This window comes from Poecile atricapillus, chromosome 1 (genome assembly GCF_030490865.1).
Source record: "Poecile atricapillus isolate bPoeAtr1 chromosome 1, bPoeAtr1.hap1, whole genome shotgun sequence".
Taxonomy (NCBI): Eukaryota; Metazoa; Chordata; class Aves; order Passeriformes; family Paridae; genus Poecile; species Poecile atricapillus.
Genome location: NC_081249.1, coordinates 61,793,556 through 62,081,913, shown reverse-complemented (window position 1 = coordinate 62,081,913; position 288,358 = coordinate 61,793,556). Strand labels below are relative to the sequence as shown.

Here is a 288,358-nt window from a genome sequence, read left to right as displayed (position 1 = left end):
TTGTGTCATAAAAAGAACCAACAGTGCAAAACCCATAAGTCCCAAACTCCCTTGCAGCTTAAAACTGAGTCCATGTCTTATGGGGAATATTTCCGTGCTAGTAAACCATGACATCAGCCTCAGAGAGCTGCAAATCAGGAAAATTCTCCCAAATGTTTCCTCCACAGAAGCTAGAACAGCAACCCAACCAGTTATGCTGCAGCTGGGATCATTAGCAATAGCTAAGCCAGTACCATTGGGCACAGTTTTACACCAAACTTTCCATTTTGATCCTGGAGGGTGCCAGCTTAATTTGCAATGAGGTGTATTTCCCAGCAATAATCAAGTGCTGCTTAAACACTGGCATCACTGATAACGAGTTTAAAGGAGCTGGTCTTGCTCTGTTGGTCCGTTTACCTGTCCTTGTGCTCTGAAGGGTATTCCTGTTACTGTCAAGGGAATTCTTGTTGTGCAGTGCAGAATGTTGACTCCAAGGCAACAGCACAGATTTTTTTCAGCATTTTCTACAATGTTTTACTTCTACCATTTTCCAAGAAAATTCACTGGGTAGCTTTTCATATTAGGTATAATTCTCCTTCCAGAATTTCATTATACAGTCCTACATGGTCTTGTGTGCAGCTAGAAAATGGGGTTTGATATCTGAACTCAAATCAAAAAGCTGACTGGTTCTGACAAGGACTTTTACAGAATCCACTGCCAGATGCTTCAGAAGAACAGAGAAAAAATTCTGAGAAATATGTTCATAAGAAAACTGTACTCTTCAAGTCTGTGTATGTCATACTTATGCACAATCTATATAATAGGCCGCTGTTATTTGGTCACATAAATACTAGTTATACATAAAACCTCATCTATGTAATTGCAGTCATTGTTATCTCATAAACTGATAGCTCTGTTTTCAATTTCATGCAAGGCTTGGCCTTTGGAATAATTTGTGGGAATGTGTTCCTCTTTTTAATGATACTTTGCATCTGAAAGCATTTAATCTAACTGATTAAAAAATATGTCACCTTCTAACTCCAAAACACAGTGACATGGATGTGCAATTTATGCCGTATTTTTGATGAGGCAGCATAGAGTTATGATGCCTTTGAGGTACAACCTAAGGGCCACTGCAATCCAGGCTGGATTTTTCAATGGTACGTCTTCAAAACAATCTTCTAAACAAAATTAGGACAGTTGTGAACCCTTCTCAGAAATAACCCTGTATTCATGAGGAAATTGGAGAAAGACAGACTTCGATAACATAAATTACTCTAGTTCATATATTTGTAGAAATACATTTCTGTCTGTAGGTTAATGAGTTTTAGAGAATGAAGTTTCCCTCTGGTCAGCTATCTTCCAGGATCCAGGGAGCTGTATTTTCTCTGGGTGTTTTATTAAATGATTTGTGTGTACACAGAGAAGGTTCTTTTAAGTGCTGCAGATGTTTTGAAAGATAATCCTGCTGGAAACTCCATCTGTACTGAATGTAAAACCTTACCAAGACTGAAAAAGCTTCAACAAAATCCGCAACCCAATTTCAGCTGTATCTGTGCTACCCTACTAATTGCTACTACTTTTTAGTTTATAAGATTTTAAATATACCTTCCAACTATTTGTTTCCAGAAACAAAAATGTATTGTGATGCTTTGCCCCAATTTTATGAAAATGTCTTTTCAAATTTTTCTTTGAAGCTGTCCTTATCTGTAGAAGTGACCAAAATCCAAAATGTTTTTGTTCAGATCACTGAAAAAGTAATGAGGATTAAACTGATAATGGGTTTATTGTATCGCTCTCAGAAATTATAGAGATATTGCACAGCACTTTTCAACCCTTTTCCTAGCAAGTGCAAGTGCTCATGATTCTTAAATTTGATTTAGCACTAATCAGTCCTTTGAGACTATAAAAAAAAGAAAGCTCTTCATGCCCTACACTTTTATATTTTAAAAGACCTATTCTCTATTTCTATCTCTTTTCAACCAACCCCTTAATTTCTGCTACTTGCATGAAAGAAAGCAATGGTCCTTCCCTTTCCCACCCATACATAGAGTCTGAGATTAATTTAGTGTAAAGAACCAAAATACCAAAGTATGATTAATTCTATTATAGAAATAAACAAGGTCAGGTGCTAATCTGCTGAACTCTGGTTGCTTTTGCCTTCTCCCTGTGTGCTTTTTCTGCTAGAACATCTTGGAAAACAGAGCAATGTCTTCCAGGGTGCACTTTCAGCAGGTAGTACAATGAGGTACTGACCATTGGGAATAGTTCTGGACACCAGCATAGCCTCAGGCAGCTGTTCAGGAATTTTTTCCCTAAGCACTTTTATCCCTAAAGGTCTGAGGATCTGATCAGGATTTCTAATCTCCCAGTGCCCACAAAAACATCTTGAGTTGCACTAGAAGTCCTTCATGCTGGGATAATCCTGCTTGTTTCTTTTCCATAACCTTTTTCCCTAATTCATTTTGCAAAATCTTTTAGTAAGTTGTTTTTGACCTGTTGACCCAGTTATTTATCGACAGTTACTAACAATTCCAGATTGTATAAGTGTCCCAGAATAATCAAATTACATGGCTTCACAGTTCATGACTATTTCATGATATTGGACAAAACCTAGCAACAAATTTATGTTCTTCATTCAGGGCCTTTCCCATGATTACAGGAACTTCTTGTTTTTTAAGAAATTTTATCTGCTGCAGCCAAATCAGCAAACAACAAAAAACCCCAAACAAAACAAAGCAGGATTTTTTTCCTATTATACTGGGGCAAGTGCAGTGGCAGAAATGCACTGCTTTGTGTTTGATGAATCAGTGAGACCTAATGCTAATGTAATGAAGTTAAAAGAAAAATTCATCAGTTTTTCATGTTTATGTGGGGACAGGTGACACTGACAGCTATTGCACTTTCAAAACATCTGTAATTGACATTACAGCAGTAAAAGTGGGTGACATAAAATTCTATGCAGTTAAGACTTGGTTTACCTTCTGCTATGGTGTAATAAAGTGAGAAAAATTTCTGTGAATCTTAGCTCTGAATGACAGTGAAGAGCACTTACTGACCCCTAACAGTTCCTTTGTTATGAGAGTGTGCCCAGGACATGGAGTTGGTGGGTGAGACTCATTCCCAGATCATCTGATGTTCATAGAGGCCTTCACAGGGACAGGCATGCAGAACTGGAACTAAAGCTATAAAGAAATTTAAAGAAGCTGACTTGCACCATCCTTGTGCCATGATTTAACAGAGAAAAGGAAATTATCTGAGTTCCCATAGCAAACAACTGTGTGAAGGAATATGTCACAGCTCCAGCTCAGACCCAGGTATACCTTCTGACATGCCACAGATTCCAGAGGAATGAGCCTCAACACATCAGAAAGACATTTCTGAATAATATGGACTGAATAAGAGCCTATATCTTAAATCTGGAAAAATCCCTTCTAAAGACAAGGTGTTTAGAGAGCTTGTTCAAGGGTAAAAACCAATAAAGATCATTAGCTAAAGGTCTTGAAAACAGCAGATTACAGGCATCAGGCTTAAAAGGATATGAGCAAGAGAAAGTGCTTGAATTCCTTATAAATGCAATAAATGTATTTGCATGTAGTATTTGGGGTGATTAAAAAGAGGGACAATTAAAGAGAGAGATGGGTTTTATGGAAAGGCAAAACTGTGACATATTAAAAAAACCCCAAAATATAAAAAGTGAGGAAATGGAAGGAAAAGCAATTATTTCTGAAGTAGGGATGGGTCAGATAATCTCATGCTAAGACTAAGCTACTAAAACTCAGTATTCTCTTCAGTTTCTTTCATTTTTGTCAAGGCTGTGACAGAGCAATGGTGTAGCTCTGAGGGGCTACACTGATACTGCCTTTCTCCTCTCATGTGAGAAACCTCCAAACTGCATTTAGAAACAATGTTTTTGCTCAGACCCTCCTTCTTGCACCCCTGCAAATAAAGGGCAGTGTCACTGTCAGACACGATTCACACACGCAGCTCGAAGTGTGATGAAAGAAGAATGAAATTTATTTTCTTCTTTCCATATTTATAGGTTTCTGACCACGACCTTGGGGTTGGATAGTCAGGTTACCACCTTCCCAACCACACTGGCTGTGTGAGATGTCTCACATAGGCATATCTTTAATGGAATGTATAAACATCCATGTTTATAGTTACTTTCCTGGGAAAGTGGCTAGAAATTATGAAAACAATATCAAAAGGCCTGATTCTCAGGGTGACAGGGCAAGGCCAATATTTGCTCCTAACCTAATTATCTGCCTTGGTAAGACTAACTCATGCTGACAAGTATTTATTTGTTCATGAATGTAACCTTGAAGATCTTGAAACTAAACTTCTACTGAACGAGGCTCACATTGCATAATTGGACTCATCCTTAAGGACCTATTTTTGTTTAGGACATCAGAAAAACAGTAATTTCTTCCTGTCCTAAAGATCTGAGAACTCCCAATCTGTTTTTTTATCGACACAAGTACGAATCAACTCCTCCAACAATGCAGCCATGTCATTCTGCTGCTTTCAAACTCTGAATCTGAAATTTAACTAGAGATGGAGTGATGTCATCATGGTCCTGAGGACTTGTGTAATTCTGTCATTGCAGAATTACTGAGACTTCCTGATATTTCATATATTTATTAGGGTTCCAAATTATTTCTAGACATATTTTTCCTTAATGTTAGCCCTGCAATTTTTTTGATGTGGTTTATGGCTTTCAGATAACCAATGTCATGATCACCATGTTGATTAAAAAACTTTCAGAAGGCATAAATTAGAAGCAAAATGGGATTTTGACAGTGGTACGGAGGTCATGTTAATCCTCACGAGAGAGTTAATGCCTTGTTGTCTTGCACATTTACCCAAGGCAAAGGCTGTATCTTCTAGATTGAACTGTGGGCACAGTGCGCTGTGAAATCATTACAAACCCACACACTTCAGCTGATGCAGATGATGATTCTGTGATTCTATGTGGGTTCACTTCTCCAGACACGATCTTTCCATAATGCAAAAAGCCAAGAAAACTTCTAAGCAGATTTCTCTCCTTCAGCACAGTCTGAAATTATTGTAGGAAGAAAAAGACTATAAAGCTGGAATAGGACTTTCATTCTCTAGTGCTATACTTGAAACACTGAAAATGTTGTCTGATGAAAAGAGGTTCTGAAAAGTAGAGGTGACAGAGGGCCTCATTGTCTATTGAATACATACTATGCAACCCCCCCAAAAAGTCCTTGCATCCTTCTCCCTGCTTTGTTCCAAAAACCAGAATGAACACCTTTAATATTTTGGTGGTAATTTCACAAGATGTCATATTAATTTTGTCTGTTTTGAAGAGTGGCTATCCAGGATTTTGCTGGATAAAAAATTGCTGTGGCTGTCATTAAAACTGGCTGTCATTTAGCAGGCCAATGTCCCAAGAAGTTGGTGGTGTAATTAAAATGCTGTGGGCTGTTACAACCCACTCCAGAGGGTGAAGGTAACTCAGGTTCATGTTAATAGATCCCTTGGGGCAGATTAGAATGGAAGGAGACTGGATGATCGGTGTTTGTACATATACACATGAAAGGCTTATTTTAGAACAATTTGGTTGCAATGGAAAGCAAGCATGTAGCTATTTTGCTTACTGTTGTTATCTACAGTAATATGGCAATATGAAAGCATAAAAATATTACTTAAGAAGTGCATAAGGAAAAGAAAGAGAAAGAAAGGATAAGAGTAGAAAGATACATAATCACCATCCCTAGATCTTGCGATGAGACTTGATTGTTGCATCTTAGATATCCTTTGGTCAAAGCGATCATTCTTTAGGGGTCATTGGGAGAAGAAACCCATAAAACACAGAGTCTGATGTGTTCAAATAGACTCAGGCCTGGTGGGAATGCCCAGGTAGCTCCCCTCATGGAGAGCTTTCAGTCCTCTGGTGGAAAGCCTCAGAAATGAGTCTGGGGGCACTTTGGGGGTCTTTGATGGTTTGTGACACCTTCTAAGATGTGACAGCTGCCTCTCGCATCAGCACAGTTGAGCCAGGAATGCCCCATCAGGAGGGATGAAAACCCTCAGGACCTTTCCCAGGAGGAGCTGTGGGGGGAGTTTTGCAACTGTGTGAGTTGTGTAAGGGAGGGCCGTTGGCATGATGAAAAGCACCATCCCACCTCACAGGATCTGCCTCTTATTGGCCTCAAAGCATGGGCTGTAGCCTCTGGTGGTGATTGTTCACCCACTCTGGCTTATACAGACAGAGGTTTGACATTACACACCCAAAAACTCACCTCTTTCCCTGCAGGGGTGCAACCATGGCTTCAACAAAGCCCCCTTCCCCTTCCACAAATGGGCAAATGTTCTGAGTCCTTAATAATTTATAGACCAGTGTCTCACATGGGTAAATGCTGATGTTCTGGTGTTAGGCATTGGCTCTGCTCTCAAATAAGGGAACAGAAAGTAGTGACTTTCTAGAATTCACAAGAAAAGAACAGAGGAATTCAGCTCCTTGGCAAAGCATATTTTTTTAATTATAAAATTCATATGAATTAGAATTTCCAGGAGAATAAAGACAAAAATAAAAAGCCCCAATCCAAAAAAACCCAAAAAACAAAACAAACAAACAAAAAACCTCAAGCCCAGAATGCTGGTAATGTGATTGACAGAAAAACTTCAGCAAAATACCTTCTGAACCCTCTTGTCCTAACAATCACCACATTTCTGTGAGGGCTGCTATGGGAAAAATTCACTGCATCTCAGACAGTGACAAATGATGAATATCAGTTGCAAATAGCACGGCATTGGAGGTCTACATGAGGTCACAAAAAGAATACTGGGAGTACATATTATGGCAGGGTGGCTCCCTTTGAGAGGCTTTAAAGGGGATGAAGATGAGAATCAATAATGCATTTGTTTGAGTGAAGCAGTGTGGACAGAAGGGCTGAGACAATGGAGCCCTAGCACACAGCACAGACAGGAACATTTCCACTGCTGCCTTTTAGTGGTGGTGGTGGGACCCACAGACAGAAGCATGCTGATTTATCCAACAGTGAAAGGAGGCTTACAGAGTAATTAACCATTGTTTTCTGTAGTATGGCATGTTTAACTTCCCTGTTGTGATTATTCAAACATGAGGCTTGGGAAAGCAAATGTGGGGAAGTGCTCTTGGAACAGATCATGCACAATGCTCCCACTGCTGAGTGTTTTCTTCTGCAAATGGTCTTTGTCAGAAGCTCATGTGGATCTACAGAATCCACTTGTGGTCCCTACACTCATACTCTTTGCCAGAGAGGTCTCCTAGGCTGTTTCCTCAGTACAGACAGCTTTTTCTTTCAGACTATGCTGGATGCCACATAATGGTGTGACTAATTGAAGTAGTTTCTTTCTCTTCTCCTCCCCCAGATCTCTTGATTAATATTTTGTTGTATACCGTAATTAGCACTTTTCTGGCTTCTGGCTGCTTGTAACTCAGAGCTTTCTGAATAGACACTACTCAAACTTTACACATTGCATTATGATAAATATTGCAAATACAAACTCCTTACTAGATTTGCAATTATATCATGCCCACAGAATTCTATTAAAAACCCAGCATGACACTGCAGATGGTGAAATGGGGAATGGGCTGCTTCCTGTATGCATGGAAGTAATTCTGGTAAATCCCATCATAATCATGTTACAACATTAGACCATTAAAAGGAAAATAGCAATTGTTAGGCTTTCTAATAAAGTTTGTATTTTCAGGGTTTTTTATTTTAGTGGCTCAGTTTCCTGCCCACTGAATCATGCTCTCAAATGTGGTTTGTATACAAAGACACAGAGGAAACCAGCTCTGCCATAGTTTTCTTGTGTAAAACACTTGTATTCGCTGTAAGAAACAGCCTTTGTAATTTCACTTAAAGAAGTTTAAAATGTCTTAAACTTCTGCTTTTGGCCTCACACACATGTAAATTTATCCTGAATGAAGCCCAAGATATATTCACAATGGGTGTCAAATTGTACACAGTTTTAAAGAGGGTCAGAAGGAAGACAGCATCCCAAACGTGGCAATATGGTCTCCTCTTCAGAAGCAATGAAGCCACCTGCAATTTTGTGCCTACTGATAGGAATCCATTGAAAAGGAGCTACTTTGACAGTCTGTGAACATGGCTTAACAAAAGAAAGTGCCTACTTTAAGCTCTTTGCATACATATTACTTGTTCCTGGAAGGGGACAGAACATCACTAGTGTGAATTTATTTCATATAACCACTTGACCTTAAAACTATTGCTTTCACATTATAGATTGCTAGTGAAAATTCATGTTTTCTGGGAAAGGGTACATTTCCTGTGGTTTTTAGTTTCTGGTTTTTTTGGTTTGGTTTTATTTTATTTTTTTGGGGAGGTAAGGATCTGGCTATAGAATTTCTCTTAACATTGGGATGAACCCCTATGGTTAAAACCCTGTGAGGAAATATATCTCCGTCATATGTCAAGACTTAGAAAATCAATTACATTTCCAGAAAATGGAGAAGGCAATGGTACAGAAAAACAATAAATTAAGTCCACTTCTCTGGAACATGTGATCCTTGATGGAATACTTTTTTATTTTATTTATATATGTTTTTAATAGACATTTTTGCTTTAGGAGTTGCGTCACTTGCTTGGACTGAAGATTATGGGAACTGAGACTTTACTGACATCAACTACAATAATACAAACCATTTACAGTTATTAAAGAGGAAAGACATCAGTAAGTGAAACAAGGAATACATATGTTCTTCCTGCAGAATAAAGCCCAGTTTTGAGGACAGATGCTTGGATGTTGTGCAATAATAATCTGTCTATCTATAAAAACTGTCACTCTGTGTCTTATAAAAATTTAATAAAGCAGGCATGTAGAGCCAGATGGTAATTTCCTGTTATTAAAGCTTTAAGGGAAAAATTAATCTCTGTTGTACCCTCCATTGACTTCAACACTGTCTCTATTGACTTGAATGAAATTATGTTGCAGATAATTTGGATGTGGGCTCTGGAGGATGGGAACCATTTAGGTACCTTTTAGGGAGTCATCTGTGTAGAACTTCTACATTTCATGTAACTGCCATGAATTGTCTATCTTTGGACACAATGTCACCATACAGTTCCTTGCACTACTAAGACACCAGCTTTGCCCCGTACCATGGAGCATGGTGCTAAGGTTTTGGAAATAGCATGGTAGCCACAACTGGGATAAAGATTTATAGCGCTGAAACAGTGTTAAAATGTTGCTGGGTTTGGAGCAAGTTCAAATGTTTCTGTGGAACTGTGCAGTGCAGATGTACCCCAAGACTCATATGGGTTAATTTGTGTTCAGGTTGGGAACACACAGCTGCCTCCCCTGGAGGAGGGAATTTTGCACTGTCTGATGCAACACCATGGATCACATACAGTCCTCTGGTGGAAGACCCCAGAAATGAGTCTGAGGGTGTTTTGGGGATCTTTGATGGTTTATGGTCCCTTCTAATGACATGACCACTGTTTGACCCATGCCTAGCACTTCTTCTGAACATGTACAATCTTCTGTTTAAATATTAAAAGAACAAATAGTATGAATTTTATTTTCCTGTGATCTGGAGAACAGATGCAAAGATTTAACTAGTTTTACATATGCCAGCTGTCCAGAATTTAAACTGCTTGAGCACTGGTAGCTGCTGAGCTGGAGTTTTCAGGAACCAGAGGGTTTGAGGAGGCATGAGCACCCCAGGGGGCAGACAGGGGGGCTGGACAGGGTCTGACCAGACCCCACACCTGCTTCTCAGAATAAGCATCTCAATCAACAGAACAAACCCCAAACCAACCGGGGATGCCTTTAACTTCTACAGTCTCTAATGCTGTAGCCCAGTAGAGGAAATGAATCTCAATTTAATGTGGGAATAGAACTATAGCAGTTGAAGATTTCTGTAGATATGAGACAAAAAAAAATCTCACAATGTTTTTTGTTTGCATAAGACAACACTGTGGTGCCTTTCACCAATGACAGAGACTATCTGATATTATACAGGAATGCCAGTGTCAGGGTATGCATGACAATCTGATTGTAAATAAAAAAAAAACATAGTTTTAATCTGCTTTCCCTTCTCTACGAACAGAGGATGTTTTCCTGGTTATAATGAGGATGAACAAATTAATTTCTGTGCTTTGCTCTGCTCTGGAGATACTGAGAAGTGGGGAACATTGTGATTCCTCTTTCATTTCAAAAGTTGTTTGCAATGTACTTCATTTGTCCTGGTAGAAACAGAAGTGAGAGCAACATAAACTGCAAAAAGAGTTCAATATATCTTGCTTGGCTTGGAAACTGTGGCCAAATACAGTCATTTGCAAGCAAAAACCTCCTTACATTCCTTAGTTTTCCTGAACAAGTTATTTGAATGGGGAAAAAGGTAAGAAACTTTCCCTTTACCACTTGAAAACAGAACTTTGAATCAGAATAGGTTTTGTTTATCCATCTACTAACAGCAGCTTAGGGCTCTGATGAAGCCCTTTTTACCGTTGAACAGAAATGTTGGAGGCAAAGACATTAGCCACTGCCTGAATGTGCTGTATGTAATGTACACTGGTTACAAATAGCTTGGAGAAAGCCGAGAACTCATTAAGTACTTGGCACTGAGAACAAAACCAAACAAACTACAAAAGTTCTTTATTGAGCCCAAACAGCTGCAGTTGTGTACATATTTCCAAAATTGTAAGATAATGAATTTTGGTGGTTTGTTTTTTTGTTTTGTTTTGTGTTTTTGGCTAGATGTTTTTTATTTCATTCTAAGATATGAACTGAATGTACTGTACTTTGCCAGGGTGATTAGGCTGCCAACAATCACAGTGAATGCAAACAACAAAAATGAAAGATGTGGGAATCTGACGCTTACTTGGACCAAGATTTTCAACTCAAGAGGTCTGGGTTTGGATAAAAACTGATCTTGAGGCAAAATTCAGGACTGTAGGTGTATACAATATACCTACAAAGGAACCTATCTGGTTCAAATATGAAGATGAAAAACTGAGGAATTGAAATTATGTTGTCTATCTAACTCAGCAAGGGCTTCAGTGTGGTTCAGTGTGGCAAAAGGAGGACATTGAGAAGTAGGTCTTTGCCATGCAGAGCCACATGGAGAAGAAGGAGGGGACATTGGAGCAGGTGGAAAACAAGTTGTTCTTGGATTGCTTAGGCCATTAATGTGACTAATGCCATGAAGAGACAGATCTCGGGCTCCTTAAGAGATGCTTGTTTTCAAAGATGTTGGAGCGTGCACATGGGGAAACTCAGGCCATTAGAGATGTATTTCTGTTTCTGGTGAAGCACAGGTTGAACTTAACTACAGACTCTCAGGATCATACCTAAGTCACCTAAGCCTGACTTCTAGTGTGGAACAGCCCAGACTTTTATCCTTGCTGCTTGGATGCCATGTGAGGAGCCAGAGTTCAGGCCACAACGTGTGAGTAAGCACAAAGTGGTTGTCCAAGGCTTTGTTACAAGGGGAAAATGGATCAGGAGGATTGCCACACTGAAAAACAGCCTTTGCCCCTTGCTCTTCCCGGCCTGATGTTACCACAAAATACACTGAATATCACTGGCTCTTTTGGGACAGTGGGACTTGATTCACATTTTCCCAAAAACACATGAAGAATTGCAGTTGACTGAGGAGATTGAAATTAACGTCATCCTTCTGTGTGATTTCTACTCTCCCAGAGGACAGTTTTGCTACTGCAAGTGATGGGATATGACAAATATACTGAACTTCATCATTTGCCTTTCTGAGCTGTAGGGATTAATGTAAATCATGATGGATCTTGTATGGTCCAGCAAAGTCAAGCCTTGGCATCATAATCCATCAACTGCATGGCAAAGGTTTTCCCTCTGAGTCTTCTACAATGCACCGCCATAACACTCCAATGAAGGAAATACAGATTGATTGCAGGGGTGTTTCCTAATGGCTCCCACGTGTACAGTTCATTGAAGTAATGAACTAATGATTCCATCTGAATTCCTCATTTCCAAGAACTGCTCAGGATTCAAGAAATGGAAGTTAAGACAGCTTTATTATAAAATATAAATTCTTGCCTTTGGTCTTTGTTGATGCTGTGATCTGACAGACCAAAATGTCTTTTGTGAAAAATAACTATTTCCAGAAAGCTATGTGACAACTTTACTCACCTCTTCTTTATCACCTTGATATTCTTCACAAAGAATTTTCCAATTAGCTCTATCTAGTGATTGTTAAAATCACCCAGAACCTCTTTTTTTTATCATAAATGCTTTAGTCTAGATTTAGCCTTTCATAGGATGTGCCCTGAAACAATGTTTGAAGTTATGAAATGTGAATTTCCCTTCAAATTAACATTGCCTTACTTTGGTGCTGTTCAGAGTTAGTAAACTGAGGGTAACTTAACAGTTCTGTGGTAAGACCTATGCTGTTTTCTTTTCTGTGAAATGTCCATTCCAGCTGGGCACAGAACAAAATCCCCCACACTGTGAATGATGAAGAACTAGAGCAGAGACCCAAGGAGGCTGTGGAAATCTGCAGCCTTGGTAGTTTTCAAAACTTTATTAGACAAGATCCTGAGCAACCTGATTAAACTTTGTGATTTTCCCTGCTTTGAGCCAGAGAGCAGGGTAGATGATTTTAAAGGCTCTTTCCAAAATAGGTTATTCTATGAGTCTGTACTACCTGCACAAGTTTTTCTGTGGCCTTTCCCTGACTCCTGGGGGGAAAAAAAGGGAAATGCCTTATGCATAAAAGATGGCGAGTTAACATATTTATTCTCAGTAAAAATCATTACCTAAATGTACACATTCCTGGAGGGCATTATGAGATGTAGTTTAAAATGCACCTTGGACTTCCAACCCAAACACATGAACCTTCTGTCTACCCTCTAGGGTTTGCAGAAATGAAGTAGCTGCCTGTTCAGTGTGGCATGTCATAAAAAGTTTTCTTTGAGATTCTATAATGACCTTTAGGTAAAATACAATTTGAAGTGTATATTGTAATGAGCTTTTCAGGTATACACAAAGTGAAAATTTGTGACTTGAAAGTCAACTAAAATTCTTACACATATTCTCAGAATTGCATAAATACTGTTGGAATATCATTGGAGATTCCAGAATATCTTCAAGAACCTAATAACCTCTGCAGTTATCTTTGACTTGCTCTTTGCAGATGTCATGACAGGTCTGTGCAAAGGAACTGAGTCCAATTTTTCCCTTAACAGGATAAAGTCTTTCTAAAACCGAGGAATATATCCCTTTTGCCACTGGGGCAACTTTATGCAGAGCCAAGACTCACCTACCAAGGGAGCAGGCTCCATTTTGATTCTGCTTTCTCTCTGGCAGCGTGCAGGAAGGAAGAGTTGGAGAGCAGCTGGGGGTGGAGATGAGGCTCTCTCTGGTCATCCTGTGCTGGGTTCACAGTGGCACTGGTCAGCACTACATAGGAACATCCTGGACTCTGATGGATTTTACATTTTTTGTCTTATAGGACACTAAGCCAAAATCTTTCAAAACAAAAGTGCCCAATGATGTTTGGGATGAACGAGCAACCCTGCCCTGTGGCATGGGTGCGCTTTCCAGGATGACTGAGGCATTACTGCAGGTAACAATCACTTGGCTTGTGCTCTGTGACAGACAGTGGTTTTCAACAACTGTCAGAGTAAAGTTGAAAACAATCTTGAACTGAAAAAAATTGATTTGGTTGCCAGGCTTAGAAGTAGGGTTTTCAGGCTGTCAGGTCACAAAAAGAGATGTTTTCAAGAAATCTCCTGGCAGAACTGTAAATAGTGACACACCAGGTTGTCAGGGGTTAGGACATTCTTTGTGTGTGTGTAAATAACAAGAACATCATCCCTGGTACTAATATACTGAGCACCTAAACAGAGATTAGAAGTCACAGGGATATCGAACAGTACCTACTGTGCTGCTTTCTGTGTGCCTGTACCTAATGGCTTATCTGGATGCTGTCCTCAGGAATTCTCACACTTCAGGAGATAAAATGATTTATTTTGCTTTCAGCAAAGCCTTAAATTGCTTTTCCTTCAAGTCTTTAATATGCAGAGAAAGGTTTGAAAACATCAATTTTCTTTAAGTTGAGGAACAGCCTCTCAACGGTGAAGGAAAATGTGTATTTTGGCTAAAGTAGCATAATATCATTCACCTGCAATCCTTCAGTGCAGGGACAGTAGGAGAGGTGCAGCACCAGAGAAACTATAATTCTCTTCCTACTCAATGTTTTGAGCCCAAACTGTACCTTCTGCTGTAAATGTAACAATTACCATATAAAATATTCTATGACACCAAAATCTACATTTGTTCATTACAGCAAATAAAATTGCAGAAATGTTATTTTCTTTATTTTCTTTTAGCACTGTATTTCACCATTTCAATATCCCAGAAATCCACTGACAATTCACTGAGAGGATCCACCCAGAAAGACTTTGATCTCTAAACATGATGGGAAAAATCATGGTTACTTCAATCTTCCCAGTGTCTCACCCTGTACATGTCCATTACTGTAGACTTTTTTTGTAAGAAATTATTTTACAAGCTTGAATAAGGAAAGGCTAGTTGTGTCCCAGTTCCACAATGTACTTAATTTCATCTATGACTATGGGCCTGCTGACTGAGATGGGATCAAAGTCATCAGCTTAAATCAAGCCTGTGCTTTGGAGCAAGACTCTCTGAGATCATCTCCTACCCATCACATGCATCCAAGGCTTTAAGATTTAAACACATGGCTTTATGAAATGGCTGCAACATAATTTTCCAAGGTGAATGTTAAGTAGAATGAGTTGGTAATGTACCAAATTAATTTAGAAGACTACATGTCTGTAGTCTAGACTGAGATGCAGATTTTTTTCCTCCTGCTACATTCATACATCTAGTGTTCTCCGTAGGAACTTTTTATCTCTCCTACTCAATCTATTTCATGAAAAATGTACTTGAAATAACATTAAGGCTTGCATTTCCCAATGCTTCCTACTCCTCTTCACAGCCTAGTGATAATGAAGAGGAAGTTTTGTTCTGGGCTGTTTCTCAGCTTCTAGAGCACCCACATAACAGACACATGAGAAAATGAGTCAAAATGATGAACAAATTCTCACTACATCTGCATCTTGCTCCTAATGGCACACTTTTATTCATTTTTCAAGCTGCACCAACCATCTCAGTCCCAAGATTGTTACAGCCCTTTAAATATTCTAAACAAGGGCAGGTTGTGCAGTATGAATGTTGCTCATTTAGCCACAAGTAGTTTTAACATGTTTTTGACTTATGACAAGATGCTGGCTGAGAAAGAACTATCGAACCAAAGCATTGTAAGAAAAAAAGATTTAACAAGCATCAACCACAGGCCAAATCAGCAAGAAAAGTGAAACAGCCCAGTTTTCCCACTAAAGCAAAGAAGTGTTAACATTTTGGAGGATGAACTGATGTGTGCACAGCTGTGCAGCATTGGTGTGGGAGAGGTCACTACTCATCTCCAAGGCTTCATTGCAAAGTATATGTAAGAATCAAGTCTGGCTTCTGTTGTAAATCTCTCTTGATGATTTGGACATCTTTAAGTCTTCTGGAATGCAAAGTCCTTTGTGTTTTGCTGATCAGCTGCTCACTTTGTCTGCAAGGACAAGTACAATAACTAGCGTCTTTTGACGGCAGCACTTCTGTTTGCTCAGCCCAAAATAATGGATTTTGTTCATGTTCTGCCCTTTCAGGAGTTACTTGGACCTTGCAGGAGGGAAATGCCCATCCAGGTACAGTCTCCATGTTCTCCCATTTTTCTAGCCTCTATAGTCTCTTATCATTTTTTTGCCTCTGAATTTTTCACAGCTCAGTTTTATGAAATGTCTTACTGCTTCCCACATGTCTGATTCCTGTATTTGCTTTGCCTCTATCTATCCTTCTTCTTAGTGTCTCCATGTTGCTCTTTTGCCCTTTGCTTCTCACTTACCCATCTGGCACAGCACTTGGACCAGTGGCTTCCCACAGCTTGGCGAAACAAGTAAGGCAGAATTTTTCCCAGTGTTTTCTCTGTGTCAGTAGACTAGGAAGTAAAAGTGCCTTTTTTTAACTGGTAGTGAGTGCTGAACCAGATCTGATCCTGACCCATACATCACTAATATAATACATTTTACCCAGAACTGATTGAAGATTCATATCTTCCTTCCTTCCTTGATGTGAATAACACTAAGACCATTAAAATTTTTTGGTTTGCGACCTGGAAATTCAGATAAGCCACCAACTCACAGGGATTTCTGAAGGGAAAATGCCTTCCTGACCATGAGATTGCTGAGAATTCTTGATAAAAATGCAATGTCATGCTGAACATATTGAAGTTGTGAGGGTGGTGGTGGTTGAGGTAGTTGGAAAGGAGAGCTTGGAAAGATTGCTGTCTTCAATAACAGGCAGCTTGAAAGTTCCTGGATACCTGTGTGGTGTAGAATAACAGATGCCAGAATTTTACATCTCTCTTCTAAAGTACATCCATCCTGACATGTTTTAAATAAATTTTAGGCTCTACCAAATGGTATTCTTTGATAAAAACCTGGGACGGTATTTTCATGCAAGTTAAGTAACTCAGGAGACATCAATAAAGTCCTTGAAAGGTAATGCAAAGTTTCTGGCACTTCTAGAGAGTGTTCCAGAGCAAAACTAACAAGCAGACTCTTGTGTTGTCTTCCTCAGATTTCCATACCTCTCCAAAGACCCTGAAGGGAAACCAGGAAGGCTGAATTCCAAAGCCAGGTGCCTGAACATGGTGGCCCACTGCCAGGGACAGCTTTTCCCTTATTTTCTCTGAGAAGTCAACAACTTGGGAGCAGTGCATGAGGAAGAAAACTAAAGAGCAAGAGGGCAGCATATGGATGTATTTAAACAGCAAAGAGAAGAGGCATGGATGCTTTCTGTAGCTGAAATGCTGGAGAAATCTCAGGCAATGAAGAGGAAACGCTAGATGAGATTTTCAGCTTTCTAGTAGTTTCAGGGTAAAATGACGGCTGCTAAGACGTTGTGTTCTAATATCTAGGTTCATTAAACAGATTAGTTCAGATTCTGGATGTGAACATAACCTGAGGGTGATGCTGTGAATATGCAAATAGTTGCTGGCTGCCAACAAGGCACTGGGTTTAGGGTCTGTGGAAAGCTGAACTTCAAACAAAGAGCTCAGTTTAAGGGTCTGGGACTATGTGTGACTATTTATTGGCATGGAAACATATATAGATTATAGTCAGATTTATGTGCAAAACCATGCAAAACTCAGTGTAGGGGTCACCTTATACCCACAAAGTTATCAGCTAAAATATTAGATGATCTGAAAGAATAAGGTCATACAGAGCTCCTGGGAGCTGACTAACCTTTAACTTGTCATGAAGGATAACTCTTCTTTATTTAGTTGTTCTTTCTTAGATTATCCTACCTTTGAAATCCTCTGCCTTCTCAGTTTTGTTCTACCAGTGCAAAAATAGCAGTGGTTATTGATTTGCAGTCAATGTGATTTTTTTGTTTGGATTTTTTTGTGCATTTCATAATACTTTTTGCGAAGAGATTTCTGTTCCAGAATTAGGAGTCGAAAAAGGAAGAGGAAATTTCACCCTGACAGCAGCATCAGAAAACACATCCAAAAAATAAAGGGAAAAAAATGTTGTACTAACAATTGGAATAGAACAAATTTGTAACTTATCTACATGAGTCTGAGGTTACTGGAGTACTGGAGATAACAGAGTTGAATGTTTCCACTAGAGGAGGATCTATTAGGGTTTGAATAAACAGCTATTTAACTTTGGTAACACTAGAGACTGTGTAGTCTCTACTCCTGCGAAACTGAAACCTCTCGGCAGGATCCTTTTGCTGACTTGTCAAAAATCCCCTTATTAAAAAAAAATAAATTGAGAGTTATTCCTTGATTTTAGAAGCAAGTCTATGTTAAACAGTAAGTACTGCCAAAAATGCAGATTGGTTTTCACAACTGAAGACATCAAAAGCACAGAAGAAATAAGAATGGATGCATGGAGGCCATCCTTGCCAGAATGAAAGGTAGATGTGGACCATGGATTCTTCCAAGGACAGAGCAAATACTGCATGCAGTGTTCTGCTGGATTCTTCTAAGTGAGATTGAAAACAGCACACTGTTTGACAAAATGTCAGAGAAATACAGAACTAGAATACATGGCATTGGATATTTCTTGTAGAAGTGCAATTTCTAGCTTAATTTCTTACAGAGTTCATTGCAAATATAGGACAGAATAACAACTTTCATCACACAAGCTAGAACTTTAAAGTCTAAGAGACTGTTTGAACCTGCAGACACTGAAGATGTTTAAATTTTTTGCTGAATATAGTGGCTTCAATAATAGCCAAGAACAACATGACTTTCCTTGTAAAGAGGTAGATGAAAATAAAAATGTGGATCTCTGCTTTGAAAACAGAATTCAACAGAATTCAACAGAATTCAACAGAATTCAAACTTTAAAACAATTAAAACTGGCTTCAATATTGGTATGCATCTTAATTTGTCAAATATCTTCAAAACCAAAACAAATATTTTCTTGAAAAACAGAAAAAGAAGGTTAAAATCAACAACATATAATATCCTTGATAAGGTATATTGTACAGCTAAACGTAATGCAAAAATGGTAATAGAGCAGATTAAAAAAAAATCATTTACAAAACCAAGAAAAAGTTTTTTTGAGGTTCTTCTAAAGTGTTCTGCTCTTCTTTACACTTTCCTCTATTATTTTCAACAGGGTAGAACATAGCTGTCATGCAACACAAAGGAAGTGGGTTAATAACAGCAATTATACAGAATGCTAGAAATAGCAGCATAAGGAATGCTCATCTCATTATTTCCAAAGTGTACTGTACGTGCCTTACTCGTGGTAGAGATCAGATTTATCTCTCTGAAATCAGCGGAAAGTAGGACAAAGCTTTCTGAGGAACCAGCCAAAGTAGGAAGGAGGAAGGAAGTAGGATTTACAACTTTCTTCAGAACAATACATTCCTATGAGTGTTTTTTGTTTGCTTACACAGCAAAGATGCTGAAAAGACAGGATCTTATTAATCCAGTTCCTGGAAATACAGAGCAGTGGGACGTATTACTGTATGTTCTTAGAAGTGTTGCTGAAATCTTTGAGTACAGCCTGGTTCAGAGCTGATATTTCCTGTTATTTGTTAACTGGACAAACTTCCTCTACAAGCTCTTCTCATTAGATGTTCCTTTGCTGGCATGCAGAAAAGTAGTTTCTGCATTTTTTGTCTTTTCTCTTTCCTTCTGATTTTTAGTTTTACTTTTTTTAAAAAAATATTATTTATTTAGTTTATTGTCCAACACAGACACTCTTAATGTCTTTGCTCTGACATGTAGAGCAACAAAATCACTTGATGCCCTGTATATTCTGATACCATTATGGATCTGCTGTGTCCAGTAGCAGTAACATATTTCCTCAGAGTTCAAGATGTATTCCAACTGGTTGGCAAACTGTGTTCAAAATTATTTAAAATTATATATATAAAATAATTATATTAATATTACTGTACTGTGGATATAATTCTTGAGTGTTGTAGATCAGCAAAGCTCTAGTGATGACGAATCAGGGAAATTATGCTGATTTATTCTCAACATCAGGCTGTATTTAAAATGATGACAAACTCTGACACACATTAGCCATTCCCCTGTGGTATATACCAGAGTACTATCTTGATGCAATGATGATTTCTGAGCTGTATCATTGCTCATCCTTCAGTGGATTTTCCCCATAACATGAGAGAATTCATTTTATTCAGAATATTCTCTACATTAGCAGTCCTACTGTGTTCATAACAGAATAATGCCCATACAGGAACAATACAGGAAAATGGCATTATCATTGATACTTTTGCCAAGCCTACATCAATGTTTGAGAAACTGGCACAGGCTAATGAAATCTATTTGGCCAAAACACAAGAAATGAGCCAACACTTGTTCTTAAAGAATTCCACAGGGAAACCATTATGGATTAGTCTGTCTCCATATGTCACTGCGTTGCCTGTGTATATAATACAGTTTCATTTATTTAGGAAGATTATTTTATTAGACAACTGACTTTTACATGCAAGTTACAAGTATTGGAGCCTTTTATCTGTCCTCTTTGGTAAAGAAACAAATGTTTCTTACATTTAGGCATGATCAAACATTCCCTCTGAAAAGAGGGACATGAAAGTGGAGCTGGATCACTTCAGTCTGTATGTTTGAGTGTCCCTTGTCCCTCGTCTTGCACTGCCATTCGCCAACATGAGCTACCCTTGAGAATGGGTTTCCCAGCACCTGGCATGCAGATCTGGAAATACCGTCCAAGGGCCACTTGGGAGTGGCATCCAGAGATGGGACCTGGAGGATTGCAGGGACAGTTGCACCACGCTGCAACTTCTGCCTAAGGTGTGTATCCGAGTTCCTTTTCCAGGGAAACGAGGGTGCAGGAAGGTAGGGCTGGCTGTCACTCGGATCTCCACCATTCAGCTGGGACATGGATGACATTTGCACTGATGAAGCTGCACTAATGGCAGCACAGTCCCTGAGACTGGAGGGACCAGCTTTAGAGGGTTAATTTGCAGACAGGGATGTGAAATCCTTGCCTTTGACAGAATAGCCTGCCCTTACACTCTGTGAAAGAGAAGGCATCTCCAGAGAGTGAGACATCTGACCTATTTCTTATGCACCCTCTTGGCACCCAGTTAGAGGATAGTTTTGTCACTCAGTGACCAAAAAAAGGCTGAACCTTTGAGGCACATGAAGATTTGTCTTGTGACTTGTCTTACTTAGAAGCTGACAAGGAGGTTTTTGTCTGAAACACCCGCTTTGGCTTCAGCCTAAGCAGAGTTACTGTGGGTGGCCAGACATTTTTGGGTGCAAACAACAATGTGGAGTCCTTGCTCCTCTGTTGCTGAGGACAAGTTTCTTTTCTTTACTTCCAGCCTGCTTCCTCCAAACCAAGATCAATACATAAAAGGGAAAAACTGGGGCAGAGCAACATCTTCAATCCAACCTACTGTGTTTTTTAAAGAATTCAGGTGATAACAAAAGGTACTCTTGGCAGATTATATTTTTGTACTAGACTGGTTCATGGTTTGATTTTTTTGCAGGGCTGTTTGGTTGATTTTTTTAATAAAGTACAATTTTATTAGCATTGAGTACCTTAAATGTAATCTACAAGGCACAAACTAAATAGTAAAACTGACTGGTTGTAAAATTAAGTAAGTTTGAATGTTCTTCGGCAGTACATAAAATTTTTGCTCCTAGAGCACTCAACATCAATACAGAGGCAAATAATCATTTAATAGTCATTTAAGCATTTAAGAATCCATGGGCTTGCTCCATCTTTGGGAGGAGCAGTAAAATCACTTGTACTGCATACAGCTTCCTCCATGCAGCAATCCACATGAAGTACTCAGTGATGGGTCTTAAAAACGAGATTCACTTAATAAATTATAAAAAGAATTTAATATAAATAAAAAGACAATTAGGAGACAAAAGAAATAAAGCAAAGGGTTAAAACGGCCGGGTGCCCTGGTGAGTTGCCAGGAACACACCTGGTATCTCAGGAACACTCTTTTTATCCCCCCATGCTGTGAGGGGTTAATGCATATTCAAAGCGTGTCCCCTCCCTGGTTCTGCCTTCTTAGATCATGCTTTATGCACAATTTGTTTTTCTGCTGGTCAGCACTATTTTTGCTGGTCATCATTTTTCTTGCTGATGAGCATTATTTTGGAGTTTGGTTTCCTTTTTCTTGCAAATGGTCATTGTTGATAACAGTCCGACCCCCTTCATCCTTCCTCTGAGGGTATCTGGGCTTCATATCTTTCGCTGATAACAGTTTGGGCTCTATTGTTCTCCTGATAACAGCTTGGGCCCCACTGTCCTTGCCCTCTGGGGTTTCCTTGCCTTGTACCTAGGAAATTCTTTTAAGCTTAAGACTTGTTAGTAAGAAAAAAGTACATACATAGCTAAAAGTATTTAACATATAAGATTCATCTGCGAAAGCCAATATCACAATACAAATTTATAACATGGGGAAGTTCTCCAGTGCGTCTGGTTTTAAATGTTCCTATACCTCCTGCCTGCCCAGGCAAAAGAAGTAGGAAAATAGAGGAAGGGAACTGAACAGTAAGAGCAATGACACTGTAATGTAGAATACTTAAAAGATAGTGGAAAGAATGGCAATAAAAACAAATATTGAATGCATACACAACTATAAAGTAAAAAAGGAAAAACAGTGCTGTGGTAGGATGTGCAATGACGCTGCTGTTGTCCTGGGCTCTCCAGTGAAGCATGGGATGAAATCCTACCTGGAGCTGGGTGCGGCTCCTCTGCCTTAATTAGTATTCTTCTTTGGTACAGCAAAGCATTATGCAAAGAAAATATATTATCCTATGGTCTTCCCCTGATGTCTCTAAACCTCACTCTATCTTATGCTATTTTCATTATCAGCTATCTAATAACTGGTAGGGAAGTGTAAGTCTATCCCTTTCAATAAAAGGGAAGTAAAAGCTTGTTACCAGTAAAAGCTATCTCTTTAAAAGACATTGAACATTACATCTCTGAGATTTCCCTTGGCAACTGTTGAGGCAGGCTGCCTAGTGGTATCTACACATCCTGGATGAGGGTTATGGGATGCCTGTGTGGTGCACTGGAGCCATGCAGAGAGGACATCTAAGCTGCTAAGAGGTGCTATGGCAGTAATTTCACTGTTGCCTCTCAGTATCAAATGTGCTAATGTTCCTGCTGGAAAGAGGAGCGTGTCTCTTTCGTTGGTTTTTTGGTTTTTTTTTTAAAGTTGAATTCACAGCTTCAGAAAGCACAAGAATGAGTTTCAAAATACCATTATTTAAAGTGCTGAAGTTCCCAGCTGAACCCCTACCAAACCAGCAGTCTTGTATGATGGCCCTAAAGGACTTTTTTTCCTTTTCTCCTCCTGCTCAGCCCAGAAACGAGGGATAATCATCATGAGCAAATATGGGAAAGCCAAGCAGCACTCACCAAATATACCCTCGTATTTGGGGCAGGTTCAGATGACGTCAGGTGGAAAGAAAGGAAATTATCCCAAGACCAGCACAGCCTCAGAAGGTGTATTGACCAAGAGATGATCAGATACATTAGCAGGAAGTGACAAAGAGAAGTCTGGCTTCTTCTAGAGCAAAATAACAGCTGTCTTTCCATCCCTATGTGCACATCAAAGAAGCTGCTGCTCTCTTCATAGCTGCACTCTGAAGACACCACCTGATTTAAGTCCAGGTGGAAGGTGGAATATGGGTAGGAGTGTGTATGTGTCCTTATCAGAGACACAACTGTAGCTTCTTAGCATTATCTTGAGGAGTACGTATTCTGCTCATGCCCAAAAAGAGATGTCTAAATGTCATACGACCTTTAAAAATTAGAAAGTCTGGGCAATAACTAAGAAAACTAGAGTTTAATTAGCGCCCAGATTAGACATATACCATTTTCCTATGTTCTTTTGTGCCTCTGGTGTACTAAATTTAACGACGCTTGGCATTTCTCCATTTCAGAGTTGTTTTCTAAAATATGTATATATATATATATACACACACACACACAAAATTCTTGGCACACTGAAACTTTCATCCTCCCATTTCAAATTTTCCCTCAAGTCTCCCTGCTTCTGGGTAGCCAAAATCTAGCAACAGTGACCCATGAAATCTTCTCCCTTTCTCTACATCTTCAGTTGCTGTGTTTAAGATGTGCACATGGAGATGCAAAGACAGCTGTTATTTTGTTCCCAAAACATTGGAGACTATTGTGGAAAAATACTGCACAGATTTCTCTCACTGCTACTTTCATGCTGTTCTTTCTGCTTGATTTTTTTTGTGCCTTAATCTTTCATGTTCAACAGTTTAAAATTAGAAGCACCGTTTTTTTCTTGTATATGAGAAAACTTAAAAATTCCACTACTTCTTAAAGAGATCCATTTTTATGGACTACATACATTTTTAGCACAGTGTAACATACTGATGCCACAAGTTATTTAGTTAAAACATTGAAAGTAGGGAAAACAATGTAGTCTCAGCTCTATTGCATCAAACTCTAGGATCTGAAGCAGATTTCTCCTAATCTCCCTGTAGACAGAGAATATGGAAGATATGTTCCCAGCGTGATTGATTTCCTCCTAAAGCCCAAAATATTCTTGGAGATGCCTGCAATTCATCGCTGACAGCATCAAAGTGTGGGATATAGTACCCTCAGGTAGGTGTTTTGCACTAGAGGAAGGAATCTGGATTTCAGGTACCCCTGCTGCCAGCTGCTCCTGACAGCATCCCACATGACTGGGGTATCTCACAAAAACTGATGATCAGTGGTTTGCGTGCAGACCTAGAGCCTTTGCCCATTTTTCTGGTAGTTATGGTACTGTAAATATAACAATAAATGGAAATAAACAAATAACTACAGGAACACAGCAGACTTTCTCCCTGTTGGATAGCTAGCCAAATTTTGTTCTAACTGGTGTTAATACAAATAATTCATTTCTATTGCCAGAAATTGCCCTTGATCCAGCTTGATATAATTATAAAAGGACCTGTACTGTTCTCCAGGGTCTCTTCAGATTCAGAGATTTCTAAGAAATCAAGAGTTGCCATTATCATTTTTATATAATTTTCAACATGATATGCTATGTCAATCTAATGAAATGCTGCACCAGTGTAGTAGTGGGTAACAACATGACAACATTATTTCTTACATGGCACTACATCACAAATGACTGATTACTGTTATTTTTGGGATTAAAAATTATAAAAAAGACAAGTGTCTAAAATTTTGCAAAGAAATCAAATAGAAACAGACAAGTTTAATTATTTTATATTTTCAAAAGGAATACAAAATCTCCCAGGTGAAGAGCTCAATATGCAGAAGAGAGGACTTGAAAATAATGAAGAAATCTGCTTTTTAACCTAGTATCAGCTGATGGCCTGCAATTATCCTCTACTCACTGGAATTAAAAGGTTGCAGCCTGCTTATAGATAGTTCTGTTGTTGTAGAATTTGATTCATATTTTAGCATACTATTTTTTATATAGCAGAAGCAAGGTATGAGCTCAGACTCCAAAGCCAGGTGTTGATGCTGGTGTGTGCAGGAACATGAGCATCACAAAAAATCACTGCTGTTTTTTCTAACAGACATTCAGACTGTTTGAAGATATAGGTCTCAGATTCAGAAAAACTGCATACAATCCTTCAGACTCCTGCATATTGCTGGGAAACTTCACCCAAAACAGAGGTAGGGCAGTTTAAGGGCATAATTTTAAGGATCACTGGAAAATTTAGGCACTTAAACTGTCACTAAAAGTCATCTGTGCAGTGGAGTACATTTACAGCAAAACCCAGTGTTGTTTGCGTAGAGAAAAGTCAGGCACAATGTTTTGGTGACCCTCCAAATGTATGTCTAAAATGGATACATAAACCCTCCCTCCTGAGGCCTTCTGCCTCTCCTGCTATGAAGGAAATTTATAATGGAGGTATTTACTCAAAAAATTTTACTTAAAAACTCCTGGTGTTTCGGGTACACACCAAAGTCCTAAGCTAGGAGCAGATGGCAACCCCTAACACAGGTGTGCTCGGTGCCTGGGGTAGCAGTCATAGGGAGCTTGAGCCAGAATCTCTTCTTAGAGATGGCTGCCTCCATTCAGTTTTTGATGTTAAATTCAGCAGAGGTCTGTGATTTGAGCCCCCCTGAAGTTTGGGCTTCCTGATGTACAGCAATGCCAACACAAAATAGTTGTTCATTTCAGTATGAAATGATCTTTTCAGTAGGAAAAGTTAAAAACGAGCAGAGGAAGGCTTTTGATAACCTTAAAGTAATAATTTTATTCATAGGAACACAGAGGCCAATGAAGAGTGCAGTGACAGCCTGGAACACCATGTGGTGCTCCTTGTTTTTCTTGCTGGAATAGGTAGAAGACAAAGGTTAGGCCAGGCTGTGACACGCTCTTGTGAGTGCTGCAGTGGTAGTTCCTGTGCTCCATCACTATTTGTTTATTTTAGCACCTGAAAGAAGACCAGAACAGACTTTAAGACTATTTCTTCAACAACAAGAAAGGGACGAGGTAGCAAAACTGCAACCTTCTGCTAATTTATATTTATATAGTCATGTACTGTATTTCATGTACAAGAAAGAGGAAAAAGACCTCTTTGAAGGTAAACTTCTGTTTAGTAATTTCAACACGAAAGAAGAGATACCTCAGGATGTCCAGGACACTCATAGGGATCTGGAACACATTATAAGTGCCACTGGACAGCTGTGCCACTCTTCAGGAACAGCTGTAGAGTATACAAAGGAATGTACCAAAAACCACCAGAAACCTGTCCTTTCCTGGTCACCATCATCCAACAATTTCTTCCTCTCGAAAATCAATACCAGACTGCTCTGGCTGAGTTCTGTGATCTGCAAGAGGGCTTTCAGGGGAAAGTGTCCAAAATGTGGCAGTACTGAGGGCTGGGGAGCAGCCATTCAAGATTTGCTGCAATTCTCCTCTTCAGAAATAGTATAAATGCTATGCCAATGACACTTGGTGTCATTCAGACCTTTTTGTACCTTGCTTAGTGTGTTCCAGGGCTGGAGGATGGTTTGGTGTAGTAACGTTGAATTCATATTGGGCTCTTGAAGTCTTTGCATTTCCCACTGTGTTTACACTACTCACCCATCAAGAGCTCTAACTAGAGGGAAAATATAGCTTATACCAGTCATTTATTTTTCTATAGCACCCCTAGGCACAAACCTCCTAATGCCCTTTTCTCTCATTAAAATCCAATCAACTAAAAGTATTTTTTATCAAGTGGCCCATGAAATAACTTTTTAAATTTTAAAACAAAAGGATTTGAAGGTTATGGTCTGTTTGAAATATTTGCCAGCAGTGCACCTGAAGTAAGAAGAGGTATGTATATCTTCAGCTCACAGGAGAGATATTGGGAAAATAGCCTCCAGAAAGGATGGCTGGTGTTTCAGAGCCCCGGTACCTGCTGTTCAGTCCCACCTTGCATCCTTCACATTGATGTTTGCTGCTTTGGAAGAAGAAAGTGAAAACAAAAGACCAAAGCAATGACAAGGAGGAGAAGCATATTAATAAAGTGAGAACAAGAAAACAAGATAAATGAGTTTTTGCTGATACCTTTTGCAGGGGCAAAGAAATTGTTTCAGAAAATGCTCTTGTCAGAAAAACTGTTTGCCACAAAGGAAAGGAGAGTGGGAAGGTAACTCCAGTACTGGCTGGAATATTTCCATTCTTACTTGTGAAATAGTCTCATATTCACCTAAGTAATGCATTTATTTAAATCAAAATCCTGCTGTGGAAATGTACAACACATCATCAGCTGGAAGTTGTTGTAGGACTTGGCTTGCCACTGCTGACACATCATCTCAGTGCTTCAAAGGGGTTTACTGTCACTTGTGTGGTCACAGGGTAAAGAGAACAGACACGCTGAGACACATTTCCTATGCCTCCCCCAAACCTACCCCCATAAATGCCAGTCTGTTTCCTTAAATCCCATTTGAAACACTAAATGGAATCTTATCAAAAAATAATTAAAATATATCTAAATAATTTTTCTGTAAAAATGAGGACTTTCATGTATCTGCTTGTGGGATCAAAGCCACCCTTGTTCTGGACTGGGTGAGTTTGCTTTTCCTTCATTCAGGTTACTATTTAGAACATTATGGGCTGCTGACTGGCTTAGCTATCATGTGGTGGTGTTGATGGAACAGAGATGTCACTTGGAACTGCAGTTTTTGTGTTGCCTTTCAATAAACAGCACATAGGCTGGTGCTGGCTCACTCAGGAAGGAGAATACAGCTGGACCAAAATGCCTGTCTGTGAAGCCACATGTGCCAGGCAGCCTGAAAAACAAGGTCCATTATTAAAACCAGAAAAATACATGGAGACAAGTCCTGATGTCTTGCTCACAGGTCATCATGTCTAACGAGCTGTCCTCCAGAGAAACCCCCCTAAGGAGGAACAGCTTCCCAGAGATGGGCACCCTTTTCTCAGGTGGGTTGCTGGGCATCTGGCACTTCAGTAGGAGCATTGACATTCAGAACCTGCTCTCACTCCAGATCATAAGCATGGAGAAAAAGAAAGGAAGAGTTCAATTTTGCTTTTATTAGATCCTTTTTTTTTATTTTTTTTTTGTCAGGTTTTTAAAGGCAAGAGCCTTAGAGCAAAAGAGCGAATGAGTCACAGCAATAGCGTCTCATTAAACTAATGACAAGACATATAAACAGAGGGAGCTCATTTGGCCAGTGTTCCTGCCATCCACAACACGAAGCCATAAGAAATTAAACCAGAAAAAAGTTGTGTAATGTGCCTTGGACTGGATGTCAATTAACTTTGAACTGGAAATGCTAACATTTGATTTAAAAACAAGTCATGCACTTGCACCAGATGCCCTGTAGGTGGATAGGGTAAAAAAGAAGTCAAATCAAGTTTCAGTCTCTGCAGTTTGCACCTTTGTGCATATATGCACTGAGTAGTGGCACCTGTTGAACTACATTTCCAAAGGCAAGGAGCTTGTCACTGTTTTCATTCTTCTCTTTCTAATATCAAATCAATTACACAGGCACCTCCCTGGGTAATGGTAGGTGCTGAACACTTCTGAAAAATACCCTCTCACTAAAAACCATTATTTGCCAGCCTGACTCCATAAAAATCAACCTGCCTGAAAAAAATGAATTCTGAAGGGCCCCGTGCTAAATCCTGTCTCCTGAGAATACTCCTTGTTCGGTATAAAAGTATATATGAATGAATTATCCTCATCCAAAGAGATTAAAAAGGAAATAAGATGTTAATCTGCAGAAAACATCTTATTGCAAAACTGTTCTAGGTCTACAGTGTCAGCCACAGATTGCAAGGAGAATAACATCTTTGGAACTGAGAAAATAATACTGAAATTGTTTTTAGAACTGCAAACACTCAGCAGTGTTCAAACACGACTCATTTTCAACAGTGTTTCCTAGCTAATATTTACAAGCTTTTCAAACTGAAATTTTAAATTGAAAGGAATTAATGCTGCAAGCATTACTTTGAAACATTTTGATAAGACTTTATTTTAAATGTGGACTTGGAGTTCCTGGTATGCTTAACAAAAACTGTGGACATAGCAGTATTAATGGCAACTAGTTTTAAAGCAAAGATTTGAAGGACAAGTTTGTCGAGCAACAACTGTATGTAATTGAGTACAGATCTTTATCCTCTCAGCCTGATAATTTTAAGTGTTGGAGCAATTCATGTTGAAGCCATCTTTGGCAAAAGCAACTAGCTACAACAAATCTTTTTGTCTCATAAATGCTTTAAAAACAGCTGAAGCTCCTTTGGCTCCATGGTTAATGTAAAGGAAATGAGGAAAAATGTTACATTCATTTCCTCTCCTTTGTGTAAAGGCCAAGGTTTAACAGATGAAGAAGAATAATTTAGAATTTTACCTGTTTTTATAACAGGCAATCAGGAGAGCTCATCTATGCAAAGAGTCCTACAGAAAACAAAAAGAGCAGAATGTTAAAAGCACTAAAATCAGTAAAGAAATGTAAGGCTGACATAAAAACATCCCAGCAGATTAAATCACCCAAATATGTTGTCTGTCCATTAAATTTATCCAGTACAAAATGGACAGCATTTCTATATGATAAATCATGTCAGTTGAGCATTTATTCCTGGCGTTGCTCAGTATGCAGTAGAAGTACAAGTAGAAAAATTATTTTTTCACTGAGTAGCTTTTTCTAATAAACAAGGCATTATCCTGGCAATGAAAAAATTAATTGCAAATAGTTGAAGTTGGGTGGGGGGCTGGGTAAGGGGCTTCCAACAGACTGTAATGAAGATATTTTTGAGCCTGCAGGTATAAGTAATTTTCTCTACTGTTTTTTTGAGAGAGATGTTTCAAAAGTAGCAGCTAAAAATAAAAGGACATCATTATTATCAAACACCATCAAGCTGACAGACACTTCTGTATTAAGATGCAAATAAAGTCTTCATGTCACAGATGATAACTCCTGTTATTTTCAGTTCTTTGCCAAACTTGAATGTTTTAGGCCAACAGTTCTCACAAGAAGAAAGTGCCTTAGTTTGAACACATTTGTTTAAACTCTCTGTAATGCCATTTGGCTTTTTCAAAGGGAGCAGTTAAGGAAAAGTAATCTCTTGTATTGCTCATCTCAAGTTTTACAACGTTTTTTAACTAAGAAGTCTTGGCACTGCCACACGACATGTCCAAGATGACATTCATCTCTACTGCCTTGGTACCAAAGCTATTCTTTGTGCAATCCCTGTGCAAGTTCATTGCCATCTCGGCTTCAGTTCCAGCCAAGGCTGATGTGTTCAACACTTTCTTTGCCTCTCTCTTCACAATATCTATCTCCCAGACCTCTGTGCTTATTGGAAGGCTTAAAGTGGCAGAGGGAACAGCAATGCAGATGAGTTGGAGGCTATTTGAGAGAACATAAGCAATAAAAGGCTTTGCTCTATTGTATTTGAAAACTGGAGGAAGTCTTTGACACGTGAAAACTGCATCTTCTCACCAGAGAGTGCAAGTCTGCATCAAAATACTGACATGCAACGCTGCACAAACTGTCAAAAGTCTGGTATCTTCTAAGTGTGTTTGCCATTATACTCATCACCATTTTATGATATTGTTTTTGTAGTTTGGATTGGTGAAATCTTGCAGCAAGCATTGTGCCTTACCTAACTCTCAGAAAGGCATCCAGGTGAATAGGGAATCTGCATGGAAAACAGTTTGATATGCTCATCAGCTGAAACTGAAACAGCAGTAAAGTTCAAATAGCAGTTAAAAAGGTAAACACCTTCTAAAGGAAATTTAGTTCCACGTGGTTTAATATGAAAGAAATTATGCTATTATTGCTAAAAGCCCACAACTTTGCTCTCTAAAATACTAGGAGAAAAAGAAATGTTCACCTCTTTTCCCCAGGCTCAAATTCTTCACCGTAGTACGGACCCTCTTCCCCAAAGGAAAGGAGGAGTTGATCATATGGTATCATTCGAGAGGATATGAGACAGGCCAATGCTGAAGGCTAAAAAACCACCACAGCCCATTATGTGAGTTTATTTTGGATCTGTAGAAAATAAATGTGGAAAACTGACCAGAAGGCCTACATGTGATTAATCCAAATTTCACAACCTTCTGAACTGTATGTCCAAGACCACTTTTGAACACTTTCTAAATCTGGACTTTGTCAACCAAAAGATCTGATTTATGCAAGTAGTTTATTCACAAGAGACAAAAGGAATTGATGTTATGTGATGAGTAACGCAGTTACTCACAGTTCTTATTATCCAGTGTCCCAAGCAGAAGAAAGTATGAAAGCAATTGATGAAATATCAAGACAATTGTTGAAAAAAAAATTATGATCAACAACTGGAAATACAGCAGGTAGCTCAAGAAGAATCACTTCTTATAATTCTGAATTTTAGTAACAGTGAAAATGTCAAAGAGACTGAGAAAACCTTTCTTGTACCAGTAAACTGGCAGAAAAATAAATGACTGATGAGGTTGAACTGAATAATAATTGCAGTTAAGTAGAATAATATGGCTAAAGACAATATGCTCTTCAACAGAAGAATTACCTACTTACACAGTATTGTGAAAAGACAAATTAGATATAAAAGCTGTTTCTCAACATCAGTAATACTTATCTAAATAAAAAAAGTCCCTAAGCTCAAAATGGCACTAATAATTATATGCTTCTGTGAAGGAATTCCACACAGATTAACATTTAAAATACATCAAGCTTTTAAATTCTAGACATGCTACTTAGTGTGAATTTGTAGATGAACTGAAAAATCCACCCCCCTCCCATGTTAAACACAGTCTTGATTATTCATTATACTTCCTTAGTGCTCTTAGTAAATGTGGTGGCCTAGTTTGAGACAATTTGTTCACAGGCCTTGTATCTAATCTCCATTAATTTATGAACAGTTTTTCCCTTGAAGATTGTCAGGAAATGAAATGCTGGGATTGGAAATCTCCAGAAGTGGCTTGACAAAACAAAGCCAACTGTTTACAGAACATACCGGTTCTGTGCATCTCTGTACTGAATCCTTACATTGGCTCCTCAGTCAAAATATAACTAATGGACCTGTAAGCCTGAGATGGCACTTTGTTGAAACTTAATTCCACATCCCATGTGGGTTTTAAGAAGAAAAAAGTATAATCAAGGTAATTATTCAAACCTCTGTGATGCATAAGGAAAATAGGCCAGTACCATAACTGGGTTTCACATGGAACTGGCCTGGTGTAAACCCCACCAGCATAATAACAGAGAGGCCAGGAGATCACCAAGTGAGGCAGTTCATCACTCAACACTCACTTGTCACCATGTTTGAATTCTGCAAGAAGCTATTTTCTTTGTTATATAGGACAAGAAGCTATTTTCTCATTTCCTTGGCTTTAGAATATTTCAGATTCCTCTACCAAACTGGGACAAAGCCCAAGAACTTCAAAGACAACAAAATTAAACAAACAACCTCCATCCCCTTCAAAAATAGCTTTAGAGTAGTTTAAATGCTCACTTTCAAATGCTGATCTTTTTAATTTAAAAAATCTTACTTTTCACTGTAATTACATCTCAGAAGGACAATATATTTTAAATGAAAAAGCAGAGCACTTCTTTTTGAAGATAGTGGAACAAGATATTAAACAAATGTCAAATTTTTTTGACTTGGAATAAAATACTGAAAGCAATCCTTTGTCATTAAAAAAAAGTATGGTTTTGACAAACTGCCATTTTCAAACTAAAAAAAAAAAAAAAAAAATCTCTCTTACAAATCACTTTCAGCACTACACACCTCCAGGATGCATTGCAGTGAGATGATTCTTATGTGATTGTACACATGCACTAGGAACAAAATCAGCCATGGGCTGACAAACAGATGGCCTCCTATGATTTTGGAATTCTAAACATAAAAAATAAACAAAATGAAGATCATCTGAAGGATATCTCATACTGTAATATCCCTTTCAGGGAGCTTTGAAAATGTTTTTCTTCTTAATTCTGTCTGGAATACTACAAGATGACTACCAGAATATGTTTCTTGTTAAACAGATTAATTTCCTGTGCTATCCCCACTACTTTTTTGATATAGATTCAATTACACGTCTATTACTAAGTGTATTTCAGTTACGGAGGATGATACCACAGCTTGAAGAATTTATGAACTAAGAGCTTAATCATCCAACTAAGTACCTGTGAATATAATTTGTAAGTATAATGAGTTATTTCTTTCTCCATACTTACAGCTTCATGCCCCCAATAACTGTGGCGTTCAAGTGGAAATGGGAGCCGCATGTGGCCCTGTGTCCCAACAGCAGCAGATTGCACGAGTGCCTGGGTAGGTTATCTCAGAGTGAGCTGGCCTCTTCTTCTCTGTGCTCTTTGGTAAAACATCTGAGCCAAACAGCAGCTGGATTTTTCTTGAACAGGAAACCTGGGGCAAAAAAAATCTGCCAATTTTCTACCCTTCTGACTTTGGAATTCCAGGGAAGAGGTCAAAATATCCCAAACAAACTTTTAAGGCGCTCCAAATGTAACATTGATGAGGTGGTTTCATAGTGACTACTGAACTCCGGTGCATCCCAGGGCAGACCTGCGATCTTGGCAGGGATGGGAAGGAGCTGGAATAAGGCAAGCTGTGCCCAGGACACCCTGTCCTCTCTTGAGACATGGAGTACTTGGCTATTTGCCATTGTTTTTCTATACATGCAGTTTACACAATTCGACTGCACAGGAAAATTATATGTCAGTGGACATTGCACTCCTTATTTTCCTCTTTCTGCTGATGGAAATTTCTTATCAGTCAGATGCAGAAAAAGGCAGGCAGGGCAGCATGCTATCAGAGCTGGCAGGCTGGAAGAGCTGAGAATGTCTTGTCATATGTCATTTTGGACAAGGGAGAAATGGCACAAAGCGGCACAGTTAAAAGGCAATTTTCACATAAAGAACTCAGGGAAGGAAACCTGGCTGACAACAAATGGATTGAAGGTCAGAGGGAACACCAGTCAGTCACCACAGACACATATTATTTTCCATGGAAATACAGCAGAAGAGGATGAGGGGATGGAGGACCAGAGTTTGCTGAAAGCAGAGCAGATGGCTCAGGCAGTGAGAGGCCAGTGTCACCCAGTCAGCAAAAGGACAATTTACAAGGTAATTTTAGAGTATGCCTTCACATTTACTTGTCCTAGTCACGTGGCAAAATAAGAATAAACTCTCTTTTTAAGTGATGCTTTGTTGTCATTTATCTATTTGCTTATACAAATATGTTTATAGCTCCATAAACATTGTGCTGTGGCTAGTGATAAAGCTGTAAGATGCATGCCGAAGCAAGAGGTGAATGATATTTTTAAAGCCACTAAAACTTTTACTGTTGAGTTTTAATTTGAAATAGATTTCTTGTCATTATCATTGTTATGATTACTTTGTTGTACATTGTTATTGTATCTTTATGACTGTGATATATGAGCTTGTCACAGAATAAAAAGGCTTCCCTTACCCCAGAGAAGTCCACTATTTAAATTTAAGACAAAGATTATCAACAACATCAGAGAGATTAAGAGACTTCTTCAAGGAAACACATTCTAATTGGCAAGATGGGAAGGAATTTCATATTGCCAAAAAAGATAAGCTTTTCTACAGCTTTTTATAGATATTAGGTAAAGGAAAATTAGAAGTATTCTGAATGACAGCAAGATAAAGCAGATGTCTATGGCATAATGTCCACAGCATGGAAGAGAATGGAAGAAAGTTATCCCAAAAGTGTTCAGAATTTAGCAAGCAGGATATTAGAAACAGTAGAGCAATCAAAGAAAAGAGTGGTCTTTGAAGAACTGAATGACAGGTGACAAGCAGAGTGGGCCTGACCATGACAGGCTTTGAAGATAGACACATATCTTAAACTAAGTGAGATAAGAGAAACAAGATGCAAAGGTATGGTATATAATAGGGAAGCAGGAACACCCTGAACAGGTAAGGGGAAAAATGTGTTTATCCATGCTGGAGAAAAAATGTGTTGCAATAAGTAAGACAAGCTGATAATGAGAGCTGTAAAAGAGATTTAGGCTTATGGATGGAGATTGCAACCATTAAATTGATGCAATTGCTGCTCAGGGTAAAGCTCAGAATCTCAGGAGATGCAGAGAAGCTACAGATGAAGCTGATGATCAGGCTTCTGGGTAGTACCCCAGAAATGGGTACTACCTGAAAGAATTAATAATAAAAGAAGGGAGGGTTAAACCACTCTGGTAAAGTGAAAGTTGCATGCCTGTGAGGAGGTGTCAGGGAAACAGGCTGAGATCTTAATGTGTGTCAATAGAAGAAGGCTGTTTATAGACATGGGCTGTGTTGCTGGAGACTGAAGGAAGACCCAAGTGAAGACAGCCAGAGAAACCAGAAAACAATGTTTTTGGAGGAATAAGTCATGTAAAAGATGACAATAAGTCAGGAAAGATACTCCTGTAGCAAAAATGCCAAGCTTCTCTGTGAGGAGTCACTGAGTAAGACCTCAAGGAAATTATGTAAGTGATGGAAGCCACCTACACAAGAAAATACAATCAAAATTTAGGAGTAAGGCTCTTTCCAAGGGGTAGGGAAAGAGATAATAGTTGGTTGAGGCAAGTAAATTTGAAAGAAAAGTTTTGAGGTGGATGAGGTGGGAAGTTTCCTGTATGTTGAGAAAAGATGTCCAGGGAAGTGTGAGAAGAAAGGGTAAGTGTAAGTGAAGGGATATGAAAAGTTCTGGGGTCATCAGTAAGGACTTGACAGAAGAAGTGAATTTAAGCACTGTTTTAGGTACTCTATTCTGCCTTAGTGACTTATTACTCATGGGTTTGTGAGCTGCTTAACTTGACTGCAGAGTGGAAAGAATCATAAAAGTTTTTTAAAGTGAATTGGGAGTTTTGCTAACTCTCATTCTGATTCAAAGTCAAAGGACAGTCAAAGGAAGATTGTATAGGATAATAGAATTAATATATTTGATTGCTTGTTACAGTTTAAAGGTCAGTCATGACACAGGACCGTCTGAAGATTAGATCCTATACAGGACAAACTGAAATGATAAAATTGCTTTTTTAACTCCACACAATGGAAATGACAGTGTCTTCCACAAGCCAAGTGCCATCATTTTGCTGTTGGATTAATAAAAATTTCTTTTTTGGAGAAGGAAATTAGGAGGGCTTGGATCAATGACTGTGGCTCCAAAATCATATAAAGGCATAGGTGTTTTGCTCTTGAAGACTGAGTGATGCAATGATAAAATCAGTGAGTGGTATACTACCAGTTTCCAAAAAAAAATTATCCTCTGTGATTTAAGGCAATGTCTGTATTTCACCAGGTGATCTGATAGATAGAGAGATCCAAACAATACTGATTAATCTGTTTCAAGCTGGGGTGAGTTTTCACTCCATGCTGACCTCTATATCACCATCTCTTGGGCCTTGGCCATATGGAAGGCTGATGAAGTACCTCACATTTTTTTAACTGCTTTGAAGTCAGGACAGAAACAGGAAGATTCAAAGGGTAATTGGAAGAGGAAATACTAGATAAGGTCAAACTTTTAGTTGTCTGAATAAAAACGGTTATGTCATACATTTTTGGGTGTGAATCCCTTACCTAACATGAATATGTTTTGCTTTTTGAAATGCCTTAAGCACAAGTCTGTCACTTTGCTATTGGTAATGAGGGCATGGGCTTCCCTTAGGTATGGTGCTGCATTTGCCAGTCCTGATGGAGATCTCTGATGCTCAGTGAAGCCTCAAAAGTCTCCAGGGCATGTGGGTGAACAACTGAGCAGAGCCCCTTCTGTCTGCAAAAGGAAGGGAATGTGGATCTTTCATTCTGGGACAAAAAACCTCAAACCCAAAACACATTTGAAACCAGAATTTTTCTTTCTCTATACATATTCTCTGTCCTTTTCCAGAAAAAAAATTGGAGACTTCTTGGTTTTTTTGGGGTACTGTGCTGGTTTGCCCTGAAATAAAATGGTCATCAGGATTCAGAGTTAAACTAGAACATATTGTTTGTCATTTCAATGCAGTTTTAGTGTCACATTTTTGACACCTAATTGGCACTTCTGAAAAGTGAGTAATCCTCAGACTGGCCCATTCACTAGGTACTTCTCTAATAGTGCCTTTTCTTGTTTGATTGTAAGGGGAGCCTACATAGACACCCATCTTACAGATGATTATTTTGGAGCAGAAGAATTAAATCAATGGCTTGGATTCCTTTTTTCTCCAACCACAAATATCTATAGCAGAGATATTTATTTCTGAATTACTTACATTAGGCTCCATTTGTGCTCGCTGGGAAGAAATAAGGACACAATTAATTTGACCTATTTTGCTCTAATCTCATTTGAGTAAGATAAATTTTGTCCTAGAGGTGCCTGTAAGGGGACCTTATGGTGACAAGGGAAGATGTAAATTCCCCTGCTCTGGATATCTTAAAGTGTCACACTTTTAATGTGTAAACAGACCTGACCTTAGCCAGATTTCAGAGATTCATTAGGTCATTGGCAAGATCTGATTAACTCCGATAGTCTGGATGGCCTAAAGGGCATGGTGATCACACATCAGCACTGACCATGGGCTGGCATTGGACACAGATAACTTCTGCCTTCCCTTTCTGCCTCCCTATGGCACGTCTGGCTTGGCAGAGGAGACATAGGTGGTCAGAGGGCACAGTGTCCACAGCCAGGGACAGCTGCAGAAGGAAGGTAAACCTATGGGTGACCCTGATCACAAAGGGTTTGGTTAACATGGGAAGGATTCTCATTGTTCATGCCCACAGTTCCTACAAAGCAAATGGGGAGTGCTGTCCCCTCATGAGTGGCAATGAATGTGCCTGGGACATTCATTGAAGGCCTCTGGCTTGTGAGAGAGGAGAAAGGAAGCAGGCATTCCTACTGAGGATCTGATGACTGTGAGAAACCCACTCCAGAATGGGTTAGTCTCCTTAGCTTGTCCCCAGATCCTTCCCCTACCAGTGGCTGTGCTTTTTCAGCTCTCCTGGCTCTCTTGTTTGTGTAACTGCCAAAGACCAGAAACCTCCAACAGGGCAGCAGAAGTAATCACCCTTTGCTGTTTTTTTCTTTAATCAATTACCATTTGTGCCTACAAGACAAAATAAACAACTCCAGCTGCCAGTGGATGAAAGCTGGAGAAAGTGATGAGCACATTAAACCTTTTAGACCTAAGCTGGAAACAGAGAATTTAGGCAGACCTAGGTGATCTCTGCTTCACATGGAATACAGATATCAGTGATCTGGGTCTCCTTTCTGTGTCTTTGCTCCTTTTGAATTTGTGGGCCTTCTCACTAACAGAACACAAGAGAAAACTTGTATGGAAGTACTTGTCTGGAGCATAAGGAAACACTTTGGGAATAAATTGGGTTTTAGAGATGTAAATGGTAGCATTAGTCATGGAATTGCCCAGGGAACAGCTCATTAATTGAAGTAAATTGAAGTAAAGTGTACACTCTCAGTGGTATGCCTGTATAGATACAGAAGTGACTGGTACTTAATTAGTTGTGTGTTTAAAAGGGAGTTGCTAACAAAGAGAAAATGCCCCCATGATAAAGTTCTTTCCACTTTAAGATAAGCCAAGCCATAGGGAAAAGCTTTTGGTATTTATCAGCATTCCTATATAATATTTTGAACTTCATTACCTATATCTATCAATCAGAGATTTCAGATTAATTTCCCCAAATTCACACTTGGCAGAGAGCCTGCTTTGTTTCCAGCTGGATCAGTCCCCTGCACCAGGTCACTGTTGATGCTCAGGAGCAGGGCAAGAACAAGAGCTGTGTTTCAGCTGAGAAGGGAAGACATTTTTATTTTGGCAACTGCTAATTGGTAGGGTTAATTAAACTGTTAATTAAAGGTGAGCTGCCCTCTGCAGCCAACTCACAAAACCTAGGGGTTGACCCCTTCCTTAACACCCAGAGTACCCCCGATTGGGAAGATGACTAGGGGTAAAAATAGAGAAAAAATAGGAAGCAATATTCTTATTCTAACAGAAGTTTGGAAAGAACAGAAATTATAGGATGAAATGCAGCTCCTGCACCGTGGCTGGAATGCAGCTGGCATGCTCAAAACCTCTTTCACAATGGCTCCCCACACTCAGTGTGGAACCTTAAGTACTTGTTAAGGGAGATGAAATGGGCATGGAGTGGAGACACAGCTTCCAGGCTCTGTTGAAATCCTTGCAGGAATGGGAACTTGATGGTACCAAGTGGCTGATAAACCACATAGTAGCTGTCTAGCCAAGGGAGATGGGAGAAGATGCCTTGCTGCTGACCCAGAAGCTGTGGTGAAATCACCCTTCTTGGATGAACTTGGCTTGTTATGATCTGATTGAAACCATCCCAAAGTTACCCTCCTCAAGGCACAGCCATCCCTCTCTGAGCAGGCACTCCATATTTTATTGACTATGTCTTTAAGAGCAAAGTGAGAGAATTTTACACCAAGTAGCAACAAAGGTATGTGTGACTAGTCACCCAAGCTCTACCTAAAAGTTAAGAATAGGGAGAAGTTAGGGAAGACTTCATTGTAACTTCTGGGATCAGTCAAATAGGCTGAACCTATCTTTTCCCCCATAGGGATGACTCTCAGGTAACAACCTTATTCTGTGTGTGCTGAATGGTTATCTTGAGTTATTTTTGTTGGTTATTAGAGCTTGTCTGTGTATTGCTTTCAATGTGTTTTGCAGTCAGTTACTATCAATGGCAATCTTCCACCCTTAACCCGTCACAATTTCAGTGTATGCCTTAATTAACAGTGTTACCCTGTAAACTGTCAGGATGAGCCCTTCAAGGGTGCTGCCAGCAGCTGGCAGTGGATAAGGTACTTAGTTAAAAGTGTGGAGACACAGGAGGGGGTTTCTCTTATGCTGCTGGCGTGTGTCCCAGCCCTCCTCGCATGTGACACCTGGCTGGCCTGGGTTAGTTAGCTCAGGTCCCCTGGATGGTGTAACTGCACTGCAGAGGACAAGCTGCTCTCACTGGTCACACACCCACATTGTTGCAGTCAGCTGCTAAAAGTTGTAATTAATGGTACTAGCTTTTATGTATCCTTCTGAGAGTTTCGGGAGTGAGGGAGAGGAAGATTGTTGGAAGGGTCTGTAGGTGCAGCTAGAAAAACTTCTGGAGACTGCCTCAGAGGAAAGGCTTGGTGGATTTTGTAGCTGGCTCCCCTGAGCTCTTGGTTCATTGCCTTAGAAGTAAACACAAATAGAAAAAGGCTTTTCCAGTTCAGCAGCTGCTTTGGAGAAGGTGAACATGACTTTCGGCTCTCATTTTAGTTCCCAAAGAACATAGAAGAGAGAAAGAAGAGCCTAAGGATTACTGTGGGAAGAGATGACAAATGACTCCCTTGTAACCAGGGCAAGTACAAGGCTGAAGGAAAGAAAACTCAAAACAACTCACATAAATTATCCCGATACATTTGTCTCTCAGCAACATCTTACCATTTTAGCAGATTTTTTTTTTTATCTTCCCATACCATGAAGCTTAGGATCCAAGTAGGTATTTTTCAAATAAGCTTATCTGAAAGTGGATTTGGTGCACAAGCACTTGGTAGGGGTTCTGGGAGCATGTAAGAAACCTAACAGGAAAGCTCTGTGCTAGAGCTTTGCTAAGAGTACTGCCCAGGCAGGTATACAAGCCTTCTTGCTTTCCTTTATTCATAAGGAGCGTTTCCTCTCTCCCTGCTGGAAAGATAGCTGCAGACATTTAAATGAAAAGTTCTTGTAGGCTGCTTTCATTAGTGAAGCTGTAAGCAAACAGTGCAGTAGGCACTTTTAGCACACTGCTGGAGCATTTCTTTGAGGCACGGGGTGCTTGGCTAATGTAGTCCAAGACATCCCAACATACCCCTCTCTTTGAAATGACTGCGTCCCAGTGTGCATTCACTGCAAATCTTACCACTCCTACATTGATACTGACTCGCTGCACTTTTTGCAAGCCAAAAAGTTTCTTAGTCTCTATACCTGAATGAAAAAAGGGTTAGATTACTTAGGTTATCTTTGCTATGTGTGATCCTGAAGGAAAATTTCCAGGAAAACCTGTGCTCATCACAGTTTTTTTAAGGGTTTACAATATCTGTTTCACTTATTTGGGATTTAGTAAAGTGAAGTAAGCTAGAGACTCCACTCTGTAGCACTGCACCAGAAGTCACAGGGTATATGTAAGTGGCACCACAAGAATGATGTATTATTAAGCTCAACCCATATTTGGGGGGGGGGGGGGGGGGAGGCGGGGCTCTTCAAGAAAGACAAAACCTCATTAATTCAGATTGCCATTGCTTTCCAGGTTATTTATGTCCACTTACATTTTAAAAATACAGAGATTGCAACAGGATAGCCATACAGTTTCCATATTCAAGTTGGAAAAATTTTATGGAGAGGCAATGTCATGTATTGCACCAGCTTAACAGGCTGGAAATAACAGGCTCTCAGGCTTTTATTCAAGCAAACTGCAAAACTCATACCCAAAAGCCTTTCTGGGTTTCACAACTGGTATTGATGTGTCTGAGAGAGTATCACTTACAAACCAGGAAACAAAAGAACAGGCAGCTTTTCTGGAAGGCATGAAGGTGTATAAGTACTTATGGTCTTTTCTTTCAGGAGAAAATCTGATATTTTGGCCAGGGAACCAGTAAAACATAATCTTCAAATGGTCCCATTAAAAAACTTTCTTATCAAGGTAGAAAGATTAATATAAGTGCCAGAGAGAGGTCTTGAGAGTACCAGAAATACTCTTGGGGAGATAATGCTCATCTTTGTTTCCACCATGCCCTTAAAAGCTTTCAGCTTTGATGGATAATCAACATCCCACAAGACTCAAAGACACACGGTGCTTTGTGGCAGCTGCAGGACAAACCAAGTTCATTTTTTCTCATTCAGACTGGAAGAGTATGACTTCCTCTTGTAAGAACAAAAATCCCACAGAGGGTATGGCAGCAGAAGTTAATAGGAAATGGGGAAGTTAAGGAAAGGCTGAAATTCAGGAGAGTCACAGGAGGTTCAGTGTAGAGCTCTTATGAAAAGAATAGTAAAAACAACTGGATGCTTGGAAGGTTGCAGACAAAACAAAATTGTTTTTCAACTAGACAATTTTTATGAGCAGGTAGTTGGGAGTGCTCAAAGCAATGAGGACCTGTGGCCAGGTGTTGTTATCTCCCTTTGAAACTCAGCAGGCAGAACTCTCAGACAATAAATTCAGTACAACTCTGTTATATATCATATCCCTAATCACCCACAAATCTCAGGAAATATTGTTAAAATGGGCTGCCAAAGACTACATTGAAAGTATTTTGTAATGAGCCATGGAAGCATTGAGACACAAATTTAGCAAGCCCAAGGCTGGCTAACACTAGAGGATCAGCTAACAGGCCTGGTCCTGTGCAAACAAAACCCTTACATTTTGTGGGGGTGATAAGGTCACTGTACTACACATAGGGAAGTGGATGGGGAAATTGATGTGGATTTCTCCTCACATGGGAAAAGGCAAACCCATTTGTGAGATTGTGTTTGCCCAAGCAAAGGTGTGTGTCTCCTTGATGGGTTAGGTGGAAGGTTGGGGAGACCCACTGTATGCCTCTAGGAGATTTAACCTTGAGGGGAAAAATAATTTGTGGTGTTAAGTTGCAGGAGGTTGTGACAGTGACTTGGGCTGGGCTGGGGTTGGTGCCCAACGAGCAAGTGTGCTGCCTCTCCTGTCCTGAGCACCCATCCTGATGGAATGGGGCCCAAGTCATGCATGGCCTGTTTTTGAACATTTGGAGGAAGCTTGTGAAGTGGGAAAATAGCATCTATCTGTAGAAGGATGTGGGATAGTAGTTAATGAATATGTATTAATATGTATGTTTGGTATAAAGATGGTTTAAGAATGTAGTTTTAATTATATGTGTGGGTAAGAAGGGATTTCAGTAATGAGAAAATAAATGCAATGGAATGGTTAGAAAAGACATAAAAATATGGGGGCTCTGACACAAATGATAAAAAGTGATGTGTGTACTTGGTTTGGCTGAGATGGAATTCATTTTCCCCTAGCAGCCCTCACAGTGCTGTGTTTTGTTTTGGTAGCTGGAAAGGTGTTGATAACACACCAGTGCTTTGGCTGCTGCTGAGCAGGGCTGGCACAGCATCACTGTTGTGTCCCTAGCATTCCCTCAGCATTAGGGTGCGGATTGGCAAGATCCTGGGAGGGGACACATCTAGGCCAACTGACCCAAATTGACCAAGAGATTATTCCACACCATATGACGTCAGTTTAGATAGAAAAACTAAGAAAAGGAGGAGGAAGTGGGCAGCAACATTAGTCATTTACGATGTTTGTATTCCAGAACAACCATCACACATGCTGTGGCCCTACTTCATGGGAAGTGGCCTGATCTTGCTCGCTGATGGGAAGCTGAGAATAAAATTATTAGTTTTTCTTTGCTGGTGCATGCGCAAACTTTCACTTTTGTTTAATAAACTGCCTTAATTCAACCTATGAGTTGTTTTCCATCCTATTTTCCCTCCCATGTCCAGCTGGGAAGGGGGAGTGATAGAAAGGTTTTGTGGGCACCTGTGTCCAGCCAAGGTCAACCCACCAAGCTGGCTGATAAACATGTAAACAAAATTATAAAAAAGAAAAAAATGAAAAAAAAGGAGCACAAATTTTGAAATTGTTCCTTTGAAATTTTCTTGTCTTTGGAGAAAGCAGCAACTTTTAAAGAATATTGGAAGAAAAAGACATGGATAATGAACTCCTAGGTATGTTAACCTCTCCAGTAGGCACAGTGATTTAAATACAGATCTAGTCATTGTGGTCACTGAAACTGGATGGGAAAAGGGACAGCTATGAAGTGACGGAGATCTTCTTATCCTTGAAGTCATGTCTTCGGTAGCTTTCTTGGACCAGGAAGCCATTGCACACTGGTCTTTTGCAGAGGTGGTGTTTATCCCAAGCTGCACAGGTACTGCTGCAGCTGCAGAGCACCAGCCTCCCGGCCTCTCAGGGTTGCTTTCCTAATGCTTCCACCTCTGCTCCCTGGGCTTATACATGCCCTGCTCATTTCTGCTAACACTGCTGAAGCATGGTTTGCTTCATGCCACACCCAGACCGCTTTTCTGCTTCTGGATTGCCTGCAAGCACACAGCATGGCACCCTAATAGCACCTGGCTTCACTCCCTGCTGCTGCTTGTCCATGTCTGGAGACACCGGACCTCATCCCCCTGAGGCCTGTCACTATGAAGTTCCAAAAGTTAAAGCTTTCTAGCAGCTCCCAATGCTCACCCTCCTCACTGTCACTGCCAGCACTGGCTGTGTGTGGCTCCTATTCAAGTGATGTATTTCCGATCTGGATACTGGGCAAAATAAAGAGCAGGGCCCCACTCCCTTGCAGAGGAAGGGCAGATAGGTAAAGAGAGGAAAAGCTGAGGGAAGTGAGATAAGGCCTGTGCTGCTAGAGCAAAACACAGTCCTGTGAGCAGTGGAACAAACTAAAACTGAGCTCTTTGAGGATTCACATTTTGAGGAAAGTATTCCTATGTGGATGCTCTGTTATCTAATCAGAGCTGAACTAACCCACCAGTCCGTCTCTTTCTGAAATATCTAAAAGTACTTCTTCACTTAGCTCCCTATTTTCATGAGATAAGGGAAGAATTAATATTCTAAGGAACTTCACTCCTCTTTCCTATGTGGCTGAAGTTAGCCAATTCCTTCAAAATGTTACCAGGAAAAGGCAGAAATGTATTTACAACACCATTATGTACACCCTGTTTTCCATGGAAATTGGGGGAAAAATAAGTGGATCTTTGTTGCATTTGGATATTTTTCTGTAAGAAATCATGCCTATGATATTTCAGACTTCTCTTGCACAAAGTTGTGCAAAGGAACATGTAGGTTTTTCAAAGGATTAATGCAACAGCTTTGAAGGGTGTGGTGTGGGGGGTGTCCTACGGAGTCAGTGCTCATGGAGGGACCTCACCACCTATCCAAGCTCCTTTTCCACCTCACTGACTCTCTTTGTATTGCCCATGGAGAATACATTCTTATCCTGCAGTTATGAAACCTGGACACTGACTCCACATGCCTGTGGTTAATAAAACTCATCTGGTATTTACCTGTGTATTTATGCTCCCATGTAACTTACAAATGGCCCATCTCACTGGGATCGTGATGCAGAAATGGAAGAACTGTCCTGTGCTTACTTCACAGAAACACAGAATTGGTTAGATTGAAAAAGACCTCTGAGATCATCGAATTCAACCTGTGACCAAACATTACCATGTCAGCTAGACCGTGGCACTGAATGTGGGAGTCCAGCCTTTCCTTAAACACCTCCAGGGATGTTGTCTCTACAACCTCCCTGGGCAGCCCATTACAATGTTTAATCACTCTTTCTGAGAAGAAAATCCTCCTAATGTCCAACCTAAACCTCCCCTGGCACAGATTGAGGCTTTTCCCCCTTGTTCTGCCACTAGTTGCCTAGAGAAGTAGAGACCAATCCTGACCTAGCTACACCCTCCCTTCAGGGAGTTGCAGAGTGCTATAAGATCCCCCCAGAGTCTTCTCTTTGCCAGGTTAAACACTCCCAGCTCCCTCAGCTGCTCCCCATAGGACTTGTGCTCCAGGTCCTTCCCAGCTCTATTGCCCTTCTCTGGACGCATTCCAGCCCCTCAGTGTCCCTAAAGCGAGGGGCCCAGAACTGAACACAGCACTCAAGGTGTGGCCTCACCAATGCCAAGTACAGAGGACAATCCCTGCCCTGGTCCTGCTGGCCACAATTTTTCTGATACTTTTGAGCTTTGGTAGCAGAGCACTGGTAGTGATTCTTTCTGCATGGAATACTTCTCATAGTCAAAAGCCCCACAGCATGATGGAGCATACTTAGTTTCATGAATCTTGGGGACCCCAACTATAATTGGGGTATTTTGAGAAATTCCTTCTTTTGAAAACTGGCTGAAAACTTATTAGTCCAGGAATCAAGACTCCCAAGATTTTATTCCAGGAATAAAGTTCTCAGTCATATCCAGTAACAGGAAGCTGACTCCTCCTAGAAACTATCATTACACTATTGGTCAGAGAAAGCTGGTAAGGCTCTTGTGTCCACCCTAAAGTGCTCTCCGGGGTTAAACAACAGTATTTTGGTCTGAGAAGATGCATCATTTGGGGACTTCTCCTTTGTCTTTGAACTCACAATTTAGAGTTTTCAAAAAACTACAAGGAATATTTGGAGCAGAGTGGAGATCTGCTTTATTATGCTTGAGTGAGGATGCCATTCCCTACTAGTAATGTGGATCATACTGTGTGTGCAGTAGAATGCATAGTCTGGGCTGTGATCTTGCTGATACGTACCAACCTCTGAGAGTTATTGGCAAGAGACAAAATTATTGGGAGAGGGGGAAAATGTAGGAAGCAAGTAATGGCAAAAGGGAGTGAGAAATCTTTGAAAGTGTTTTCCTTCATTCTTCACGTGGGAAATATGCCATTTCCACATCCCATCTGCTTTGCCAGGAATACATAAACTGTATTTGATAGCAACAAGTACCTAGTAGCTGTGTTCTCGTTTCAGCACATCAATAATAGGCATTTTTAAACATTTCACTGTACAGAGTTGGCATTGCAGAAAATGGTTGCTAACATCAGTCAAGCATGTTTACATTCCTTCTCAAGTCACAGAAAATCACAGGTGATAAGTCTGCACTTGCAGGCAACTGCTCTGGAGCATGGAGGTACTTCAGCTCAAGTCAAGTCTGGTTGAGACAGCAGTCCAGCACTACTGAAAAGAGCTCAGTGAAAACAAGGAGTCATTAATAACACAGCTTCTCACTCTGAAGGGTGAATTTGGCTCAAAGTGGTGGAATAAAACCACTGTGGTCTCTCCACAAGGCATTGCAGTGGAATCAATATGGGTTCTTGGCAGATAGAAACCACAGGGCTTGAAACATTGGCCACTCCCAGTGGTGGAGTCAGGGGAATTTTAGGGTTGGCTTTGCCTCATTTAACCTTAAATCATTAACAGTGCAGTGTTTAGACTCAGGTAATCGTCTGTGGTGTGATTCACCTGCCTACATGTAATCATAAATGCTATGTTAAAATCCTAAGGTATCCTCCTGCAGCCACTTTTAGAGAGTGTGAATCATCTGTGCAGATGCAGTGCATCCCTCCAGTCAGTGAAGGCAGAAAGTCATGTCTGATGTGGGAGTAATCCCTTGGTCTGGGTGTCTGAGGCACGAGTCAGAGATGGAACACAGACATCCAGAGTTACCTGAGATACCCCAGAGTAAACCTGCATTCTCATGTACTCAGGTGCTCCAGGAAATCTCCAGTTTCCTAGAGAATCGAATTGTGTCCAGAGAGGAACGGGATGAGTTTCTGCCCTATTCTCTCTTTAGGCAGGTGCCTATTCTCTCACCAGTTGGAAAGGGAGACTAAACAAATGGTTGGGTGAGATGAACCCCCCATGCACCAGGTAATGTGGAACTCAAGGGCAGAGTAGCGTCAGTGCCAGAAACTGCACACATCGTGTGTGCTACCATGGCAAACCACATCCTCAGATCCACAGCTGCCTTTAGCCTCTAAATGAAGGATTTAGCCTTTGAATCCTTCATTTAGAGCAAGATACTGGCCAAAGAAGGCTCCTCACCCAGTGAGTTCAATATAAGGGACAGCACTCTCTTGTCTTTAGTTACACACGCAAACATGGGACAGCTCATAAAGATCAAAGTGTAAAGAAAGGGAGAACTGGGTTGGAAAAGATCCAGACATTTCACTAATGAGGCTATTCCTCCATTAATTGCATTAAGTGCTGTCAGTATTCAGTTGTCAGGAGCAGAATTGGAGCTGAGAGACTGTGTGGGACACAGAAGCTGCCAGCAAATGAAATTTCAGTTGGACCCATGTGGGCTCTGAAACTCTTCCCCATCAAACCATGTCACCAGCTGACCTATAGGGGACAAATTCACACCCAAATAGGAAATATTGAGTCCTAGAGTTCCTCTGCTACAGTTCTTAGGAGCATATGCATGATAATTATTCATTTTTTATAATCATTATTTTATTGCTACCATAATAACACCTACCAGTTTGCTTGATATCTACAATATGCTCTTTACTCCTGAAATACGGTTATTAGTGCAGACCTGAGTGAAGTTTAAGGGTGAGATCCCAGCATTGTGCAACACAAAACTGCTTTTTTGTTGCACTGTCCATGAATTTTGGAGAGATTTGATGCTGGAGGGACCGGTATCTGGCCTGATGGAAGAAAATGCCAATGACTCATATTTCCTATGTTACCAGCAGAGTCAAGAGAAAAGGAAATAAAAGAGAGGCAAGGAAGCTTGGCAATAACAACATGTATATTTCTCTATGAACCCAGATTGGACTGTCTGGAATGCTGGACATCAGGAAAACACTGATGGTAGAGTCAAAATGTAGTGCTAATGGTAGTTTTGTTGAAGTGAATCAGGAAGCTCCCATCCTGGGTGTTTCGTGTCATCTCCACTCTGGAGGCTGTCTGCCAATAGAGCACTCCAGTGCTCTAAGGCAAATTTTTATTGCAGCAAATACATTTTTACCAGTGTCAAGTAGATGCAGTAGTTGCATTAATTCCTAGTCTAAGCATCTGTTTTGTATTTCAGTGTGCTGCTCACCACCATAGCATTCATCATTCAGAAATAGGGAAGACTCCTGCCTTTGTCTCTCCATGTGAAGAGCACACTAAAGTTCCTTTGGGATAAAAATCCTGCTGAAAGTCACTATGTTTTTGTTATTTCATTAGATATTCATCATGCCTAGTTATCCACAGTGCTCTGATGTATGTCAGGAGGCTGCATGGTATGTCCCTGCAATGGTACCTGTCAGAAACATCCAGTTCACAGCTGTCATCTGGAGTATGCCATCTGCTTAGACAGCTGGGCACTGAGCTGAACAAGAGCAAAGAAACAGACAAGAAGAAGTCAGCAAGATTTGGAGGAGAAACTGAGCTTAAAATAATTTTCCCTTCTATACATATGCATAATACAGGAATACAAAAATATAACTTTAGTCTCTCCACCAAAACTACAGGTTATTCTTTCCTGCCTTAAAGTATTTCATGTGTGCTTGTATCCACATCTCTTCAGAACCCTGAAGTTTACTGCAAGCAGTTCATTTACTCTTTATAAGTAGATCCAATCAAAGGACTACTTCAATTTGCCTTTCAATGATAGAACTAAAGCAGTGGCACAAAAAAACACTTTAGAGAAAAGGTATTGCTTGAAAGTAAGTAAATTCTGGGAACAGTTAAGCATAAAATGCAGATTTTTTATGGCTTGGGTTACAATATGGCTCTTGAAAGGGACTCAGCACGTGTCAGGTGTATACAGAAAAGAAAGGTCAGAGCACTCAGGCTGCTTTCCATGGCAGCCAGCAATGGCAGATCCATTGGGATCAGCAGCTAGGCAGCAAGAGGCAGTGCAGGATCCACACAACTTTGCATGTTGCTCATCCAAAGTGCTTCTCACACACTGTACAAACTTAAGCAGGAGGGAGGAACTTGAGGAGGCTTTAATTTTTTTATTTTTTATTTTTTTTAGAAACAGGATTGGGTTGGAAATGTTTTTTCTCTTCTTTGTAGAAATTGTAGAAATTGTAGAAATTGTAGAAATCAATTAAAATGATGTCAACATAAAGAAAAAGTGCCCTGACAAAAATTTGAGAATTCATGACATTTATTTTCATTTTAAAATTGACTTGTATGTTATTACTAATACCATTAGTGCAATTTGTTGAACTTCTAACAAAAATAAGACTTTGTGATTTTTTAATACCAGAAATCTATGACACTGGAACTACAAAAAATCTTCCTGGAAAACAAAGAGATCATTTTTTAACTAGCTTTATAAGGAATTTCTAAAAAATAGCAACTCTGTATAGAAAAGAGGCCTCCAGTTTAAGCAGATCATAAACAACATCTGGTACAGAGAACTGTCAAAACGTAGTTCACCTTAGGGGAAAACTGTCCAGATGCAGAGATATATGTTTGACTGTACAATGACATCTGTTGTGCAAACCAGGATTACAAACTTATATCTGTATCTGGTAATGGGTAAGACAAAAAATAAGCAGAACTGAATGATAAGGAACGATTTAAGATTACAGGTTTAATTAAAGAGGAGATAAATGGTTTTCCTCCTGAAAAGCTGATTGAAAAATAGTATCTGATCAGAACAAAAAAGAATTGTAAGGACATCAACATGAAGGATTTAGGAAAAATGTACACTTGCAGCCAAAAGCCGTCTGTGTCCCGAGCTGCATTAAATGCAGTGTGGCCAGCAGGATGAGGGAGGGGATTCTGCCCTGCTGCTCTGCTCTGCTCTGTGAGACCCCACCTGCAGTGCTGCATCCAACTCTGGGGGCCTCAGCACAGGAAGGACACAGGATGGTCACAAATATGGTCAGGGAGCTGGAGCACCTCACCAACAAAGACAGGCTGAGACAGCTGCTGGTGTTCAGCCTAGAGAAGAGAAGGCTCCAGGGAGACCTTAGAGCACCTTCATGTACCTAAAGGGGAATGCAGGAGAGCCTTGAATTGAAAGAGGCTGGATTTACGTCAGATATTAATAAGAAAATCTTCACTGTGAGAGTGGTGAGGCACTGGAACAAGTCGTCCAGAGAAGTTGTGTGTGCCCCATTCCTGGAAGCATTCAAGGCCAGATCAGATGAGGCTTTGAACAACCTGGCCTAGTAGAGTGGGGGGTTGGAACTAGATGATTAAGGTCCTTTCCAGCCAAAACCATTTTGTATTCCTATGATCCTATGGTTCTATGAAACATTAAATGGCTGAAGTGAAAGCCATTACTGGTGCATTTTAGGTGGATCAGTATGGATGTACCCTGACAAAGCTCAATGGCACTGTGATATTTGCCTAAAGCTTTGTGAACTAGCTCTTAAAAATGGAAGCCATGAGTGCTACATGAAATTTTTGCTAGTGGCTAAGATAAATAACGACATTTTTTTATGGCTATAATTTAAAAATCATAGCAATAAAAATCTTCTGCTGGATCAGTCTATGGAAAAAAGGAAAACACTAAACCTGGGAGAATCTATGCAGAGAGTGTAAACTTGACATAGAAGATAACTAGGTTTATTTACCCTTATCTTAAATAATGGAGCAGATGAGAGGATGCTTAATAGGAAAGAATATTCAAAAAGGAAAATTCCAACAGACAAGGGTGAAAAAAAAATTGAAGTTTTGTGTGCTGAAACTTGTGGAGCAGTTAAACTTAAGCCGTGAATAGTAGATCATGAAACTGCAAGTCTTGCAGCAAAGCTTTTCTAAATTATCCTGTTCATCTCTGGCTAGTGCATTAGCATTAGAAATTGGCAGACATGGCACTTGTATCTTGAAAAAGAGAAGGACCCATGGAATTACAGGACTATTAGCCACGTTTCCAGTGTATGCAAGGTATTGGAACAAATTTCAAAGGAAAGACCACTCAACAACTTATAGACAAGCAGAAAATGTGATACAATACAACCTGAATTGACAGCAATAGATTTTGGCAGATGAACTTGGTCTCTTTCTGTGATATATTGGACTATGTTCAAATGAAGGAATGGGATAAATACGACCCAATCGACCTTCTTCTAAGGCTCACATACATTCCAAGGCAAAATTATTAGTGCTTAAGGCAAAGACATTGGAAATGACTACATTTAGTTTTAGAAAATCATCTGGCTTCAGAGCTGGTAACAACAAGTAACTCTGAAGGAAGATGAAGCCAGAAAAATGCTGGTTCTGAGTTCAATGTGATCACGATCAGCCATTATGTCAATTGTTCACAATAACAGAGCACCAAAATAAATAATAATAATAATTAACAGCACAGATCTGGGAGATGATGTTAGAGAGGAAGGTTAGAATGCCATATAGGAGACAGCTGATAATCTTGAGCAATGAAGCAATAAAAATCAGATTAAATTTAACATCCCGAGGTGCTAGGTCAGGCACATAGACACTAATAAAAGGATTTGCTGTAAGCTGGAGGCTGAACTGTGCTAATGTGAGGAAAGGAGAAAGCCCAGACTGGAAATAATCATTCACAGTATGGCCATGAGTCATCAACATGATTCAGCCACACAAAGGTTGATGCAATTGTGTGACATATCAGGAATGATGTTTCCAGTACAGAGACAGATGAGAACAGTAAATCAATAAGGATTATACCTGGAGCATGACACAAAGCTAGCCACTTACCCTCTATATGGTCAGCCACCATAAATATCGATGGGTAAGAGCAGCTAAACAGACCTTGCTAGCCAAAGAAGAAAGCGGCAAAATGGGGACCTGGAAATTCAGGCTGGAAATGAGAAATGCTCAAAGATAGTAAGATACTGAAGAGACTTGCAAAAATCTGTCTGCTGCTCTGGCAAAAAAAAGCTGTAAGGCACTTCCTGCAAGGGAAACTCCTAGAGGCAGAGTGCCAGGTAATCAGGAGAGGCAGAGTAAGATGCACTGATTTTTGCTTAAAAGTGGATAGGATCTAGAGTTTGAAGCTCTAATTCTCATCTCAGACACTTTCTTGTGAGCTTCCTCATGGAGGGAGTACTAGCCAGTCATTTTTAACTCCACTAGAAGTGAGTGATTGAAGAATCATAGCTCAAAGTGGCTTTATGACATATGAGGGTGTGTTAAAGTTTTTAACTCTTACTCCAGGAAGGCCAAGTATCTACCTTTTTTCTTATGTTTTGAGGATTAAACCCTTCTCTTCTATGGCCTGGCTCAATCTAACGAAATGCTCTTGCATCAGCCAGAGGCAGAGACAAACTGGGCCTTGGAGCTAACAGAGCAGTTTTATCTGATTTGAGAAAGGCTTTTGCTCACAAATTTTCCCATAGATGCCATGCCCCTCCTCCCAGCTTCTCAGCAGAAAGTTTGACACGAAGCTGCCATTAAATTGCCAATAATTTATTTTATGTTGTGTTCCTTGGACTCAATTTCTACAGATTTTGCTTTGCAAGGAATTCATTTTGAGGCTCATGAGTGACAATTCTTGTCACAAGGAGCAGATTTCTGATTAATTCTTTCTGCTCTAGATTAATTTGCGTGACAATCATTTGTGACAAAGATTAATCTTTCAGACGATTACTGTGACAATTTTCTCCACAGAGACAAGCCATCACACTGGTGCTGCTTTACTCTGACCTTGTTTTGTGACTTTGGGAAAGTTACTGTTCTCTTAAGGTTCATTATACCTACCTAGGAATTTGTATAAGTCATCTGCAGGACATGGGAACTTAATAAACTGTGGAATGATCAAAGGGAAAAAGAAGATTGGAAAGAAATCTGGAATCTTCAGTAAAAAAAGGTAATAGCTATAACTTCACAAATATTATTATGAAAAGCAAAACAAAACATAAAAGAAAATTAAATTGCCTGTATTTTTTCTGGAAGATTTTTATTGGTGTGCTTCTAAGAACTTCACTAGCAATTTTACAAATTTTTGTGAAGTCCACATTTAAAATTTCATTAAAAGAGTTAGTGATAAAAGCTCTGCTCTAGCAAATAAACAATATTAATTACACTGAGCAAAGTTAATCTGCTTTTTTTGGGCAAAACTGCAATGCTGACTATTCAAATTGTATTTTGAAAAAATATTAAGTTTAAAAAAAATTTTAATTCAATTTTTAACATCTCATAAATGTTGGTCCACATAGTCACTTTTGAAGCCTGCAGAATCTCTTGTTTATATAAAAAATCCCCCACTATGTAGAGAGGCAGGTTATTCTTAGAAAAACACAGAAAGGGTGTGAGCAACAAGATGGAGAAGGCAATGTTTTCTGATAACAGGCTCTTCTTCTCTCCTGTGTTGTTCATATTTGAATAAAGACTTGCTGTGCAGTTACCTTTCCTGTTCAAATGTTAGTGTCTAGAGGGGTATCCAATTGCCTGAAACAGGTGTTGGCTCCAGAATACACTTTACAGAACAGCAAAGTGTGTGGGATTCTTCTCTAAAAATTACATCCACAGTGTTAAAGGCTCTCCGGTGATAACTGTCTCTTGCAGGTGAGGAACTTCCCACAGATTTTCTACATCTGAGTTTCCAAAGTATTTTCTGTTTTATAAGAGGCAGATTTCGTTGCTGGAGGCAGCAAGACCTAAGCTCAGATCAAGACAAACTGAGAAGAAGCTGAAGGAATCTTGCCTAACCCCAAACTCATGATCTTTGCCTCTCCCACTGAAAAGTCGTGTCCAAGGTGAGGGCTGGAGGGGGAGATGCCCTGCCCTGGCTTTCCAGAGGCCCCTGCTGGTGTTTTGCATCCCAAGGGATAAGCCACATTTCCTTTGGGGAATAAACTCCCATGCAAGAGCCTCATGGTCAAGGCTATCTTTAACTCTAGGGAGGACCTAGATCCAGAATTCCTGCATGACACACCCTCCAGGTAGGGGTGATGACATCTCCACTGCAGAACACTGCTGGATGGCTTGAACTGCAGTTGACTGCAGGTCCAGTCCCAAGTAGCTCAGAGCTCCTAGTCCTGGATAGGGAGAAAAGGATCCTAAATCAAAGCATCCCACTGTATCCATCCCCTGGCAGAGAGGCACCTGAATGCAGATGTTGCATATGCCTCTCTGTGAGTGTCAGTAACTTCAGAGTTTACCTGAAACCTTTAATGGAGATGAGCCTTCCCTGGGAACCTTGAGCTAGGGATAAATGTTCCATCCCTACTGATACCTATTAGCACTGCTTTCCTGCAGTTTTTTACTGGAATAAGGTACTCCCCACAGTACAGTGTCACAAAGTTGGACAGGTACAGCAGTAGACCACACTCTGACCAGCTCCGAAATGTGTGGTCATTTTTTTGTAAGCTGCTTGCACAATCTCTTCCTGGGTTAAATATGCTCCTGCAGCTAATGGAATTGTGATGAAGACAGAAAAATCATGCCCAGTTACAAACCATGCAAACGGTATAATAATAACAGAAAATACTGTGATTTGTATGATAGATCCAACACAAAAAAAAAAAATAAATTAACAAATCAGAGGCTACAATCTGAAGGAAGCTATTTCTGTATCTTGGCTGCAAGTTAATGAGCTCGATGCAAAGTGTCAGCAAAGAAACATGGTGGGAAATTAAAATCTTTCAAGAATCATTAAGGGAGCAGACATCTGGGTTTTCCAAAGTTCATTTACACTAAAACTAATTTTCCAATGTCAAAAGCCTTGTCAACCACTTTAAGCAGTAAAACATTTGATGCTGCTAGCATCAAATCACTCTAAAGGCAGTCTAGATGAAAACTTTTCCTGTGAAATATTGTTTTAGCCCTTAATCCAGTTAAAAAAACTAAGCAATATATCTCACACATTTGAAATTCTGTAAAACATTGTAAACTGCAGTTAAATGGAAGATTGCAGATTAAATCATGGTTTGACAGGAAGCAGCTATGTAGGACATGATGGGAAGGAAGGAGGAATTTCCTTCAAGAGAAAATTTTGATGTTATGGGGTTACTAATGGAGTTCAAGAACCAGACAGAAATAGCAGTGATCAGATCTCTGTGTCCAGGTCCAGGGTGACTTTCAGGCTTTTTGTGGGGCAGTCAGTGAAACACAGTTTCAAAGCTAAACTTGAAGCGAGATGATTCCAGAATAGGTTAGAGGATTATCATTTCCACAGTTATAGGTAAGAGTGACACGCCTCTTAATCAGAACTTCCATGCTTAAGACAACCAAAGTAGAACAGATGCTGGACATTCTCCACTTAAAAGCTTTTCAGGAAAGGTGTTAAGGTACAATTAAAACAGATGTATGATCATGTTCTCACACAGACAGTATTTATATGAGCTGTAGTTCATGTAGGATGAGTGCTGAATTAAGACTTTGGTTGCACTGCACTGCTTAATATAGACTCTGTGCGCTCACCCACAGGAGAGGCTGGCCAGTCCCAGTGCTTAGGTCCATGGGCTCCTTCCCAGAAGGTGCTGATCCCAAATGCCAAGGAGTGTTAGAGTTTCTATCCGAAGCTGAAGTGTTAGAGTTTCTGTCATACACCCTTGTGTTGTCACAGTGAGTGTGCAAAGCCTGGGGCAAGGAGCACACTTTGCCTTAGCTGTACTTCAAGCGGTGTTTCTAAATCTGGCATGTTTAGTTTTCCACAACAAAAGCTATTTGCCTCTATAAAGGAGAATACTTAAAAATTAAAGAAAAAGCTGAGACTGGCTGGACCTTTTAGCCTACTAATAAATCCTAGAGATCTTCAGTGACCAGAAAAGAGAAATTTGACTTAACTGTCATCTAGAAGATAGGCAGAGCAAAAGTCAAGCCTTTGTCATGCCGTGCAGTCTTTCTTGCAGTCTGTCTACTTTCACTTTGCAGCAGTTAAAATCTCCTTGTGTAGCTGTCAGTGATTGTACAGAGAAATAATTCCAGTCCCCCCCTCAACACCAGACTATCGCTTAGAAAATCAATTACTTCAAGGAAAAAAGCTGTGGCTGTCATAAGAGACACAAAACAAAGACCATGCTATGTCAGCCAGGCAGAATTTGCAGAGCCCTGGTTTGCCTTGCTCAGCTGCTGGGTGTGCAGCTTCTTAGGCTGCCTTTGGATTCCTTGACATTCTGAGGCTTTGCAAAATATATGCCAAGTTCAGAAGGAATATAATATTTTCTACCTTTTCATCAGAGTCCATGAGAATAAGTCAAGACCCCTGATTATTAGGACGGGTAACATTCCTATGAAGAAGGACCAGGGCAGGAAACAATACCTTGAGTGGATTTGTCCAATGGCAAATGCAGTTCTATTATTTCAGGACTTAGGACATGTTTAAGGTTTACCCTAAGGCAGTATCTAACCATTTGTTCTCCAAATCAGCTCAGCTTTGCTTGATTTCTGCCTGCAGTGCTTGGAGCTTACCTGTGCCTGGTAGACCCTGGGCAGGAAATCCACCAGCACTGGTCCCTGTATTGGCTGTTCCTAGCACTCTGACCTTTCTTTTCTGTAGCATCCCTAAATAAATAAAGACAAACCCAAGGGGAAAGAGACGCTTGGCAGAGACTGCTGAGCAAGATAACTACTTCAAAGGTAGTCAGGGAAAGAAGAATAGCCCTTTGTGACCTTAAAGGACACCATTGTTCCTCTTCACACTTCTCTTTCCTGCCTCCTCTGAGGCAGGATTCTCTGAGGGCCTGAGTGCTCTGAATGAAACCAAGGCAATATTCTGGCAAATAGAAAGATTAAAATAGAAGAAGACTGGTGGTTTTATTGTTAGTAGTGTTCTTTTGGCTATTTGCTATTTGGCTCATTTTGCCAATCCTGTCTACAGCACAGCCCTCATGAAATGCTGCTATGATGTTGGGACTGACCTACGTTAAATACATTTGCCAGCAGGCAAATATTCATGCAACTGTACCTTGAAGTTGTCTAAACGATTAACATAATTAAGATAAATTCAGAGCAGTAGGTCCTTACCTGCAAAAAGTTAAACTTCTTTTTTCCTTTTCAAATCCTAGAAAGAAAGCATGCTGAAGAAAAGCTTCTAGGGTTTTTTTTCAGCTACATTATCAAGTCTAATAAAAATAAATATATATAAAGGATGAAATAACTACAAAGCCATTTCAGGAATCCTAATATTCAGAAATCTTAAAGTTCATTTCAGTCATTTGTACTCATATTACTCTGCGGGCTTTGTAAGAAACTACTGTAACTGAATTCTGCAAGAGATCTTATGAAAAGAAATATGATTTTGCAATACAAAAATCCCTAAGCAAGTAACTTTTACCCGTTCCTTCTCAATCTCCCATAGGTTTCATTCACACAATTTCCTCTGCACTTGTGAGTACCAAGACACCTGTGTCCAAGCAGTTTTGGACCATTTCTGTGCAACAGGGAGGACAAAGGACATCAGCATCTGTCGCCTCAACATGGATCTTGGGTTTTTGAAATGTCTTTCGTATCTTCTAGGAGTGGATGCTGTGTTGGATCGCTTGCCTTGTGGTTTTGACTCACCTTTTGTAAATGTTTGGCAAAATCCCTGAATTTCACAATTTTATTTTCCTTGCTTGATAAGCTGTAGTCCTGTTCTTTATCCACTTGTCAGTTTTAAATTTAGTTCAGTTTGTTCACATGAAACAACAGATAATGAGTTCCATGGTGATTAACATATTCCTGTCCTTTTAAACTTTGCTCTGGTGCTTTTGCACACACATTTCCATTCTTACTCCATTCATACCACTCTTCTTATGTTATTACAAATTTCTACAGTGCTAATGGAGTCACTCCTAATTTGGGACATTAGAATGGGCAATAAATTACAGGCCCCCAGGATGACCAAATTAATGTGGTGAGAACTGGGCAGAAGCCCACACCTTTTTTTGTTCAAGAACTACTAAAAAATGTATTGGATACAATGAAATAAAAAGAGGAATCTCATGCCTCACATAGCAAAATTTATTTTTATTTTTTTTAATGTTCATACAACTATTCAGATAATTTGGCCTTGGTTAATGCTGTGAGTGCTGTTGTAGACTCTTGAAAATGCATCTACACCTTCTGTATGAGATTTTCTAGTTCAAGCAGACAGAAGCCCTCCTCAGTGGAGGCAGATCACTGCTGAAGCACTTCTGCGCTCTGTGATTCAGCCCTTTTCTCTATGATGTACGAGCAGGAGTCTCAAACAGCTCTTCTTAACCTCTGGCAAAAATGCTTTCTCCTAACAGCAGGCTCATAAAAAAACTACAAAATGTCATTCTCAAAATGATTATAGTGGGATGACAGAATGCACCTCCATAGTAACAACTGGGGCTAATGCCACCCCTTGCAGCATCACAGGCAGACACACAAAAGTTTCTTTTCCTTCCTGAAAGAAAAATCCATGGAGGATCTCAGTGGCTGTTCAGCTCTGGGAGGTGGAGAGCCATTAAATGCCTCTTATGGCTCCTTAATGCCTGCCTGGAGGGTAGTCAGACATCGTCACAGCTATGAGCTGCACCTGATGCTCCTTAAAATTGCTTTAAAGGAAGTAGCAGCATATAACAGCTCCCTCCATGAGCCCTCTTCTGTTCATCCTCAGCACAGTAAACACAGTCACATCTCCTGCAAAGTACACTTTGTATCTGCAGTCAGTTAGTTTTAAATAATTATTTGTTTCATTTTGGAAGTGAAAAGTATTGAGTGGGCAGGTGAGGATGTGGACAAGGAGCTTTTCATATCTCCCCAACTACATGCTTTATAACTATCAACATTTTGACAATTGCAGATGTACTATGGTTCAGTAGTAGTTCAGATAACTATTAGTTCCTTGAAATTCGTGCAATGGGAGGAGGCTAAAGTTTCAGTCCTTTGTTTAGCTGAGGTTAGAATTTTGCTCTTTAGGTGCTGTTTAAATCTGCTGCTCATCTCCGAGTTAGACTTACAGCTAGTATAAGCCAGAGTAGCTGTAATGATTTCAGTACATCTGTGCCATTTTCTCCCCTCAGTACCTTGTCCTACTGCCTGTCTGGTTAGCTTTGTCTCAAGGCTCCTACACCTACAAATGCTCCTTGCAGTTCCCATAACAAAGCAGAGAAATACATGCAGGCATTTAGGAGGAAACATATCCCCAGCATGCACAATTCTCCACTCTGAACAGCTCTACCAGCCTCCGGGTGGATATTCTGATCCTAACACATACAAACAATTTCCATAAATGTCACTGCTAGGTACCTGACTCATTCCCCCCAGGAACAAAGACTTTCCAAAGTAAAGCCAGAGTGATGCTGAAGACTGGCACAAATTTTCTGCTAAGTAGTTTTCTTTGTGCTTTTCTGTCATTTTACATGAAAGAAAGTTGCTGCCTTGAGACTTGATTCTCCCTCACTTTGGTAGATACCTGCTGGGGCTAATTCATGTGAAGCCATGGCATTATGTACCTTGAAAAGATTGTATGCTCAGGTCTCCTTAGGCTCCCAGCTTTTCTGGAGACTGTGTGAGGTAAAATGATTAATGGTAGTCTGTGTGAGCCCTTAATATAACTCACATCCACAGTTTATGGCTTCTCCCCTGTAATACATTACTTCCTCCGTTTCCATGCAGTTTTTCAGGCAGAGAAGGCATGTGAAGAAGATTTACTTTTCTTTTGACGTGAACTTTGCAGAAGTAAAAGCCAATTGTCTGCTCTGCATTTGCAGAAATGTTTTCTGATGCACATCAGACATAGCTATAAAAATAATAGAAGCTATCTGAAAAATAAAATGTACAAGCAGCGCCATGTAGACATGGAATTTGGTGACTAGACTACTAACAAATAGCTATTCCTAATCTGTATTTTAAACAATGATGTTATAAGGAAATAGTAAAATATCTATACAGAGATTTTTTTTTAATGTAGTCTAACTTGATAACAGGCAGGTTTATTTGCTAGGCAGTGATTTTCACCTTAATAATTGTCTGATTTTATGACTGATAGTTTTGTGACTGCTATTATGGCACTACTTCTGGAAGCTAAACTATCTGATGTTCATTCCTTCACACCACTGAGTGCAGCTCATCATTTTCACTAGGAAAGCAGTGATCTTAAAGAGGGACCTGTTTGCTCTTCTACCCCAGTTTCCTGACAGTAAAATTATATATGCTTATCTTGATTCTCTGCTTCTGTTCCTGCCATTTCACAGTTATTGAATCCACTGTTCAACTTCTACCTAACTTGACAGCAAGTTTGACGTGTACAAGTATAAAGCTTTTCAGATCTTCATGGACGTTGATTTATGGATATGTGAGAGTTACCTAGTGATGTCTCAGGGTACAAGATTAAGAATTCACATATGACCCCTTCTGCCTGGAGCCAACCCACCCACCAGTGCATGGTACCTCCAGCAGCATCACTGTAGTCACTGACTTTATACTCACCTCTCCATAAATCCAGGAACAGGCAAACTTGAAGAAGTGTATGGGGTAAATGAAGTGGGGACTGGAGGAAATACAGGTGGCTCTGGAAGGGTTGAAACACAGAGACAAAGGAAAAACAGAAAGGATGTGAAAGTGAAGGGAGGAGAAAGAATACAGAAGCATTGTAGGGGCTGCTGCCTGGAAGTTGGAAAGGTGAGAATGAGATCTATTGTTCTGGGTTTGATTAAGGATTTGGGGGAGACAGGCTATTCTTGGGAAAGGCGCTTATGAAACAAAGGCTGAAAACTATTGCATCCTTATTCTTGTTGCTAATCTGATCTTCCCTTAGGTCTGCCTTGCCAGGAGGTAAAGTTTGAGAATATGTGGAACAGATCCTGAAATCTTCCTTTCACAAAAAAAAACCCCCACATTCTATCTGAAGCATTGTATTTCCTTTTTAAGGAATGTGATTCAACTCAGGCTAGCCCCCATGGCTGATCCAAGAATTCTGGCTTTCACATAATCTTGGAATTGTAGTGCTTTGTTGGATTTTGTGCTTGTGAGTCAATTAACCGGTAATTTATCATCTGTTTTTATTAACACATATTAGTATACAAAGAAGAAAGAATGGAAACATTTTTGAGAAAAGAGAGAGAGCATATTGTAAAAATAAATTAGAAAATTGCAGCCAGGCTAACCCTTGTTTGCGAGATTCTCCAAGGAAGCCTTTTATGTAAGCATGAAGTGTTCCCAGAGTAACACATCAGAAGCTTTTTAGGTGTTCTGAGTGATGGAGTTACAGTGACATTTAAAAAGCAGATGCATGACAATCTTCTTTATACTGTTGACTTAGGAGCTAAAAAGCTTCCCAGAAAAGATCCTGAACCAGAAAGGCTCAGAAAATTACTGGGAAAAAATAGTAGAAATAGATAGGGTCTGAAAAAACATAATGAGTAAACGTAGAAGACAGAAACAATAATTTAGATTAACTATAATCTGTCACACCAATTAGTCCATATACTCCCATTTTAGTAATATAACTACAATTCCTGAATAAATTTGTTTCTCCTAAACAAACACTTCTTGTGGATCCACATAATTCTGTCATCTAATTATAACTTTAGCTTCTCCAGGATCTCTTCTTTGGGAATCTGTTCATTGCTAGTAATGGGAACCAAGATACAGCCTATAGAAACATACTGAAAGAGCAGAAGTAAAGGAAAGGCACAGAAAGATTTCTTACCTCAGTGATATTAAAAGAATGAAGTGGTGGAATCTGCTAGTAGGCAACAACCTAGGCCTGGCTTCTCATACCTAGACCTTTAAATTATTCTCATCCAAAGTTGCTTCAAATAAATAAAATTTGATGGATGTGCTCTCGAGAAATATACCCTGTACTTCTCAGCAATCTCTGTGCAGTGTTTATTGGCCAGTGCCCTTGGGGAGTTTTGGAGCAAGGCTGGAATGATACCAGCTCATTCTCACCAGCCTGGGAAAAAAACTGCTTGAGAGCTGCCTTCCTAGAACTGTCTCCCCCAATTCTGAAAGAAGGATTTCAATATCTGTGAGCTTAACCCAATTTTCCTGACAGGCTGACAAAACAGAGGGCTTTGAACCCTATGTTGCTGCACTTGGGACCAGTCTAAATTCAGTCCCACTTCTGGGTTTAGTTCAGGCTTTGGTTATTTTTGGTGTGTTTTTCCACTCTCTCTTGATATCCCATCTTCATTCCTAGGAGTTTTCTGTATGTCAGAGGCCCCAGATCTGGCCCTGTCTGACTGTAGGGGGCCTATGAGCCTAATATCAGCTAGAATTTTGATTTTATGTACTTCACTGAGACTGACAGTTCTTGCTGCTTTTGTTTTTGTTTTTGTTTGTGGTTTTTTTTGTTTGTGAGTATGGGATTCTTTTCTGTTGCTTTGTTTTTGTTTGTTTGTTTGGTTGGTTTTTTTTGGTTTTTGTTTGGTTTGAGGGCTTTTTCTTTTGTTCTGTTTTGGGGTTTTAGTTTGAGTTTTTTGTTGAAACTATTCTCAGTTAAAAAGAGCTGGATACAAAAGTAGGTACTGATCACAGAAGAGTGAGGAAAAAACATTAATTGCAGATTGCTCTTGAGCACTCTCTAAATCCTATTTTGCATGTTAATGTGGGACTGGTGAAATAAAAGCTTTGTGCTGCTCCTCAGCACCAGGAAAGTTCACCCATTTCTCTGTCATCTGCACAAACATCTCCAGCTGTCTTGCAAGTGGTCAGAAACATCTTCTGGATGAAAGGAAAAATAGTTGTTTCCTGGCATTAGGAAAATAATCTCTCCATTTGTACAGTATTTGTTTTGTACATAAGTCAAAATGACCCTGTGCTGTGACAAACCTGAAACAGAAAGTTAAAGATCTCTGATGGTACTGCTGGACCTAACTCTCCTCCAGATTTTGCAAATGCGCAAAGCTGGCCCCTCCTCTGTTCAGCTTGAGGAACATGGACTGCTGAGCTACCTCTCCCACTTCTTTCTCACCTTGTCTGACTTTCCATCAAGAAAAAAATTTTCCTTATTACACCAGGGATATTCTGTGTAACAACCTCCAAATAATAACCTTTTACATGTCCTGCAGTAAAGCTTAGTAAGCTGTACTTAAACCCCTTCAATTGTATGTAATATTAAGCCTCTGTTCTTTCAGAATTTCAGTATGCAGATTTTCCCTCTTTACTTCTTCCTAATTTAGCTCTGAGCATGATACAAAAAGGCTCAGAAAGACCTGAGCCACTTGGCTTCAGATTTTACTGTTTATCATGGGACCCTTTAGACCAAGCAAAGAGATGATTTATCATCAATCTACCTTACAAGTTTTTCAGTGCTCTGAAAATCATTTTTCGAGGCATGGCTTCCTCACTTAGGCAGAAAGAAGAAAATGTGGATGTTCTTCTAAACTAGAGTTCACATTCAATGTGATAGATACACTTTGTGCTGGCATTATGCCATTTTAACATGTGGGATGTAAGTACTTTGCTGCTTAGGCAGACCACTGTGAAGGGGCTGATTCCCAGCCAGGGACGCAGGAAAGCTGGTCTCAAAGGCTGTGTGCCTATACTTAGTGATGAATAGGAAATGAGATTTTCTAATCCATCCATCTCTGATTTGGGTTACTTTCCATATTTCCAGTCACCTCGGGCATGTTTGAAGAGTGTTCATTACAATGAAATGTCCCAATTGCACTGACAAGTATTATTTTGCAACAGAATTACAAGAGCTAAGGCTCTCTGGGTATGCTCCTGAACAAGTCTTCTCAGCCTATCTGAATTTCTGTAAGCTGATCAACTGGTCTGGAGGTCATGTACATCAGTTTGTGGCACAGCTTGTAGAGGGACAGCAGCAGTAACTGTCAAATATTGAGATTATAGAAGTTTGTGGAGCATTAGGAGATTTTTTGCTTCCCAAAGCGAGAAGGAAAAAAACACTTAATCTCCTGTTTCTAAAGCAGGCTGGTGCTGGTACTCACTATTGAAATGAGTTAGAGACCTTCAGCAAATGCATCACATGAGTAAGTGAAATAAAGCTTCCTCCTGGCCCCATAGCCTGCCCAAAAACAGGCTTGCAAAAAGTGGCCTACAGAGCTGCTGGAAGAGAGGGACCAGACACCTCTAACAGGAGAGTCTGTTGAGTTAGTAAACACCACTGGTTAGGATAAAACTGTGAGCCCTGTGTTATTTTTCTCTTGAAGATTCATGAGGAGACCTTCCATATAAAATAAATGTGATTCTTTTTACTAAAAGATATGGTAAATCTTAAATATATTTGCACAGTAAAAGAAATAATGGCAAGCCACCAATACACATCATCTATCAATCTTGATTGCTCACATATCTGAAGTGCTTCCTTTTCTTCTCCAGCCTTTGGTGCTAACATGTCTTTGTGCACTATTTCAGGTGACAGAGAATTGCTATAATTTCAAAAATAATTTATTATCTCCCAAGAGCAAAGGTCATTTTAATTTGGAACAAATAAATGTCAAATAGTAGAAGATGTACAGGATAATAATTCATGGGCAGCCAGCCAGAGGAGATAGCTGTAATTACATTCAAGTTCAGGATGACACAGAGAGCCAAAAGATGAAAATCTGAATGTTCTTAGGCAAGTTATCAGAGTTCATTTTGCTGCAGGATGTGCTGTTATCTGATCCCCTAATCCTGCCTGTGCACTGAGCTGATTTCATAAAAGAAGAAAACCTACAGGAAGAGGGGGTCCTATAGAAGTCCCTCTTATCTGAGAGCCCAGCAGCCACCAGGCTAGCTGTGTGGAAGGCACATGCTGGTACTGGTGATTCATGCTCAGTGGAGCTGAGGCAGGTTCCAGCAGAAGTGAAGCTTCTTTCTGTGGAAGCAAAATCATTAAGGAGAGAAGCATGAAGTGCTCAAGAGGACTAGAGCTCTTCCCAGGACAAAACTTGTTGGATAGTGTGGGACACATAAACACATCCTTTACTTCCACTGCTCTGCTTGTTTTTTAGTTTTCAGCTTTAATCAGTTCACTCAGTTCATTAAGACACCCAACTGTAGTTTTGATAGACAGGTATTCAAGAGTCAGTGGAGAGCAAGCCTTCCATGCAGCTGACACTCTTTGATTAAGCCAAATAATTATCTTGGATTCACTGACTGTGTGCTCAGTGCATGAGTCAAAAGCCAGACATTTTCAGTGCCACTTGGGATAGCCCCAGGTATCTGAGACACCTTGCTGGACCTGCCTCCCTGTGACAGATACAGAAGAAAACCTTCATACCTTTGAATTTACTTTTGTAAAGCATGACTAATGTCAGGAAATAAGCTCTCAGCACCCAGGGCATAAAAAGCATTTAAAAAAATTAATTTTCTCTGATGTACCATTCTGCACAAGTATCTAATATTTGTCAGTGCCACAGTCAATCTCCACAATGAGACAGCTCATTTGCCTAATTCAAAAAGGCAAATGCTGTGTCATATAGTCCTGTTACTACAGCCCTCTTTCTACAGCTGTAATAATGTGTACATGCTATTATTAGAGCTATAGAAGGTGATGAACTGGAAAATGCAGGCTAAGATAGGGCTTGCTCAGACATTTGGAGGCTTTTTGGTCTGGGAAAAAATGAGCAGCTGTTTACTACATTACCTCCCTATACAGAGAAATGCTGTTTGTGAGGCTTATTGGAACATCCAAGATTTCTCACTATTTAAGGGTGCTCTAAACTAGATTTTCATTCAGCCCCATTTATAGCCACAACTTGAGTAACCTATTAATTTTAAGGAGTAATTAACAAAAAATGATAGAATTATAAATAACAGTGAAAAAATAATCATCTGTACACATGTAATAACAAGAGAATTATTTAGGCACACAGAAGCTTTTCAGTAAACCTGATGACAAATTCACTTCCAAGTTGTGGATGAAAATTAAGAATTTATGACTTAAGTGAAGCAAAATCCAACTTTCTGAGAACTTGGTAAACACAGATTTTCCCCTTTTATTAGAATTCTGTATATTATAAGTTTGAACTATTCCCAGGCAGCAGAACTCTGCACATGAGTAAGTAGAAAACTACAAATTGCAAAGCAGATGTTCTGCTGACCTCCTCCCACTGAAGTCTGCTAGCTGAGCTGCTTGGCTTATTCTCTCTTTCAGCCATCAATAAATCAGCAAATCAAGTAGGTGGAAAGAGAGGAAACTTTTAACTAAGCAGGCAGAAATTTAATTGCAGAATTCCCAACAAAGTTGGGATAGTTAAGTGGAATCATACGTATTGCAGAAGGATTGCCACTTAATCTCTAGCAAGTTTTTATAATATTCATCATTATTTCCTTGACATTCAGCACTTGATAATATGACACTAGAAAAAAAACATTTGGGATAAACGGTGAAGTTTGTTTGACTGAGGAATGATATTCTAGAGAAACAGTAAAAGTTTTATTATTTAGTGATATAGAAATTGCCTAGACAGAGCACTGGAAAAATGCAGACAATAATTGTGAGTTCCTTACCCTGGCACACTGAAAAAAAAGCTTTTCACATGTTTGAATACGATGAACTAGTAAATGGTTTTAATCCCTGTATCCTATGATACTCTTGTCAAATAAAATAGTTGTCAACTAACCATGTGACTAAAAGTTGTGTTGCAGATGTGCCTAACTGATGCCATGAATATTCACTGTGTAGTCCTAGAAAGTATCACAATCTATCCTGCTTCTCTTCACTAATACTAAATAAACTTTGTAGTATTGTAAATGTGAGGGGTTTTTACTGCTTTGAGGTTCGTGCTAATTTGTGTCACACGATTGATTCAGACCAAATTAGTAAGAAATCTTTTAAATGCAAGTAACTAATTTGCTTTTGTATTGTGTGTTAGGTTGCATGGCCCCTAAAGTGTTAAAACCACAGCACCACCACAATGAGATTCAGTGTTGCATATGAAAGAGATTTTGTAGTCAGAAGCAAAGCTGGCCAAGGCTTCTAATCTGAAGGCAGTGCTGAGGATCTATCACCTTGCACACAAGCAGTCCTAAGGGAGTATATTTAACAGGTATCATATTTGCATACTCATCAGATGTTGCCCTTCTGCTTTGCTCATTGAGCTTCATCTGACTCGGCACATCTCCTTTTCCTCTCACTGAGCATTTTATCCAACAGGGTGTCAAAGCTTGTGTTGCTGAGGAAGACCCAGAGGGAATATTTTCAAGGTGCTGAGACTTACTAAAAGGTTTTTGAGAGTACCATCAGCTGGTTGTTAATTTAGGAAGTTTTTTGTTATGAGTAAACGGATTACAAATTGAAGTTTGCTCTTTCAGTGTTAGACATTCCAGATTGAGACTATGTGCTGGAGGACTTTAAAGGCTATCAGACCACCATATTCAAAAGGCTTTTCTTTGTCATAGAAAGGATATCTTTATTTGCTTCAAGGGGGCAAACCGTGCCTATGACTCATCTGTGTCTCCTCCTTCTATCCGAGGAATTCAGGCACCTCATTAAATGGAGAGGAAGAATTCTCATGCTGAGCAGAAAGGGATTTCAGGACTAGGAAATCTACTCTAGAAGTTGTTTTCTTGTCAATCTTTTATCTTCTTTAACAATTACAGGGTATGGAAATAACTCAGGACAGCACAAGCAATGGGTTTTAAAGCCTGATGTTGCTGCAGCTGCACAGAAGCCATCACTTTATCCAAACATTCCCTTTCAGTTGATTGAATTGTGCAGAGAGACAAATACATGGAATGCTGGTAAAAATGTCAGAACTTGACCTAGAATTAATTCCTGTATTATTGGCTTTGAGATAATATAAAGAGCTCTGGAATTCTCTTGCAATGAATTGTTAGATAACTGTCATGACACAATTAACATCTTTCTTTTATTCATGCCAATTTTTAAAATCTGAAAGTTTATATTACTGACTTCAGGCTTGCAAAGCTGAAATGCTGTCCTGAGGCATAGGGAAATGACCAAATCATTAATAAAAAGGCAATAAATCCTCTTTGCTGGATGAACACTATCTTTCTGTGCATCCCTGAGATGCAACAGCAAGTATCTATGTCCCTTTTGTACTGAGCTCAGTATTTAACTAGCAGCCTCCTACAGACCTCTCTGTGGTATGACATGAGTTGGGGGGCACAGAGAAGTGGTCAAACTTCTGTCATGTCCTGTATGCTTGTGTTCTCTTTCCCCAGGAGGAGCACCCAGGTGAATTGTTCCACCATCCTTCTTTCCTCTGTATCACCTCTCAGTGTTTTGCGAAGGGGATGTGTTAACACCACCGCTAACAGCACTGGAATCAACCTCATCAAATCATGCAAGGATTAAGCATAGGGTTGGACTTAGTTCAAGAAGATGTACTCCTGAGATTTACAGTGATGAAGGTTGGAAGAGATGTCCTGATCCAGTGTGATCTGTGTCCTGAGCCAGGAGCTTTGGTACTGTTAGTGTTACTTGTAAGCTGGATCCCTTGGGCCTGACTAAACAGTCTTTGAGAAGGTCACCTATCCTTGGCTGCAAAAAGTGGAGTGACAGAGAATTTATCATTTCCATCATACCCAGTGGCTTATCACCTTCCCTGTTAGAAGTTTGTGTCTAATTTCTGCTTTGAATTTGGCTTCACTTCCAGCCACTAGCTCTTGATGTGCCTTTCTCTGCTACATTAAAGAGCCATTCAGTAACTGCTATTTACTCCCCATGAAGGTTCTTACATGCTATAATCAAGCTGTCTTCTGAGCTGTCTGATAAGATAAACAGATTGAGCTCTCTCTGTTCTCTCTTTTATTTCCCCTTCCAGACATCAAAACATATCAGTGGCTTATTTCTATATCCTTTGTAGTATTTCAACATTTCTTCTTAAATGTTGACATCAGGACTGTATACATTATTCTATATCAGTCCCAATAATGTCACACAGAAAGAAAAGTCAATTTCCTCCTCCTACTCACTATTCTGTTGTTTATACTGACAAGAATTGAATTAGCACTTTTTGCCTCTGTATCACACAGGAGCTCCTGCTACTCCATTTCCTCTTAGAAGCCAGTGCTATTTTCAGTCAGGGCTTTCCAGGCTACGAAACACCTTTCTGCAAGAAGGGTTTGTGTTGCCTGCTTTGAAATGAATGATGTGGTTTGTCTAGGGTTTACCCAGCCATACCAGTAGATGAACCTCCTTCTGGTTCCAGCAGTCCTGTTACTCTTGCCAGCATTTAGTACTGCATGACAAGGGATTTTTTATTAGATTCCTGAAAGGTGAGACAATTAAACACCAAGAAATTTCTCACCAAGCTCTACAGAAATTCCTAGAAGCAACCCTGTCTGATAAAGACCCCCAATGACAATTTTTTTGAGATCTTTGAGACAGACACGCATTAAGCTACTCATTATTCATTTTGTTGACACCCTAGAGAGCTCCTTTGTTCTTCACCATATTGTGTGATACTAAACTGAACAATTTGTGGAAGTCTGAATAATACCACACCTGTTCAACTGCCATTGTCAGCAGAACTTGAAATCTCATAAAAAAATGAGAACAGAGTTGTCTAAACACTGCTAGGTCCTTAAGGTATATTTACCTTAATTGCTTATTGTCATTAATTGGTTACATTCACTGTGTACTTATTCTTAGGTCAGCTGGCATGCTACTTTGACTGTAGCAGATGTACTTAAATGTCTGTGCAACTTTAAGGTCATCCCACTGCACATTTAAATACTGGCACAGGAGAAGCACTTTCAGGGTCTTGCACCCTTCAACTGATATTCCAAGACTTAGTAGGAAATTACTGTGCTTAGAAATGTAAAACATGTTTATTATCTCTTGATTACAAGTGATGCAGGACTGACAGTTACAGTACATGTAATCTACATCCAACAGTGTCCTGATTTCAGATGGGATAGGAGCCAATTTTCGTGTACCTGTGTTTTGGATTTAGCACAAGAACAATGTTGATAACACACTGATGTTTTAGTTGCCACTGAGTATTGCTTACACTAAGCCAAGGGCTTTTTCTGTGTCTTGTGCCCTGCCAGTCAGCAGGAGCTGTGAAGAAACATGGCTAGGACAGCTGACCTGAACTGGCCAAAGGGATATTCCGTCCCACAGAGCATCATTCCTGGTATACAAACTGGGGGCAGGTGGTCCACAGGGGCTGATCACTGCTGCGGGATGGGCTTGGCATTGGTCAGTAGGTGGTGAGAAATGGTATTGTGCATCGCTTGTTTCTCTTGGGTTATTCTTTCTCTTTTTCCTTTCCATTAGTGGTGCTGGTGTTATAATTAATAATATTAATATATTCCAGCTTATTTCAATGAATAAACTGTTCTTATCTCAATACACAGGTTTTACCTTTTTCTGATTCTCCTCCCCATCCCATTGGGCAGGGAGGGAGAGTGAGTGAGCAGCTGTGTGAATTAATTGCTGGCTAGGGTTAAATCACAACAATTAAACAAGTCAATATGACATCCTGCAGCAACACACTCATAAGTTAAGACCTCACTCTGGGCTTCCTGAACAGAGTCTGTAAAACCTCTTTTAGTATCTTCGCATTTTTAGCACCATTATAAAAATTCCCACCTAGTACATAATCTATACCAGTGCCAGGGCTTCTTTTGTTCCAAAAATTTCTGTTCCTTGATACTATCCTCCAACTCAGAGAGATACAGACTTTCCCCAGTGCCTACCACTTTCTATTGGTTGCATATTTTTGTGAGGTAGTTCCTGGTTTAGCAGTGACACGCATTAAGCATGAGTGAGGAGGGATAAAGTACTGGAATGGTCTGCCCACGGAGGTGGTGGAGTCACCATCCCTGGATGTGTTTAAAAAGAGACTGGATGTCTCCTAGTTGTGGTGCTAGGGCATGGGTTGGACTCAGTGATCCTGAAGGTCTCTTCCAATCTAGTCATTCTGTGATTCTGTGATTCTGTGAAGCAAATTTCAGGACCCCACAGAACCTCGCAACCTTGGACCTGTTCTTTGAAGAAGGTGACGAATGACTTCAACTTCAAATACATACTAAAATTATCAGACAAGCACAAAAATCTAATACCTCTGTGTTTTGTGCAAGGAACCACAGCAAGTTCTGGGTATTTAACTTAGTTTGTCATCTTGTGACAGAGACTTTAGCTAACCTGCAACATGTTGCCACACAGAGTTTTTAGGATACAGCAGGAGCTTAGACAACTGATGTAGGGGTAGACATCTGCATTAAGGAGTTTTAGACATGCACAGCTAAGTTAATGTGTTTTGATTTCGAGCAAAATCCCACCCTTCTGGTTCCTTCATGACAACCTGGAACTGAGCCTTTTTATTTTCTTCTTTATTTCATTTTATTTATTTTAGTATGTTGCCATCTCATTCTGAGTTAATTGCCTAGATGGGCTAATCCTCTGAGGCAAAAATGATCTCTGTAGTCCCTTAAAACTTTTCAGTCTCATAGTGATGGTGTGGTTTTTTTGATTTTAGTTAAATTGCTCATTCTCAATATGTTTGGAAGCATTTTAGTTCCTTACCTTTACCCTCAAGAGTGTTAATTTTACCCTTTTTCATATCTACTCAGCCATGCGGTAGCACTGCAGATATCTGCAAAGTCCTGCTCTTTAAAAATTCAGTTCTGCCTTTGTACCACAGCATCAAGATGTAGCTCAGAAAAAAATATTTGTCATTTAAAAGAGAGGTTTAGGCTTCAGTCCATAAGGACACAGATTTAGTGAAGTTTTCTTCAACACAGTCTGAAAAGTTTGCAATTGTCAAACCATAATTTTCAAATTTTCTCGTATAACAACATGACTGAAGAAGGGTTAAATATATGTCCATTTGATCTTCTTGATGCTGAAAATGTTTTTCAGTTTCTCATACCAAGCCTCAATTTTACGTGTGAGAATTTACTAATAACCCATTAGACAGTGCACTTTTTCACTCATTAGACCTCCTCTTTTTTGTGCTCTTTGTTCCCATTAGCAAGACAAGAACAGAGAGTTGAGCTTTGTACTTGAAATGGCATGAAGTCACTTGTATTTCCTGCAGATTTTGATCCCTGTGCCTTGAGACTGCCTTTATCCTCTTAACTCCTAAACAGGTTATGTCTTCTGTATGATGGGATACCTTGACCTAGACACCTCTGCTGAGCTACAAGAGTGGAGATACCCATTTGAACTTTTTGTGTTTGGGTCTCCTCAGCTCACAGGACTGAGCTCTTGGAAGGTTGGGATGTGAGGCTGAAAAGAAAGTGGAACAAAGAATAAAAAAATAAAAATAAGAATGAGAATGAGAATGAGAATAAGAGTAAGAATAAGAATAAGAAAGAATAAGAATAAGATGGGAATATGATAACATGGGTTGTGAGCAAGACCAGGTTTTGCAATTAGTGTCACTGTTGAGGGTTGAATGTTTCGTGATCAACCAGAATGTGTTGCAATACTGGGGTCCCATGCAATACAGCTAAGTGTAAAAGGCAGCCTGTCACCACCCAGACGAAAAGTAGTCGCTGTTGTCTTACTGCATTTTCATAAAACAAGGTGTAGCACTAACTTTTCATGTAGGAGCAGATTTATTGGTCCTATACATTGAATATGCCATGTGCACAGGGCCCTGTAAGATGTCACTTGTTCTGAGCTCTTATACCTAAACTCTCTGCTTCTGGAAAATATACTCTAGCAATACAACTTCTGTTTTGATCTTGAGCAAAAACCAGGTTTATCTATTATTCCCTAATCCTGCATTCCTCAGAATCAATGGGACTAGTGATCTACAGAGTTCAATCCATAATTTTGTATTTATATTTCAGTTGTGCAGTTCTTAAATTATATTTTAATTCTATGCCATACCTATCAAGTAATTCTGTAGTAAACTGCAGGTAAATATCTACTGAAGGCTATTTCCAATGAATCTCACTAACCCAAATATTTATTCAGCAAGTTCCTCTTGACTCTAATGTAGAAAAGTCTCTGTTTCTTTGTCCGTAGGAGACAAACTACAAGTCAGAAAATGCATATAAGGCAAACAAAATTATTTGACCATGATCATTAAATGATTGGTTAAATAGACATATTTAACCATTTCTTCTTCATTTCTGATTTACTATCTCCATAATAATAAAAGTTGACAATGTTATCTAAATTTCCTTGTTACGTTGACAAAAATGGTGATTCTGAGGCTTCAGTTTGGTCTATGCTTGAATTTTGCCAAAATGGCAAATTTACTTCATAATTAGAAGTGCTTTAAAATCCCCTTACCTTTATGATTGCAAAATAGGTTCTACATTCCCTATAGAAGTGGATGTTAATTAGGAGAACTTTTAACCTCCAATTACACAGAATCAAAGTTTATAGGCTTGCTGGAGGAAACATGCCCATGTGAGAAGACACTGATTAACATAAACTCTCTGTCAAGCATTTTTAATCTTTTATTCATGATTTACAGGACTCTGCTAAATCAGAACGTAGAATTTTCACTGCTTTTTCCAGGGGAAAAAGCAGACTTACTCTCTGCATTTGTCACTGAGATTGAGTATAGTACTGATCTTTTCTCACTTGAGTCATAATATTCTTTGAGGGTTAAAAAATTAATGAAATTCTGGTTGCTAGTGTTTATACATCCCTACAAGTAAGCCTCATGTGTTTTTCAGATTTAAAGTTAATAATGAATGATTCAAAGGTAACAATCATGACTTCTTACACCCCAGCCATGGTTCCTGTGAGAAGGAAGGGACTCATCCTTGTGTTCTGCCCACTCTTCATCTTTCCTTCTTTTCTTCTGTGCTGGAAAACTGTTTGCTGTTGTTTCTCTTTAAGTCACCCCCTGCTCATTTTTTGTTATTTGCACTTACTTGTCTCTTTCTACCCTTCATGCAGACCTGCTGCTGTAACGCTTCTCAGGCAACATGAAATTGTGAAAGATGGATTCATGCTGTTTCACACCTTTCAGCACAGTTTTTAAACAAGAGAAAGTAAAAACAAAAGCTCTTTTTCAAGTGAAAAAAAAGTTGAGTAAACTAACTACATTTCTTTCTTATCTTTTTATTGTTCATGCAGGTTCTTTCTCCTTTCTTAACTCCCTCTCTTGAATTTCTTCTTTCTATCTATAATAACTTATATTTAAAACTTAGGAAGACAAATTGCCCAAACTGTTGGGTATGTTCGTGGGAATGACTTTGCCAAAATAAACTATTTTTCTGCCTTTTCAGAATATAAATTATTCAAGCCACATTTCAAGGCCTGGACAAAATCCAGCAGGATGTTTATGAGAAAGTAGTCAGACAGCTCCTCTCCTCTAAGTAAACTCCAGTAAAAAAGAGAAGTAAAAGAAATATTTGTAACAAAGGTAGCTCCAGCAGCACCTCTATCACCCTGCCTAAGATGATTCTCTTATGCCATCCACTTCCCAGACACTTATGGACAGAAGACCTTCCCTTTCCAGAACCTTGAAGGTGGAAATACTGAAAAATCCACTCCTACTCCTTGATGATGTATTGTGTTAATCATGGTACAGTGATAAACTGTGGCAGACACAAGCTCTTTGTCATAGTCCATTGCTATGTTGCAATATTTTCAATCTATTCTTAGGCTACTGATGAATTTTATTATAAACTCTTCCTTTTTAAGATTTATACTGCAGTTCTGGCCTGTATCATGGCAAGTGACACATGGTTCCAGGCTCTAACCTAAGAGAGTTCATGTTCTATGAAAGAATTTATACTCCCAGTCAAATGTTTCAATTGTAAATTCTGCCTCAGCATCCTTCAGGCACCACATTGACACACAACTGTGTTCTCACCACCACTGTCCTCTGATTCCTTTGTACTATAACCTTTTGAACAGAGTAGAGAGATGTGACAAGACAGAGCTTCTTATAAGCAAATAGCTGATCCTGCTGGATGGAACAAAACCTGCTGTCCTTTTTTGGGTTTTCTCCTACAAAATTAAAACCTCTTATAAATTGCACAAGTTTGGCATCAAGAAAAAGAAAATCTAGAAATTTGGCTTTCCTGCTGCTTCCCTGAGGTGCTGAATTATTAGCTTTTCCTGTGGTGGTGAAAATAATGTCTGGAAACTGGCTAAGCTTTCTCAGGGAAATCCCTGAGCTGTTGAAAGAATCAAAGGAACCCTCTGCAGTCAAGAAAGAAAACCATGAGCTCTGCAAGTTTTTTCCAAAGGTAAAAGGAAAGCACCCCAGTGCCCAACAGAGAAAAGATATTGCTGTGAGGATGCTCACAGTAGCTTTGACCAACCTCACTGCAGTCAGTGAACAAACCACACTGAAACCTTTTGTGGTGGCTGACAAAGACAGAAAGGGCTGAGGGATGAGTAACCAGGATCTGCCCTAGGAAAGAGCACAGACATCAGACAGGGTCCCTGTCCCATCTCCCAGCATCTGAGAAGATGAAACACATTGTCCCTGAGCACCCTTAGAGGGAGAGTCCCTCCACTCACAAGCATTTGAAGCTTTCTGCGAACGTGTGGAAGCTGGCACAGACAAAACCAAGTTAAGTACAAAAGAATGTGCTGTGTAAACAGCAATTGTGTCCTGATCCATTGAGAAGGCTTAGCAAAAGTCCATCTCATGCCTTTCACCTCTGTCTTACTGATGTCTGGGAGGCAATGGTCCATGGGTTGTGTTTCCCCTTCACTCATAGTTTTGATCAGTTGTAGCAAATACCCACATCTCTCTAAAGAGCTGACTGGGACTCTAAGAATCCTTTTCCCTGCTCCAGCATGAAAACACCATCTTTAAAACTTCTGTGATTTAAAGGTTTTAATTTAAAGTTTATCTTGTCCAGTGATCTGCATCCTCCTCAATACCTCTCAGATCACAGAGAAGGTCTGAAACCATGAATATTTGCCACAGAATAAAAAAGGTTTTCTCAGTTCTTCTGGGCATCTGTCATGTGTCTGAAAATATAACAGTGACTAGAGAGATTCTGAGTACAGAGCCTAAGTTGAAAAACATCTTTACAGGAGTTCTCTTCCCTTTCAATCATGTGGGGAAGTGCCACAGTGCTTGTAAAGCAAATACTCAATTTGCATTGCCATCCACAATGCCAGTAATTAACTCACTGGCTAATTTGTTGTTAGCTGCAACTAATGGATTCAAGATGAAACATGTTCTTGTTTGATAATGAGCTGGTTTTTGGTATACTTCCTTCTTGCACAGAATCTGAATAATTTTACACCAGTGCCCAAGTTTCTAAATTCCTTAAAGGACAAAAATGAAATGTTGCATGCAGAGATATTCCCACCTCTCATAAGATCTGACATATTTCTACTGCAGCTCAGTTTTCAAGTTATACCTATTATTGAACGCTATGGATCCTCTTTTCCTATTCCAGTAGAAAATTCTGAATGGCTTTGAGAAACAGAAAGCGATGAAAGGCACTTCAGTTGCCATGAACAACCCAGAATTCATCTCCTCTTATTAAACAGCAAAAGTGGGTAACAATATGAATTTTAGAGGTCAGTAATACCCACAGTCAGGAAGGGGAAAGGCCTTCTGAACTTACAGGAGGAGGCTCTTGATCCTCACAGTATGGCATTTACTGGAGCGTATATTTCCTCCTCCTTCCTATACACCCCTAAGATAATTTTACGAATAGCCACAAAATTTGAGGTGTATCAGCAACCCCCCTTCTCCCCAAGGTCAGAAGGAATCCAAGGGAGGGCTGAGTGGGTTCAACTAGAATTATTCCCAGCAGTGCATGGATCCAGTAGTTCGGATGTGCTGAGACAACACAAAGAACAATTACATTTGTGCCAGAGTCTCGCGTCCCATTGCAAGAGCCGGCCATGAGACGTTTTCTCTTTAAATGCCACTTGTGCCTTACAAATTAATTAACAGAGGAATTTGCTTGCACTTCAGTTGTTCTCTTCTTTACGTAAGTGACCTTAGAGGGTTGCATAACCCAGAACAACACTGTGATTCACTGCAATGCTCTACCATATTTAGTCTTATTAGCAGCTATTTGAGAAACGCTGCTGCTCACTCTGGAGAGACATCATTTATAGTGCTATATAAAGGTCTCTATATTTTTTCCCCATGAAAAGGATTACTGCAGCATTCTTATCTGTAATGCAATCCAGAATAGGAAAGACTCATTGATTTTTGAGGAGGCGTTTTCAATATGGTGACCTGTTCCATACTTTCATTTGAAGTGTAATTATAGAACAAAAGACTAGGATGGGAAGTGCATGTTGTAGAAGAAAAAATCAAATGCACATTTTTTCTTGACATTTACTGAGAAAGAAACCTTGCCTGTTTTCTAAATGTTAATGAACAGTGAATACTAGAAGAACCAGGGCATTTCTTCACAGAGTTAAATACCTCAAATACCTACCATGCTTACACCAATTGCAGTGACAGTGTTCTGAAAAATAGGATGAGGACTGAATTTTTGCTCCTAATGTTAGCTCTTTTGCTGGAGAGGAACAGTCAGAAGATAGATCTGCACTGCATGAGCATTTTAACATCAAAGTCAAGGAACAAGACCCTTGTCACTTTGTCCTCCTGCACTATGACTGTCATTTTCTGGATTTTGACAGAGATAGTCCTAGTCTTGTTGGTGCAAGTGGAAGAGGAAAAGAAAGCTTGGTGCTAGTGTTAGTCTATTTGCCAGAAAATCCATATTTTTTGCAGCTTTAATGTATGCATTTTATAATTAATTCTGTCTCCCAAAACTTGAGACGATTCATCAGATTTGACACTGCCAATTTTAACAAGAAATTATTTTTCTTGGAAAAAAATAAACCTTTGATTCTGGTTAATCTTCATTTTTTATTTATGGGGAATGTCCATTTCCTGCCCCATCAGAGCAAGCCTCAACCAGGCCCTACAGACTTCATCAGAAACAATATAATTTTCAAGAGGCGAGACATTAGGAAAATCCTAAGAAGTGAAGAGCTAATTTCATATGAGGCACCTTCTACCAAAAGTAATATTCAAGGGCATTTCCAGGAAGAAACCAGCATCTTTGGATATTTGGTCTTTATAACATTTTCCTTTTTCCGTGGAGAAAATGAAAAAAAGAGGTGCCTATATTGCATATATATCTATATTGGATTCTTTTCAAAATAAGTATTTTTATTCTGTATGATCAAGTTATGCCTTCTCTTCTGCTATACATGATGTATATAAAACCTAAAAAGCCACCAGAATTGCTTGGTAGTTTTATGAAACTTTTAAAATGCAATATTTATGCTTCACAATTTTTTTTTTTTTTTATTTTATTTTTTTTTTTTTTTGGTATTGTTTCCAGTGTCACTGCAGCTTTTCTGAGACTTGTGGAAGAAAGAAAGAAATTAAAAGAAAAGTTATTTTTTTCACAGAGGGTAGGGGATAAAAGAGGTGCATCAATTCCTAACCATTTAAACTTTGGATTCATGTGCAGTAAAGACTTCAACAATGCTGTCAATACCTTGAAGATCAGTGATGCCACTGTGTGATATGGTAGAGAGATGTCAAATACTGCTGGAGGACACACATACATATATATCTTGCCTTTTTTAGCCCCTCCATCTTCAAGGGGAATATTCTTAAATCAGCAGGGCAGCAGGATTGTCACTGTCCTGATCACAGTTTTGCAGCCACCTCCACTCCAGCTATCACTCAGGAGATGTTGCCACGTGTTTCCACCCATCAGACAACTACCAGATCTCATCTTTGGAGTGTCAGGAGCTTCCTGCAGTCAGAAGATTACAGTGTGATAGCAGGTCTAGATGAGTCAGCCCGGGGGCTATAGAGATGACAGATAGGATGGAACAGTGCTCAATCACGACCTTTCAGATCAGAGTCCTGTGAAGCAACTTGCATTTGTTGTAACAGCTGCCATCTGTGAACAAGTTTCTGTTCTGTTCGGGGTCCAACAGCCCCCTCCATCACAGCTTCCTTGTGCTGTCTCTCTGAAGGGGAGATAGGAACACCAGGGAATCAAGCAAACAGAACTGGACATAAGGAAGTGTTTCATTACTAGGAAGGTATCACAGAGCTGGAACAGATCCCTGAAGCAGTTGTACAAACTCCACCCTTGAAGGTTTTTGGGATTTGTCTGAATGAAGCCAGAAGTGTTAATTCTGAATTGGTGTCCATCCTTATTTTGAGTGGAAGGCAGGGCTATATGACTCCTGAGGTCATTTCCATTTTCAAGCTTTTGTGAAATGCACCTTAAGTGTCCTGTAGGTAGCCAGCACCCTTTTTCACACTAATTTATAATGGAATTGAAGCTGCTCCAAGCACTGATTGCATGTTGCCCATCCAAACCTCACACTGGGCTAATGCTTTCAGGTAAAGAACAGGGATCAGAGTTCTGATGACTGCTGTGATTTCAGTGATGAACTTTTTTTTACCCAGTGCTGTGACTACTTTACTACACCAGGATTTACAACTGCTTTCTTCTTGCTGCAGGTCTGCTGGTTTAGCAAAATCTTCTGTTGAATTTCACTGTTTAATTCAGTCCCTCACCCTACTGTCCCTTAGACCTGCAAATCAGACAGAGCATTCTATAAGGACAATGGAAAAGAAAATGACTGTGGGGTAGTAAGAAAAGGTAGCTACAACAGCAAGTTGTGAACATACACATTTAAGCAGAGCTGAAAGAGTAGTTAGTGTCTTTTTGTCACACTGAAAAAGAGGGAGCCTGGAAGAAGCCTGCTGTGACCCCACTGATTATGTGGACTGTTAATGAACTGAAAGTACATATAAATTTGCAGATAACATGAAGGAGAAAAGTGTGTAAGCACTCTGGAGGACAGGTTCAAAACTAAAATTAATCTGGATAAAGTGAAAAAAACCCAAAACCAACAAACAACCCCAAAGCATGAAATCTGAAGGGAAGAATTCTGAATAGAGAAGAAGTAGTCCTCTAAGGAGACACTGAATGAATGAGTCTAAAATGGGGAATGATGTAGCAGGGAGAAGTACTGCAGAGCATAATGGATAAGTAAGAAAATAAGAGTTAACTGTGAACCTGCAGGGTAGAAAGGATAACTCTGTATCTCTGTTAACAGGGGAGTTACACGTAAGACACAGGAAGTAATTATTCTGCTCTATTTGTAACAGAGTAAGCCACAGCTGGAATAGTGGGTCCAGTTGTGATCCTTGTACACTGAAAAAATGTATAATTATTGGAGCCTATGAGAGGGATTAGAAACTTAGAAAATATGATTTAGGAGGAAAGAACAGGGTTTGTTGTAGGAAGCATAGGATTGCTATAGGGATGGTGATGATTCACTTTACTTTTTGCAATGTCTCCAGCAAACAGCTACTGAAAAAAATTCAGATCTGATTCCTCCCCAAAACAGATGGATGGGCTGCATGATAACTTTGATATCCTCCTCTACTCTTCCAGGACACGATGATTCGGACACAACTGTATTGTGCTCTAAGGAGTTATCTTGCTAATCCTCTTGGAAATCCTTTAGCCAGTTTTGTGGATAATTGTGTGAGAGCAGCGTGAATGAAGGAATGAAAACTGAGGACTAGAGGGCAAAGAAATACTGCCAGAAACTCCTGCTCAGACCAATTTTGCTGACTATATTTAAATCCTACTTCATCTGACACTTTGCACCAATATCGTGCATCATCCCCAGGACTCATATGTATTGCTGAGAATTTCTTAACTCAGGCTCTCCAACTTCCTTCTCCTCATGCAAGCAGCACATCCTGCCATGCACACTCCGATATGCCCCCTTACAGAATTCTTTTGCAGAACCTAAAGTGGCCTCAGAAAAGTGGCATGTTGTAGGCAAAAGGTTTTAATCTTTTTGAATAAGGCTTTATTGCTGAGTAGCCATGGGAACGTGTCTTCCTTCAACTCCAAGTCTGTATAAATGTACATCTCATTGTTCTAGTTCATGAGCAATGAGTTATGATTTGAGAGGTAGCACAGAGAGTGAGAAACCTCAGGAAAAAGATCTTTATAGAAAAGATGTAATCTTAATACTTGCACAAACCTCATTGCTGTATTTTTAAAGCAACACAGGGATTTTATTATATTTGATATTTTCAGTACTTGTCTTAAAATTTCCCCACCCCATAAGGAAGAAAAGCATTATATCTTTCTGTAGATTGAGCAGTGTCCATAACTGAGATAGTGATAGCAAGTCTCTCCACCTGCAGTGCTCTGCCAGCATGTCCTACCCTTCCAGGGCCTACTGGTGATGTACATCACTTCCACTGCACTGTGTAATTCTGATCCCATGTTAAATTTATTTCATTACATGTTCTGTACAGTCTGTACAGCAAAACCAAAAAACTGGTCTGTAAGAATGCATCATTGTCTAATGGCTGTCCCAGAGAAAAATAGAAAATAGCCACACCAGTTGGCTGCTCCAGGTGTTGCAATCCTACTCCCCTTTATATCCATCCCTGTGATATAATTCTGACTTGCTGTTACCCAAAATGGAGCCCTTTTTCTCTAATTATTCCCCCTGCATGAACTATTCAATGAGATTTCCTGAGTAAGTTGGACCTTTACTGGGGAAACCAGACTGACTCCAAACACTGTGATGCGGATAATTTTTGAAATGTGACTTCGTCTGTTGTTGATTTTGAGGTTCTTCTCCTGGGAACAGTTTGGCGCGTGTTGTACTGCTAATAGGTATGCATATAATTACAATAAATTATAATAAATAATGACTGTAGTTGCTGCTTGCAAGCTACAGTTTCATAGTACCCTTTAATATTTAAATATAAACTAGCTGTTACTATTGATTACTGTTACTATTGGTAGATATATACATATACACATACTTTTCTGGCACAACCTTTGAACGCATATATACATTTGCCTTATTTGAAGTAAGTACACTTAAAATAATAATAATGATTATAATAATTATAATAATAATTTAAAGCATTCTGTGATAAAGGTATTTAGAAAATGAATCTTATATTTCCTTTTATGTTAAGAAATCATAACTGTCACAAAGTCAAACCCAGTGTCACAGTAATGCTTTAAGTCACCACTGTTGCCAAAAAGTCTAGAGAAATTACTATCAATACCAACTTATTTTTGTTGGCTTATAATTTTGACCTTTCTTACTTTATTTTCTAACATGCATGAGAAAACTGCAAATGACCACACTGGAAAAAGTAAAGCATCATAAGAATATGCATTATTATAACAGCCTGGTTACTGTCCCTATCAGTGACTGTAACTCCCCTGATGAGTGTGACCATTAGAGGCAGTGTAGACATTACAGAACTGGCTCCCAAGGTGGGATTTGAGGGAAAAATAGTAGAAGAAATGTAAGTTGAGGAGTGGGGAGGATTCTTCTGAAAGGTCTAGCAGTTCTGGTAAAAAGCAGCTAAATATTGTAGTTTCAAAACAGGCAGCAGCAGAGGAGAGGAAACTGAGGCAAACATGAGAGACAGGAGAAAGCAGAAGTTCAATAGCAGCCATTCAAAGGCACATGAGTAGGGAGAAAAAGGACCTTCAGACTAAAGTGCCAAAAAGTAGGGTGGGCTGTTGTGATCATAGGCAGGAGGATCATTGCTGGTAGGGGGACTGGGAAAATGCTGTCCTTCAGCCGTCCTCTTGCTCCCATCCTCCTCCTAGCCTGGACACACCAAAAAAATCTGAACTCTAGGCCAGTGACTCATTTCATTGCACACAGAAATGCTGGTCATTTACTGGAAAGACCTGTCCTCCCGGATCTCCACATCTATCTGGAGTAGAGATTTGCATCACTATCACAGAACATGACACACAAAAAACTTGTTACATCTCTAAAGCTGATGTCAAATAGCTGATTTTATCAGATGGACACAGAAATTAGCTGTTCCATCAGTAGGGAGCCTCTTTTCTTCCTGGACACTTTGGCTTCTTTCCCTGTCTATAGTGACATATTAGCACACACTGGGGCTTATTATACTGCTTGTGGGTTTTGATGTTGTTTGGCAAATAGATAATTGCAATTCAGCATTTGTGCCCATTTGTTCAGAATAACTGTCTCACCAACAATGCAGAGTGAGGGCTTGCAAAAATTAAGGAAGTTGGTAAAACAGGCTTTCACTTCCAAGTTCTTCTGTCTGGATGAGAGGAGTCGAAGTGCACCCAGCTCCACTCATTCACGTATTCTGGTTCCAAAGGCACTACAGCCCTGTCTGTCCCAGGCTTTCCTCTTTTCCAGTGTACCACCAAGGTGAACCAGAGATTTCACAACCCATGACATGCAGAAGCCTACTCCTCTTGCCATCAGAAAGGTAATGATAGACTTTTCAGTCACACAAATCATCTTTCATTGATAAGAGCTCATTTTAATTCCCACTGATGCATAACCTAAGCACTTCCTGCAGCCCATGATATTTCCCCATTCTTTAAATAAGTTCACCTGGAAGAGCTCATAATAAGGAAAAATACTCTGAGTTGCATTCACTGAGAACCTTCAGCTGCTCTTTCAAATTATTTCATCAAAACTAATGAAAAGTTGATCCAATTTCCCTTAGCTTCACTTCACTTCACTTCATCCCTGAACAGTACTAAATCATCACCAGAAATTGGTTTAAGTATTAATGTTTCTGGAGGGGAAAACTGTTTTGCAGTGTTGTCACGTTGTATTTGTGGCGATAGGCATGAATGATGTGTGCATGCCTGTCACAGGACCACATTCTTGGCTCCTCCTCCAGGTCTGTGAGGCCCCATCCTCTCATCCTCACTCACCCTCTACAGGACTCCATAATCACCACATACTCTGGAACGTTAATCCAAGAAAAAAAGCTTCAGAGCTCTTTCTGTCCACAATCATGTCTCTCTATACCCTCAGTGAGGGATGGTTGTTGGGGCCCAAAGCAAGGCACAAAACCACAAAGATTTGAGCATAACAACATAACACCATCAATTTCTTTCCAGTCTTGCACTGCTAAAGTTTCCAGCTCTGCAGCCCTGGGGAAAAAAATGGCTTAATAGGTCTCTTGGGCTTAGATCTGGGACTTGGCAGCTATGTTGGTATTGTCATCACAGCTGTGGTTGTCATAGCAGTCACAAAATGGTTGTTTCTAAAAGGCAAGAACCAATGTTGCGAGATAAGACTTATGATATGAGATTGTCTGGTTAAATTTTTCTCTATGCTCAGGGGAAACTGATGGTGGGCACTAGCAGAAAATTGTTTTAAGGATGCCATATCAAAACGCTAGCAGCACATGTATTTGCAAAAACCACGAGTGCATAACTTGATTTTGTGGACAAATTATGTAACTGTCCGCATTTTTACTCAAACAGAGATTTCAGTCATGTACCTAAGCCCTGCTTTAAATTATTTGCATATGTATTTGTCTTTAGGGGCAGCCATACCACTGTGATAGGGAATATAAATGATGTTTTTAATTTTTATGGATTCCAGTTTCATTCAAATTTGACTTAGCTGCCTGCTCACATCTCAACAGATATAAATTTTGCTGGCAGGAATAAACGCTGCTTCAAATTGTGTGCTGTGAATTTGGCTCCTGCTTCTTTTTGCTCCTTGATTTTTAAAAAACAACAACAACTCACGGGGTGATCATTAGACATATATCTACATTAGTTATTAGCTTCAGCTTTGAAGCTATCTACAAGGACTCTCAGGTACATAACAAACCTTTTACTCACATTACAGCTATCTACACAATATTCCTCATCAAAGTGGAGCTGTAACACAGCTTTATCAAGGATGCCTTTTCCCTCTTTCTCGACAGGAGAGGAACTGGGAGAGGTGTAGAAAGGTGGATGATTGATGCTGGTAGTCTCCTTGTGCTAAATCTACCACTGAGGTAAGTTCAGCAGACCTGCCAGAGACAAGGATGGCCCACGCTCTGTGCCTCAGTGCATGGACTATGCGAGACTGGTCTGGATGGGTGAACCATGAGCCCACCTGCAGATCTCTCCTATTCTAACCCTAGGAAGGAAGAGGGGGTCTCCTTCCTGAGACAGAATAGGATTGCTGGTCAGGGGACGACATCCTATCTGACTTTGAGAGCTCGAAAGAGACAGAAGCTTTTGTCCATGTAAGGACTTTTCCTTTCAGCCCTTGCAAAGGGTGAATGCCCAATGATAGGAGCAAATAAATGGTGGCAGAAGAGTAGGGGGAGGATCCAATCCTTAACGTGATTCTTGTTTTTCCTTCCGTGGTGCGCTCAGGCAGCCCCTACAGCTGGGACATGAGTCATATGCTGCACTTACATTTACACTGTCATGTCTTTTCTAAAGATGCTTTGTACTACCACTGTTCAGTAGTGGAGCCTTAATCTCTCTGTTAAACACAAGCCCATGTGTTTCTGGTTCATAAGCAAGATTTCTAAAAGCTGAAGAACTGACACTCAAGACAGCTAGTCCCTAAAATAAGGTTGTGAAAACAGGTTTACCACCCAGGTCTGGGTGTATTAGCCCAAGGAACTATTAACATTCATTTACTATTGTTGAATCCCTCTGAGAAAATGAGGTTATCACTTCATACAGATTAATCAATTACTTTGCTTCAACCTGCATACATCAGATTTCATTACCTTCTCATATACTTTACCTCAGTGATTATTTGAAGGAGGAAAGTACCAAAGACAACAGAGGAAGAAGCATATGTTGCTGTGTGCAATGAAATTTTATATCAAATAGTATGGTATTTTTATCATGAAATAGAAAGATCAGTATTACATGGCCTTCCTTTTTTTATACAAACAGAAACTTAAATATAAATCCACTTAAAAATTAGTCCAAAGGGTGACCACTGGAAAAAGAAAAAAGAAATCAAAATGTCTACACGATTTTCTAAATGTTGCTAAATCTCTAAATGATATTTGTCTGAATCGTGGTCAGTCAATATCACAGCAGATGGTGCCTGACAATTTCAATCCTGTTATGAACAGTATCACCAAAACCATTCAGTCTTCTGTATTGTACAAAATCTAGCACACAGGGATAGTTGTTCCCAAATCCTTAGTTATCATCTCACTTTTGTCACATACATTCTTTTTGAGACCTCAGGGCATAAATTAACAACAGAAGTTCATGGTTTTTCTGCACTATGAGACAAAGTAATTTTATTGAGTGTTTGCCCAGGGTAAAGGACCGTAATGATTCTGAAAGCAACGCATAAATAAAAGAGAGGTGGTAAAATAGTGTCAAGAGGCTTTCATTTTAGCCAAAAGTAGATCAATGTACTTAGAGCTTTAATACTGATCAAAAGACAAGATGAGACATCAGATTTCACTGTTTTTTAGCAGATCAGAAGAGTAGAGAGTTCAAATTATCAGCTAGATAAAAGAGGTACACTTTATAACACTACAAACCACAGGAAAATAGATACTGATCTTCACATTAGTGCTGAATGCAGTTTTCCTGAGCCACTATGGGAGCAAGCAGCTCACATCTCCAAGGAATGCAATCTGCTCACATAGCTGAGGAAGACTCGGGCATATTCCCAGTTAGGTTATTGCTAACAAGAGGTTAAAGAGATCCTACTGGCACTGTACATCATTAAAACTGGTAGTTGTAGGAAGTAGATAATTAGCAGCTGATAATTTAATAGAGATTCTGGAGCAGTGCCTGGAAGTTCTCTAGGAGGGAGGCTCAGCTTACAGGTCCTCCTGTAACATTTACCCCAAAATAAAGGACCAACCAGACTAAATAACCATGTGGAATGGGCATAATGGCGCTGATTTCATAAACTGCAGTATCCCAGAAAGAAGCTACTAAATATATCTATGGAATTCTATGAGATGGGAGATATTATATCATGCTCTTAATACCGAAAACCCTTCATACACACTTGTTCAGAAAAGGACATTCAAAGGTAAGTGAAGGCCCCCTAAGAGAAGCCTCTTCATTGTTGGAAATCTAGTGTCATTAATATATTCTAAGCAAACAAAAGTGAGAAATTATTAAACCTTCAATTAAGCACTGTCAGATATACTATAATTATGTGAAAGCAATACCATGCAAGATGAATTGTTAAACAGCTGAGAGAAACAGTGGATAAAGGAAAATTATTTAATATAGGTTATTATTAAATTACAGATGTTTCAGTCAAAGGTAATATGCCATGTATGAGATGGTAAGATGTTTTTACTTTCATATTGCATACCTGAAGTTGCAAAGCAATGCCCAAGACAACAGAGAGCCTCTAAAATGACTACAGACCTCTTTGCAAGAGGGTTGGTAGCCCCCACAAGACAGAATGACACATCCCATTCTAGCTAGACTCTTTTTGCTTTTTAAAACTGCCCTAATTCATCTCTGCAGTTTGCAGGAAACCATCAAAATTCAGCAGACAGAAAGCCCTCAGGCTAAAGAAATACTTTCTCCCACCAAATTCCATTTAACTTTGTTTGAGTTATAAACTGTTAAAAACCACAAGATCCCCATTAAAGCTTGACAACCTCAAGAAAAACTATTTCTGGCAAAGTGACAAAACAAGTTTAAAAATTAGGGAGGGAAGAGGATTTATTGGTTTATTGCACTGCCAAGGAGCACTGGTGGGATGTGGGAGACACCAGACCACCTGGGCCAGGTCTGGTTGCTCTGGTCACACCTCTCCTTACCATCTCCTCTGGCCAACAGCTGGCACAGCAGCTGGAGCACTGCACCACCGTGCCAGCAAGGCTGAGTCCCACGTGACAACCTGCTCCTGACGAGGTTAAGATTGCAAAGATTTATTTCAAGTTTTTTCTTTAAAAAAAAAAAAGTTAAATTTATAACCACCTGAATAATCTTGGTTCTCTAATTAATTCTCTACATCCATCATGATATAGTCTACTTTTATTCCTCTGTGCTATTTTTTCCCTTGTTGTGATCCGATTCATCCCACGTAGTGTAATGATATTCCTTGCAGAGGGGAAAGAATAGTGATAGCACATACAGCCATGATATGATTTTTCCTTCACTTATTGTGCCCTGGTAATGCAATGCAGAGCAGGTCCTTTTCCCCCCACTACAACATACAAGAAATATTGGTGAATCATTAGGCATTTGATGAATTTTCTTTTCTAATTTCTGACCATTTTTCCCTAACTTCCTGGTTTTGATGTGTCATAGACTTGTTTTGTTTAATTAAGTTTTGTCTATAAACTTCCTTTCAGTCAGAAAAAACTATTGTGTCATTCAATCAATGCCCCTAGCACCATAAAAATTTTATTATTATTATGTTTTTCTCACTATTAACATATTCTAAAATATTGCAGCTATCTTAAGTCATGAGCTAACAGAATTTTTATTGAAAGATTACTTTGTCTTTGAGATTTTACTGATGGAAATTTTTGCCTGACAAAAATAGTTTCTTTAAAAAAATTTTTTTTAAATTCACATTTCTGTCTTGTAATTCCATGTCTTTGTTTCTATGTCTTTTTTAAGCACCTTCACTGCTTTTAATACTCAAAACTTGGCAGGCAGTAAAGTTTTCAGTTAATCAGCATATACACAAGTTAAAGCTTTAATTTAAGTTTAAAGCTTTTAATTTAGCTCCTCAAATATTTTCTCCCAAGTACCAGGCATTTTGTCAGTGATGTTGCAGGGGCTCAGACACTGCTAAATTCTACGGAGCAGTTAATCTCAGCTGCATAATTTAGCTTCAGAGCATACAAAAATCAGAATTCAACTACAACTGAGTATGACTGCAACCTGCTACAACTGTTAAAAAAGTAAAGGCAGATAGAATATTATGACAGGCAATTTTAAGATAGCTAGTGAGCCCTTATTTTATGATATTTTTTTAGCCTTTTCCTTTCTATTTATGTATGTATTTTATGTATGACAATGTGTACGTATTTATATGCAAAGCATCCCTTTGCTCACAGCTCAGGCAGATTGCACACATTAGTCTTTTTAGTGAGAACCTCCTAAAAAAACTAATGAAGAGCAGCAGCTGCCCTGCATGGATTTCAGGTATTTTACTGCAAAGGTTTAGTACACTGTGTGTGCACAGCAGAGCTTTGAAACTGGGAATAAGCCCTTTTAAGATTCTATTAGAAGTAAGAAAAAGTGAAAGGTCTTTGGCAGATGTCTTACCAGAAACTGGGTATTTCTACCCAATTTCTTCAGCTTATGAGGACAGAAAGGCTCCGGCCCCATCGAGCTCGGGACACTGAGTGTCAGCCTGTCCTTGGCTGATGAGAAAGCCGGAGACAGGAGAAGTGATGGGCTCCTTCACATTCAACCTCCCGGCAAAGCATTTTAGAGACTACTGGGGTGGAAGATGACATGAAGAAGAAAAATTTGAAAATTGCCTCACAATTTTGTTGTCAAATCAAGAAACCTATCAAAAAGTTAGGAAGAGCTGAGGGAATTATTATTCCACAGGGACTTTGTACAGCTGGCGTGGAACTGTCTGTTCCTGAGGATGGCTCTCATTCCTCCAAATCAATCAGGTGTCTGAGGGGAGGGCCTGTGGGCAGGATCTCAAACATCAGTTTAAATCTACAGAGGACACTTAAAACCAAAGGATGTAGCACTTCCTTATAAATTGTTTACAAAAATTATTCCACCTGCCATAGCAATGGAAAAAGCAAAGAACTGCAGCTGAATTTGTATCACACATGGAACTTTTCAACTGAAGAAGTCCTTATGCACAATGTTCACCAAAAGCAGAGTTACCCACTGTTTGCATCACAAAAGGTGTTTATTGTGCCAACATACTGTGGACTGGAGTGACTGATTATATCAAAGCAGGAATCTGCACATTGATTGCACATTGATCTAGAAGTAGTTGATGACTCTGCTTTGTCATGCCGCTGATGACACAGTAGAGATCGTGATAACAATATTTTATCAATTAATCAAGATATAGTACTTACGGTGAATCAGAGGAATGAGCTTTCCTGGAATTACTATAGAAGTGACTTTGCATGGTTCAGTAGAGAGAGCAATAGCTCCCATAAGACTTAATGTACTTTACAGAGACACATTTTCTTAATTACTTGTAGGCATGTAAATGATCACAGTAAGTTCCTAACATGAGACAAAAGAAAACTTTTGAAACATTTAGCCAAAGAAAAGAAAACAGCCACCACAGATCTCTACCATATATTGAAAACATTTTTTTTTAAGCAGATCCCTCTAATTGGACAACAAAATTAATAATATTGTTCCAAGATTTCCATAAAATGTTTTATCTTCATAAGACAACAGCTTCAGGCATCCTTCACAGAATACTAACTTGCTGTTCAATTGAAAAAGATTTTAAAGCCAATGTAGAAAACAGCAAACTTTTTCTATGGCCACTGATGATGCAAACCAAGTATCTACAAAAATGTTTATGATAAAATGTTTGTTACTGCATGATCAACATGGGAATATTCCATGATGTTCAAGACACCAATAGAACCTGTGTAATGCTTGTAAATGTGAGGAGTGTGCTGCAGTCAACTAGCTTCAATTTGGTCATACATCATCTGTGACAACATTATGACTTTACTGCTAATGAGGACTTTGGGATACACCTTTCTGCCCACAGATATATGGAGAAGGATAGCAAATGGCTTCTTGCCAATTGCCTTCATCTATACAAACAGCAAAGCATTTAAAGATAAATCAAGAGATAAAACTGTGGACTGTATAACAATGAGTTTGCCTTATTTTACTGGAATTCCAAGTTTCAAAACTACTGAAGATCCTAAATTTGCTGAGTTTGAAGCAGTGAGGTAAGGTAGCCTGCACCATGGATCTTTCCATGTCTTGTGATTGACAAAATATTAAAATGGTTTTCTGTTAAGAGGAGTTCCTACAGAATGGTGGGGATTTCCACCTTGAAACTTCTAAGTTGTTAAAAACAACACATTTTGGGAAGAAGCAGACATATTTTTGGTGGCTTTTCTTTTGCTCAAAAAATGAATACTTACAACCCTTCCAAAATCAGAATACTCCCTATGTGATGAAGTTTATGAACTCATAGAAAAGTAAAACATAATAGAAAAAACATCAAGTTTGTTGGTCAAGGATGTCATTCATATTTAAAACCATGACATGACAAAGCAGGTAAAAGTAGAAGTGAAACATTATTTAGAGGCATAAAATCCATATAAATTTCTCAGTATATCATCCTAATCTACTCACTTTTTTAAAAAAATACAATTACTTTTTACAGAAGACATAAAGATTCCTGGAAGGTTGAAGCTTGATAAAAAAGCTAGATCATAAAAATATATATGTATTTTTAAAAAATTGTGTACTGAAAAATTCGGTAAGAGATTTATACATATTTCAGGAATTTTACTTTAGAAAATAGGTAATATTCAACCTTAAAATCTTGTTGTTTCAGTTTATTAAACCGTATGGGTTAAGAACCACTCTATTATGTCCAGCTTAAGCTGGTTCTTCCAATTTTGAGGGGATTGTTTCAGTGAGCTAGTTTCTTTCTAGTTCTTCTTCCATTCCATAAAGCTGTCTGCTGTAGTCTGTTCTTCATTTTTACTGGCAGTAAATGTTTCACTAAGATATTTTCTCAATCAGAAACACTGTCTGGAGAGTCAACAACTTTTTTATTTACTTCTCTCTGTAATGTATTCATGTTAGCTTTTCATTGCATATGGGGAAAAAGAGGAAGTGGTTTTTTTGAGTTGACAAATTCCATGCAATGTACTGACAGTTAATGGAATGTGAAACATGTGGGCATAACAGCAAACTAAATGAAAATGACTCTTAATATGTGTGTTTATTTTGCTACCACATAGTTTGAGAAAATGCATATTCATTTCAAATAGCTGTGCAAAAAATCATCTGGTTTTGTGCAACAAGTTTTAATCCTTTTTTACAGGTATTGAGCTTTACATTTGCCAGTAACATTACAGTATAGTTACTGTTGACACTGTAATGGACACACAGCTGCAGCAAGGAGAGGATAAAGGAGTGGCATTTGTTGTAGAAAATAGGATAAAAACACCAAATAGGACAATTTTCATTTTCTTCTCTCCCTCTTGCTTATTTTTTCCTTTCATACATGTTAGCACACCTCTTGTATATAAAGACAAATGTATATGTTTCTTTGAAATAAAAATAAATTAAATAAATTAACGAAAGAACCTGAACTTGGAGTTCCAATTTTAGTTCCTCCAAAGGGGTTTGCAAACTCCACTCACGTAAAAGCAGAGCCCAGTGCTATGTGTCAGGTGGAGGGAGCACGGTCAGGTTGTGGGGAGGCTTTTCTGCCTACCTCTCTGCAGATGCCACAGGACTCTGGCAAAATTGGCTAGAGCAGGTACTCCCTGTATTCATCCTTTATGAGAGTCTTACCATGATGGCAGACCCATGGCAACAGGTTTTCCATCATACCTTTCATGCAGGAAAACAGCTCTGGTACTAAACCTCTACTTAGAGCTGGGCTTAACTTTCTGGGAACTCTGACAGGGAGCAAAATTATCCTCCTTGACAGAGCAAGATCCCCATGGAGAACTTGAGTACCTGCATGGAGGGAAAGTGATCAGAACTCCTATTTCAAAGCTCTCTACATAAGAAGTGAGGGATTCTCTATTTGTAGTTGTATGCTATTTTTTTCCCCCCCTGCAAAATAGAAAATGTGAAATACATTCCTAAAGCCTGACAGTAACTGCATTTTGAACTTACTCAGGTTTACAGAGAGGTAGGTAGCAGATCTGTGACTTCACTTCAAGCTAAGGCCAGGTTCTGTCCAGTGTTTTCCTGGGTAGCTGTGATTTGGAAAAACAATACTTCCCAGAACTTGCAATGCAGGTTGTTGTTCTCCATGCATATTCACTGAGATTAATTTGAACAGAATGAGTTGTTTCATCTAAAGGTTTCTATTTAGTTGTATGCCAAACTTATCCCATTATAACTTAGGAAGTGCTGCTCAGCTGAAGAACAATTAACAGGCAGGATGAAGGACGACAGTCAGGGGAGTGATGGTGTAGGTTAAGAGCTTGTAGCAAGTGTAAGAAGTCCAGGTAGCATTCAACAACAGGAAAAAACTATTCTTATCCTCACACACAAAAGAAAAATGAAAAGTACTTGCAACAGTGTGATTTACCATTCTCTATCCAACACAAAAGATGATAAAAAAAGGAATATAAAAGTTGGCAGAGGAAAAGCAGCTGCTGAGGTAAGCTCTTCCAGCCTCAAAAGGAAAATTGGAAAAATTATAAAAGTGGTCAGAACAAAGAACCTGTGACCCCTGGACCAGAAAGCTGAATGCACATACAGCTTGTGTCTTGGTATTCATGTACCCTTTGGCACTCCACAGTACCCACTGCTCCCTGGACAACAGAGAAATCAGGTAAATTTAGAAAGGAGTACTTATTGCTGCTTAGTTTTGTGCAATTTATTTTTGTTCCCAGTAAGTTTCTCCATTAGGTTTGTACTATCTCTGCCTTCACTACCAGCTGTTTGATTACTTGCTGCCTGGGTTTATCCCTGCAACCACAGCCATGGCAGTGAAGCAGAAAAAAAAGGGTGAGGGACCAGAGGAAGAACAGCTTAGGTGATGGCAGAGTTTCTTTCTAAGAGGAAAAGTTGTAGGTGAGAAAATAGTAATGGTAGGTCAGTGTTCAGTCAGTGGAGTGTAGTTTTAAGTGCAAATTAAAGCTCAGAGGAAAGTGAAACTCTGAAAGTGGGGTTGAAGCCAATTAAATAGAAATGCAGCCTGAAACTCTCTACACCACAGCTCTGTCACTAAAGCCTGTTTCCTTCACTAGGAGATGCCTTTCCCATTAAAAAAAAACCACACTGCCTTGTTCTTATCTCAAAATAACTCAAAGTTTTCTTCCTTTGGTTATAACTGTTCAGTTCCTTGTCATGGCAGGAAACTGAGTTAAACTGAGTTGCTGTTGTAATTTTCTGGAGTCAATTTGAGGTTCATGCAAGCACATTAGGGAGAAATATACTGAGCTCCATGGGGTCTTAGTATGGACTCTGTGTGTAATATCCCCTCTTCTCCACACCTACCCCAAAACAGTGGGGTAGACAAAAACACTCCCAGTACTTACAACTATTGAACTTATAATTTCAGTTTTTCAAGTAATTTACAGATGATTGAAATGCTGATAACAGCTCCAAAATCCAGCCTCCAAAATTATTGCTGCCACTTTTGACCATATGTGTCCTAAATATAACTTGGTTTCTTCTATGAAAACTATGATTAGGAGACTCACTCTGCTCTATATTTTTTAAATTACTCCACAATTATTTCCCTCTGTTTGCTACTTTGCAGCTCTTAATGCTTCCTGTGGCACGAATCTCCATTGACTTTCAAAGGACTTTGTTACAGCTTTGCTTTTTAAGACCCTGACTGGAGATTGCACCAGAATATACAGCCAGGTAGAACCAGGGAGGAGCTTGTAAACAGAGCACTTGTTCGTCTGTTTACCACTCTGAAACTGTTAACAAAGGAAGGACATTACTGAAAAAAAAAATAACATTGGGTTATAGTAGGTTAGAAACTGAGTCAAGAACATGCTGGTGCAAGTAACTTCAATCCAGTTGTGTGGTCTTCAAACAGAGGCTTCAAATGTAGCAAAGGTATGAAATTTTTCTATCCCACACAGCACTGTTGAGAACCTGTCTGGAGCACAAATTTGTAAAAATATCATGAAGATCACAGAAAAAAGTAACATTGTTTCTGAGAGCTTTAGAAAACATACTGATGAGAAATGATTTTCAAGAATTTTCTTGCTTCTATCTAGAAGAGAGAGACCTAAAGAAAAGAGAAACAGAGGTCAAATGTCTTCCACACCTTCCAAAAAAACCACAGTTTTCATAATGGACTGCAATCAATGGTTTCATTTTGCACTGGGCATGGAATGGAAGGTTCTCTGCCACAGAAGATAAATAATCAAATATCAGAGAAAAACACCTTCCAGAGGTAGTGATATGGTAAAACATGGATACTAGGAATATGTGTCATTTTCAAAGCAGTGCCAAGAACATGTAAGAATCTGCCCCAGAGAAGGGAGGTGGCTAAAAGGATTTCTTCAAGACTCTTACAGGATTAATATTTTCTGTAGTTTGTGCACAAGTTCTACACATCCAGCTTTCAGAGTATCCCACCAAACTTCCCTCACAGCCAATTGAAAAATGCTGCTGTCATCACCAGAAACTCCTAGAGAGATTTCATTCATCAAATATCTGTTGGCATTAGCTGCCAAGTAGACAGCTGTCCTAGTAGTGAAGTCTTCTCTTTTATGGTTCCTCTTCTTTTGCTGGCAATGTTTCATGCTAGTCTAGTACATATTGTATATAATAATTTTTTTCTCCTCATTTCTGCTTATAGAAATTTTCTGCCTTCATAGATCTCAAGCATCTTTTGTTTTATTTTGTGCTGTATGTAATAGAAATATATTATCTCTATAAACCATATGTTAAGCTGACTTTTACAATGGAACAGCTGCCTTGGATTTGGTGGGATGGTTCAAAAAGCTCTCAAGAGCACTTACTCTAAAATCACTGGAGCAGGTTTGTATTCCTCTGACAGAGCCCCCGGTGAATGTTCAGCAAGCACATACCTACTCGTGATGTGATATGAACCAGGTGTTAAGAGGAAAACAGGATGGACATTTGAATGGGGAGGTGTCATTTCAGTGACTGATACTGAAAAGAAATTATTTTTAGGCAGGAGGTGTTGATTGCTGCTTCAGTCCCAGCCTAGATTTTAACAAAATTGTGTCACATGCACAGGATCTTCCTGCCTTAGCCTTCTAACTGAAAAGAAGATTAAATAAAAAAAACCAAACAAACAAAAACCTGTAATGTACTCTGAATGGTTTATCCTGTAAAACTGTGATACCCAAGCTCAGCTGAGGTCTGTAGTCATCATCTTAAACCCCTTATCACCTACAGTGTTCACACATAAATTATATTCCCTCCAATCTCATAAATTCTAATTAGCTTTAACTCTGATGCCTTACAGTTTCTGATTAAGGAGATCATAGTATCTCACTTTGCTGCAGGATCCCTCAAGAAGGAAAGTAGAGCATTTCAATGATAGTCTGATATGATGTTAATAACCTACAAGCATTATATTCAGACCTGATATCCTTAATTAAGAAAATTACAGTTGTCCCATTTGGAAGCTCCTAAGAAATAATAGGACAGATAAAAGTAAAACATTTACAAAATGAAAGCAGACCTTTAGCAATGTAGTTTTGATGACTAGCCTTAAGGAAAACTCATATCACAAATGTATTTTGTACTAGTGTAGTTCACCATGGAGAAATTCAGGAGCTGGCATCTGAATTATATACTTGCTGGTTTTAGCTGGAAAAGTGCTGAAGGGTTTACCTCATTGCTGGTATGACATGTTGCCTGCAACCTGGGGACCCCAATTTTCCTTGAATTATTGTTTGGTCTTCCTTTAGCTAATGCTGCCTTTAAAGATAGAAAAGCCAGTTGCTTCTCAGATTTTACAGTTTGTGCCACTAAAGACAATGATCTGCCATACTCTGTGCTTTCTTCACTTTTGTTCTAGGCTTGTCCTTTTTATCCTCAGCCTTTATGGCATGGTTACCAATTTGCTTTGTATTTCCTGCTGGCAAACTCTTGTGCTATTTTTTGTCTATGCAGACTTACTCTGTTCCTCAGACATGCTTTTTGAGTGCTACTTTGAAAATTCAATTTCCCTGGGCTAAACTCAGTTTCACTTTCATTGTCTATTCCCAAATATTTTTTGGCAGCATTATAGCACTCTGACTATCTTCTTAACTCAAAGAGAGACCTATCCTGTGTCAACAACAGTAACATCCATTTCCACTACTGTAACTTAAAGCTAGACTGCTTGCCATGTCTGTCTGCACTGAGGCAAGCCTTCCAGAATGATTTAGTGTTCTTGCAGACATGAAGGGTGCTGTATACACAAATAATGATGTGCAACATGTTGAGCTGGTTTTAAAAATATCCTTTACAAAGGAAGTGTTGACCAAAAATTTAGGAACCAATATATTTTGCCTCATATAAAGCAAAAACAATAATGCATGGATTTTTTTGCCATTACCTTCCTCACTTACTTGTTTTTCTTCACTTCTTCTGCTGGAAAAGAGTAGGAAAAGAGTGAATAAGAAGCAGTGGAGTGAATGGGGCAATTTCTCAAATTTTCCTTCTTCTAAAGAGTTTCGTTCTCTCTTTTCTTGTTCTCCCTTTCTCTGTCTATCATCAGCGCAGTTTTAAAATAGAAAGGAAGAAAGTAAAAGAAGTCCTGAATCTTTTTTTTAAAAATCTTCCCTCTCCCTTACCATTAAGAAGGGGAATAAACCAATGAGATGCACATAAGAATGAAGGGATCTTTCATATTTTCAATCTACTCCAAAATCTTCCCAAATTAAATCAGCTTATTCAATTCTGATCATGGATATCTGTAAGGTGAAAAGATACGGTGGTTTTCTTTTAAGTAAAGTGAGCAACTTGAGCTGTTACTTTATGCCTGAAGTTTGACTTTGATATTCATTAAATATCTTTCCCTTCCAAAGGTGACAGAGAAGCAGCAGCTGTGGACAGCTTAGTTACAGCTGAATCTGCAGTAATTCCTTCTGCAGGAATCCCCCTGTTTTAAATATTCATGGAGTTTTTACCCTCTGCCTGTCTCTCCTCTCAAATTTAATTTGCCCTCAGCCCTTTGCAGTATGACACATCTTCCCAAGGAATTTGCCTTTGTGTTTCACAGGGATGTTTGGCTTCCCTACATGCACAGAAATTGCATCTCCTCTGCTGAATCAGAAGATGCCCAGATCTGTGTGTGAACTGGATTTGCTGTGCACTCAGTGGTTGCTCTGTGAAAGCATCCTAAACTATGGAAGAGCAAGGATCAACAAAGAGTCCATCTTCAGGAGAGCAGGGCAGAAATTCAACCCCATTGCTCTCGGGATGGGTGGCTAGCACAGCCACCTGCTTGTGGCCGCATCACAAAGCAGGGAATATTCTGGCAATGGGGCCCCCCACAGCTCCTGCCATCCTTTTCCCTATGAAATCTGCATCTATGCCAGACCCTCACACCACCAGACAAGCACACGATGGAGACCTGCAGCTCAAAACCACTGAGCAATGAGCTCTGGATATTTACGGTCCGCACTGACGCAGCATCTCCAGTGTTGGGCAGTGCAGGTATCAGGCACAGCACACAGCTGGGTGGGTGATAGAGGGAGGTTTGTGCTGCCAGGCTAAAGGCAAAAGTACAGTTTTGGGTCACATCTGTACATTTCCCCAGGACTTCCAACGGGATGGCATCTGCTATCTCCCTGCCAAAACACAGGCATATGTTCTGTTAGCCAGCGTCAGCAAACTGTGTGCTGATGGCCACATTTCTCCTTACACAAGCAGAGGACTTTATCACAGTAAATGACTACACTAGTAAAGCAAATGTCATGAATTGGTTAAACCCCTCTGAAGAATTAGATCTGATTTTCTTGCCTCCTTGTAAAAAAAAAAAAAATTGAAAACGAATGCTATTTCTTCAGCTGCAACAGAAAGCAGAACTGAAAAAAATATTCTGGAAGTTGAGACATTTTCCTTTCTTATAATGTTATAGCAAACTTTCTCAATCTGAAAATGTTACAATGAAAATGCAGTGAACTTCTGCTTGCTCTGCTATAAAGAACAGTAAGGAGAGGACAACAGCACTCCAAGAACTTTTGCTGTCCTAGAAACAAGGTTTCAGCTAACACCTGGCAGCAGTGATATATTCAGGAATATATTCAGGAATCTTTGCTAGAAGGAAGAGAAAAAACACCTACAAATCCCATGAGATGCTCTTGACATATGTTGCAAGGAATTAATAAGAAGTGATTTGATCCCACAGCTTCTATGCTCCAGCTGAGCTGTCCGTGGTTTCCAAGAACCAGAGGGACTTCATGTCTGGAGGGTTGGTGTTTTATTTACTTTTATTTTCAAGTTTATAAGTCTCAAGCATTTTTTCAACAACCTGCCTTAGACCACTACCAAGGGAAATATCTTCTACTCAATAAATATGATCTCATTCCAGCCACCAGGACACAAGACTGGGGCCTAAGGCTGAGCAGGTCAGAGAGGAACAGCCACCCACAAACCCCAACACTAGTGCAGCATTTCTTGGGAGTGGAGCAGCACCAGGCAAGTCTGAGGTGTTCTTGGGCCTGGTGACAGTCAGAGAAATGGCTGCAATTACCTGCCAGCTCTTCCAAGCTGCCTCTAGCACAGCTTTGAGCATCACCTGGACCTGTGATCTCACCATTCAGTGAGTGAATTCATTTCTTTATGAGTCAGAATGGATCAATAGCTCTACAGAAGCAGGTGCAGAAGCCAGTGTAGGTACCTTTCAGCTGAACTCTAAAGTAAAAACTTCAATCACAGAAATAGAGATTTCATAACATCTTCCTAAGTGTCATGGTATTGATCAGTGTCTGAACACTGCACCTCTGGTAGTTTCCTTTTGTATGCATGCATTCCTAATTTAAGTATCTCATAGAACACAAGATTGGGGTCTTACTATTTTCTGGTCTCTTAGGACAGAAGAGTATTTCAGTTCCACAGGCAAAATAAGAAATCCTTTACAAAGAAAGGGTAGAAAGTCCCCCAAGCCACTAATTCTGAAGTTTGGTATTGAGAAATATTTTTCATATATTATATTATATAATATATATTTTCAAATATATTTATGCCATATGTGCAAACATGTATTATACACAGGATGTTATAAGAAGTAGGGTACTAATTTGGTATGCAACTAGGAGATGTCAAATTAAGTTTTCAAAACTTTATCAAATTCAGTGTTTGAAGAAACTTACTCATTGGTTAAATTCTAGTCCAGCCTGTTTGTTAGACTTCAGTTACCTGTTTTCTTTAAGCAAAATGTACTCAGTGATTAAACAAAGTGTTTCTTATGTTTTCACTGCAATTTCCCAGCTTTACCAAAACCGTCTGCTCTCAGATACTTTTCTCAGTCAAATTCTACACATCTACTCAGGTTATTTTGTAAAAATGATTCAACAAGGAAGTGTTCCCTCTACAAAAATATAAAATAAAATATCAAAACCCCAAGCCAAGTCAACTCAACCTCTATTATACCTTTTGCTTTCACCAATAAAACACCAGTACCTTGGTTATGACCTTTGCTCTGACTCTGAGTATGATTCAAAGAGTATCCATTACAGCCCAGCTGGTGCGTGAACAACTCCTAAAAGTTAATGTAGCAAAAACTATGGAAGGATTATATGCTGCACAGCAAGTGTGCTCTTAACTTTAAGGGGCATTGCAATTGCTCAGCGTTGTGCAAAATGTGAATCAGAATAAAGTAGGATAAGAATTATTTTTGATTTCACCGACACTTGAAGCTATAAACTATGTTGAGTGCAGCTAATTATAGATAGTTCTTTGCATAGGGAGCAACATATTGTTGCAGAGGAGTGCCCATATTTATTATCACCTCTTGACAGATGTTTTAAAAGTCAGCTTATAAAATGTTTTCTAGTCTTCTGTTAAAAAAAAGGTCTTTGTTTCTTATCAGTCTATTCCATTTCTCTCTGGCAAAAAATTATATTTATTTTCCCCAAGTTGTGTCTGTTTTACCCATCACAATAATCAGTAAGCTATTTCCCTGTCTTTATCCTGATCTATGAATTTTTCCACACAGTTTTCTCTCCTGGCTCAGGCCAGGAGGGGAACAAATTGCACAGCTGGACTTGGAGAACTTGACATGTAGCCAACAGAATGTCTGCTGGAAAGACTCTGTCTCCTCTCAGAAGTGGGTAAGGTGATTATCACCATACACCTGCTCAGATGCAATTAATCCCTGCAGGTGAAGACCAAGGTGGTCATGCAAGTACTTGCAAGTATAGATGAACCCATCAAGGAACTACGTGGAAATAGCCAAGTTTATCATTTATTCTGAGCTGAGCACTCAATTCCCAGCTTACCTCAAAGGCAGAAACTCTGTTTCAGTTCAACCTTTATTCAATAAAAGTTATTTTGCTTTTCTGTCAAGTGCAGCAAATTATTTAAGCCTTAACTTTAGTGGAAGGGCAATTTAATTAATTCACAGAGTTATTCTTTTAATTGGATTTTGGTGAATCAACTTTTCTGAAACTCAGGAAAGGGGGTTATTGGCTTGACTTCACAGATGCTATTCTTACATTTCAGCTAGCACCAGAAGCAAGGTTATTTCTCTCTGAGGATGTCAGTCTGAGGCAGTGGCATCCACTGCATTTTTATTATCTTTACTAATATAAAAATTCAAGAAAATTGAGTGGTAAAATCAAACTCTCTCCTTCCGGATGCATTTTTAAATGATGGAAATATTAATTAGACTGACACCAGATTGATCATCAGGCTATTTCCTTAACTGTCAAGAAAAAAAAGGCAATTAAAGAGGAAAATATTCACATTTTGTTGATGAAATATTCTTGTCAACTTCGTCATGCAACTGTGGTGATTGATCCACCTGATCTCAGGCTGGTAGATGACACCAGAGTGATATCTGCAGAACTGCTGTCAGCTGCCTTTGCTGGGTTAGAGTAAGGTAAATTCAGTAAAACAGTGAGGAACAACCAGACTAGTCTACACTAAAATAACAGTAGGTTCCTCCTGTATTCTGGCAGAACTAGGTAATTGAGGACATATTACAAAACTAGGACTGAAGCAGATTAAAAACTCTCAATAACAACCTTTAACCTAAATCTTGAGATGCAAGACATGCAAGACATGCACTCTTATACACAAGAAATGCCAAGGGAAGGATTTTTATTTATCTCTTTTTATAGCAGTGAATTCTTGAGCCACTGGGAAGTACAGATCTATTGTAGTCTTATTTGCAAATGTTAGGAGCTTCTGCCATATTGTAAAAAATTTCCTACTTTCACTCCCTTTTCCTTCCCAGTGCACAGACAGGAGTCACAGTGTGTTTGTGTTTATGTACAATGTAAAAGCCTCTTCTGAGTCTGGGACTGAGCACGTGGTCTGTGATGGTCCCAGAGATGGTGTGAAATGAGAATAAGACACAGTTCTTTCCTCCAGAAGTTTCTAAATCCGATAAGACAAGAAATACTGTAAAAAGAAACAGAATGTGAAGGGGTGAAATAATGTCTCCCTGCCTACCCACAGCCAGAGCTGGAACTCTGCTTCTCTTAAAGAGATATTTTTCCACCTGCTGCTACAGGATCAGCAGTGACCAGTGTCAGAGGAAGGGGGACATTCAGTGCAACCAAAGAGACTATGTGTCTGAACTCCTTAAAAAACATAAAAAACCACAATAACATAAAGTTCCTCTAGCAGCAATATAAGAAAAAACTGGAATTCAGGTAAGGCAATGAATTTGCATTCTACGGCCGCACTTGTAAACACCAAGGTCGATGTTGACATTTAATTTTCTCACATTTATATTCCTAAGAGGAATTATGCATTCAGTTTACACAAATTTATTGCCTTAATTTCTTAGCAGCTCTTGGTATAATATTTGAAAGGTCAAAAAACCCTTTTTTTATATTTATTGTGAGGTCCTGAGTCCCCGTGAATTAGAGTTATAAAGCCTTCCCTCTAAAACAAAGAGCAGTCTAGATGTGAATGTGCACAAATGAAATGGCTTCAGGGGTGGGAAAATGAGTAAAGGGCTGATCATCAGGCTATAATTTTTTAAGTTTTAAGACACATGCACAAAAGCACATTTGTGGAGGCAAATGCTATCTTCTCTGGGGGCAGAAATATGGGTGTCACAGGCACGTCTGAAGTCTTCAAGTGGGAACTTCTAATTGCCTTCCCTAAGCAAAGATGCTGCAAGGGAAGGGAGTTTGTGGTTTTGTTCCTAGGGAAGTGTGGTAAGATCATCCACTCCTAAACACTGTGACTCAACTAATGTTTTACATTCATACTTTGTAGTAATGAGAAAACTAGGGGGCTTATTAAACAAAACTTTTTTGCACAAAGCTTTGCTGTCTTTGAAATGCTTTCAGATTCTGAGGAAAAAGCTCTTTCTTTTTCTTAATCAACTACATATTCCTTTTTTCCCAATGAAATGTCAATATTTTTTAAAGAACATTTATTTTCCAAACAGTTCTAGTAGATATCTTATGCCAGTGACTAATTATGTAACTGATGATCATTTAGAGGTTAATACATGATCTTGTGTAGTTTGGGTTAGCCCTGCTGAAGTCCAACAAGCCACGGTCAGGCAGCAAATTTTCCAAGATCCTGTGAAGTCTGTAGCACTGCACCACACTGTCCTCTCTCTGTTGATGCCAGCCTCTTAACCTGCAGTTATTAATGTGCTGAGTCTTATACATCTCCTTCCCCATTCAGATCAGGACTGCATGCACCGCCGGCCATGTGAGCATGGGCAGGAATGTATTCTTTCTTCTAAATTCCTTGGCACATTTTCTACTTCCAAAAGGCCTAAACAGCTTATGAGCTGCCCACTGTGGCTAGATAGGAAATTGCTTCAATCAAACCATTTCCCACTCTGCGATGATGATATGTACTGTGACTTCAGTGCAGGATTCCTGCTGCTAATTTAGCTTAATATGGATGTGCAACATCACAAAATCATTTGGCAACAGCAGTGTTAGGATTCCAACCAGAGCTGTTGCCATGACATGAAGGGGAGTTTAATCCTCTAAACCAGGGAATGATGATTTAGCTAGAAATGCTATTGACTGTGAAGAATTTAATCTGAAAATAAGGATATGGAGTTTTTCAAACAACAGCATGTACATTACCAAACCAGTATGGCATTACACTGACCATATTGTAGCTTTTACAAATCCTACCTTAATACCAGAATCAGTATCTTTATGTTGAATTCAGGTTTTCATCTGGTTTTGATGGAAAAAGAAATGCCAAAAAACGGTATTCTCTGTGCTTTCTCAGAACAATATTGGTCTGAACAAAATTCCCTGTGACTGTACAAGTAGAAAATACAGCAGCATTTAAGGTTTTGTTGTCACATTCTAGACTATCACATTGTAATTAGATGCTAGAAATTAGAAAAAAAACTCTCCAGACATTGAATCTAATTCAATGCAAAATACTTTCTCTCATCTGCCTGTTTTCTGAAATCCTCATTCACAAAGTTCCCTGAGGTAGCTTTCTCCAGAAAGAAAAGGAGGTAAGATGATGAAAGAAAATTGTCTTTGCTTCAACCTGTTTTTAGTCTACCCTTTTCCTTGCTTAGACTTTGTTATTTTCATTTATGCTGCAGAGAGTTCTACAAGTACTTCATGTTTCTGTTGTCCCTTCTTGTATACCTTTACTAACAATCCAGTAAATTGAACCTTTCCTGTTAAGTCCCTACACTTGTTGGGGTTTGTTTGAGACCTGGTATGTTCTGTTTCCATTGTAAAATAATATTAAATTGTATATGACAGACTCCATCTTCGACCCACAGAGCTTCACCAGGTAGGAATGAAAACCAAACAGGACACTCCAACCAAATCTGGGTGAAAAAAATTCTACCAGCCCTCAAATCTATATATGATTCCAGCCTGCTTTTATTTTCACTATGAGGCTACTTGGAAGGACCAGCCTTTTACACAAATGAAATTTAAAATTCTATCTAGAACTTTCATTCCCAGCTACTCTGTGCTGGATTTACTTAGGAAAACAAAGGTCTCATTGTACATTTGCATCAAATATTCAGCAATGATAAACTAGTCAGTACCTCTCCACTCACAGTAAGTCCTCCTCAGATTGCATCAACTCAACCTGTCCTCTCTCAGGGTGTGTTTAATGCTTTATCATTGCTATTTCTCAATGCCTCCTGTCCTTCAAAATATTTATTCAACAGCAGCACTGCCATCCCCATGTGGCTTCCAGAGTGGGCCACTGCTTGGCCAATAACTCTGTGAGGAGGGGATGAGGTGGTATCTCTCTTCCCAAAACACTGTAGCCAAAGCAGGTCACAGCTGAAGGCCTTGCCTTTTCCTAGCCTGGCTTCTGTCTGCTCTTCTGCCATCCTTCCAATCAGGCTAGCTAGAGCGAAGAGACTGGGAATTCTAAATCCTTTAGCAGATCTAAAGTGATAACCTTCCCTTTGAGCAAGTGTTCTGTTTTATTATGAGAGCTCTGTAGCTTGACCAGTTGCTGCTGCAGACAGAAAATTTATTTATCTTAAGTGAGAAAAGAGACTTGCTTTTCAAATCAAGAGAGGATTTTTAAAATTTTATTTAAGACAAAGCTTTAACTATTAAGCTGTTCCAGTGTGGGTGTAAAATGTGGCACCAGATCCGGTACGGTATTTTGTAAATAAATCTGAGAAGCAGAGGCATGGGACTCCCTGAAATTTCATTTCAATTTTTGAAAGCAATTTCTCAAGGCACTTCTGTGGCAGGGAGTGTGTGCACTCAGAAAAGAAGCACAGTGAGTGAACAAAGGAGTCAAAGCTCAGGTAGCCAAATGTACAAACTTCTGCAATGAAAACACACTCAGGAACCCACAAAACAGACTGATAGGGCTGAAATCAGCCGGTGCAACAAATATAGATAACAACATTCCACAGGCCAGGCACCCCATGGGCATAATCTGCCCTGTAAGTCTGCCTAAGCACAGGTTCTTCTTTATTCTTTTTTCCAGGAGTCAAGAACAATTCAACATTTCTTGAGGTTCTGGGACATAAGAAAGCTGCCAGAACTACCCTTGGGGGCAATCCTACTTTGTTTTGCTCATTTATTTTTATGTGTAGGACAAGGTAAGCACCTAAAAACATTTTCCTGCCTGGAGTAGGAAGGGGGGTGGTTGCTGGTCCAGAAGCTTGAATTGCTTCCCACGAAGGAACTGCCTTTCCTCCTTTGTTCAAGCAGTCATGCAGCTAACACTGAATGCAAATGCCTGTCCATGTACCATGGAACCTCCAGCAAAATAAAATTTGCTTGCAGTGTCCGAAGCCCTGCTCAAGCAGACACAGCTGGAACAGGGGATGGTGACACCACTATGACTAACGAATGCAGGCTATCAAATAATCAAGGAACCTCTGGCCTCAAATGTGTTTGGGAAACCTTACCACTGTGCATCAGGAAATGATGTCCCGGATGCTTATGGGTGTGGCAGTGCCAAAGACTTAAAATGGGAAGGGTCAAGTTTGCTTAACCCTTAAATACTTGTTTGCTGGGCACTTTTTCCAGCAGGAAAATCTGTATAGCACATTAAAAGAAAAAAAGCCAAAAACAACTAAACAGAAATGTGGCTAAAATCCTATGAGTAACAGAACAGCTTAAGAAATGTGTAAAAACTGCTCACAAACAGAACAAACAAAACAGTCATTATTTTTGCACTCTAGTCTGTTCCTAGTGGGTTGTTTGCAAGCCCCAGTAGGTTGCTTGGTAATTCTCTGGCCGTTACCTGCTGGGATATTCCTGTGACCATTCAGCACCACAGAGCTAAAGCCAAATCCAGTTGGCATATAAATTTTCCTTATGCTAACTGCAACAGTGAGTTTTTTCTCACTGAGAATATCTGTTATCCCTGAGGAACAGGCAGGATCCATGAAGATGAGGTAGTCTGCACAACTTTAACCAAAATATTGTAAATCCAACAGCATTCCATGCACACTCCTGGGCTTCTCCAGAGGCTTGTTTCTGTTATATCACAATGCCCCCCTTCCAGTGCTATAAACTAAAAGAGGAATCCTTGAATAGAGATTTCCCTTAGAGTATGAAGTCCCCTAGCTCCCCTGAGGGGAGGTTTTTAAAACTCATTAAAGCTCATACCTCTGGCAATCTTTTTTGTTACAGCGCCGTGGCAAGTTATGCCAAGCACACACTGATGGAAAACTTTTGCATCTTAATGTCTGTTCATTCTGCTCCATCTTACCATGCCACATCCTACCATCCGCATCAAGCCATAATCTCAGTACAGAAGAGTTTCCCAGATCAATAGCTGTCTTTCAAGTTACAAATCCAGCTTTCCCACACTCTCTGCTGTACCAGGAGGATTGCTTTTCTCACTCTTCACACCCCACAGGTGATCAAGTCAGTTGACAGCATACAGGATCTTTTCTTTTTCTCCCACTATTCCTTATGTATCACTATCACTTCCTGCTACCTGTTGCAGTCTGCAACCTCAGGATCTCGTCCAGAGAAGCAGCAGGGTTCTGGGGACCAGCATGAAACACCAACGAGACGGGCTCCCGTTCATGAAACCATTTATTCAGCATGAGAACAAACTCAGGTCCAGAACAGAGAGCGCCGAACAGAGGCACAGCAGGGGCTTTTGAGGGACAGAACCCCCGAGGGTTTACACCTTTGAGGGTGGAGTTCAGGGTCAGGGACCATTAGAAACACACCAAGGGAGAACCCCCCAGGGACTCAAACCCAATCAGAACTCCTGGGCCGCCCTTCACAAGGGGTTTGGGGTGGGACAATGTAACTCTTTGTCTCCCTGAGGCCGCTGCAACATCTGCTCCTTTTTTTTTTTTTTTTTTTCTTTCAAATTTTAATTAGGAGCTTAAAACGTTTCCAAACATACACCTTAAAATCTCACCTCTTCCACAGAGCACCCACTTTGCTTTGTGGGACACCAATAGCTCAATAACAAAACACATTAAGCAAACAGAAAAAACAAAATTGAAAACAAACACTTAAATCTCGGACTACGCCGGGCAAATTAAACGGTGATGGTACTTAATGCAAACATAATTTTTTTTTTTTTTTTTTTTTGTTCAGTCTCTTCCACTTTAGGATTCTCTGTTAGGAAGGGTGCAGCTCTTAGATCTCCTCTTACGAGGGGCAGAATTCTTCGATCTCCAGCTTCGGCTCCGGCTCCCATGTGGGTGTCGCCCTTTAGATGATCTCGGTGTAACACTGGCTTTGGGAGCTCGGTTACAGTTTCGATTTCCCCAGAGGAGGTGTTGCCCACGAAGGAGAAGGCACAGCCCCCAGGGGTGGAGCACCGAACAAAGGGATGGGGCCAAGCAGGAGTTACTGGGAGGTTCGGGAAGGGAAGGTTTGGGACCGGAAAAGAAGGAGCAAGGCGGGAAACAAGGGATCCCAGACCGCGTGGCCGGCGCCATCTTGGGATGGGGGGGGAGGCCAGGACGGACTTTCCCGGCCAGGGAATGGGGAATATGGAAAGACAGGGGGTGAAGGAGGACACGGAACGGCGGGCAGACGGCAGCAACCCCGAGCCATCTTAGCTTTTTTCACCCTTTGTCCTGCCCTTAGGAACAGAGGAAAGGGGAAGGTACAGGAAGGTATACACCAAAAAAGGAACTCCACAGAAGACAAAAACAGTCCACCGGAAGATCCATACCGTCCATAATCGTCCATAATGTTGATATAATCGTCCATAATGTTGATATAATCGTCCATAATCGTCCATAGTGTTAATAGAATCGTCCATAATGTTGATATCGTCCATAATACGTCTCGTTGGGTGATGTTAGGTGCTTGTCCCAGCGTCTGGTCTCGGCTCCCACACCTCCGTAATCCCTTTTCTTCCCCCATGCCCGAGGCACTCTCAACCCAGTCTCCCTGCCAGGTACTCTCGAGTCCTCCTTTCCAAGGCGGGGGTCTCGCCGGCTCTCAAGCCATCAGCCGGGGACTTACGAGGTGTCCATGGAGCCGGGTCCTGCTGTTCTCCTGGTGCTTCACTGGATGCCCGCATTCTCTCACCATTTGTTGCAGTCTGCAACCTCAGGATCTCGTCCAGAGAAGCAGCAGGATTCTGGGGACCAGCATGAAACACCAACGAGACGGGCTCCCGTTCATGAAACCATTTATTCAGCATGAGAACAAACTCAGGTCCAGAACAAGAGAGCGCCGAACAGAGGCACAGCAGGGGTTTTTGAGGGACAGAACCCCCGAGGGTTTACACCTTTGAGGGTGGAGTTCAGGGTCAGGGACCATTAGAAACACACCAAGGGAGAACCCCCCAGGGACTCAAACCCAATCAGAACTCCTGGGCCGCCCTTCACAAGGGGTTTGGGGTGGGACAATGTAACTCTTTGTCTCCCTGAGGCCGCTGCAACAGCTACCTACTGCCTACTTGGGCTCTCCAGTTCAGCCTTCCAGTGTGATCATTGCTATACCTTCTTCAGCTACCCTGTTCAAATGTACCTAATTCCCAGTGATGCCCAGTCCTCCAAAGCATTTGTTCTGCTTTATCCCCTTTACACGTCACAACCTCCTCTCACACCTTACATTTCCTAAATGTTTTTTAACACAGATAGGGTTAATGATAAAAAGAAACAGCAGAGAAATGGGAAGGGCAAAAGCTTCTCGTTTACTTATTTTTTTTTCCTCTCCTGTTTTAAAGGGAAAAAAATATAAACACAATTTAAAGGATTGAGTATGGCTGAAATTACACTGGAGGGACAATCTGTTCCAGCTCAGAAGGTGGTGGGAAGAGAGTCCAAGCAGAAGCAAATTGTCTATCTCCTATTGTAAAATGGAAGAACAATAGTATTAATTACCTTCCACGCTGTATGCAAGGGTTTGGCAAACCTGTTCTGGCTGCTGTATTACCATCAAAGCTGAAATGCTGAGACATATGCCCAGTGAGAAATTGTAAAAGCAGAGCAGCAAAAAGGATGCGGGGGCTGCAGGAGGGAAGATTTGAAAGGCTAACTATGAATACAACTGGGCTTAAACACATCTGCAAAAGAAAAGAGACAGCGATTTTCTTATCAATATTTGAAGGGTCTGCACACCAAGGGGAGTTACCTCCTCCAGGAGAAAGGATGCAATTAGGAACAGTGGATGAAATAACAAGGTGAATTTAAACTGCCCATTGTGAAGGGGAAAAAACAAAACCCCTTTACAAAGGAAGATATTTTAGGAAGCAGGCATCCCATTGCTTGGAGTGTGGAGTGCGGATCCAACAGAAGCATGTTCGGAAGCTTGCCTCAGTCCTATGCTGCCAGGGGCACACACTAGCTGACCTAATGTGGTTTTTGCATCTGTTCACTCCATGTTCTGAATTAAATGATCACAAATTCACTATTTGCATGTATTTATTAAAGCAGTTTTCAACTGTATTCCCAAGAAAGTGTTGGGGTTGCTCAGCCTGGAGAGGAGACCTTAGAGAACCTTCCAGTACCTAAAGGGGGCTACAGGAGAACTGGAGACGGACTTTTTACAAGGACATGTAGTGATAGGACAAAAGGCTTGAAAACTGAAAGGGCTGAAACTGACAAGGTCTTGAAACTGAAAGCTTTAGATATTATGAATATCCTGTGAGCGTGATGAGGCACTGGAAGAGGTTGCCCAGGGAAACTGTGGATGCTCCATCCCAGACAGTGTTCAAGATCAGGTTGGATGAGGTTTTGAGCAGCCTAGTTTAACAGAAGGTGTCTCTGCCCATGATTGTCAGTACACAATCTTTAAGGGCCTTTCCAACCTAAACCATTCTATGGTTCTAAGGCTGACTCTCTGCTCCATGTCCCTCAGCCTGGCATCACTTCACTTTCTTCTGTTGCCAGCACAAGTGCTGCTTCAATTATTAAAGAAGGAGTGGGTTTTTTTGAAGCTTTTCTTATCTCAATATATGAAATCTGTCTTGGAGTTGTACTACTGTGTAATTAAATTTAATGCATTTGAGTTGGAGGACAAATAAGGATGATGCTGCAGTAGCAGTGTAATGATGGGATTTTTCTCCAGCTGATGACACACACCCGAGCATTTCCAGTTTTCAAATTGTGACTGTAATGGTTCATTTCTGTTCTTTAGCAGGGGCCATGTGTGAGACAGAGACTGAAGGTGCAAGCACTGAACTGTTTATTCTGTGAAAGTCAGTAGCTACACAGCGCATGTGAACCCAGATCAATAGCTCACCCCAGAAATTGGGTAGGGGGACATTCAGAAAGCAGACTTCAGGTGGCAATTTGTTACTTAGTTTGGACAGTACAGAGCCGTGATCTCCCTTGCCAGCACACACAGACATTATGGGAACTTGGAACAACATATCTAAACATCTAAACAGCAGCAGGAGGATGGGAAAATGAGGAGTCTTATCCTAGAAAGCTGCAGGCAGGAGGTTCACCATTCTTCACCTTTGTGTTTGTATTTTTCTAGAGCTCCGGAAATTTCTAGTCGGGACAGTGAGGTGGGTAGCACTGACTTACTTATTTTGGAGAACCACCTACAAGTCCCAGTAGTAGTGTACCCCTATGCCCAAAGCAGTTTGAAGAGTGCAGCCCATAAAAAAGGATCTGGATCACATCTTTTCAGATTCACTGAGATAGTTCATGCATTTTGACACAGGAACATCTGCCTGACATTTTCCAGATTACATTTCGTGGGAGCTCAGTTCTCCATTAACTTCACATTAGTGGGAACATTAATGAACAATCAGTGAATACACTGTGAGGAAAAAGAAGTTCTTGCTCCTACAGAGTCTTCCTTTATTTTTCTTGGATCATGCCATTTTCTTTGTTCACGTATCACCAGTGCAGGATTAGTCAAGCTGGATGCACTGTTTGAGCAGCCTGATATTTAAGCACACATTTACAGGAAAAAGGTAATATTCCCTGAGCAGCTCTTGACTTAGGACTCAGACTCTGCCAGGCTGGCAGGGTCCAGGGGTTTCTGCCATTATACATGGCCACAATACAAGGCTCATCTTCTGTCAAGCATTTGGGTGGATGCCAAATTTATTTTCAGAGACAAATTTTTGGCTTCAATCTTGCATTTTAGTGCCATCCATTAAATTAAACACTACACAGAGAACATCAAAGAAGCAATTCAGCTCTCTTGTGATGTACTGATTCCACCTACCATGTGACAGGTATGTCTCATTGCCTTGACATTTTCCAACACTTTTCCAACAAATGTTTTTCAACATTTTGATTTCTGTTCTCCTCATGGTGGGCTTCTTGGGCACAAGATATAAAGCACAAATGGCAAGTGTCCTCCTTACACAAAAAGTGTCTCTTCAAAGTCAACATGCTTTAGGCGCTTCTGTCATTTTCATTCCCAAAATGACCTTCACACAGCTCCTGACTGCAGTAAACAGTATGTTGCTAAGAAGTGAGTTGTATTCAGAGAAACTCTATGAGGTAACCAGGAAAGGAAGTACATTTTTCCCACTGTCTTTTCTCCCTTGGATTGTGCAATCCCAAAACACCTTATAAATAAAACCAGACACACATAAACATGCAGGCTCCAACCTCTGCCAAGCAGTCCATGATGAGACTTCCAGTGGCACCTGGAGCTGGCCTCTGCAACTCAAAGACCACAAATGTCTGTTCTCAATTTGCTCCTCATTATAACCTGCACAACTAACTATGACTTCTTACCCACACACAGTTTCTACTGAAAGCACACATGTCCATTCCAAGCCTTCCTTTACAAAGACAAGCTCTTCACTGTTTTCTCTGTCGTGGGATTTCCATTGTTCCAGGTACTAAAAGTCAGTCTCAGTCAGGAGAGTATCCTGGCACACTGCCTTGGGAAATGGCAGTAAGAAGATCACTAAGGACCAGTTTCTGGACCTGGCAAGTGCTGTTTTCCTCCTGAAAACATGCTGGAGTGAAGACAGGCGATTTTCCATTTACACTGATTTACCAGGGATTTGAAGGACACTATGCTTCCTTGCCAAGCTCTCCTTTTCTTAGTACAAACAGGGACATGGGTCTAAGTTGGAGCAGTTTTTTTTTTTCTACAGCATGCCTAACAAACACATGGAAACAAAACAGTCTAAGAAATACTGAAGAATAAGTGGGCATTAAAATTAGTACTTGAAAGCCAAGAACACATTAAAATTTTAAAGAGAACCATGGATCATGAAGACTCTTTTGGAGTTTTGTTTTTTGTAAGTTTTTGCACTTGAAGTAACAAACTTTAACCCATGGATGTGGGAAAGGGTCATTCCTGGGCTTACAAGGGAGTTTTTGTCAAAGATTCATCTGACTGTGCATGCCTGATACCTGACTCATGAATCTGCACATCAGATCATGAAGATCCTCCTTCCCTCCACTTTCTTTGCTTCATCCATCAAACACCAAATCCTTCTCTAGCTTCCTATACACATCACTTTCTGTTCTGCAGGTCCTGCCACTTTGAAGCAGCCCTTGTATTTCTTCACCTTATCAAACTGAACATCTACTTTAACATATGCACTTTGAAGTACCTTCCTTTTTTGCCCATGCCTCTCTCACCATGTGACAGCTGTGGCACAGGCCCCAGTTAGTCACTGCCCAGGAATTTCTGTCTGGGCTTTCCAGGCTGCCTCCCACCCTTCCTGTGAGCAGCCCAAGGGTGCTCATACATCCTCCCTGCCCTTGCAGCCATGGAACTGGAAATATTGATGAAGTCTTTCCTTGGTGGTATCTCCCAAGGGATTGCTGCCAGGGCTACATGATGTGCTGGCAGCCATCCTCAGGGGGAATATGCATGTTTTGGGAAGTGCTCTGATCCACATCAGTCCTAGTGCTGTGCCCAGACACATGAATCTTCCTTGCTCTGGGCTGTGCCAGCATATCCCTTAGGACTTTCTCACAGATGACCAGGGCAGAGCAGCAGCTAGCTGGGATTTATTGGTGTGCATCAGCTCAGCGACCCTGCATGTACCACAGAAATCTGCAGTACCCTATAATGTACTAATAGACACCATAAAAACTTGTGGCTGGTAGAGGAGGGATAACTTTCACCATCCAGCACTTTCATGCTCCTAATGGTAATGACTATTCCCTCATTCCTTTCTCTCATCAGCAGCTCTCAAGGAAGCATCATTAAGACAGTATATTTCAGTACAAGAAAGACATCAGGCTCAGTTCATTTAAAAGACATATTTCAATAAAGCTAATCTAACATTCACATCAGAAGTGCCCTCAGGGATTCTTGTGCCTGTCCTGCATGGCTTTAATACTCAGCTGTAGCCTGTGTGTGCACAGTATGGGTGTGTAAGACCTGGAGATGCCCAGTGAGTGTGGATTTTCCTAAAAGACTCTTAACATAGGTCAGCCTTTTATTGCACTCCACAATACAGTGGTGTTCTGACATACGTTAGAATGATATAAATTAAATTACATAAAGCAATCAGTTCTTCACTTGTAGTCCAATTTACAGTACTTGCTTCCTGGGTGGAAATTGATAGTAAACTTGATATTTGGATCCTCAGTGGATGAAAAAATGAGTCAGAAGAAAATTACATTGAAAATGTTTACAGAGATATCAAATTGCACTGGAAAAATATTTTGTATTTTGGTAGTATTCCACTTGTTTCTTTAAGTGATTCACTGCTTTAAGTAAATACTTCTGATTGCCTTAATTGTGCTAAAGAAAAACATTTGGATTCCAGTGATATTTAGGAACCAGAACACAGATAAAGTACTGTCTATTAAACTAGGTAAATAACAACTGCTCCTTTTACAAATCAAGCTGCTGGGCTTTGTGATCTCTCTAGCACCTTCACAGCAGAATTCTGCAGGCTCTGAAGAGAGTAGCTATTCACGGGTTGTATCTAAAAAACAAGGTGGGAATTAGCTCCATCACTAAGTAAAAAGGACACTACATTTTCCCCAGAACTTCTTAAATTATAGTGAAACAATGCTGTGAGAAATACAATATTTAAAATACTGGAACTTACAGCAAAAGACAAGCACAGTGGTTTGAGTCAACAAGTTCGACTTGTGTCTAGATGTAAAAGACAATTTACATAGCTGGAGGAAACATAATTCTTACTCTGAATTTTGTGGTTCTATCTTGGCTTCCACTGTTTTAAGAACCAGACACTACTATGAAGATACAATCAATAGCTGGAGATGTAAATCACCACCTTACATGAAATGAGTCAAGGGTGGGATCCAGCTCAGCAGCCCACTGAAAGACTGGCCCCAAATTCCCTGCCACAGCAGTAATTCCAACCAACCCCCCTGGCAAGCCATAGTCACAATATCATGACTGGTATTTAAGGGTTCCATCAGCCAGTCTGGTTGTGTTACTTGTTTGCACCCCCTCGCCAGTCCACATTGCCCAAACAACCTTAATTTAATGCTGGACTATTATGCATGAAGAAAACAGTTTTGCTTATTTCACACAAAATTAGACCTACTGGGGAATGTCTTTTACGGAACTCTTGCTTACATCCATTAAAGCTTTTCTAATCAGTTAAATGTAACTAAACAAAACCTGATAGCAAAAATCTTAAGTTTGCCAATGAGGAATAATTGCATATTTCTAGAAATGTAGCACATATTCAATAATAGACATTCAGGCCAATTCACACATCGCAGAATGTTTTCCACTTTGATGGTTATAAATTACACATTGTAACTTAATAACTTGGAAAAATGTGCTATCTGAGGAATAACAGAGTAGAAAGGTAACAGCAGTCACCTGCCAGATATAATAGACAATTGTAGCAAGTAGCAGTTATATTTATTTATGTATATATTTTTATAAATGTAAAACTTCAGGGCTGCAGCTGTTTGATTCTGCCAAATGTATGGAAAGTAAAAATATTTTATTCATCACTCTTGTGAAGCTCACGTATTTCACAGCTCTGTGGTACTGTCTGCCATACACTGGTGAACCCATGAGCCTCTAGGAAGTACAAATATATTTGAGTTAATCCCTGCCATCACACAATGATGCAAATCCAGAAGAGATGACCCACATCTTTGGATTCAAAATTGATTCTTTTTCTCTTAAATGCTTCTCCATCCATCAATGTGCAAACATAAATGTAGGAAAGTCCTTATAGATTCATTTTACTCTTGAGCTTCTGTTTACATGCTACTAGAGAAATAAGAGAAAAAAGTAGCCCAGAGAAATATGGCCAAATCATAGACTGGAACACAAAAAAAACTGAAATTGCTTTTGTCTTCCTTTTGTTTTCCCTTTCCTTTGTACTGGTCATCAGAGTGATGGAAGTTTTTTAAGAGGGGAAAAAAGAAAGAAAGGATGAAGTGCCCCCACCATCTTCTGCAGTGTCTATCACCTGATACAAGGCTTTTAAGCTTGTAAGGCTCCCCTGAGATGCTGCTGTCTTGGCAGAAAGTTCCCACAAAGCCACTTTGCAATATAGTGTATTGGTTTTGGTCACCCCATTAAGAAGATGCAATTTCACTGGGAAACAGCTGATGGGAGACAGGCTTTGGATGATGACCAGTGCTAATTGTGGGCAGCAAGTGCATCTTTAAGCAGTAAACTGAAACAAATTAAGTGGAAAAGGCTCACTACCACTCGGAAGCTTAAACTGAGGAAAAAGAGAGTGGAAGAGATTCAGATATTAATGCATGGAATATGGAGCTTTATATAATGGAATTTGCAGTGATGTGTGTCAGGGCGCCATAAAATTTTACCTACAGAAAAACTAGCCAAATTGTAACTCAGCTGACCATAATACAACATAATATTGTCTCATAGCAAGCTAACCTATCAGCTAGAAGAGATGAAATGAAAATATTCAAAGAAAAACAAGTTTTAATAAATCAAATGTCTGCAGATACCTCTTGTGGTATAAAAGGTCATTGTCAGGTACATAAATAGTTAATATTTACAGCTGAGAGCAAGACATGGAGAAGAACCTTTCCCTTCAGGTTTCACTAAAATAAAGCATGGATTTTTAGAGAGGTTTCTTCAAATAAAGCTGCAGATTTCCTGCTTAAAGCATCAGAAGCCTTCCATTGCTTCAGTACAAAAGCTTAGGGACACTCCCCAACAGTTCAGCCTCTGGTGGGAAATAAAGTTTCCACAAAATCAACTTTCTATTCAAGGAAAAATATCAAATCAATTTTGCCCAAAGCATTCAGGTTTCCTTCGGGAAAATCAAAACAAAATATTTTCTTCACTACATGGGCTTGACCCAAACCAAATGCTTCAGTTTATTTTTTAGCTGAACAAGAACATTTTATTTCAACTCAGTTCAACTTGAAACTGCTTCTGGGTGTGCTGTCATGGTGGATATAAATTGCCCAGGAGAATCTGGGAATAAGACAATTTGCATCCCAGCCAGTTAGCTGGCTCATAAGAAAATATTATTAATTCAACATTAAAGTATCATATTTAGAACAACAAGACTGAAGCAATATATTTGGATACTTCCAAACCAAAGTCCTTCATAACTTTTCCTCCCACTAAAAAATTTTGATATAGGGAAAAGAAATGTTTTAACAGGTAAACTCACACAAGAGGAAAAATAAATAATTCTGACTCTACTTTCCAGCCAACTAATCATTCCATCAGTTTATGCCACAATAGTTCCATTGAGCTCCACTGGAATGACACAATCTAAAGGAGTTGAAGGCACAGTGTTACCAAACTGACCTCAGTGCACAGGTTTAGACAGATAAAAGATGTGTCTTGAGGTGCTCTGAGTCCGCTCTCACATTAAACTTCCCCTTGGCAGTGTAAGTATGCACAGCAACTTGTAGATCCTGAAATAATAACGTGGTTAGAAAACCTACAAATCCCCAGGAATATGGCACATTTTTCCAAAACTCATGGATGAATGAGACAATCTTGCTTTTAAAAACAAGCTATGAATTCAGCTTCACCTGGGATTGAATGGAGATTGAAACTAGCATTAGTGTGATAGACATGAAAATTTAGAGAGCTTCAGTTATATATATATATATATATGTATGTATATTTTCTTATTACTTAGAAATTATATAAACTGAGCTTTAACTGAGTTAACTCCAGCTTTCCCTTCAGCCTCAACTTCTAATATCCAGCTGTCCTTCAAAAGCAATCCAGAGCAAATTAATACAGGCATCCAGTTTCACAGCAAAGACCCCTACAACACCATGCCAGTAACTCACCCCAAGTTTATAGTCATCAGGACACAGGGCTCTGGTGCTGCAACACCCAGCTTGCTCAGGATCATCACCTGTACCAGCAAGGCTGAGAGATGCTATTCCAGCATGGTTTTCAGAAGGCTCATCTCAAGCTGTTCTCACCTCACTGCAATGGCATGGGTCTAGAAGGCTGAGAGGTCCAGAATGATCTCAACTGCATCAAAAAGAGGAGGGGTTTTAGTTATTAGTTCTGGTTTATAATAGCTAGCCTCTGATTCATACCCAACAGCCCCTGATGAATGCAAACAGAGACACCAAACCATAGTAGTCTCGACCACAACACACATTATTCACATTCTACTTGCCTCATTTCTAGATATCAGAGTGATTGATTAACATCTGCAGTTACTACTACATTTACCAATGACAAAATCTATTCAGAACAAAAGAGAGCAATGGCAAATTCAGAAACCGGGGATTTTTACACCTGAAACAATCCTGAGAACACCAAATTTGAATTATGTAAACTAGGTTTTTAACTTCTCTTTCAGATGAAAATTGTTGAAAAGCAACATTTCTAGGAAGTGTTTATGTGCCAAGCATAAAAACCCTGCCCAAGAGAACAGAATAATGTCCTACAAAAAATTTCCAAGCAAAGCTAGGGAACAGCGGGGGGGCGGGGGGGGCTGTCATGAATTTGTTACATTGGTGCCTTCCAGAAATTAAAAAGCAATATGCAGTCTGTTCCCATGCCAGCTGTGCTTCCAGAGACTGCTTTCTGTCTACCACAGACCACATAATTGCCATTTTAAGCTAAGATTTCACTTAATTTACATAGGCTGGGACAGACCGCAGCTGTCTGCTTTTAGCGCAGTCGCGCTGCCTGGATTTGCAGGTCACAGCATGCGAGCCTCTGCTGCTATCGACCTGCAAGCTCCTTCATTTAAAATGGAAGATCGTGGGAGAAGCAATGGTCAAGGCTGGTTTGGACATGACTGATCACCTAGGAGTTGTTCCACACTGAATTCTCAAGGTAGGGCTCATGTTTGGTTTTGCAGATGGATGAGAGCCCTGGAACCCTCTTTTTGTTGGGCTCTGCAAATGAAGATTGGACACTTCTTTTGTTTGATACCTTCAGTGATATTATATGGAAGGAAAACAATTTTCAGGTTCTTGGGAGGAGGTGAGACAAGTGACTTTTGCAGTCAAAATAAAAATCCTGAGATAAATAATACAATCAACTCAAGATCAGTTGCACATCCAACACACTTTCCTAGAAAACATAAGATCACAGGTTTGTTTCTGATATATCAACCTACACAAAACTGGTTTCTGATTTATTCGTGCTTCATGTGCAAACCTTAAAAAATAAATAAATAAATAATATGCCTGTGCCTCAGTTTCACATGTGCCAAATTGCTTTCTGTGAGGAAGCCTGAAAACTTCTGAGTTTTCAGAAGGCACTCAGACCTTGTGGTAGATACTCATGTGTCTACAGCTACACCAAAGTAAACAGAGCAGTCCTTAAATGAAGAGCTTATGGCTGTTGCTTCAAAGGTCTTAGGCAAGGCAACATTCAACTGGTTTGCACTTCACTTTTATGTTCCTGAGTAGATATGCAGTTTTAAATGAGTCATTGTACAACCCCAACCATACTGTTTGTCAAGGTCCAACTCAAGCCAAATTTGGAAGAAATTAACTTCTGTAGCTGGTATCAAAATATGACTATAAATCAATTATCTTGCTTCATAAATAGTGAACAGCCAGGGTTTATTGATCTCTCCTGCAGGGCAGTGGACTGTTTGGCAGGGTCTTTGCTTTGAGTAGTACTCTCAAGGTTACTCCTTGGAGTTGAGAGATTTCTTGACTCAAGAGATTCTCAGTAAGTGATTAATAGCATGCTAAACTCTGAAATCTTAGCTAAGTGACACAAAAGATTGATTGTGCACACATAATCCTTGAGACATAAACCTTTGACTAAGTCTGGGACTAAGTTTGGAATTAGGCACACAAAAACTCCCTTCCGAGAAGGAGCTTAGAAGACAAGGAGGTCTTTTCTGAACCTCATGACTCAACAGGAGAGTCTCTCTCTCTCTTTGCCTGTTTTGTCTGACCCTGTCCTCTAGGCCATAAATAATTAAGTGTGCCTTGTCATCAGATCTAATTAAACCCTTCTCACACTTACCATGAAGCTTGGCAAAATCACTTGGTTATATCAATAAACATATTGCTACTTCTTCCGTAGGAGTCACATCCATGACACACCCACGACTGCTACGCTCCAGCTGTCAGAGCCCAGAGCCAGCCCTCTAAGAAAACAACAGGACACCTGCGTTCCTCACAAAGGTTGTATGTTGCCCTAGCCAGGGGTCCTGTGCCCTGTGCTGCACAGCAGCTGCATTCAGCAGAAGTGGAGCCCACCCTCTGCATCAGATATGCACTCTCATGTTCATGGGGATGGCTGCCAAACCCTCTGGAGCATAGATGCCAAATTCACTTGGTGAACACAGTAACCCATTTGGTTACTGTAGGAAAGGAGAGAGGAAAGTTCCTCTTCTGGCTTCTGGATGAGACTGCCAGGGCTGAAGCTTGCTAAACTCAGCATTATCACCTTTTTTTTTACTGGTTTTGTTGTCTGACAGCCTTCTGGCCTCACCTATGGGACTGGGAAACTTTAGTACTGCAATGACAATTTTCCGAGTTCCACACGGGCATCAGTGGGAGCTACTGCCTTGTCTGCCCAGTCTTGCTGGGTTCATCTGTGAGTAAAACTGGCTTCATAGAACTTTACTGCAAAAGGCTTTCTGTAACTGTGCCCCATGGATCTGAATGGGCTTCAGTGTGTGCTCTGAGACTCACTTTGGTACGGTCTGGGTCCATGAAGAGATTAGCACACCTCACTGAGCTGCAGTAACACTTCATGCATTTGAAGTTCCCTGGGATCTGCAGCAGGGTTAACAGTGTTGCACACAGAGCTGAGCTATGGGAGCAGCCTGCAGCTCCCAAGGGCCTGCCACGGGTGCCCAGTGACACTGGCACCTCTCTGAGCTCTCACTGTAAACTGCCTGAGCCTGCCTGCTTAAAGCCATTGCCCTCAACATGAGGGAAGTCTGCAATATATTTCAGGATGTGCAGGTGAGCAGCCAAAATTTTGACAACTGTAAGTCTCAGAAAGTCTGGGAGGTGTCTTTTTTTGGGTGGCAAGTTGAAGAGTTGGAGATTTCTTCATGTGTGTCCCGGCAGCAGAGGTACAAGGCAGAAGCAGTGTCAGGCTGTTTTGTTTCCCCTTTGCTCTATGCACACTTTGCTCTACAGAACTGCTTCATTTGGGATGCCTGCTTGGGACAGGCTGCTGGAGTTAGCTGTTACATCCATCTCCTGACAAATGAATATGACATCAGAGTAACTTCAATTTTTTATAAATATCTATTGCCAATTTGATTCACACATCAGCACAGCCCTGGAGTTAAAACTGAATGGGACTGAATATTATTCCTGCCTTTTAAGGCTGGTGGAATTTCCCCTCTTTATGGAAGAAACTTCTCACTTACATATTTCACTAGTATCTAGCATCACAAGCCTTAGATTTTGTCTCTCTCAAGCCTGCATCCTGTAAATCCCTGTAATTGCATGCAGCTGTTTGTGAGCCATCCGCTGCAAATTGAAAGCATGCATTGAAAAAGCCCCAAGCAGAGAACCTCTAAAATAAGTGCTGAAAAAGCTGCTGATTTACCAAAAAGACCCTCTTTGCTCTGCCCTCCCCTGCCCTCCTCTGCTGTCGCTACCTTGCAGTTTATGACATCCAGAGAGTGGGAGGTCTGACAATCCGAACAAGGCAGCAAGAAGGAAGAAATTCCATTCCTGTTGCAATCAGTAATTCCTCCGTGGAGGCTGCTTTCTCGGGAGTGTGTGCGCGCGCTTTCTTTTGTGTCACTTCAAGAAGGGCTCTGATATTATTATTACTTTAAATATAGCTTGCCCTGGGGCGGGGAAATGCACAAGGAAAGAGCCGGCAAGCAGCCTATCTCTCAGAAGAAAAGAGCAAGCCTCGCAGCGCAGGAACTGGCTTCACTCAAGTGTGCAATTTAGAAGTCAGAAAACTATTTGAATTACCACCATTGTGGAGGAGGCTGAAGAAAAAAGACACAGAACTGGCTAAACACAGAGAAGAACATGGTAAACCAGGGTGCAAAGTGCATCTATTTGCAGTTTGAAAGTGGGCTCTGAAGTGCAATGTAAGTCTTCCTTAAATTGTATTCTTTTATAACAGTACCTAGTAGTTTAATTTCCATTCCGAAGCCATGCTGGGCCAAAAGGTACAATTAGCTACAAAAATCAGCATGGAGCAGAATTTGTAGTCTCTGATATGAGGCTGAAAATAATTCTGAAATACAACAGAAGACAGAGACTATCAGCCATATTATGGAAGATGCACTAAAAATAAGAGCATATTTAATTATTTCAAGAGAAACATGCTGGATGGAATTATTAATCAACTTTCTTAATAGAGAAGCAAGAGCTTTGCTGTTTAATAAGGCAAGTTATTTTAATGCTGCTGTGTTTAAAATTGTGTGATTACAGTTACCAATAGCAATAAGATGTAGCTCCAGAGAGGAGTCCTAGTGGTTGCAAAAGTTTTATGTCTTTTATTTCTCCAACCTTTTTGCTCTCTGAAGCCTCAAGTCCACATTCTGTATCCTACAGCCTGGTTTTACTTTTAAGCTGGATTTTCAATATATGCCAACACTGGGCTTCCTATGGAACTGAAAACAACATTTCAGCTTTCGGAGTAATTCTGGTATGTTTTTCTACATCACACTAGTGGCAAAAATACAGTCGACAAAAGATTGTGCTCCTTCAACTTCTGGCATGGAGAGCTGAGGAATATAATGCCCAATGGTGACAAAGGGTGATAATTTCCTGTTTTTCACAATTTATCTTTGTGGTTTTGGACTTAGCAATGGATATTCTTTGTGATGGAGAGAGCTCTGTGAACCCAACTGCAAACTCCTTCATACAAATAAATCATGAGAGAAGATTCTACAGAAATGTCTATGGAGCTGGAGAAATTAATATATCACATCTCTGCAACTTGACTGTGAACTCTGACAACCTAACCAATCTTTCATGCGAAAGTAACATGAGCCCACCGTGCTGCCCTTCACAGAAAAACTGGCCGGCTTTGCTGACAGTGATAGTGATTGTTTTAACCATTGCTGGAAATATTCTTGTCATCATGGCTGTTTCACTGGAGAAAAAACTACAGAATGCCACTAACTATTTTCTAATGTCACTTGCAATAGCTGATATGCTGCTGGGTTTCTTTGTCATGCCTGTGTCCATGTTAACCATACTGTATGGTGAGTATCAGCTGTGTTACCTACTGCATGTATTGACAAGCCTTAAACATTGCATGCAATAACATCTTGTTGTTATTATGATTTCATTCTCTTACCACAGAAAATTGTTATCACTCTGTATAAGTTGAAATATGTCACTGGTTAATGGATGGAACAGGTGAAGTACTTGAATCTTTTATATTTCCAGCTACAGGCATTTTAAACACAGTCCACAATATTAGTTTATTACTCAGTTGTCAAATGAATTTTCTCAAAGAGTATATGAAGATGCTTTGTTTTTTCTATTGCTTTCAGGCTTTTTCCCTGGCTCGTAATTTTCATATTCCCAATGAGAATGTTGGGTCCTGCCAATTACTTTGCTCTGCAAATATGCACTGAAACACTAATGACTACTCTTAGATTCAAAATAGGCAGCCACCTCAATTATTTTTAATGAAATAATACAAACGTGAAAAATTTTCTTATCACCAATACCCTGTTTAGACATCTGCTTACTAGCAAATGCTGGAATAAATATTGCAGGGGTTAAAAAAATGGATGGGCATTAATTCTGCCTGTTTAGTAACATTTACAAATGCAAAACTATCGTTTCTTAAGAGAAGTTATTTAAGTTAATAATGACTCGCAGTTCATGCCCTTTCAGGTGATTAATAGCAGATCCCTCTTCTCATTGTCACCAAAATCATTTACAGCCCAGCTCACGCTGGAACAAGCATCACCCTGTGTGTTCAGCACCAATTTTGTCAGGCTGTTACTGTCCTAAACTTCAGAAATTAGTCTTCCAGAGCTACAACTGAATTGCTACAGTTCAAAGAGAAGCTACTCATTGTCAGGAGGAAAGTGAGATTGTTTGGGAGGGTGTCTATTAGTTCACTACTTTGGGACTTAAGGTCCAAACACGAGCCTGTGACTTAAGGGAGATTTAATCCAGAAAGTTGGAAGTTTATTTTCCATTTCCAGTATCTCTACAGAGATCGCCCCTAGTAGCATTTGCAATCTGCATTTGGCATCAGTGATGGTGCAACACTGTGATTTACCGTGTTAGTGTGCGATTAACTTTGGCTGGAGAAAGAAACAGCATGAAACAGAAATTGTCCGATGGGTGAGATTTAAGTCGTGCGTGATTCCCTGAGACAAGCAACAGGGACTCCTGCTGGCCAGGCTCCGCTGCCGAGGGAAGAGACGCCGGCAATCGGTGTCTCGGGCGGGATTTGGGGCTGGATGCCTTTCCCTCCCGGCGGGAGCCGGAGCCCTCGTCCCGGGAAAGGCTGCGCCGCCCTCCTCGGCCGCGGCCGGGGCACGGGAGCGCCTGAAGGCGCAGGGGAGGAGCCGTGTTGGCTTTGCCTCCTCTCTCCCTGCTTCTTCCCTTGCAAGACCAGCAATGGAAGCAGCATTGCTTGGGGTAGAAAATCATCTGGTGGCACGCACTGGTAGCAGGAGAACCATCTTGGTGTGGTACGCCATCAGCCTCCAGGATGATCAGTGATGGGACTGAGGGAAACCTCCCCTTCCACAGGAGCATCTTCTCAGCCGCAACCGCTCAACTTCAGTCGCATCACCCTGTTGATAGTCTTGAGCTCAAACTGGAGGCTTTGCACACACCTGCTCTGCCAGGACACCTCCAAGGCTGTGGAACAGGAATGCCTCAGGTTCACTGCAGCCCCTTGAAGGGGTATGGCGGTTGCTTTGCTCAAAGGAGAGATAATCTTCTTGAGAGCTTAATAGCTACTGTGGGCAACTCTGGTTTGGGTGCCCAGCCATGCCAGCCATGTGCCTGTGCCAGTCTGCACCCTTTGGGCTGGGCAGGGTTCTCCACCCACCCAGCAGCCCCAGATTCTGCTGGAAAAGGCAGCACCCAGTAAGTCCTGCCAAGGTGGATGTGTCTACAGAGCAGAAAACTTCCTGGAGGATGTTATGTACACCCTTGCTAAGGGTGCACCCTATTACATCCAGAGTTTTCTCCTCTCATACACTTTCCCCTTTCTCAAATCTGTAGTCTCTAAGGGAGTTTATTTGCCAGATAGTGTTTTATTCCTGCCCCATCCTGGTTTATTACAAAGACGAGAAGTCTAGAAGGATATGACAAATGTGTTCCCAAAGGTCACTAAAGCAAGAGAACAGATGTATGTTGTCAAATGTAAAAACACTTTAACAGTTTTCCCTGTGTAAACTGGCCTGGCCTGACAGAGATGCTACTGGGAAGTCATGCCCCTGAAAGCCAGCCATCACATAACACACTCCAGGGACCAGATTGCCCAACAGAACACCAGAAAACATGATAAAATACATCCATAAATGCTGTATGGCTTGTCAGGGTCAGCTTATATTGCAGCAACCCAAGAACACCAAGAAATTGGTCTCCTCAGTACTCACTGAGACTAAATGTAATTAATTAGGCACAGAACTACCTTCTCTACCTCCCCTTCCATTCCTGCTGTTGCAAATCTTGTACTGTATCTCCAAAGGAGACAGGCACTTCCCAAAATACTAATACATTCTCACAATATGAGCTTTGGCATTGTCCCATGCCACACTATCATGGGCAGCTTGGGTAATATGCTCTAAATTAAATCACTACAAGATAAGAATCCTGATAACTGCAAAATTTGCTCCAAGGAGAGCTATTAGTGGTTCCTTGCAGGAATAGAAGGGCTTTTGAATGCGAGTCCTGCAGGGCTTAGCCTGGTCTGCTCAGTACTGTTCTGAACAACATGTCTAGTGTGTGGAGTGAGAGCTTACACAGCTTTCTGAAAGCACCAAGCTGGGAGAGGTTACAAGCACTCAGAGGGACAGGATGAGAATCATCAACAAGAATCTGGACCCCTGAAGAGAAAGCCTGAAACCAAAAAATAGCATTCAGTGAGGATAAGTGCAAAGGTAAAGAAGAAATCTACTTCTGCTGGTGAAATTTGTCCAGGCTTCAAGAATGCTGAACTAGATCTGGCTGTCAAAACGAATCATTAGCTAAACATGCTTCACTAGCATGATGTTTTCATACAAAAGGCACTTACCATTCCAGGTTGTATAGGTAAAGACATTGCCTTCTAGGTCCAGGAAGAAATCTTGCATTTCACATAGCAGTCAGGAGGCCTTTGCAAGTGTTCCAAATCCTATGTTAGTCGCTGAATGATATACAAGATGCAGATAAATTAAACAGGTTCCAGGGCAGAAAAGGAAGAAGGAAAAAGGTTTTTAAAGCATGATCTGTAAGAAAAAGATAAAGTGCTATGCTTTTCTTAGACTGGAAGATAAAACAATAAACACAAAACTAGGCAAGCCATGTTAGCCATCTCCCAACATCTTTGAGAAAGGAAAGTAACCAATTAATCTTCATAGGTAGTGGAGAGAACAAGGAAAATGTAGGGGCTTAATTTGCAGCAAAGAAGCTGTAGGTTGGATATCGGTAAACACTAATGCATATGCTTTGGATTGCATTCCCTGGAGGAGTCTATCAATATTCATTGGCAGTGGGAATATATTTATTTAGATATGTGGTAAAGGCTTAAAGACAGGTGAGATAAATATCACTGGTATGCAACAAAATAATTTTTCTTCTTCACCTTCCATTAAATCCAAAGTTTTACTTTCAGAATTAACGCAGCTTTGCATATCAGCAGGTGTTGATAATGCAATAATTATGTGGATAAAAAGTCCTAAAGCAAAATTGAGAACTTGCAGATTTACAATGACAAAATTGCCTCTCTTTTCATAGATTTTCTGCCAAAAATGTTTAATCATAGCACCAAGCACTAGCATTATGCAAACAGAATTAGAAAGAAAAAACATATGCTGCCTGTAGCCTGGGAAAGAAGCAGAGTTAACCCCAAAAGCTACAGTTAGAAGGCTGCAAACAAATATAAATATTTTCTTAAAATAGTGTCAGGCAGCTTCTAAACGTATCACTTACTAACACTTAGTACTTACTACTATCCTCTTAGAAGGATATATGCACTAAGACACGTGTCACAACAAAAGATCTATGCCACATCTTTAGCTGATGCCATATTTCTCTTGTGCAGGATATGAATGGCCCCTACCTAGAAAGCTCTGTGCCATTTGGATCTACTTGGACGTGCTCTTCTCCACAGCATCCATCATGCACCTCTGTGCCATCTCACTGGATCGCTACATTGCCATCCGAAACCCCATCCACCACAGCCGCTTTAACTCAAGAACGAAGGCTTTTGCCAAAATAATTGCTGTTTGGACCATATCAGTTGGTAAGTAAGGCAGTATTTCAGCATGTAATTGCAGATTTCCAGCTTTTGAGCGGATTTGACATATATACTGCAGTCTAAAACTTTATCCTCTGCCTGCAGTATTTTGCTTTCCAGTGTAAGAAGTGCTGTAATGTAGTAATTATATAATGGAAATCAATGACAATGGGAAATGGAGAATGGAGCAGCACTGAAAGAATATACATCAGTGATAGCATGACTGTATTCAAGTTTATTTTAAAGATGTGTTGATTTCCCATATTGATGCTCCATCATTATCTAAACATCTGAAAAAAAAATATACTGACTGAAAAAAGTATTTCCTTGTTTTATGTAAGTCAGCTGTTCACAATTTCTTATTTGAGTAATTTGCTTAGAGATTTTTCTCATGGGCAGATCTTCTCTGCCTTTCTCAGTGTGTATGATGGGGAATTTATGCATCCTGTTTAGGATACAACAGACACTGTGTACAGTGAGAATGAAAGGAGTCTGTCCAGAGGACAGAGTTACAGTCTAAAATAGGTGTTCTGGATGACCCAGTATACAAATCTCTTTTTGCACTGGCAAAACCCAGAGCCTTGAAACTAGGCAGGGGACCACTGATCTTTCATTCCCATGGTGGCAGCATGTCCAAAGCAGTCTTATGGCAGGGAGTAGGGAGAGTTTGGTGTCTGATGCCTTCAGAGATTTCCTCACATACCTAGGGTGGAAGTTCTCAAGTGCTTTGAAAACACAGTTCCCTTTCAGTGCTTGTGGTTTGAGCATTAGCAGCTCACTTATTCAGAGGCAGGAAAATTCACTCTTTTGCTCTGGAAGAGATGTGATCTGTAAGCAAACAAGGCCAATTAGCTCTTTCCCTGGCTAATACAAATTATTGCAAGTGGTAACTGTGATCCCTTACCACTCTTCCCAGAGGAGGGAAAGGAGATGATGCCTAACATGCTGCCAGCCTGGCATTCTAAATCATCTACTGACCTCCCTCTTGATCCTGGCCCACAGTCTGAGAAAAAGTAGTCTAGGATTGTTAGGATTTAAAATAGCTGTATCTTCTGCTGCACAGCAAGAAATCGTGGGAGTCTTCACTCAGCAGCAGGATGGTTCTGCATTCTCCATGACCTGATGAAGTTCAACAGCATCTAGCTCTGGGGTGCATTCAGCTGATCAGATGTAAATGTCTAGCACAGGTCAGGTGAGCTCCACCCTAAAAATACCTACTCTCAACTATAAAGGAAGGCTATAGCAACTCAGATGTAGATGTCCTCAACTTGTCTCTTCTACAGTCACATTTTTTTAATCTAGTAGAAAACATATTACTTACTCTGTCCAGCTTTTCCAATTTTTGAAACTGGTAAGTGCAAGTATTTTCAGTGCATTTCTCTATATACCATAAATAAGTCAAGCATTCTTTAAAACTGTGCATACTGTGTTTGTCTGCACTTGTGTTTGGTGCCTCGTGCTTAGTGTGTGTGAAACTACTGTCCTTTTTGAACACAAATTCACAGAATGATCAGAATGACCATTCCAGAGGCAAACCAGGGGTCCACTCTGCTCAGCACATTTTCTCAGAAAGGTGCTTACTGACACAGTATCTGAGTTAGCTCATTATTAAATGGAATCCAGAAAAATGCGTTATTTTAGCCCTATTAGTTAGAACACGATTTATATCCTGTAGCAGGAGGTTTATTTCCTTGACAGCCTGATATTTTGTTTCAAAAGTTATGGCTTTTCTTTGCAGTAATAACTAGTAACATATTCATTGTAAAATCACCTTTTCTGCTCTCTGGAGAAACTGTCTTCTAACAGTGAAGAGATGAGTCACAGATGTTACTTGTTATTATTATGGCAAGGGATAGCAGTGTGGTCCCTATTTATATAACTCTGAAAAATACAGCTCCGTATTTTATTGGAAACCATTCAAGTGTGGCATGAGTGAAGACGACACAGTCCTGCTTTACTGCAGCTGGATAAGGTCATGTGTAAGGGAACAGTGGATGCCAGGAAAATAGGAAGGATTATAGAGTTACTCCATCTCATTCACACACTTTGTGTCACCAAAACAGTGAGAAGGTAAAATAGGTACAAATTAACGTAGGCAAGCACGTAGATGGGCAGGAATAAAGTGGTTCTAGGCTGGTTTCTAGTCTTATGAGGAGACCAGCTGAAGGAAGACTGGCCTGTTTCCAGCCTGGCAACAAGCTATGGCAAATGGGATGTGCTCCAGAGGACAGATAACAAAGAAAACACATAGGAAGAAGCTATAAGATGAGCTGACTGATGAGCCAGTCACTGCCAGGCTGGACTAAGTTTGCACTGTGCCAAATACCAATATTATAAGGAATCTTGACAGATCCCAGATCACCCATGCAACCTGCTGTTAGTCAGTCATCAACCCTTATCCTCCTGATCTGCCACCATCCAGCTAAGAATACGTAGGGAATGGGTTTCTCAGGGTGCTTTCTATATCACTAACAGGAAATGCTTTCTGGACAAAGTGGTGCTCCATGTATCATTACCAGTCTCCAGGCCCTCAGTGCCACTTAGAATGACAGGGCTCCAAATGATTTAACTCTTTGCATTTTCACACAGCTAGGGCTGAGAGCTCTCACTGGGATGAGTGAGGTGAGGGTGGTGAGACACTGGCATAGATTTCCCAGAGAAGTTGTGGATGTCCCATCCCTAGAAGTGCTCAAGGCCAGGTTGGATGGGGCTCTGAGCAACCTGGTCCAGTGGAAGGTGTCCCTGCCTGTGGCAGGGCAGTTGGAATGAGATGATCTTGGAGGTCCTTTCCAACCCAAACCATTCTACGATATCTGGCACAGGCAGAGCTGGGGTTGGGCACAACACACCCTCCACAGCACCTGGTGTGGCTACTATCTCACTTACAGATTCAGACCCAAGGTTTTGCTCTCCAGCCTCAGAGAGATACCCTTTGACTTCCCCATATTCCTATAGTTTGCAGCTGAGCTCTCGTGGAGTATGAGATGGAGGGTAAAAAGCAAGAGAAAGAAATGAAAGATGTCATGTTCCCCTGTGCAGATGTTCATTTTAGCAGAGGAAGAGGGGGAAAACAGCCAATAGTTGTGTGCTGGCAGCACATTTAATCAGTTCCACTGACCATGCAAACAGCTCAGGCTGGACTGAACAGCACTGATGAACATGCAGGGCTGTCAGATGCTGCCTTCCGCCACCCTCAATATGGAAACAAACTGTTTAATCGTACCACTTGTCTTTCAACCTTCTGCCTTTTAACCTATCCTTTTTCCACCAGAGGATCTTTCTTCTAATGCCATTAGAATTTAATTTCGCTAACAGCCTTTGACTGTTAAAAAAATAGACAAAAAAAATTGTAAGGGATTTCTGGAAATCCAGGAAGATTATATCAGCTGGATTACCTTTATTCACCTGCTCACTGACTGCTGCAAATACTTCTAGCTGATTTGTGGGACCTGATGAAGCTCTTCTAGTGCTTCCCAACCTGCCTAGACTATAACTAAATTTGTAATTTGTAATTTTCCTTCTATTCACTAAATACACAAATATATTCAGTCAATTTTAACCAAAGGCAATCAGTGATCTTCCTTCCACAGTGACACATGGAACATTTAAAAAACAGCAGAAAAAATAGCACAGATAGTTTAATTTACTTGACTCCTGAAATCTTGATATTCTCAGTTTAAAAAAAGTAAATTGTGCTAACATTTGTTTTTGCATTTAGTGGAAGAAGAGCATTTAGCCAGAAGCCTTTGTTTCACTAGTCCATGTAATGCCACAGGCAATTGGTTTAAAATAGATTCTAATTACTGTAACGGACTCTAATTGTGTCTTTAATTCTTAAATCATCCAGTATGCACAGTGGCTAGATAATTAGATTATTTGTAGCTGTTGAAGGCAAAAGCTCATCAAACGCTGAAAATTATTCTATTTGTTTTAAAGCACAGAGGTCATTATTGAGAACAGGTGTAAAAAGCCAAAGGATTTCCCCCTGCTGGAAAAAAAAGGAGTATTCTGAATAGAATTGTAATCTATGGCATTGTAAAAAGAGCCTATTCTGAAAAATACATGCAAAATACCTTTGAGTCCTATATGGACCTAACAAACGCATTGCTCTGCAAGAGGCCAACAGCACATCATTCCCTCCTTGAAAGGGTAACATAAAGAACTACTGGCATGAATGTGAAGTCCTTACATATAACATTCCTCAGTTCTTATTTCTCTCTATTCTTCTGTTAATGGTCTAAGTAATGTGAAGTCTGATGAAGCCCAAGCACTCTAAGCCGAGTTTTCTCCTATCATTTCTCACTGAGCCTACACATCTGTTCACTGCCTTCAGGCACTCCCCAGTCACTAACAACTTAGATTTATTCAGTACTTTTCATGCAGAAAAAGAAAACCCAACATGGATCTGGATGAAGCTGGTAAAATACCTCCCCACCACATAACTCTAAAATTTTGCCATTGCTTTTTAGGCTTCAAAAATAAGAAATACTGCACCACATGAAGCAACGTTCTACAAAGCGCAGGGTGAAGTTAGCTCCAGGTGTACAAATCAAGCCCAGTGCAACTGAGCCCTCAGCTAATTTGGCAGTGCGACATTTTATGCTGACACAGAGGCTTACACCTCCTTCACAGGCAGCCTGCAATTTCTCTGCATGACTTCTCGCTGCCTTACAGCATATGAAGGGCCAGGGAAGCAGCAAGGATTGGGAGAGTTCAACCACCGGTATCTCTGGATTGTGTTTTGCTGACAGCTTTGGTCTCCTTAGGCTCAGTCTTCTTTCTGTCAAGGACACCTTTCGTTTGAAAATCCCTTTACAGTTTTCAAAAGGAATAAACAGCTAATAAACTGCAGGCTGGGAGTCCCCGTCCTGAATCTACTACGCATCCATCTCTTCCAGGTGTCATAATTTGCCATTTCAGTCAAGTCTAATTTACCGATGCCTTGGCATAGGAAAAGATCATTTGTTAAAACATGGAATACACTGCCAAAATATATAAAATTGCAAATAATTACACACTAAACTGTACTCTGGCAATATAGATTTAAAGATTAGCACCTCAATTTGGAAGTGCTGAAGCTAAACTTAAAAGATATACTACATTACCCTCTTTCCCATCTAGTCATTCACTCTGCTTCCATTTCCTCTTTTGAAGACTTTGCATTCTTAGCAGTTTTTTATAATCATTTCCCTAGGGAACATTTGTTTTATTTTTATCATACTCGTGAAACCGTCTCTCAGAGAGTGAACATGCTGTTTGCTCACTCCAGCTACAGGATCTCAGGGGCAAACATTGTAGGTTTTGTGTTTGGACAACCCTGGGACCTTTACCATTTTTGGATGTAGATGATGCCATAAAAATAAAATGAAGTTGTAAAAAATTGTTTCACAACATATAGAGAAATTTGCATCAATTATAATGAAGAGTGTTGGCATGAAATTTCATTAATAAAGTACTAGAGCTTCAGAACCACCTCAGAAATAGAATATTCATTGTGTTCCTTCATAGAGACACAACATATGAGGCTCAGTAGTCAGCAGCATTTGCATCAGTAGAAAGTTCATTGCCACACTAATGACTCCTACAGTAGTGACAACTAATGTGAACCAGACCTTCACATACAGGTTGTCTGGGGGAAGGTAATGTTTGGTTCCATGGAAAAGGGACATTGAGCGCTGTCATGCACATTTCTGAGTTGACTAGCACATGTATTCTGGTCATGAGGCATTACTTAAGATGGTTTTGAGAAAGACACATAAATATCCTATTTACTTTGATGTAAATTATCCCCACATTTCCCAAGTAACAGAACACTTTGCTTGATTTGTTTTTCCCAGAAGAGTAAACACATCCACCAGACCATCAGCTTACCACACATATCTCCCTCCCATAACTGCGAAGGTTTAAAAATCTTGAATTTTGAACTTGTAGATGTTTGTTCATCTGACAAGGAGGTGTTACTAACATTATACTTTTCTTTGTGGAAAAAGAATGCTTAAGGGAATGTAAAATATTGAACTGCTTTCTAAATTCTCCAAATTTGGAAACACAGAGATAAAGAAATGAGACACATGAAACGCATGAGACATATGCAACCCATAGGGACACATTTTCAAACCAAAGAAATGAACAAGCCAGCATTCATCTGGATGGAGGAGAATATATTATACCAGTAAATATGTGTCATCAAAGGAAGAATAATTACTATGTATATATTTATCATGTTCTTTGGGTAATTACATCAGGATGAGATGAAGGGTTTTGCCTATGAAAAAGGCACACACTCATTTTGTGAGCACTCCTTTTGCAAGAAGCAATCTGCTTTTCAAGTGAAAAAAAGGAATGAGGGATGGTCATGACATTATTGTGTGGCATTTCTTTCTGCTTTGGTTTTATTTTTAAAGACAAGTTATAAAGAGTAGAGCTGTACTTTCAATAGAAAAGAAACTGCTTAGTCAAGGTGCTGATGAAAGAATTAGTTGTCTTTTTAAAAAAAACTCTTTTCTTTGCTCTGAAGATCATAAGGACCATGTTCTTCTTCCTCTTGAAGCTACCAGCAAAGAAGCATCAAGTTCATTTGGACCAGGCCTGTCCTATTATGAGGGTTTTTTGAATGAATAAGTGGGTGCCAATATATCATCAGTCTATAATCATCAGTCTCTTTTTGTACATCAGAGTAAATAGAATATTTTAAGAAAAAAAAGCAGCATCTCCAGTCAGAGGAGCTGGATTTCTGTACAGAAAATGCCCCATGCAATACAAATGAGAACGAAATAAGTGTACAAGGAATTATGTTTGGATTCATAAATTCTGTCACCTGTACACTGTGGCTGCATTTAGCCACCTTCTAAATTAAAAATGGTGCTGCTAAAGTAGCACTGTGTTGCATAAAAGAAAATGTCAAGAAAAGAGAAAATTTCATTCATTTTAAAATTATACAGTAAAATTTCACAAGTTCCTTTATTATATTTGACTTAAGCCTGATGTTGTGTTTTATGATGTTAAGAAAGGTTAATGTATCACAGCATTCTTTAAAATTTAAGCCTTACATTTATATTTATCAGCAGGAACATTGCAAACTATTGAACACTCAGGCTGCAATTAACTTTCCCCACACATTACCTGGCCTATGCCATTGCCATACCTTCTAAGCAGAAGCCCAGCTAATAACAGTCAAGGGTTTTGTCAGAACAGCAACAACATATTCCTAATTACCTGAGACAAATATAGAAACACCTGTCAAGTGATTTTGTCTATGATGTCCTCCAGGGTCATTGATAGAAAATAGCTTGCTGAGCTCCTGAATGCAGGAGCATTCAGGAGAATATTGTGATGTCCTGAAAGCAGGCTGTAGCATTGTGATAAAGGCTTTCTTTTCTACCTGATCAAAATTAGAATCTGTGTATTTCACAGTACTCAGTCCTGACTTTATGTCGGAAATAAATCACACCCACTGGGAAGACTTATTTCCTTCTGGCAGAACATAGCCCTTGTTACAACTTTTTGTATTTGATCTGAGTTTTGAAATGTCAAATTGACCACTATTGCCAGGATCATAGACTGAGCTGAACTGTGAGTATCCTGAGAGAAAAACTCCGTGATTTTAGGTCCCAGGTGCACTGAGCAAACTGAAAATTTCCCCTTACAAGCACAGAAGTACTCAGAAGTTTTGGATTGAAAGTTCCTCAGTTAAATCCAGCCCTGCCTTGCATACTACTGCAGGACATGAGGAGGTTACTCCTGCATTTCTTGTTGCAAGGACAGTTCGTTTATTTATTTTTCATTTGCAAGGTGCTTTGTGACATTTAACAGAAAGATAAGCCTAGGGATCATGCTGTATCAGCCACATAGACACCAGTAGATGGGAAATATGGGATATACAATCCCTTCAGATATGCTCCCTTTTTTTCTCTTCTTCAGCCCTGTTATCTTGTAAATGTGGCCAGGGCACTGACTGGTCGAACAGCTCAGTCAGGGTGAAGGGCATTAGCTGCAGGGTGGACAGTGAAACATAAAGCACAGGATCCTGACTCATCATCTTCAGACCTGTGCAGGTTTCTAAGCTGCTTCTCATTCTGTTTTTCCTTCCAAATTATCCATCACATCAGGACATCTATCCCAATAACTGTCCAGCCACTGCAGCAGTTTCCTTGTATAACTAGTAAGAAGCTGATAATTCACTTATTAAGCAGTTTCTACAAGCAACCACAAAAGGAGGCATGGAGAAACAACTGGGACATGGTCTAGGGTATAGAAAATCCAGAGGAATTACAGTTTTTGTTATCTGTGCCCTTCAGATGGAGTGTGAAATTATTGTAAAAAATAATTTAAAAATTTATCTGATGGCTACATTCAGTGTCCTTTTAAACTATTCAATGAGGCCAAGTAGCACTGCTGAAGAAATCTCAGAGATACTAACAGAAATCTCTGTTCAGTTCAGTGGAAGATTCAGTCAGAGTTAAGCAAATTATCAGCATTCAACAAATCACACCATGTAATAATTAAAAGACAGAGATATAAAAACTGGGATATTAGGGGATCTTGTCACTTAGACTACTCTTGGAGGCATCACGTTATCTGCTTATGGTAGTGGAACATCTAAGATCTTTCCATAATCTCTAGCTTATTGCTTCTATAAGTATTTTTTTAAGCATTACTGTGTGTATAGCATGTATAGCTCACAATAAATTAGCCCCAAGGATCCTACAGGAGCTTCACAGCTAAAAAAACAAACCAATAACATCTGATCTAGGAAGATTCTGTAAAAAAGATATGTTATTTCTTTCTTCTCAAAACACTATTATCCCCTAATCTGGTCTCCTAGGGGCCTGAACAGTGAACACTGTGAGGCCATCTGACATGGAACACAGGTCATATGCTAAACAGAGGGGTTACCACAGGTGGCTGGAGTTGATTCTACACAAGTGACTCTTTCCCTTTGCAAATTAACATATTTACCGTGGCCAGTGCTTACCATAAATTTGTAACTTCTTTTGAGTTACAAATTACACTGTTGGTACCAGGAGCTTATAAGCACCAATGCAAGATAAACAATATTAATTGTGTGTGCAGAAAGAAAAAAGGTGTTTGACCTGCTCTGCTGCATTTTGTTGAGCCACAGAAGCAGCAGCTTTAAATAGAAGGAGGAGAACCTTGTCCCCCTGTGCAGTGATAGGCTGTAGACCTGTGGAGCTCCTTGCAAATTTTCAGACTAAACATTAGCTCTTTATTGTAAGGGCAGTCACTTCTCGTCACTTATAATCACCACGGATGAAGGGGTTATACAGCCAATGTCCTCTGGAGGAGCACATCAAGCCCAGCTCCCTTCTAGCTCCCAAATGGCAGCAGAATTGTAGCTGCTGTCCACCTTGGACTTGGGCTTTACTCAGCCAGCATCCCCCAGACAAGTTGCTTCCTCACCTTTCTTTATTTATTTATAGCTGTGATAAGTGTGGACTCCTCTCTGCCCTTTAGTGACTGGGTAACCATCTTAGAGAGAGAGATAACAACTTCTCTCAATTGGAGATCTCTGTGAGAAGCCAAAAGACATCTTGAAAGAAGCCTCTATCCAAATCAAAAATAATGTCACTAGTTGAAAAGCAAACACTGCACTCGGGAATAGGCTCCACTGGAAACTGCAATGCAAAAGGTTGTATCTTCCTCAAACACTCAGAAGGCCTGAAAAATCCAACAAGAAAATTAGAGGAAATAGAGAATAAACAAGTCCTGCAGCAAAACCAACAAAGAATTTGAGGAGTGCATAGGCAGGAAAAGCACTTAAAGCCAAAAGCAAAGAAACTGTTTCTTGCTGTTGGATTCTTGCTACCTTTAGGAAATAGGGCTGTGTGCACATTTTGAGGAGTATATCAAAGCAGAAAGTGACTCCATCAGTGGCTTCCTCTCTCAAAACTCAGCTCACTCTGAAGCCCAGGGTTTCTAAAGAGTTGGGTCAAAAAGGGGCACCTGTCCTTCATTTCTTGCACTTGTCCTGTAATCCTTTTAATAGCTGTTTTATTATCACAGTTCTACAAATTAATTTGGAGACACATATCTCAGTTCTTATTAAGAAATAGGCTTCAGGACTGAGGACGTAAATTAGAAACATATTAGAAAACAGACTTCTCTGATTTTGTTTTTCTAAAGTGAAATAGATAATTTATGATATAAATTATCATTTACCATATTTTTCACACATAAAAAGAATTGAATGTATCTCCTGCTAGGCTAAATAATATGTTTCCTTAGAGATTTTCTGAGCTGTCAAGAACAAAGCCATTTCAAAATTAATAGAATTATCCAGCTGTTAACTGGCACCCCCTCTATGTGACATTAAATTTGTTTTCCTTTCACTTGTATTAAATAGAATATGTGTGACCAAATAAAGTGTTCCAAGGGAAAGACACAGAAAACCAGCTCCATGTGTACCCTTGAATAGAAAACTAAATTTGGTCTACCAGCAGTTATAAGGAAAATGCCTGGACCCACTCTAATTCCATTCCTGTGAGTACAGCCTCTTGGGATGCAGAAAGGAGATAATGCTTCCCCAGCACTGAGACTTACTTAGCTCTTGAGGAAATCCATCTGAAAACAAATATTATGTGGGAATTTGTAAGAGAAAGCTCCTCATCTGCTTCTGCCTTTGCCAACACATGTACCTACTAGCAGGGAAGAATTCTGTGCTGGTCTCACATGTGATAAGAAAGTCTAGCCCAAGACTTTGGGGACACTGTCTCACTGACTAGGGAAAGTGGAAGATTTTTAACACTCATCATAACTAGATGCAGCCTCAGATGGTGGTTCCCCGTCCACACAGAGGTTTTCAACATCCCCTCTATCCCAGGTGGAAATTTCTGCTACTTCACTGCCACCCATCAGCAATCTGCCTGCACTGGAAATATGGCTGGCACTACTCCCACAGCAACAAAATGATCACAGTGAAGGGCTTGTCATGACTGGAAAGGAGTCCATGGAGGGATAACATTTTCAGGTGCATGCAGAGAGCAGCTAAGTGTTTGCAGGTCCGGGGAAACAATGATGTAATGACAAAACAATGAAATGTAGTGATGTAACAACCATAATGCCGAGTGTCAAATGCCAAGCAGAGACATGAAGCAAGACCAAGCAGCTCCTCTGCAGATGTTTAAGTGGAAGTAACTTGTTGCTAAACTCCAGCTCCTCATATAAGATCCAGACACATTGTCATCCCCGTGTACTCATCATGTACTCAGAGGAGGACATAGTCCATGGTCCCCCTGCCACAAGTGGCTCACTGTGGCTTGTGTTCCTTGAGTAAACAAACTTCCACCCATAGTAGCCCAAAGGAATAAATATTATTTTGTGTGGTTAATTAAGCAAAAAATATTGAAAATAATGTGATGGCAGTGTGCAACAAGGAGATTTTTATACAACATGAGACTGAGAGTATGCATTGCTTGCCTTGGGATGTAGCAGATGAGTTACACATTGACATCTCTTTGCTGTTTGAATGTGTAGATGTACCAACAAAGGATATTTTCTGAGTACAAATAAGCACCAGATACCAGCATGGGCTTTTCTAAAGAAATTAGGCAGTATGGGCACACTGAGCTGCTTGAAGGACACACTGGCTTTCCCAAGCAGCAATCCTTTCAGAGGTCCCCAGTGTCACAGCACATCTTTGTGCAGTGGCCCGTGAGCTGGCCCATGACCCCATACGTCAGAATCAGTGTGACTGCTAAGACCTGAGACGGGGAGAATTTCTTGTTTTTCATGAGAAGGTGAACACAGGTGCCAAAGTTTTTGAGAAATGACATTTCTAAAAGGTAGTTCCTAACCCTTGGACATTTATTAAGGCACAAAATAATACTCATTTGTACTAAACAAAATTGAAATGGATATATGCGTGGTGAAAGCATGTGACTGACAGGTTCTGCTTAAAGGAGACTTCACTGAAAGAACCTTGACCTTATCAATTCACTTCCCTCTCCTTGCCTTCATCCCAAGTAACCCCAGTGTGCCACCCTACATGCACACTGTAAATTATGGCTTTGATTTATTGACAGTCTCAGCAGCTCAAGGCAGCTGCAAACCCCATATGCCTCTCCAGTTAAAGTGGTTTTATACCTCTGAAGACAGCAATGTGTACCACTATATCAAGCTTTGTCAATTTCACCAGGCATTTTTGAGAGAACAAAAAGGATGCCATTGCTTTACTTCTTCACCTTTGGTTTCAAGCGCCTTTTGTCATTCTGAAACTGTGCCCAAATTCTTGTGGTTTAATGCAGAATTTATTACTCATCTTTATTGTTTGGGATCTGTTGTGCGGTTTATTAAAATCCACAGTTTGAAGCAGCCACCTGTGTATAAGTGAAACCATATAAATAAACCACCTTGTACCAGAGGAACATAATATTTAGGGCTTGTTCACAAGGGAAAATGTTCTAAATGGGAATGTCAACTGGAAATGGAGTGGCTAATGTACCTTCAGTGCTTGAATGGATGCTCCTATTCTGTGCTGAATGCTTCCTTGTGCCTCAGATTAGTTCTTCTGAAAGCCGATTAAAATAAACCATAAAGAATTCCTCAGGTGATACGAAGATTTCTTCCAGACTGACCTTGAGCTAGTGGGAGCATGAAATGGGCAGGGTGTGGAATAGCTGTTCTGTTACATCCCTTCCAGGTTGTCTCCTCCAGACCTACTGTTGGCACATGCTTCACTTCCCAAACACCCCTTTGTCCCTTTCTGGTAGCTCTGCATGATCCTTTCTCGTGAAGCTGATTTTCTTCTTATGGATGAATGCACAGGCACCATCTGTGCCTTAAACATCCAGTCACCAAGAGCAGGGAGCTGGAAAGCAAGGACAAGTAAACCAGAGAGTATACATCCAGGTGAATCATCCAGGTGAAACAGATCATTCATGTTCAGCTTTTAAGGAATTAATTCAGTCAGTTGCAATAATGCTAATGCAACTTTAGGCCAAGTCTTTTTGTTATTTTTATAACACAAAAATAATAATTGTATTATTGTTTGGTTTAGAGGACAAACTTGATCTTGACCAAATGTGACATGTGGGTGATATTCTTAGTCATATGTGATGATTCCTAAAATTCCCATTAAAATAGTGTATGTGAGTTGCACATGGAAGCTCCTTTAGGGACAGTTTAAATATTACTGCCTTTGAATTTGGTCCCTGTATCCTGGTGGAATTTGCCATACTTATGCTGCAGAAACCAACCGCTGAGGGGGAACAAACCCTGTTCCTTTCAGGAGGAAACAGTAAATTTAGTCCCTGTAGAGATATGAAAAGAGAAAATCAACTTTTGGACATTAACTTTTTTCATGCAGGAATGCCACAATATCATTTGGGGGATGCCCTGAATCAACTGAACTGTGGTTACACAAAAAAGCAGTTTACAGCTGTCAGTGCTCCCTGCCACCAAAGTGTGGTATCTCTGTTGTTTCCAAACTGTATACAGGCCACTTCCCTTCAGGTGTAGGGGAAAGATGCCTTGAATGGTCACTCAGAAAAACTTATGTGACTAGGAGTGCCTGCTACAGCTCTGCTGGTACAGCACTTTTCTGCTTGTTAAAGGAATGGCAAAGAACTACAGGAACTTCTGCTACATGCTGCAGCCCATTTCCATTTTTTAAAGCCAGAAATCTGGATTTAGACGCCAGTCTCCAGAAGCTGCTAAGAACAAAACAAAGCAGTTGGGGAATTGCTCCTCTTGTTTCAAGTGAGAAGTTGTAACAGACTTTGGCCCTTTACTTGAAAAAGCGTGCAAATTATGCTAAAATTTTCCTCTTTCTAGCGCTGCTGCCTCTGCTCCCATGCTTCCTCATGCAGCTGAACCATAAGGTAGTAATGAAAAGCATTTTTTTACTCTGTCAATACCATTGTTTATTTTATCTCTGAAGCTCACACTAGGTCTTTGAATTAAATGAAAAAACAGCCTCGCTGTTATCAACACAGGGCAGAAGCAGACGGGAAACTTGCGGTATTGCTCTGACTAATGCTGTGTCTTCGTGCAGCTGGAGTATGATGCTGGGAGGTGCTGGATGCCTTCAGCACCCCTTCAACTCCTCCAAAAAAAGAAAACTAACTTCAAAGCATTCCTCATTTCCCTGGAGTGGTTCAACATCCCAGATTACTCAACCATGGCTGGATAGTCTGGCTTCTGATGGTGACCTCTTCTTCTGTGCTTTCAGAGAGACAGACTCAGACCTTTTTAGCCAGTAGCTAAAAACACTGTAGGTTTCTGTCAGCTCAACTCAGGAACTGCCACACTACAGAAGTTTGCATCTCACTCACTGGCTTCTCCTAGCGCAAGTTCAAGCATTTAGAACTTGTGCAGGAGAAACAGAAAGGGCAATACCACAGGCTCTCCACCAGCTTCTGCCCTGGGCAGATAAGAACAGCACTTTTCTAAAGTGGCCTGAGGCAATGCCATGACTCAGTTCAGTTACAGACAAAATAAGCCACAGTATACCTAGAAAAAGAAAGATCTTTGTAGAAGCTCCAGAAGAACAAAAAGAATGAAGCACTTGAACAGAATAATAATCTAATATTATTATTACTGTGATTATTATTGCTTGGTATTGAGCCTGTACTCCACAGCCTTCCTCCAGGACTGGAGCTGTTATGCTGGGCACTGGATATGTGTGAAATGAAGCGACAGGCTATGCTTTTTAAAGGGCTCCCAGTTTAAGCAGCAGAGTGGGAAGAAGGGAAAGAAAGAGAGATAGAGAGATGTACCATTGAAACGCAGATGTTTCAGGACTCGTCTGTGAACCAGTAAGAACACTCCTGGCATCCACTGAACAAAGTAGGGCACAGCATCCTCACACCATAGGAAATTTTTCTCTAGTCAATATTTTTATTTCACATAAGCTAAATACAGCAACTGGGATTTCTGTTCCAAAATGCAAACGGGACTGAAGCTCCCAGATTATGCTAACTTTCCACAGGAGTCAGACTCCTCTCCGCTTTTATCTAAACAGGGCTGCATTATCACCCCCTGCTTCGCTCCACTTTTGCTATCTTCACAGCACATCATCTCTTTCATTGTCTGAACATGGCTTCTCTTGGAGAGACAGCATCCATTTGGAGGGGAAGAGACAAACGCTGGAATAAACCCTAAAACCAACAACCAAAGAAACAGCAGTGCTTTGATTTTACTCAGACTCTAGCAGCATTTGCAGAAATCCCTGAGGAAATGGCTGAGTAGGCTTGAAACAGACAGAGGAGTCCAAGGAGAATGGACTTTGTCACCTTGTCTTGCCATTCATGACAAGCCAAGGATGCATGCTCCAGGGGAAGACAAATTTTGCACAGCTGTGCACAGAGAAGACAACCTCTAGCAGCTGGAAATACAGTGAAAGGACTTTTGCGGTCCTGCAGGATAAACTACACCTCAGGCTGATTCATATCAGTGTCTCTCAGTGCTTAATTTATTCCCATTGTTCATCTGGCTATTGCCACATAGAAAGTTGGGTTTTGTTAGCATTTAGCCTGTGTTGACTATGTGGAGATTACAGCAACAAAAGACAATGAAAGATTACTCTTAGACCTATCACAAAAAATTATCTTTCCTCCTAAAATTAGTATTTCCCAGCCTATTTAGAACCCATAACACTTTTAATCCTCTAATGAAAAACAGTCCAAGATCACTCTTATGCCACTCCAGAAGAGAAATACGTAGTGTCATTTTGGTCATAGTTCATAAAATCCTTTGCCAAGGTGGCAGGGACAAAGGAGCAAGTCTGGAGATCATTACAAGGGACCCAAGGTTGAAAAACCATGCTTTTCTGGCTACCAGGTGTCATAGGACAGTTGGAAGGAAGCGAATGTGTTCTACCTGTGGCTGAGGTAATGCGTATAGCTACAATCACCTCAGACACAGGTAGAACACAGGTAGATGTTTGCTTCTTCTTGGAGGCTGGAAGTGTTTTTCATTATTGTTTTTAACCTCTTCTTTCTCTCATCCACTTTCAGGTATCTCCATGCCTGTACCTGTCTTTGGACTACAAGATGACTCCAAAGTATTTAAGAAAGACATTTTTAAGAAAGACATCTGCTTACTCGCAGATGAAAATTTTGTTCTAGTAGGTTCTTTTGTGGCATTCTTCATCCCTCTAACCATCATGGTTGTCACTTACTTTTTAACTATCAAGTCGCTGCAGAAGGAAGCTATGCTATGTGTGAATGACATTGGCCCTAAGACCAAGTTTACTTCATTCAGCTTCCTCCCTCAGAGTTCCCTGTCCTCAGAGAAACTCTTTCAGCGCTCCTTGAACAGAGATACAGGGACTTCAGGGAGGAGAACAATGCAATCCATCAGCAATGAGCAGAAGGCTTCCAAGGTCCTTGGCATTGTCTTCTTCCTGTTTGTTGTGATGTGGTGCCCATTTTTCATCACCAATGTGATGGCTGTTATTTGCAAGGAGTCATGCAAAGAAGAGGTCATTGGAGGGCTTCTTAACATATTTGTTTGGATTGGCTATCTTTCTTCAGCTGTCAACCCTCTCGTGTACACGTTGTTCAACAAAACCTATCGCTCAGCTTTCTCTCGCTACATCCAGTGTCGCTACAAGGAGGAGAAGAAACCTTTCCAGCTGATTTTAGTGAACACTATCCCAGCACTTGCATATGACTCCAGCCAGCTCCAGCTAGCACAAATGAAGAGTTTGAAAAAAGAGGCGAAAATGATGGCTAAGGATTACTCGACGGTCACGATAGGAGCACATCATTTAGATGGTACCTCCAAGGGAAGTATCGGCCCAGGGAACGAAAAGGTTAGTGGTGTGTGATGGTCAGCAGCTGCCATGACAACCACTGTGCTTGTGCTGAAAATTTCACCTGCTGTGAGAAGCTCTGATAGCTTAGGAAAATCAGCTGTGTCTAAGAGACCTTCTGACAACATCATATACTCCTCACATTATCCTGTGGATGAAAAGCAGGGTTGAAAGGGTATCAAATGTGCAATTTTTTTTCATACAGTACTTTGGCTGTTTTAAGCACAGGCTTTATTAAACTTATTTTTTTAATATTCTAAAGAATATATTTCTTAAAGAAAAAAATGCAATTTCTGGTATTATAATATGGGCTATGAAGAAACCTACGCATTTCTTTTCTCTTTGCAAATGAAAGCTAAGCTGTCCTTTGATGTTCTCGCAGAGTAGGCTCCAGCTAGTTTGTCTTGCTACAATTGAGTTTTGTTATCATTAACTGAATGAGCACTTTATGGAATTTTAAATAAAATGATGGTTCATTTGCAAATATATATTTAAAATAAATCTTAAAGTATTAAACAAAATCTATTAAAACTGCTATAGATTAATTATATGGACATTTTGTTAACTGTTTTTATGCCATTTTTTCTTCCTCAGTAACCATCCTGAAATGTCCCTGGGCTTTTCTGCCATTTGTTCTGTATTTCAAATAAGCAATCTTCAAAGGTAAATTATACTTGAATAATCCTCTGTTTCTACACCACTTGTAATTTTTATTTCAGGACTTGTAATTTATTTGCATTCAAAAATTTTATGTTCAGCTTAAAAATTGAAAATAATGTTTTCAAAATTATTTGTGTTAATTCCCTGCTCCCTCCCACTGCTGTTGACAGGGAGGGGAAGTGAGAGAACAGTGGAAAACCAGGCACAACATTGCTAAATAATTTCAGCATCACTTCCAGATTCATAACTGTACAATTCCAACAAAGTCTGGTTTAAGCAATGTCAGAGGAAGTTTTGCATGAGTAAAGCCTTCAGTAAAAGGTTGAAGCAGATCCTCTCTCATCATTTCTCTTTGGTTAAAAAAGGGCATTATGAAGAATGTTCTGGTTTTGGTTTAGGGCTTGTAAAGCCAGAATTATTAGAAAAATTAGTTGATAAAAATTGTTTTCCCTTGTTTCACTGTATTGCTGTTAAGGCAGATTGCTCAGGAATGGTAAGAAGATTGCACTACTAGGACTCAGCCTTAATGAAATATGTATGGGCAAATGGGGCTCACTTGAAAAATAACAGGATCTGTAAACAACACTGATTTCACCTGCATAGATCCAAGGGCAGGATACATTGCATAAAGAACATAAAATACATTGCTTGACAGACATGCTTAGTCATGAAACTCTTTTCTTTCAGGCATCATAGCCAACGTCACTGAGGCCAGTGGGACTTTGCTGAAGAGGAGAAATATAAATGCTGCATTCATATGCAAAGCTTAAATCCAATAATTTGATTAATTCCATGAATTTTGCAGCCATAGTCTCATGAGAACCAGGCTGTATTCCAGTTTCTCTGGAAAAGACACTTCCCATCCAGAAGCAAAACCCCAATGCCTTCATCTGTCCTTCTACTGAAGTTGTTCAGTTTTTACAGAGCAATTAAATTTCTACTAAGTCAAAGAAGGAGAGAGACAGAGAGAAACTGAACCTTTTTCTAGCCTATCAGGTGGGAGCCTTTGGAAGAAGAAGGCCTTTAGTTTACGACATTGATCTATGGCAGACAAGGGCTTAAAAGTTGGCTGGGTATTTGATCTCCAAGAAACTGATTTATTGTCATATACATTGTATAACTAAATCTCCTAGTTTTACGAGTCAGTCTTTTCCTCTGACATGGGATAGGTAGGAGTCACTGTGCACTGACTGGTCACACAGAAGCTCTGCATGCACATGATGACACTGGCTCACCCCACAGACCTCATATCTGGGACAAAGTGTCATGCTGTAGCCCCACTCACAGTGATGATGCCATGCATGTCATCTATCACCTTGCAGACATTCATGGGTTTCCCCCCAAAACTGGTCATTTAGGATGAACTGACAAATCAAGTGGAATAAATGCAGTGCTCACCAGGTGCTTTATATGCTCTCTCTGTCTCTGGGTACATTTGATCACCACAGTCAAACTGAACAGCTTCAGCAGAAGCAAAAATGAACTTACTGCTTCTACCTCCCTATGCACACATCCCTCTCCTACACAGCACTGTGTGAGGGGTGTCACACTGGCAAAGAAAGGATTCCAGGGGGAATCTGCTAAATGCAGCTGAATATGAGGACTACCATAGTAGTAGGTGGGAGCAGTGATTTCCACTATTTCCTTTAAGTTTTCTATTGACCTTAAATCTGGCACTTTGAGCTAAGGACAATGTCTATGTTGTATCCCACAGGCCAGATGTTTCCACTCCACAACTGGGGTGATGGTTTTGAGGATTTGCCCTTGGAAACAGGTATCTCAGGGAATAAGCAGGCAGTAATAAAAGCAAAGGTATTTTGTGAGAAGAGGCCTGAGGCTCTAGATCTGCCATGAAACCAGATTGCCTTCATAAGATGAATATTGACGGGGGACTGAAGGTCTCTAAACCTGCACTTGAGGGGAAAGGAAACAAAAAGGCTCCTACCGGTGGAGGGAATTGCCACATTTTTTTGCCATTTATGCCTGACCTGATGCAAGTTTCTCTGGCCTTGCAAAGGAAAGAAGTAGGTGGGACAGAAAGCTTGGGTCTCATCGCCCACTCGTGCCAGGGAGCAAAGCCCACCTGCATCGTGTATGATGTATATGGCACCCCGCACTTCTCTGGAGCTCAGTTCCTCCCAAATCTCCTGAGGGTCTGGTTACTGCTCTGCACAGTCTCCTTCACCAGCTCACAGGTGATAAACTGTTACTGAACATTTCACATTCAGTGCTTATGATCTCCACTTACCATCTGCGTTTTGCCCACGTGGCAGAGCAGTTCAGCCCTCTGTTTCTCTTTCATTTCACCTTCTGTTCCTCGTTCACAATGTCCAATTGCTCAGGTTGCAAATACTGACAGGGAATGTTTCACTACAATCACAGAGGGTTTCAATTACTGGATTGAAGTTTCATTACAAGATGACTCTGAACAATCATTTTTTTCCCAGCTTATTAAAATAAAACCTATGTTTTGGACATAAGGATCTTGACAGCATTTAATTAATTGGCAGCCGGAGAGAACAACAGTTTTTGCTTAGAAGCAGGGAAAACTGATGCCTGATGTTTTGATTCTGGAGTGCTCAGATAGATGGTTTTACTGAGTGATCATCAGCTTTTGCCTAAGAAGCCACTCAAGGCCAAGAATGCACAGCAGATAAAGACCACTCTTTATGGACATTTTTGACAGCTTAGAAAAGCCTGATTCTGCCACCCTGCATCAAAATATTAACAGATTTTTGTGCAGTTTGCCTTAGTGAGGATGACGGAGTCAGGATATGAATTTGTTCTAGCTGCCATGCCAAATCTGCTAGAGGTTGTTCATCAGTAGACAGCAATTAATGGACTCATTATACTGCAGAGAGATGACATAGTTCATCTGTTTTAAACTAGGATTTACAGCACTTGGCCCATGCTTGGAATGAACACTATGGTTTAATATGACCATCTTCAGAGCAACATTTCCAACTTCCAAAAAACTGTGTTTTCATTATGCATCAGACTAGAATGGAACTTTTTGTAATTTTTCAGGTTAAAAAAAGAAGAGAAGACATTCATAGAGACTGGTTCAGAGGTTAGGGCCCTCCCCTACCTCACAGGAAAAGCATGCTGAGTCAGTCGGTCATATCTGCATCCAAAAAAAACACTTCATCTGAAAAAAACTTTTCAGCATCAATTTTTCAAGTAGATTTACATTTTATTACTGTTAAGACTGCATCTGAAAAATGTCCAAAGACATGAAGCTCACCATGTATCTCCTAAGCTGGTGTGCATCCTTTTTACACTTCAGGGTAAAAATTCCTATGTATCTATTCCATCCAGTCAACAAAGCACTGTACTTCTGTAATTATTGCCAGATGGTGAGATGCATTCTATTTTGAATACCTGTATGTTTGCTTATGTAAATACATAGAGAAAAAAAATTGCTGTATTTTGTAATGTTAATGTTAAATGGTGTTTCAATGCTTTACTGTTCTGTCTGATTCACTGCTAGTAAAGCAGATTAAAATATTCAAATGACATCAGTTGTTTTATAAACTGGAAGTTTGTCTTAAGTAGCTAATTTGGTTTGGTTTTATTTCTCCCATAAATATTCAGTACAATGTCTGCTGAAGGCTAAAGTAATTTTAAATATTTTGCCGGACAAAAAGAAAGAGCATGTTGCATAATTTAACTATCTCAGTAAACTGGTCCAAAATGAGCCATTGTAATCATTCTCTTTTTCTAAGGACAGCCATCCTTCTACTGAAGAGGTACTCTTTGGGTAAGTACATACAGCTTAATAATTTTCAGTCTCAGAAACAGTGTATTTGCAATAGTAGAATTAAATTAATTTCACTAAGTAGAACTAGAAGATTAATAAGCTGTATTGGTTTGCATGGTAAGGTTTCAGAAGTGAGGAAGCTATGGGAGTGGGTCCTGTGAGATGCTTCCAGAAGTTTTGCCCATATCTGACAGATCCAATGCCAGCCAGCTCCAGGATGGATGAACCTCTGGCCAAAGCCAAGCTCATCAGCCACCACTGTGGTGCCAGTGGGACAATAGATTGAAGAAGTGGGGGAAAGCTGCGCAGTTGCAGCCAGAGAGGGGAGTGAGAATATGTGAGAGGAACAGCTCTGCAGACACCCGGGTCAGGGGAGAAGGAGGGGCAGGAGGAGCTCTCTGCTGGAGCCGAGGTTCCCCGGCAGTCTGTGGTGCAGAGCGTGGGGAGGCAGCTGTGCCCCGCAGCCCGGGGAGGGCCATAGGGGAGCAGGTACCCCCTGAACTCCACGCTGGAGCGGGTGAATGCCGGAGGAGGTGGTGACCCCGTGGGAAGCCCGTGCTGGAGCAGGCTCCTGGCAGCATCTGTGGGGAGGCAGTGGGGAGAGGAGCTCCTCCGGAGCAGGTTTGCTGGCAGGACTTGGGACCCACAGTGGAGCAGTTCATGAAGAACTGCACCCGAGGGAAGGATGCATGTTGGACAAGTTCATGGAGGACTGTCTCCAGAGGGAGAGAGCTCAAGCTGGAGCGGGGGAAAGAGTGTGAGGAGTCCTGTCCCTGAGGAAGGAGCAGCAGAAACCACATTAATGACTGACTACAGTTCCCATTCCCCATCCCTCTGCGCCACTGTGGGGGAAGAGGTATAGAAAATCCAGAGTAAAGTTAAGCCCAGGAAGAAGGGAGAAGGGTGGAGGGGTGAAGCTGTTTTAAGATTCAGCTTTTATATCTCATTAGACTACTCTGATTTGATTGGCAATAAATTAAACTAATTTCCTTAAACCAAGTTTGTTTTACCAATGACAATAATTGGGGAATGATCTCTTCCTCTCCTTACCTCGACCCATGAACTTTTCCTTGTGTTTCCTCTGCCCTGCCTGGCTGAGGAGAGGAGTGGGAGTTTGGTGGGCACCTGATGTCCAGCCCGGGTCAGCCCCACCGCCAGAGCAGCACAATCAGCGCGGCACCGCTACAGACAGAAATAACCCCCGGTCACAGAACCACAGTGCCATCTATTGTCGGTATTTTCTTTCACAAAGAGCGTTGAAAAAAAGAACCCCAAGTGGATTTTAATAGTTTTCATTTTCTCCGTCTTAAAACCAAAATAAATTAATTCCTCCAACTGATCTTAACAGCACCCAAGCTCTTGTTTGCAATGGCAACGTCACAATGGCACATCAAAGTAGTACAGCTGTTAATAAGTAATCCCTTCAAAACCTTGCTCTAATCTTAAGATTTCATTGAGCTTTATAATGTGTAGGAAAAAGCACATAAAGCTGTATTTTTCAGAAACCGTTAGACATAGGAAATCAGATTGTTTTAGCTGCGAGTATGTGACATACCATGTAGGGTGGTATGGTGAAATGTACCAGGTAAGATTTCTAAACTGCAAATCCCACTCAGTTTTACCTCAGAACTACTAGATCTCTGTATGTGGGCTACAGCGTATCATCATTTGTTATGTTCTTTGGCAAACTCTCTTCCAGATTTACCTGTTTCTACGTAATTTGAACTGACAATTTCAATATTGATTGAAAGAGAATACACTTAGTTTATCAATATGGTACTTCAAGACATAAAAGTAAAGATGTTTGGAAAAGTAAGCTCCATCTACAGATGTATTCATTGAAGGTGGTCAGCATTGCATATGCATCAACATAGTCTCTTATCAAAGGCTCAAAAAACCCCAGAAGTTAACACAGTTTCTTGTCAGTATCATCAGTTGTCACCATGGAGGCAGGACACCTGCTATTCCATAAATATTTCTGCAAATGCATTTGCAATTGACATTAAAAAAATCTCAAGGAGTTTATTTTCAAATTCTTAGGTCACAATTCACTGACAATACAAATATTAGCATTTTGTGAGTTCACTTTTACTCTCTGTGTTATACGATAAGTTTTCTGTAGCAGTAGAAGAGATTGAGTCTCAGAATCTTTAAACACTTCTTCACAGATCTCAGAAGTAAAAATTATATTCCTGCAATCATAAAACTGCCCTTTTTTTTTTTTTTTTTTTTTTGTAAAGTCTCCGCTGCTGAATAATTTGAAATGACAAAGCTGTTTGGGTGATCCATGTTTCTTTGCAGAAAAAGCAAAAAGCATGCAAGCTGAAAAACTTATTTTTTCACAGAGTCATTTAGACTGGGAACTGCTGGTGACTCCTAGTTAAATGTCCAGGCCTATGCCTGTTGAGACAGTTCCTAAAGGCAATAAAGAGAGGCAGCCTAAAATTAGTATTTTTAGCATGTGGAAAGAATTACCCCTTGGAATTGCCTACTGAAGAAAATCCCAGCCTTCAAATCCCACAAGTATAAAATATCTCCATTCCCAACTAACAGCAGATATGCTGGCCACATAACTTTGCTTTTCAAAACTAAATACTTGGGGTTTATGTGGCTAAGGCTATGCCTGGAGATAGGTATAGGGAATCTTTTTCCCCCTGTAAGGGGACTATTAACAGTCACATGGGGGATCCTTGAGGGAAAACAGCTTCCTTGCTGAATGGGTCTTTTGAGGAACAGCCAGCTGGGAGAAAGTAAAAAGATTGAACTGTGCCATCTTCTGGCACCTAAGAAGCCAGTGGGTGATGAATGAGGAGCACACTGTGACATATTAAGTGAGGTTTCACCTTACAGATCTACACCTAAGGATAAAAATGGGGAAAGAAGCGTGTTAAACAGATTATTGCCGTCACTGTCAGATTACATTCACTTTTATTTATTCTTACAGCTGTTTTCAGGAAAAGACAACTGTTGCAGGGGACTTACTTGCTGATGAGCAACTGAGGTACAGTGAGATAAAATCAGCAAAAGAAGTTACTCAGTAAGCTGGGAACAGAACCCAGTACCTAAAAGACGTAGATGAAGGTCCCCTTAGATCTTTCCCAAAGATCTGTTTTCTTTTTCTCTTTAGCTTTGTTACTGCAGGGAGTAAAATAAACTGGCTTTTTCTTACCTACATATCTCAGATTGCACTCCACCTCATCCCCAGGTCATTAATAAAGTCACTAAACAGTCCTGTCCATCATATTGATCCATGAGGAGTGTCACTCTGACAGGTGGACTCTGGACTGCTGACCAATGCTCCCTGAGCCCAGCAATGAAGCCAATTTCCCACCCACCTTATTATCCACTCATATTATCAAGCTCATATTTCTCCAACCTTGTTAAAGGAGACAAGGAGACTATTAGAAGCTCTCTCAAAGCCCTTGCTAACGTATACAGCTTCCACTGCTCCTGCTTTGTCCATTGAAGCAGAATTTTCTTCAGAAGGTAATTAGACTGCTGTGCTGTGTACTCAGTAAATCCACGTTGGTAGGTCAGCTGGTGTTGCTGAACTTATTTCATAAGACCTAAAGAAAAGCCTGTCTCCCTTGGAAAGACAACCACAAGCCTAAACAAATGGCATTTATGCCTCCACCTCTCCTTGCAGCTCCCATTAATAAGACAAGCCCGAATGTTCTACTCTATTATTTATTGGATTAAATTGAATTTAAATTTGTCCTTTGGCATTTGCTAAATCAGATCTTCACTATTACATTCCTGTCAGCCAATATCTTTCCTTAGCTGCAATTATACATCAAAGTTTACTTGAATATCTGAATTCAAAATACCAGCCTCAAGGGCTCAGTAAATACATGAGAAATTTCAAACTGTATGTGGAAAAAATTCTCAAACAAGCAGACTCTTTATAGGTTCAAAATTAATCTGTACTAGAAAGAAATAGAAAACAAAAGACATAATACAAATATGCGCAGTGAATTTACGATGAAAAAAAAAAAGACTTCTTCATTTTTAATTGTAACACATTAAGAGGAAATTACTTTCTATCAGAATTATCAGGAGCATATTCCTCACTGGATTTAATATCAGTTGTAATGTGCTTAATTTTCCATTTTTCTAAAGGGATAATAACATATTACTGATATTTTTTACATTACTGTAATAAAAGAAGGATGATTGGTGGGTTTTTTTCCCTTAGAAAAGTTGTAAGTGTTTTAATTGCTCCAGAAACAAAGAATTTTTCAGAAAACATTACTTCTATTTTCTTATCACAAATGACTTGTTTCTGCAACTGCGAATCTTCTGTGTATATATTTTACACAGCCTCTCTGCAAAGAGGATTTATGAACATGCTCAGTCTCACAGCAGCTCAGAGCTATTGAGGCCATTCCTGACCCTCAGTGCAGTGCTGCAGGAGCACCAATCCAAGACAAAACCAAGTGAAAGAGAAGCCAGGGGAGCTATGTAACTGGGATTACAGGGCAAGCAAGACCAAAGGACGATGCTGTGTCCCCAAAAGACCTAGGGACTCAAATGAAACATTAATGAACAGAAAGGAAATAACAAAATCAAGAAAAAGAACAAAGCAGAAAAAACCTTCAATGTACACAGATAAAGTGAGTGTGTGTATGAAAGAAAGAGAAGTTTATTCCTAACTTCCTTCTAGGAATAAAGGGTAAGATGGATGTAGAAGGAAAGGGAAATAATAATCAGTAACAATACAGTTGTGCAGACAATTCTCCCTTTCCCTGTGCAAACTTTCTCCCTTGAAAAGCTGAAGACTTGAAACAGGTTGTGTCAATACAGCCAGCATGAAATATACTGAGGGATGATACTTTTGCTAGCATACATATTGCTTGAAAAAGACTGATAGCATGGCATAAAACAGTTTAAGATAATTTAGATAAATATCAAATTAGAATTCTGAAAAACTTAATTATAATCAGTTGCTATAAAGAACACTGTAGAAGTTCTTTACAGAAAAGAACAGCATACAAATAATCTCTTGGCAAAGTCAACAGCGAAGTGTAAATTCAGAGCTCAGAATAACCACAGTGATGGTGAGATCACATACAAAAAGTTGAGAAAAAAATGACTGAAAAGCAGGCAGAAAAGCTTGTCTCTCTCTACCTTACACTATTCCTAACACTATCCTGGTGTGTCAGCTCTGTGCCATGAAAACAGCTCTCTGAAGGGCTGAGACACAGCCCTATGCAGTTATGTTCAGTCATTTTTGACATAAAAATAATGCATACATCTTGGCATCTTGACATGGAGATGTGGGGAGGCCAGGGAAACTCATCAGCAGGCTCTCAGGTGAATCCTTCTGAATATATCACTCTGAAATGGGAGTAAATGGGGCAGAGGTTATCTAATGGATAGGATGAGCATGAACACATGAAAATCTTATAAGTATCACTACCTGGGTTAGACAGATTTCATACTGACAATAGATAAATAGATAAAAACAGTTACAGATAGCAGGGGAAATGGGAGGTGTGTAACATCAGCTGTTTATATATATAGGAGAGAAAACAGACTGGCTACAGTTCAGTTCAAATAACTAACTGGGCATTGTCTTGCTAGTGAGACACATTTAAGGAGCTACAAAATGCACAGATAGAGACGAAAGGAACAACCTGAAGAGTACTTGAGTAGTGAAGAAACATAATTTAATTTGATTAATGGCAACTTAAACACAGCTTGAAAAAGAAACGTTGAGATGAGGAGGTTTAAACAGCTCAGAGACAGACTGTTTGTACCAACTACATCCAAGTAGAGAGGCAGGATAGGAAAGATGCTCTGGAGGACAGGATGCAAGGCCCAGGCCTGGGGTCCAGCAGCTGTGGTCCAAATGGATCTGCTGGGGAAGAATAGAAAGTAATGGGGGAGCAAAATTGTCAGTACTGTGCATTGCTAGAATCAGGGATCAAAAATATAAAAGGAATTGAAAAAATCAAGACTGCAAAATGTTACAGGCAAAAATAGTTACTACCAATGCAGTACACGGTACAAGACTACAAAGTAGGGGGGAGCTTTGCTGAGGACATTTTTTGAAAACTGATAGGCATGTTTAACTGCAAATTAATAAATAAAGAAATAAATAATAAAAGCCCAGCACAAAGTGGGATGATTTGGGTTATGAATAAGATGGAAGCACTGCCAAGTATCTTCGTTACTTTGTGATCTTGCAGGTGAGGTGTAAAATACCTACACTAGAATTTAGATTTATTATAAAATCAGCAGTTTGTCTGGCAGCACCTGCTATGGAGAGCTCTGAAATCCTGAGGGGAAGTGAAACATTTGGAATGCAACAATGCAGTGGTCCCAGTTCAGGCCACTTCAGCAAAGTTTCTCTCCCTTGAAGTGGTCAAGGGACCGTGACAAGAACAGAAACGCTGCTTTGAATAGTTCCCTGCTATGGATTCTCTGGTGGATTTCTTGAGTCAGCGGGTCAATGGTCACGATCGCTTCATCAGAATTATCTTCTACACAATTAGAGCTGATTTCAGCACAGTTAATGAGTTTTCTTTGTTATTTTCTTCCCTGTTCTAGGAGTTCTGCCAAATGTCCTTGTGGCCCATGCATTCTGCATTCTTTGTGCCTACTACTAGCAGCACATCGCTGTCCCCAAGCTTTGCTAACCTCTCCCTAGGTCTCAGACCACTGAAACATAACAAGCCCTAAAATTTAACAAGGCAATTCCACCGACAAGCAATTGGTCTTCCTAGCACCTGGACGTAAATTAGCGCTTATTCGCTGCTGTTTCACAGATTAAATCTCCTTTCCTGACTAGGCTTCGGAGTATATAAAGTCAAAACATCACAGAGACACCTTCTTTAAGTAAATGTTTACACACTTGACGCTTTACAGCCCCGCGGCGCCTCAGGCCGGCAGTCCCCGGTCGCAGGCCGGGCCCGGCAGCGCCATGGCGGGCGGGGGCGGTGCGGGCCTGCCCCGGGGAGGGAGCGGGAGCCGGAGCCGCCTCCGCGCCGGGGCCGCCCCTTCCCTCCGCGGTGAGGCAGCGGTATGGCAGCGGGAACGGGCCGGGCCTGGCCGGGAGGGCGGGGAGGCGACGGCGGCCATGGCTGGACCGTGCAGGCCTGGCCGGAGGGGAGGGATCGCCGTCCGCGAGGGCGGGAGGGTGGAAAGGGAGGCACAGGAGAGCGCTGTGGCGCAGCGGGCAGGACTCGCTGTGTGGAAAGGGGCGTCCCGAGCCGCGCCGGGGCCTTGTTGCTGCCGGGCGGGCGGCCCGAGGGCTCGCCGTGGTGCGAGATTCTTCTTGCTCGGTGCCCTGTAGGAGAGCGCAGGTGAGGGACGGAACGTTCTCGTTTTGACATTTGTTACCCGGTCTGATGTTACTTGGGTTCTCCTCAGGATTTTATTGTGCGCCGGTGACAGGACCCGAGGGAACGGCCTGAAGTTGTGTCAGAGCAGGTTTAGGTTGGACATTAGGAAAAGGTTCACCCAGAGGGGTGAACCAGAGGGTGGCTGGGCACTGGGACAGGCTCCCCAAGGAAGTGGTCACAGCACCAAGCCTGACAGAGCTCAGGGAGCATTTCCCCAATGCTCTCAGACACATGGTGTGACACTTGGGGTGTCCTGTGCAGGGCTGGGAGTTGGACTTGATGATCCTTGGGCGTCCCTTCTGATTTTGCAGATTCTGTGATTCTGTGGCCCTGCAGTCTGTTCACCTTTCAGCTGCCTTACTGCCTTTTGCAAGCTGACAGCGTCCACTTTTGTGTCAGCCTTCCCGAGTTTCCTTAGCACACTTGTGCTATCAGCTGTTCCAAAACGCCCATGACTCTCTCTCCTTTGCTTGTATTTTTGATACTGTTTGCAGTGGAAATAAGCCTTCTGCTGCTCTGTTCCGATTGTCCCACAGACTGTTAGAATGTGGTAATTAACTTCCATCAAAGATGAGAATAAGGGTCAGTATTGTGGTAGTTGGTGGCTGAATACTGTCACACATAAGAGAAGGAAAGGTGGGACAGGTTTTTCTCCTGCGTGGTAATTGTGGAAGTAACAGTCTGGCACAGGGAGCTCCAGGTTAACCACAGCACACGGGAATGTTTGGTAACCAAAGAGCAAGACACAGTTAGTGTGAGGTAAAGGCCATTGGAGATGTCGGTCTGTAGGAAAGCAGGTAGGCTTTGCCCATTCTGCTCACAAGAGTTCAGCCTCCCCTGTCCCTTTTTTGTGGGGAAATAGAAAGTTAATGAAAGATCAGAAAGTATGTGCAATAAATTGTTCTGAGAAATTATAACATTAAGGAAAGTTGTATTCAACTCTTCTGCTCTCAAAAAGTCTAAGACCAGGATTATTTTATTTTCAAATTTAACTTTCTCTTTTTTTTTCTTTTTCTTTTTTTTTTTTTTTCCTTTTTTTCACAGTTAAAATCATGGCACTGAAACAGGTTTCCAGCAACAAATGCTTTGAAGGTTTCCAGAAGGTGTTTGAACACGACAGGTAAACACCACTAAAGCAACCAAGATGTTTAGCTTGGGGCAGTGAATCCATTGCTGTCAGTGTTTTCAGTCTGCAGGAAAACAGCATGCTCTCACTAATATCCATATTTCAGTCAGAAATAATGTCTACTGCTGCTTTGGCTGTGCTCTTGAATTTCTGTGTTAATGTTTAACATAATCTAGTAGGCCTAGTGCTGCAGACCTGAGGTGAGAAGCTAGTACTTTCTACCTTTGAAAATGAAGCTTCATTCCTTTGGGCTGTCCTGTTTGCAGCACAGAGAACCACTGTGTGTGCAAAGTTCCACTCACTACTGAGTATCTTACTTCCATGCACTCTGGAAAACTGCTGTGAGCACTGACTCAGTGAATAGATTCTTGTTTGATGAAGGTGTACAAAGAAACAAGCTTTTTAAAAACATTTTGATCCAAATAAAAATAAAATCATCAGTTGTGCTTAGATAAGAGTTTATTGATAGTTTTAGGCTTTAGTAGTAATTGAGCAACTAATTGGTCTGTAGACTTAGTAGTTTGAGAACGTCCTCTTCTGGCACATGCTGTACATTTTATGTTGTGTAAGTCATGTGGATGTGTTCTTCAGTAAAAATTACTTTGCAATTTGATAGCCAAAGCTCAAGCTAAATATTGGTGGTATCCAAAATTCAATTTTCAACCTGTTCTTGGTTAGCAGCTGTATGAAAATGTGGCTTATTTGTAAGTCTCTGTTTTGAATATATTCAGAACAAGGTTGAAAAGTTAGCTGTTGCCAAATCTAGAGGCTGAGTTTAAAAATTGATTTTCCCTTCCTTTAACTTAGTTGTTACAATTCACTGACCAGCTCTCCCTTTGAATGAAATGCATTGATCCACTGATTCCATTTTTAATATTAGTGACCTTGTTAATTAAATAGTGGTGATAACAAGAAGTATTTTATTAATACAGTGCAGAGCTAAAATGCAAAATGAAATTTGGAATCTACTTGCCTCCAAAAGCAGAAACTGGGAAGTGTCCTGTGCTGTATTGGCTCTCAGGTGAGTAACGTGAGTTGTAGTAACTTAAAAAATACAATCTTAAACATTTTTAAACTGCTGCACTGCAGTTATGAAAACTTAATGGAGAGGTAGTGCAGTGGCAGCTCTTGGATTCTACAGAACCTCATCTTCTGGAAGGCACACTTAGTTTGAGTGTACTGTGATAAATCAGGATGCAGCTTGGGGATAGCCTACCAGATTGTGTTCTAAAATATTCAGTGTTCTACCCTTTTGTTCTAAAATGTTCATGCCTTTTGTTCCAAAGTGCATGTACATATAGAGGTTCTCCTGTAAGGCATTCCCATTGGGACACCTCCTGCTTTCTTTTGTTTCAGCTTTAGCTAACAGAGTAGGGATGTGAAAGGAGCCCATGGAAGCCAGCGCATTTGTTCTGTGGACTCTACCTTATTCCAAGTACAACTTTGCAGGAAGCAGTGGTGAACTTGAAAAGAGAGGTGCTGTCAGCAGCCTTTGCACAAGCATGTGCCAAGGATGTGCTAGTGTGAAGTAAACCTGTGGGATCAGACAACGCCAGGAGAGGCTTGTGAAGCAGGAGTGAAGTTGTCTCATCAAAAAATTTATTTATTTATTTATTTATTTATTTTTCTTTCTTACTTTCAAAATAAAAAGTGGAAACTGTTCTATAATTCAATGATTTACTTTATTGAGACTTGTGCTTAGAAAGTTGGAGACCCGACTCTTGGTGTAGAGACTTGTGTTCCTTGTATATATTCATTTCATAAAATAGCTGGTGGGTCTAGCTAGTGGATCTGTATCATGACAGTGGACTGGGTAAAAATATTTATACTTGAAGTTAGGAACATCAAAGTGTCTGAAGAGCTCTAAGCCAATAAATACATTTATTTTATTGAATGTAAGCTGTATTGTCTTTGGGCAATATATCAGTCAAATTAGATTACTGGCAACTTGTCCTCAGAGAAAACTAGAATCATTAACTCCTCTCAAATTGCATAGTGAAGAAAAATTGAAATATTGTTGTGAAATGTAATTTATTTGTAATTGGACTTTATTTGGACCTGCTGCTGTACAAAAGGCATGTATTGCTGTGGATTTTGGAGCCAGGGTGCTTATAGGCTCTTTATCCTGTCTAAAGTGTGTAGAATTTGTCAGAGCACATGTGTGATTCTGTAATGCAAGCAGCTGAGATGACAGTACAAAGAAAAATGTAGGTGCAGGATTAGATGTCAGAAGTTACCAGTGTGTGTCTTAGCAGATGCCTGTGGTCAGTGTGTTTAAATACCCAGTACTTGAGGGCACAAAGCATTGCATGACTAGGTGCTCAAGGGTGCACATGGTTTTGATCACCTGTTAGCGTGACTAGATGGGACAGTGCAGCTGTGTTTCTGTGCCTTGTTAAGCATTGTTGAGCCTAATGAAAACATTTGCCATGTTTATGGAGATAGGAATCCTTGTTGTACAAAACCTTTTCTGTCAAAAGAGTTTTGAAACCAGTATGCCGTGAGTAATGGGTAACCAACGATATTTTTATTTCCCTAGGGCTGACCTGCACAGAACAGAATTTTATAACGAAAGCCGCGTTTCAACAAGCGGCAGCCGAGCACGGCCTTATTGTTGTGGCACCAGACACAAGCCCACGTAAGTTCAACAATGGTAGACATGGTAGCAGTCATTACACTAAGTGCACTCTCTGTCCTCAGAGAATGTGTGCTGCAGTGTGCTGAAAAGCGTGTTGCCCACCTGAGTGAGAATTTGACCTCACCTCTGCATCTTGCATTGTTCACTAGATTACATTGTGTGTGTTCTTAATAATGGGGTAGTGAGGGTTTGACATTTGAAACTCTGATTGTTTTGGCACTAAAACTGGAACAAAGGGGCTCTAGAGTTCAGCACAGATGAGGAGAGGGAAGAGTGAAACAAGAAATGTGTGTTATTAGAATTCTTGCTGACATTTTGTGTGCCTTGCTGAGACTATAAAACCTGCAGAATTAAGTTGCCACACAAAGATGCAATACTTGCTCATAATTGTATTCTGTCTTCTAAAGCAAATTAAATACATGCCTTCAGAGGATTACAATACTTGAAAAGCAAACTAGAAGCCCTTCCACCCTGCAGCTACAACAGACCACTGATGAATGGATTTTTAAAATGATGTGCTGTTATTTGTATAAGGCTGAGCTTATGGTATGGGAAATCTGAAAGTGGTGGATCTGCAGTTATTGGAAATACTGGAGATTCACTGTTCTGTGTTTCATATTTATTGGATTCTGCCACAGTCTCATGAGTGCTGTAAACAAAGGTGTCAGCCTTCTAATATTTCCCAAGCCTTAGTGGGTTACATATGCCTACAGGAAATAATGTTCTTTCCACAAAGTACTTTTTATATCTAGGTTTTGAAGTTGTGTCAGGTCAAAGAATGTAAATACATGTTTCTAATGAAGAAGAGGGACAGAAGATCAAAACTTGTGAATGAATGAACTCGACACTTTGTTGTTGCTATTTGCTGCAGGCTAGAGATGGGCAACTAACCTTTGCATTATTCATATTGGGTAGTTGTACTGGAACTTGTTTTTGGTAGTATCTGTGCAAATTGTCTATCAGTGTGTAACTGCCTTGGCACATAGGTTATTGCTTTGTGTTCTTTCAGGTCCCTTGTGGCAGCTTCTCTCTTGCCTTTTAGCCTAATAACTGATAAGAATTGCTCTACAATTTAAATGAGTTTTGGTGAAAAGCAATTCAAATATAATCATGAGCTGAGAGGTATTGAAAATGCTTACATATGCATTTTAATTGTGTAATGCATGAGAATTACCTTCCAGGAGCCAGGGGCTGTATCTGGATGGGAAAAAGACTGCATGACATCATTAAATACTTGTCTTTACAGCCCTCTGTCAGGCCTTGATAGACTTTATTTTCCCTACTTTGAAGGAGTTTGTTTTTCCAGACAGGTATACTGAGCAATATTATGCAGATTCCTTTTTAAATTTCTTATTTTCAAGGCTTCCTGAAAGTGTTTTTTCCTTTTAGCATAAAGAGCATTATGCCTTCATTTCCTGGCAGGACTTTCTGGGTTTTTGTCCATCTCCAAGGTACTGAAGACAGACTTTTTACATCCAAGATGTTGTTTAAGCAGCCCAATCCCTGTGATTGCTGGACTGTTAAGTTACAGAATCATTCAGTGTTCAAGGGCATGGCACTGGAACAAAGTCAACTTGGATCCTTGTACAAATCTGATTTCACAGGGTGGCAGCCATCTCTGCTGAAATTGTGAGGGACTGTAGAGTTACACATGAGTTTGCACTGTAATCTGGCAGTGGTAGGAGCCCATGTAATTTTGGATTGCAGAAACTAGGAAATGCTGGCCTGTCTTTCTCCAAAAATTCCTCTCAGATATACCTTGAAATACTATATTCTGTTCTTCAAACCAGGCTGCTAAATCACAGACTAATCAAAGGGAGGACTGGATGGCATGTGCTGACTTTCAAGAACACATCTGCAAGTTTAGTTTGAAAGTGTAGTCTTGGAAAAGAGGGTACAAACCTGCAGTTATTCAAAGAGGAAATTATTTAAGTTTCATGGAAATTATAGGTGGGAGCAATGAAGTGAATTGCAGAAGAGGTCTAGTCTTGTGAAATTATAGGAACGGTGAATTATTCTTCTGGAGAATTTTAGAAGGGGAGGTGTAGCAGGCATTATTTAAAGCACATAAATTGGCTTGGACACACCATTTGGTGATACATGATTCTGTCATTCTGGGGAAAAGGAAATTTTCTTCTGTTTCTCACAGTTTCCTGTACTTGATAGGATGCGGTCTAATGACTGAAATAAGCTGGTAGCAATTAACAAGTGCCAACTTTTGGATTAAGTTCCTGGGTAAATTGGACAAAGCTTTACAGAACTAATTTAGGAGACATGTATATGGTGTATTTATTTTTGAAGAGATACTGACACTATTTAGAAATCGGATATATCCGCAGGTATTATGTGTCATTTGAAAGTCTTGAAATAACACTTGAAAACATTGTACTAATGAATTAAAATGTGAATTGTCTTAGAGTTGAAGGGGTATGAGATATGATTGAGAAACTTGTGTCCCAAGCCTGATTTGTATGGCAGGTTCTCCAATTCTGAATATGTAGTAAAGGAAAGATTTTTCATGCTAGGTGGCTGCAATATTGAAGGAGAAGATGAAAGCTGGGATTTTGGCACCGGTGCTGGTTTTTATGTGGATGCTACTGAAGATCCTTGGAAGACAAACTACAGGATGTATTCCTACGTGAAGGATGAGGTACTGCTGTGGATTCTCCTGGTCTTGATGGGTAACATAAAGGGGTGTGGCTCAGTCACAGGAAATTCCCACATACTGTGTTTCAAGGTTACGGGAGATTTCTGTAGAGATACTTTGAGTTACTTATTATCGGCTGCACTGTTTCCTTTTGTATTCACATTCCCCTTCAAGTTGCTTTCAGGCCATGATCAAAAATGCCAGGCTAGAACCAGAGGCGTGCCTTTGGTTTCAGTGGCATTAAAAGTTGGTTAGTTGTGTGCTTTTTTCTTAAACATGCTCAGGTTGCTTTAACGTTTTGATTCTATTTTTGTTTCTTTTACAGCTGCCTAAACTAATAAATGCCAATTTTCCAACTGACCCTGAACGGATGTCTGTTTTTGGGCATTCCATGGGAGGTCATGGAGCTCTTATTCTTGCTCTGAAGAATCCTGGGAAGTACAAAGTAAGATGAAGTATAGCTTTTATGAGGTATGCTAATGCCTATATAAATTTCTGTAGATGTGACAGAAGAAAATACAATATTGAGTTGTTTGAAGGCATTAAATGTATAAATACTTTGATTTGCTGCAGTTCATTGTTACACGGTTTTGAGGTTTTTTCCTGCTGTCTTTCTGAACAGTCTGTGTCAGCATTTGCTCCGATCTGCAACCCAATGCAGTGTCAGTGGGGAAAGAAAGCCCTTGGTGGATATCTGGGACCAGATGCAAGCAAATGGGAGGTATGTGTTGCAGCCACAGTTCTTTAATGATAGATGAATGAGTGATCTGTAAATTCATCAAAGCAGGAGCCTGGAAAAACACTCTGGAGCACCCATGAGTTGGTACTGATGTTTTATGACACCCCTAAGCACAGAAAAGCATTCTTTGTTTCTGGCAGTAGTGACTTACTGTTGCCTTATGGTGCTTATGAAAATGTAGTGAGATACAGGTCTCTCATCAAATCAACTACATTCCTCTCAGTTTTATGAAGACTTAAAAGTCTGGGCTGAGAACAATTATGAGCAGTGTATTTTTGTAGTAGCCTGAAGAGAGACTGCTGCAGACTGTTCAGACTGATGAGCCTCATGACATCTTGCAGGGGCAGCCTGTGGGAGGCCAAGAGGAGCCCGTTGGATACTTGGAAATTGGTATCCTGCAGAACAGCAGTGAACTAGACAAAGTTAGGTTTTAGTTCCAGGGCCTTAATTTTGAGCTATCAGTATTTGTGTATGAATGGCTAAGATAAAAAACTGTTTGTCTGCACGGCTGCTGCATTATTTAGGCAGCCCTTGAGTATTTTTAATCTCAATTTAAACATTGCACTGTATTTCTATAATTAAGTTAGAAGGGATTGTCTTGACCATGTACTCAGATTTCCTTGTAAATAAACACAAGATGCAGCTCAGTCCCTTGTAAATTGGATTTAAGTATGTTTTAGGAAGACTTCCAGGTCTGATTAAAACTTTACAGGATTGGAGAGTGTTCTCCACTTTTCTATTGTTAATAGAGTAGTTTATGTACTTAGAAACCACCAGTTAAACTTGCTTAGACTTAATGTAATGGATTTGTTGTGAAACAAAACAAAACAACTGCCAAAAAACCTGTTTTCTGTCCTCTTAACTTGTTTTGGAGCACTTCTGCAAACCTAGTCCAATAGATCAACAGCAGTCATCAGGAACAGACTTAGATCTGCATTTGGCACAGATCCACAACCTCTGATCTCTCTATTTTGGCTTAAAATTGCCATGTAACTATGTTCAGGATAATTTGACACCATGGCCACAGTGCTGGCCTGAGCCCAAGCTCCCATTTCCATTGTAGTGTCATTTCTGGATCTGGTGGCATCCTGGAAGGATGGCTGTGATGCTTTGGTGTAGCACTTTGGATTTTGCTGTCCACTGGTGATTGGTCTTCTCCACAGCCTTAAACACTTTACTGTCTTTTTAAAGGAGTTATTTATTTTGAGCATAAGCACAGGACCCTAAGTGCAACATGTTCCCCATCATAATTGCATTTTGATACATGTATGTTTATAGAGTTTTTAATTTTTGTTTCTCAATCAAACCAAATTTTCTTAGTCAAATGATCATGGTAACCTTCAGGTTAAATGCCTCCCTATGAGTATAGTTGTGTTACACCGCTGTTTTGACTTTTATCTGTCAGAATAATTACACCAAGACACCAAATTTCTTCAGCAGGACCTAGTTTCTACACAAGGGCGTGCATCAGTACTTCCTATGTTGCTGTTCTTCCATTCTCTAGGAATTCAGCCCTGGGCTGAATATGTTTGGTCAAACTGCCAACTTGGTAATTACCTAGCTTATACATTTGCCCTTTTTAAAGCAATAGGTATTACTTTTCAGTTGCCTGGAATTTCCCTGGTTTTTGTTCTTCCAAAGTGCGACTTGGTGTCCTGATCAATGCTGCCCAGGATTCTCTCTGTGCCATTCTTTTCCCGTGGTTGACAAACTGAACCCAGTTGAAGGTATGTAACTGAAAGCCATTTCTCTTTTTTTCCTGCAGGCATATGATGCTACACAGCTTGTGAAGTCCTACTCGGGCTCCCGCCTCGACATCTTGATTGACCAAGGCAAAGATGACCAGTTCCTGTCTGCGGGCCAGTTACTGCCTGACAACTTCATCGCTGCCTGCACCGAGCGGAAAATCCCAGTAGTCTTCAGACTGCAGCAGGCAAGTTGCTTCTGCAGTCCTTGGTTGTTGGATTCTTGCTTGTGTTTTTCGGTTCTATACAGCAGGCAGTGAAGAGAGTGTCTGTAAGGGGCAGACATTCTCTGGCTGTGGGTCTGTCCATGGCCACGTGAGGAAGAGGGTGAGAAGTGACACTTTCCCATCCATGGGCCTTCAAGGTGTGCATCACCCACCCGATTCAGCCGCGCTTCACCACTAGGTGCCGTCGTGCTTCCAGCTTGGACAGGCTGATCCCTGCGTGGGGACTCGGGCTGCCGGTGCTCGGCTGAAGACACAGCATTAATCATTTTTAATGAGTGTCACAGTCACTGTACAGCCTAAGTACCTAAGGCCTTCTGCTTCATCCCTGATCTCTGCTTGTGGGATTCGTGTTTACCATAAAACTTTGTGATTTAGTTTGCATGTATTTGTGTAAATTAGGGAAGGGGTGGAACTGCTTGACATCCTAGATTCATGTAAAGACCCAGGTGGAAGGATCACTCTTACCTGTAGTGCAGTGACCCAGAACAAGACTGTCCTGAGAGCACTGGAGTCTTGTAAGCCACTGGCAACTTCCACCCAGACCCAGTGAGGAGCCCAGGTTTGGAGAGTGAAGGATTGTCCTCTCTAGTTGATCATAAACCTTGCACCTAAAGATAAAGTTAGTGCTGATGAAGGGGTGGGGGCCAGAGGGTGACATTTCAGCACAGAGATGGAGCAGTAACTCAGACCTGGGATATGTTCTCCTTATCCCCCACTGTGTTTTAGCAGAACAGTGCAAGTGCCCGTGAGGGCTCTCTCAGATTGCTTCTCACTCTGCAGCTGACCCTTGCTGTTATCCATCTCTAGCTTACAGGCCCAGATCTGGGCAGGTTAAGGGACTTTCTGTTTGTTTAGCTTCCTGGTGCTCATCTATACTTAGCCTGTTACATACCCCTTGCCATTTTTATATATATTCCAGGTATTTCTTAAAATGGATAAAACCAGGAGAGTCATTACATTTCCTTTAGGAGAGTTTAGCATGATTGCTTTATCATGTGCTGTATGTTCTCTGCTGACTTCTTTATTGTTGTTTTTTTCTAGGGTTACGATCACAGCTATTTTTTCATTGCTTCATTTATTAATGACCACATCAAACACCATGCAAAATACCTCAATGCTTGAACCATTTGGATGTGAGTGCTGCTTGGCCAATATGAATTAAGAGATAGTGGTGAACTAAACAAAAATCATTTGCTGAAATAATGTTTGTAAAATGGAGCTCTTCTGATTGTACTTCTAAGAAAAATAAAAGTCCCACTTAATTTGATGTGTGTGCTTTAGAGTAAGTATTGGGAATGTTCTTGCATGCTTGGAAAACTCTTGATGCCATGAAGTTACATCTGCTGCATTTTGGGTCAAAAATGTAAGCCAGCAGATGAGTGACTTTCAGACCATGAATGTGGGTGCGGATGTGGCACCTGCAGCCAGCTTCTAGTGCAACTGTGCAGACTGTGATTAACAGTGTGCCCATTCAGCTAATTAATTACTGGGGTTTACTTCATGCTCGAATGGTGAAGGAAGTTGTTAGAGGCACAGATAGTTAATCTCAAGTGGTAGATGTGTTTTTCCTTGGCCTGTGTTAACATCTTCCAAGGACCAAGTCTGGTGGAGAATGCAGACAAAAACCTGCTGTGCACAGTACTTTACTGTCCTGTGCATTATCAAGCAAATGATCTGGAGTATTTAATGGATTATACTTATAGAAAAGTCCTCTTAAAAAACATGTGAAGGAAGCAGTCTGTAGTAAAAAGATTTTTTCTGCACTTGCCTTTGATTCTTAGAGTGTGAAAGACTTGTACTGTGTATCTTAGATTTGACAGGACTGAGAGGAAACTGCTAAAATGACCTTTAAAAAGCAATTTCTATCTAGATGATCTAATATCTCATTGCTGAAATCAAGTATGCTTATTTTACACAAGATGGTAGAATTTAGTCCTGACAGTTGTAGATCTAAAATAGCTCTTGGTGGTATAATTCTGCCAGCTACCTTGGACAAGAACTCAGATTGTTCCATTAAGCTGCAAGTAATCACTTGTAAACTCAGCTTTCTCATGGTTCAGCTGGGCCTGAATCATTGCTCAAACCTTGACTCACTCTTGCCAGAGGAAATGCTACCATAGCTGTGGGATGGGTTTCCTTTTTTAAGCAATGCTGAATGCTCTCCTGACAGTCTTAAATTATGCACTGACTTGTACTGTGTATAGTCTTGCATCTATTTATTTATTAAGCTCTGAAGGCTGGGAAGATACAACTGTGTGCACTGCAAGAGGTCTCCAAAAGGAAATTATTGCAGAAAGATCCTCTGCTTCCCCTATCAATCATCAAAATCCCCTATCAGCTGTGAAAAAGTGCAGCCCATAACGTCACCTGTTCACTAAGACACACCATTTAGAGAAACTGGAATTTAGGAGAATCTGTACTTGGATGACTTCAGGAACCTGCAGGGACAAGAGAAGGCTGGATGCTGTGACCTGCTCCTTGTTTCTGCAGCCAGAGGCAGAGCAAAGCAGCTGAGCACAGCCCTGGCACACTGGGTTATCCCCAGGGCTGCAGGCGTTACTGTGTTTACTGCTTGGATTCATTACTACCACAGAATCTCCAGGTTTTGTTTGCTGAAGGCAGAAGGCTGCAGAACAATCGGCACTTCTGGAAGAGAAAAGGCTGCCCTGTAGAGAGAAGTGTTAGCAGTAGAATGGACTCTCATACACCAATGTGAGCAGGAGCAAAGGGAAGGAGAGGTCTCTCCCCATTGCCCAGCCCCGGCAGCAGAGGGCAGATAATTCACTGCCACGGATGGACTGGCAGGAGGCCTTCACAACAGGAGCAGCAACACTGCAGGGAGAGCACTGCTGGTACCCTACAGCTACCACAGCTGCATCTTATACCTCCTTTAGCTGCAAAATTCCTCTACTTGCATCTCATCATCATCTTCTCCCATCCCCAAACACACCATTTCCAGTGTTAAGCTCTCCAACTACCATCTCTTTTACAAGAAATCATCAGCCACAGGGATAGGCATTAAAGGGTTTCTGCAAATAATATAGTTTAATTGTAACTACAGTAAAGATTTTCTATATACATTATTTTCACTGTGGAGGGTATTACAGATTTGCCATGCATGTTTTATTGCACATATAAATATTGTACAAAGGATCATGAAGATTCTCTTTTTAGCCATACAGGTTAAGACTGCATAAAAAAAGCTGTATTACAAAATACTTACGAGCTATTTATTTACAGCCAACTTCAAGCAAATACTGAAAGACACTATCAGGAGAAAAACAAAATTTTAATTATGAAAAAACAAGATTTGTCAAAATAATAATAATTACAAAGCTTCATGTTGCCATATATACATTGTAAAAAAATACTCAGGAAACCTGCATTTTATCCCTTAAGATGCAGAAATCAATATTCCTATTTTTATACTTGATCCTTGAATGCTTTTAAAATTCAATAAACTCTGACTTGAAAACTTATTTTTTTTACATTGCTCGTGCTTTTTGACAAAACAGATATTTGTGCAGCTCTGTAAAATATTAAAATACATTTTCATTTAGTGTTAAAGTGCACAGTACATTTATAGGAAACAAAATGCTAGCTGCCAATCAAATTAAAATTTAAGTCAATGTTCCCTCTAAAAAATAAATGGTTTTGCTTTGGTTGAAGTAACTGGATGTTCCATGCATACTGTCTGTCTCATTGTCTGCGAGTCCACTTTCCTCCTCCTCCTCCTCCTCACACGTTGCTGTCTCTACCTCCCAGCCCGTTAGCAAGTGGTGGTGTTGAAGTGTGTGTTCTGCGTTCAGACAGCGTCTGAAGCACACCAGATCTGCTGCTGAGCAGGGCTGGGTCTGAATGCAGTGCTCACAGAATTCACTGTGAACGTGTGTGCAGCTGCCTCGAGAGGGGGTAGTGACAAGTGTGCAGCAACTCTGCCCAAAAGCCTTCATGCAACAGTTCTCTCCACATCCTCTCACTTAAATATTTAGTCCTTCTGCCCCCTTGCCTCTTTTTTTTTTGCTACTCTACATTTCAAACTCCCTGCTTATGTGTCCCCAGCCAGCTTCCCTTTTCACCACATGCAGCTGCCCCATCCTGCTTGCCCAAATCCCATCACTGGCTTCTTGTGTGAATGAAAACGGGATGTTTCAGGTAGCAGAAGAATCACTGTGCTGGAACTTTTGGATCTGAAACATATGATGTCTTAATGATAAATTATGCTTTTAAAAATCTCTTTTTGAAAAATGTAAAATGGCGATAAGGAGAAGAACTTTTATTTCCTATTGCTGACGTGGAAGTAGAGGTCTGATGCTGCAAATGTGCACTACAGAACATTGTGCTTAATTCTGAGGATACTTTTAAAGAGAAGCACTGTACCCAGGCATGTTTGGATCTGGAAGGTCAGGTCTTTGAGACTGCCTTTGGCAATTTCAATCAATTTATCTCCTCCTGAAGGAATCACTGAAGAAAACAAGCTAAGTTTTTGACTACCTGGTGAATCTTGGTAACCTTCTTGTGCTATTTTTTACTATTTGTTCTGTAGTGCTGTAATCTTTAAAAGAAATCAAGTTACAGTGCAAAATTACATTTCAAGACACATGATCCTAATGCACATAATTCGTTTTGTTGTGGCAAAAGTTAAATGTCTTGTGCATAGTAAAATAAGCAATTAAAAATATTTTTTCACATTTATTTTTCAAGTTTACATATTTCCTTTAGTTTTTTTGTTTTTAAACATCTATATACAAATAAATTGGGTGTGCTTTCACTTTCAGCCAATTTAGTCTAGTGAGGGGAGAGGTGTTACTGGAATGTAGGAAACTCAATGGAATGCAGACAATTTTTTACCAATGTTACACAGATTCAAGAAATAAAGAATGCCATTCCAGCTAGCTGTTCTTTTAATAGAAGCACCTATTTTGTTTGCTTTTTATCTTACATATTAGAAAATACAATTTACGGAGATCTAGAGCTACTGCACACCAAGTAGAATAAAAAATAACTAAGTATTTATATTAAAATAAAGTGTTTAACCACAAAAAAAGCAGTAATAAAATACAGTTTCCTAATTTACATTTTGCATCCAAAGGATGAATAACAACTCACTAATAAATAATATTTATATAAATATTTTATGTCTGGATATTTTTAAAAGGCAATAGCCTGAAGCAACTGCAGAAAAACCTAAGGTGGTAGCAGTCTGATTTACTCTCCCTTCTCCCTCCCCCAGGTGATTACAGTGATTCTTAGTTTAGTAATACAAAGGTATCTTGCTGCAAGACAGCTGTGTCCTCCACATGATTTTAAGTGGCAGAGAGGTGGTGGTTTTAGTAAGTGCTGTACAAAGTGAGCTATAAAAGCAGTGAAGCGCCAACTTCCTCTAGAAAATGCTTCTGTTCAGTTTCTGCTTTGTAGTTCGACACACACGTACAGTCTGAAACATGGGTTTAAAATTGTAAGAATACTCTTGGAGTACTGGGTTTGTTTTCAATGCAGTTTGAAAAAACGGGCAGTTTTTTGATTCTTTCATGGCACAGTGTAGCTGGTAACAGCAGAGAGAGTAGTTTCATGTGAATAAAGCTTGTTTCACTGTGGTTACATCTAGCAATGCTTGAACTGTTATGCTCACTTTTACCAAGCCCTTTTCTTCTAGGATGTGATGTGGTAGGCAGAGCTTCTCCTAAAAAAAGACAAAAAAAGGAGTAAAAATTAGAATAGTCAATACTCACGACAGAACCTCACTTCACATGATCACATTTGGAACACAAAGCCCAGCAAGCAGAAATCATTTCCTATTTTAATTAAAAAGAACTTCCTGTGATTTTGACAGAAAGTCTCTGATTTTGTTCCCGCTACACCTAAGAGTTAGTGACAGATCTGTTAATACTCTGGGCCCCAGAAACCAAGTTCTTCTGTGGTCATTACAGCATATAAACAGCTAAGAGTGAGGGCCAGCAAGCAGACACCAAACTTCCACCTACAAAGCAGGATAACACGGCATTTGCCCTGTTATGACACATATGTGAGATGGGGGATGGAAGGCTGACTTTTTAGAAAAAAGCAAACCAATAAACATCCATTCTCCTCCTGAGTTCTACACAGGTCCCAGGATATACACCTTGAAAACTATACACTAGCACATACAGGGAAATGTGTGCAATGTTGTGCATTCAATGGGCAAACTGTTTTGTTCTAAGTATTTGCACCTCATCTGCAACACCCAGGAATCAACTTTATTCATCATAAGGACACAGCAGTCATGGCCAGGATGGAACTCACTAACTGTCCACAGAGGGTGCTACAGCAGAAGACAGTCAAGCAGTCAATACTTTATCTCCTACAAGGAGAGCAAGACACCCACCCATGAATAATTAGAGAAAGCCTTAGCGGGCAATCCTTGTGTCATGACTGGCCCCGTCTTTAAAAAGTTTTTCTCAATGTAACTGGGTATTCTTGTTAAGAAATCAGTGAAAGTATGAAATTGGGCAGCAGGTCTATAATAAATAAATGGAAAAGCCAGACTACATCACATAAACCATAATTTCAACTGTGAGACTCACTGCCACAACACAGAAGCCAAAAGCTTAAGCGGGATGACAAAAATATACAGGTAAGAGAAAATCCAAACAATGCTGTTAAACACAAACACATGGAAATGGTGTCTGGCTCATGAAGTCCTTGAGCTGTATGCCATTGCTTTAGGCATGAAAAAGGCACCATCCGTGTGATCTAACCCGTTCTTTCCCTATGCATCCATACATAACCATCAGCAGACTTGGAATACTGATTTTTTGGAAAGAGAGGGTGGTTTTGCTATTCTCACTATTAAATATCTTAGTTATTCAATAAACTTTCAGCTTTTAAAACTACTGATGCTTTTGAGATTCTGTTTTATTAACTGCCTGTCTTCTACTGAGTGTTCCTCTTGCATCTGCAATATTAATTAAGGGTCCCTTATTTTATCTTTATACAATTTGTGGTCCTTTCCCACGCTTCCTCATATTGATTACTTCTTTGATTTAAACCTTGCTGATCTCTTCAACCTCTCTTCTAATTGTCATTTTTTCAGTTGAAATTTTTTCCTTGACTCCTGTGGACTCTTACAACTCAATACAATGGAACTGGTACACACAAGAACAAGTCATACAGTCTTTACTATGTTATGTACCTATGTTTAATTGTTTTTATCTCCTTCCAGTCTTGGGCAGTCTCTGCTCAGGAGACATCCTCCAGTGGGCCACGGCTCCAAAAAAGTATCAGTGCTAAACAGCTGTTCCACTGCTTCTGATGTTTATGACTTTCTTTTGTTAATGAATATTTCCCTTATGCATAACCAACATTTAGCTTGCTTAAATTTCTTGTGAAGTTCCTCACACCCCACTCCACCCTCAATGAGAGGAAAAACTGCAAAATGTACCTATTAACTACTAAACCTGAAGATAAGACCCAAACTTCATTCACAATCACAGTGTCTGATACTAGTAACTGTAATTTATCTGTATTTTGTTTACATTTTATATTTACTACTGAAGTTGTTTTAATATGTATTATGTTTTGAAGATTTTTTTTAAGACCCAGAAACAACTTTAAACAGATATTTTTCAAGGAGCTTGGCTGAGTAGATCTGCAGGAGATGGGCAACACATTTCCTCACATGAAAGACAGTATATATAGTAATATTCTTGCTAATGCTGAGTTACTACTTCCACTTAGTTTGTGGATTCTGATTCACATTGACCTAACTATTGTGGCAACTGCCTCCTGTTCCTGTTAGCCACCCTGCCCCTCTTCTCTGCAACTATTTGGCCAAGGAACTACCCCCATCTTGCAGCCATTCCAGGTTATCAGCCACATTTCCATTCCAAACCTACCTACCATGAACTGATCATTTAAGTTAAGACGCTGAGTTCTGCAGCTCATTCTTGTTCGTTCTTCTGACTGAAATACTGACTTGCAAGCTTTCAGAGATGGTTCCCCCCAATCTTTATTCCTCTGAAAAATAGTGTCTTTTCCAGAAAATCATATAGTTTAGGATGCAAACACCTAAACTGATCCCGATTAGCACTAGAGTAGCTACATCAGAAGGCAGATACAGTGATACCAAATAAAGAGGGGAAAAAAAAAACCAATATTCTTCTACTTCAAAGGTGTGATTTCTACTAGACATTATGCCAGTTTACTGTCCTGGAGAGCCAGTTCATCTAAAAACCCACAATGCTCTGGTTTTGATATTTTTAAAAAATATATATTAATATTATTTATCATACAAATCAGACAGCTGAAGTGAAATGTTATTCTTTCCACACTCTTCTACTTCCTTCCAGTGTCCTTGCACAGTAGGCTCTTGTTTCGCAGATTTGGTGGCCCTTAGCATGCCAGTATTTCATGATTCTTCCACACTAGACAAAAGGCCTGCTGAATCCAGTGTCTGAAAACTAAGGGACTGGCATTCCATGGCTGAAGGATATGGACTGAACCCAAAAACCCAACCCTCAGAAAACACACCTTGCTAGATATTTATGTTGGAAAATACTCTACACTTTGCTATTGAAGTCAGATTTGCTTAAACCACTACAGTTAAGGATGTTTTCTTATGAAAAACTTAAATTCCAAACCCACCGTTTTTGTGGCACCTTGTAGCACTCACTGACCTGTTCTGTCATGCTCTCTTGCTAGGATTTTTGCAGTTGTTTTATAAACACTTTGCACTGAAAGCATAAGGGAATGCATGGCCCATTTCCTATAAAAACCCCATCCAATATGTTTTTTTTTCTGTTTTTAAAGGCAAACACTATCTCATTATTTTAAATTCAGCCTAGTAGTTTAGTTTGTATGAAGAAATCTCTCTCCACCTGCTGCATTTACAAGATACAAACTCCAATCAGGAAAGCTACTTGAGGAGGCCTGTAAAAAAACAAGAACATTCAACTGTGTTGTAGGAGTGAAAAGTTTCCCACCACGTAACCTTTTTATGTATCATTCTATGCTAGTGCTCAAAACATATACACTTGACAGCCTTCTCTTATGAAGCATGTGGAACTTGGCAAATATTTTATAATTTTGCAGCTAAACACATGGCTATAATGAACTTTCCAAACCTGAGATTGATACCATCTCCTAAAAATGACAAACTTCTCTTAATGTGTCACAAATCAGTTCTATGTAAGCCCTAAACACTATCTCAAAAGCTCTGTAAATGGCTTTCATCAATCACGTCTCAAATACTTTTTAAATCAGAGGTTTTGAGTCACATATTTACTTCTGAGACTAAGAAAAGTCAAATCTTGCCAAGATTTGGAATCCAAAGCAAAACAACAGCTTTCTGTAACAGCAGTAACATCCCAGGTATCTCTGCTGTATTTGAGTTCAGCTGCTGTCCCTGCTTTTCCATGCTTTGCCTCATTCCCTCACCAGATACAACTGCTCTCTGGAAACCACCAAGAGTAGAGCTGTGAAGCTGCACACCATAGAGATTTCAAAGCTCTCCTTAAATCCTAGCACTTTGAAACAAATGCCTGACCAAACAAGAGGAGAACTTGCCCCTGACCCTGAGGAGACTCAACTTCACACACTTCTCCCCACATTTAATAAAATCTCTGTCCCAATTACAATAGATTCAAACCCATAACACTTCTCTGTAGAAATATGAATTCTCTCTCTAAAAACATCCACGTTGAAACCATCGTTGAACAAACCCCAAAAGAACAGATAGAAGAAATGGATACTAACTCTACAGACCAGCCTAAAACAACTGTGGTGGGAAGGGCTGCCACTCCTCTCATAGCAGCACCAATCTCTCTAGTCTCTATCCACTACAAAAATGAAGATCTAATATATTTTTACTGCCTTTTTTTCTCTCTAAGAAAACAAAGGAACTTAAATTGCTTGTTGCAAGCAAACCACCTTCTACAGACACACAGGCATTTTGAATGGATAAAGATGTTTTCAAACTCGTTATGAAGCAAAAGAACAAATTCCGCCAGAAGGAAAAAACCTTAAGAAGCCCACAAAAAGGAGGCAGCAGCAGGAGGCTGAATCACAAAGCAGCACAGAGACAGTACCACAGGTGTACCCACAAACATGCATGTGGTGCATGTGGCTTGCCAGAGCAAGTTTCTAATCCTGGAACAAAATGTCTGATTTAGGATAGAAGAAAACCATGAATACACAATGACACTAATCTCTCAAGAATATGTGACACACTTCACATACATATCTATTTTCTTTTACACTAGATGACTTCAAAGGCAAGACAGCTGTTTGAATTAGTTTATGAAGGGCAAGCAGCTTGACAGTTCAGATACAGTAAGTATAAAAAAGACATTGCTGCCATAATATTGGTCATTGGTAAGCAGTAAAATGACCACATCATGATAAGAGCAGAACCCAGCTGCTTGTATTTGTTAGTAAAAATACAGAGAAATGGAATCTCATGATTCAGCAAGAGCCTTCCTCTTTTTTCCTTTTATTTGTAGAATATAAGATTTCAGATCTACAGAGGAAAAATACTAATAGAACAATAAATACTGGAATGTGCGATTTCTCAAAGCACAAATTTAAAAAATCTAAGTCCATGTAATGCCCTTAATTTCATGTTTGAAGCCAACTATTTTGAAGTGGGATGTCAATAAAGGAAATTTCAGGGCATTACACTTAAGCAAACTTATGTCCAGTATAGTCAACCTTTACATCTTTTTTGGTCAAGGCCAATTTTCTTTTTAAAAAGTTGGAAAAGAAAACTATAGCAAATATTTACATTTTTATATATCTAAGGCAATTTAAAGTGTTGTCCTTTTATATTTTTTTTTTTCCTTTTCCACCATTACTGTTGATGTTTGTATATGCCCTGAACTACTGTTTCAAGTACAACTCAAGTTCAAGTGAACAAATGAAAAGGGATACAAAAAAGCACAGTAAATGAGATTACACTGCAGCTGCAAAATTATGTATTTGGAGCCATAGCCAGTTAGACATCTAGACAGGTGTATCTTATGCACATTCAATAAATTGTAAATATTTGCAAAACTTAATTGCTGATGATGGGCTTTGGATTCTTCAATAAATTATGACCTTTAGCCATAAATTTTAAAAGTAGATCACATATTTTTACAAAATCCCTCAGTTTTATTTTAACATGCTTAGAAAATGGTAACCTGAAACTACAAGGAACAACAATCTTAATATAGACAAGACACACATGAAACAGTAAAAGAAAATATAATCTTACAAGGGAAATACCAATTATACCATAAACTTACATATTAAATTCTGAGAAAGTGATGAGTGTTTTGTATCATCAAAGCAGAATAGGTCATTACCTTACAGTATTTTTCTACTGCTCTTTCTGCATGATACAGCTTGTGTTCTAGAAATGAAGGAAATGGCAAAGGTTCACAAAACCAGCTGTACCATTTTTTTCCTCAATCTGCATGTATGATTGGGTTTTTTGGGCTTTTTTTTTTAGTAACAGAAGAAACATTCTTGTGAAAAACAATGACATGGCAGTTCTTTGGTAACTTATTAATGTATACTGAGTAGAAAACTGTATTGAATATTTGCTCAGATCTAATTCAGTTCCCATTCACATAAAGTTTAACTTTCAGAACACTTACTAGGAGCACAATGGGATATATATACATCTTTCAGCCATAAAAACTTGTTAATTTACAAGAGGCATATGAAAGACTACTACACTGCATTACACTGCATTTGAAAATACCTGTTTTTTCTGGATCAAGGATAAAGCAAGCTAAATCCTCACATCAAAATGCCACTTGTTATCCAATGCAAACACATTTTTCCTGCAAGAATACCCACTACAAGCTGTATTTATTATTTTACTGCAGTATGGGTGAGATGACCTCCACAGGAAATTAGAGTAATTAATTAATATGATGGGCACAGTAGAGATTGGAAACCAATTCATTAGGAAATCATGGTTTGAAAATCTCTGATGATCATTGCAATGAAAAAAAAATGAATGGGAAAAGAAACAGAGCAGCAAATATAATTAATGTTATTAATGAAGATAGGCGTGAACTACAGTGCACTTTTGTTTTTTTAAACTCAAGGCAATCAATTATGTGACTGGCTATGAGCAGTAAGTACCAATTATATCTAACTGGATATCTCAACATTGACATCTCCTCAAAGGTGAGGAACCATCAAAGAGTTGAACTGGTTCACAAGTACTACAGCCACAGAACAGCAGCACAGAAACAAGACTCTGAATTTAGCAAAGAGCCAATTAGAGTACATTAATGATGTTTTAGTTTCCAATTCCCCATTTAGCTTAAGAATTAGTGACTTCAGAGCTAGAAGGACAGACATTTTTCATATTTTCATTACATTTGAAGTATATTTTGAGAAACTTCATTATATTCAGACTTAGAAAATGTAAAGGTAATGTCAATATTTCCTTCTCTGTCAGATTTGTAGATATTTGGAAGTGTAATCAATAACAACCCCCCAAAAATACCAAACTGGATAAGCTTCATGTATGGTAGCTTGTCATGAACCAAGTATGTTTTGCTTTTTTCACCATGTTTAAAGATGGCTTCACCATCTCTAACAACCAAAACCAGCACATAATGCTACACTTTGTCATGGCTGAGAACACATAGAAAACGGTCCCTAAGTAATGATTTTGTTTGCATGGTAAGCAAATACAAAGTTAGGACTTCAGACAAGTTTGAGAGTTAAGTGTCACTGTGACTGGGGGATGTTCACTTGCTCTACACTGGCACAACAGTAGTTCACTTTCTAGCCCAGTGTCTACTCTGATAAAGCATTCAAAACCGTTGAAGACATGAACTTCCATTTCTGCACACTGAAAATGCAAACCACACTGATTACTCCTCTTACTGCCCTCCAAACTATTGGGTAGAGTGGATAATCAGACGTGCTATTAGACAATGAGACAAACGTATTATAGGATGGTGGCAAAACCTTTCTCAACATGATTTTCTAATTTGAAAAGATGTACTAATACATGTAGTTCAGCGCTACAAAAGGAGGGCACAACAAAAAAGCATTGCCAGGAGACCTGTTTACCAGTTATGAGAGCAATAGCAACATCCCAGCCCTACAGAAGACATCACTTCTGTCTCAAATGACAGCACTGGATTATAGAGAAATATATTAACAAATTCTGAACTGATTCAAGCCATATATCACTCAGTTTCATCACAAAAGCAAAATAATTAGAACAAGACAACAAAAATCAAAACAAAGATCTGTTCGAAGTGGAAGTTAAAATGTCAAGCTGTGACTGAGTAAACAAGTGTCTGGTGTTGGAATTGCTGATATTAGGCACACAGAAGACAGGCCTGTGCAGGATGAGGGTACAAGTCTATAGCTACATAATAAAAACACAATAAAAAAGCTTTGAACCACTTGCTGAACTCTCTCCTGGTCACAGATGACACTATTTACAATGAAGTTGTTATATATATGCACTGGAAGCTGCCAGACCAAACCCTTTAAAATTTTTGATTTATCCATCATCTGAAATTAATTTTTCCATTGTAAAATATCTAATATAACTAATATATAAAATATATAAATGTATCTAATAATACATTTACTATTTGTAATCTCTATCTGTCTATATATTTAAGCCATACAAACCAGGAACAGAACTGCATTTAAAAGTTTTTTGCTAAAATTTTACAACTATCTCTGGAGTGGAGATATTTATAGAGCAGCATTAAATAATAACTGTATGGCCAGAATAATCAATAACATACAAATTCTTATCATAGTTATAGTCTAAAAGTCTATAGCTGATTTTATTATATACTAGACAGGGGAAAATGAATGCATGTACTTCCAAGACACTAAACTGAGATCCTTTGGTTAGCTAGCCTGAGAATGAGTTACAAATTTAGGCAAAAGCATCTAGGCCAATGTAGGTTTATACTCAAGAGTTTGTATTTTTCAATCAATTTTCATTTTTATATTTTATGTCAATAAGGAGAAGACCCAAAAATTGTCTTATTTTAAGTTTTAGAGTAGATGAACAGAACATAGAACTGGAAGGGAAATGGAGGTCATCGGTCTAGCAGTCTAAACATAGGCAGAGGTCAAACATACCGAAATAGCTCCTGGCTAATGTACGTCTAAGCTGCTCTCTAAAACCTCCTAGGATGGCAAAGCTAGTCTTCCCAGAGGATGTTTTCCTAGCCACATTGTCTCTGCTCCATTGGTTACACAAACAAACAAACAATCAAACAAACAAACAGTATCTGCATTTTCACAGGTGATGAAACAGAGAAGATAATGATGGGACTTGCTTGATGCCACAGAAAAGAATGGCAGGTAAAGGAATCTAATAGCTTATTCCCAAACTGTCTCATTCTACTGAATGATCTTCATCTTGAAACATTCTAAAGTCCCTTGGACTCTATGGCTTGCTCACACCCACTGCTAATTTACAGTTGCCTTTGGGGTCTAATGTAGCAAGTGCTTAAAAGGAGTTCAACATTGTTTTGTGTGACAGAAGAAAAAGATTATTCTACCATAGGAAAACATAACTACTCCATATGGAATTTAATCAGAACAGTAGAGATGAACAATAATCTTTAAAGTTACAGTACTCTTGTTAATATGTAAGAATTTAAAAAATCACAGCAATTTGAAAGATAGTTCTCTAAGTGCTCTTAACACAGTATGTGCAGAGATAATTGGCACCCACTCAGAAAATACTATCACCTGCTGGAAGTGCCATCTGCAACTGCTTCAATATCTGAAGCATTCTTTGATTTTTACAAAAAGTAAGAGGCTTAGTTCTATTTAGCTTGTGATACACATCTAGCCTACACCCTAAAGTGGAATAAGAGGAGCTTCACTGCTTTAACACATTTAGTGAGTAGTCTAGGCAACATGAAAGAAAAACTATAAATACAGAGGTACATAAGTTCTTAAGCTACAGCTGGAGGGGGTAGAAGACATGGGAGTTGCCTTCAAGATGCTACTCCTCTCTCCTATTTCAAGAGGTTAATAAAGATATTACAAGGAAGGGAAGCAAGGCAAAGGGAGAAGTTTGTAAGGCAAAGGAAGGAAATTAAGTACCTGTAATTTGTCAGAGACAAAGCAGAAAGTTTGTGTGCACATGCGAACAGGTTATGCTGTTAGCAAATTCCAGTGATAAGTTATATACATCAAGACTATAAAAAGTATATGGAAAAGACAAAAGCCTAATATTTCCCAGGAGCGAAAAGTAGAAGTTGATTGTGGGGGTTTCTCCCCGAGGGCGAGCAGAGTGTCAACAGTCTTTCGAATGTGACGAATATCCGACTGCAGGATGTCATACGGAGAGCAGAGGTCAGCCTATCCCGAAGGGCAGCCATTAGAACAGAAAAAGAGTGCAAAAAATTAAAAATACAAAAATAGAATGATATTGATAAATTATCACAATATTCTAGCATAAACATGTAGGAATAGCTTCTTCCTAGTATTGCCTTAGTCCCTAGACATCCCAGCTTTCTTTTATTTCCTCTAAACACTGAATCTATCATATAACATCAGAATGTTAAGATAGAAGAACTCAGGCTTTCTAATCCTTCCAAAATTATGCCCAAGTTCACAAGGGTGAGGAAGCGCGTGTGATCCGCTCGCTCCAATGAGGCCTGCGCACCACCTTTGTCCATCTGGACCTCCTTCAAATACTTAAATGGAACTAGCTGAAAAAAACTAATGTATAAAATAGCAAACAGTGGGTTAGAAAGCTGTTAAAAGCACAAGCAGCAGCAATTTGAAGTCTCAAGAAAAAGTACTTACACAAATCATTAGAAGTATGCAAAATTCTCTAATACAATAATCTAAAACTTGGTATTCAAATATCACCTCAAAGGATACCCTGGGATATAGAAACTTAAAAAGTCACTGTAGCACTAACTATACTTAATTTTAATAAAGTTTCTAAACTGAAGAATTGGACACTAAATTCCTTATATAGCATTTTTAAAATTATTAGCAGGTTAGATTCCCATACCTTTTTTGGAAAGTACCAATGACGATGTGGCAACTTACTCTAGACTAGCTATACAATATGAAGTATAATATGCAACAATATCAGTACGTTCACAGAGTATTTAATATTTAAATAAAACAAGAAACACTAGTACTTTTGAAATGCAATCTAAGATACACCATTTTACATTGCAAATAAGGTCTTACTGAGATAATGAATACTTACTGAAAAAAATTATATGCAGTAAGAGTTTGAGAGAATACTGTTCCTGTGGAAGCTTTTCAGTCTCACTTCCTTAATGAACTAATAGTACACCAAATAAACCAAGACATGGAAGTTCAATGTCTGTTTTCTTTTAGTGGAAAGTTTCAAGATCCAGTTTGAAATAAATTAAACTGCAAAATACTTAAAATGTCTTTCTATCCTGAAAAGTGGCTAGTGAAACTGAAAGTCAAAACTGTCATTCATACACAAATTAAAGAGTGACACTTTATTTTTCTTTTTTTGTTGTTGATTTTTGTTTTTTTTTTTTTGCTTACCATGACTGGTTCTAGCTTTACCAGGAGTCAAAAGCTGCAAAATTTTGTTACTTAGGCCAGCAAATGCAGCAGCAGAGAACCAACCTGCCTAAAAACACCACTTTTTTGCAGCAATTATTCAGAATTTTTTAGCTCAAAACTCTAATGTGATAATAAACTTCAATGCAATTCTGTTATTTTTTAGAGTATGAAAACTCACAGACAGCATAAAACATGCTGATCTTGTTTAAAAATGGGACAGAACTAGAACTCTATTCGAGAACACCTACGTGCACAAGCTGCTTACCACAGAAACAAGTTTTAATGCAAACTATTTGTGATTATCAACTACATAATCTATTGCATTTATACCAAAGACACCATAAACCCAGTAAATGTTGGATTAATTTTGGAACAACATCCAAGACTCAATTCCTACTTACTGCAAATGCATACCATAAGTAAATATCTAAGATACATTTAACTTATACTTAAAAAGAAAATGCTAGAACTTTATAGCAAGGACTTTAAAATTTTTGTCCAAAAAAAAGCCCAAAACAATGCCAACAGTCCCTATTGCAGTCAAATGGAGAAGGGAGTAATTTCAGAGTTTAGAGACTGAGAGCTGGTAATAGGTTGACTTTTCAGATACTGATGAAGTTGCTAACCCAAGATTAACATCCTAAGCAGCGTAAGGATAAGCCAAAGCATACAAAAACAGCCAACACATGCAGAAGAAACTTTCTACAGAAACTGCCATGATGTGTTTTAGTTAAATTCAGTGAAACTTGGGGAAGCCTTAGGAATGGCTATTTTTTTGTGTTCTGTGACGATGGATAATTTGGTATTGTATTCACACTTTATAAAATATTTATATTTTATGTATTTTAGATTTCTAAACTAGAAAGATAACAGGTAACATAACTGTAGATGAAAAAACATATAGGTCTTCTGTAACGGTAGAAGTATTCCCACTTATTGCACTGATATTGTGCAATAAAAACACAAAACTAAAACGTGACATCATGAAATAGTGAAAAAGCACATGACCCCCACACAAAGTCTCAAAGATAATCACCCATCTGCCCATCTATGACAAACACTGCCCCTCTCATTTAGGGGACTGACATTATTGCTAGTAAGAACTACAAAGATACACCTATTTAATCATTACATTTATGGACTGACATTTTATGTCTATGAAGCTGTATGATTAAATCATACAGCTGTTAATCATGCACAGAGTAAACACAGTAAGACAGAAACGGGACAGCAAAAGCATAACCAGCTGTTTGTGTGCACAAACCACCCTCATTCTGCATGCCCCTGCAGTGACTAAAAACAGACAGCATTTCAGAACTGACCTTGGATTAACACTGGTAAAAATTAGTCAAGATTAAGTTTGTAGAAGTGCATTAAAGAAAGAAATCCGTAGTGCATACGCACTGTACTCAAAACACAAATGAAAGGAACCTCAGAGCTCTGCTTTCAGAGCTGTACTTGAGTGTATTGAACCACTTAAGTCTGTACCGTAGGCCAACCAATGTCCATTACCGAGTCCGGAGGGAAAAGGTGGAGAAAAGAGCCATACCTGATAACACTTACTGCAACTTCACGGATGTCTCATGATGAAACTATGGAGAAGTAACTTATGTGAAGTGATTAGAAAACAAGCGTAAGTGGCAATGATAATATGCCTTGCATTAAACTGAAAAACATGATTACCAGCTGAACAACTAACAGGTGGATAGAAGGTAAAACACTTCACAGTCACTGGATGGCTGCCTCCTTTACTTTGTTTTGCTACTTTTAGAATACAAATGCTTCCTGTTCCATTTTTCTTTATTATTGTTTCACTTAATTTGCAATTCCTACACTAACTCAAGTCAAACAGATTTTTAGAATATTTCTGTCTGACACTGCCACACAGTGGATCTCATTATCAGAGGAGAGGTTGAAACACAGTTAAGTCCCATTTGCAGGACTCCAAAGTTGCTCAGAAGGGGCACAGCTAAACCTTTTGTAGTCTGCATCTTTGTATGAGGACTTGAGATCCAAAAAGTCATTCCTTATTGTTACCCTCTTTTCTGCTCAATATGTTTGCACAATGTAAATGACTGAGAATTAAAGAGATATGGCAGGAGTCTCTCATTGCTATCAAAGATAATTTTGTGGGACAATGATTTTGTCCCACTAAATCATGTTGCATCACTGCTGATGTGCTGGAACATAGACACTTGGTAAACCTACTGGAAGATTTGGATAAAATGAAAGGTTTCATTTTATTACTACTTTTTATAAATAGAAATTACCATTCTAGTACTAATTATTATAACTTCAGTCTATCTTTTTTTTTAACTGTATGAAGATCAACACAGTATGTTATATGAGGAAAGTCTTTCTTTCCTTTTTAAAAAGATAAAAGGTATTCCTCTGATCTGACTCCATAAAGGGTCAAAATATGCTCAAGTGCCTAATCTATTAAGATACTAGTGTAAGCTGCATATCATAAAAATTCATTCTTGTCTCTGTAAAAAGCTAATTTCACAGACATTGAGAACACTTCATTTTCTTTTTGAAAAAATGCTTAGAAGGTCCTACTTCTGATACCCTTTATTTGTTCATAACTGAGAACCAGAAAACATGCAGACCAAAACTTGTACATTTTGTCTTTCAAAATATGCATACATATTGCACGTACAGCTTTGTTTTGGTCTAAATCTTACTTGTAGTAAAATATCACTCAGCCCACCACAAATCAATTACTTCTAACTTTTGAAAGAAGTATTGGTTAACACTATTGAAAATGCATACTACCCTGTAATATGGATTACCAAGAATAACAGCTACCAAGAATAAAAGCTCAAGTTTAATTAAGTTATTAATTTTCAAGTTAAAATAGGAAAGTCTACACCCTTGCTCCTAGTATGAATACTGATTTGGCAATGACAAGTTGAAGAACTCTGCATGAACACTTTTGCCTTTATTTACATATGTCGTTATTGTTTTATGAAAGAACAGTTGTAAACAAAATACTCCCATAACTTCACATACAAGGTAATGTGATGATAATTCACTGTTCTGATAATTTTTAATATCTCTTGGATGAAATGTCACTAGTAATAATAAAACTGCAATAGAACCATTACATTTGACACTTTGGAGGCCATACTCCCATGTGAATAAGAAGTAAAAAAAACCCCAGTTTTGTTTTTCAAACCCACAAAGTATGAGAGGGTGGGTGCAACATGGATGAACTGAGTACGCAGTGAGGGTGGTATTTGTGGGTTCATGTGACATTAACAATGTAAGTCCAGTGAACTGCACCAGCCAAGTACTACATGTCACTGAAAAATGCAGCAGGACCTCAGCCCTGCTTGCCACTCACCAACTGCCCCTTGCTTATTCAATCTGTATCAGCCAAGAAGTAGGAACATTTGTCACTGTCGCTACTACAGAGGAAATTTGGTAATTGGATGGCTTTTACTTAACAATGTAAAATAAAGCCTTCTTTAGCAATTTTCTAAGAGACAAAGATTGCACCTTTTTGTCATACAACTCCTGAGGGTCACAGCAGGCATTTTCTGAATCTTCATGCTTTCAGATACTTACCTGACAACATTCCTCTCTCACATCAAACAAAAATGTTGTTTTCTCTCAAAATGTGATCTAAGAGGTTTGCTGATGAGGTGCTCCAGCAAAGCCTAGTGGCAAAACTGGACACAACTTGATTGTCCTACAATTATCACAGTTTTGACAGTCTCCTGGTACAGCCAGAACACTGCTATTTAGTTTCTTATTAAGGGTCAGACTTCAAACCTCCCTTTTGCATGGGATCCAGCGTTGCTTCTGCATGCAATCAGGAGCATCCTGTGGCTGTTAACAGAAATCGATTTCAACGTGTTCCCCACTGTATCGGAATTCTCACCTGGCAGGTAATGGCTTTCAGAGTCATTTACATACCACTTATTACAAAGAGACACTGATGCTCCTGAATTACATACTTGCAATTCTTTGGTCAAGATGCCAACTCCTGATACTCAGCATGACACATTTATATAGCAGCTGCATTGTTCTACATCTGTAAGAAATTTCCCAGGATCATTCTGGGAAAGTAATTTTGATCCAAGAACTGAATGCTGAAAACCACAGAAGTAAGAGACCATGCACATCAGCACAACACAACAATTACTTAGCTATTCTCTTATTTTTCTTTTTGCATGACTAAACAGGAAATTATTCCAAACCTGTTAAGTTCAAGAAACAGCATGTATTCTATTCCTTAAAAAATGAAAACAATGCAACATGAATTATGATCATTTTAAATCCTTTTCAAACTCATGCACCAGAATTTCAAATCAATTCTCAGGAACAAGACATGGGCATAAGTACCACAGGAAAGCCCAATACCTACAGGTACAAGGACCCAAAAGTTGAACACATCGCTTTCCCACATAAGGTGCTCATTTTAAAAAATAAGTCATTCACTGCAGTCCTTTTCCTGATTTCTACAGAGACAGTAAGGCACTGCACAACTCATCAATCTGAAGCACCACAAGCACGCCATCTGTAGTTCTTTAAAAACTTTGGCAGTTGTCATACTTGCTATTCAACTTTGAATACCTAATCTATGTCCCTGCAACACACAGGAAACTTCTAGCATCTACCAGCTAGTTCCACAACACGTGTTTTCACAAAATATAGCAAATATACATTTTCAAATTACTGATGGCTAATCAAACAGAATATCCTCAAAATACTTAAAACCTTTTGTAAGTTTACAATTGCAAGCAATTAATTTATTGTTTAAGTGAAGGAGTTTTTCCCTTCAAGAGAAGTTAATGCTTATTTAGATACATAAAGATGGTTAGTTTACAAATCAGACTGGTGAGATGTAGCTTTGTGCCCATGCCACCATGCAACTCTTCAACAAATAAACTTCAATAAAATTTTTAAAAATCCTAAAGAATTCAACAGTATTTTTGATGGAAGGATTAAAAAGAAAGGGTAATAAATATATATATGGAAATGCCTATTCAAAAAATACCAAAAAGACATGTCTCCAGAGAGCTTACTTGTAGAAATAAAAAAAATAAAAAAATAAAAAAAAAAAAAGAAAGGTTTCTGAAAGATCTCATACCAGCACTGAAAACAGATCTTAGCCTTTTCTTTCCCAAAAGACTACAGCCAGGAAAATCTGTATTCTATTCACTGATCATTTATGATGCATCGGAAGAATTTTGGGGCAGCTTAACAAATACTCCGTGCCTAGAAGTCCACAATGAGATTTTCATCTTCTCTAAAGTGAAATTTTACCTTTAACGTGAAATCATTCTAATATAATAAATTACATAACTGCAAGAACTAAATGAACCATTACAACTTAAGAGACTCAGCCATTACACTGAATTGTCAAGTTAAATTTATGATGAGCCATTCACTGGAAATGTAAGAAAGTCTCCCCCTCAAAATTCCTACAAATAGCAAAAATGATCTGTCACTTTTGCTGTCCTCCAAATCAAGTGCTAAAATATAGATAAAACAAAGAATTGAAACTAGAATTCTTTCCCAATGTGAAATCTTGCATTACCATCTGCTCCCCAAGGGGATGGTGGTGGAAATCACACAAAATATCTTTTCATTTCAGCATTTTGAAACAGACTAAAAAGAACTCAGCCTTCATTATACTGTCATATGTAGGCACCAGTGAAAATACATAATGCCATTTTCCAGTGTTCAGTTTAAAATGACCTTATATAACACTTAACCTTCTTTTGAGTCACTTATTTGAAATTTAACTTTTTCTTAATAGGTTCCTCTAAACCATAATGGAGTCTTTGAAATAATCCCAATGCAACTCCAGTATTCATTACATTAGTTACGAAGATAATAACTTACATGATGAGTGATACCATCCTTAAATGAAAATCAGAAAACGCCCAGCACTGCAATTTCACTGTTTCCAACTACTGAAGCACTCATAACTACATTATAGGATCTTACACATACATACATGCTTTCCATACTTAACAATGATTTTCTTCAAAATCACTGCAGAAACGTTTCAATACATAAGATGAGCCTGTTATTAGTCATCAATGTCACAGAGTACTTAACATTGCAAAAAAAGGAAATACTGTGAAAAAATGAAAAAGAATGAAGTTCATCTTCTAAAAGCGTGAGGTAAAAATGCAGTTATGTTGTGCAGTAAAAAAAACTAGCAAGCTTTTGGCTACTTACATAATATATTTTTATAATTCCTTATTTATTTTCCACAGCAAAGAAAGAGGTATTAGAGATAATAGTGAATTAGTCTTTTGAGACAACACTTGCAATTTTTAAGTGCTATGAAATAAGCCATTTAAATGCACTGAAATAGTATTAAACCACATTATTTATCTCAATTTTCAAATTCTGTGCCTTTATTGCTAAAAACCTGTAGTTCATTACATTATCCTTCAGCTTTCATGGAACTACTGTGTTTTCATTTTGAACATCTAGTTATGACAGACTTAATTAAATTACCTCTGGTATCCCCAGTTTTCTACATGCATCCAGAAAGTTTTCCACGTTTCTCCTGCATTTGGCCATGCTAAGTTTAGGCTGTAGAACAGAAAAAAAAGAACTGTCTATGGCAAAAGAAGTCATGAAGAACACACTTAACTGTAATTAACAGGCTCACTCCTTTTAAAATTTTTATATACTCACAATTTATAGTAGCTATACACAAAATTAATGTCTCTACACAAAATCAATGTCATATTACCTTAGAATCTCAAACACTTCTATAATTTGCCTCCCTCAGGACTATTCACCAAATACTTACAGAAGTATCATGTTACTAAATAGAAAAACCAAAACCCAAACTCCTCACTGTTTTAGTTTTTCAATACCATTTGTGAAACAATGGTAATTCCTGAATATCCACTTAAACCAAGAATTCATTGTAGTAGCAAGGAATTCAAAGAACTAATTTTCCAGGCTAAAGTAATTTGAAGGCTGTTTAAAGGAAGAGAACATCACTATGAAGTTGAAACAAAATGGAAAAAAAATTAAAATATGTGCATTTTTTTTACAGAAAAATACCACAAGAATTTTATTTTTAAACAATCAGCATGGGAAGTTTTTACCCCCAGAAATTCAAGTTTGCATATTTTGGCAATGTCCTATTTTTACCAAAGATAGAAATGATTTTAAGTCAAGGAACAGCAAAAGAAATTCCACTAGAATATCTGAGAAAATATCTTTTTCTTAAATCTGTCTTCTTGGAAGTTCTTACAGATTGCCTCCAAAATCCACATGGTATTCTCAGAATTGAGTATCAGGGTGTATATGGCAAATTTTTACCAAAATATACATTAAAGAGGAGAAAAGACAAATAGTCCGAAAATGCACAAAATCTCTTTAGAACCAGACTGTTACCAGAAATCTGGAGCAATAATCTATGCAGGAAATGGACATAAACAGAGAAAACACAATAGTGTTTTCTTAAGTTTCAAGAAGTACACAACGAGTTTATGTCCCGAAATCTTCAGGTCCTTAGATTTAGGCAAACCAATATTAAACCACTTCTATGCAAGTTTTTGTTCTGTCTGCAGGTAAATGGAATCACCTCTAGGTTTAACTCAACAGGACAAATATGCTAATAAGTATTTTAAATGCTTTAGTAACACAACAACTGCTAAGCCACACACTGCTGAAGCCAACCACACATTTTTTCAATCAACAAAGGAGGGGATAGTTTTCTTTCTTAAAGGTGTACTAGAATAAAAATTTGTAATCAAAGTATCTCACACTGTTCTGAACAGAAATGCCATAATGAAAATACCTGATTTGTTGCTAGTTCAGGGACAAGGCAGGATAATTTTGTTCACTTATAGATGTGCTTGTAGATATATACACATATAGATGATATATATGAATGTATCATATCCAAAAGTTAATGAACACCTGGATTTGCAATCATATAAGCATTGCCCCTAACAGCAAAGATCATTCATTGAACATTAACATGGTTTATGTACCAAAATATCATTTGGGAATGAAATGGTAATCAATAAAACATTTGAGTGCAGCAAGAAACATGGAACTTACTACTGCTGGTGAGGGTACATGAATACTCCCGACAGACCGAGGGCGAACGTGATTTACTAAATGGCACAGAACGACACCATCCATCAGAGCCGAGCCCAGGTCTTCTGGCAAACAAATCTTTAGTCTTGTTTCTATGTTCTGCAAAGGAAGAATGCAGGCACACTGATATAGGAATGCATGAATGGGACAAAAAGGGAGTAAATACCCTTATCTCTTAGGCTATAGGCATACAGTCAGCTCTGGAGTTTTTATTACAAAAAAACACAATTCCTTTTTCTAACTAATTCTTTAGAAACTAAACCACAACCTCCTTTATGCTGGTCACTGAATTACATAAATGTCCTTAAAAGAACTCAACACTACAATGTTGCTGCCACAATATGCATCTATTTTTATATAGAGTAGTGTAAAAATACGTCTGTATGCAATCAGTCATGTGACTGAACTGCATGTGGCTCCTTCCTTTCACCATTCCCCAAGTCTTCTACTCATCCATCTTAAATTATCAGCAGCACATTGAAACAGAACTACATTGACTGTACAAGCAGAGAATAAAAGGCAATCTTTCCCTACTAGCCTAAAAATTACTCAGGAAGCATGACAATGATCAGAAAATAGGTAAGAGAAGGCAAAACATTCAGATGTAAAAGAGAAATGCTGGATACCTGTTAATAAAAACGGAAGTCTCAATGAACAGAATTTGATATTGCAAAACAAAATACCTTTGAAAATATTTAAGAATTAAGAAAAACCCAAACCCAATAGATTGTTATATATGATGAGTCTCCTGAATTGTGTTCCAATCTTGAAAACATTCCAACTCTACACTTGGAGATAATTACTCCCATTATCTTTAAATAAGTATTTCTTGAACCACTTAATGTCATTACTCTATTCATATGTTACCTCAACCTATACTGGTTGAATATGAATATTTATGAATAGATAATTCTTTTTAGAATAAAAGAAGTAGGTTGGAAGGGATCTTTGGAGGTCACAGTGACACCAGAGACCTAGTTAGTTAAGGTTAGTTAAATTTTGAATATCTGCAAGGACAGAGAGCCCACAAAACCTCCAAGCAACTTTATTCAGTGCTTCACTGCCCCTATGGCAAAGAATTTTCTTCTTACAACCACTTGAAATGTCTTTCTCTGTAATTTGTGCCACTGTTTTTCATGGATTCACTGTTAATCTCTGAAAAGCTTGGCTTTACACCTCTTTTACTAACTTTCAGGCAGCTGAGGACAGTCATATGATATTCTCAGCACTCTAAATCCAATCTAAAGAAATCCAGCTCTTCACTTCTTCCTCATACATCCTTTATTTGGGTGGCCTCACCATGAAATAGCCTCCATTGAAGCACTCTGGGGTTTCATTGTCTTCCCATTTTTTCTTTTACTAGACACAATACTCAAGTACTTGCATGTAGGTTTCACAAGTGACAAACAGGGGAGTGTATGTTCACTAATATAATGTTTCTTTTTCACCTTGGTTTAATTCACAAGTCAGAAAACATTTTTGCTATATAAGTACATAAAATAATACACTTTGAGACTGTCTTTCCAAAGCCTGTTACAAAAATATTTATATAAATTAATAAATGAAAAATATATTTTCTAGAACACTAATTTGTCTGTTGGGAGACAGATCAGCACAGATCATGGTACACTTTTTATAGGACCACAATGCATCTACAATACCAACTCAATGCCATTTCATGATGGAGTTCATGGCTCTGTGGAATCTCACTCACTAAATCCTAACTTATTAAACAAATCAAAAGCAAAATTTACTCATATATATATTTATTGAATAACATACAAACTCAATCAGTTATATGTTCTGGACTATTTTCTTGTGCAGTACATAATCAAATGCTCTGGTGGTTACTATTGTCACTAAAGGATCCAGTATATCTAAGTTGTATTAATCTGAAAATCTCACTTTGTGTTTTCAAACACAGTCAGTCTTCTAGCTCACTGACCTGTAATCAAATTTCTCACAAGAAACAAAATAATTTTCATTGCAGGACATGATATTTCAGAGTGAGAGCAAAGAAGGCTAGTGCGTGGAGCTGAAGGCCACTAAACACATTCAACCAGCATTACTGGTAATACCTGATACTGCATAGGGACATCCTTATTACTTCTCCACAATCATACCTGACATGGTGAATAACCCTATTCTACTTTTCACTGTGAGGATTAACTGAGCTAATGCACAAGGCAGGAATCTTGAGGAAATTATCTATGATTATTTTTAGGAACTGCTACTTCCCCATTACCAATAAGTCTGTCTCACCTAATTCCTGCATCTTGTCCTTTTGGCATCATTCAAGTTTAGAATTCATAATATACTACATTCTATCAACTATGTTAAATCTTCAACAAGACCTGTTCTGTTAAAAAAAAAAAAATCAGCAGGGCAAAGTTAGGTTAATTCATACTTAGAACAGGTGAGGGCCAGAGGTAAGAAAATGCAAATCTAGAAATCTGCACACTTCTACATTAAAAATCCCACCTTTTAAACACTTTTTGGTAAAGAGAAAAAGGTGAACCCTGTTGCTTTAAAATTAAATAATAGGAGATAAGTTTTTTAAAACAAACTGATAATTTTTCAATTAGCCATTCCATGAAGCTAGTGAGGTAAGAAAAAATAGTCTTGTAATTCAGCTGAATTGCATGCAAAACTGAAGATTTCTCCAGCTGTTTGGAAATAGTTCCTAGAACTCTCTCTCTCAAGTGCTCACTTCATCCTTTCTGATTAGATTAAATAAATCATTAATTCCACCGGTGCAAGGCATGCTGATTAACTGGATGTCATTCAGTTAACTCCTGTTATTATTTCTCATTTTTACAAAATTTTCCTGAAGTACAGACATCTGATTGTGATAAAGAACTTCAACACTAGTCTCATCAATGTGATTTTCAGAAGTAATATTGCCTCATTTAACTTTCTTATGTTCTCCTCCTTAGGCAACTTTCCTGAAGAAAAACTAAAAAAGACATTCCATCAGCATAAATTAATTCTACCAACACTCACATACCTCACGTAGCTGCTCCACAAGCTCTCTCTCTTCTCTCATCTGCTCCATTTTCCTTCGAATTGTGAACTGTGGATCTATTGATTCCAAGTTTCTTTGTGGTCTTAAGAACACTGTCATTTTTAAAAAGAGAGATTTTAGTTTAAGAACAAACAGTTTATTTATTTATTTCTAAATTAAGCAAAATCCTTCGGCACTGCCTCCAGCAAAAGCAGTTAGAAAATTATTTTGTCCCCAGGAGGACAGAAAAATCTGATCTTGGATTACAATTATGAATGGCTGCTTTTTGGATATTGCTCTGGACAGTGTCCTGAGGCATCAATGCCGCAGATAATTTGTCATCCAAATCCTAATCTCAATAGGCAAATTTTGTCAGATGATTTAAGATGACTAAATGATTAAGGAACAGCAATGTCCCTTAGAGAGTCTGATCTGTACGACACTTTGTATTTAACATGGCAGGAAACACCTTTTAAGTAGAGCTCTCTCCTAACAAGATACTGAATTGCATAAAAAGCTGTGACAAGCCTCCTACACAGAACAAAATGCTTACTAGATAAGGTTATGCTAAAAAACACCAAAAAAACACCAAAGATGAATGTAGGAAGACTCAGCCATCAGCAAGTGCCTACACTAGAAAGTCGTATTGCAAACGTAGCATTTCACAAACTCTTGGCAGTTCTCCTTCCCACCAGCCCTGTCAATTCGATTGCTTTTCCCACAATACGGTTCCTTGAAATCATTACAAGACATTTCTGCAAAAATGCACCTCTACCCTTCCATTTCTAACCATTTGAATGGTTAGGTAAAAAAAAATATGTACAGCCAAAACGCAACTATTCCTGTTTGTGACTTTGTTTGCTATCTCACACAAGCGTAGCCATGAGGAATCTCACCCAGCTGTGTGCAGGATCACCTGTACGCAGGCTGTTTAAGTAATGAGATGATTGATCTAAGTTACTTCTCTGGCCACAGGGACAGACAGCACCTATGGCACTTCAGCCAAAAGGCAGAGCTCTTTCCTTTAGTTACTATAAAAAGCTTAAGGCAACAAATGCCTTGCATATCTTTAGGCTCTTCATCTGAGGCATCAAGACAGAATAAACCATGGCCAGTTACCAAACTTGCTTCCTTCCACTACTTGACTCATACAGTCCTAATTTAACTTTTCTCAGGGAACTGAAATTTGCTACATTGCTGTTAAATCAGAAGTTTCTGGAATGCCCTATTGATGCTATTTGTTAAACAGAACCATCTTTAAACAGAACACCTAATATTACAGTTCTATATTAGTAAACTCTATTCTTTGTAATATCATCAGAAATCCAAGGGGCAGAGTGGGAGAGCATCCTGTAGAGAACATGCAGGACTGAGAACTACAGAGAATGACTGCAGCTCAGTTCCCTTCTCCAGGTGAACAACACATCTTCATCAGTGTCACCATTCAGAAGGATCTACACAGAGGTGCACACATCATAAATAAAAACATTCTTCATATTGACCTGCCACACAATGCGTAAGAGTAGCAGACCCATGCTTTCAGAGGCAAAAGGCCCACAGTTCTACTGATCTTTAATCCTTCACTTTGTAGAAGGCAAACTGGACATTTGGAATTGAATTCTACATCCAAAGTAGAGTGTATTAATAGATACATGCTTCCTAACTTTTTGTAGAAAGGTGACACATGACTATGACTGTATATGCCCAAAAACACAGAGACTGTTAGAACACTGATATATGATGAAAAATACCTAAAATGTTATTTATAAATTGTATCATTAAAAATGGCTACAACAACAAAAAAAATCAAATCCCATGTTTCTCAAGAACAGAAACCCTTATCAAGGACTTCTATTAACTCCAGAACTGTACTGTATTAAAATTTCTGCATTAGCAACTCTGTAATAATTTACTGGAGACTTTCTAAATTTTTAAGAGGTAAAATAAAAATCTCCTGTCACATTAATTAAAAACAGCTGCAATTGCTACTAGATTGCTACTAAGATTTTCTAGTTCATTGTACAAGTCTTATAATTGAGCTTTGTTGCCTCTCATAGATGAAATACCTAGATAAAAGCCCTTCTTGAGGAGTAAAACCATGGTTTAAATGATACTTAAAAGCCACTGTAGCTTTATCAGCAGTAGCAACATTTCAAATAATTATCTTCAAAAACAGTAGTACAGAATTATGTTCAATTTTCATAGAATTAGAGTATTGTTATGGTCTTCATTCAGTTTGGCCACAGCTATCCTTTTCTAGGCCTTTGTAAAGTCAAAGTTCCAAGATTTACTTCCTTACAACTTCAGATTACAAATGCCCCTTACTGAAAGGTATCAGCATTACTTTGTCAATTTCACCACAAGAAAAAGGCAGGTTAATCTTAGGCAGTGACAAAGTACAATTAGTTTTTCAATAAAATAAGTTTAATTGAATAAGAAACACAATTTAAAAATTTCTACACTCTAAAGAATTAACTATAAAAGTTTCAGTTATGTATTGAATTTTTTTTAAAAGTGCTCCCACAGAGGAAGTTTTTGGCACTCCAAAGTGTTGCTTGCTTCTCAGCATTACACACAATCTCCAGCAAGAGGAGCCCATACCTCACACACACCTGAATGTCTATTTTTCGCTCTTTCAAACTATCAGTTTCTGCTTTTTGAATCCATGCTGAAGCCAGGTTATTAAGTCGTACTTGTTCCAATAAATTTTTTTAAAAGTATTTTGCACAAGTGTCAACAAGTTAGATGAGTAATAGTTAATAACATAGTATGTACTCAACATACCACTGTCAAGGATAAACTTCCTGGTGAAAATTTTGATTTCTGCACTGAATTTCAATGCACATTTGTGCATTATTAATTGCACATCCAGGAATTCAGTGTACTGAGTACTTAATGTGACAACATCATCCTTCAGGCAAACCACAAAATGATTTCACCTGACTCAAAACAACAGACAAAAAGAAGGTTGGACTATGACAGGCAGAGATGAAGTCAGGCTGAAAATTTAGTTACATTTCTCTTTGACTGACTTTTTCAGTCTAAATTTAAGTAACAGAAATGCAATAGCTCCAATTTAAAATACATGCAGTTGTAAAAGCAGTTTCTGCTGTAACACTCCAAGATAATAAATGCTAACACTTGCATTTGGCTTAAGATTTGAGTGACAGGAGGCTTCTACATTTTCCAAATGCACAAGCCAGTCTGTGCCACTCTTTTCATTTAGAAGATTAAAACACTAACAAATATGGATTAACACAGATCAAATTATGTACTGATAGAAGAAGCACCTCTGTGTCTCTCTGTTACAATATTCATCAGTGAAACGTTAGCTTAGCTTCACACCACGATGAACTAAATTCGGTTTTTTTCAACTTACCAGTATCAGAATTCTTATATTTCACACTCATTTCCCTTATGGAGCTGATTCCTTAGGTATGCTATCTTTTATGGTTTTATAATCAAGAACACTGAGGCAAATAGGAAATACTCTCAACTAAAGAACTGAACTAAGAACAAAACACCCCCCATGTAGGGGCTTCAGTCCTGAAGCCTTGGGTGGTACAAGTGTGACTTCCAGAGTGGCATGTGAATAGTCACACAGCAAAGTTTTCTTAACAGTAAGCTAAATGTTTGCATTTATCATTCAATATTTGTGGTCTTGCTTTCGATCTGATGCTTTTGACAGTTTCACTACCTTTTAATACCTAAACACCTTTCTACTTTAGGGCAACTGGCAAAACATGGCCCACTTTGCATATTATTATAATATTGCTGTGTCTCTGTGTATTATGACAATAAAACCCTGGAGAAAAACAAAACAAAGCCCCACTAATGTACCTGACCTTCACTGTGAACAGCTTATTAGCAGTTTCTATTGGACAGAAATTACTATTTTTTCTTAGCTGATTGTTTCAGCTTTGTTTATTTATGGATTCTTCTACTGTGCTAGTTAGGCACCTGCACCAATAAGTGCAGACAGAAGCAGGATATTTTAATAGTCAGTAACTTTCAAAAAATAGTATGTAAGTAAATGCAGAAGAGAGAGCAGCAAAACTAACTGCTGTTCGAGTACAACTTTTACAACCCTTGAAAATAAAGCAAGTAAATAAATCTACAGTGAAAATAGTTCCTGGAATTAATTTAATGGGAAAAGTTGTTTTGCCAGAGTAGAAAAGAGTGAAACTTTACTCATTGACTTTTGACACTACATGTGCCAGAGCAAATTAAAGTATATCCTCTGAGGAATTATAAACATTCCCTGGAGAGTACTGTCTTTTGTCCTTAGCCATGTGGGTCATTCACCACATACTCATGTTTCTGAAAATACAAAATTAAGAAAATTATATATGGAACACCTACCATTGTCACTGTCTCCTTCAGATGGGATACTGTAGCTAAAGTTGTCCCATGTTTGTGCCTGTGTAAGTGTGTTGAAGGAGATAGGAGGAAAACTGAGGGATGGATCTGCTGGAAGGGAGTGATAACCAGTCCCACCATGGTGGTAATAAGGACCGGAGTGGGGATAAAAGTGGGCAGCAGCATTTCATATATGGCATTAGGATTGTATGGTAATGGCAAAGATGTAATTCAAAGGTGATTAATACAAAATGCATAAATTTTGAGAAAAGAATGAAAGATGGTGCAGAATAAAAAGAATGAAAAGTTAAATGTTAGTACTTAGCAAATCATACATTATATGCGCAGTTAAAGCTGCTAAGCTTAGCAGGATCATTGTAACCATAGCACTTCACACAAGTTGTTACAACCAAGTTTTAAGAAAAAGTACCCATAGATTTTACATTATAGCCTGATAAAATCCTTGACTCTGAATCGGAAGGTAAATATACCAGCTATGAAGTTCCAAGAAGGAAACTTTCACGGAATAAGAATTTTCATATACTTGTGCAACTACATCATAAGAACAGCTCTCACAAAGAAAATTTACACATCCATATGAAAATACTACATTACAATTTCCCAGCTGATTTTGGAAGTAGCAACTACACTGTCACTTTGATTCTCATTTTGTTGAAGGATGTTCAGTAAGTACATGTACCATAGATGTTTTCCTTTCATTTTAATTCACTTAATAATAAATGAAGCGCTACTTTTTTTTCTTACTAACTTCCCCAGCAATAAATTAAAATCTACAATGGGTCCACCATGCTATGTAAGTACTTGTCCTCCACTTTTATAGGCTTCCCAAGGACAAGAACAGGCACAGAATACCCAAAAAGGCTCATCCTGAGTTTATGCAACAGGCTTAGGCAAACTTGCACCATAGACAGTCTTCTAACAAAAACAACTTCATTAATTATTCAGCTGAGGTCCCTGAAGTACACAAAACTGCACATTTCCACAGAAGCTGCAACAGTCCACAGAATATTCACCAGATGACTGTAAAAGCGTGTCATGCCTACAGTTCATGACCACCCATGCACTCATTATGGAGCTAAATTGGGGCAGCAACACAGCCCCTGTTCTCCCTATCCATTCTGCCTTCTCTCCTTTAACTAGTCACAATACCACCTTTTACTGATCCTCAGATCCTTCTGTGGAAATTTTTATTCCTTCCCCACCACATTTACTCTGAGCTTCTGTCTCTTGTCTTGACTGTAGCAAGGATTTCTGCCCAAGCTTTCCTCAAACCTCCATTCTGCAGTGATTGAGACCTGGATACTGGCACCCTCAAAATATCTCCTTCCTGAATCTCTTCAGCATATCATCCATCCTTTAAAAGTTCCACACTGGTTTCCTATTTTCTGACAGAGATTTATATCTCTTTTCTGCCTTTCACAGTGATGTTGCTCCTTAATGAACCCTTCCTTACCAAAATCAAAATGTTCCTTACCACTTCTGCAAAAAAAAATTATTAATTCAGCCATTTCTTGTTTTTCTACACAGATCTCCACATTTATCTACTGAATCCTACATACAAGTGACATTCATGTTCCCCAGACCAAAACAGATTATAAACTACCTCTGCTCGAAATGCTAAACCATAAAAACAAATCAATTTAAGATTGCTGTGTAGATCTGAAAGCAAATGAAACCACTTAAATATTAGAAGTAAGTCCAAAGTAAAGTTTCAGTAAGCACAGAAAGTCCCTCTTTTCTACCATTGCAAACTAATATTCAGAAGGAACTTAATCATGTAGGATTTCTCCTTCCCACAATTTTGGAATTTGCATTAACATGATAATTCAGAGAATGTCACATAAAACTTCACCTTAAACTTATTTTCAGAATTTCACAGCTCTCTCTCTTTAGACTTTTCCCAAGGCTGGGTCACTGCTTCTGGCTATTGGAACACCAGATCAGCTGAACTTGGGAGTCAGCACAATTTAAACTTTGAGTCAACACTGACTTAGAGAACACAGATTTACAGGAAAAGATAAAGAGTCAGACTCTGGTAGCAATTGGGATTCTCAACTATTTTCCAAAGCACACAGATAATGCAGTTAGGGAAGAAAACAAATGGAAGGAATAAATATCCAGAGATAGACAGTAACAAGCTCTCAAATGAGACAAAAATACTGTCAAGTTTCAATTATCATTATCATTATATGGTCAACTAACTTCAAATACAAGCAATACTACCATATATACTAACATTGTGCTTCAAGTTCTCTACAAGTCACCCAAACTGAAGGTGCTAGATTCACAAGTAATGTTATGCTACGTGAACAGTTGCAAGGGAACAACTTCTCACTTCAGAATACTAAGTGCTTTGTAACTTCGAATTTGTCAGTGCTTGCTTCAACCCCTGACAGTAGAATTTTTTTGTCTGTGTTGCTGTCACTTTGTTCATCAGAAACTAAGAAAAACAATGACCTAGAACTGGCACAACACAAAAGGAAAAACAACTCTTGACTGCAAGATGTTTTAGAAGCTGTTCAGGCTTGAAGGTCTGGCATATTAAAGATACCACAAGATCTTGGCAACTCTGAATTTCAACAATTAGCACCACTTCAAACATTTTAATCAATTCATGGATGAAGGAAGGAGAATTTAAATTTGTTATTTTGAGTGATTCCTTTTCAGAGAGCTAGTGCACTTCCCAAGAGGAAAACTACAGTTCTAAGAAAATAGTTTCTGTTCAATGGTATTTTTTTAAGGTTTTCAAAATGAATGGGAATTTGAAAAGTCCATACTCTCTGAAAATATTTAAAATACAGAAGGAAATAATCTGAAAAATTAAAAAAAAAAATCTCATCTTTTTACATTCAAGGTAAACTTCTGGAAAAAATCTTGGCAAAAATCTTTCAAGAAATGTAAACATTTTCTTTGGGTACTTTGCATTCTTTCTGTCAGCCATCCGATATGAATTTTCCCAGTGTTTTGCCTAGCTTAAAAATGAAAGTATAAAAGGACCTTCAGTCCTGAACACGTATCAGTATGCACACTAACACAGTTTAAGCCACTGTGGTTTATCCTCTGGAAGCACTTACATTTGTGTGTGTACTTCAAAAAACTGGAATTTTTACCAGAATTCTAGAACAGTTTACTTTTACCTTTCCAAGAGACATAAACCATTATGAAATGATGAGGAGGATGGAAAGTCAAATAGAAAGCAACATTCATTTTAAATAGATGAAAATAAACTCTCAAATTTCAGAAGAAATATGGTTGCATATATTTTCATTGAAAATTTGCCACTATTTTTTCCACAGAGCATGATGGGCACATTTTAGTTAGAACACTTCAATGTTCTTTTAATGTTGCACTTGGATTTAAAAGATTTATAGAAGCAACTAATTCAAATGTAAGCTCTAACAAAGTTAAATAGTTAAAAGTTATTAAGACTATTTATCTTCATTAGAGCTTACATTTCCAGTAAGTTATAACATTTCCCCTAAGGCCATTAAGAACTGAAATGAAAAAACTATTAAAATACACTACAAACTAAGCTGAAAATCTTTCCTGGGTCGCAGAAATACTGGATCTCTACACTAGCTCAGGTCTATGACAATAAAGCAATATATAATTAACAAGTACAAATTCCAATCAGTGATAGAATGGTTCAAATGCACAAAACTTGTACAAAGTTTTAAAGGAAATAGAATGAAGACACTACAAACTTGCCAAGAAAACCAGCTTTAAACGGGAAAACATACAGGCTGCACAAACATGCCAGTATTTTCAATCATGTACTACTCCTAGCTGTAAATATTTCTTATGTGTTAGCAAAACAGCAGAAGATGAAACAATATGCAGCTTTACTATGCCTTTGCAAGGTTTCATTTTGCTACATGGTGCTACATAGCTACTATACTGTATTTTTATCTGAAACTGGACAGAAAGTTTCACTATTGCCAAGTTCCCCTATCTTACCATGGTATAAATTTAAGGTAAGATGACTGAAACTAGACATGATCAGGTGAGATCTGTGCAGTAATGGGTCTTAGAGCCTGTAGTGTTTCATAAAGAAAAGAAAATAAATTCACATTATCAAGTTTAATGCAAACATAATGTGACCAAAAGACACTACAGTATTGCCTTGCTCAAAGCTTTTAGAATATATGAACTTCAATTAGTACAGTGCAGAAAATCAGCAAGTTCTAACCAACTGATTTTGGTATTCAATGAGGCTATGCACAGCTGCAATATAATCAGAGGATGAACTGTACGACTTGTGCATATCTGGTCCTGAATCATGTGACTTGGAGGTTTTGTTACAAAGGACTGCAAACATCGCAATCCAGTCTTTCTAGAAATTCTCCCAAAAAAAAGAGGCTATTTTGCCTGGACCTACTCTAGTCAGTAAGAGTAAGAAACTCAGGCCCGGTATGCAAAGATTCAGAAGTGGATGTTTAACTAACACTTGAACAAGAAATCGCAGTCTTGCATATTCTTTCACAAAGCAGCTTGCAGTTGCCAGCAGCAGATTTCACTGTGGGCTCACAACACAGCCCACCTCCTGTGAAAGCAGCAACATATCCTGGGCCCCTTTGCTTTCACACATCTTTCTCCTGACAGTGATACTGCAATATTGCCACTGGACTATACAACATTATTCAATGTTTTACTTTCAACAAATCCTGAAAGGACCCATGTGCTCATCATTTAACCCGTATATTAAATTTATGTAGAAATATCAACATTTCTAAACCATCAGGAACAAGACAGTGTCAGCATTTAACATTCCAACAACCAAAGAAATGCAGCTAAACAGATCCATCTAACTGTGTATCACAATCTCATGAGAAACTTAAAGTATCTTACTTCATAAAAACAGCTTTTTTAACACTTAAAAAAAAAACAAACAACAAAAACCAACTAAATCTATGGGTACAATTTCATAAACATTTTCACAATGTTTCACCAGCAGTTTCACAAACTGCTGCCATTATTACCAAGTATTTGTTATGGAAACGACAAGCTTTTAGGGATTTACCATCACTTGATTAAAAGCCTTTGTAGTGAATGAGAAACCAGAACTATGGTTTTAGTATGCTGAAACATACTGAAAACCTGCAGCTACGCTTTATAGGTGACATAGCATGACTTAATATTGACTACCTCAGCACAGAGAAGACAAAACTGAATTAAATTGTGTAGCTAATCCAGTTTTTAAAAGGAAGCTGTTATCCAAGCTCTCAAATATATCTCTAAGTTTGGGAGGTTTTTTATTGTTACTTGTTTTTAGGTTTTGTTTGTTTGTTTTCAAATAAACTGCTGCTTGTTAAAAGACTGGTAGTTATGCAGATACAGCACACTGCAAATTCATTGAACTCAGTTGCTGGCTAAAGTAAAGATGTAATCTTTCCATAATGCTTGACCTTTAATCAAGCGTAACTACTGACAGACTCAATGAAGTGAAAAATTTTCAGAGCAACACAAGTATTTTCCAAAATAGTCTGATTATTCACATATATTATTTAACAAACTCTAAACTATATCACAACATACCGATCAAGCAAAAAATCTCATTTCTATTAGTATGATTGTCAGCACAGATGATAAATATGCATATGCATATAAAATATGTGTAGTAATATCCAGACACATTTTTTAATATACATATAACTTTAGAAAAACACCCAATTTATTAGCAATGGATGAAACCTCATCCATATATAATGTGCCAAATAAATACTTCTTAAAAATTCAACCTTGATTCAAAACTAGAGAACCTAAAAATGTTCTAAGCTACTTCTAACTGTTGCACAGAAAATGTTACATTGCTTACTTCTTAAGGGGGAAAAATAGAAATATCTAATAATAACAGAGATGTAAAAAATCTCCAAACCAATCCACACAAGCCGATTTCCCACATTACCTGATCGTGGCTTCAGGCCAAAAGGGATTGTGGTGTTTGCAGTAGGAGACATTGTCGGGCTTTTATCCTTATTCTGTGTAATTCAAGAACATACATCAGTTAGAATAACACCCAGAATGTATCTCCGCATATTTGACCATGCAAAATACAGAAGTTTAACAATACTGCATGCTATAACTATTCCACCATAATCTGATCACAATATAGTCCCAAACCTATGATAATCTCCCTTTTTTACTGCACCCTACTTTTATACTAGAAAAGATGAATTCTGACAAAAAGACAGCAAGATATTCCCCCTAGTTATAAATAAGCTCAATTACTTCTCAGTTTTCTACCATGCCATCACTTGGTTCCATCAAACATGGAGAGTGGCAGAGTACACTTAAAACAATAAAGCAAAGGTATGTTCCTTCCTTTAGACACGTTTGTTTCTTTCACAGAACTTCCTACAATTCTGCATGGTATTTTCCATGCTACACTGAATTTCTGCATTAAAAACAGAAAAGAGGAAATTAAGCTTATGCCTCAGAGCAAGATCTCCCCCGACCCTAAAATAGGCTAAGAGCTGCAGCAGGAAGGATGGAGCAGCAACATAGAGGAGAGGGGGAGGTATAATCATCATACCACCAATGGCAAAACAGAAATAGTCCTATGACCAAACTCCATAATGCCAATCCCATTTAAAAAGTGATTCCACTGGGAGCTGGGAACTACAGGAGTTCCAACCACCAAGACTGGTGGACGGTGGCCAAGTGCTCACAAATTTGCAAGATGCTTATGCCCAATGCAATATAGAGAGAAAAACCCTATTTCCACACAAAAAAAAAAAAAAAAAAAAAAAAAAAAAAGTAAATCATCTCCATAAGGAGCTCCATACTGATTTTACCTTTTTGATCTTCCAATTAGATTTGCACTAGAAAGCTACAGGATCAATAAAATCAGATTCCTCTATGACACAACTGTGCAAAAAGAAATTGCACTGAAATCAATAGAAAATCTTGTTGAACAAGGAAGAATTTAAAAAATGTGTCTGAATGAAGGAAATGTAAAAAAATTAAATGATTTATACTAAACTGCGTAACTTTGAAACAAGCTGATCAGAAAATATATTTTTATACCCTAGTAAATCTCTGAGATGACAAGATTAAACCACACACCAAGCAAACCACATATTCATTTCTGATGAAAATCTCAATCATATGTTCTGTGGAATTCAGTTATATTTCATTTAGTCTATGAAAGATTAATATAAAATATATAAAAGACAAACAAACGACATCTTACCTCATTGTGAGAGGCTTGCCCACTTGAGTTCCAAACAATTAGATCATTCTGTATGTTTGCAAAGAAAAAAAAGAAAAAAAAAAAAAAGACAAATAAAACATTTCAGAACCTATATTAGTGATACACACAGTGGGACATTTTACTAATTATAATCAGATACACATTAATAGTTAACTCTTTTTCACTGAAACAATTGATTTGCATGAATCATAAATACTTCTATTGCTAGCTGAAGAACTCTTCTTAAAAAGCATGTGGAAGCTATTCACACAGATTTGTCATTGATGTTTTTGCTTCAGTACGAAGGGATTATAACTGCATTTATATTCTAATGTTTGTTTGTCAAAAATGCAGCATATTTTTTTTTAATTTAACTATCGCAGGTTTTATTTGCAAATACAGATTCGAAGAGAGAAGTATTTTGTAAACAAGTAAATTTATAATTGCAATGTAACATACTTCTTGTAACCACTTCTGTTAGTTACATTGGAAACATGCACACCACATTGATACATATGAAATAAAATCATAAATTCAGCAGCAATCATAGCTCAGCACAAAAACAACTGGCAGAAGTAAAACTAAATTATAATTCAATCCAAAGCAATTTCCCTGGGACAATTTTTTTTTTAATTGACAAAAAATGGAAACAAAGGAGAGCACTTGGAACACTAGGTCCCAACAGTCACAGAGCCTTCCAAAAGTGAGCAACATGGGAAGGAAGATTACACACCCATTTTGCTTCATGACCTTTCTTAGCCACTTTCCAAGATGAAAAAAATTCTTGAGCCTTAGACATCTTTCATAATATTAGCTCAACCACTGTATTACCTAGTATAAACAGAGAGAAATCTTACTCATCTGATTCCAGCCAGCTCTGTCGGGGGACTTGCATACTTGAGCACTTGTATTTTATTCTAGTCAGAATTTTCAGTTTATGCTGAATTTAATTCATTTAGCAACACAAGCGCTTACTGTACTACATAGAAAATAGCATGATGAACAACTTTCTCTTCCAGGATGTGTTTCCATTTTACAGTGTGCCTAGTATTTTCACCCACATAAGACAGTCCAGATTGGAACACCACAAGTGTTCAGAAAGATTTTGCTTCTTTTGGAGAGGTGAATTAGTGGTGTGTCTTTGCTAAAGATAAAGATTTTGTAAAAATACAGAGACCAGTTTGAAACTGAATTAGCCTTATCTGTTAATCTCAACCATGAAGTAAGAGTTGCTCCAAATAAAGTGTGGTAAATCCAATCTACAATAATATAACAAAGGAAGTTGACCAACTCCTTTTTCTGATGTTTTAGAGAAAAGGAAAGACAAAATTAGGATTACCAAAGTCATAAGTTTATCACAAGAGTATTTTATATTATGATGATGATTATACATAAGAATATCTGAAAAGCATCAAGATAAACAAAAAAAACCCTATTTCTGGATAGAACAGACAATATTAAGGTACTGCCATTATATTCAGCATCTTCTGTAATTTTGTTCTCACAATCTGCTTGCAAAGTGCAGCCACAAAATACTTATACAGCAAGTTCTGAAGTAATAACATATGCCCCAAACATTTAATTTTTTTTTAGTTCTACATTTTTGAATTATTACAGTGTACAAACCTTAAAATATTTTTGAAACTTTAAAAACTATTATCTCAACCTTTAATATTGCTTGCAATATTAAATACAATAAAAAACTGCTATTAACATAAACTTAGAAACTTAGATTTGGGGTAAGGGGAGAAAAGGAGTCAAATACTTCATTTTCTTGAAGACCTAACTTTGAAAGGACATTTTTTCCAGGGGAATACAACCTCTGCAACTATTATATTTTTGTAGGATATATTTATTATATAAGTTCTTTCTGAAGGGATAGGTCTTAATCTTAACTGTCCATTTACAGTCAAACCTTGAGATTCATGCTAAGGAAAAAAGCCCAGTCCTCACACTAGGCCTAAATCCATTATCCCCACACACAAACTGACAGAATGCAATGACCCATTCCAAATGTTTCCACATTTATTGCATCTGGACACCTCTGTACCTGGCTCAGTGACCATTTTTCACCCTGTTCACATGTTCTCGCTTCAGGCTTTGCTTTCTCCATAATCAACTCCCTCCTCCTCTGGAATTCCAGTTCCTCTTCAGCATTTTCTCTCTGTAAGGTAAATAACTCTTCTGTCTGTATAAATGCAAATAAAATTTTTTTAAATTTTTTTTTTTTTTTTGCATAACATTACCTTGAATTACTTATTTCTTACAAATAGTGTAATGAAAAGAACAGACAGAGAAGTAAGTAGATACTACATAAATGCAGTTCCAGACTAAGAGATGAATAGTGTAAATCTGAACCAACTACTTCATAAAAAACCACCAATTTACCAGACAGGACACAGAAAAATAAGCAACATTCAACACAATATTAAACTTAAAACACATGCTTTAACTATACTCTCTGTAACAATAGTGACACTACTCTGGGCAAACACTAACTTTTATTTTGCCAATTATTTTAGATTATCCTTAATGAATATACTGTTTCCTACACCATAAGGTGGAGATAGGTGGGTCAAATGGTAGATGATGCATAGCTGAACTGGCATACAGGGAGACAGGGTGTGGAAACTAAAATGAAAAAGTAACAGACAAACACAGAAAAAATTTACATATTCAGATAAACACAGACAAAAACAAACAAACAACAATTCCATAAATATAAGAAGAATTAGTTTTGCCCTTCAACCTACTTACTTTTTACCTGCCCTACTTGGTGGATTACTACTTGATGAAATTGTGAGCTCTTTTTCTGTCTTTGCCCCTGAGAACATTTTGTAATTATACACTCATTAACGTACCTGACCAAAAGAAGCCATGTCCATCTGCATTTGACCACTATATATAAAGACAAAGGCAAATATGTAATTAATTGTGTATCAACTTGAACATGATGCATCTAACAAATTATTTTTTTCTAAAGAAGGTACATAAACACACTTTGCTGTAGACTCCTGAAATTCTAAAACTGTTGCTGGTTCTGTGGGGTACAGATTCACAGCACTGCTCTCTGAAACATCCATGCTTAATCTGCAAGGTTTGAAATAAAAACATTGCACTGGGCTATAGCTTTGGTAACCACTTTGTTCAATATTTAATTTCAAACAAATGTATAGATAAAATACTTTTATAGTTGACATTCTAACCTGTTCAGTGTCATCTCTTAAGAGCTTTTAGAAATGCCTCCTGATGCCTCAGTTCAGTCTGAAGCATCACTCATGGTTTCATCTACAGAGTACCATCCTGAGCAACAGCTTGCATCAAAACAAAAGGACCTGTTTACTACCAACAACCATGTTGCTAGCTAAAAGCCTGCAGATTCCTGTATCTAACTTCTAGAACCCAGTGTTCAAGTGGAAGCCATAGCCCTGCCTAGATATTGCCACTTAATTTACAGTGGCTGAAAATAAAGCAGTGAAACAAAAAATGAAAGAAAGCAGGAAATGTAAGAAAGAAAATAGAGAAATAGAATGCAAACACTGAAGTTATTGAAAAAGTTGAATCTGAAATCTCCCTTCCCACCCAGAAATGAAATGCTGTCTATGTGCAATAGGGTATGCAGATTTTAAATTCCACAGAACACTAAACCAATAGTAACTGGACAAGCATTTTACAAGTTTAATAATCACACCCAGTAGCAAAACCAGCTTGAACGAATTCCAGTCAGTGCACATTAGGTGTGCCAGTATAACCAACTGCTTCAGCCCCTACAGTGTTTTCTAGTAAAGGGCCTTCAATGTGAGATAAGGATGGCCCTGCATAGAGTTAGCTATTTCAACTAGGTTACCTTGACTAGGCCACCAGAGTTATATGGATGCACAAAGGAAACTGGAAGAAGTTACAATGTTTGACTTGCTCTAGGTTTAAGTTAAAAGCAAATGCCAGTTTTGAGCATCTTAAACTAAGGAGCAACAGAAGCATTTAAATTCCTTTCCTGGAATAAACACAAAATCTGGATAAACACAAAACCTCTTGAGTATGAAAAAAAATTTCTCCCACTACTTTATATAAAGCAAGTATATAAAAAAATGCCACAAAATCCAGTAATTATAAAAAGAAAATTATGATGAACCCATAATTCATCATATGCAGTGAAAATCTATAGCATCATTTGACAAGTACTGGGCACTCAGATGTATCTTGCTGCTTAGGTCTGGATGCTAATATACAGGAGACATATATTGAAAAGCCTATATGGCACTCAGAAAATTAAATATAAATGCTCATATTTTAAGGTTAGGAAAAGAAAGTGCAGCCACAAACCCCCAATATCCTGTAAAAACAACAATAAAGAAATACAGACATACATGACATGATTAGCTACTTCTAAAAGTAATTCTTGAAATTTACTGTAGTTTAGTGAAAGTACATCTGTGTGTAAACAAAAACCAGATTTTCTGTATTTTATTTACCTTCTTAATTTAATAAATTTAATAAATTTAGTAAACTATCTAAGTACGTAGGAAACATTAGGGCAATGTCTGGAAACAAAAAACCCCCAAAATTTATCAGGCTAATAACTAAAATATTTTTGCTTTTGTTTTTCCAAAACAAATACTTTCCTTTGCAACTACAACACTCTTCCGACAAAGTAATAAGCCTCATATGAGATCCAGAAGCAACAGTACTATGAAGCTAAAGGAAGTAAAGAGATATCCTAATTGTCTATTTCCTAATTTTACAACATTTTATTAAGCAAAAATATTTTTGATTCAAGTATTTAGTGTATGATTCAAGAATTCAAGCATTCTTTACATGATGCAAAATAAAGCCAGTTGTCTCTCAAGAAATACCAACAGGAATTAATTTCTGTCCTAAAAGTACAAAAGTTGGGTTTTTTTGTACGAAAGTACAAAAGGTGAAAAAGCAGTTCAAAATAGGCATTTAAAGTAAAGAACAGTGTAGTCACAAAAGCAAGCAGCTATCAAGGGAGGAAAGAGAACCAAGAATACTTAAGGCTGAAGTGACAAGGTTTCTAATCTTGAGAGAAATTCAGTTGTAAAACAGCTATCTTATAGATGTAAGAATTAAAATGAGTTTTGAAATTAACTTAATTTCTGAAGGTGATTACACTAAGAAAAGCAATAGCAAGCATCTGGACAGACAGAAATACACCACTATTGTCATATTTTTCAGAAGTACTTGTTTTCTTCCAAATACTTATTCTTTTGTTTAGCCATAGCTCCAGAGCCACTCTATGTGACTGGCCACTTAAAATGGGCATCTAAATTATAAAAGCTTGCCTTCTGTAGTCAGGGGAAATCTAAATAACTTTGTTTCCCTCTTCCTCTTTCTCCTTTAGATTTCAGAAAACTTAAGAAACTCCACCATTAATGCAGGCACCTCCTTTATGTGCTTCATTGAATTGGCATGAAGATGGGCCAGAAGGCCTTCTCATTCCACCAACATATACCAAGCATGAGTAAGAGGAAAATTTGTAGTCCCTAAAAGAAATGTGAGAATCCTAGACAAAACTTCAGATAATCACAGTAGTGTACATGAGATGAATAGTTAAGGGGTGTCCACACCTCTAATATTAGGTTTCTTTTATACCTTCTTAATTTACTGGGAATCTTGTCTATATACTTGAGAGCGAATGTGAGTTGCCTTCTTAACTACCTGCACACACTGGTGTGCTAACAAAGCATTTGGTAACTCCAGAGAGCTTTCAGTTGTCAGTTATAAGAGAACTCTAACCTAATTCACAGAAAACTTGAAAATTTATTACATTATATTATTATGTCAGCTATTGTAAGCATACCTGTTGGAATCTTGTAATAAATCTACTGCTTCTCTTAGTTGTTCTATCATTGCTATATCAATAGTTTGTTCTTCTGATAAACTTATTCTATAACAGAAAACAAAAACATTCAAAAAAGGGTACAACAGCAATTATCAAGGGTAGTCTCAATTTCAGTGTGCGAGCTTCACCTTCCAACTGACATACAAACACTAGAGGGGAAAACCATCCTCTCTGCACACTGGGAATGTGCTGAAGTTATGCAAAGAGCTTCTTCTGAAAAATACTCCCCAATACTTTGTCCTTAACAAAGCCCCCCCCAGCCTAATAAATACATAAATAAATGTGATTAAGTAAAACTTTTATCATTCAATTAAACAGAATGACTTCTAAAATTGAAAATTTATTTACCAGTATCTGACTCTTAAAAGCACTCATCCCATGTATTATTTCAGCATGAATAGTAAATACTATGAATTTTTATAAGGGCCAGCTTGCTTTCTTTTGCTTTTCAACATTTATAATTCTTTTTGGAGAGTAGAAATATAACCTCCCATTAGTTCTGCGCATAAAGCTCTTTCAAAAAGTACTTATTCTTTCCTCCCTTAAGGTTTGGGGTTTTTTTTTATATCATATAAGACTACACTGTTCCAATGAGTGACAACTTCACAGTACAGTCATGTTGAATTCCCTTTCCTTATGCACTCAGCAACTGATGTTCACTTGTTCTACTCTGGAATTAATATCGATAAACTAACGACTGCTTCAAGGTTAAAACTATGACAAGTAAGAAAAAAAATAAGATATGTTTTCTAATTAAATTGATTTTTAAACTGTACATTAAATTTAGATCTCACAAGATGCTCTTTTTTCAGCAATGCCTTCAATAGACAAAGTATCAAAGTACCGAATTGAAAAAGACTGCGTTCTACACAGATAAAAAAAAATTACTGGGCATACAAATTAATTAGTTGAAATATAACATCCACTCCATTCAGCAATAAAATGTAAAACACTCAGCACACACAAGTGCAAGGTTATGCTATTGTCATGCCTCCAAATCTAGAAAATTATTAAACAGCAAAGTCATACAAGTCCTGGTCAAACTAATAAAATGACACAGTTAATTATTAAGAGATACACAAAAAATACTCACATTTCGTCTGCTTGCCATTGCGTGTCCTCTTCTATTCTCAATAATTCATCACACTCCGCTGCTCTGCTCTGTAAGCAGATAAAAGTGATAATGAGAACTGAACTTTGCAATTAAGTAGACAGATAAATTTTGCTTTCCAACTCAGCACTGACCTAATTTATGTAACATTTTAGGCTGGCTGGTTGAAGCAATCCAACACTTCTGCTCCATTCCTCACTCTACACCCTTTTAAGATACTGATAACAAGCTCTCCTATTCAGAAGATTTTATTGAGGTCAACAGCCCTTACCCTCCTTTAACTGCAAAAAGAAAGTCAGGCAGCATAAGAATTCTTTGTTCTATGTCCCAGATTCCATTTATGACTTTCTGGCATATAGAAACAATGCTTCAATTAACCAACTCTCCTCCTACTTGCTCTCCTACTGCAGCCAGATTTGTTTACAAAGCAAGGAAATTCCAAACATGCAAACATGTTTGGCAATTATGTGGCAAATATTTGGCAATTATGTACTCCATGCATAATTATTAACAGGATTCATATTTGACAATTTTGACCGTCGTGAATCACTTATTTTTTTTAGAAGGAACAAATTGGAACAAAAGTTGCATCTAGGAATTCCTATCAGTCAGACAGTTATCCTGGGTTCAATGTAGTCACAAACTGGATCCCCCACACCTATAAATATGAAGTGCTACTTATTTGAAAACTTGAATCTCTTTAATGCTTCCACTTAGTGTTTTGCAACTCTTTCATCTCAGACAGGCAGGAGCACTGAAGTAGTTCAGCTGCCAGTAAAGACTGGAGCTCTCTGAATGAATGTGTATTTGTACTTGTAGAGAACAAACAGCAGAAAACAGAGGCTTATCTTCTTTTGTGTCCTGTGTTTGGCACATCAGTTGCATCATTCTGTACCAATAAATTCTACCCAATTCTGCTGTATGTGACACTGAGGAGTGTACCAGCTTCTCTAACACTCTCCAATGATGGCTCATTTCCCAGTGACAATCCCTAGTAGGATGAATAAAGCCATTCTTTTTCATCTTTCTTCACCTTACAGGAATTAAGACCATGATGTTTTTCCATAACAAGGGTACATACCATAAGACAACAAAAATGCAGCACTTTTCCTAGGTGATTTGATATAATTTTAAGGATCTCTCAACTCCTACCATAATGTTCAAAAAACTAGGAAAATGTATTTTACTACTACAACATATTTTTAAAAGTTTAGCCACCACAGCTAGCACAAAATCATCTCGCATTTTAACAATGTAACACACAATAAATCACTCAATTCAAAATATAAAGCAAATAGCACAGAACAAACCTGCCATTTTTATTAACGCCTTAAACAGAGTTAACTCTCACATATCCTGAATAGAATTCTTGGTAAATCGTCCTAGATCAATTGAATAATTTTAAATCTACCTACTTATTTTTGCTTTCTGTATATTTTTGAAACAATTAATATCAGCTGCAGTATCTTATTCCTAAAAATATCTGCTCCTTATCATTCCTGTTTACTCTGCACTTACGAAAATAGTGGAAATATTTTCCCCCACTTAACATTTTCACAAACTTGCCTTAATGTAGCTCATAAATTCAGAAGTAAGAGTATCCGATTCATCAAACTGGTTTCCTGGTTCTCGTGACTTATCATTGACAAACGCACGTGAAGATCCTTGATGGAATTCCACTATGAATGAATATAAAAAGCAAGGAAAATAAAAAAAGCGGAATGATTTCAAAAACAAAGTTTAAATTCACATTACAAATTTCAAACAGGTTAAGATCCTTTCATTGCAAACAGGATGCCAATTAATTTCTAAGTTGTAATAAATCCACTCCCTGGGCATGTACAGTTGTATATCAGAAGCACCACAGCAGGCATTGATGGAGCCAGTTTTGAACTACACCAAGTCTGTTTTGGCAATTCCAGTACAAGAACAGCTGGACAACTGTGCAGTGTTTTAAGACATTCAGATATCTTAGGCAGTGACTTGCAATTGAAGGCAATTCCAGAGCTACCGTGCTGTAACAAACCATCAAACACCCACCAAAATTATTCAGAGCCTGTCCCAATCTCTTGCCTGCATATACTATTTCCAAGGATATGATCCTATGATTTACCCTCTCCAGTTTGCTAATAAACCCTGTAGGATATAATCCTGTTATCTCTCTTCATATTCTACCAAATTCTGAGGACCATCTCAACGGAAGTTCATTAAAGTGAGTAAAACTGAGGATATGCCATCTCCTATTTATGTGACTTCCATATATAACTTGCTGACTTCATCCTGCCACTTATTATGAGTATGTGCAGAACTTGGAGAACTACTGTTCATTAGTATGTAGTGTAATTTAGAAAAATAGAAGTTACTTTAAAAAAATTGGATAAAATCACAAAATACAAAGAGATTTACCCATTTCCAGGGGTGATGATGACTGTCTAAAAAAGCTTTATATACACACTAAGTACAGCTATAGGCTTTGTTACTGAACTTTGCTAAATTACTGAACATTTGGTATTAGTTGTTGGATAGCGTGGATCAAGACAACTTTAACTTTTTTCCCCCTATTAGAATCAGATCTTATTAACTCTTGAGACAAGGTGCAGCAAGGTTTTTGGAATTGCTATGGAAAATTATTAGACAGACTCAATTCATTAAAGATTTTCTAAGTAGCATACTTTCTTCATTTTTACACAACTGCATAGGCATGCCCAAAGCTTTCTGGGTAAGTAGGCAGGCATGGAATCAACAACAGAATTTCCCTATATTTAACCTCCATGTTTTTTACATTCCAACCTTTTCTTGAGTTAGCATGGTGACCTGAATCATCCTTTATAATATGATCTTCTTCCACAATGTCCGACATTGGAACATTAAAGCTGATAGTATCTTCATCAGATGGCTAGGAAAAAATAAGAGAAACACTAGTCCCAGCTCAAGCAAAGAATGATAAAAATGTACATGTTAACATGAGTGCTCACTCTAAAGAGCTGCAAATTAACATGGGAGAGGACACCAGAGCATCTAACATGACCACATCCTGCTGGAAGAAGTTGTAGTCACACTGAATACATCCTCACAGGAGGCTTGCCAAGTGGAACAATTCACATGTCCTCTTTTCCTGTCTTACTCACTGCACTAGTCCTCTCCTTGCACTGACACCACTGCACTGTGCTGCTCTCCATGCTTCCCTAGGGCAGCTGAAAACACGGCCTCCTTGTACCCACCAAAGTCTGTAGAAACACTGAGCCTCATATCACAGCCCTTTTTCTCTTTCCCTCCCCAATTCTTCCTCCCTGCTTTACCATGCAGCTTCTGAACTGAATGCCTACAGCAAGCAAGATCAACATCAAGCAAGGCAACATCTTTAATTATATTAACTGACAGAGCTGAAAAACAAGAGCATAGACTCTCAAGCACACTAGCTTTTTCTGACTTAAAAGCTCACCCATTTTTCAGCTGTATTAGCTGGTACACTAAAACACATGACTTGCATCTACAAGTCTATCCTGTCTACACAGATAGCAGCTGCACAAGGAACCACAGACACAATTGTGTCCCAGGCCACTATGGCTCTGTTTCTCACAGGTCCAGCAGTGATCTGCTCAAGTGGGACCTGCTCACATCTCTTTCAGAGGTGAGCTAGAGCAAAACCACAGTTGGTAGAAGAGGCCAAGTTTTCATTCTTGCTCCCCTAAGACAGAGAACTTACCACTACAGTAGTCGCAGAACTTTGCAAATATATTTTCCAGTAAACCCATGGCTGTTGCTCATTCTTCAAATGCTGTGTTTCTGTAACTTGCTACTCTGTGCATACATTTTCCGTACATGTAATCTGTATTTATAACTGCTATAATACATATAGCACTTTGTTCCATATCCTTGAAAAATATATTTATTAAGGAAATTATATTTCCCATTTTATCAGTTCAGACCACTTAAACAAAAAAGGTCTGCAATGAAATGTGTTTCACATAATCAATTATTTAATTCCAGCTAATTTCTAGTGTAAGTTTGCCATTCTTGCTACTTTTATATGTTCGTAATCTATGTAGAAAGTACTTCTTCTAACTCCTGAAGCTAAAGTTTGTGATAAAGGATGGAGCAAATCCACCTTGCTCTTAAAAACTCTATCAAAGATACATGTGGTTATTCCTATTTTCCAAGAATACTTTAGACTCTAAACATGTTGTAAACGTGGACCACAATGAATGTTGTTTTTGACAAATAAACTGCATGTTATTAACTCTATGAATTCACTGCCTGTATTCTTCAGTTTATGGACAAAAAAATTCACAAGGGTGCCCAGGGCCTTCATAAAGCCTTTTTAAAATAAATTTTAAATTTTTAAATTAATGGTATTTTAAAATTAAACCATTTAGTATCTCCAACAGAAAATAAATACTCCAGGTACCCTAAACACAAAAGTCATTTATATCTGAAGCAATGACAGCCCAACAGCTTAAAAAAAAAAAAGACAGGTACAATATAAATTCATTCAGACAACCAAGGTTACAGCGAAGTTACATCTCTTTAAGGCTGTCTCTTATATGACATTTAAGTATTAAATTTAATTATTCTAGATCAAAGTTCATGTTGTATTAATTTTTCAACTATCCTTTGAAAATAGTACAGTAAAATGTTCCCACAGACATTACTAGAAATTCTGGATCCAAAGCAGGTACAATTTTTTTTTTTTCTCAGCAGAGTAAGACACACTTCGAGGAAAATATTTTGGAGTGTTGGTTTAAAAAGGAACAGCCCATTCAATTTGGAAATAAAAAAATATTCTTTTAACAGGCTATGTCTCATTTTCAGGACCTACAGAATTCTGCAACTCATTTTCCAGGTGTTTCCTGCCACTAAACTATGAAACCAAAACTATCCAAAACAGCCTTGGATAATACAAAAGTATTGCTCTTTCACAGGTGAAATACTATATCAAACTTCCTTCTTCCACAGTTTTATTTTTTATTCAGGTATCAACAGAAGACAATAGACATATAAGAATCAAAAATACCTAACATTATTTTAAGACAGAACTGAGATGATGCACTTTGAAAGATTCTTCATATATATTCGTGCTGGTACTAATCTATCACTCATATGGGTAATAAAGCACAGACACCATTCTAATCTCATTCTAATGAATTTTAACACGAGGAAAAATAAGCCAAATGAAGGGGGAAAATTAATCTAAATGCTGCATTTTTCCTAAAAGATGGGGTAGATGGTACATTGCCTTAAGGCAGAATTTGCCTTCAAGTTGCAATGATCAATTTTACAGCAATGCTACAAGGTATCTTTCACTTGAAATGCCCAGGATGGCTATAACTGGGAAAACTGATGCTGTAAGGACCCTACCAAGTCTGAGAGAGATACATAAACAGTACATTTCATCAAGTACTCCCTCCTCTGTATTCATCCAGTCAATTAGCAAGCTTCCTAAAAAGTACATTAGTGTTCCAAAAAGTAATTAATTTCTGTTATTAAGTTACACATGAAAAATGACGTAGTATTTTCTGTAAAAGAATAGAAACTCAATAGCCACTACCCTCCAGACTAAACAGTAATTTATATTCATTAAATATCCCCAGAAACATGTTTTAATGATTGTTTTATGACTGATCATTTAATGTTTATCCAATGTTTGGTATGCAACTTTCTGACTGTAAGTAACAACACACATGAACCTGTATTTGCATCATGATAATATTTCTTGCACAATATGTTTCCCATGTGTTACACAGGTATTAAAGGTCACATCAGAAGGAAATTGAGTGCTAAATTTACTACCAAATACATTTGGGATTACTTATCTCAGCATCTATTTCTCCTTAAAAGTAGAGCAGCAGTCAGGTGGGGATGGAATAAGTAAATTGCTCTTATATAAAAAAAAAGCTTTGTGCTACTAAAAATGTATTGGTTCACTGTTGGTAGTCTTCAAAATTTTTTTTGCAGCATTTCAATTGCTATATTTTGATTACAGGTAACATGATCTATTTTCTAAAGGTGATATTTATAGCTAAAGAGGAAATTCTGGGATAACAGTATCGTTAACAAGCCAACTGAGCTTCAGGAAGCATACGACTGGCAAAACAGTTTGTGTCTCTGAACAGACTGAACGCTCTTACAGCTAGAGGTAAACCATCAGAGATTTGGTTAGAAATCATAACAATACTGCTTCACTTCCATCTACCAAGAAACTTGCCCAAACACTTGGAAATTTGTGGAGTTTTTAGAAGTACTACTGTATTTAAAAGACTAATCAGTGAGTAAGTGGATTCATGTTCAATTTGCTTTTGAGTACCTATAAATTCAGTACCTAAGCTTGACACTTCCTACATTTGTTTCAAAGAATGAGAAAAACACAGAATCAGTATAAAGTTACTTAACGTAGCAAGAAGGTCATCTTTTTATTGTGGGGCATTTCCCATTAGGTCATACCACAAATCCCATTATTGTACATTTCAGAAAGATCATCATCACTGACTTATACTGCAAATTATTGAGTTATTTATCCTTATCTATTCAGTTCAATTCCACACAGATTTAGTGCCCTGTTTAGCTAAGCAGTGTCTCAGAAAAGTACCTCTGTGAATCAGTTCTAACTGCTTAGGATAACACTAGTCCCACAAAGCTATCCTCTGCTCAATAAAGACAGCAAAGTTCAGGAAAAGATCTGAAAGTTTACTTTCAGCATTGCCTAGCTGCCAGAACATTTAAACACATTAAAATCTGCAAAGTTTCTAAAATTTCTACACTACAGCAAGCTGCCATAACCACATCACAGAACATATTGGGACTGGGCACTATAAATTCCCAACAGGAAAGAGTAATCAGTCAAAGAGAAAAATATGTGAGAAATCATCAGCTTGTAACCTGTTAGCATGTTTACTTTGCTGAAAACAGCAGACATGAATTCTGGTTTGTTTCTCATTCTCTAGGTTATGTAAACTGACAGAAAACTGTAGAGAATTTTCACTACTGGTAAATCTGTAGCCATTTGGAAGCAAGTATCTCACTGCAACACCAGACTGTACAGACAAAAAAAAAAAAAAAAAAATCAAGAAAAACCCCAGTCTCCTTTTATCTTTGTTTTAGCCATTTCCTAGTATAAAATTCATATCAAGGATATGGTTGTAGAGTTTTTAAGTCTAAAAATCTTTTCAAACATTACCCAACTTAAAACACAGTCAAAATATGAGTGCTGGAAGAGGAGTTTGACACAAAAGGCAGGTAACTTACCTCTGTTGCTGACAAACGTTTATCACCATTGTCACTACCAACACCTGAATCTGAGTCTTTTTTACTTGGGTAGATGTCATCAATGCTAGATGTGAATAAAAAAAATTAAAAATCAGTAAAAAGATATCATAGCATTTACATTCAAATTCTGTTCTGGTTTCACTTAACTCTGAGCAAATTTCAAACTATTCTTAATGGCAAAAAGTGAAATTGCCTAGTAGAGTAAAAGGTTAAACATTTACAATCTGGTGATGGTAAAATAGATCAGGTTGAATGGCTAGCTAGTCTAAGGATTAATGAAACAACAGAAATCATCTGCTATCAGCTTGCTTTTGTCTGTACACTAGGCGAAAAATGCTTAGTTACTAGCTAAGCAGTACAGGACTGAAGCGATTTAGCCATGGGAGAAGAAACCAAAATAGTAAAACTCAAAGCGGAGTCAATTGATTTAAGTGTAACCATTGATCTATTAAAACAGAACTCATATCTCCCTCAGGCTTGAAGTAATTATTAACACAGAAACCTCCTTTTGGTGCCTTAAAATAGACTTTGGAATTTAGGGTTTTGAGAAAATTACTGCAATAAGAGCAAATGTTCTCTATTCTGGTTTCATTACCCAATATGACCTCTCCTCATTTTAAAGTGCACTATTAGATGCAATAATCACCTAACTTTTTTTAAAAAATGTATCTTATTATCCCTTTATCTTCTATCCTGAATACTGGGATACTGAAATCAGATTGACACAGCAATTTAAGAATGGAGCTTTATCAGTCTTCCCATGAATAAGGTATCTGATTCATTAATCTTAAATTATCTCTTATGAGTAAACACTGAAGACTGTTTTGTAGAAACTGCCTTTGTAAATCTACTTGGTACCATCCCCTAAACCTAACCTGTACTCTTCAAAATGACCAAAATACCAGGCAGGACATGACATCCCTGTCAATTTCCTTGTATACTGAAAGAACAAAACAGAAAACCAGCAGGTGTTTCCCAAATGGAACACCTATTCCTCATCCTGGATTCTTCTCGCCTTTGACATTTATCTGATAGAAATTCACAAAGAGACCTCCAAAGGTACATGGAGGAAAACAATTTGATTCAAACCCTAATGAGATAATTGAAAGGGGGATTCCATAACAGCTCGGGTTTTTTTTCCTCCCAGGGTCTTAGCAGTACCATCTCTACTAATTTTCATATCAACACTTTGTTTTCATTGAGTGCTTTTCTTCAAAGACACCATTCTTTCTCTGATTGGTTATATTACACTGCCCTTGTTAGCAAAGAAAGACTGGGCTAAAAGCTAATTCCCAGCCAGCTACAGAGATTCTTATAGAAAGGAGGTGCTCTGTATCTGGTTCCTGTCCTTAAACCGTGGTACAAGATGCCATTTCCTACAAGTCTGATGCAAGACATAGAAGATTTTGCCTCATTTTGCTAACAAATCAGCACGATTCATTTTAAAAGCATCTCAACATTCATGCAGTTCTCTTTGTTTGACAGATGACTTTGGATGAATTACAAAAAGAATTAAGATGTCACAAACGTACAACACCACCTAATGCAACTACCTGATTATTACTATCTGAGACTTTCATATTACAAGCGAGACTTTCATACATACCTCTCCTCCACAGGTTGTGGCAAATGCTGTGGTTCTATGGCATTAAGATACAGCGAGTCTGCTGTTTTAATCTGACAGGCTTGTACAGTCAGATATTTGAATATATGCACCTTACCCTTTGTACAAATCTGTGGGACAAGGAAAAAATTAGGTTTATAAGTAGAATTAAAAAAAAGGTATTTATTTCAAGTATCATTTAGTGTAAAACTCCCTGGAATTCAACTATCATTATAAATTTCACTTAAAGGAAATTAGGTTTTACCCTTTTTTAAATTAATAAGTACTTCAATTATATAATCAATTATTTGTGTGTACCAGTATAAATACCCTAAGAGACTAAGAAATAAAAGAAAATAATGTATTCTACTTCAAAAAAATCCAAATGAACTTCTAATGAATCCAAATGAACTCAAAAAGAAATATATTAAAATATATGGTAATGCCCTTTTACTAACTATAAATTGAGTAATTAATTATTTTTCAAAATCAGTGTATAATGACATTTAAAGAACCTGCATGCTCTTTATATTTTTGGTCCCATTGTTTTCAGTAGTGTCCAAGCATACTGATGATTCAATTCACCTTCATTTTAGAATTTTCTTTAAGTGCACACGTCTTGTTTTGTATTTTTTTAGTTTAAAGGTAGCATCACTATTGACTATGAGAAGCATTTCCCCAATGTAACAAAAATTCTTATTTATTTCAACAGCTGCTGATCTAGAACAAGTGTAGCTTTCAGAGATGCAGTTTGAATCTACTGTGCAGTAAGTTAACAACAACAAAAATGACCTTAAGCAGCAAACAGAGGTTGCATTCATTCATCTTTATTACACAGTGGCCTACAGTTCCAAAGAGGAGTTTTATTTCTTTGTGTATCACAATCTATAAATTTACACTATAAAGTGAAACAAATTTCACATGGATTATATTTTAGACTATCTGCATGTTTTTAAGTTAAAGTTAGCAAATCACTGTAGAACCTTCTAGATTCGTTTTAACTGAAAGAAAAATTACCCAGTAAGTTTATCATTATTATTTTTCAAAATTATATACATATTCCAAGGTTAACTTCCATATGCAGACAGAAATGACAAAAATAAACAACTAACAGAATGGACATCTTCTAGATGTATGTTGGTTTAAGTGCTGTACAAATTCATATTGAGAACAGAGGATATTTTTTTATGTCTTAATCAGATCCATCCTATGTCTTATTTAGATGTCAACAACTATCAATAGTCTGTGAAGACTGAAATTCAGAAGCCTGCAATTTCAGAAAGTGACATTTTATAGTCTAAAATGTGTTAGCAGCCATCCAATATCAAAGCATAGCTTAAATTATAAGTGTTACTTACTTGTGCTGGTGGAGATTGTAAAGGATTATTCTCAAGCAGTAATACTTGTAACTGCACCATCTTTCTAAAACAAATTGGAATCACAAGCACTTTATTGCAGGAAAAGTCAAACTTTACCAAGGGAAGCTGTACTAGTTCTAAAAGTAATAAAAAGGAGAGAAGGTGTTATATCTGTTTTTATTTTTTGCATAGAATAATAAAATATTTCTGAATAACCCTTCTTTTGCATTCAGGAAAAATACAAACTCAGGGAGCAACAAGATCAACATTTAGTCCGTTTTATACTGAGAAATGAGAGTTGTTGTTATACAAGTGACAATAAATTCTAAAACAAATACTTTGAAATTTCTTTTCCTGAAACTCAGCTGACAGTTCCCACATGGCATTCAGACACTTGTTCAACTTAAAAGTTTCCTAGAATCATAAAGATACATTGAAGAAACCTCACACACTGTTCTTCAGTGGATACCATTGAATGTTATGTTCTGCAGACCCAAATGGAATAAATTTGAACACAAGGTAAAAGCTACTTTTTAATCACACCTATTTATATGATTAAGAATACTTTCAAAATTATAAGAAGAGCTACTGTAAAGATACTGTTTTCTTCATTTGCTTTTACCTTGGGGTAAAACTTCGAGGTAATTTCTTCTGACATTCAGTTCTCTTAAGGATTTCAACTGGCCTATTTGCTGTGGTAAAGCTGTGATTTCATTACAGCTGACATCCTACAGTAAAACAGTAATAACAAATAATAATGAACTTTCAGCTCCTACATGTTCCATAATACAAGCATAGCTAACTTGCTATTATCATTGCGACATGTTATTAACCTGAAAAAATGCAGCAGTATATCCGGTAGTTACAACGAAAAAAAAATATATATGGGAAAACTTTTGCACAGTACTTAAAACCAGACCAAATTCTTATCTGAAGAACAAGTTATTTTTGAAATTTAATTTAATTTCTACAGAAATATTCAAAACTACTTAAGAAGTTCTAATTTCTTGCTCTTTTCCTCATATGAAGAATTCAATATAATGATTATATAACAATATGTTAGGATGAAATGTAAAAATCCTAGTGTGTGGATCTGAGTTTTTAAAAATGTTCTTGTTCTTCTAGATGGAATATTTAAGCAAAAGAAACTAATAATACAGCAATAGCATTTTGTATTAATTGTTACTGATGCTCAGTAAAGGTATGTATTTGATCATCACAGCACAAAGTAGTCCATAACAAAAAAGGGACAGAGCTTGTTTAGCATTACTTAACTCAAGAAAGTGCTATGAATGTGTATTAAAGATTGACCTCTTGGATTAAGTCAGTCTGCAATGAGACAATTGTTAAACACTAGCTACCATTTTTACTGCCAAATGGACATTGAAACCTCTGCTTACATCCCAGGCAACCTGCAAGTTTGAGTAATGTCCCAGTTATGCTGTCATTTCTGTACTAAAAGAAGGAAACAGTATTTCACAGTATGAAAGCTAAATGGGGCAATGCCCAATTTTCCTTAAAAGCCAACAGAATAGCCCTACTCTCTCAACTGTTCCAAATGGATTTATGAAGTATCTGGGAGCTCTTTGACTACAAAAGTTTGAGAAGCCAGATTTCCAAGTCATGTTTTTGAAGATGCTTGCTTTAATACCAGTTAAAAGCACTATATTAACTCCCTATCTTTGGGCCTAAAATCTAGTTAATAAAAAAATTATAGTAAAACCAAAATGTGATCTGGCAATGCTGTTCCCTGCAACCAACAAGTTTCTTCTTGTAATGGAGTCTTACTGCCGCCAAGACTTCCTTCCCTTCTCAAAACACAGTCCGGAAATTACTGTAGCTCTTAGACAAGGAAATTAAAAATCCCAACTAATGAGTGAATTTTTGCCCAGGCTGTCAGCTGTCACAAAGTTTGGTTAATTGCACTGTTCCCTGACCATTTATTTTTAAAGCTTTACTGTCCTATTTTTAATTGACAGTCTTTAAATTACTTCATAATTAGATACTTAATTTTTAGAGCACGGAATTTAAAGTCACCTTGTGGCAAAGAAACTCTAGACCAAGTGTACTTAGGCACACACACCAGAACAAGTCAGGGAAAGAGACAGAGAATTCTAGAGGAAGCATCAAAAAAAGAAAAAGAAAGCTGGCAGTGTGTTACCTCAAAAACAAAGTCCACTTCCACTTACAGTCTTTCAAAACATCCTCAGTAAGACTGATCTGTTGTGACAGCATGTCAGCATTCACAAGATCTCTAGAGACAGCAGTATCCTTTATCCTACTAAACACTGTAGTCCAACTTGCTTTTTTTATTCCTTTGTTTGAATAACCATGGAAAACAAAGACTTGTAACATTTATTTGTAGTTATGCTCTTGACTATTATTATGAGTGTGTATGTGAGAGAGACAGTGTCATTACTTTGGCAGTAATGGAAGCAATGCTATCAAACACCTATGGTTTCCAAGCTAATGATTTTTTAAGGAATTATGCAACCAGTAGTTTGGAACTCAGCTTCAGAGACATTTGCAAGTAACTTAAGCGCAAACACTCAAGTTCCATGGGGAACTAATATTTGCTGATGTCAGATCTCTTGTATTAATTCTATTTTGTTCTAAGCAGATATTGGCCATGACCTGTCATGACAAGGCAATTTGTCAAAATCAGAGAAATTGAAGGTTTTTACTGAACATTTATTAAAGAAATTTAACATTAATTTCTGTGGCATGAAGCTCAGTGGGATGAAAGTAAAATCATCAGCTGTTTCCCTTTGTTTATGATAATGTTTAAATGGCCTTAAAGCAATCAAATTCAGCATATATGTTCAGCAAGATAAACAGAAAAAAACAGTAAGGTACTCTGACTTCATATTAACATATTTATTCATACACACACATAGAAGTTTATCCTAACCATTCAAATTGAGGTGAACTTCCTCCTTACGTAACTTTAAATTCGGGACTCCTGACCAAGCCATTATTCCTGAAAAAGCACCTGGGTTCAGTCAGAGCTTGTGACATAGAAGCCATACTGAACAGTAAAAAAAATTACACAACACATGAGCACATGGACCCTTTTAGGAAACAGCAGGCAGCAAGTCCCTCATGGTCAGGCTGCTGTCTCTGATCACATAAATCAGGTAAAGGACATAAATCCCAGGTGAGAAATTTGAAGGCTTCCACCATGAGATAGGAGCACCCCAGAGATGGAGAGGGCTGTTACCTGAAGAAGGCAGAAGTGCAATATTGGATGGAGAATAGAATTTTACTGTATATCTGATATTTTTGGGTACAATTACTGAGCCATCTCTATCTAATTGCTTTCCTTGGCAGAAAGTAAGTTTCAGATTATCTTCACATTAATTTTGCACTCTCCTAGCTGACAGTAGAGGCATGATTGAATTAAAGATTTTTTTTCAGCAAGTAAAAGTAAATTTCCCAGCCAACTTTTTTGCCAAATAATGGCAATGTACTCTGCAGGGAGAAAAAATTATGTTACAAGCACCAAAGCTGTCAGAACCCTAAATTTAGAAAATACCTGAAAGTTGTCTGCATGAAATATCAAAGTTATTCTATGCTACAGGTAGGAAATTCATAAAAATAAACATGTGTAATAGGAAAACCATTACCTATCCCATTTTGGAGGATAAAAGGGAAAATGGTAGAGTTTATTGGAAAGATCTAATTTGAAGTAAATTATGCCTGTATCATTCTACAGTGACTACAGGAGTAAATTTTGTGTTAAAAAGGTAGCTAAAAAGAACCCTTTGCTGTGTATACCCAGATCTCACTGCATGCAGCAGTGAAACATTTGGGGAACCTGAGGTTGCTCAGAAATGTCCTATTCAAAGGAGAACTGCACAGAGCCAGGTGGAATCTCAGGGTCTATCCCCTGGCCCAGGCCAGCACCAGCGCTGTGTACACACCAAAACAACAACACCCCCTGCCAGAGGGCTTCTGCTTGAATCCCATGCTATTCAGGCTGGCATTGCTCTCACACAGCTGAATTTTTTGTGCAACATGACTTAATCCTTTTTGTTTATCTCTTTTACTCATTTTAGAACAATGATCACCTTATTATCTAAACTGCTCTATATTATACATGCCAACACAGATCCCCACTCTCAATCCTACCACTATTTGCTTTACCCAATGCATCACAGTTATGTCATTTCCAGTTAAATAGTGCAACTCATTTCACTAGAAATGTACCAAACACATGTGGTGGCATCAAACTGTGTAATCCCCTCAATTGAACAGAATCACACTCAATTTAACAACAACTTCTTCATTCACCCCCTCCCCTTCCCCCCTCCAAAAAACCTCCTAAACCACAAACAACCATCAGACCTTTTTCAGTTTTCATATATCTTCTAGGCTACCAAAGTGACACGTAGCTAGAGCTCTCATATGAAATACTTTCAGAGCAAGAATTGTTTTGCTCTTCATGATAAACAGTAACACTGAAACTATACTATAACTGGAAAGCAATATGAATATCCAAAATTCCAGAATTTAAACACATGATGTGCTTCAACTAAACAAACCCAATCTACTTTGGGTATAATCAACATTGATTTCAAGCTTTTTACTTAAAAACTTAAAAAGTAATAAGTACTTGAAAACTTAAGAAGTTTTACTAAACTTTTAATAAATTTAACCTTAATTATTTATAAAACTGGAACCATCACCTTTTACTGTGTCTATTTTAAGCACAACAAAAGCAGTGCTATAACCTAACACATTTTTAAGAATAATTAAATCAGAACCATCTGTGCAAATAGCACCAAACCCATCAGAGACACACAAAAAATTTAAAATATTTAATAAGATTAATTGATAATGCTCACCAAACAAAACAAACTTGGTAGTCTTGAACTCATCATAACTCAGAAAGGAAAAAGGTAATTAACTATCTTCACCACCATCATCAACAGCCACAACAATTATAATATATAACAGAAGCCTGATACCACAGAAAGCTGCTCAAGAATATCAGAAGGAAAAAGCCCCACAGTTGCCACTTCATACCACCTATGAAGAATTAATAGCTGAGGCCTCAAGCAATGTTTTGAATTTCTGTAACATAATTTATTGGAGGAACTACTATTATACAAACAAGAATATGATAATAAGGCACTTTCAGGTACAGAAAAGATATGCAAGGTAAATGCTGTCCATGGAGGTACCAGCAGCTAAAAGGAAGTTAAAATATGACTGTTTTACTATGCATAAATTATCAGTGTCAAAATGCAGTTTGTCAATTTGTATCTCAAAAGTTCAAAACAAACTAGAAGACTTATGCCATAAATAATTCAGAGTCTCAGCCTACACAGCAGAGGAAGAGAAAAGGAGAGAAGGGGAAGCATTCCCATATATATTTTCAACAAACATGTGCAATTAAAATAATTTTAAGCTATAGTACCAAGTAAGTTTTGCTTTTTCAGACTGTCATTGACTGGACAATATATTCTAAATTATCTACTGCTTGTAGAAACACTATTCATGTGGACAGCTTTGAAAACAAGAGGTGTATAATCATTTTGTAGATCTGTTTAGATGGGTGTTCCAGGAAAGGAAGGTTGCATGACAAATGTAGTGAAATAAAATGAAAATAGACTGATAAGACCAGTATCATGAGTGGAATGCAGTGTGGTAAGCAGATAGTAACAACACAGAAAGGAAGCAGGAGGGGAGGGTGCTACAGTAGGGTACAACCTTGCAGAGCCTGGTGCCAGAACTTATGAACTTGATAGAGTGAAACAGGGAGCCAAGGGCAGGCAGTGAGCAAAAACGGTGAAGATGGGGAACTTTGAGCTTTGAATGAACTGAGGGCAGTGATGATGCTTAAAAGAGTCCTGAAGAACATAAAGGAAACTCTTATTGTGTTACTATTCATCACACTTGAGAAGTTAAAATCTTAAGTTTTGCAGACTACATTATAGTATTAAGCACTTGTTCAAATATATGTGAAATGTGAATTTTACTGTTTTTATTTAAACTCAGAAGAAGTCAAAATAAAAAGTGAAAAAAAAAAGATCAGTAACATACCAATTCCATTAACTGTTTTAGCTGACCTATCTCTTCTGGAAGGGAACCTAGCTTATTGTTACTTGCAATTAAGACTTTTAGAGGAAGACCACACAGGCAAGCTGGCAAAGAAGAAAGCTGATTTCGACTGCAACAAAACAAAAATATTAAAAGCATCAGTGATGTTCTGCTGTATACTCACATAAACTCTGAGAGCTGCAAAATTTCTTCATTTTCACGGGTCATATTTTATGCAGATAAAATTGAAATTTTCAAAGGCAATCATTAAGAAGACATTTACATATCAGAAATACCTGATTATTAACTAACAATACTGTAGAATTTACCACTCTGGAAAAAATGTATTGTATCAGTCTAACGGCATCGTAACAAATCTGTCACAGAAAAGGTGTTTTCCTTCCTAATGAATACAGGAAAGTCAACTGAGACAGCATTTTGCAAGTATTTAAACATTTCTGTGGTTTTATGTGCCATTAAAATGGATGCCTTTGTTACAGCTGAAAGACAAATATATAAATTATAGGCAAAATGCTTATTTTCTCAATTAATTTAAAGCACATTTATAGTTGAAGACTACTTGGTATGCTTTGTTCTGTGGTTCTGTGCTATTAACCCAGGTAAATACAGCAAAAATTTCTGGGACTGCCAGTGGTTCATTTCCTTCCAAGACTCCTAAACTAGAGCTTAAAGATGATAAATGTCATGACCCTTTGTCATGTCCACAAAATTAAAAAAAATAATTTGTGGCTCAATTCCCAGAAGAAACTTTATGCTGGTCAGAATAACATAGTTATTACTCTCTCCTAGACTATTTAAAAGTTTTCTTAAAATATAACATTTTCTTATGATTACTAACCCACAGTAAAACAACGAATAGTAACTTAAAGTGGCACCCCAGTAGAAACCATTTTAATTATTAAAATAATTAATTTAATTAATTTAATGTAATAATAATTATTAAAATAATAATTTTCTTCAGAAAGAAAAGACAGATGACTGAACTCCGGAAACACATGGCAAAAATTGCCCTGTGTAATTTCAGTAGGAGTTGCAATATTGAGGTGAAACAAAAACAAACAAATATCAAAATTCCACAAGTTTCAAAGCATTTCTTCAACTGCCAATCCAGCAGTGTGCTACAAAGGTGCATATAGAGATGAATATTCATGCTCCACACAACAGTCTCAAAATGTTGTGCAAAGCAAACTACCATCATATCTCTGTTGCACACACCAGGATACAGACGGATATCAATATCCCAAAGAAAATAAAAATGATAAATCCAACTACTAACCAGCAGCAGCTGCAAAACAGTATCAATGCTTATTGTGGAGACAGGTTTCTTAATTCTAATGTCCTTACATAAGAATAAGACACAACTTCTACGAAAAATTACTTGGAAAATTTTTTCAAGTTCTAAAGAACTCAAATTGAGGAACCTTAGACTCTTAAACAGTAACCCTATACCACAGATCAGACACAGTTAAAAAATAAATAAAAATAATTTTTAAGCTCCACAGAACTCAGATGTAACCCACTAAGAGATAAGGAACATAACCAGGGCAAGTGAGTAATAAATCATTATTAGTTTCAAAGGAATTTCTTTAAATAAAACATGAACAGTATCCACCAAGGCCCAAAGACTATATATAGATCTCTTGGCATCACTTTCTAAAGCTATTTAACATATGGGCTCTGCTGGTAACAGGCAGAAAGATATGCATTTTAAATCTATTATGTATTTCTTGCCAAGAAACAACGTGGTTAGAAACTCAAGAATGCATTTCCTTGTTCAGACTGTTCATTATGTTCAAATAACATAGGGAAGGGCATATTCAAGTGAAGAGGGGATTTTAAAATGAGACAAATGTCAATTACTTAATCAAATGAAAAAAAAACACTTTATTTTGTCCAATTTACTGTCATATGTGATATAAAATCCATTACAGTTTTGTGATGACTCAGACAAATTCTATCACTACACAGTTCCAATACAAGGTCTCATTAAGTTCTAAGCAACTTAATTCTAATTCTTAAATTTACCAAGATGTTCTACGTATATTTAATGACTTAATGCAGTTTTTAAGTTCTTTATGTATATCTAACAAATACTAACTCATAATCTCAAGTCCTATTTCTTGTATGTGTGCAGATACTCAGAACACACTATTCCACTTCTATTTTTAGAACCAAAATATTGGTCCACAGTGGTCAAAACTGCAGTACAGTAATAATATAGATTCATGGAAGATCCTCAGTGTTGATAAAACCGATGATTAAACCTTCATTCCCTGAATTTAAAAGGTCAAGAGCCACTCCACCCTCTACTCAGACCTCATTCTCACAAAGACTAGAGTATTCTATCTTCACTATTACAGTTTTTACACAGTTAACTGCAAAGAAAACTCCACACCTTGCTCCAACTGAGAAAGGGCTCACCTGCCCTCCATCAAGAGCACATGCACATTCACCTGCACTTGAACTAACAGCAATTCTCTGTACTGATAAGTATTCAGTACACAGATTTTCCCTGGAAAGGAGGCAAAGATGTCTAATTCTTTGCCACTTTCTCCTAAAAAAGACAGTAGCTATATTTCTTTCATAATATGAATATGCTAGTGATAGATATTGTATCACACTCTTCCATTCCATTCCCCATAGTGGAAAATATAAATCCTGTCTCTGCCCCTCCATTTTTTTAACTGCAAAATGTATGTCAAGCTTTACAAAATTTGTCATCGGAAGTGAATGAAAACAATACAACTGTTTGGATGTGATTAGGATTCTGGATTTGTTAGAAGATTAAGGGACAGAACTGGATTAATATTGCTTGGTTTTCTTTTAGCAATTATTTTTACATTTTGGCATTTGCGATGCCTTCATAAAGAGCTGTCTCTGCAGCCAATGAGCTTTTGAATTACCCTTTTCAGTAACATGAAAAAATGCAGTCAGTTGTTCAGAACCTTAAAAAAGTGCAAACAAAAAAAGTTTTACATATTTGCAAATAAACAAGAAAAATATGTCAAAGATAAACTTACCTCAAATTTAAGTAAGTCAGCATTTGCAAGTTTATTATGGCATCTGGTATAACTTTGATACAATTGTGGTATAGATTTAGTGTTTCCAGAGACACAAAATGGCACAACTCCGTAGGAACTTCAGTTAACCTATTCTTGGATAAATCTGAAAAGAGGAAAAAGAGAGAAGGTACATTTTTTGAACCATTAGAAAGATGTGCTTTGAAAAGCTGCACTTCATTAAAGTAACTGAATAAATATAATTTACAGGGAGGCAGCAAATTAGATCAGTATCTTTATTATGCAAAGTAAAACTAGTGCAAACTTTTATAGTTTTGGAATGGAACAGGCTGCATATAAAAGAGCAAACATTCAATTAGGATTTATTTGGTCTAGTAAAAAGTAATTATTTGCAGGACTCAGTATGCTGAGGAAATAGTTGCAAGCAGATTCCAAAGCTCATATAATATATCCAAAGATCTAACCAATACAGAGTGAGACCTATGAAAATAACAACAGCATTGAGAGAAAACAAGCAACCAGGATTGCATCTTTAATTTCTTTAAATAGATAAATAATTCAGGTAATTTTTCAAACTGACCTGTATTTACTGGGTCTAAACCATTTATAAATGAATGCAACCCAAAGAAACAGTGGTGGTCTTCAAGAATGGATTTTATAGAAGTACATACAAGGCAACAGTGATGGGTTCCAATCCCTTAAGACACAACACCGAATCCCTTGTACCCACAGAACAAATTATCAGTTTGACTTTTGATCAGTCATTCATTCTTCATTTTCCATTCTAAGCACACAGACAGAAAGGAAAATAAGGAGGAAAAAATGTTACTGAGTTTTGTTACTTAACTACCACTGTATGAAGAATGAGGTATCCTAAGTAGTACTGATGTGAACTCAGGTTATAAAATAATAATGCATGTCAGCATTCAACTGAATCAACTGGGTTCAAATCATTGTTTAGTGTTGCAGAACAAATATCCTTAGAAACGACACAAATGCTACCTACCCATGTCACCAGCCTGATAACCTGACCTGAAGAATGGTCAGTTACCTGTTAAGTGGAAGGAACAGGAATGTACCCATGCAAAAAGTGAGTTATCTGAAGGTAAGGAAAAAAAACAGAACTTAATCTCACTTCACTGCTGCTATTTTAAGCCTAGTACCTGATCCTTCAAAACTTATTTCAGAGCTTACTTAAACTAAAAAGGAAAAAGCAGCCAAAGTATGGATTATTTCCTTGGCTCTGATGATCTGTCCCCTGTCTTTAGGGCCATAAATCATATTTTTGCTTTTTGTGGACAAACAGGTAGAAGTCTGAAGAATTTTTTAACTTCCTTTGAAGCTTGCTGTGCAGAAGCACAGCTTGAATTCAGACCTATCACCAGCCAGAAGACTTGCTAGTTCTGTTTTTGTCTCCTGCAATGCAAATTGAAATTCAGCACATTCTATTCTTGCCAGCCTCCACTTTGCTTCACCTCACTGCTTCCAACAAGAAGTTGGTTCCATTATTCCATCCCCTACCAAGACAATTGTGATGGCCAACAGGAGCAGTAACTGAGAGCAGCTCTGCTGACCCTGATGGTAGCATGATTGAATTGAGCACTTCAAGCAAAATTATTCACTTCTAAGTTACTATACAACAGCAACTCTAATTGCTCTGCTTTCTCTTACCAGGCTTTGATGGTGGTTAGATGCAGCATTACCTCAGCTTCTGCTTCCCTTCATTTCTGACATCAAACTAAAGCATTCCATGTTGAGTAACTCTTACTACTGTTTCAAAGCAGGAGAAAGCACTTCATTGTTGCCCTGGTTTAGTGCTTTTAATTCTCTACTGTTTTCTATTTATCCTGAGAGCACTTGTTTACCAGCATGGCATTCCAAAAGGATTCTGCTACCTTTCTAGCAATGTTTATTATCAGATATTAATAGAAGACTGCCACACTGTAACTTTTTGAATCATGTAGGGACTATTCATATTTTACAATTTGATTGCAAAGAAAACCTTGCTTTTTTTAAATCATGCTTTTCTGTGGTGACATTGCCAGGAACATCCTGCTCACTTTCTCCTTTAAAGTGGAAGGAGCAGCAAAATCCAGATGAGTGAACTCTCTGTCTAGGGTGAAAATAACCTGAGTAGCACTAGATAGAGTGTAACAACCTGTCCTTTACCTGATCCCTCTCCAGTGATACACAGATCAAAATCTGTAAACACTAAAATGTTACCTCTTCTCAAGCTCCTAAAACTGCAGCCTGCCACCTCAACTCCCTCTTCATGCCTTCATTTATCTTCACATAAAATAAAAGACTGTTGCCACAATATTTAACTAACTCTTGAAAAATTCTAGTATCGCCAAAAAGCAAAGTAGCAACTATATTGACCCTGCTGCTAGAACAGACATTACTAACACAGCTAAATGCCTTTTTTTTTCATTATTTATTGCTCTTTTGTACTCAAGGTTTTTATTCTGTTAAACTGATGAAAGAAAAACAAAAACCACAGATCATAACACACAAATCCCTTCCTGTCATCCACAGAACCATGGGTTATAGGACATGCTACATGCACAACAAAGGAAGTCAATTATTTGTTGCTGTCTAGTTTTCACAGTAAGATAACTTCAACATTTGTATCTACTGTTGCTTCCTAAATAATGATTATGATAACAAAAATAATTTTTAGAAATCCAATCTATTCAATATAAGGCAGAGGAATAAAACCTGCACATTTTATTTACACTGTTGTAACATAACTTAATAAGAAAGAGCAGAAGTTTGCCACTATAATTTACTGATAGAAGGTAACATTAATAGGAAATCTGAATGTCTTTGTGGAACACAGTACTGGAATGGAATCTGCCATACAGAATTCCCATCACATTTTTAACTAGTGGTATCACTTTTGCAAAAAAATAGACCTCCCTGATCATAAGTTAAAGAAGGAAATGGATTGCTTTTATACAATGCTAGATTGAATGTGAGCCTCTGAACATGATGCAGCTGTGAAGAAAGCTTAGCAGCTTTCTGAAAATTCCAACAGGAAAGTACGTGTGTAAGAAATTAAAAGGAAAACGGCCTGTGTAACAGTTTTATACCGTGCCTTATAAGCCCATACAAACATGTAGAGAAACCTCTAAAATTTATGTAATTATTTTGATACTACTTTAAATGAAGGTACCTTTGCCTCAACTTTCTGCATCTTACAGTATATCTGTACAAAACTCAGAATTAACCTGAAATACAAGTTCCAGAATAAAATTCAAAGGTTTACACTTTAGGAAACAGCAGAACCATTTGAGCATACTGAGAAAAACAGTGTGCATGTATCTCGGTTTTGTCACCATACACAAACTTTCTGAAAAATATTTTTGCTAAGGCATTCTTGGGTTATTTAGGGAAAAGGAAGAATGCAGAAACTACAGTTTTAAACAACTTGCAACAATACTTTTAAAGTACAGAAACAACTAGTTGGCAAACCTTTTGTTTCTTCCTGCAAATCTTTACACTTCCCAAATTGCTAAACTACACATCCTCCTTACATCACTACTTTGAAGAATACTTCATGGTAATTACTAATAATGAAATAAGTTACTGTACAGACTGGCTTTTGCTACAGAAATGAAAATTAACGGAGAGGAATTTTCTGGCGTTTAAAAGAATTTTGAATAATTTGCTTAAACTATGCAACACAAGGGAGATCTAATTAATGAATCTATGATAGCAGACAGACATTTCACAGTTGCCAAGACAGCACAGGTAGGTTTCTCCTGAGGTCACTATTTCCTATAACTTCCATTATGAAATAGGTGACCCAAATACAAAACAATGGGGCAGGGGGAGTCCATGCAATGGAGTGAGCTTCCTGTTTTAGATTAAATACACCATTCATTCATTATTTGTGACACCAAGACATCTTCAAACTACATCTGGCTTCACTTCATCTTTCCCTGCCAAGAACAAGTTTGTTAGAACTCCAAAGTAAAGCAACAGAACACAAAAAAATAAGCAAGCCAGTTTAGAAAAATATTAGATAGAATCTTGATCTTTAAGAGTCAGCAGAATTCTGGCACAATGACACGGCTTTTGTATGAGAAATGTTACCATGCTGGAAGCCAGACAGGAACTGCACAAAATAAGCACTTCCTTAGCTGGGAGTGAACAATAAAAACCAAAAAAGTTCACACTGGTAAATGAACATTTAACAGAAGACTCCAAGCCTTGTTTAGTGACTGGCACACTGCATGGCCAGGAACCACGTTGCCATTACAGCAGTAATTACTCACCCCCATCCTTGTGGCAAAACCTTTTCATTCCTACAGCTCTGACAACCTCCACCACAATGAAGTGCCACCACTGAGTAGGCCCTTCCTGAGTTCAAAATTTACAGCCAGACAACCAAGTGCCACTATACATATATAAACTATATAGCCATGGTATAAAAAACTGCACTGCAGAAACCAAAATTATTTTGTCAAAATATCCAAAATAGTATTGGAAATCAGATAGCTACATTTCTTTCACTAAAGCTACTGAAGTGCTCCAATTTTACTTTCCATTGATTAATATATGATTAAATATCAGTTACTATTACATTATTAAATTAAAATTGCACACTATTCATGGGAGAGCTAAACAACTTAGGAGTTTAAACTGTAGAAGTAATTCCTTAAAAAAATATGCACATGCACTACTACATCACAAAATTTGACAAAGGACTTTAAAGAAAGTAGTTTATTAAAAAGAAGCGATTTACACATTTCAGATGTTAGACAAATTCACTGTAAGTTTATGTTTCCAGCACACAAACCTGCAATAGAGAAAAATTGAAATTGTGCTATAAGCACCTATCCACTATTGAACAGGAAAAAAATAAATATACATATAGATAAAGTATCTGTATTTTCTATGAAGTTCTGAAACCAAGAAATTGCAAGGGAAAAAAGTCGCCCAAACAACCTTAATTCCAGCCCACTAAGTTCCTTTTTTTTTCCTGTAGGATTCATCACTTACTGAATAAAAGACAGGAATAATTTTGAAGAAGCTATTTGCATTTGCACTAAGATACCATTCAAAGTATTCAGATGAGATGTCTGAGATGCATTTGACAAGGAATTCAAACAATTCACTGTAAAAGCTAAAAGAAAAATAGTAAGTTGAACCCTAATTTCATAATGCAAATAATAACATTAGAAAATATATAAAGAAATCTATAAAGGCATCACCACATGGAGCTCTGCTTTTTTACTGTAAGCTCCCCATAGTTTTATCAGGCTTTAAGGAAGCCTGCATTGTCTCATTAGCAAGGTACATCTTCATTAGGAACTGAAGCCACAAATAATGGCACTGTATCTTGAACACCTTTTGGAATACCTACTTAAAGCGCACTTCAGATCTTTGGCAATGCTGTCCCCTGCTTTTGCAAAGAACGCAAGTCATCTATGATCAATGAAATTGCACCTATGAGAATCAATTAAATGTCAATGCTCTCTAATGAAGCAATTACTTTGTTCCAGCCTTCCCCCTAAACAGCAGCAAAATCCACCATTCTAGAGACAAATGTTATCCATTAGTCATGAAAACACTAACAAAACTATGAAGTGCTACATAGTTCTACAACATGCCCTACAAGTTGTCATTATCTCCATACTCTTGGCAGGATACTTACTCGTCCTCTCCCTCTGCCAAAATTTATGATTAACATCCCGGGTGTACAGCCAGCTTATACTGCAGTCAGCAACTTCTAGGACAGTGATGCTACATGAGTGACAAAGAGGCAGCAAAGACCTCCACTGCCTCTGGCATCAAATGCATTCTGCTCTACTCATGACAATTATGCTAAAAAAATGCATGGCATTTCTTCACTAAGAGACATTTCTATTTCAGCTATTTAGCAAACAGAATAACAAATAACAGAAGACAAAGAACATCCAGTAAAGTAAAGCAATTCTGCTTCCCTATTAGAAAAAATACCATGACATAGTAATGCATAGGCTCAAAGCTTTTCCTTCTGAAAGTATAACTTGTATCAGATTTAAAAAAGGGTAGCTCTGATGTTGATTCCTAGCAAAGTCATCATTATCGATCCCATAGTATGCAACAACAGTATCTGCATATTGATCAACAATGAGGCCAGATGTACAGCTGCCAACTCAAAATATGTAGAAAGTGCATCTGTCTCAGGCAGAAAGACATAGAAACATACAGACCTTGCAAGACAAGTATTTTAGAGATTATGAAGAAACTCTGCCATCTCATACACTTGGTAAGCACTCCTTTTGAGCACTGTCAGCATGTTGTCCATTTCCATCTGTCTCACATTCATTAATTTAAGAACCAACATAAAAAATTTCCACCTCAAAGTTACCGTTAAATTAAGATTACGCTAGAGATGTAGGAAATTTCAAAGTGATCATACGTGTACTTTTGTATCCACTTTTTTTTTAATCACTAGATTTAATACATCAAAATTTCTCCTTTACCACTGTGAATAATACGTGGGCAAGTTAAAGGGCTAATACAGAGAGGAACTAAATGCGGGATTTAGAGGAAAGTGGGGGGGAAAGTCCGGACTGAATAAAAACAGGCTGAGAACAGCAAATCGTAGAGCCGGCAGACATATCACCACTAGAGGGGGCCCCGATCTCACAGACTTGGCCAACACCCTGCAAGGGTGTTTCTCCTTTTGCTTATTTCAGAGCCCATCCCCAGCGGATGAAGGGGGCAGAAACAGGAAAGTTCACTTTAAAATCACCCCTGGGCACTCCGGTGAACCTGTCACCCGCCCACCACAGTTTTCAAAAGATTACAAATGTGGCTGCTCATTTGCAACCATTACTGCAGGAAGCAAATATATACACTGATTTCCAACAGGGCTAAGCCCTTAAAAAGTCTATTTTGAAATAGTCACATTGAAGTACTTTTCCTCAACCTTCATTCAAGATGATGCAAGAATATAAGGCATCCTTGAACCATCTCTAGTACAGCAATAGCAACATTTGGCCAAAATGAGGATACATTTGACAAAGACCCTGACTGCATTCCACTCCAGTAATCCTTATTACTCTGTTCCATCCATCACTCCACAATGGAATACACAGCTGACTTTTCCACAGTGACCTGCAATGAAGTATGGCCAAATGTAAGAAACATGCATCCCACTTTTTTTTTTTTCTCAGGTAGTGCCCTAACTAGCCCAGAGCAATCCAGCAGCATAAATTGGCTCTCCCAGTGATCCCAAAATTTTATGCAAACATCACTTCAAGGTTTTTTGCTTCCTCTGTGTGAAATAAGAGGGGAAGGAGAGAGCAAAAGGGGAGTATATTCTCATTATTATCTCTCTGGCACACTTCAGTTCCAAGGAGATTAAAGGAAATCTCTCCGCAAGAAACATATTCAAGAGTACCACAAGTCTGAAAGAATAGAAAAAAAAGAAGGTTACTATGACAGTCTGCTTCATTATTGCACCTACTTTTAGGTGCCAACATACAACATTTAAATTTCTCCTTTACATTCCATTTCTTCCTCTTTACAACAAAAATGGCTTGGTGTTAAGACTGACAGAAAAAATCTTTGGGATATGAATCTGGTGTGAAAGCACACAAGATTCCCTAAAAATCAGACAATAGGATTATTCTTGCAGACCTCCATAAGTGTACAAACAGATGTGGACTATGGTGAATTGACCCTAGCTGGCCATCAGGTGCCCACCCAGTGGCTCTATCACTCCCATCCTCAGCAGGACAGAGGGGGGGAAAAAATAAGCAAAAGGTTATAGATCAAGGACAGGAGAGATCACTCACCAATCACTGTCATGGGCAAAAAACAGACTCACCTTGAGTAATTTGATTCATTGCCAATTAATAAAAGAGTAGGGTAAAGAGAAAAAATAACAACTAAAATCACCTTTCCCTTATACCCCTTTTCCAGACTAAACCTCTCTAAAGATAAATATTTCAGCTGTTTTCTCAGACACAGCAGCAGTAAGAAGAAATCTTCATTCAACTCTAAAAACTTTAAAAATTGCTATCCATCTCCCATTTTTAGCCTTTATAATAGGTTGACCCAGAACACTGGAGAAAATAACTGAAGTGTTTACATCATACACTATCCAGCTGAATACCTTTACTGTATGGAATTACATTTCCTTCATCTGCCTGAACTGCTCTTACTGGCACATCAAAAAAAATTTCACAGTGAACACCCACAAAGAAGGGCAGGGATTTCCCTGCCTCCTCTGTGGAAACAAAATATATATCTTCATACTGAAAAGTCCTCAAGATTAGCTTCAGCCACCACAAACAAGTTTTAATTATTAGCATGGAATGATGAGAGATCAGATAAAATTGCAAGCTATAAGAGTATATTAGAGATGTCTAAGAATTAAGATTTGGATTATGAAAATCTTTTCTGAAAGAAGAACAGTGACCACTACTTTCATCAAATTCAAAAGAGAAGTTGAAAAATATGTACATTTCATTTGCATGCATATAAATGCACAAGCACACAAGCTATTTTCATTCAAGCAACTTCTACCTATTGCAAGAACTAGAAAAGATGTGAAATAAAAACAGGAATTACATTCTATCCCAAAGAAGACAGTGGATCTCTGCAGAGATATACTCTTCCAATATCATCTAGTACAAATCTTTTGTTTCAGCCACAGAGATCTTTCTTAAAGCTGTCTAGTTTGGAAGTCACCACCTTCCACCTCCATGGGAGAATTCCACATCATGTTCTCAAAAACAGCAGGATGTAATCTAATGGTCTAGAACCTTTTCCAGCCCACAGACAGCACTACTAAGAAGAAACAAGCTGAAGGCAATGTCCAGGTTTGTTTTTCACTCCATTCTCTCATTTAATAGCTATTATTTATTTTTTTTCGTCTCAAGCTGTGAAGAGAGGACACTGTTTATGCTATGCATTACCTGCCTCAGTGAGCTGCTCAAAGAGGAGTTACCTCACATTTACCATCTGGTATAAGTAGCACATAAACCAATTTCTGTGAAGTAGCTCACTTGCCTGCACTTTGAGGATGATTATTTTTCACACCTGACAGACTTAAATGCTACATTTGCTTATTTTAAATTCATTTTACACATAAACAGTCTCACTGCTCTGTAAGAAAATTTGCTACAATTATGGAAACAAACAAAAGTTATTTGATCTTTGGGTATATCAAAGACATGAGGGTGAAGACATAAGAAAGCTACCTGATGCTAATTTACAATGGCATGAAAGCAGAGTATTACTCATCTAATCACTTCCCTTTCTGTCTGCCCATCTCCCACAGATGTCAGGGTTAATCTCCCTTATCTACATTATTCACATCCTTCTCCAGCAATGGTTCTTGAAGTCAGCACAACATAATTGTAACAGTTTATCAACACAAATCTGTTTTGTACCATGAAAGCTGACTTATACTATTGAGCACACCCTTAAACAATGAAGGAATTATATGGCTGTTACACAGGAGGTACAACATCTGAAAGAATGGCTATGAAATATTTCAGACTTCTAAACAGAACAGAAATCCATGAAAACATTTTTGAAAAGTAAGGTACCAAGAAACAAAAATCCTGGAATAAACAAATTAAGTTGTAATACATAATCAAAAATCAGATGGCTGCTCCTAGATAGAGGAAAAAAAAAAAAAAACAGAAAAAATAATAAAAATACTTCCTTGAACTGAAAGCAAAATGAGCACAGTACATATTTTAACCATCCTTAAAAAAACCCCAAACAAACAAAAAACAAGTAGCTGGAACCACTAGAACTACAGACCTGTAATTTTTGTACTAAGATCTCTATCCTATGTAACTGTTCCCATGGCCTTTTCTTAAGACAATGTTTCTCAACCTTATAATTTTTCTTTCCTTCATACTCAAAGAACCTTGCCTTCTTCAGGGAAAACAAAACCAAAACAGATATCCAGCATTCTGCTCATCAGTCAGGGAGGGGTTGGATGTGTAACACGTGCAACTTCTTTTTTAACTTGTTTTAACAAGTCACAGTTTATAACAGAATTTTCATCTAACATCTTTACAAGATGAGACACATTAGATACACAGACTCCAGAAAGACTTGGGAGGGGAATGTAAAATTCATGCACACAACCTCTACTTATAAACAACCCAGTGCCTGTGACTGGGCAGGCAGCATTCACCTAATGTTTGCCATAATTCTTGCTGGGGCATACAAGGGGGAATAAGCCAGCAGGCCTGAAATCACAGTTAAGTATCAGTGCTATTACTGTGTGACAACTGCACGGCAATGTGTATTTTGAAGAGACAAAAGAAAGCCTCCTTTTGGTCTAATTTCTTTCATTTGGTGTTTTTTTTGGGGGGGGTACACTTCACAGGCAGTCTTCTGAAATGCACAGAATAATTTAACAGTCATCATAATAGCCTACTAAGCCTAGCCTACAATTTCTGCTTCTGGTGTAGATTAATTTCTAGTTCTGTATTAATTTTCCTTTCAAACTACCTTTCATGAGGTCAAAGTTTCATTTCACAGCCTAAGTATTATCATGATATTTTTCTATAAGAATGATTTTGGGCAGAGCACTCTTTCTGAAGGAATTCTGTTGTGCTTTGCTTCATCTTACCTCACACATTCCTCTTAGTCTGATGGCTTGTGTGCTCTCAGTGCGGTAACACTGGGTTATTACAGACACAGAGAACAGGTTGCATAGAAAGCATGGAAGGGACAGGAAAGTGTTAATTCACTATGCCATCCCTATCAATAATTAAAACAAAATGTAATGAACTACAGACTCGGAGGTCTTATCCTGAAGAGACTACAACAGCTCATTTATTTATGCCCAAATGACACTCCTGCAGGTCGATAATGAGGAGTCCTGTGAAGTGCTGATGGACAGCATTATTTCCCTTCAGTTATCATAGCTTGATGGGTAGACACAAAGTCTAAGCAAGATTTATCAGATCTCAGATTTAAGAAGTCTAGTAACTGCAGTGTAATAACACTGTTGTTACATTAAAAAATAAAAAACCCACAAAACCAAAACACCAACTTTTTACTCAATCTGCTTTCTTCCTGTTGATAAAATATTAAAATGCTTTAATTAAACAGTTGGGGTTAAATTACCTCTGTCAGAAGACAATCGTCTTCATTGTACAAGCTGTGAACCTACTCAAATGGGTGACAAATAACATTTTGATACATATGCTGCTGCAAATCCAGGTCAGGTTTTGAAAAAGAAAATAAGGCTAAAAGCCTCAGGCCTAGAATGTGAAAGATTTGGGGAATACACCTTAAACTGTGTCAGCAAAAAGTGCAAAAGATTTTTTGGGCAGGAGGTTAAGAACTTTTTGGCTTGATTTGTTTATCCAGTATATACATTTTAAAAATCTTTACTATGAGATAAACTACTGACTTTTAAGTTTTCCACCAGAGGAGGTGCTGAACCTAGTTATTATTCAGAATGCTCAACCTGCTAACCTTAAACTACCACTACCATTACTCAATGGGTACACTTCTACTGATATCATTAATTCCAAATGTGCAATTTTGAGTTAATTCAATTTTTAAGTCATTAATGCACTGCAAAACTCACTGACTTAATAACATACTTTTAACTATACCATCTAAACATTCTGTCTCAATAATTGTACATATTTCACATGTACCACTAACAAGTTCATTAATATACAAGTAAAGAGATGCAGTGATGCTTTAGACAGTTTTGCGACTTTTCAGACAACACTCAAAGTCATCCTGTCAGGACTTTGAGTCTCATGACTCAATATCTCAATGTCAAGTAGTTCAGTCATGCCTAGGAAGAAGAGCTTACGGCTACTGAGAAAACTGTGGTTTTAATCAAAAAATTGCCTGACATTCTCACATAACAATTTCTTTTCTGTACTAAAATAACAACAATCTCGCTTTTTTATCTAACTCACTTCCAATGTGGCTTCTTTCTATCCAGAAGGAAAAAAAATAAAAAATAAAATAAAATAAAAAAAATCAAGAGTTCACTAGAGGCACTAAAATTTGTATTTGGACTTATTCTGAAACCATTCACATTAATTATTGCATTCACATTAATCCTTGTGACTGACAACTCTCCTCAGCTCACATCCCCTCTCCCTCTGTATCATCAAAACATTTAGATAGGAAATTCATTCTTTCGGGAAGAACTTCTAAAGAGATTCACCAGCAAATGTACAATTATAAATGCATTTTCTTTCAGAAAAAAAAAAAAGGGCTCAGATTATGCAGAAATGATGAATCATTTCAACCAGCAATTTTTTTCTCTGCAGAGATGACAATACCACATACACCCATGTGTTTCCTATGCTTACTCAATGAAAGTCTCATCTCTGAAGTTTGTTTATTTCAGATTAGCAGATAGCAGAAAATCAGCTCTAACACAAAAAGCTTCTAATGTGGCTTGTGTTGAGCTGTGTGCCAGCACACCTGCAGATATACTGAAGGTGTTATTTGAGACTATTATTCCAGAGTTATATACTCTGTGCAAGATAAGAAACAACTGTTGTGCTATAAACTGTCAGTTGCTGTTTTCTGTACACAACAGGATTTGATTTCACAGAAAGCTAATTTTAACCCTTGACTGAGGACAGAAATATCTATTTTATACCATGCTCTTGTAACAAGTGGAAAAGGTTAAAAGGTTCTAAAACTTTGCTAAAAGGTTCATTTATGCTTTCAAATCAAGCACCTCAAGATTTTAAAATGCCATGAAACTTAAGATATATTCTGTTAAAGTCTACTATATCATCTGAAGTCTTTTGCCAGAAGCATTTGTGAATAACAAGTTCTCCTACAGCTTCTTCCAATGCCTGACATGCAGGAGGCTTTTTCCTTGATTCCACAGCTCACTTGCTACACAACCACCCACATGGATATGTAATGCTAAGGACAAAGCCATCCTTTTAACAATTCCTCCCCCCACTTTTTCCCAGTGATATTCATGAGAACATTATTTTCTCCCAGTCATTCTTCTAAGAGACTAATAAGCAAGCTGGCTTCTTCTTAGCTTCCTCTTGCTGCAGTCTTTCTGACTACCCATGCCCTTTTCTGCACGTGTTCCAATCTCAAGTATTCTTCCTTGAGCATGAATGGAACAGAAACCAACACAGAAGTTTTATATTACACCATTACCATGCATAAAATAATGAAGAATTTCTAATATGCACTGAAACACATCTTCTGATAAAGTCTCAAGACAGAATCAGATGGTTATGATTCGTCATACTGGTGGCTTGTGACCATCTTAACAAGTATCATATCCAGGCTTTCTTCCTTTACTAATTATCAGTGATGAAATCATAGCTTAGAGCACCCACTTCACTTTGTGACCCTTTAAATTTTCTTCTGGAGCATTCTACACAGAGCAATAAATGTTTCCAGTGTAAAATATACCTTGAGTGTTGCTGAAAATCAGTGTTCTCACCATAAAGAAGTGCCACTAAGTGGGAAAAAAGCCACCAAAAATAACAAACTGTGACACTTAGAATATACTTTGCTTCTATAACAAAGTTTCAGGTCACAGAACTGTTACCTACTTCAGCTGAAATTAAAGAAAACAGAAACAACCAATACCAGAAAAATAAAGAAGGGAAAAAAATACCACCAACATTTCTGCTCACAAGTAGACTGTAAACCACAGCATGTTCTACTACAAGTTTGTACCAATGAAGTGTTAGGCAAGTATCTTCAAAGCATATCTGCCATTACAAATCTCAGCTGTAATTCCAAAGATAAAAGCTATGATCCTTTAATAAACTATGCCAATAGCCAAACCAGGGGTTTATCAGTAGATTATTTGAAAACATGTGTATTGCCAATTGTTACTAAGTTTCCCTAGGTCTGTTTTTCTCAAACATCTAAAGAGAAGCTTGCCCACACGCTTCCCTCCCCCCAGTACATCAACCATATCTTAATCATGAAACAAAAAACATATTCTTGACATCTTCCACTAGCAAAGCCCACTTCAAAAGTTAAATAAAACTCTAAAAAATAAGAAAAATTCATTTAGGCTTACTTTAAGTTTTGTTTCAGAGGTTGGTCAATGTCTAAAGCAATGTTTATTAAAACAAATCTCTTTCACAACCTAAAAAATGCTTGAGCCAAGTATGAACAGATTAAATTTACTTTAATAAAATATGCATATATTATAAAGAAATAAGAAATATTTTTATATAAAGCATATATAACTGATAAATATACTTTATAAACTAAATTATATGACACTCATGGGTCAGCAACTCCCCATCAACAACTCAGAGGTATGCACTAGTATTTCCATTTCATGTTACATCTTTTCCAATGTGACAGAATCCATGCAAACAAACTCAGCAACTGCCATCAGGGAAAACTCATTTGTTATCCCACAATTCATTTTTTACTGAAAAACACAAAAAAATGCTTCAAGGAGGTAAGGTAACTTACAAGGCTGGACATCGTAGCCAAATTCCAAGAAATTATTTATTAACAATATAGACACTGGATTTATGTGCAAATCTTTTTCAAGGATGAAAACAAATATGAGCATGCACAGAGGAAGGAGGGAACTTTGCCTTTTCTTCAGGCACGATGAGCAAAGCATCATTAGTGACTGTGGCAGAGAAACTGGGCAATGTGTGCAGACCAGCAGCTCCCTACACAAACACAGCGACTGTCCACGACAGGAGCAGGGGGAAGCTGACACAGACCTGGACCAGCATCCCCTGCATCAGGCAACAGTGTAACAAAAAATATGGCCTAATCCTGTTTGCATATATTGGAGACAGAGTAGGAAGAGGCAATAACAGCACTCAAGACAGAAAACCCTTATTTGCTTAGCTCCAGTGAAAAAGTAATCTTCAGCAACACGTAGGACACAGCACTTAAAAACATTTCAGGGCCATGAATGCAATAATGGCTTAATCAGTTATTAACAGATCCATGAGCTCACTGCCCTTGACAAAAAGGAAGGGAAGGCAGAGCCAGAGTTCTGTTACCTTTCTTTCAGCAGGTGAATGGCCAATGTAGACTTTCTCAACAACTCACTTGCCTTTGTTTTCCCAAACACATAAAAGGAGAGATGATTTTTCACAATTTTTTCAAATCTAAAAGTTAAAAGATAGTAACAGAGAAGGAACTTTTTCTTCTCTAACTGCAGTTCTGTTTCAGGTGAGTGATGCATACAGACTACTTGCTTCTGCTACAGTAGGTTAGGAGTTTATTCTCCTGTATTATTTCATGCTACTGATAGTGAAGAGGAAAAATAAAAATTAGTCACTGCCATCCATTTATCAGTTCTTGAATGCTTAAAGACAATGTCAAAGCTGAAAGCAGAATTTTGCTTCTAAGATACTTAATTAGTAATAGAATAATGTAGAATCATCTGGTTTAGGTGAAACCTGAACAAATTAAGATTCCAACATAGGTACATGCTTTAAAGGAAATAAAATCCTGCTACAAATAGAACTGCATTATTTTGAGGAGATATAAAAAAAGGTTGGTCTAAGATGCTGGGGGTTTTTTAAACATCATAATTATCATACTTGTTCCTCAGTAGACGTTATCATAGTCTAAATGTACCCAAATATTTTTGGATTTCTTTAAAGGAAGTAAATTTCAATTCAGACATTGCATGACTGTTACAAGAACAGTTTGTCATTGACTGGAACAAAAAAATAGGGGAGGAGGAAATTTCAATCCTTGCATATGCTACACTCATAAATAAGCAGGGATGAAAAACCCCTCTCAAAAGCACGAATGCCATTAACATACTAACTCTTTAGACTATAATAGTCTAAGTATGATTATTACACATATAATATTATATGTATTTAAGTGATGGCATGAAAGAAATCTCCTTAAGCACAGAAGTAATTACTTGAAGTCTCTTAATACATATTTCATTTCTTTTCTTTTGGCATATGAACACAAAGCAGCTGATAAAAAGCATATCACTGAGTTGCCTCAAGCTGCTTCTAGATGTAGACAGGGGAATTCATTGCCAGCAGGAACAGTCTACATTTTTTAAATTGTTTCTGCATTCTCCATATACAGATTGTCAAATTATTCGCATGCGGTAGACTGATGTCATTTCCAGCTGCTCTTTGGTCCTTACTGTTTTGCACCAACATACAACAACTTTCAGTACACCTTACTGAAACTTGGCCATGGAGCAACACGATCTTCTAAAAACCACAACCGAACATGCAAAACCTCTCTCCCAGTCATTAGAAGGTATAACAAACAAGAAATAAAGCCTTTCCTTAACAGCCAAAGCAAAGAACTCAGTAGCTTTCATTCATTGTGCTTTAACAGCCTTCACTGTCCAATTCTGACAGGCTAACAGCCCCTTTTAGGCCTCAAAGTTTGCTTAAAACTAATTAAGCAGTAGTGTCAAGTGCCTTTTGTGACTTCCATAAATCCTTCATGTATTTTCCATAAGTCACATACTAATTTTAAGAAGTCTTAGAACAAAAAACTTGCATCTAATAAATGAACCCCAGTTTCTATAAATAAGACTGCACTACGAAAGCAGCTGGTGAAAATTTATCAGAGCCCTTCAAAATTTATTTCTAGACTTTCATATAAATTTTTTAGTTGTTCCTAGAAGTTTTCTGGTCTTCAGTACTTTCAAGAAAATCCAGCTTTACAAGGAACTTTGCCTTCACATGGGTTCCAATGTTCACTTTGAAACATGACTAATCTTGCACTGAGTTAGGAAAACAGTATTCAAATAACTTATATACTGATTATAAATTATAATTTTTCAGTGTCCTAAATTCAGTGAGCTGTAAAGTACCAATAACTCCAATGCAATGGTCAATGAACCATAAAGTTTACTAAGAAGTTAACCAAATCACTGTCTGGGTACTGTAAATATAAGAAGGATCAAACAGACTGACAGGTAACCCATATAGCCTTAAATTATTAATTCAATCAAAAATTCATGAAGCAACAGAGAAAATACTCTTTATTTTAGACTCTGCTCTAAATTATTTTCCTTACAGCATGATAGAGGTAAGTTGGTGATTATCCTCTTTGGAGGAAATGGATGAGGTAAAAAACATTCTAATCAGCAATCTAATACACTTCAGTAAGAAAGAAAGCATTACAATTTCACATTGTCTTTCAGAATTAAAAAAGTTTTCTACAGAAGAGTTGTTATACAAATAACAAACATGTTACACAAAGAACAAAATCATATCTTTTCTGAAAAGTTATTAAATCTAGACACAGACAACTACACACAGAAGATGTGGAACAAGCATAAGATTACAGGCAAAATTGTCAGCAGACCTAAGTTCTACATGAACTGTGCTTTCCAATAATAATCATCCACATCATACAGCATTTCATTCAGAATGTCACTAAATTGCACAATATTGGTTTTATCAGCAGACAACTAGAAACATAGCAAAAACATGAAATGTAACCCACTTGACTTCCTTCATAAAAACTGGCAGATCCCTGTTAGAATTATTTTTACTAACAGATAAAGGGCAGGCAACAAAAAGTGCTAAGAAAGACACCTTTCTGATAGGACCTCACATGTGACAATAAATGAATCACAGCATCAATTAGGTTGGAAAAGAGCTCTGAGATCATTAAGTCCAACTTATGTCCAAACATCACCCTGTCAACTAGACCATGGCACTTTGGACCACATCCATTCTTTCCTTAGGTAGTTCCAGGGATGATGCCTCCATCACCTCCTGAAGCATCCATCCCAATATCTCATCACCCTTTCCATGAAGAAATTCTTTCTGATGTCCAACCTAAATCCTCACCACAGCTTAAGACCATGTACTCTTGTCCTGTTGCTGGTTGCCACAGAGAAGAAAGAGGCCAACGTGGCTGCACCCTCCTTTCAGGCACTTGTAGGGAGTGTAAGGTCCCTTCTGAACCCTCTCTTCTCCAGGCTGAAGGCCCCCAGCTCCCTCAGCTGCTCCTCATAAGGCTGATGAAGTTACATGCTGAAATTCACAGCTTTGTAAGATTTTGAAATAGAAACAGAGACAAAAAAAAAAAAAACCCAAAAAACAAACAGCACATTGCTTGAATCTGGTTGACCAGTTGAGATGCTTTGTCCAAAGCTCTTCATAAATTATACGTGATAAAGCAAAACATGCTTTATTCAATTAATCCAGCAATTACACCTAAGAAGGTGATGAACCTGAACCTGCATCTAACACCTTTGTGGGCACTGGTGATAATGTTGATAATAATATCACCATATAATAACTGGCTTACAAGCATAATGGTGAGCTTAACACAGGAAACTGAGTTCCTATGAAGAACTACAGGGACATTGAATTTATTATGCCAAATATTTGACTCTCAATTACAGTATTTCACAGCAACCACATTAATAATACACTCACCATTCTGCAAACATGAGAGAGTTCAAGTGTAACTACTCCCATTTGCTTCCCCCTTTGGCTTGAACATCATGAAAATTTAGTCACACTATGCTCTTCTGTCTAAGAAAATCATGACCTAAATAAAAGAAACTGGTTAGACAGAAAAACAGTTGCTTGGTAATTTGGGGCAAAATCCATCAATCCCCTGCAATTTTTATTTTTTTTTTTCCCAGCAGAAGGTGACAAAAATACAAACCTCACAATGGATCTATGAAGGGTGATGAATTTTTGTAAAGCTTTTCAAAAAAACAGGGTTGGTAAAAATTTTAATTAAAATCAGGAACAGCTTTCAGCAAAGTCATCTGCTGACAAGATCTGAAATAATTTAAATTCAATTGTTGTGAAATGTTGTAGAATATATGTAAAATGTTGCCTAGATTGTGCCTATTACATTAATTTTTATATAGAATTACTTTAATGCAGGCTGACAGAGTAAAACTAATTCTACCTGGGATGGAACTTGATCAGCCTGGAAAAAAATAAGTGCAAACTACATGTCAAGTGACCTTTTACTCAAAAACCACATGATGTTGCCTAAGAGATGCAGAAAGAACATATGTCACATATAAAGACTGATTTTAATAAGTGTCAAAACATTTAAAGATATATGCCTAGATACTTTAGGAGACCAAATTCCATCTTCAGTGGAATTAAGTTCGATTTAAAAGCAGATTTTAAATGCAGATTTAAAAGTCTAAAATCACTAAGAAAGCTGGTGCTTTGAAAAAGTCCACCTACATATATAAGCAATTACCATATAAATAATAGTCCAAAAGGCTTTCAAATCAGAGGAAACCCAATTTAACTCAGCATGTCAGAACAATCTGCATATTAAGGCACAGGGGAAGAGAAACCCCACTGGATTACTTCAGTAATTCATTACCAAACTACAGCATCGAAAAGACACAGAAGCAGCATGCTAGATTAAGACATTCTCAAATCAGTTTGCTGTAAAAGTGTTTCTAGAAGAGCAAAGTAGGCTAAACCATTTTAACAGAGCCAGAACCATGCCCTAGATTTTACACTATTGAAAATCTTGGCTATAAAAGAACCACAAGATGAGCGCTTAAAACAAAGGCTCATCTTGAACAGGACAAACATTTGTGCTTTGTTTATAATGGAAGAGAGGAAGAACCTCACAGTGGCGAGACAATCACCAAAGCCTGACCAGAGCATGGAGAAATCACCCCACATCCTTCCCAATACATCACACCCTCCTCAATACCTGGGGGAGCAGCCTCCCCACAGAGTGACAGGGGCAGCCACACTCCAATCAGCACAGTGGCATTCGGGAGGGCAGGAAGTGGGAGAGTCCATGGCTTTGGGTGGGCTGTGTGACTTGGGATGGGGAACACACTTTACTGCCAGCCTACAGTTTAGCAGATTGGCTGGCCCTGCTGTAAAGCTGGAGGATCCATACTGCCAGGAAGATTAGGTGAACTCACACTCCTGGAAGAATGAGCGCTGCTTGGATCCCACACTGCCATGGAGTGCCACTAACTGTGGGGCAAGGGCACTAGAATTTCCCAAGAAAAGTTATGAGAAGTGTTTAGATAGTTGTAGATGTTTATTAATTTCTCTAATGGTCTGACAGTCTGGTTTATCTGTTGTATTCTTCATATCAATCCCAAGCATACAGTTTCCTGATTATTGTTTACATTGTATTAATAAGTCAATAAACTGCTTTTTGCTTTTAAACTACATGATTTGAGTATTTTTTCCCTGCAACAGTCAGTAATATGAGTCTTTGAATATATCAATCTTCACATTAATTTATATTGTTTCTTAGCAGCTATGCAGAGATAATACAGACCAAACACGTTTTTTTGTAGGAAAAAAATAAAAACCCAAACATTTCCTTGGAGATAATTCATTATTCAGCTGCATCCATTTAACTTAACAAGATACATCTTTCAACTAGACTTAGACTGAGGAATACAACTCAAGAGAGGCATTCAGTACCTTTCTGAACTCTGAATTCCTTCACCTCTGATGAAATCCAAAGTGGACCTCTTCATCAGTTGAGTCTTTTAAAATCCTATGCTAGCCTGTGTTCACAGCATGACATTACATCCAGCTTAATAAGAAATCTCATACATATGCATGTTAGTTGAAAAGAGTTCTAAAAGGAAAGGACAAATTCGTTGAAAATGACTAGACCAACAACCATGAAACTTCACACTGCAGAGTAACAGCTCATATACAAACAAGCAGGCACAGTTCAAACCACTTGCATTTTAACAACTTAATTTCAAGCTGGTTTTACAGCCTCAAGTTTTCACCTTTGTTCAGTGCTGCTGAGTTAAGTAGCAAAATTTTTACCTCTAGGGAACTAAACACAAGGTCAGTCTCAGAAATACAGGTCTTGCCTCAGCAAGTTTACCCCAGCAAAACAGAAATACTTGTCCTCTCTGTTTTGCCAGCAGTGCCCACGCACAGTTACCACGTTTAAAAAAATTTGAACCCATGCCACTCCCACTACTATTTTTCTCTTTTAACTGTGAAAGCAAAGCCTCAGTCTGGTCAGATGGCTTCAGGTCTCCTGAATCAAAATGTCTCTGCCCTAAAGAACTGATTCATTATCAGAAGAGAACTGAACATGAAAAAACTTCTGCTTAAAGAAGAACATATGACACTTAACACCTTTACCCAATCGTCACCTTCACAAACAGAAGCCAGGCATTGTAAACAAGGCAGACTGATGCACAACCGACACCTCCAGATCACACAAGGCTTTGTTCCTCACGGTCATCTATCTACCTCAGAAGTGCCTGGCAGGAACAGAGTTTAAAACTATATGCAAAAAGAAAAATAAAAAAAAAGTTATGACTCACAGGAACAAATCCCTATCTAAGGAAAGAGATAGCAGGTAACCACATAGTTAGAGAAGTAATCAGTATTTTTGGTAGTTTGTCCTGTGTCATTCATCTTACAAAAAAAACCAACTAAAGTAGCAGAACAACTAAGCCCAAATTTAAATTGGCTTTGTATCTTCTGGTACAAGCACAGTGCTCAACCCCACCTAACATTCCATCAGCCAGTTTCTTTGAAATGCACAACTTTTTACAAAAAGCTGTCTAATAATTTCTCTGATGCAAAAATTTTAAATGGCTGAGACTTGAAAAACAATCCCATTCTGAATTTCCTTTTTGCACTTCTAACATTACAATCCTACAAACTCAGCTGTTTCAAAATCCTTCCAGAAAAAACTACATCTGAATTTCTAACATGAAGACCAAAGGGCAGGGGGACAAAATCATTCAAGACAGATATAAGGAGGTATTTCCAAGTTTTACATCAGACTGGCTAAGCTAAAGAAATATTGTCCTTGTAAAGAAAGTGAGCAGCTACTGTAAGCTACCAAAAGTTTACACATTTGTATTTTGAAATACTGCCTGAAGTACAGAATTAGTTGGAAAAACCCCACAGAAAGTAATTTGTAATGGACAAACGGTGGAGCATTTCATGATATATTATATATATAACCACTTTACAAATCCATAAGAAGCACATAAAATCTAGGTGCATAATCCATTAAAACATATATGCAGTGTTTTATGATTTACAGTTGGGGTATGAATTGCACACCTACAAATCTTTTTCCTTCAGCTCTTTCCAACTAGTACAACTGGGTCCCAGCAAACTTTTTATGAATATTCACCGAACAGTCTCAATGCCAGTGCCAGCTTAAAAAAACCCAGCTAAACACAACCCATTTCTTCATGGTCAAATGCAATTGCACAACAAAAATACAAAATACTTAAGGCTTTAAAATTGTAGGATTTGTGTGAGGTAAAAGAAGTTGATGAAAGTCATGATTTAGTTTTCTTGTGTTTGATACTATTCCAAGCACAGGACTCTCATTTCCTGAGGAATGTAATTAAGTTGTGGAATTCTTGTACCACAGTAGAAAACAACTTCAGTAAAGAGAACTATAAACAAAATTAAACAAATGATTTTTTAACAGTAAATACAGTACCATAAAGATTCATCAGCTTTTTGAAAAATTTTAGAAATAGAAGGATGCCAAATATTAAATAAGAATCAAATTCATTAGTGATTTGCATTTTCAGCCCTGAAACTTAGAGAAAAACTGCTCCTGCCAGTTGCAGATGATAAGAGTTTTCAATGGAGGGAAAAAAAACCCAAAAATCAACAAAAAAAACAAACTCTGAAAAGCAGAAACAAAAAGAAGGATTTACTCTAAGGGAATTCCTAACAATCATTATACAAGGAAAAACAGATTTATTGTTATGAACAAAGTCCTTTAAAATTAATTTCTTAAAAATCAGAAATTATTGGTAGCTGTTCTGAAAAATAATTTTTTGCAATTCCTTCAAAATTCCCCATTTTATTGCCCCAATAGAGAGATAAGTCAAAGAATCTGTGGTATGCTACTGAAATGCAAAATGTATATACCAAAAAATTACTTTCTAGAGTGCCTTATAGGCTGCAGACAATGGATTTTTTTTTCCTTACTTCTAATAGAAAATGTGACTTGATCAAATTCAATTATGTTTTTAAAATTGTGGCACACACAGAAGTAAAACCAACTGTATTATGGCAAAATAAAACTTAGAATTTTGAGCCAATAAATTCTGATATTCCATCTGAGCCAACAGACTTCCCTTTTGCTAAGCAAAAAGATAACATGGTAACAATGTGACTATTCCAAACACATGAGGAATGTTACATAATGGATTGCTGAGACAGAAAAACTAGAGTCACCCATTCATCAGAATTTTGAGTGCTTTCAGAATACAACTGAACAAGCTACAAGCTACCCACATAATTTATTTCTAAGAGGTCAATACAGTTGTTTGTTCTATTATTGATTGTCTTCACTAAGTACTCAATAAAGAAAACATGTTGAAGAGATTGAATGTACAATGTACACAATAAAATGCAATATATAAAACATACCCACAGGAAATGCCGATGGGAAACAAACTGCCTAATTCTTGGAATTTTGCAACTATGTCTGCAAACATACAATCAAGTCAGCAAGATAGACTGGATAAGTGAGCCCATCAATCACACTTCCTTGGTTACACCAACGGGGTTGCCTCTCCACACTCGTTCATATTCATTACATCCAGATTTAGTTGTATTAAGTTATTCAATAACCTCATAATATAAACAACATACTTAACTCAGAGGATACAGAAATTTTGCACCCCACGTTTACACTTTAGGGACTTAATTTTCTTTCTACATTTATTAAAAAATTTGGAAGATCTTGCCAGGGTTTTATGGCAATGTCAGTATTGCAATGCTGTGGACTTGAAAAGAAAAAACTAAATAAAGATTGATAGCATTTAACAGGAGAAAGCATTACTGGAGAAAATTTCATTTTGAAAAACTTCCTTAGCTGGAAAGGTGGCACCACATAATAAATAAAAACAGGCTTCTCCTTTAAAGCAGCACCACATATCAAGCTTCTGATGTGCCTGTATTATTCTAATTTTGTTGTCTTCAATTCCAACAGGCAACTGAAAATCAAGATTAACTAATATCTAAAAAAGGATGACCAATTATAACACCTTAGTGTTACATACTACTGTCCTGAAAACAAATGGTGACCCATCCTAGTCAGGAATGAGATCAGACCTTGGGCTTACATACCTGCTAGAAGATGAGAAATTCCAGAGGGGGAAGCCTAAGGCAAGGCTGTAACTCATAAGCTGCATGCTCATGAAACAGTCCATGAGGGACAAAGTGACTGCATGAACTACAGGAAGGCTAAATTGCAATCTCAGGTAAAAGCATGCACTGAGGAGTGCACCCTTTAGGAAAAGGAACAGCTTGAATTGTCTATGGCTCTCAGTGCCATAACTAACACAGCTGTGCAAGAATCTGGTCAAAAGTCAAGTTCATTTTTCTAAAAGTTGGAAGGTTGTTTTTTTAAAATACACCGACAGTACCAGCCTGACCTAAACTTTTCTTTTCTCATTGTCTCTTTGGTCCTCTTTTTTTTTTCAGCCAGTTGGCTGGATAGCAGTCACTTCCATGGCAATACCACACCTTGTCTTCTTCCATTAGCTATCTCCTAAGCTTCCATTAGCTATCTTCCATTAGCTATATCCTAAGGATTATGTTTTGGGTGCCTACAACAATCACTGCATCTACTGCTTTACTATATGAGCCTTATACATTGACCTTTTTAAGTCCTAAGAATTCTTTATCTTTTACAGTCAATTTTCACACTCTTTATAAAGAAAGAGAAAGTGGTTAAACTACTCAACCTAACAACATCAAACAATATTTTAACAGCTGCAGAAGTGATAGGTGATACAATTCCCTCACTTTTTGTTTTGGTTTTTTTTTACCTGCAGTCACAAACAGAGTCCTTCAAAGTCATTGCTAGCACTGGGGAGTACATAATTTTCACCCAGGAATCAGGACAATATGCAATACTAACCCAAGTAAACAATCATGCTTCTTCTTGGTAATATGTACCCAAACAATGAAGTTACACCCCATACAGAATGGCAGGAACACTGATAATTACAATTTCTTTGCTTTAAATTACAAGTGGCAAATTTTACAATAATTTACAATAATCTACCCCTGCTAGAAGGAGTTGCCTTAAATTAGTAGGTTACAAGGAAGACATTATGTATCTTAGGGTCAGATACTTCAACAATGTTTCTAAATCAGTTAGTCTCTGTCAAATTCCTAACAGTGTTTTAGTTTTAACCAGAGCTGGTAAAATTCACGTGTCTTGCAACAGTACTTGGCAACGTTGTAACACTTTATTACAGAGCATCTAAAACTAGAGGGAACGCCCTGATGCCACACATATGATCCTACCACAGTATCCACCAAATGAATCTGGAGATGATAAATGAATTAAACTCTCTTCACTACTGTGTGAGAACACAACACTCAGTCAACTAAAGGAAAGTAAACAGTAAAGTGGAGCAGGTCAGCCTTACATTTCAAGCTAGAGAAGGAACAGATGACTAAGTATTCTAAGAATTCAGAACCAGCTTTCTAAGAACACTGGTTGGCATAAGGCTGGCATAAAACAAACTGTTCAGGCTTCTGAGATTAAAATCATGTTATAGAAGCTCTCTACTTCAGTCACTGTGTTTATTAACACAACTGACCACAAATCTACCAGGCAGCTTTTGTTAAAATAAAACCAGAACATTGTAAGCAGCAAAGCTTTCTGAAGCTCCCACTACACTACTTCTAATCATACCTTATAGTATGGAGGCAAGCTTCTCTCACACAAGCATTGTCCCCTATTTTAACTTATGTTAGCAAAAAATAAATGAAATTATATGACTGCTGCTTGTTCCTCTTCAAACCAATACTTAGAATTGGCCCTGAAAAATCCAACTTGAAAACCACAAAAACCATTAAGAAGACTCAACTCCAAATATATCTTGCAGATTTTCTTTCCCCTGACATAAATGGTGCTTCATAAATCAGCAGTATAGCAGGTCAGTCCTTTGGATGGCTGAGCTAATCACAGGTAATTGGCTTCCTTGTGGTAAAAGGGTCAAGTGAACTGTGATTGCAAGAAAGACAGGCATACCCAACAGAAAATTTATTTCCTTTAGTTTACACAGTAAACTCACCAGTACCATGTAAAAGGGAGGAACGACCTCCCTGCTCCTGCTGGCCAAACTATTCCTGATACAGGCCAGGGGCCATTGGCCTTCTTGGCCACCAGGGCAAAAAACAGTAACAGTGTTTATTCACTGTTATGGAAATAAAGTTGTTAGGACTCCAAAGGCATTAAAATCCAAAAGTGAAAGTACCCTTTCAGAGGTGATAATCACCCAAAGGACATATCAAATTCCAGCAGGGTTCAGGGTGTTAACCATTTATTGAATACCAGGCCTCCAACACTGAAAATTTTGTTCTGCACTGTTGGATGCAAACCTGATACAGAAAACTTGCCTTGAGGGCAGCATCAAACCCTGCAAAGGCTCCCTCACAGAAAACTAACAACTGAAGCAAAAAACTTATTTGTTAGGGGTAGACAAATAAGGCTTGCTGAGGGACTCACAGAAGCTCTCCTCTCCTGGCCTGGTGAATGACAGCTATTGCTCTCTAGCATCTTTCCAAGCACAGGAAGGTGGAACAGTAATTCCAAAGGAAAGAAAGACACATTGTACGTAACACAACTCACCACAAACACACATATTAATAGAAGGGAGCAGTACTGCACTGAATGCATACACAAACATGGACACCACAAACAGATTCATCCTGTTCCTAAGCATCAATATAAAGAAATAAAAACCCTTCACTATGGTCTCCATTAGCTTTTGGCCCTCCACTGTCTCTCACTCATTCTCCTTGCTGGCTGCTCCAGACTGAAGCCTGGTAGAAGATCATGCACACATCCCATAGACATTCACAAGGCAGAGGAATGGGAAGAGAAAAAGAATTTTAAGAAGAGTTTCATAGGTTAAGCAATGGTGAGAGGGCAACAGGGCTTCACCAGGCAAATGCACTAGACTGCTTTAAAAAGTAACTGTCCCCTTTTATCCCTTCTTTCTCTCCTTTTCCCACACTCCTTCCTCCTTACTGCACTTAGATCCTTTTCCACTTCTGACCCCTGCCTTAAATAACCCATATCAGACTGTACAATCTCAACATTTTTTTACCCTGGCCCCAGTGCCACTCTAATACATCTTATGCACCTTTTTCAACAGCTATCCCTCCCCAGTTTGCCTGGCATTCCAAAGAGTTTCTTCCAGTGAATCACCTCAGCAGCTTTTGCAACAGGGATAATAGCTTCACTGGTCTACTTTGCTGGTTTTAGGAGCAGCTTAACAGATTAAGTGACTCAGTTTTCCACCTTATGACTATTCCTCTGGTTATTATCTGACTATCTGAATAGCCAGTAATCAGATATCATTACATATATCTCAAAAAGCAACAAGGTTTTGAGACAACTTAGTAACTATTTCACCAACATTTTAGCTTTTTTACTGTATTATCATACTGTTTTTATTTAAAAACATTAAACAAGATTTAACAAGTCAGCATGATTAAACACATATTTTCGGTATACTGTAGTCACTGAAAAATAAGAGGCCAGAAGGCAAACTTCATGACAGGTTAATATAGCTGCAAATTATACCAAACTGTTAAAAACAGCTGCAGGTAAGGGCACCTAGTATAGTACATAGTATATTTCCTAGTATAGTACAACACATCTCTCCCCCACCCCTAGTTCCAAACTTTTATCCATCTTTCCCTATTCATTCCAGCACTTGTTCTTGTATCTTGCTGACACATTTTAATGAGTCCTGATATACTGGTGCACCCCTCTTCATTATAATTGCTCTCATACTTCTAGTAGATAAAAATTTTACAAGGAATTGGAGACAACAGTGACTTCTTTGAAATCAGCTTTTCGAAGACACTGCATATCACTTGCTTCAAGTGCAGTGGGAGTTGTATTATCCATATTTAATAAGTAACACAAGCCAGAAAAGCCAGACTAATAGACAAGCCAGATTTGTCTGTCTTGCCCTAGATGTATGTTCTAATATGACATCTTATTTTTCTAAGGGAAAATTATCAGGCACAGAGGCTGTAAAAGGACTCAGAGGAGGAAAAAAAAAAATGCACAGTAATATTGGTGAAAGCAGCAGAGAAAGAGTGAAAAAGAGAGGGATCTCCATCTTTACCACACACAATTCTAAAAACCAGGAGAGGAAGCCAGCTTTTGCCTGAAGAATCCCAGACACTTTCAGTTTATTTTTGTTTTTGCTGAAGACTGAAGAGTTCCATTGCCCAGCATTTACTAAATGTAAATGTTAAGATTCAGCAAATATGCCTACACTGGCAAAGTTCAGATTCCTGGTTTGTGCTGGTGCCAGTGCATTAGCAACAGTAAGAGTGCAGACCGTAAGCTAGTAGCAGCATCGAAGATACTTCTGGCATGCCTAATAATGTACTAAATATCCCAGGCCTTAAAGGTCTTTTTATCCATGATCCTATAAAAGGATAGAATAAAATCCTATGATTTTAAGATTGGTTCCGACATTTTCTTACCATTTTTAAATAAGGCACTACTTCTTTCAGAATTAAAAAGTGATTTGCAGTGCTTTATATAGAATCAAAGGCTAGGCATTCATTTAAATAGCCAAATGCTTTCTTCTCTGCATTTCTGGTGTGCTCTTACATAGCAACTATATTCAATAATAACAAAGGCTCAGTTCCACCGAGAATTTAGACATCACACATTATAATTGCATGTCAAAAAATGGGTTTATGCTAGCATTTACGAACAACATAATCCAGAACCTGTGTCTACACTCTGGTTAGTCTATTTAATTATGGCCAAGCACAGGCTACTAATTTGCTAAGTTATTTATAAGTTTTTTTATCTTTTTTTATTGTATGGCTTTATTTGCTTTTTCCCCTTTGCCCAGTAGTCACATCTTCATTCACATTCATTTCAGACAATTCTGCAAGGAACACACAAGCTCTGCCAGTGCCGGGGACCTCAGCACAACCCATAAGAACCTACATTCTTTCCTACCTCTCTTTTTTTCAAAGCCTTGCAAATTAAGCACCTCAACTAAAAAGGCACTGAAGAACTCTAATAAGGCATCATAAAAAATAAAAGCCAGAAGAGAATTTTAAACTCATTTCTAGTTCTCAAATAAAAAATTAATCTGGAATATTTCTAAGTATATTGTAAAAATATACTATACTTTTAAATTAACACAGAGTAGTTCTGAACTTTAATATAAACCAGGTATTCAAATCAAGGATCTTTTCTGAGTCTAGAATATTCATATAAAGTATAAAAAAACAAAACCCAGAGAGCTGAAGTTGTTACATAAAAAAAATTTCCTTTTTAGAATCTCTGGACTAGGTTGCTTAGCCCTCCTTTAGAAAACTTAACAGAGAGAATTCTGTTATTGTTTGTATTTTCAGCAGTCGTAAAGGAAAGAGGACATTCTTCAGAAAATCCTCAGGTTTCATGTCAAGGCTCTGCAAATTGTTTTAATCAGATGCTACTTTCAAGCTTTTATGTAATGAATGTTTTTTGATTTGGAAACCACTGTTCTGTCCAAATTGAAAAATCAGTACAAGATGTCTTCTGCAGTGAAAAATCCGAACAAGATCTCTTCCACCTCCAATTCCAACAGATAAAAAACACTTACAGAAGTCTCTCTGACATGGAATTTTCCACAAGTTCATAGGGAAAGGTTTTCCATACCTCTGTTTCAGTAAGAAATTATAAGTAACATCTGAGTAAATTTTTACACACACTTGAACGTTACACAGCATTCTTAAGTACTTTTCCTACCTTCATCTATTCTTTCAAGTCTACATACATCATACATCCTGATTTGATAAAATTTGACACAGGGATGCCCTGGCTGTTACAGTGGTCCCCATTTCTGCAGCTCCAAGGCATCAGGACTGCCTAAAGACACTTTAGGCATGTACTGCCACCACAGGTAGGGACACACCTGTATCTGCATTACATTACTCTTCTCAGACCCTACACAATTTTGGAAACAATTATTAAAACTTATATGGACATACCCACAGGAATCATAAAATCATGAGAGAAGGGTAAAATATTGTTTTTCTTGCTAAACTGTAGCCAGACATACTTAGAAAAACAACTGCACAAGGACACAGACAAAATTAAAAAGAGTAAGATAGAATTATGAGGTGGTTGCACTCTTCTACTACTTACTTTACCTGTATAAACAGAATAGGGATTTCAAAGCAATAATCAGCTGCATCCTTTACATAAAGGTACTACACAACATTATATAGTTACATAACAAAGTAACTAATGCTACATTATTACCTAAACATAGTAAAGTGTTTAGATATGAAGAAATTACTGTAAAAATAAGTGTATATTGTGAGCAGCAAACAAAATCAGAATGAAATATATATACCGTTTCTTTGAATAAATTCTGCATAAATCATAAAAACTTAAAACTGATCCTGAAAAGCTCCAATGATTACACTAATTCCCTCTAATTTTAAAATTATGGACATAAAAATGTGCTTTTTTTTTTTTCTGCCAGCTACAAGAAAATGAAAGCCCAAATTTTCAGTCTATATGCCTGAAGTGTGTACGTATGTTTACATCATGTCCCACATGTCTATGGACATGGGCTTGCACATACCTGCAAATGAGAGAATACAATGCACAGAGACTGGGGCAGTTCTTTATTCAAATCCATCCTTGTTTGACAAACTGCATCATACAAAACTTTGGTTAGCAGTAATTTCAATAGCCAGTATGATTTGAAATTTTTACCTGCATATACTTATGAAACTCTGAACAGATGTGTCTTTATGTAAGTAGTTACCCTAGGGAACAGTCTTTAGGGAAATACATACTCCTGGCTTAAGTGTAGTTTTACCTGGCAAAAAAGGTACCAACCAAGGTATCTTACCTACCCTACCAAGGCTTAGAGAGGCTTATGAAGCACTACTAAAACTGAAAGCGAAGTTCTTAGAGGATGCCCATTTCAAGCTATTACACTTCAGATTTTGTTTTGCTGCAAAAAATAAGGTGAACTCAATCTTCTGTTCCCCTCATTTTTCCTTGGTGTCAGAGAGGCCTGACAGCATTTGCACCAAGACTCAACTTTTCAGTGAAGAAACTGGTTTCACCACTGTAAAATGAGGTTAAAACAAAAAAAGGGAGAAAAAAATTTCGAAGTGATATCCTAAAATTCAGTGTTTCCATCTTACTCTCATATACAGTACGGGTCAATTCATTCTGCCACTCCCAGTTAGCTACTAAAACACTGTGCAAAACAATAAATTCATGCTACACAACTTACAAATTTTCCAAACTAGCAAACTGCATGAAAATGGCTAAAAGTCTAAAGGTAGCTTAGTGTTTACACAGCAGTTTTATGAGACCAGAAGTCAAAGCTTCTTTAACAACAACAAAAACCAAAAGCTGCAGTCTAAAAAATTACCTTCAACTGTTGGAACATGAAATTGAAGTGCTTCTGAGTTCCTCAGAGAGAGAAAGAAATTAAAATATATTAAGCCACAGACATGAAGAGTGTAAATTTTAGTTTTAAGTAAGTAGAAATATATCTTAAGCACCTTAAGAAACTGTGCTAGCTAGTAAAAAGCCCTAAAGCCTAGTTTAAAATTCAGTAGTGTTACCCTTTACAGAATTAACTTAGTTCTAGACATAAATATTTCTCACATTTCTACATAGAACAGATAGGACTATTCAAATAAATAGATAAAGCTATATATGTAAATTTTAAGTAAGAACTGACTTTACTTTCATATATTAGAATCAAGTTCAGATGGGTGTAGAAAGAATGTTTTAGAATAGTGTTTTTAGCTAATTGGATGATTCATGAATATAATCCCCTGTATTGGGGTGAAACACCACCAACAAAGAAGAAGAAAAAGGGCAACCACAGTTCATCATCAACATCACAATAAAGAAAGAAGTAGCTGCTGCTTCTGCTCAGAGGGAGCTGCTACTACTCAGAACATCAAAACTTTATGCCAGGGAAATGCAGCTGCTCAGAACATCAGGACTTTATACCAGGGAGATGCTGCTGTTCAAAATATCAGAACTTTATGCCAGAAAGCTTTTAACATGGATTTTAATACTCTGAACTCTTTGCCTTTGAAACTGACGCATTCATACAATAAACAGCTTTACTGCAACCAACAACTGCTCTTGTCTCTTTGAAACCCAAAACCAACACAAAACTCAACATTTGACCACAGCAGATATGCAGTGGAAAGTCCCTAAAAAATTTATAGATGAAACAGTCAAACAATATTACATAAAAACACTAACCTTCTCCAGTTAATTTACTGCCAGGTACACTGACTGACAAACATTCTAAATTAAAATTGAGGAACACAGAGCAATCCCCCAAAGAAAACACATACATGCTATTGAACTGTAGAAATACAGCATAGTGGGCTATAGTCTCAGTTATTATACTCACTGCACTTCCTTTTTCTTTAAAACTTCCAGCTTACTACTTTTATGAGAACAATAAAAGAGATAGTTTCAGATTTAATCACACTTAAGTTCAAAACCATTCTTCAATGCACCTAGGACAGTAAAATCATAACTCTATTTGCTACTGTTTTACCCAATAGTTACTCCTCATTTCTTTACCTTTAGCTATAAAGGCTAAAAAAAAAGCACAAAAAACCCAACCATTAACTAAACACACAAAAAAGAAGGCATTCAGAGGGCTACTATTATTTAAACATTATTTAGAAATCTGTCGCTTCCCAATACACTGCTGCCTGCTCCATTCCTCATCAACTTCTCCGTTTATAACAGGAAAATTCTCACTAGTTGAAATCTACTATTCCGGAGGTTTACAGCCCTTGATGGTTGTTACGGGAATAAATAAGAAAAACAACTCATAAATACTGTTCAATGCTGCCTTAATGTTTTACGAGGAAGAAACACATTGGTAACCATGTTACAAAGTAGAAAATTCAATTAATGGAAGAGAGTTTTGTGAGAATAATATTTTAATGTATCATTTGATTAAATGTCACTGTTTCAAGAAAATTTTGTACAAAAAAAAATCCACACCAAAAAACCAATCAACAAAATCTGACATAACAGCAGTGATGCTGAATAGCACAGTCCTCAATGTATTTCATTACACACTAGTACATGGCTGAATTATGAAAGTCATCTGGTATCATCTTGCCACAGATGAGTTCTCCTGCAGATTTCCATCTTATTAAATATGGAAAACGGGTTCCTTTTACCAGCTACAGTTTCTGGTGATTTGTTGAAGAAACTAAAGAGAAGAAAACAAAGAGAAGAAAACAAAGAGAAGAAACCTAAGAAAAACAGGAAATTGTCATGTATTATAAATTCTGTTCCTCCATCTCTGTGGAAGGAGACCTTTCACATCTTAAAACCGTATTTAATGAAGTTATTTGACACACTGCATACAGTGAAAATATATTGGCACTTAATATAAAAATCAGGAATAATTTTCTAACATTCAGATCCTGCAATATAAGAACAAATTCTCCTAATATTTTATGGTTTACATTCCTGCTGTGGTGGATTCCCTGAGACAGAAAGAATGAAAACCAAGGCATAATAACATGCGAGACCATACACACTACCTAGTGAGCAAGAATAACCATATTCCAACAGCTCTAACTGCATTTCAGTCACATTACTTACAGACTACTACAGGCATGGTGACACAGACATACTCCTGCTGAACTAACTAAACTCAGATGCTGTGAGCAGGCTAAGTACAGCAGCAGGACAGGAGACCTTGCCCAGAAAGCAGGTCAAACAAGCCTGTGCTGAGGTTTATGCAGATGAAAGAAGACTGGTAAACTTCCTTACACTGCTATAACCTAGTCTGAAGTATCATTTGTCTTAGAACAGGGAAAGTCCCACATACATCAGTCAGAAGGGATTTTGCCAATAACTTCACTCATGCTCACATTTCGTGCTATCTGCATTTGCATACCAAATTTTCAAAACAAACAAACCCACCCACAGCTTATTTTGCTTTGCTTGCATGTGCAGCTCTTCCTTTACCTATTAAATTCACTATCTTGACCCATACTTTTAACCCTTCTGATTCATTTCTCCATTCTGCTGTGGGGGAGCGAGTGAGCAGCTATGTGGGTCTTAGCGGCCTACTGGGCTTAACCCAGTACAAATAAGTAAAATTTACTGCCATACAACTTTAAACAGTTTAGTAATTCTAAACACAGGCATTCCACAGCTGCCATCAGAACTTAAAGGAAAAAAGAAAAAAACCAAAACACACTATCTCAACATAAGCAAGTCTGTGTCTCTGAGTATTTTTACTGAGAGCTCCAGTCTTGAGTGCTACAAGCTCCTCATTAACATCATTCTAATGGAGAAACCCCAATGTACACGGAATAGGATTTAAAACTAAGACCACATCACATTCTATTTTAAAGTGTTGCAAAAGCACTGCCAAAATGCATTAACCTAGGTCCTCTTTTCAGTATTTCTTTAACAGACTAACAAGAGTCCACATTTGCTAATATAGATGCAAAACATGTCAGAATTTATGTCAATGCACAACTGGAGCAAAACTCTACAAGTAGGTCTGTGGATAAATATGTCAGCAAATGAGGTGTCTGAATAATGTATTTTGCATAACTGTAAAGCAAGGTTGTAAAACAAATCTAATCACCTTGGGTATTCTTTCACCACAAAAATGCTGGGAATTCATAACAGAAGGAAGACCTGGGACTTTAAGATATTTGGGAATGCCTCAGCTAAATGAAATACACTTCAGTTGACAAGAACAGAGTGAAGAAGTTTAGATCTGACCCAGCTTTCACTGGTGGTTAGACTAGATGACCTACAGGGGTCCCTTCAGCAGCATTGTAGGTCCCTACATAGTTATCCTGAGAACCTACAAAATTTAGATACCAAATTAGAATAAAGTTTATTTTAAATTAACTGCATATTTTAACTGATATTTACCATTTGTCTACAAATAAATATTGTCTTAAGGAAGCTGGTTTTGTGAAGTTGTAATTAGATCTTAACCAAAAGTTTTTAAAAGGATAACTCAAATCCTAGGAACCAAAATTATCACAAGTGAGAGAAAAACACATATAAGGTCCAAAACAAGCCAACAACACAGCTCTGCCACAGAAGCAAGTCAGTTAAGGGTTATGTTTTAGATCACAAAATGACCTGGAACCTGCACTGCAATTGTTTATAGTATTTTAAATGGAATAGCTAAAAATCCAAACCACCTACTATTCTATTGCCTTAGATTTGATCACCTGGACATCTGTACCACCAATTCACCTAAAATGGTAAAACTACTTAGAATGCAATTCCTTTTATGTTACTGACACTTCTAAAGCTGGTCTTTCTGTATCCATAGCACCCGAGCATAAAAAAATTCTGATGTCATCTGCATTCCACCAAGGGTGGAGGCAGACAAACACTTTCTCAAAATGAGTTCCCAAGAAATCCACATTCATAAAACCAAAACATCCTGTTTCTTTCTATAAATGGAACTGTCAAGTAATCCATTCAAGGACACTCAGGAAGAAATTCTTAATTATCAAGTAATTTCACCTGTATTTGATTTAAAACCTTCCTCAGTATTATGCATAACCTTCATTTTTCTGAAAGGAGATGCAAGTGAAATTATCACAAAAGTCCACTTTGTTATCTTTAAAAAGACATGGTAGGGCATAAGCTAGGGTTTGTACACCATGGAAACAAATCACATTCTCCAAGCTCATACAAATATACTATCTACTAGAAGAGATTTTTTATTTGCTCACACCAGAACATCAGTCACTTTGATGTGGTTGTAGAATGTTAATGTTAATCCAACTCAGAGAAAATGAACAATAACCTCAAGGAAATCATTAAGTGTCTCATACAAGAAATTAGTTTTATTTCTTCACAACCCAGCATCAGTCAGGATTTTCAAGACTTTCTTCCCTAGAAATTGCTAATAAAATAATAAAAACACAAAGCCATTGCTAATAAAATCTGTGAGTAATTGACAGTAGTGGTGCTATAAGTCACAGCAAGGCCAAGTTACAGACACATGGGGACCTGGAGCACATGGTAGATTAGACACAATCAAGGTCATATTTAACTCTGTCATATGAAAACATAAAACCAGGAAGAATGCAATCATAGAATCACAGTTTCGGCAAATGATAGCATAAGCCTGGAACAATGACAATCATAAGCTCCCACCAAGCCAAAGGTGCAAATTACTAAAATGGAAGTTGGGTGCATTAACAGTGACTGCTGAGAAATAAGCTGAACAAGCATTACCCCAAGATGTATTTACCAAGCATCTCACAAATTGCTATGTCCAGTTATAAATAACAAAATAAAAGACAATAAAACTGGTAAAGCACCCAAAAACCTGTAAGGTTTCATGAAACGGCAAGATTTGGGATCTGAAATTGTATTTCATAGCAGAACACCAAAGGTTCATCTGTTTAGGACTGTCTCACAAGCCCTTGCAACATTTAGTAGAGCAATGTAAGATATAGGAGCAGCCTCAGCTCTGTCCCCCACTGCTCTGAGGGCGGTTTCCTCCCCATGAACAGGCACAGCAGGCAAAATCACATGCCAGCTCCTTAACACCACAATTTCAAGCCTGTCCTAGTAGTTTAAATCCACCATCATCACCATTTAGGTTGTCACTCTATTTACGTGCAGTCGCTTTCAGCAGGAAGCTAGATGGACAATTGCAGCAGCATCCTAAATTACTGTAATTGGAATTATCCCACATCAATCAACTACCTAAGTTTTTTAAATGCAAATTAAAAAGTAATGTATTAACAGCTGAGAAGAGTAAATGTCTGCTACAGTGGATTAGCTGATCTAATGAAGAAAAAGGAATAAATGACCAGAAATTGAAGCTAAAATACAAAATTGCTGTGTAATCTCTTATGTGTTTCTAAAGGAAATATATAATCAATCATACTATTATCACTGGCATGCTTTAAAACTGAGACAGTACAATGAGCCACAGATCTCTGATCTAGATACTCAGACTCAGCCAGGGAAACTGATGGCCAGCATCAGGCAAAAGGACAAACTGTATCAACATAAAAGCCTCTCTTATTAAGACAAATCAATTGCTTCAACACGTTTCAGCAAGGATACTCCACTAGCATCAGAATGTGAACAGCAGCACAAAATAAGGTGAGACATCTGGTAAAGAGCAGGACTGACTAAATACTCTTGAATATTAGAGAAACTCATCTAAAAGAAAGCAGCTTCTGCTAATAAAGCAAAAAACCCTGGCAGTTTACTACACTCTACCATTTTCTTCTTTGCAAGACTGCTTCCCAATGATTTCTTTACACTCTTCCACAGGAAAAACAGAGTTTTTATGTTCACATAACTTTAATTTAGTAACTTAATCATAATAATTGCCAATAAAGTAATATATTTCTCCCTATGTTCTGTTTTTTCACACATATTCATTGGGTTATCCTCATGTTATCATTATTTCATGCACCAAGGAAGGGTTTAGAATCATATAAAAAAATAAAACTATCATTCATAAAGCAGGTAAAATATCTTTATACATATAATACACTCAATATATTTAACACACTGACATAATGTAAATGCACTAAGACTGAGCACAAGTAATATTTGCTTTTTTCCAAGCTGAATTGATTACAAGCAGAATACCTCCTGACTGCAAATATCTATTTCTATGATGAGAACATTGAAAAACAAGATGGTTTTGTTAAGAGACAAAGAAGAAAAATTTTTAGACACAGACTAATTCCTTCAAATACTGTTAACCAAGAATGTGATTTATCTTCAATAAGTACCTTAACAAAAGCAACTTGTAAAAAGAGCAAGCATTCTATAAAACTATTTGTCTGGAGGCTACAAGCAAGAAATACAACCAGCATATAATATACAGCCATCAAAACACAAAACAAAAGACTGTTTTACAGGGACACCTGTACTTAGGAAAACTGGCAAGGTTTCTGCTTGGTCCAGTAAGCAAAATTCAAGCTTTCTGTACACTGAGCACAGGTATTCTACAGAAGCTCATCTGGAATTAGTGTTTTTCATAAACTGTTCAGAACAAGAGTATTTGTATTTTAGAAACTGTAATTTTGGACATAGCTATGTCTCTGAGATGCTCATGCTTCACTAGCCCATATCAATACCATGATTTATTTCTTCATTTTAGAGTCTTAGCACCAATAACGAAATCTGATAACTGTCTCTGAAAAGCCATTCACTAAACCGATCATCTCAAATTTGCACGATCACAAATTTGATTGGAACTCATTTTATTTTCGCCATAATTCCAGATTATTGTGTTAACAAAGCCTTACACTGCAAAGTCAGAACACAAAAGACACAATATTGATTTCTTGGATGATTTTAAAATGAGGGTTCTATGGATGTTTACAAGCTATGCCTAGAAAAACTGATTCTCATGCAGAATTTGTCTATGTTGACTTCACATGCAAGAAGAAAAAAAAAAATACTGTTTTACTTTTATTAATTCTGTTCCTGAAAATTTACTTTCTTGCAGCACCATGTATTATTCCTATTTAGTCCAATACAAAAAATTGTGGAAAAAGTTTTTAACAGATTTGTGAGGCACATAGAGGGAAGCAACCTCTAGCCTTTTTTGCAAGTTTTCAGACCTTTTATTGGTATGAGATTTTTCAGATGTAACTAGCCTGTTCACTATTCTCCTATTTCAAACTCCTGGTTTAAAACGCCATCCAAATTATTTAGAAATTATTCAGAAAATTAAATTTATAATAAGCATACATTTGCATCTAGTAACCAGTACATTTGTTTCTTGGGGGAGGGCAGTGTTGGGGTTGGGGTGGATTTTTTCCCTTTTAAAGGTAAACCCTGCACCACTGGATAGAAACACAAGGAAACTTCACAGACTCCTTCTATTGTCCACATGTACAGTCTCAACTGCAATGCTTGAGTTCCACTGTTCCCACAGCAATACCCTGATTTATTTCTTCATAATAATTTCTTCCCTTTAACAAGTACTTGTAGAAAAAGCCTCTTTTTCTTCAGGCTACCAATGCTTCATAGATAAACATGGCTTAAATTTTTCTGATAAATGGGATGCTGGAGAGATCCCAGAGCCACATCTCCCACAGCTTAACATTTAAGTGCATAACTAAAATGCTTCAGTGAGACTACCAATTACTGCAGTTCTGTTACTACCACACAGAACTGCTCAACACCAAACGGAGCTATGAGATTCCAGAAGCCATTTATAGCCTAGGGCACTAGGCCAAAAATAACCTTTTCAGTTCTCTAGGAAGCCAAATGTACAAAGATATGAAAACTGGCAGAAGGAGTACAGCACTTCTTGCCAAAATACTGATTTTTTTTTTTGTCATTGTGTAAAGTTACTACTCTTTCATATTACCTGACTCTTAACTGACTGCAAATCTATAGTGATATTCTTTTCAAGACTATTTCTGCATTGTATGTCTGTGCCATATGCTACTATAAAGTGAGTTTCTGCATTGTGTTAATACATTTAAAACCACTCCCAGGACTTAACACTTTAATGGAAGCTTTAAGTCTTTACTGCTGTCCCAACATCTTCCAAAACAAAACTAATTCAAATGCCTCAACACCCATTCTTCAAAATATCATACACTGACCATTAACTAAAAAAAATTTAAAAACAAAATTAAAATACAATCCAAAGTTGGATTCCATTCACAGTTTTGTCTCTGATCTGTTCTGAGATCTGGAATAAGCCATTCAAAATTCCTGCTTCTCAGTTTTTCCAATCTATACAACCAGGAATAACCTGTATCATTATAGAACAATGAAATAACCCACTGAGCAAAGTTTGCACAGTAATTTTTTTAATGCAAACATACAGCAAGATCTACAGTAGGAACCAGTAAAAGTAGAAATCGTAAAGTCATATTAATTACCTAAAGACTTAAGCTCTTAAAGTCATTACATTAACAATCAATATAATTACATAAAAGGCTTTCAAATTAGAAGAAATTAAAAAGGCTACTTTCTCTACCCTTAGAAATTCCTGACTGATTGGCTGAATGTCAAAGTCACACACAGCACACTTCAACAGAGTAGTAATAGCAGCAATACCATGATATAAAAGTGTCTCATGGTCTACACCATGATAGTGTCTGTTTTAAGATTCCCTTTAAAAACGTTAGCAAATTGAAGTTACTGGTTATTTTAAATTAGTTCATATTTTCTTTCAAATCATAAGATCCACTACACTTGCATAAAATATTTTTTGTGGAGAGTGCGCCAGATTATCTTCACTTTTTATGGTGGTTTTGAGACAGAACATTAAAAAAAAAAAAAAAAAAAAAAAAGCAGTTCTGAAGATGGGGGAGAAACTTGACAATTTTTTTAAATGAAAAAAAATTTCAGACTCTGCAGCCTTTTTTGTCCCCCCCACCAAGTAAAACCTCAGAAAAATAATATATAAAGCTGCACATTGCCAAATTAACATAATAGTTTTCCATCACATTCGAAAGTTCAGACAGTGAATGAAAACATCCATTAAAACACGGATGATAAACCAGTCAGTAAATCAGTTTTAATTTCTGCACATTATGACTAAGAAGCTACATCATCATATTGTATGCTGTATTGATGCGGCATAGAAACTAGAAGGAACTGGTACTGATGGGTCTCAAAATATGACAAAAGTATGGAGACATTTCAGATGGATGGCACAAGGATATTCTTGTTTGTACATCTTCCCTCAAACACACTAGTGAGGAAGGGGAAATAAAATACCATGTCTAGCAAACTTTGGAAGTGACAGGACATGTGTGAGTGAGTTAAAAACAAAGTCAGTAACACAAGGCAATCTGAACGGCTGCTAAGTGGAACACAAGCAAGGAGTAGGCATTCAGCCAGACTGGAATTCAAACCTCAGAAAGGGGATCACAGACAAAACTTACCGAGCAGAGAAGCTACACTGTACAAAGTGGAAAGCAAAAGGACAGTTTTCTTGAACTGGGATGAACTCAAAAAACAACAGCAAAACAAGAAGCCCTAGCAACACAACATAAAATGAGCATGGGAAACCCTGAGTTAAACTGTTCCCCTTGATCAATCACAGCTGTATTTAGTAACCAGGGCATCCTTGTCCTGTCCCAACTGCTGAGAAAGCTCCTTTCAGCTTTGACCAGACATCCATTCCAGAAATCTTTATAACTGTCTGCATTTTTTTAATTATATAACATATGAATAACACTATGTTCTCCCTCCTTCCCCACTGAATAGACAGACAACTTTGTTGTTAATATCCTTGCCTTGCCTTAAAAAGAATGAATTGAATTAATTCAGCTAAACCTCACTATTCTCAAAATACAGTAATACAACAGCAGCAATGGTACTACCTGTCTTTAGTTCAATAATCCCTATTTCTCCTGTCATTAAGTTTTTTAATAGTTATAAATTCAAATAGTACAAAAAGTCATTTTGACAATAAAAGTTTTGCTGACCATGATAACAATTTCACTGTCTTTAAAATCTGACATAAGGTTCTTACTATACATAAACTACTGCACTTGCATTTTTGGTATCTTGCCTTACCATGTAAAGGTTATCCAAGGGTGTATTCTGCTTCACTTCTTTCCTTGGTTTAATCTCTGATTCAATTTTCTTTTCCTAATCCATTTCTTGCCCATTTTACAAAATTTCTCCATCAGTTTCAGTGATTTATCTTTGCACACACATTTTATGAACCTGTTTCTTTCTGCTCACCAAACAACAGATACAGCTTCTTACTCGTGCTTTTCTCTTCACAGCTAAATGTGGTGGTCTTTTTTCCCCACCTTATTTATTTTTAATTTTTACTTTTTGCCTGTCAAATGTAATGCTACAAAGGAGAGGTATCACTGCAAACAGCACAACCAAAGATGCACACATTAGATGCTAAAAAAACCTCATGTTTGTTCACACACAATAAATTAAAGTGAAAGTGTCATTTGCAGTCACTTTGCTACTTTTGAAACATACGACTTTAGAATATAAACTAGTATTACAGTGGTATTTTAGTATTCATTAAAGAATAAAGAAATCAAGTCATATGCTATGTTTAAATATACTTCCAAGATGTACTTGGCTGAACTTTATTTCTTCAATTCAAAAATTTTTTTGCTTTAAATCCTCCACACATGTATCAATGCCAGCTGCTCCAGCAATGTCACCTCCTACCAGAAATAAGTATTTATCAGGCTACAATAGTAGAAAACACCTAGTTTATATAGTTATATCCAAAACCTAGAAATTAAATATGTTACTAATCTACTATTTTAAAGCACCACAGTCTTGAAAGGAAATAAAAATACTACAACTACTTCACTTTGCACCAAGGAATAAAATCACCCATCTACAGAAAATATAAAATATATTTATCAATATAAAAACCTTATCCATTCAGCAGCACAGGTCACTGATAACATGGTGCTCAGCTATTTTGCCCTTGTTCTGCTTCTCATAGAGATCAAGAACTCTGATATTTAAAACCTCCAGCTATGTCCCATAATTTCTCTAACCATTCCTAGAAGAACTACCTCACATAATCATCATGAACTTATCCGTTAGCTTTTAACTAAATCCACACAAGCTCAGCTGAACATGAAACAGTTCATGCAGCTTCAAAAGCAAGTGCAAACCTCAGGCTCCAAATTAAGCACAAAACTAACCCCCTCTTGGCTCTGCTACAATCATCATCTCATAAGTTTTGACTTCTTGTTTTTTTTCTTGAGGAATATTTCTCCTACAGCCTAGGATAGGAGGACAAAAGACTGTTATTGTTATTTCTATTTTTAAATAGTTAGGAGGTTTACAGGCATTAGGGTGCTCTGCACCATACAAGGAAAAAAAAAGAGTAAAAAGCTGGCCAGCAAGACACACTTAGAGAAGCACGCTGGGGAGAAAGCATTAGAATTTCATAAATTAACTCCTCCCACCAAGACACATCTACACACAAATTTAGCAAAAGGAATTATTCCTCCAGAAGCTTAAAACCTCAGTACCATTCCAAAGAGCTGCTCTGATGTGTGTATAATACCTTGCACAACATGGTTAGCAGAGAACAGTCAGAAGTCAGGAGATGTAACACCCATTCCCAGTTTTGACAGTGCTCCGCTCACTGAACACAGGGATAACATTACTGGCTCTTTCAGTTTTACACATTGGAGGACAATAAATGGATACACTTCCCATAATTCTGGTCTCAGCAGAACAAGTTTAAAATATCTCTGGTTTGGGAAGTGCCATTTCAATTATTTAAACTGAAATATGAAAACCATATTGATTTTAACTGTGAATTAGCAATCTAACCAGCTTGGGAACATTCACAAGCCTAGTAAATGCTTACTAACAGTCAGCAAGAACAGAGCAGGCAGAATGATGAGCAGTCAGCCTGTAGCCCAGAGAAGTTACTCATCCTTCCTAGAATGGTCATTCTGATACACAAAACACCAGTCTCTCCATCTTGGTTGATCCTGTAACCCTGCAAGCAGCAAAACCACTGCGTTTTCTGTATGCAGACAAATGGATGCTAAGCTTCCCAAACTTAAATTCAACAATTAGTATTTCAAAGTATGAATTTGAAACTATTATTTGTAGCATAAAGTCTGTAAATATCATTTATCTTGTAAGCCAAACAATTTTCTCCATGTTTATCTGATTCTCTATACACAAAATTCCAATTGTTACGAACATAACTGGCATTTCTCCTCAGTTTTACAGATTTCAGAGAGTTATCCCAAGCTATGACATGCATTTCCGTTCTTTGACTTCATATATTTTCAATAGTTCGTAAATTTCCATTCTCTATGACACTTCTGCCTTTAATAGTATCTTTTTATCTATTTCCTTGTTCAAACCTATTATTGCATTGGCATTTGCCCCCTTCCTCTTCCAAGCCACAGCTCTACTGTGCAAATATTAATTCTACTTTGTCACAACTCATTCTGCTCCAGCCTCCTCCCCTCACAGAAGTATTCAGCGGTTTTAAAACACTGTGTATAGGAATTGTTGTAAGATTCATATAGTCTCTCCTGTTTAAGAGATGTCTAAATCAAGATGCCTTTTTGCCTGAAGACACAATAGAAACAGACCAAGGAAGGACTAAAAGGAGGCTCACAAACAATGTAGGGAGGATATTTGGCTTCTACCTCCCACCAGGCCAGTGATCAGACGCAAATACATCTTCAAAACTGCTTGACAAAAAGCATTTGAAAGGGAACCTGTAGCACCTGGTCTTTCATAATAGCACTTCTGGAGCTCTGAGTCAGTCTCTTCCAAGAAGATTGGCCAAGGATGCACAAAGTGACAATATTTCTACAAAAGCCTTCAGCTTTTATTCGTTTACATGCACAGCATGTCCAAACATGGCAATTCTAGGCAAAGCCACTTTAAAAACTGCCATCCTAAAGGGGAAGTTCACTTTGGGGGTAAAGGTTCAATCCACAGCAGAGCCTACTCCTGCTGAAATTCAGAGGTTTCACCCTTCCTTCCATCAGATTTGTTTTAGGCTGGCATTGCTCCCACCACTTAACCCATACACTAGTTCTGAAGCCTCTCTACAAAGCAAGCAAGTCAAAAAGAAAAAACAAACAAACAAACATAAGGGAAAGAGACACAAACACACAGTCAGTCATTAGTAGAAAACCCTTAATCTGCTGAAGCCACATTCAGAAACAGTAAGCAGGCAATTGTGTACCCATAATTTGTTCCATGCAACAAAGACAGTCAGCTAATTCACTTTATTTTGTGTTGAGGAGAGTCTAACACCACCTGCAAAGTTACTGGCTACATTTCAGCTATGGGGGCATAAATCTCCAGACAAAGAGGTAACTTTCAAAAGCACCACAGACTAGACTCTACAGCAAGAGAACTAATAGACTCTTTTCAATAGAAGTCAATAGCCTTGATGTTTATAAGATCCACAAGCAGGGATATTGTCAGGCTTCAGGAAGAATAAAAGGGCAGAGAGAATTTAAATAGTATCTGCAGTTATAAGCTGCTATGCACATCAATGTTTCTAAAAGAACTCTTTCAGTTTGATAAAGCTCTTTCCCAAAGCATTGCTTGTGAGTAAAAAAACAGAAGCTACAATATGCTGGCACAGAGATGTCCAGACAGACCACATGATCAGGTGGTGTCAGAAGCTGTTAAATACATAATAATGTTACATATACTGCTGGATACATAATAATGAACACAGAATTGATTTATCTTCATATTTTACCCATAAGAATTACATCTTCTAAGTTTTGGCTGCAGGGTAATATTCAATTAATTGGTGATAATAAGCAAACATATTTATTCTCTCTCCCTGTCCTAATATACTTAAGATACTACTTATGTAAAAAAAAAAAAGTAAGTAGTGTTAGAAATCTTCAAATAAACACAGGAAAACTGTAGGAAGGGATTGACTTTTGAAATGAAAAAGAAACAGAGTTCTATTCATTTTTTAGCCATATAAAGACATTATTTATTGATGAGTTTAGATAAAATGAGCAAAATGAAAGGTTCTCAGCCTTACCCCAAAAAAACCACAATTTAATCAAAATATAAATTAAAAAGTATTAATTATTCAAATCATCAGAGATTTCTTAAAAGGAGAGGGACATACCAAATATCTTTTTCTCTAGTGGCCAAATAAGAACCAAGTTCTAAACAAGAGTCCATACAGTGGTCATACTTGATATTTGGAAGTGTGCAGTAGCACAAACAAACCAGCCTGGATGTGCAACATCCTGCCCAGTAGAAGCTGCACTTAGAACAGGTGGAACCAACTGCACATCTACTGCTGTAATTAGGAGAATTCTCATATGTGAAGGAAGAATTACATTAATTAAACAGGTGGAGAAAATAAGTAAGAATCAATTATGGCAATCTAATGTACACAGAATCACAGAATGGTCTAGGTTGGACTGAACCTTTAAATGTCATCTAGCTCCACTACCCTGGATGGAGCAGCAACATCTTTCATTAGACAACACTGATCTGAGCCCCATGCACATCATATTCAATTTTTTAAAAAAGTTGTTGTCATCAGCAAAGGGGAATTAAAGGAACATATTTCATCCGAACCAGCATCAATGCTCACAGTGATACTGTGATTTTTTCAACCATCTTGAAAGCAAATTCATAGTTACACAGTCAGTACTACTATTTCAAAGATGTTGCCAGGCAAAGGTGTCTTCAACACAGCATAGTCTGACAAGTACAGTCTACTTAGAAGCACTTTTAGAAACAGCAGGTTGGAGCTCTTTTATCAATAGAGTATTATATTACACCAAAAAAAAAAAAAAAAAAATACACATTCCTTCCAAAATTTCATACTGTCCAAAGTAGCAATCAAATACTTCAATCTGTAATTATTTTCTAATAATCTAGCATGTAATTTAAAAAAATTATTTTCTTCTCTGCCAGGTCACTACCATCAGCAGCAAGTAATCCTTCCTCATGTGCCTAGCTCACCCAATAGAAATGGATGAAGCAGGTGTTCACCAGAAAAGCTTCAGAGGATCTGTCTTCAGAAACACCATCAAAGCCCACAGAATGAGGCTGAAGTAATACAGCAGGCAGCCATGGTTACATCTTTGGGGCCTTTGCTTGTTCTTTTATAAAGTAACATGCTTCCAGCATTCCCAGTGGTTTGGAGGAATATAATTGCATGCTATTACTTAAGAACTATGTGATTATTGTGCCACGGCCTTCTGCATAACCCAGCCTGTAATAAAAGTGATAAGAATAGCATTTATTATTTTTGAAATGGTTTTTGCATTGCATCCACACTGATGTGGTTTAAAACATCTGACTAAACTCAAGACACTTCACATAGAGGTTTTATTTTCTTCTAACAGTACTGAACACCATGAAAACTCCGTTCTGTGTGCAGAGATACTGCCTGAAACCTCAACCTGACCATGTCACTCAGCACTTGAGCAGAACTCTCAAAGACTGCGGAAGAAATGTTCTATCACATTTCTAGAACCAAGATGTATTTCATGCAAAGAAAAGTCACAGAAGAAAAGCATAACAAGCCACTGGAATAGAGAATGATAAGTACAGTTCAGCCTCTGAAGTTATTACAGAATGTAACTGCAGTAAGAACTAGAAAAATCAAACTATCCCATCCCAGCTGCTAAAGGCAAACAAGTCACATGCCCTTCATAAGTGCATCAATTGCTATATAAAATCTGACTTCTAACTCCAGGAAAAAAATAAATGAGTGAACAGAAAACTTAAAGTTGATCACTTTTTTTCTTCCTCAGATATACAAAAAAACACTCAGAATCTTTCTAGAAAACACGTTTGATAATATTTTATTTGAGAGTAGCTGTAGACCATCACTTTCTGAATCAAAAAGTATTTCTAGTCTATAATACTACAACAGTGTCAAGTGCAGACATAGTTTCAGTTTTCTGGAAATTCCCTGCTCCTCAGACCTCTAAACTCAACCCCCCTCACTAATTTCCTCTACATCAAGGAGTATCTTCATTTTTCAATTAGACTGGCAATCCCCTCCTCCTCTCAAAAAAATAGTGAAAGGCAACCTCTACCCCAAAACCCAGTGTTTCAGGACTTCAGACATGTCAGCACATCAGATCCAAAACTATAAGTCCCTCATTTCAAGGATCTATTCCAAGTCGTACAAGAAAGTTTCATACTATGCATATTTATGGAGAGGAAGCAGGAAAGAAAATTCCCATCAAGAGTTTGCCCCAAGATTTGCAGAAATCCGGCCTTAAGCCAAGCATCTCTTCTGTTTATTTATTTGTTATGTAACAAATGAAAAAAAAAAATGGATTCTTTGGAAATATATCAACACACAACTTCCTTGAAAGTTCCCATTAAACAGTTACAAGTTGTTACAAACAATACCTTAAAGCAACTATAGATTAACACAGTGTTCTTCTAAAAAGGGACACTGACAAAAGGGCTGCTGTTGTCGCAAGATTAAGACATGGGCTGATCTACACTGCTGTTTGTATCAAACAAAAAGAGAATGAAAATACAATTCTACATTCAATTTCATACTGAATATTTTCCATGTAAACTCTGACAAAAGCACATTAATGCTTGAAGATAAAGATTACTTTTTTCCTTGAAAAATCAGTCGAGAAAGCAAGCATGTAACAAGCAGGTGCTACCTATACCCACTACACACAGATCATGCCTGTACAGCACATACTTACACAATACACAAATACTAACATACAATCACTACCAATCAAACAATTTTCTTCCCAGTATATAATCTCCTCAGCACACAATTTGGTTTTCTAACAGTTTGGTTCAATATTAGGTCAAACTAAACAAGCTCAATTTCTGGATTTTTAAATTATTTATCTTGTATTGCGGCATGTCTGCTAGGCTTCAACTTTTAAAAAGAAATGAGATAAAAAATGCCTTGTTTGGGACGGCAAGCTGAAAGTCATTCTTCTAACCACACACAGTTCCCCTACCTTCTAACCACATAAAGTTCCCCTTTCACATCTGCTACTGAGTCAGCTAATGGTTAATATGGTAATTCATGTTATCAATTCATGGTAATTTCATTCATCCAGTTTCCTTTGCTCTTTTTTTATTTATTTATATGATGACATAGGTCCTCAGACATCAATGTGAAATCCACTCAGCAACACCCATCAAGTAACAAAGCTAAATAACAATAACACATGAAACCTACCACACATCTGAGGCACTAACTCTAGGACAGAGACAATAAGCAGGCAGCACATGTGTCTCCATACACAGGAAGGCATAAATGCCTTCATGTGCAGGAGTAGCTGAGAATTTAGATTCATGTTATCACATGTCTACATGCAGGTATAGCACCTGCTGTTTTGTGGGGCAAGAACAAGTGACTACACGCCTTCTGCTCTGCTGCCACAACACAACTATCTCCAGCAAGCAAACGGGGACACAAGGGCACGTGGAGGCCGTACATTGAAGACCTTAACAATAAACTAATATACTCTTCTAATGCGGGTTTGCACCATTCCACCTAGTGACACAACGTAAAGAAGGGGCTAGGTTCCATCACCTGGCATAAATAGAGGCAGGAAAACTGATATGATTCTTAGAGGTGGGTCTGCCTGCCTAGGTGACAAATAAGTGTGCCTTTTTCATGCTGGAAAAAAGGTGTGAAGGCAAGTTAACACCGACTGAATACATGTCCCCTCACCACTCCTCCCTGCAGGGTTGTCACGCCTGTCCCCTCTGCAGATTTATGTAATGAGGGTGTCCCCCACTGTTGAATACAGTACAGTGCCTGTGAAGATAGGGATTTCTCTCAACATTTGCCCCGGAAGGTAGCACTGCATAGAGCTGGCACCTGTGGCTACATGACTGTAAGGATACTAAGGGGGGCTGTCAACCCCAGCGCTGAACAAGTGGCATCTGTGAGAGGTAGCATGCCCCCTGGGGCAGCTGCATCGCACACAGTCTTCCTATGGACATGCCTCTACCTACGGCATGCAAATAGCTGACACGTCCAGAGGCACTTGAGTGTCTCAACAGGGACTTGCATCGCCTCCGTGCCAGGTGGGTTCACCCACGAGCAGCAGGACAGAAGCAGCAGGTATCCACCATGGCACCGTGTGTGCATTCCTCCCGCGGCTGAATCTAAGGTGGGCTGGCTGCCACCGCAAACCTCAGCAGTCAGGGAAGGGTGGCACAGAGACGCACATTCCCCAGAGAGAGAAGAAGACAGGTGCGAGCAAGAATTCCCCACACATTCCCCCAGTGTGCCACGGGAGAGGCAGCTCTGCCTCACCAAACGCCGAGCGGGGGGATGGAGGGGAGCGTGTACAGATCCAGCCATATGGAAGCAAACACCTACCTCATACACCAAGGCGGGGGGAATAAAGAAAGCACGGGTCCACGGAGAGATGGGGGTGGGCTCGGCTTCCGTGTGGGGACGGGCCCCGGGGGAAGGCGAACGAAAGGGTGGGGAGTGGGTGGTCGCCTCACAGAGAGGTTGGAGGGCACCAGTGCGCCTGCGGGGGCGGGGAGGGGGTCCCGGGCGGTTCAACAAACCCACCCTCCCCGCTGCCCGGCCGCCCCCTCCCTGCGCGCCCCCGGCCGCTCGCCCGGGCTCACCTGCCCGCACCGTGTCGGAGAGGTCGTGGCTGAGGGTGGCGGCGCTGCGCGGGAACTCCTTCAGCTTCCTGCCGCTCAGGTTGAGCCCCCCGGAGTGCGCCGCCTCCTCCAGCGCCCGCTCCAGACCGCGGTTCAGCGGCGCCTGCAGACCCAGCGCCCCGCTGCCGCCGCCGCCGCCGCCCACCCCGGCCGCCGCCGCCAGAGCAGCAGAGGGGAAGGGCTGCGACTCGCCTCCCAGTGTCGCCATCTTTCCCTCGCCGCTGGGGGTACCCGAGAGGGCCGCCGGACCTGCCTCCCTCCCTTCTTCTCTCCCTCCTCCTTCCTCCTCCTCCTCCTCCCGCTCGCGGCGGCGGCGCGAGCAGGGGGCGGAGGCGCGCGGCCCGGGCGAGGCGCGCCCACTGCGCATGCTCCGCCCCTCCCGGCACCGCTCCCCGCCGCGGCGCCACCTAGCGGCGGCGCGCTGCTCCCGGCGCTGGAAGTGCCAGCGGGAAGGCGGAGAGGGGGCGGCTCTCCATTGTTTCCTTGCCACAGCCTTCCTCGTACAGCCCCGGAGGCCGGCCCGCCGCCTACTTGGGCCCCTTCTGCCGGCACCCGGCCCAGCAGGGCCCAGGGGCTGGATGGGTGGCGCTGGGCGGAGGGAGCCTGCAGGTGTGCCGGCAGCGGTGTGTGCGGGCTCGGCTTTCCTCAGTGGGAAGGTAGGAGCTGCAGCCGCTGTTGGCACCGAGCGAGGCCTTGGGGAGCATCTGCCCTGCAGAAGGGCTTTCTGTGCCGTGCTTCTCCCGCAGGGGCCGGTTCACACCTGTCTGTGGCTCCTGGGCACGGCCTGCCCCAGAGAGACCCTCGAAGGATTTGTAAGGAGAAACCAAGCATAGGAACCACCACCCGTTCGCTGTCCGGTGGGATGACCTTCCGGACAGGTTTGGTTTATTTCCCCTCTGCAGCTTGGCAAAGCTGAGCCCAGGAGATGGAGAGGAGCAAGGCCGAGTGTTCCCGCAGGGGTTACGAAGATTAGACAGGACTTGCACATCATCACCCCAGACCTGTGCTTTACAGACCATTCCATTTCACTTACCCTGAGCCGTGATCAATGCTTGACATTAAAGCAAAGGTTTCCCAGCTCCAGGAAGTTCAACTGCTGAGTGGTACAGGGACAAGGACGACCTAACTGGCACAAGGAAATAACCCCAAGTTTCTGAAGAACAGGAGACATCATAGCGAGTTTAGCGGTCACAACCAGAAACAGCACTGGGGGAAAAAGGTGTTAAGAAAATGGGAGGAAGGGTGTTAAGAGTTGGACCTTTTCACATAAAATATCGTAGCATCCATTAAAAACTTGTTCTTCGTGATTAAGATACATTGTCAGTATCAGCACTTTTCATTTATGTTTTATATGCATTGTGTCACTGCAAAAGTGTCGGCAAGCAGCATAGTAGTGTTTTTAAAGAGATGCCTTGTATTAAGGAAAGAGCTGTAAGGTAGATGGGTAGGAGGGAATTATTTTACTGTAATTACATTTATATTACACCTAAAATACAACCCCTGAGCTTAATCTCCAGTGCAAATTCCACTCATACCTACTACTGCCAGTTCTTCACGTTTGATGCAGAGATCTTAGTTTTTGGCATGACTGAGTCAGTGTACTACCAGTTCAAGAAAATTTTGGATGCACCAGAGAGTAAATCTTAACAGCATTCCTTGGAACAGCTCCTAGCTGAAGTTAACCAATAGTTACCACAACATTTGTGCCCAAATATCATATTGCTTTTGACAAAGCTCATTGGTGGATTATGAAGATTGTATTACCCACAAATTTCCACTAGTCACAGCATGTTCTGGTTTTGTTAAAATGCTTAATTCCAGTTTGCATGCAATCTTTGCATTGCTGCTAGAAAGCATAAAGAAATAGATAAATAGCTACATCTCAGCAATCTAAAGAAAAGTGTGGATAAACAGAAAGAAATAAAAACATTCCATTCAAGTTGAATAAACTATGAAAAAGAACTAACTGCTAGGCTCCCCCTATATTTTTAAATGCAATTTCTTAAATGCAGGTTTAATGAGCTAAGTACTATATTCTTGTACACGTAAAGAAACCCAAAATACCGTAGGTTTTATTACTCAGTAGATGACTTTGCGTGGGAGATTTCCTGTGTATTAAATTACCCAACATTGTGGAATTTTATTTGGAAATTTTAAATATAGAACTAAACATCCAGGCAGCATAGATGAAAAATCTGTCTTCCAGCATCAGGCCTTTACAGTCAGGAATCAGGCCTGTCTTCTGGTGAGGTTTTTGAAGTTTTCTTACCAGTGGAACACCATGTCCCTTCCTCCACCACTTCTGGTAAGACAAAATTATTTCTAAAGCTGATTTTTCTTTTAAAAAAACAAACAAAAAACCAAAAATCTTTTATTTTTTTCTTCATTCACCTCACACCATAACATTAATCCTGGGAATTTATCCACAGCATCTTGCTGAAGGGAGATTAGCAGCAATACCTCTCTCAGCCTTATTTAAAAGACAATTCATCCTCTTTTGCAGGAGGTACCCAAAGCCCAGAGGAGCTACCTGGTTACCCTGCTTGCAGGGAGACACCGTGTGCCCACCTTGGCTGCCCTGCTGGGCTCACATGAAGGGCCTGTGGCTGGCAAAAGCAGACAAGTCAGCACAGCCTTCCCTCTTAAGACATGCAACATCAGGACAGCTAGGATTACAGAAAGGCTGGAGCTATGCAGGCACTTAGCCTAGCAGGGGTTAAAGATGTAGGTCTTGTTTTATAGCAGTGCAAGGGCACACACCAATAGTCAGGGATCAAGACTTATTTAAACTGCTTTTTAATCTGAGCAGGTCAGATACAATGCAAGGTTGACCTGTGCTTATCAGACACTGAGTTGAAACTTCTGGAAGTAACACTATGAAACCTGTCCATGTTGTCAAGATTGTGGAAAGCAAAAGAAAAAACCTTGCATAGCACGGAGGCTGTACATTGCCTTCGCTTTCTCTCCTCTCTGCCTGAGCACTGCGCCAGATCTAACTCTGTTCCTATAGATACAAAGGAATAGAAGATGGAAGCACTAGGAGGAAAACAGTGGCTACTCTTCAACAAGCTGATATGAGTATAGCAGAGGAGAGAAAAATGCAGGGGGAAGTCTTATGAATGGTATCAGAAGAGAAGTGACTCTTCTGCCAGTTGGATCACACATAATGGTTGCGACAAGAAAAATCAGAGATGCACAGAAAGTACCACAGCTAAGGGAGACATGAGCCTTAGAGTTTTCTATGACTCTAAATTAGCAGAAAAAAAAGGCCAATGGCAAGGCTCATGTGGCTTGTGAAGATCAGAGCTGGATGGGGACTTATGTGCAGGGAGTTGGCTCCTCACAAGATAGCATGAGACCTCAGTGGGGGTACCTGTCCTGTGCTAGACATGGGACTTTCACAGCAGGGAGCAGGAGAGCCTCACTTTACTTCAGCATGAAGACATTCACCTCATGCTCCTTGTGCTCTAAGATAATGCTGAAGAAGGAATTGTGTGAAGTAGCTCAGATGCAATCGGGGTACACCAATGCTTGCTTCACGTGAATATTGCATGTGGACAAGCTGTCTGGTCTAGAGACAGAAACAACAGATGCATTAAGTAAAACATCAAACAGAAAGTGTGTGGCACTCAGCCTGCAAGGCTGCCTCTGTTTGGTGCCACACAAAACAGCAGCTACAGCTCAGGACACGTTATACATCCTTGGTAGCTTGACAACCAGCACCAGGACAAAGAAAATTACTAGAGGAATCTCAAAAGAAAAAGTATGCAGACTGAAGCATCAGGTGGCACAGAATGAAAGATGTCCCTTTCAATTAGAACACAGACTCCCTACCCTGCTCACAGCATTCCCAGGACGAGCAGTTCATAGCAGACACGCCAGAAGGATTAGTAGCCTACACAGAGCAGACACACCAGGAGCATGAGTAGCCTACGCAGAGCAGACAAAGCGCTGGAGCTTCCTTGCAGCAAAGCTGGTGAAAGGAGTTTGAAAGGCAAAGAAGCTATATCAGGAAATAGCTCAGAAAAATCCATCTACAGAACACCTACCTGTCAGAATACTCAGGAAAGAAAAAAAAATAAAAAAAGGTGAGGGGAAGAAGAAAACAATTAATTGATAGAAGAATAGAGACAAGAGATCAGGGGAAGCTTATATAAAAAGTATGAGCTCAGAAAGTAGATAAGCAGGATAGTCACTGCTCAGAAGACAAACAAGGTTCATCCTTACATAGACTCAAGCAAGCTCACTATATAAGGGAACAGAATTATTTAATCGCTACAGAAAAAGAAGCGCTTCTTGGTGACTGCCACTGATTGTGACAAGCATTGGGAGCTCAGGAAAGCATCTCCCTCGCTATGTCCTGAGACCTAGCAGGCGGGCAGGCTCAAAACACTCTCAGAGTGATGGTTGGTAGGACTCAATTGCCACAGGATGGATCTCAAAACACCACCACCTACACTGGGCAAATTGGCAAGGTTCACTGCCACTGTCATGGTAGTGATACTCTGTACAGACACTGATGCAAGAGGACAGAAGCTGCAAGAGATCATGACTACAAGCTCAGCTCTCAGCTCACTGGTCATGAAAATAGACCTAAATTCAAACTAAAAACAAAATGAAACTAAGTATCACTGAAACAGTGGAAATTACTAAAGAGTTAAAGGCAATGCGTTTACATCTCCATACTTGAAATACTAATTTAGCTCACATTATTAGTTGTAAACTGGCAGAGTTTCTTTAAAGTTTTTCAGACAACCTTGAAATATGCAATGTAATAGAGTGATAACTATAGCCATTCTTACCTTCTATCAGCTTCAGCAGATGTTTAGGTGATTGTAACTGTGATGGGAGCCTTGCTCTTGAAACAGGAAGAGCTGATAGGTGTTTGAACTATGGAGAGCAAAACAAAGACATACCAAAGCTGGGAAAGGATTGTTGTCGAGGAGTTTGCCCTTATGAAAATTTGAAACAGCATCTTGTAGGAGAAGAAGCCATCAGGGTAAGATATAATCTGTATTCTAACAAAAACAGAGAAGGCAATTGGTTATTGTCAATAGCAGTAGACAACATCTATGGAGACACACTGCTGGCAGCCTCACAGGGCCTCCAGCGTATGCTGTTGAAATAAAACAGTTTACATGTCTGTTCCAAAAAAACTACACAAACCTGATTTCCTACCCACATCAGACTATTAGCGCAGACACATGAAACAAAAATAGAAATAGCGAGTCCTCAGTCTATTGCAAAATTCAGAAAATGCAAGGAGATAGAAGACATTAGCTAGCCAGCCAGCTGAATTCAGGTTTCTAGGTGGAGCAGAAGGCAAAGACTTTGTAAGACCCATCTTAATGATTATGGGAAAGACAGCAGGTAGAATGCTTCATATCCCTTTAAAGAACAGCAAAAACACTGGGACCAAAGAGAACTACTGCCTGGTTAACCATTGTGATGTAGAAGGGGAAAGTGAAGGCCCAAGGGCCAAAAGCAGCAGTGGAAACAAAAGAACAGCTCAAACCTACATGCAAGCCCAAATATATTCCCTGCAAACCACACAGATCATCTCTCTTGTATAAAAAAGTTCTTGAGACACTTGGGAACTCAGTAAGAGCTGTGGACCAACACAAACCTGATGGTTGCAAACCACTCAGCTGACTTAAGTCAGGTAAGTGATTTTAATTTTTAGTTTTCTGTGTTTAGGCCTCATTCTCACTCATTCCAGCCATATTGCTGATACCAGTTAACTGGCAGCAATAAATTTACAGGTGAAATTGCAAAGAGGGTACCTGCCACTGGGAAAAAAAAATCCACCATGTGTGCAGTTCTTCAATGGGGAATTGTATCAAAAAACATGTTAGTAGCCAGATATGTTTTACTAATGTGCACAAATATGGATCCATTGTGACCACCAGCACCTCTCTGTCCAGAAAGTGTTCCACTATTGAGAGGTACCTTTTTTTTTCCAAATATGTATCCAAGGCCACTAAAACAAGAGTTATTTGCAATAACAGCACCATCAGAATAAGACTTTTACTAGCAAAGAATAGTCTTCTAGACTAGAGGAGTCACACTCCTCCTTGAGGGTCCAAACAGCCCCCAAACATCAATAAGGATGGAAAGATGCAATATTTTATTAAGAGTAAGTCATGTGCTCTCAGGTTTAATCACTTGGTTTAAATCACTTTCCATGGAAGTGAAAGGTGTATGTGTTTTATGGACAGATTTTGGCCCATATGGGAGTGTTGTCTTGCTGCTTGGCCATGGGAAGCGCTGGCTTAGAAGGGGATACTCAGTGTACTTTGTATTTTGAGAACTGTGGCTGCGTGGCTACCGAGAAAATGCATGTTTTGGGGCAACCTTGATTCTTTTCTATTTCATATATGATGCCAGAGCAGCTGATAGTGTCTTGCAGGTGATCAGAAGTAACTCAAATCCGCATTTGCTATGCTGCAAGTACTATGGTACAGGTGTTGAAAATCAATGGCAAAGAATCAAGATCAAAGTTTACTTTTTAATTGCAATTTATGTCCTCATCCCTTCCATAAAGATCAAGGCATTCAGCAATTCATATTAAACTTCCCAAAAACATTAATTTTGCATAACTAGCAAGAAATATATAATTTCCTGGTCTCTCTGACAGAAAAACAGCAAGTTACCCTGTTTCATCATAGCTCTCTAACACATCTAAAATGACTATAATAACTCTATACCAAGTATAGAGGCATTCTATTTACAGTTAGTTACAGAACACACCACTTAGTTTAGAGCAGTCTTATTTTCTTCCAGCACATAACAAAGCCTCCAAGATGTAGTCACTGGACATTAGTTCCCAGCTTGTGAGCTGGATACTGGAGCCCAGCATGGGCTGGGGTGCAGTGGAAATGCAGAGGTGGGGACCTGAGGAGGTGAGATGGCTCTTCTAGGTGTGACTTTGCTGCTACATCTGCAGCAGGGAGCACTCCCATCACAAGCTTGCAGCATATGTGAGGTGAGCAGAATCCTCACACAGCAGACCCTTGGTGCCTTCCAGTGAAGTCTGGATCATGCAATCACAGGGGATGTGAACCTTCTACCACTCCAAAATCTCGTGTGCTAGGTACAAGTGAGTGTCCAGACAGGAGCTGGGTGGCAACCACAGGCAGGACCAGTGCTCAGATGAACCGTGCTAGAGAGGTAGCACCTCCCTCCAAATTCCATGTAACTTGTCCCTTGTCCCTGTCACTTTTCAAGTCACACCACTGAGAGCATCTCAGTCTTTGCCAAAGATGACACTAAGTGATGGATCATTGTTTGTGGCAAATTCCTCTTATTTTTATTTTAAAAGTGCAAGAAGACAATTACTGGCCAGAACTCTTGCATTATAAGAATCAAATCATATTTCATATACACAGGCCTGCATGTTTGGTGGCTGAGTGCATACCATGAAGTAAGAGGCATAATATCAAGGATCTTGATGGAAATAATAGATTCCTCTTGGGAAGAAATAGTATGCAGTGTTCCTAGTAAGACTGTCTGCAAAAGTGCTCAGAAATGGTTCACATGGGGTAATTCCAGGTTCTTGCAGTGCTGGGCAGACAACACCCCTCCCTTTACCTTCTCCTCTTTCCAGATACACATTGTCAGACTGGGCAATGCACAGCCAGCAGGATAACTTTCCTTCTCACTGGCCAGTGGAGTTACAGCCGGCTTTTGAACTTGGAAAAATAAAGCCAACCCTGATAGCTGCAGACTTTCATCTCCTACACATAATG

General features: G+C 38.6%; 3 protein-coding genes and 3 long non-coding RNA genes across 11 annotated transcripts; 2 read left to right on the top strand and 4 right to left on the bottom strand.

Moving 5' to 3' along the window:
* Positions 1-25,832: 25,832 nt before the first annotated feature.
* Positions 25,833-30,745, bottom strand: LOC131586018 (uncharacterized). The gene is made up of 3 exons (XR_009279077.1): positions 30,670-30,745; positions 29,415-29,461; positions 25,833-25,987 (listed from the first exon to the last, which is right to left on the bottom strand). It is a non-coding gene; the product is annotated as an uncharacterized LOC131586018 (long non-coding RNA).
* A 221-nt stretch (positions 30,746-30,966) lies between these two features.
* Positions 30,967-117,409, bottom strand: LOC131586011 (uncharacterized). The gene is made up of 4 exons (XR_009279076.1): positions 117,351-117,409; positions 115,572-115,625; positions 97,203-97,221; positions 30,967-31,009 (listed from the first exon to the last, which is right to left on the bottom strand). It is a non-coding gene; the product is annotated as an uncharacterized LOC131586011 (long non-coding RNA).
* Positions 117,410-121,733: 4,324 nt separating this feature from the next.
* Positions 121,734-145,585, top strand: HTR2A (5-hydroxytryptamine receptor 2A). 2 transcript variants are annotated; one of them, XM_058828954.1, is made up of 5 exons: positions 121,734-123,183; positions 127,203-127,403; positions 143,372-144,171; positions 144,766-144,834; positions 145,519-145,585. In XM_058828954.1, the coding sequence occupies exons 1-4, from the start codon at positions 122,784-122,786 to the stop codon at positions 144,766-144,768; spliced, it is 1,404 nt and encodes a 467-aa protein (XP_058684937.1). In that variant the 5' UTR covers positions 121,734-122,783; the 3' UTR covers positions 144,769-144,834; positions 145,519-145,585. The 2 variants fall into 2 exon arrangements, with proteins under 2 accessions (XP_058684937.1, XP_058684931.1); XM_058828948.1 differs by lacking the exons at positions 144,766-144,834; positions 145,519-145,585 and having other exon boundaries at positions 143,372-144,755.
* Positions 145,586-147,082: 1,497 nt separating this feature from the next.
* On the bottom strand, positions 147,083-151,872 carry LOC131574491 (uncharacterized). Its single transcript, XR_009276519.1, has 3 exons — positions 151,761-151,872; positions 149,642-149,773; positions 147,083-147,201 (listed from the first exon to the last, which is right to left on the bottom strand). It is a non-coding gene; the product is annotated as an uncharacterized LOC131574491 (long non-coding RNA).
* A 3,634-nt stretch (positions 151,873-155,506) lies between these two features.
* Positions 155,507-166,326, top strand: ESD (esterase D). 2 transcript variants are annotated; one of them, XM_058838761.1, is made up of 9 exons: positions 155,507-155,615; positions 156,982-157,057; positions 157,996-158,084; positions 159,603-159,701; positions 162,227-162,351; positions 162,674-162,793; positions 162,971-163,069; positions 164,853-165,020; positions 166,101-166,326. In XM_058838761.1, exons 2-9 carry the CDS (start codon positions 156,990-156,992, stop codon positions 166,179-166,181), a joined length of 849 nt encoding a protein of 282 aa, XP_058694744.1. In that variant the 5' UTR covers positions 155,507-155,615; positions 156,982-156,989; the 3' UTR covers positions 166,182-166,326. The 2 variants fall into 2 exon arrangements, with proteins under 2 accessions (XP_058694744.1, XP_058694739.1); XM_058838756.1 differs by lacking the exon at positions 155,507-155,615 and adding an exon at positions 155,726-155,898.
* A 1,763-nt stretch (positions 166,327-168,089) lies between these two features.
* On the bottom strand, positions 168,090-280,941 carry LRCH1 (leucine rich repeats and calponin homology domain containing 1). Of its 4 annotated transcripts, none has more exons than XM_058838720.1 (19): positions 280,572-280,941; positions 230,547-230,691; positions 227,509-227,635; positions 222,083-222,188; positions 221,461-221,597; positions 220,106-220,233; positions 218,479-218,563; positions 214,027-214,132; positions 212,803-212,915; positions 211,219-211,286; positions 210,084-210,170; positions 207,124-207,160; positions 206,313-206,450; positions 204,263-204,310; positions 202,976-203,048; positions 192,694-192,803; positions 189,648-189,785; positions 188,079-188,156; positions 168,090-170,742 (listed from the first exon to the last, which is right to left on the bottom strand). In XM_058838720.1, the coding sequence occupies exons 1-19, from the start codon at positions 280,816-280,818 to the stop codon at positions 170,629-170,631; spliced, it is 2,085 nt and encodes a 694-aa protein (XP_058694703.1). In that variant the 5' UTR covers positions 280,819-280,941; the 3' UTR covers positions 168,090-170,628. The 4 variants fall into 4 exon arrangements, with proteins under 4 accessions (XP_058694703.1, XP_058694711.1, XP_058694719.1 ...); XM_058838728.1 differs by having other exon boundaries at positions 206,313-206,426; XM_058838736.1 differs by lacking the exon at positions 210,084-210,170.
* Positions 280,942-288,358: the final 7,417 nt, after the last annotated feature.

Coding starts and splice junctions, on each gene's coding strand:
- HTR2A (XM_058828948.1), top strand. CDS start 122,784: ATGGATATTCTTTGTGATGGAGAGAGCTCTGTGAACCCAACTGCAAAC. Junction 123,184..127,202: donor CATGTTAACCATACTGTATG/GTGAGTATCAGC, acceptor TCTCTTGTGCAG/GATATGAATGGCCCCTACCT. Junction 127,404..143,371: donor TGTTTGGACCATATCAGTTG/GTAAGTAAGGCA, acceptor ATCCACTTTCAG/GTATCTCCATGCCTGTACCT.
- ESD (XM_058838761.1), top strand. CDS start 156,990: ATGGCACTGAAACAGGTTTCCAGCAACAAATGCTTTGAAGGTTTCCAG. Junction 158,085..159,602: donor TGTGCTGTATTGGCTCTCAG/GTGAGTAACGTG, acceptor TTATTTCCCTAG/GGCTGACCTGCACAGAACAG. Junction 163,070..164,852: donor CAGATGCAAGCAAATGGGAG/GTATGTGTTGCA, acceptor TTTTTCCTGCAG/GCATATGATGCTACACAGCT.
- LRCH1 (XM_058838720.1), bottom strand. CDS start 280,818: ATGGCGACACTGGGAGGCGAGTCGCAGCCCTTCCCCTCTGCTGCTCTG. Junction 211,287..212,802: donor AATTTATGAGCTACATTAAG/GCAAGTTTGTGA, acceptor ATCTGCTTACAG/AGCAGAGCAGCGGAGTGTGA. Junction 207,161..210,083: donor TTATTACAAGATTCCAACAG/GTATGCTTACAA, acceptor CTTTATATATAG/TGGTCAAATGCAGATGGACA.